The sequence below is a fragment of the Salmo salar genome, chromosome ssa01, assembly GCF_905237065.1.
Source record: "Salmo salar chromosome ssa01, Ssal_v3.1, whole genome shotgun sequence".
NCBI classification, from domain to species: Eukaryota; Metazoa; Chordata; class Actinopteri; order Salmoniformes; family Salmonidae; genus Salmo; species Salmo salar.
The window spans coordinates 63,896,648-64,185,005 of record NC_059442.1 but is presented as its reverse complement, the minus strand read 5'-3'; the positions used below and the strand labels follow the sequence as shown (position 1 = coordinate 64,185,005).

Sequence of the window (288,358 nt, the reverse complement as noted above, 5' to 3'; positions counted from 1 at the left end):
GTGAGTGTCATGCATAGTACAGTATAGCCTATGCACACATGTAGCACCTGGAAGTTGTGGTATTTACGTAATACAACCACTCACATGCACAGACCCATAGTACTTTTCTTTTCAAATAAACACTTTTCAAAGAAACATAAGTAATATTACACAGAAACAAACATGAACAGTGCATTATTTCAAAGAAACATGAATGATAACAGAGAAATATGAACACTACCCACTAACGCACATTCACAAACATACCACCACACGCATACAGTCACATGCACAATATCCTACCATAGACTTATTGATGTACGCCCACTAAAATTCTCAGATGCTTGGTACAGTATATCTTATTTAGAGGCCTCATGCTATTACCCATTCTCACACACATAACCCACTTCACTTCCCCTTATACATGTCCATGATTTAAATATCTAACAAACATCTATCTCTTTCCTATAACTCTCTGCATATCAACCATGTCAAATAGCGACACTCATAAGTGGTCAGGACACCTTTATAGAGTGAGGGGAAGGATATACTGTAGCTATCGTATGAGCACACGCACACACTGCTGCTCTCCTCTCGGTATGGGGATGAGACTACAGCGGGTGGGTAACAATCAGTTATCAGTGTAAGGATTAGGGGCTGTCATCAGCAGCCATATGCCTCATATTACCTTCTGCTGACACTTGATAAAGTGGGAGAGGAGAGAGGGAAGATTACACCGGCTCTAAGATTTCAGAGTAAAAGTCAGGTAGAGGGACATGTCACAGTAAAGGCTGATAAATGTGGTCTTTATTCCCCTAGAGGGTGCAGGCCAACACAACTTAGCAGAGAGATGCTTTACCACCACACCCCTGAGCCAAGCCAAATGCAAGTTCCTGTGTGTGGAGACTATTTCTGTGTGAATAATTTATACTGTAATTGTACACTGTTTATGGACATGTACGTATGTACATGCCTTTCAATATGCAATGGGCATTGGACACCAGTCAACTTTACTTATAACACACTTTAGGGAATGGATGGGCACGCACTAGGCTAGTGTGTGTTGGGTAGGGCAGTGTTTTCCAACACACCTCATTCAACTAATTGAAGGCTTGATGATTAGTTGAAAAGTTGAATCAGGTGTGCTTGTTCAGGGTTACAACAAAAATGTGCTCCCACCCCTACACTGCGGTATGGGGTTAGTGGCGGTGACAGCAGCAACTGTTTCCATGTGATCCTCAAATGCATAGGCCTACATTGAAACACACACGCAAACTACACACACACACACACGATTTATACAACAGATGCACCTATGATGTATGTCACATGTCAAACTCATTCCACAGAGGGTCGAGTGTCTGCAGGTTTTCGCTCCTCTCTTGTACTTGATTGATTAATTAAGGTCACTAATTAGTAAAGAACTCCCCTCACCTGGTTATCTAGGTCTTAATATAAAAGGAAAACCAAAATCACGAAGACACTAGGCCCTCCATGTAATGAGTTTGACACCCCTGGTTTATACAATAGATTAATGGAAAGAAAAGGCCCAACACCCTGAGATGTTGTCAGACCTTCCTTGGAGTTAAAAGGGAGGGTGGGAACAAGACACATCACCACATATTTCTAGGGAAAGCAACCAATTTTAGGGTCAGTTTTTTGTTTAAATATACTTTTTTAAAGTATTTGTAAATTTATTGGATAGAGACAAAAGGAAGCATAGGGTGCTGAAAGAGCAGTGGGCTGGATTTAAACCCAGGCTGGCAGCGGTACATCGTAAATGCACTCCAGAGGCAGCGGCTTAGACCGCTAGGCCACCCCAGGCCACTTAGGATAAGTTCTAAAGTTGTAATTTAACCTTTGTGACCTCTTATTAAACCCATGGCCTGCCTTTCCTAATATGGTATATCACAGGAGATTTCTGAAGGGAGGACGGCTCATAATAATGGCTGGAACGGAGTAAATGGAATGGCATCAAACACATGGAAACCATATGTTTGATTTTTTGATACCCTTCCACTAATTCCGCTCCAGCCATTACCACGAGCCCGTCCTCCCCAATTAAGGTGCCACCAACCTCCTGTGCGGTATATTGTGTATAAGCCTAATACATGTACACATGTATCTCTGACTTGTCACCTACCAAATGTCAACTCTAAAGCTCCCATTTGGTATTTTATTAGGATCCCCATTAGCTGTTGCAAAAGCAGCAGCTACTCTTCCTGGGGTCCACACAAAAAATGAAACAATACAGAATGTCATAATACAGAATATCATTAGACAAGAACAGCTCAAGGACAGAAATCAACTCAGCAAAAAAAGTAACGTCCCTTTTTCAGGACCCTGTCTTTTAAAGATAATTTGTAAAAATCCAAATAACTTCACAGATCTTCATTGTAAAGGGTTTAAACACTGTTTCCCATGCTTGTTCAATGAACCATAAACAATTAATGAACATGCACCTGTAGAACGATCGTTAATTAAGACACTAACAGCTTACAGACGGTAGGCAATTAAGGTCACAGTTCTGAAAACCTAGGACACTAAAGAGGCCTTTCTACTGACGCTGAAAAACACCAAAAGACGCTAAGACAGCACTCACAGTACGGACATTGCAATTTATTGCCCTGGCCACATCTGCAGTCCTCATGCCTCCTTGTAGCATGCCTAAGGCACATTTACGCAGATGAGCAGGGACCCTGGGCATCTTTCTTTTGGTGTTTAAAGTAGCTAAATTACACATTTTGTATAAAAAAGAAAAACAAATGCATTATTTGAAGCTCTGAGCCTCTCTTTTAGGAAGAACATTCAGGGAGAGGAGAGTGATATTCCACAGATGTTTCTACCATTTATTATTTTGAGCATCTTTCAGCTGCAATACCCCTCATCAGCTACTACAATAAATGACCAAAAGGGGGGGGCAGTGAGGCACTTCGCATGTGGACCATACTGTATGGGGTGTGAAATGTGTCAGACTAAATGTATCTAATTGTGTTCACATTATGACTGAATATTACTTTCAATGTTCTTGAAATGTTCTGCATTGACAGAGCTTCATGTCTTAAATGAATGATGGCCTATTGTATCTCTTTGCTTATTTGAGCTGTTCTTGCCATAATATGGACTTGGTCTTTTACCAAATATGGCTATCTTCTGTATACCACCCCTACCTTGTTACAAGTGGCTCAGGTAGTGCAGCTCATCCAGGATGGCACATCAATGCGAGCTGTGGCAAGAAGGTTTGCTGTGTCTGTCAGCGTAGCGTAGTGTCCAGAGCATGGAGGCGCTACCAGGAGACAGGCCAGTACATCAGGAGACGTGGAGGAGGCCGTACGAGGTCAACAACCCAGCAGCAGGACCGCTACCTCCGCCTTTGTGCAAGAAGGAGCAGGAGGAGCACTGCCAGAGCCCTGCAAAATGACCTCCAGCAGGCCACAAATGTGCATGTGTCTGCTCAAACGGTCAGAAACAGACTCCATGAGGGTGGTATGAGGGCCCGACGTTCACAGGTGGGGGTTGTGCTTACAGCCCAACACCGTGCAGGACATTTGGCATTTGCCAGAGAACACCAAGATTGGCAAATTCGCCACTGGCGCTCTGTGCTCTTCACAGATGAAAGCAGGTTCACACTGAGCACATGTGACAGACGTGACAGAGTCTGGAGACGCCGTGGAGAACGTTCTGCTGCCTGCAACATCCTCCAGCATGACCGGTTTGGTGGTGGGTCAGTCATGGTGTGGGGTGGCATTTCTTTGGGGGGCCGCACAGCCCTCCATGTGCTCGCCAGAGGTAGCCTGACTGCCATTAGGTACCGAGATGAGATCCTCAGACCCCTTGTGAGACCATATGCTGGTGCGGTTGGCCCTGGGTTCCTCCTAATGCAAGACAATGCTAGACCTCATGTGGCTGGAGTGTGTCAGCAGTTCCTGCAAGAGGAAGGCATTGATGCTATGGACTGGCCCACCTGTTCCCCAGACCTGAATCCAATTGAGCACATCTGGGCCATCATGTCTCGCTCCATCCACCAACGCCACGTTGCACCACAGACTGTCCAGGAGTTGGCGGATGCTTTAGTCCAGGTCTGGGAGGAGATCCCTCAGGAGACCATCCGCCACCTCATCAGGAGCATGCCCAGGCGTTGTAGGGAGGTCATACAGGCACGTGGAGGCCACACACACTACTGAGCCTCATTTTGACTTGTTTTAAGGACATTACATCAAAGTTGGATCAGCCTGTAGTGTGGTTTTCCACTTTAATTTTGAGTGTGACTCCAAATCCAGACCTCCATGGGTTGATAAATTGGATTTCCATTGATTATTTTTGTGTGATTTTGTTGTCAGGACATTCAACTATGTAAAGAAAAAAGTATTTAATAAGATTATTTCATTCATTCAGATCTAGGATGTGTTATTTTAGTGTTCCCTTTATTTTTTTGAGCAGTATATTTTGATTTCTTTAATATTTTTTGGTTACTACATGATTCCATATGTGTTATTTCATAGTTTTGTGGTCTTCACTATTATTCTACAATGTAGAAAATAGTACAAATAATGAAAAACCCTGGAATGAGTAGGTGTCCAAACTTTTGACTGGAACTGCATATATTCACAAATAAATAACTCATACAATTCTAAAACCTCACGTTTACAAGGCAATCATATCACAATAACGTATCTTCTGATCACAAAGGTCATCATGATGCATTCAGATAGGAAAATTGACATTTCTATAACTATGTGGGTGTCCTTGTGCAGCAATGTACAGTAATGGGTAAGTAGAGTGCAGGGCAGAAGGGTTGTGATCACTAGTGTAAAAGTTGGAGTTGACTGTGTGAGGGCGAGAGGCCGAAAGGACTGGAGCACTCCTATCAAGCAGGGCCCACATGTGGGTGCACTCGGAGAATCTCCATAGCTTGACCTGCATGTATTTATAGAGGCCAAATTATATTGAGATCATTGCAAATGTTGGGCTTAACTCTCCTACAGCCCCAGTTGAATCACATGGAATATTCAACATATCAAACGTAAGGGTAAAGAGGACACTGCCTCGACAGACAAGGAAATTCTTGTTTGGATAAGTTACAATTGGTTACATGATTCCATGTGTGTTATTTTATAGTTTTGATGTCTTCACAATTATTCTACAATGTAGAAAAATTGTAAAATAAAGAAAAACCCTGGAATGAGTAGGTGTGTCCAAACTTTTGACTGGTACTGTATGTGCTTTCAATATGATACAGTAAATGTGTGTAGTGTTTATGTCTGTGCTCTTTTTCCACAGGCTGTCAGTTGTGCCGCTGAGTCTTTGGTAACTTTACAGCTCCTGTGTTTTTTTTAAAGCTTTTGTTTATTTTCGACTTCCTGATTTATTATTGGCCTAATCCAAACGCAACACAGCTGTTCAGCCAGGCAGAGGGGTGGGGGGAGGATTGCCAGGTCCTGCTGTGCTGAGCCATACTTTGCAACTGCCCTATTTAATCATAATAGTGTGTTTGAATCTATATATTTGATGTGTGCTCTACCCCTCACATTAACAGCTAGTGCTGTGAATGTATATAAGATGGTGAAACCAGAGAGATACAAGGAAATACCATGAGAAACCCAGTATATTAGAAGAGCTATTCGCTATACCAACATCATGCTGCTTATTTATTTTATTTATCTATATATCACTGCGATTAAGGCCTAATTAAAAACAACATGTGGGTTGGCAGCTTGAACTGGAATCTTCCAGAGCCCAGTGTATTAAGCTTCAGTCTTTATTTGCCCATCGAAGGCTGAGGCATCTCTCCCAACCCAACCCATTCAGTAATAATCTAACATACTAGGGACTCTACTCTCCACCACTCTAGCCAATTACAGTAAGGCCCTAGCGACTCCTGCCAGACTCTTTGATGAGACCGGGGGAGCAACTCTTAATAGAGCAGAGGGGGATTATGTGACTGACTGTCCCTGGGGTGGGAACACTTTTTTTTTAAAATACTTTATTCATATTCTATTTTGTTGTCAGAGGACAAGTGGTCTTGCTTTAGCCAGGGTCCTGCTTCCTATCAGTGACATGGTACTTAATCCTGTTCCTCTTTCATTTGGGGAGCCACAGAAGTGTGGGGAGCGGAGTAAACTGCTTTACCCAGGCACAGGCAGCTCTCTCTCTCTCCAGGGCTGCATCTCAATTACCAAGAGTTTACTATGTTTCAGCTGCTGGGATGGAGAAAACCTGGAAAAGCAGACAGGCAGACAGCCCACTGGCATGATAATGATAGCTGGGTATGAAATCAACTGCTTATAGTTGAAAAAATTGGCATCCACTACACGACTATGATGCTTGCCTACAGAGCAGCAAGCGCCCCTTCCTATCTTCAGGATACCTATACTCAAACCCTACACCCCAACCCGAGCACGCCATTCTGCCACCTCTGGTCTCTTGACCTCCACCCCTTACGGGAGGGCAGCTCCCACTCAGCCCAGTCCAAGCTCTTCTCTGTCCTGGGACCCCAATGGTGGAACCAGCTTCCCCCTGAAGCTTGGAGAGCACAGTCCCTGCCTATCTTCCGAAAGCACCAAAAAAAAACTACTTCTTCAAAGAGTATCTTAGATAATGCCTCCCTCCCCCCAAAGGAGGGATGTAAACAAATGTCTACACAACATTTGAGAGAAATAAGCTTTTTTGTGCATGTGTAACATTTCTGGGATCTTTTATTTTAGCTCATGAAACAACACTACATGTTGCCTTTATATTTTTGTTCAGTGTAGTTGCATGTGAGTTAGACCTCTATAATGGTAGCCCAGTGTGGGACAAGATCAAGGGATCCAAGAGCTCATGTCTGTCATCAGTGGTGGTCCACACTGCATTGCAATTGGATGAGCTTTCATGTCATATTCTACTCTCCCCCCTCCATGATGCAATTCACCCCAAAAAGACCAGTCAATCCACAGGATAACCTGAGCGCTTAATACATTGGAAAACGTGTTTCTGCAAGAAAAGACAACATTGCATACATTTATTAGGGATGGACGCTAAATTCCAATACATGCACACTGCCACAGTCCTTTAAATGTATATAAAGTGTTGACATTGCAACGCTTGTCTCCCTGCTGTTTCGTGTATTATATTTTTTATTTTAGGATAAAATAAAAATACATTGACAATTAAATGGGATGCCTTGTTCTGCATAATTTAAACATATACACAGTGGGAAAAGGAATGGCAATGCTTTAGACATTAGCCTCTTCATAACTCAACCACGCCCCCAACGCACCGCCTTCATGCAGCTTCAAAGGCCAAAAGTCCTCGTCGCGTGACAGCCTGCAAAGGGCACGAGAAGCATTCACAGTAAAGGAGGATGAGTGAAAAGGTGTGGTGGAGGGGGTAGGAGAAGGAAAAGGGGAGGGAGAAGACAGGAATAGAAACAAAGTGACTGCAGCACTGGCCTTGGTTTTGACAGAAGGAGCGTAGTCCTCCTGATTGTTACTCGTTTCCATTGTCTTTGACACAAAGTTTGTTCACACACACACACACACACCTTAATTTGTAAATCGGGAGGTGCCGGAACAAAAACAGAGAGAGGGGGGTGACCTAGGGAGTTCAGAGGTTCTGGAACGCATGAGAAAAAGTGCCACAGAGCAGAGGCACTTACAGAAGTTGCACACATGGAGAACATTTTTAGTAGCCTAGGGTCTTAGAAAAATTTGGCCTTTCATAAACACATTTCATGCAATTCTAAGTAAATTTTACATGACTGCAGACTTTGGCATAATATTTTTTAATACCACACAAATGCTAAAAATGTCAGGCTACTTGGACACCGACAAACTGAGAATCTGAGCTCAATAAAAACGACCCTGCCTTAAATCCATCAATAGCCTAGGCCTAGGTGTGTGGAGACACATTGTAGGCTACAATATAAGGAAATTATAGTCCTAAAAATGCTTTCCAGTGTTACTGACTCACTCACCCAATGTTGCACAGCTCACTCCCTGGTGATGGCTGAAGCGCTCATGCCAAAAGCCTCTCTCCCCTTTTACTTTGTAAAACAATATTTGGAAGTTGATCAAATATTTTGGTAGCCTACAGCATAGTCTCCTATTTTCACCATGAGCCATTTGTTTTTTCCAACTTGTGTTTTTCCTCGATTGTATTTGAAATATTGTGAAAGGCCTGTTTTGTGTGCATGCGTTTTTTTCACTGACAGATTTGCTGCACGTTCCCGACTGTAGGCTATTCGTTGTTATTGGGCTACAATCCACAGCTAGGTTATTTTTTTAAAGAAGCTATTGATCCTCTGTAGCTAAATAATAGGCCTTCTCGTGGTGTAGTAGGCTGATCTGAATTATTTCATTTATTTCTGAACAGACAGCAGTAATTATATAATTTTGGCAAATATATTTAAATTTATCAAGGGTGCTGCAGTTGCTTCAGAACCCTTCGTACAATTCTATAAGGAAATAAATGATGAAGTGCAACAATGGAGAGATGAGTTGCAGGCTCACATCTATCACGGCAGAGAGATCATATAAAGTTAATCTCATTGTAGTTATGTAAGAGACACTGGCCTGCTTCTCATGGAGCCACTGCCACGCGGTTGTCTCAAACATAGGTTACAATGTTGCACAAACCATAAACCCTGGCCGGCCCAAACCTTAGAATATTAGGCCGGAGCTGAAAATCTTCTTTTTCACATTACGTTTATTGTGGGGGCAGGATAATTAACGAATTGGCAACTCGGATGAACTTAGCGCTTTTTGTTCGAATTTTAACATTGCAAAAATGTACAATTATTTGTCATGCAACTGAGAGTTACCGGATCCGGCCAAATATTTTCCAGAAACAAAACAGTCCAAAACAGAGTGGATCCAGGGCAAATTAAGCACTGCACACACAATATATACAAAAGTATGTGTACACACTTTCAAATTAGTGGATTCGGCTATTTTAGCAACGCTTGTTGCTGACAGGTGTATGAAATAGAGCACATGGCCATGCAATCTCCAGAGACAAACATTGGCATAAGAATGGCCTTACTTTAGAGCTCAGTAACTTTCAACGTGGCCCAGTCATAGGATGCCACCTTTCCACCAAGTCAGTTAGTAAAATGTTTGCCCTGCTAGAGCTGCCCCCGTCAACTGTAAGTGCTGTTATTGTGAAGTGGAAACGTCTAGGAGCAACAACGGCTCAGCCGCGAAGTAGTAAGCCACACAAGCTCACAGAACAGGACCGCTGAAGCGTGTAAAAAGAATCTGTCCTGGGTTGCAACATTCACTACAGAGTTCCAAACTGCCTCTGGAAGCAACATCAGCAGAAGAACTGTTCGTCGGGAGATTTATGAAATGGGTTTCCATGGCCAAGCAGCCGCACACAAGCCTAAGAATACCCTGCGCAATGCCAAATGTTGGCTGTGGGGTGGGGTAAAGCGCGGCACCATTGGACTCTGGAACAGTGGAAAAGCGTTTATCTGGCAGTCTGATGGACACATCTGTGTTTGGAGAATGCCAGGAGAACAGTAGCTGCCCCAATGCATATAGTGCCAACTGGTAAGTTCTGTGGAGGAGGAATAAGGTTCTGGGGCTGTTTTTCATGGTTCGTGCTAGGTCCCTTATTTCCAGTGAAGAGAATATTAATGCTACAGCATACAATGACATTCTAGACGATTCTGTACTTCCAACCCCATCGAACACCTTTGGATGAATTGGAACGCTGACTGCGAGCCAGGCCTAATCGCCCAACATCAGTGCCTGACCTTACTAATGCTCGTGGCTGAATGGAAGCAAGTCCCCGCAGCAATATTCCAACATCTAGTAGAAAGCCTACCCAGAAGAGTGGAGGCTGTATTAGCAGCAAAGGGGGGACTAAATGTATATTAATGCCCATTATTTTGGAATGAGATGTTCGATGAGCACGTGTCCACATACTTTTGGTCATGTAGTGAGAGACATACAGTACCAGTCAAGTTTGGACACACCTACTTATTCAAGGATTTTCTTTATTTTTACTATTTTCTACATTGTAGAATAATAGTGAAGACATCAAAACTATGACATAACACATATGGAATCATGTAGTAACCAAAAAAAGTGTTAAACAAATCAAAATATATTTGAGATTCTTTAAAGTAGCCACCCTTTGCCTTGATGAAAGCTTTGCACACGCTTGGCATTCTCTCAACCAGCTTCACCTGGAATGCTTTTCCAACAGTCTTGGAGTTCCCACCTACGCTGAGCACTTGTTGGCTGATTTTTCTTCACTCTGCGGTCCAACTCATCTCAAACCATCGCAATTGGGTTGAGGTCAGGTGATTGTGGAGGCCAGGTCTTCTGATTTTTTTATTTTATTTAACCTTTATTTAACTAGGCATGTCAGATAAGAACAAATTCTTATTTACAATGACGGCCTAAGAACAGTAGGTTAACTGCCTTGTTCAGGGGAAGAACGACAGATTTTTACCTTGTCAGCTTGGGGATTCGATCTAGCAATCTTCCGGTTACTGGCCCAACGCACTAGCCCAACTAGGCTACCTGCCGCCCCTGGTGCAGCACCATCACTCTAATTCTTGGGCAAATAGCCCTTTTTGACCTGGAGGTATGTTTTGGGTCATTGTCCTGTTGAAAAACAAATGATAGTCCCACTGAGCCCAAACCAGATGGGATGGCATATCGCTGCAGAATGCTTTTGTAGCCATGCTGGTTAAGTGTGCCTTGAATTCTAAATAAATCAGTGTCACCAGCAAAGCACCCCCACACCGTCACACCTCCTCCTCTATGCTTCACGGTGAGAACCACACATGCAGAGACCATGCGTTCACCTACTCTGCATCTCACAAAGACACGGTGTCTGGAACCAAAAATCTCCAATTTGGACTCCAGACCAAAGGACAGATTTCCACCGGTCTACTGTCCATTGCCCGTGTTTCTTGGCCCAAGCAAGTCTCTTATTCTTATTGGTGTCCTTTAGTAGTGGTTTCTTTGCAGCAATTCGACCACGAAGGCCTGATTCAGTCTCCTCTGAACAGTTGATGTTGAGATGTCTGTTTATTTATTTTATTTAACTTTTATTTAACTAGGCAAGTCAGTTAAGAACACATTCTGTTACTTGATCTCTGTGAAACATTTATTTTGTCTGCAATCTGAGGTGCAGTTAATTGCCGATTTCTGAGGCTGGTAACTCTAATGAACTTTTCCTCTGCAGCAGAGGTAACTCTGTGTCTTTCTTTCCTGTGGCGGTCCTCATGAGAGCAAGTTTCATCATAGCGCTTGATGGTTTTTGCGACTGCACGTGAAGAAACTTTAAAAGTTCTTGAGATTTTCCAGATTGACTGACCATGTCTTAAAGTAATGATGGACTGTCGTTTCTCTTTACTTATTTGAGCTGTTCTTGCCATCATACGGACTTGGTCTTTTACAAAATAGGGCTATCTTCCGTTTACCAACCCTACCTTGTAACAACACAACTGATTGGCTGAAACGCATTAAGGAGGAAAGCAATTCCAGAAATTAACTTTTAATTTCTTTAACACTATTGGTTACTACATTATTTCATGGGTTATTTCATAGTTTGATGTCTTCACTATTATTCTACAATGTAGAAAACAGTAAAAGAAAAACCCTGGAATTAGCAGGTGTGTCCAAACTTTTTATATATACGTGTATGTATGTATGTGTGTGTGTGTGTGTATATGTATACACACACACACACACACACACACACACACACACACACACACACACACACACACACACACACACACACACACACACACACACACACACACATATACAGTGCCTTGCGAAAGTATTCGGCCCCCTTGAACTTTTCGACCTTTTGCCACATTTCAGGCTTCAAACATAAAGATATAAAACTGTAATTTTTTGTGAAGAATCAACAACAAGTGGGACACAATCATGAAGTGGAACGAAATTTATTGGATATTTCAAACTTTTTTAACAAATAAAAAAATGAAAAATTGGGCGTGCAAAATTATTCAGCCCCCTTAAGTTAATACTTTGTAGCGCCACCTTTTGCTGCGATTACAGCTGTAAGTCGCTTGGGGTATGTCTCTATCAGTTTTGCACATCGAGAGACTGAAATGTTTGCCCATTCCTCCTTGCAAAACAGCTCGAGCTCAGTGAGGTTGGATGGAGAGCGTTTGTGAACAGCAGTTTTCAGTTCTTTCCACAGATTCTCGATTGGATTCAGGTCTGGACTTTGACTTGGCCATTCTAACACCTGGATATGTTTTGTGAACCATTCCATTGTAGATTTTGCTTTATGTTTTGGATCATTGTCTTGTTGGAAGACAAATCTCCGTCCCAGTCTCAGGTCTTTTGCAGACTCCATCAGGTTTTCTTCCAGAATGGTCCTGTATTTGGCTCCATCCATCTTCCCATCAATTTTAACCATCTTCCCTGCCCCTGCTGAAGAAAAGCAGGCCCAAACCATGATGCTGCCACCACCATGTTTGACAGTGGGGATGGTGTGTTCAGGGTGATGAGCTGTGTTGCTTTTACGCCAAACATAACGTTTTGCATTGTTGCCAAAAAGTTCCATTTTGGTTTCATCTGACCAGAGCACCTTCTTCCACATGTTTGGTGTGTCTCCCAGGTGGCTAGTGGCAAACTTTAAATGACACTTTTTATGGATATCTTTAAGAAATGGCTTTCTTCTTGCCACTCTTCCATAAAGGCCAGATTTGTGCAGTATACGACTGATTGTTGTCCTATGGACAGAGTCTCCCACCTCAGCTGTAGATCTCTGCAGTTCATCCAGAGTGATCATGGGCCTCTTGGCTGCATCTCTGATCAGTCTTCTCCTTGTATGAGCTGAAAGTTCAGAGGGACGGCCGGGTCTTCGTAGATTTGCAGTGGTCTGATACTCCTTCCATTTCAATATTATCGCTTGCACAGTGCTCCTTGGGATGTTTAAAGCTTGGGAAATATTTTTGTATCCAAATCCGGCTTTAAACTTCTCCACAACAGTATCTCGGACCTGCCTGGTGTGTTCCTTGTTCTTCATGATGCTCTCTGCGCTTTAAACGGACCTCTGAGACTATCACAGAGCAGGTGCATTTATACAGAGACTTGATTACACACAGGTGGATTCTATTTATCATCATTAGTCATTTAGGTCAACATTGGATCATTCAGAGATCCTCACTGAACTTCTGGAGAGAGTTTGCTGCACTGAAAGTAAAGGGGCTGAATAATTTAGCACGGCCAATTTTTCAGTTTTTTATTTGTTAAAAAAGTTTGAAATATCCAATAAATTTCGTTCCACTTCATAATTGTGTCCCACTTGTTGATTCTTCAAAAAATTACAGTTTTATATCTTTATGTTTGAAGCCTGAAATGTGGCAAAAGGTCAAAAAGTTCAAGGGGGCCGAATACTTTCGCAAGGCACTGTATATACACATACACACACACACATACAAACACACACAAGCACCTTTCCCCACGGGCCAACAGTGTCAATACTTTGTGCATGGAACACGGCCGCGCCAAAGAAAATAAGAAAAACATATTGGTCAGGATAATATTTTTTTTTACAAAAATTGGCATTTGACATGATGATGCTCTATTGCCATTTTGGGGAAGGTAGGGGGACAAAGGTTCTTCTTTTGAGTTCATATTCAAGTTCTCTCCTGTTTTTTCCTGATAAAAAAAGTTCACACTTTTGTGATTTGCGTGTGCTGTTCCTCGTCAAAAGGTTCATTTTCCGGATCAGAGTCAGTGGTGTCGGAATATCGATAATGGTCAGGCTCATTGTCGCTAACGTCCGGAGTGACGGATGTCGAAGTGCTCACCTCGGAATTCAAAGAATCTTCCACGGTTTTTGTGAAATACAACTTCACCTAAAGCAGCGAGAGAGAAAGGGTAAGCCATTATCAGAAAAGGGAACCTTGTAAAAGATTTGTATTACCTTCCTCATTAATTAAACCACGATAATCCATTACAACCATTAGTTTGAATGGCTCACCTTGAAATTAGGTGAGAAGTAGCGGTTAGCTTTGTCTTTGTTGGCCTTGTCCAGGTCATTCTTGGTCAGCGCGAGGATGAGGTAGTCCCCGTCACTGTCTTTGCTGCTGTCCCTGCGCTTGGCGCTCTGGGGGGGCTGGGCATAGGGAGGGGGGCCGCCCGGGGGCTGGTTCTGGACCCCTTCCATGTCGTTCACCACCACCGACCCGTTCTCCACCTTCTCCATGCTCTCCTCCGATGGCCCGGGAATGAAGAAGGTGTTAACCCAGAAGTGGAACATCTTATCCTGAATAGTGGAGGGAGAGGGTGAGGTACTGACTAACTGTAATGGAGTCTGTCTGAAGATCATCGTGGTTATATTCACCACGCTAATGCCGGGTTTAGAAAAACTAAACAATTACAGTACATAGGTGTGAAAATCCTCAATTATTCATAGTAAGATTTCCAGTTAAGCTAGCCAATTTTAACTTCCGAGTGCTGTTTATAACTTTTGTTCATTAGGATGATCATCAGGACGATCATGTATGATACAATAGAAGACACACAATAAAACACTAGGGATGGGCACGGTTATTTGAATATCTGAAAGGACGTTAGTATTACTTGAGTATTAATATACCAAAAAATATATTTTAAAAAACGCCTATTTTAACAATAAAGAGTCTAAAAAAAATATATATATGTATGTGACATTGCTGCATAGCCTACAAGGATAGACATTTACATTAAACATTTTCATAAAACAACAATTGAGAGTTTTTTTGAGTGCGCCCCATAAAAAAAAAGAGGCACCACTAGCCTTCACACGTGTAGCTTGTTCGTCAGTCAATCAAAGCGGCGCTACAGTCAGAGGCTCCATGTGTAGCAAGTGGAAGACTTCGAATCAATTCATTACGTTAGATAAATGAGAAGAAGTAGGCTATAATGATCAACCAACTCAGGGGTTTGTCTGGGGCCAAGTTAACCTCCCTTTTCATGTAAGAAAGTCATGACCATCATGCCTTTAAAGATAGAGGATAATTTTGTACATTTATTAAACAGTGAGTTTGACAAATTACAGTCCCCTTGCTTAGGAGGTCCAGGACCCCAGATCATTTTTTTATGTAGGACTGAGGTCAGTTCTGGTGACTTTAAAAAAGGACATTCTACTCCCAAAATGTATAAAAATAAAATGCTGACACCATCTAAAATACAATTTCCACCTACAGAAATGGGCCCAATAACATATTGGTAAACATTTTAAAATAATTTAACATATTGGACCATGCATATAGCCTAGGCATGGTCTATATTATCAGATACACGATTAGCAATAAGCATGAGTAAGACATTTAAAATGTGTTAACCCTCGCAAGGCTGCTGTCCCAAACGGCATCCCTAGACGCGTTTACGGACATATTCAATCGCTCCCTATTCCAGTCTGCTGTCCCCACATGCTTTAAGATGGCCACCATTGTTCCTGTACTCAAGGCGGCAAAGATAACTGAACAAAATTACTATCGCACCATAGCACTCACTTCTGTCATCATGAAGTGCTTTGAGAGACTAGTCAAGGATCATATCACCTCCACCTTACCGGCCACCTTAGACCCACTTCAGTTTGCATACCGCCCCAATAGGTCCACAGACAACGCAATCACCATCACACTGCCCTATCCCATCTGGACAAGAGGAACACCTATGTAAAAATGCTGTTCATTGACTACAGCTCAGCATTCAACACCATAGTACCCTCCAAACTCATCATTAAGCTTGAGGCCCTGGGTCTCAACCCCACCCTGTGCAATTGGGTCCTGGACTTTGACGGGCCGCCCCCAGGTGGTGAAGGTAGGAAACAACATCTCCACTTCGCTGATCCTCAACACTGGGGCCTCACAAGGGTGCATGCTCAGCTACCTCCTGTACTCCCTGTTCACCCATGACTGCGTGGCCATGCACGCCTCCAACTCAAATCATCAAGTTTGCAAACGACACAACAGTAGTGGGCTTGATTAACAACAACGACGAGACAGCCTACAGGGAGGAGGTGAAGGCACTCGGAGTGTGGTGTCAAGAAAACAACAGCTCACTCAACATCAATAAAACAAAGGAGATGATCGTGGACTTCAGGAAACAGCAGAGGGAGCACCCAACTATCCACATCCACGGGACAGCAGTGGAGAAGGTGGAAAGTTAAGTTCCTCTGTGTACACATCACGGACAAACTGAAATGGTCCACCTACACAGACAGTGTGGTGAAGAAGGCGCAACAGCACCTCTTCAACCTCAAGAGGCTGAATAAATTTGGCTTGTCACTCAAAACCCTCAAACTTTTACAGATGCACAATTGAGAGCATCCTGTCATGCTGTATCACCGCCTGGTACGGCAACTGCACTGTCCACAACAGCAAGGCTCTCCAGAGGGTGGGGGGGTCTGCACAACACGTCACCGGGGGCAAACTATCAGGAAGGTAAAAAAGATCATTAAGGACAACAACCACCTGAGCCACTGCCTGTTCACCCCACTACCATCCAGAAGGCAAGGTCAGTACAGGTGCATCAAAGCTGGGACCGAGAGACTGAAAAACAACTTCTATCTCAAGGCCATCAGACTGTTAAACAGCAATCACTAACACAGTAGAAGCTGCTGCTTACATACAGACTTGAAATCATTGGCCACTTTAATAAATGGATAACTAGTCACTTTAAATAATGTCACTTTAATAATGTTTACATATCTTGCAATACTCATCCCATATGTATATACTGTATCTTATACCATCTATTGCATCTTGCCTATGCCGCTCGGTCATCGCTCATCCATATATTTATATGTACATATTCTTATTCCATCCCTTTAGATTTGTGAGTATTAGGTAGTTGTGGAATTGTTAGATTACTTGTTAGATTTTACTGCACTGTCGGAACCAGAAGTACGAGCATTATGCTACACTCACATTAACATCTGCTAACCATGTGTATGTGACCAATAAAAATGTATTTGATTTGATCCAACACCTGTAGCCCAACTGATGCAGAATAGTGACAGTAAATAAATATGCTGAACCATGGGGTTTATCCATCTGCATTTACCCCATTGGACACAACATCCGGATTGTTGTAATTATTATTACTTTAAATAATTTTTCTTCACTCAAAACATTCAATTTTTTACAAAGTATGAAATTTCCCTTTTAAGATGACATTGCCCCTTTTAAGAGCTCTGTTGCGCAGCTGTGCCTAAACCATGCTTGGAACTCTGGTTGCTAAATATATATAAATAAATAAATAAATATATATATTTACATAGTAGCAATGTAAAACTGGGATCCCATCTTAACAAATGCCAAACCTGCTTTCAAAATTCATTTGCCAAAACTGCTTTTACATTTTTTTCATACGACTGAATTAAGAATTGTTGTGTATTAACTGCTTGTCAGAATACATGTTTCCCTCCCTCCTGGCTCTCGCAACTTGAATGCGCCTCAAGGAATATTTATCACGCATAGAACACACCGACTAGGTAAATAGGTAAACTATTCTACTATGAGGTTGTCTGATTTTGTTTGAATAACATTACATGGCAAAAATCAGTGGTGTAAAGCACATAAGTAAAAATACTTGAAAGACTACTTAAGTCATTTTTTGGGGGTATCTGTACTTTACTATTTATATTTTTGACAACTTTTACTTCACTACATTTCTAAAGAAAATTATGGCACTTTTTAACACCATACATTTTCCCTGACACCCAAAATAACCCATTACATTGTGAATGCTTAGTAGGACATGAAAATGGTCTAATTCACACACTTATCAAGAGAACACACCTGGTCATCCCTACTGCCTATGTTCTGGCTGACTCACTAAACACATGCTTCATTTGTAAATGTCTGAGTGTTGGAGTGTGCCCCTGGCTATCCGTACATTTGCTGTCTGGTTTGCTTAATATAAGGAATTTTAAATTATTTACACTTTTACTTTTGATACTTCAGTATAATTAAAACCAAATACTTTTAGACTTTTACTCAAGTAGGATTTTACTGGGTGACTTTCACTTTTCCTGAAGTCATTTTCTATTAAGGTATCTTCACTTTTACTCAAGTATGACAATTGGGTACTTTTTCCACCACTGGCAAAAATAGCAGCACTGGAAAGTTACACCATGAGTGATAAAGTATAGGCTTTGAATTACTTTGCCAGCAGCTACAGTAGGCTACACACTGCTGTTGGAGTTGAGCGCTGCTTTGGTGCGCATCAACAATCATTCATGTCAGTTCAGTGGACACAGAATAAGAGAAAATAAAATATTTGAGAATACAATTATTTGGGAACAGACATGCTTCTGTCTGTAGTAGGCTATGTCATCTCCAAACCAGAGATTTTTATTGCGGCTGTACACTGATCTCTCCAGAATCCATATGATGGAAATCCGTAGCAGTTATGGGGAACTTTAACCCCTGGGTAGGCTGTTGTTTCATATGTTGTAGACAAGTATGGGGAGAACAGGGAAAGAAGCCTCAATTAGCCTTGCCTCTTTAGCTAGCTAGCTGGCTAATTTAGCAGGCTATTGTAACTAGCTAACTTCAAGACAGGCCCAACCAGATAGTATGATAGATAACCTATGCCAGCAACAAGTTTGTCTAACGAGTCGGTTTAGCTACTTTCTCTCTCACTCTCTCTCCCTCTGTGCCACACAGTCTGTCACACACACCCGCCCCTCCCGCTGATACAAGCAGAGCACCGGCTCTCTCGAGTCGCGGGATTAAAAAATATGTATACTTTCTTTAAAACATGTATTTCGACTCTGCGCATATCGGTAAAAATATGAAATATTATTAAAATAGTGAAATCATTTAAAATGCTCATCTCTATTAACCACAATTCATTGAAAAAACAGCAATTGAAAACAGCTGAAGCCAAGGAAAGCCAGGGGGAAACTAGGGACACTCATGTGATGGGTGGAACAAACCAACCAACCTTCTTCATCATTTTGTTTTGCTTGTGAAAGAACTCCACTTTGATGTCTCCACACACGGGCAGCGGTTGGGGAAACTCAAATAGCATGTGCTTTTCTTCCCTCCGTGTGTGAGCCGGGTTGGACGTGTGGATCTTGACTTTAAGTTGATACACCACAAACTGAGGATCTAGAGAGGCGTGAGTGTTTCAGAGACAAAAGGGTAACAGAGGTAGAGAAAGAACAAGACAGTATACAAATGTTAGTATCTTGGAGTTGCTGCCATGTCCACATTGAAGAACAGTTGGACAGTTAAAGAAAACCCTAGTTGTGAGTTCTTGAAAACAGTGTAATCCCATAAAGAAGGAGTGAGGGAAAGAACCAGACCACAAATAACACCCAAAAAGAACCAAAACCAAAGCCATGGGACCCTATTCTGATGACTGTTGCGCTTCCGTCAATAACAAACGGACTGCATTACATTTGTGAGAGTTTTAAACTACTCATAAAGGGAGTAGGGTGGTTGGTTGGTCTTTATATGCCTCCACACTGCAATGTCTTAACACTACACCTTCTTCTAGCCTTCATTAGAAGAGCATCTACCTGGTTCTTGTTGGGACTGGGTCCAGATGAACAGTATATGAGGGAAGTACATCAAAATGGATGAAAGGCTCATTTACCCCAATGCCAATTCCCTTTCTTGAAACCCAGAGGGATCGGCTCGCTCCTGTTTTTAATGGTACTGTCCCCTTACAGAGAGAGAGAAGGAGATTAACACACAGCCTGGCTGGGCTGGCACTGGCTGGGCCTTCAGAACACAGCAGGAACACTTCTATCAGTAAATATATAGGCAACTGCCAAAATAAGGGAACCACTTCAGTAAATGAGGGATACAAAGTATATTGAAAGCAGGTGCTTCCACACAGGTGTGGTTCCTGAGTCATGTATAAAAATGCTGGGCAGGCCATTATTTTGGCTACCATGGCTATACCTCCATAGAATGACAATTCCACCATCCACAGGGCACGAGTGGTCACTGAATAGTTTGATGAGCATGAAAACTATGTAAACCATGTCCTGGCCATCTCAGTCAACAGATCTCAACCCAATTGAACACTTATGGGAGATTCTGGAGCTGCACCTGAGTTTTCCACCAACAAAACATCAAATTATGGAATTTCTCGTGGAAGAAAGATGTAGCATAACTCCAATAAAGTTCCAGACACTTGTAGAATCTATGCCAAGATGTATCGAGGCTGTTCTGGCTCGTGGTGGCCCAACGGCGTATTGAGAAGACACTTTATATTGGAGTTTCCTTTATTTTGGCAGTTACCTGTATATGCTAGATTATCAATTATGTACATACGCAGCCACACATCTAGAAACAACATACTTGGCATTCAAATGGAGATAACTCAAAACTAGTCAACAAGACACAGGACACATGGTGCGGTACATTAATAATTCACAGGAAGAAAAAAAACGTGGGAACTTCAGACTAACGTTAGATAGTCCAAGAACGTCTCAAATCCCCATTGTAGAAGGCTGCATCTAGCCTGTTTGTTTCTAAAATGTGCATTCACCAATGAGAAATGTCTTATATGTTAGTATTATATGCTAGTCCCATTGAAAGTCTAGTTCTCAAAATTAGCTTCTCACTCAATACACCTCAGCATTTAGCTGACACTTTAGATTGAGTGCTAACAAGTAACATGATGTAAGTATCTAGGTCTACGTAAAAAGGGAACATCAAACTCAGAATAGGGCCCTCTTTAGGGAGTGTTAGAGGGAAAGAGAAGGGTGAGTGCAGAGCAGTTGAGCACATTCAGGTGTTAGGTGAGAACATCAAAGAGAACTCAAAGAGGAAACAAGTGACGCATTGATAAACACCAAAAGGAAAGATGATCTGTGACTCAGGCACATTAAACCAGAAACAGGACCAAAATGGAAAAATATTCAAATAATTGTTTCACAGAGAAGTTTAGCCAAGCAAAATACATACAGTAGCTGCACATGCATAGCAATGCACATTTCAATTTGATGAAAGACATAGGATAGATCATTTGAGTTGTTTGACTAAAGATTGGTGGTGAAAATCTGTCTACTTGAGCTAGGAGTTGTGCGAACAAACTTGTGCAGTTTCTGAAAATCCTTGAACATCAATAATAAATGCAGTTCTTTTACAAGAAGATTAAGTATTGAGAATAAAAAAAACTATCAAAAATAATCTCTGTGAGAGGTCCTTGGTGACTTGTTATTTTGAAACAAATTGAGACGTACTGCATTCATCCTCTGAACTGCAGAAAATAACATACAATTCGGATACGCAGGTAAAACCCAGCCTTGATGAATGCAGCTGAGAGTAGAGATTGTCATCTATTTTGTCTCTCATTAATAACTAACCATTTTTCTTAAAGAGCACAAGCAACTGATCAAGAGCTTGGCTTCAATGTAAAGTATATAATGACTCTCTACTAATGTGGGTGACCGTATGCACACTCAGAGCCTGCCAATTTGTTTAAAGAATTACGCCCTGGGTCAGAGGTGAAGTTAAACATGAAAGTGACTCACTGCAGGTGCCTCCGCTGAACATTGGCAGCGTTTCAAACACCATTTTATGGAAGAGCAGAGCCACTGGCTTGTAGTCCAGCTTGTTCTTCAGCAGGTGGCTGTAGTAGTACACATAGCGCCGTTGGCTCGGGATTGTCACTCCCTGAAAAGAAAAACAACAAAAAACAGTCTATGCTAGGGAATTAACTCATCATTTAATAATTACCACACAGTAGGATATACAGATTGTAAAAAATATGTCTTGGAAATTAAGTATTGAGATCAAGGCAGGTCTAGGACAAAACAAAGAAGATCTAGACCTATTCTGCTTTTATGAGATTTCACGCACTGAGTACTAGCGTAGTCTCCAACCATGGCAAGTCACTGACCTTCTTGTCCCTTGTCCGTACTTCCCCATAGAAGTCGAGGGCCTCCTGGGGCTCTTGGAACTTGCTGCGGTGCAGGAGGTAGGCGCAGATCATCACCCCAGTGCGCCCCTTCCCTGCCTTGCAGTGGATGGCCGCCACATGATTGTCATCCTCGCTCAGCCACTGGTCCAGATCTTCACAGAATGGCTTGATGAGCTCTAGCTGAGGTGGATTGTGGTCTTCAAAGGGGTACTGTGCAACTGGAGGGTGGAGAGAGAAAAATATAAATAAATACACAAAGTTCCCTTTCAGCCACCTGGCTCTAAAAACTTAAATGTGATAGGTGACAGTGAAGTGTCAGGGATGTTTTTGATGGCGTACCTCTGCAGTTAAATTTGGCAGCATCATAGTGTCGTTCTACACAACTGAAATGGGAAGGATTTGAGTCAGTGGTCATGAAGGAGCAATTTATTTGTAAACAAAACATTGATATTAGCATGTAAGCGTTTTGTGGTATACTTACAGATTGTAAATCTTATAATGGCTTTTATGTTTTGAGTCAAGAAACCTGTTGAGGCGCAGAGTTACATTCAGAACATTATACAACTAGAGAAATTGACAATGTAATGCATGTAATGACACGCTACAAAATAGACAACGGCGCAAAATATTTGACACTACACCTCAGGATACTTTATGAACTTGTATTGCTTTGTCTAATGTTAGTCACAAAATACATTCTAGACGCAATCATTACAGATTCCTCACCAGACGAGGTCATGAGCGGCCATTACTCACCGTACAACGTCGTCTATATTGTTTCTGTACACTCCTTCGAGTCGTTCTGCAGGAAAGCCCATAGCAATGATGTTTGGATAGATATCTGTGGTCACCAGTGGGTCAAGGACACATAAAACATACATAGAAGAAAATCATATATATATATATATATATATATATATATATATTTACATTACATTTAAGTCATTTAGCAGATACACACACATATACATACATACACACACACACACATATACATATACACACACACAGAACAAAAATATAAAACGCAACAATTTCACCAATTTACACTTCATAGAAGGAAATCAGTCAATTAAAATAAATTCAATAGGCCTTAATCTATGGAATTCACATGACTGGGAAGGAGCAGAGCCATGGGTGGGCCTGGGAGGGCATAAGGAAAGGGGCCCATCCACTTCAGAGCAATGCTCACCCACTGGGGAGCCAGGCCCAGCCAATAACAATAGTTTTTCCCCACAAAAGGTCTTTATTACAGACAGAAATACTCCTCAGTTTCATCAACTGTCTGGGTGGCTGGTTTCAGACGATCCCCCAAGTGAAAAAGCCAGATGTGGAGGTCTTGGGCTGGTGTGGTCACACGTGGTCTGTGATTATGAGGCCGGTTGGACATACTGCCAAATTCCATAAAATGACTTAGTCAGATTATGGTAGAAAAATGAACATTACATTTTCTGGCAACAGCTCTGGAGAACATTCCTGCAATCAGCATGCCAATTGCACGATCCCTCAACTTGAGACATCTGTGACATTGTGGTGTTTGACAAAACTGCACATTTTAGAGTGGCCTTTCGTCCCCAGCACAAGGTGCACCTGTGTAATGCTCACGCTGTTTAATCAGTTTCTTGATATGCCACACCCGTCAGGTGGATGGATTATCTAGGCAAAGGAGAAAAGCTCACTAACAGGGATGTAAACAATTTTGTGCACAAAATTGAGAAATAAGCTTTTTGTGCATATGGAACATTTCTTGGATCTTTTATTTCTGCTCATGAAACATGGGACCAACACTTTACATGTTGAGTACACACACACACACACACACACACACACACACACACACACACACACACACACACACACACACACACAGTACCAGTCAAAAGTTGACACCTACTCATTCAACAGATTATTTTTTTTACTATTTTCTACATTGTAGAATAATAGTGAAGACCTCAACTATGAAATAACACATATGGAATCATGTAGTAACCAAAAAAGTGTTAAACAAATCATAATATATTTTACATTCTTCAAAAGAGCCACCCTTTGCCTTGACAGTTTTGCACTCTTGGCACTCTCAACCAGCTTCACCTGGAATGTTTTCCAACAGTCGAAGGAGTTCCCACATATGCTGAGCAATTGTTGGCTGCTTTTCCTTCACTCTGCGGTCCAACTCAACCCAAACCATCTCAACTGGGTTGAGGTCGGGTGATTGTGGAGGACAGGTCATCTGATGCAGCAATCCACCACTCAACTTCTTGGTCAAATAGCCCTTACATAGCCTGGAGGTGTGTTTTGGGTAATTGTCCTGTTGAAAAACAAATGATAGTCCCACTAAGTGCAAACCAGATGGGATGGCGTATCGCTGCAGAATGCTGTGGTAGCCATGATTTGCCTTGAATTATAAATAAAACACTGACAGTGTCACCAGCAAAGCACCCCAACGCTTCACTGTGAGAACCACACATGCGGAGATCATTCGTTCACCTAATATGCGTCTCACAAAGACACAGCGGTTGGAACCAAAAACCTAAAATTTGGACTCATCAGACCAAAGCACAGATTTCCACCAGTCTAATGTCCATTCTTAGCCCAAGCAAGTCTCTTCTTCTTATTGGTGTCCTTTAGTAGTGGTTTCTTTGCAGCAATTTGACCATGAAGGCCTGATTCACAGTCTCCTCAGAACAGTTGATGTTGAGATGTGTCTGTTACTTGAACTCTGAAGCATTTATTTGGGCTGCAATTTGTGAGGCTGGTAACGGTAATGAACTTATCCTCTGCAGCCGAAGAAACTCTGGCTCTTCCTTTCCTCTCGCGGTCCTCAAGAGAGCCAGTTTCATCATAGCGCTTGGTGGTTTTTGCAACTGCACTTGAATAAACTTTCACATTTCTTGATATTTTCCAGATTGACTGACCTTCATGTCTTTTTTATTTGAGCTGGTCTTGCCATCACATGGACCTGGTCTTTTACCAAATAGGGCTATATTCTGTTTACCAGCCCTACCTTGTAACAACACAACTGATTGGCCCAAATTCCAGAAATTAACTTTTAATGCACGACTGTTAATTGACATGCATTCCAGGTGACTACCTCATGAAGCTGGTTGAGAGAATGCAAAGAGTGTGCAAAGCTGTCATCAAGGCAAAGGGTGGCTACTTTGAAGAATCTCAAATATAAGATATATTTTGATTTCTTTAATGCTTTTTTGGTTACTACTTGATTCCATATGTGTTATTTCATAGTTTATGTCTTGACTATTATTCTACAATGTAGGAAATAGTAAAAATAAAGAAAAATCCTGGAATGAGTAGGTGTCCAAACTTTTGACTGGTACTCTGAGTGTGTGAGTGAGTGAGTGAGTGAGTGAGATATATACTCAAATAAATAACTCATACAATTCTAAAACCTCAAGTTTACAAGGCAATCATATCACAATAACATATCTTCTGTGCAAAGATCATCTACAGAAATTTCTACAACTATGTGGGTGTCATTGTGCAGCAATGTACAGTAATGGGTAAGTAGAGTGCAGGGCAGAAGGGTTGTGATCACTAGTGTAAAAGTTGGAGTTGACTGTGTGAGGGCGAGAGGCCGAAAGAACCGGAGCACTCCTATCAAGCAGGGCCCACATGTGGGTGCACTCGGAGAATCTCCATAGCTTGACCTGCATGTATTTATAGAGCCCAAGTTATATTGAGATCATTGCAAATGTTGGGCTTAACTCTCCGACAGCCCCAGTTGAATCACATGGAATATTCAACATATCAAACGTAAGGGTAAAGAGGACACTGCCTTGACAGACAAGGAAAGTCTTGTTGGGATACATTACAGTATTTGGTCAAACAGTAGCCTGAAGTGCATGATTTTCCTTATCTCTGCATGAAAGTGTCTGCCCCTGCCCCTGTGCCCTTTCTCTCTGTGCGCTCAGAGTAGGCTTGTGGAAGAGCAGATGGAAAGAAATGCGTTCTGATTAGAGCTGTGGCGGTCATGACATTTTGTCAGCCGATGATTGTCATTCAAATAACTGCCTGTCTTACATTAATTGACAGTTAATTAACAAACACATTACGCATCTCTGGCTTCCACGCGTACCTACAAGCCACTGATGTGGCTTGTACACCATCACAATAAATAATTTAATTTTAAGCAGGTCTAAAGAAGCATAATATGAAGAAAATGTAGCCCATTTCAGAAGAACATATTCTGAGTCGTACTTACTGTATTATTTAGTATATGTAAAAAAACTAATACCAGTGCTTAATTTGGGGGGGGGCTGGGACCTGGGGAGCTCTGAGGGACCAGAACGCATGACAACAAAAAAAGAATAAAAACAACTTATATTGCAATTACGTAGTGGCATTGAGCAGCAGAATTGAGGCACTTACAGAAGTTGCAAACATTTTTAGTAGCCTAGGATCCCGGAAAAATGTGTCCTTTTTATAAACACATTTCATGCAATTAAGTCATTTAACATGACTGGAGACTAGCAGAACCTTTTTTAATAAAGCACAAATGATATAAATGACGGACTACTTTGACACTGAACTCAATAAAAACGACCTTGTCTTAAATCCATCAACGGCCTAGGCCAAGGTGTGCGTGCAGAGACACATTGTAGGCTACAATATGAGGAGGAAATTATTGTCCTAAAAAAAATATACACACAGCGGCTTGCGAAAGTATTCACCCCTTTGGCATTTTTCCTATTTTGTTGCCTTACAACCTGGAATAAAAATAGATTTTTGGGGGATCTGTATCATTTGATGTACACAACATGCCTACCACTTTGAAGATGCTAAATATTTTTTTAATTTTTATTGTGAAACAAATAAGAATCTTTATTTTTTTACAGAAAACTTGAGCGTGCATAACTATTCGAGTCAATACTTTGTAGAGCCACCTTTTGCAGCAATTACAGCTGCAAGTCTGCAAAATCTGGATCCCTACAAATCAGCTGGGCTAGACAATCTGGACCCTCTCTAAAATTTTCCGCCAAACTTTTTGCTACCCCTATTACTAGCCTATTAAACCTCTTTCGTATCGTCTGAGATCCCCAAAGATTGGAAAGCTGCCGCGGTCATCCCCCTCTTCAAAGGGGGAGACACTCTAGACCTAAACTGTATAGACCTATATCCGCTCTTGCTGCTGGTGATTCTCTGATCCACCTCTGAGCAGACGACACCATTCTGTATACATCTGGCCCTTCTTTGGACACTGTGCTAACAAACCTCCAAACGAGCTTCAACGCCATACAACTCTCTACTCAGCAAACAGGATGTAGTCTATCACAGTGCCATCGGTTTTTATCACCAAAGCCTCCAACTGCTTTTAAATGCTAGTAAAACTAAGTGCATTCTGTTCAACCGATTGCTGCCCGCCCCTTCCCGCCCGACTAGCATCACTAATCTGGACGGTTCTGACTTGGACAAGAATACTTGGGCAACTACAAATACCTATGTGTCTGGTTAGACTGTAAACTCTCCTTCCAGACTCATATTAAGCATCTCCAATCCAAAATGAAATCTAGAATTGGCTTCCTATTTCACAACAAAGCCTCCTTCACTCATTCTGCCAAACATACCCTCGGAAAACTGACTATCCTACCGATCCTTGACTTCGGCGATGTCATTAACAAAATAGCCCCCAACACTCTACTCAGCAAACAGGATGTAGTCTATCACAGTGCCATCGGTTTTATCACCAAAGCCCCCCCACTGCGACCTGTACTACCCACCATTGCGACCTGTATGCTCTTGTTGGCTGACCCTCACTACATATCCATCGCCAAACCCACTGGCTCCAGGTCATCTATAAGTCTTTGCTAGGTAAAGCACCGCCTTATCTCAGCTCACTGGTCACCATAGCAACACCCACCCGTAGCATGCGCTCCAGTAGGTATATCGCACTAGTCATCCCCAAAGCCAACACTTTCTTTGGCCGCCTTTCCATCCAGTTCTCTGATGCCAATGACTGGAACAAATTGCAAAAATCTGAAGCTGGAGTATTATATCTCCCTCTCTAACTTTAACCTCACTAGGGTAGGGGGCACTATTTTCACCTCTGGATGAAAAGCGTGCCCAAAGTAAACTGCCTGCTACTCAGGCCCAGAAGCTAGGATATGCATATAATTAGTAGATTTGGATAGAAAACATTCCAACGTTTCTAAAACTGTTAACCTGTTAGGGCTAGGGGGCAGTATTTACACCGCCGGATAAAAAACGTACCCGATTTAATCTGGTTACCACTCCTACCTAGTAACTAGAATATGCATATACTTATTACATATGGATAGAAAACAAAAACTGTTTGAATGGTGTCTGTGAGTATAACAGAACTCATTTGGCAGGCAAAAAACTGAGAAGGTTTCATGCAGGAAGTGGCCTGTCTGACAAGGTGTCGTTCTTCTTGTCTCTGTTTATTGAAGAGTGAGGATCTTAGCTGTCCCGTGACACTTCCTACGGCTGCCATAGGGTCTCAGAAGGCGGTAAAAAGCTGAATCGTGGCTTTGCAGGCTCTGGCTGAAAAAAAGTAGCGCGTTTGGGTAGTGGCTGGTTACAGTACTGTGAGACTCAGGCTCGTGCCCGCGTCGACCGAAAGCTTTGTTTACTTTCCTCTGTTTAGCTAAATGCACATTCCCGGTCGGAATATTATCGCTTTTTACGAGAAAAATGGCATAAAAATGGATTTTAAACAGCGGTTGACATGCTTCGAAGTACGGTAATGGAATATTTAGATTTTTTTTGTCACGAATTGCGCCATGCGCACGACCCTGATTTACCATTTCAGATAGTGTCTGGGACGCACGAACAAAACGCCGCTATTCGGATATAACAATGGATTATTTTGGACCAAACCAACATTTGTTATTGAAGTAGCAGTCCTGGGAGTGCATTCTGACGAAGACAACAAAAGGTAATCAAAGTTTTATAATAGTAAACCTGATATTGGTGAGTGCTAAACTTGCCGGGTGTCTAAATAGCTAGCCCGTGATGCCTGGGCTATGTACTTAGAATATTGCAAAATGTGCTTTCACCAAAAAGCTATTTTAAAATCGGACATATCGAGTGCATAGAGGAGTTCTGTATCTATAATTCTTAAAATAATTATGTTTTTTGTGAACGTTTATCGTGAGTAATTTAGTAAATTCACCAGAAGTGTTCGGTGGGAATGCTAGTCACATGTCTGTCAGACATATCAGTGTGGATGACGGATCACCAGCTCAAGCTGAACCTCGGCAAGACGGAGCTGCTCTTCCTCCCGGGGAAGGACTGCCCGTTCCATGATCTCGCCATCACGGTTGACAACTCCCTTGTGTCCTCCTCCCAGAGTGCTAAGAACCTTGGCGTGATCCTGGACAACACCCTGTCGTTCTCCACTAACATCAAGGCGGTGACCCGATCCTGTAGGTTCATGCTCCACAACATTCGCAGAGTACGACCCTGCCTCACACAGGAAGCGGCACAGGTCCTAATCCAGGCACTTGTCATCTCCCGTCTGGATTACTGCAACTCGCTGTTGGCTGGGCTCCCTGCCTGTGCCATTAAACCCCTACAACTCATCCAGAACGCCGCAGCCCGTCTGGTGTTCAACCTTCCCAAGTTCTCTCACGTCACCCCGCTCCTCCGCTCTCTCCACTGGCTTCCAGTTGAAGCTCGCATCCGCTACAAGACCATGGTGATTGCCTACGGAGCTGTGAAGGGAACGGCACCTCCATACCTTCAGGCTCTGATCAGGCCCTACACCCAAACAAGGGCACTGCGTTCATCCACCACTGGCCTGCTGGCCCCCCTACCTCTGAGGAAGCACAGTTCCCGCTCAGCCCAGTCAAAACTGTTCGCTGCTCTTGCACCCCAATGGTGGAACAAGCTCCCTCACGACGCCAGGACAGCGGAGTCAATCACCACCTTCCGGAGACACCTGAAACCCCACCTCTTTAAGGAATACCTAGGATAGGATAAAGTAATCCTTCTAACCCCCCCCCTTAAAATATTTAGATGCACTATTGTAAAGTGGTTGTTCCACTGGATATCATAAGGTGAATGCACCATTTTGTAAGTCGCTCTGGATAAGAGCGTCTGCTAAATGACTTAAATGTAAATGTAAACATGCTAGTCACATGCTAATGTAAAAAGCTGGTTTTTGATATAAATATGAACTTGATTGAACAAAACATGCATGTATTGTATAACAATGTCCTAGGATTGTCATCTGATGAAGATCAAAGGTTAGTGCTGCATTTAGCTGTGGTTTGGGTTTATGTGACATATGCTAGCTTGAAAAATGGGTGTCTGATTATTTCTGGCTGGGTACTCTGCTGACATAATCTAATGTTTTGCTTTCGTTGAAAAGCCTTTTTGAAATCGGACAGTGTGGTTAGATTAACGAGAGTCTTGTCTTTAAAATGCTGTAAAATAGTCATATGTTTGACAAATTGAAGTAATAGCATTTCTAAGGTATTTGAATAACGCGCCACGGGATTCCACTGGCTGTTAAGTAGGTGGGACGCAAGCGTCCCACTGGCCCAGAGAGGTTCAAATGTTCTCTCTTAGCTACTTCATGTTGGTAACATTTGTGCTTCGCCTAATCCTCTATGGTTTAGAAGATACTGTTGCACAAAACATGCTGATTTAGGCTTAAACCATCACTGGTATCAGGTTGTATAGCTAGCTACGTTTGCTCTGACAGTACATTTATTAGCTAGCTAGCCAGATAACTAGGAATTAGCATTAGCCGCTAACACGATTTAGCCACAACTTGCTAAGAAAATAAACTAGTTGTTTGCAGATGTAAACAAATACAAATGAAGTGTAATTATATAACACTTGTGGATTTATATTAAGACGCAGAGTGGAAACAGCATCATTGTCATCAACATTGTTGCATATGCTGCATTGACCATGCAGACTGAAAGCAAGTGTCTCGTGGTCAAGCAACAACAAATGTGCTCCTTCAGTGACACAGGCGGGGTCTAGGTCTGTGTGGAAAGCAACATGGAGAGAGAGAGCGGAGAGCGATGACTCAAGTAGCGGAGCAAAAGATAAAAATGGACCTTACACACGGCATATCACATTTAACAAACCAAACATTCAAATACCGTTATAGAAGGTCAAGTAAAACACAAACCGGTCCCTGCATCAATACCGGTATATCGTAAAATACAGTATACTGCCAAGCCCTAGAAAGTGCCATTTGCGGTGAATGCATAGGCCAATACAGGCATGCTGCAAGGTTTTTAGGACATTACATTTACTATTAGATTAACCAATCTAACTAGCAGCATATTATATTTAGCGATCTAGCTAACATTTTTGTTTCCACTTCCTCACGTGGTGAATTGGCCAGAAATGAATTAGCCTATGTGATAGCCTATTTGTAGCGTACACACAAAATATGTAAGCAAATCAATCTCTATTGAATAAAAGACAACTGCATTCTGGAGCCCTATTTTGAAAGTAAAATATAGCAAAAATATGGTAATTGTAACCCCAAGATTCATGACAATCACTGGTTTAGATTAAACATTTTCTTGAATCATACCATCTCAGTAGCACTGTGAATGTCTTTATAAGATGATGGCTCTTTTTTCCATTTTGTGATGTCGCAACAATTTTGGTGGGACCAAATAAACGGGCTGGTGCTACCAACTGAAAATGTGATGGGCTACAGTGCCATCAGGGGGAAAATGTGTCTGGAGTACTGCTAAACCAACACACTCCTTGAGTGCAAATTAAAAGACTTAAAGCTCGAATCCGCATTTAGTTAAACTGTCATTTTTGTTTTGTTGATGAAACAGAGCCAAAGAACGTCAGGTAGAGTGGTTGCAGTACATATTCTGCTGTTCTATTGCGCGTTCAATGATGTACATTTTCTTTAATAAAAACTGTTTGTTGTTTGCAGTAACCTCTGTTGTAATATCACAAACGGACGTGGCAGTTTCACCAAATAAGGATTTTAGCTTTTAACCTCTCTGTGCTAGGCGGGACGAATTCGTCCCACCTACGTAACAGCCACTTGCAGCCTGTGGCGCGATTTTCAAAACCTTAAAAATCCTATTACTTCAATTTCTCAAACATATGACTATTTTACAGCTATTTAAAGACAAGACTCTCGTTAATCTAACCACACTGTCCGATTTCAAAAAGGCTTTACAACGAAAGCAAAACATTAGATTATGTCAGCAGAGTACCAAGCCAGAAATAATCAGACACCCATTTTTCAAGCCAGCATATAATGTCACCAAAACCCAGAAGACAGCTAAATGCAGCACTCACCTTTGATGATCTTCATCAGATGACAACCCTAGGACATTATGTTATACAATACATGCATGTTTTGTTCAATCAAGTTCATATTTATATCAAAAACCAGCTTTTTACATTAGCATGTGACGTTCAGAACTAGCATACCCCCCGCAAACTTCCGGGGAATTCGCTAACACTTTACTAAATTACTCACGATAAACGTTCGCAAAAAGCATAACAATTATTTTAAGAATTATAGATACAGACCTCCTCTATGCACTCGATATGTCCGATTTTAAAATAGCTTTTTGGTGAAAGCACATTTTGCAATATTCTAAGTACATAGCCCAGGCATCACGGGCTCGCAATTTAGACACCCGGCAAGTTTAGCACTCACCATAATCATATTTACTATTATAAAAGTTTGATTACCTTTTGTTGTCTTCGTCAGAATGCACACCCAGGACTGCTACTTCAATAACAAAATGTTGGTTTGGTCCAAAATAATCCATCGTTATATCCGAATAGCGGCGTTTTGTTCGTGCGTTCCAGACACTATCCGAAATAGTAAAGAAGTGTCGCGCGCATGGCGCAATTCGTGACAATAAAATTCTAAATATTCCATTACCGTACTTCGAAGCATGTCAACCGCTGTTTAAAATCAATTTTTACGCCATTTTTCTCGTAGAAAAGCGATAATATTCCGACAGGGAATCTCCTTTTCGGCAAACAGAGGAAAAAAAATCACAAAGGCGGGGGCGGTCGGGTCACGCGCATAAGCCCAGAGTCCCTTGATCGGCCACTTGAGAAAGGCGATAATGTGTTTCAGCCTGGGGCTGGAATGACGACATTCTGTTTTTTCCCGGGCTCTGAGCGCCTATGGACGACGTGGGAAGTGTCACGTTAGAGCAGAGATCCTTAGTAAATGATAGAGATGGAAAAGAAGTTCAAGAAATGGTCAGACAGGCCACTTCCTGTAAAGGAATCTCTCAGGTTTTGACCTGCCATTTGAGTTCTGTTATACTCACAGACACCATTCAAACAGTTTTAGAAACTTTAGGGTGTTTTCTATCCATATGTAATAAGTATATGCATATTCTAGTTACTGGGTAGGAGTGGTAACCAGATTAAATCGGGTATGTTTTTTTATCCAGCCGTGTCAATACTGCCCCCTAGCCCTAACAGGTTAAACTATTGAAAAATATCTTTATCTGGATTAAAAATGTCATAACCATGTACAGTTGGAGTCGGAAGTTAACATACACTTACGTTGGAGTCATTAAAACTTTCTTGTAAATTAACTATAGTTTTGCCAAGTCGGTTAGGACATCTACTTTGTGCATGACACAAGTCATTTTTCCAACAATTGTATACAGACAGATTATTTCAATTATAATTTACTGTATCACAATTCCAGTGGGTCAGAAGTTTACATACACTAAGTTGACTGTGCCTTTAAACAGCTTAGAAAATTCCAGAAAATGAAGTCATGGCTTTAGAAGCTTCTGATAGGCTAATTGACATAATTTGAGTCAATTGGAGGTGTACCTGTGGATGTATTTCAAGGCCTACCTTCAAACTCAGTGCCTCTTTGCTTGACATCATGGGAAAATCAAAAGAAACCAGCCAAGAACTCAGAAAAAAAATTGTAGACCTCCACAAGTCTGGTTCATCCTTGGGAGCAATTTCCAAACGCCTGAAGGTACCATGTTCATCTGTATGAAGGTACCATGTTCATCAGTACACAAAAAAAATGCATGAAATTGTATGAAATGTATGCATTCACTACTGTAAGTCACTCTGGATAAGAGCGTCTGCTAAATGACTAAAATGTAAATGTAAATGAACAATAGTACGCAAGTATTAACACCATGGGACCACGCAGCCGTTATACCACTCAGGAAGGAGACGCATTCTGTCTCCTAGAGATGAACGTACTTTGGTGCGAAAAGCGCAAATCAATCCCAAAACAACAGCAAAGGACCTTGTGAAGATGCTGGAGGAAACAGGTACAAAAGTATCTATATCCATGTAAAACGAGTCCTATATCGACATAACCTGAAAGGCAGCTCAGCAAGGAAGAAGCCACCGCTCCAAAACTGCCATGAAAAAGCCAGACTACGGTTTGCAACTGCACATGTGGACAAAGATCGTACTCTTTGGAGAAATGTCCTCTGGTCTGATGAAACTTTATCGAACAAAAAATGCATGTATTGTGTAACATGATGTCCTAGGAGTGTCATCTGATGAAGATTGTCAAAGGTTAGTGCTGCATTTAGCTGTGTTTTGGGTATTTGTGATGCATCTAGTTGCTTTGAAAATGGCTGTGTGATTATTTCTGGCTGGGTACTCTCCTAACAATCTAATGTTTTGCTTTTGCTGTAAAGCCTTTTTGAAATCGGACAACGTGGTTCGATTCAGGAGAGGTGTATCTATAAAACGGTGTAAAATAGTCATACGTTTGAGAAATTGAAGTTATAGCACTTATGAGGTTTTGTATTTTGCGCGACACAATTCCACTGGCTGTTGACTAGGGTGGGACCTTACCCAGAGAGGTTAACAATGGTAAGGTGACTGGGAATATGGCCGAATACAAACAGTGTAGTTATTCCCTCTGTAAAGCAATCAAACAGGCAAAACATCAGTACAATGACAAAGTAGAGTCGCAATTGAACTACTCAAACACAAGACATATGTGGCAGGGTCTACAGAAAATCAGACTACAAAGGGAAAACCAGCCACGTCATGGACACCGACGTCTTGCTTCCGGACAAGCTAAACCCCTTCTTCGCCCGCGTCGAGGATAACACAGTGCCACAGACGCAGCCCGATACCAAGGACAGTGGGCACTTCTTCTCCGTGGCCAACGTGAGTAAGACATTTAAGTGTGTTCACCCTCGCAAAGCTGCCGGCCCAGACGGCATCCCTAGACGCTTCCTCAGAGCATGCGCAGACCAGCTGGCTAGAGAGTTTATGGACACATTCAATCTCTCCCTATCCCAGTCTGCTTTCTCCACTTGCTTAAAGATGTCCACCATTGTTCCTGTACCCAAGAATGCAAAGGTAACTGAACAAAATGACTAGAGGCTAGTTAAGGATCCTATCACCTCTATCTCACCTGACACCCTAGACCCACTTCAATTTGCTTACCACCCCAATAGATCCACAGACGATGCAATCGCTATCGCACTGCACACTGCCCTAACCCATCTGGACAAGAGGAATACCTATGTAAGAATCCTGTTCATTGACTATTGCTCAGCATTTAACACCATAGTACCTTCCAAGCTCATCCAGGCCCTGGGTCTGAACCTTGCCCTGTGCAACTGGATCCTGGACTTCCTGACGGGCTGCCCCTAGGTGTTGAAAGTAGGAAACACCTCCACTTCGCTGATCCTCAACACAGGGGCCCCACAAGGGTGTGTGCTCAGCCCCTTCTTGTACTCCCTGCTCACCCATGACTGCGTGGCCACGCACGTCTCACACTCAATCATCAAGTTTGTAAACGACAGCAGTAGTAGGCCTGATTACCAACAATGACGAGACCGCCTACAGGGAGGAGGTGAGGGCCTTGGGAGAGTGGTGCCAGGAAAACAACCTCTCACTCAACGTCAACAAAACAAAGGAGATGATCGTGGACTTCAGGAAACAGCAGAGGGAGCACGCCCCTATCCACATCGACGGGACCGCAGTAGAGAAGGTGGAAAGCTTGAAGTTCCTTAGCGTACACGTCACTGACGATCTGAAATGGTCCACCCACACAGACAGTGTGGTGAAGAAGGCGCAACAGCGCCTTTTCAACCTCAGGAGGCTGAAGAAATGTGGCTTGGCCCCTAAGACCCTTTTACAGATGCACAATTGAGAGCATCCTGTCGGGCTGTATCACTGCCTGGTATGGCAACTGCATTGCCCGCATCCGCATGGCTCTCCAGATGGTGGTGCGGTCTGCCCAACACATTACCAGGGGCAAACTACCTGCCCTCCAGGACACCTACAGCACCCGATGTCACAGGAAGGCCAGAAAGATCAAAGGACATCAATCATTCGAGCCACGTCCTGTTCACCCCGCTATTGTCCAGAAGGCGAGGTCAGTACAGGTGCATCAAAGCTGGGACAGAGAGACTGAAAACAGTTAAGATCTCAAGGCCATCAGACTGTTAAATAGCCATCACTAGCCGGCTTCCACCCGGTTACGCAACCCTGCACCTTAGAGGCTGCTGCCCTATATACATACACTTTTATAATGTTTACATACTGCTTTAGTTCTCATCTCTATACACTGTATTCTATTCTACTCTATTTTAGTCAACACCACTCCAACATTGCTCTCTCTAATATTTATATTTCTTAATTCCATTATTTTACTTTCAGATGTCAAATCAAATTTTATTGGTCACATACACATGGTTAGCAAATGTTAATGCGAGTGTAGCGAAATGCTTTTGCTTCTCGTTCCGACCGTGCAGTATTATCTAACAATTTCACAACAACTACCTTATACACACAAGTGTAAAGGAATGAATAAGAATATGTACATATGAGGCCTCCCGGATGGCGCAATGGTCTAAGCTGTGCCAACAGAGATTCTGGGTTCGAGCTCAGGCTCTGTCGCAGCCGGCCGCGACCGGGAGGTCCATGGGGCGACGCACAATTGGCCCAGCGTCGTCCGGTTTAGGCCGGCAGGGATATCCTTGTCTCATCGCGCACTAGCGACTCCTGTGGCGGGCCGGGCGCAGTGCACGCTGCAGTAGATGGTATAGAGTACAGTATATACATATGAGATATACTGTGACTAGTGATACATGTATTACATCCAATTTTTAATTATTAAAGTGGCTAGAGATTTGAGACAGTATGTTGTCAGCAGCCACTCAAGCCACTCAGTGATGGCTGTTTAACAGTCTGATGGCCTTGAGATAGAAGCTGTTTTTCAGTCTCTCGGTCCCAGCTTTGATGCACCTGTACTGACCTCGCCTTCTGGATGATTGTATTGTTGCGAATTGTTAGACACTACTGCACTGTTGGAGCTAGGAACACAAGCATTTCACTACACCCGCAATAACATCTGCTAAATATGTGTGAGTCAGTATCAATGTGTGTACATATTGTGTGTGTTGAAGTGTGTAGAGTCCTGTGAGTGAGCCTAGAGACAGGCCAAAAATGTAAATAACATACAAGGATCAACTCAGTCTGTGTAGCCATTCTGTTAGACTCCAGCCACCTAAGCCTAACAATTTTTCCGGCCTTCCTTTCACACCCCGGATATAATGTCCGGGGTTACAACCTACGTCTCAGGTCCTACGGGCAAAATCATTGCACTCTGACTAAGTGTTTAAAAAGCTCCCAGGGTAGTTACATCCCAGGGAACAGGGGGGCATGGCGTTCCGCAGCTGCGACGAAACTCACAAGCGGGACCTCAGATGGAAACGCTCTGGTGTTTTCAGCGGTCTTGCCTCAGCTCTGCTCTAGTAGGGCCCTATAAAATCTCTTTTAATTTCTGCCGGATTACGTTTTAGTTTTTCGCCAACCAGCAAGAGACCGTTGTTTGGTTAGCAATTTTTCTGTTGTACTCATGTGACTGCAGAGTTTTCAAAACAAATGGACACTGGATTGATGCAAAAAAATCATGATATCATTCTGCCAGGTAGGTATAGGCTACATTTAATTGAGAAAGTTTTTTGGAAAGCCTTTGCATGTTTACCAGAAGACTGATATCATTAGCATCAATCGTTAATGGCTACACAAAGTGTAGACATGCGCACACATTCTGTGCAGTTTCAAAACTTTGCAGGAAAATACAATTCACTGATGCATTTTTTTAATGTCTTATGATAAAGCAAATTAATTCATTTTCTAATAAGGTCAATACATTAAGTTAATTACCTACAATACATATTGAATATTGTTGAATTTTATAGGGCCCTACTCTAGCCAACTCCACAGCTGGAAGCACCAGAAAAAAAGTGAGAGTAGTTGGGGAGAGCGTGGAAAAGAGAGGAGCGGGAAAGAGAGCAAATGATATGGGAAGTATTAGGGTGGTTAAGAGAAGAGAATGCAGGAAAGAAAGGGTGCAATGGAAAAGTGGTGGGTTAGAGAGGAGCCTGCGCAGACAGCATTGCTGATACAAGATCACTGCTGCTTTAAGGATTGTTCCCAGAACTCATACTGCATTACATAACTGCAAAACGCCTATATTGCTTTAAGACAACATGCCAAAACCGATAAAATGTTACAGCAACATGGTCTCTTTACATTTGAATACTACATTGCTCAAAAAAATAAAGGGAACACTTAAACAACACAATGTAACTCCAAGTCAATCACACTTCTGTGAAATCAAACTGTCCACTTAGGAAGCAACACTGATTGACAATACATTTCACATGCTGTTGTGCAAATGGAATAGACAACAGGTGGAAATTATAGGCAATTAGCAAGACACCCCCAATAAAGGAGTGGTTCTGCAGGTGGTGACCACAGACCACTTCTCAGTTCCTATGCTTCCTGGCTGATGTTTTTGTCACGTTTGAATGCTGGCGGTGCTGTCACTCTAGTGGTAGCATGAGACGGAGTCTACAACCCACACAAGTGGCTCAGGTAGTGCAGCTCATCCAGGATGGAACATCAATGCGAGCTGTGGCAAGAAAGTTTGCTGTGTTTGTCAGCGTAGTGTCCAGAGCATGGAGGCGCTACCAGGAGACAGGCCAGTACATCAGGAGAAGTGGAGAAGGCCGTAGGAGGGCAACAACCCAGCAGCACGACCGCTACCTCCGCCTTTGTGCAAGGAGCAGCAGGAGGAGCACTGCCAGAGCCCTGCAAAATGACCTCCAGCAGGCCACAAATGTGCATGTGTCTGCTCAAACGGTCAGAAACAGACTCCATGAGGGTGGTATGAGGGCCCGACGTCCACAGGTGGGGGTTGTGCTTACAGCCCAACACCGTGTAGGACGTTTGGCATTTACCAGAGAACACCAAGATTGGCAAATTCGCCACTGGCGCCCTGTGCTCTTCACAGATGAAAGCAGGTTCACACTGAGCACATGTGACAGAGTCTGGAGACGCCGTGGAGAATGTTCTGCTCCCTGCAACATCCTCCAGCATGACCGGTTTGGCGGTGGGTCAGTCATGGTGTGGGGTGGCATTTCTTTGGGGGGCTGAACAGCCCTCCATGTGCTCGCCAGAGGTAGCCTGACTGCCATTAGGTACCGAGATGAGATCCTCAGACCCCTTGTGAGACAATATGCTGGTGCAGTTGGCCCTGGGTTCCTCCTAATGCAAGACAATGCTAGACCTCATGTGGCTGGAGTGTGTCAGCAGTTCCTGCAAGAGGAAGGCATTGATGCTATGGACTGGCCCGCCCGTTCCCCAGACCTGAATCCAATTGAACACATCTGGGACATCATGTCTCGCTCCATCCACCAACGCCACGTTGCACCACAGACTGTCCAGGAGTTGGCGGATGCTTTAGTCCAGGTCTGGGAGGAGATCCCTCAGGAGACCATCCGCCACCTCATCAGGAGCATGCCCAGGCATTGTAGGGAGGTCATACAGGCATGTGGAGGCCACACACTACTGAGCCTCATTTTGACTTGTTTTAAGGACATTACATCAACGTTGGATCAGCCTGTAGTGTGGTTTTCCACTTTAATTTTGAGTGTGACTCCAAATCCAGACCTCCATGGGTTGATAAATTGGATTTCCATTGATTATTTTTGTGTGATTTTGTTGTCAGCACATTCGACTATGTAAAGAAAAAAGTATTTCATAAGATTATTTCATTCAGATCTAGGATGTGTTATTTTAGTGTTCCCTTTATTTTTTTGAGCAGTGTATAAAACGCAACATGAAACAATCTCAAAGATTTTACTGAGTTACAGTCCATGTTCATAAGGAAATCAGTCAATTTAAATATTTTCATTAGGCCCTAATTCATGGATTTCATGTGACTAGGAATAGAGATACAGGTATATGTTGGTCACAAATACCTAAAAAAAAAAAAGTAGGGGATAGATCAGAAAACAAGTCAGTGTCTGGTGTGACAACCATTTGCCTCATGCAGCACAACACATCTCCTTTGCATAGAGTTCATCATGCTGTTGATTGTGGCCGGTGGAATGTTGTCCCACTCCGCTTCAATGACTGTGCGAAGTTGCTGGATATTGGTGGGAACAGGAACACGGTGTTGTACATGTTCATCCAGAGCATCCCAAACTTGCTCAATGGGTGACATGTCTGGTAAATATGCAGGCCATGGAGGAACTGGGACATTTCAGCTTCCAGAAATTCTGTACAGATTCTTGCGACAGAGCCATGCATTATCATGCTGAAACATAAGGTGATGGCGGCAGATGAATGGCAATTGGCCTCAGGATCTCGTCACGGTATCTCTGTGCATTCATGTTGCCATCAATAAAATGCAATTCTGTTCATTGTCTGTAGCTTATGCCTGCCCATACCATAACCACATACCACATCACAACGTTGATATCAGCAAATACATGCCATACACGTGGTCTGTGGTTGTGAGACCGGTTGGATACACCGCCAAATTCTCTAAAACGATGTCGGAGATGGCTTACGGTAGAGAAATGAACATTCTCTGGCAACAGCTCTGGTGGACATTCCTGCAGCCGGCATGGCAATTGCACACTCCCACAAAACTTGACACATCTGTGGCATTGTGTTATGTGACAAAACTGCACATTTTAGTGGCCTTTTATTGTCTCCAGGACAAGGTGCACCTGTATAATGATCATGCTGTTTAATTAGCTTCTTGATATGCCACACCTGTCACGTGGGTGGATTATCTTGGCAAATGAGAAATGCTCACTAACAGAGATGTAAAAAATGTGTGCACAACATTTGAGAGAAATAAGCCTTTTGTGCATATGGAACATTTCTGGGACCTTTTATTTCAGCTCATGAAACATCTAACACTTCACATGATGCATTTATACTTTTGTTCAGCGTAAGTTGTTCTGAAAGGCATCACCATTGCATTGCAAATATTAAAATTGCACAAAATTCTCCAAATAAACATTGTGCACATTATCCATGTCAACAGAGAAAACTATGAAATGCAATACTTCAGTCGTTTGACCAGAGTTCAATCTGTGTCCTCCCTTCCCACTGTCTCGCCCCCATTTGCCTGTCTCCCCTTCCAATTTCCAACATGAACTCAAGTGTCAAAACACATTAAAATTAAAAAAAGCCAGGTAGGAGATGTCACAACTTGACCTTTGATGTCAGCTTGTAAGACAGTCTTCATTCGTTGCTCCAGCATTTTCCTCTGCCAAGGTATTTTACCATACCGAGCAGATTCCAAGCACACACCCGTTCAGTGCACTCGCTTGAACTGGTCTTCAATATCAGGGTCAGGTTTGAGATGTGCTGCAAGGGACTACCATCCTATGGGTTAACAAAATGGATATAGGCCTAAATCACAAACTTCACTTGACAGTATATATGCGCATGTTCTGAAGTTAACCTCTAGAAATGATTAGTGTGAATGTGGGGTGGCAGGTAGCTTAGCGGTGAGCCAGCAACCGGGATGTTGCCTATTGGATTCCGGGTCCGACTGGAAAAATCTTTTGTTAAATGAGCTTGCAACCGGAGGTTTGCTAGTATCAAATCCTAGATGTCATTGCCTACTGTTGTGCCCTTGAGCAAGGCACTTAAACCCCCCGCAAATCTCCAAAACCTGTATATGTAGGTGTGTCTTTTGGAGGGGGTTGGGTTAATTTCCTAAAGATCTTTTCAATTATAACATTTACATAAAGATAACTGCATTGAGGCCCTTTTGGAATTCACTAGTGTTCTTCAAATATTTTCTAACCAAGGATACCAGATAAATTACCATTACCCTAATTTTGATCACATTTGACAACTAGCAGCACATGGCGCAAGATTGACCAATTCATGACACCATATTTTGTTTCTTTCAATCCGGATAGCAAGACATTTGAAAGGTGCATTGCACGGTCAACCTCTTACATCTAGACGTTCCGCTAGCGGAACACCTGCTCCAATATCCAATGATGGGCATGGCGCGAATTACAAATTCCTCTAAAATCCGAAAACTTCAATTTTTCAAACATATGACTATTTTACAGCATTTTAAAGACAAGACTCTCGTTAATCTAACCACACTGTCCGATTTCAAAAAGGCTTTACAGCGAAAGCAAAACATTAGATTATGTCAGCAGAGTACCCAGCCAGAAATAATCAGACACCCATTTTTCAAGCTAGCATATAATGTCACAAAAAACAAAACCACAGCTAAATGCAGCACTAACCTTTGATGATCTTCATCAGATGACAACCCTAGGACATTATGTTATACAATGCATGCATGTTTTGTTCAATCAAGTTCATATTTATATCAAAAAGCAGCTTTTTTACATTAGCATGTGACGTTCAGAACTAGCATACCCCCCCGCAAACATCCAGTGAATTTACTAAATTACTCACGATAAACGTTCACAAAAAACATAACAATTATTTTAAGAATTATAGATACAGAACTCCTCTATGCACTCGATATGTCCGATTTTAAAATAGCTTTTCGGTGAAAGCACATTTTGCAATATTCTCAGTAGATAGCCCAGCCATCACGGCTAGCCATTTAGACACCGACCAAGTTTAGCCCTGATCAAACTCCGATTTACTATTACAAAAGTTTCATTACCTTTGTTGTCTTCGTCAGAATGCACTCCCAGGACTGCTACTTCAATAACAAATGTTGGTTTGGTCCAAAATAATCCATCGTTATATCGAAATTGCAGCGTTTTGTTCGTGCGTTCCAAGACACTATCCGAAATGGTAAATCAGGGTCGCGAGCATGGCGCAATTCGTGACAAAAGATTTCTAAATATTCCATTACCGTACTTTGAAGCATGTCAACCGCTGTTTAAAATCCATTTTTATGCAATTTTTCTCATAAAAAAGCAATAATATTCCGACCGGGAATCTCCGTTTAGCTAAACAGACAAAGGAAAAGAAAGCTTTCAGTCGACGCGGGCACGAGCCTGAGTCTCACAGTACTGTAACCAGCCACTACCCAAACACGCTACTTTGTTTCAGCCAGAGCCTGCAAAGCCACGATTCAGCATTTTGCCGCCTTCTGAGAGTCCATGTGAGCCGTAGAAAGTGTCACGTAAGAGCAGAGATCCCCTGTAATTGAGAGAGATAATCAACAAGGCCAAGAAATGGTCAGACAGGGTACTTCCTGTACAGAATCTTCTCAGGTTTTGGCCTGCCAAATAGGTTCTGTTATACTCACAGACACCATTCAAACAGTTTTAGAAACTTTGGAGTGTTTTCTATCCAAAGCTAATAATTATATGCATATTCTAGTTTCTGGGCAGGAGTACTAATCAGATTAAATCGGGTACGTTTTTTATCCGTCCGTGAAAATACTGCCCCCTAGCCATAACAGGTTAAACATTCAATAGATTGCTTCCCAACATGCGCAATAATTAAATCCATGATAAAATTGGCCTCTGGGCCATAGTGCCATAACTGTCAGGCTGCATTTACACACTAGCCAAATTCTGACCCATTGCCCATAATTGGACAAAATATCAAAATTGGGCTGCCTGTGTAAATGCAGCCTCTATGTGTTATTGATTACCTGATCAATAGCTAGGTGCGCTAGTTAGTTGGATGCCTCATAGCTAGATAAGAAAACATGAATAACGCAGCCAACCATCTTCCCTGCACTGTCAAATAAGAAGCCGCGTTTTACTTTAGCAACCTACAGTAGCTACCTAATGGCAAAGTAGTCATGTCTTGAGATGGACTATTTGTAACCAATAAAGTTGTGTAATATTGACTGGCTGCTAATCGGAACCAAGCGCTTGAAAACCCTTCTCTGTATGTAGGGTTTTCTGCGGTTACATTCGCCCACGGTTGGCTCCATGTGAACTACAATTCCGACACTGTTTTAACGTTTAGATGAATCAATAATCATCGCTTTCTAAAATGCTTTCGAAAGACGCTGATATGCCCCTTATCTTTCATGTGTGCGAGAAATAAAAAAAATAAAAACTGCTACAGTAAGTGTTGCACAGATCCATACACTACGTGTGCCTTCAGTTGAGGAAATACACTTCCTTCCCAGTTTATCTTGCACACTAGATAGCTAACTAAATTAGAAAAGGTGGCCGCCTAGGCTATGTCCGTCTGTCTAATGTAAACAAGTACTGTAACATGGAGATATGGCTGTGGGAACATTAACCCTATAAAGATGTGTAGTAACTTAACCTCATGACATTTGACAGCTCCACACCACCTTTCAAACATGCTTTCTATTCTGTCGTATCAATAAATTAGCAAACATTAGCCAGCTAGCTACCTTAACGTTAGTTAGCAATCAACGATATTCCATTGGCAACAGTAGGTATACTAACGTGGCTAGTTAGCTAGTTTACTGTATGACTGTTTACTGTACTGTATGACAAAATGTATGATAACGTTAGTTAATTAAGAAAAGGATACACGTTAAGTCCAAGTCGAACCCATCCTCCTGGTATCTCCTTTTGTTCCGGCTGACCATTTCTTTTATTATCGCAGCCATTGTAGCTAACTAGTTTGCTGGCTAGTGACAGGAGTCTGTGGGTTTCAAATTATGAAAAGTTAGCTAGCTGCCGTTGCTTTTGCTTCGGTTTGCAATGGCTTTGCTTCACGATCGCCCTTTGCTCTTTTGATTTTGCAGCTCCTTCCTCGCAGTGAGACAAGCCAACAGTGGTCGTCGTCGTGAGTAGGATTAACGCGTTAGCTAGCTAGAATGGCTTTTTCTCTGGATCATAGAGACGGGCCTTGCTCTGCTCTTCCGCGCAGGCCAAACTTTCCCAATAATGGAATTTGTCTTGCAACTCCCCCTTGAAAAACACATACAATTATCCTCCCGTCTAACCGTAAGGTAGAAGACGGTCCGAATCTCTTGATTTACCGAAGCCGCCGTGATGACCGACCAGCGAGGAGATAACTCTCCGGCGCTCGCTCGAATTTGAAGACTACCGGCCCTTGGAAAGCCCAGTAGTAATTAGTTACCGTATCCACTCAGACTTAGCTAGCCATCTAGCGAGCTGCAATAGCTACCCACTTTTTAAAAAATCCAAAAACCTCCTAGCGAATCAACATCTTCGCCGATGGATTGCCAAAATACACGCGAAAAAGTGTCCGGCTCCAACGTGCATGTATAATAGCTATACAAAGACCAAATATTTGCACAGACTCGTTTGACATATGTCCCGGGAAGCATCTTCTTTTTGCGTTTCTCTCAAGCTTCCATCATGGCTTCCAACGGAAGGGAAAAACATATGTAGAGGTTTAAAATATATATCCTACCGCGGCAAATATATACATCTAGAAATAAAAAAGTTTCTATCAAATAAATACATGTGAATTCTTAGAATAGCTGTTTCCTTGCAGAAGATTTACAGTGTACGTTTTTCCCGACTGACGTTTTTTGTAGTCGGCTAGCTAGTTCTTTTGTTGGCAGCGGAAGGACACATCAGAGCACATGCAAGTCTCTCCTCTGTCAAAGTGATCACGTGTTTTTTGTAATTATGAAAGTTTCCAACATGTCATTTTTTCGCTTCTAGTGTACCTTATTGCATTTATCCATGTGGGCCAATTGAGTCCTTGAATTAACAGGGGGGATATCTCTGTTTGTGTGTGTGTGACTAGAGTGGGGTGTGGAAGTAGGGTTGTCTGTCAGTTGTATTCCTAGATACAAAAAATGGCGAACATATTATCGAACATATTATCTGCTCAATTCAAAGGCTTAGACCAACTCTCCCTGCCTGAAGTTTAGGATGAAAGGCCAATTGATAGGTAGAAAAACTGTTCTGATGCCTAAGACTTTAGGGGAAACGTCCTCCGCTTCCACTCAATCTCATGGGGGTGTCAGGACAAGACCTACAGGACAAGGCCTACAGTGTAATTTTTATTTTTTCAAAACAACATATTGTCACTCACCAGAGTGTCTCAATTTGACTGGATCAAATGGAACAAACTGTTCACCTGATGTTTACAATGGGGATGATGATGACTTATATTTGATGTATACACTTTTTTAGACAGGGTTTGGTTCAGATTCTGGTGGTGTCTCAGAAGAAATGGTGCCCTTGAATTGAAATGTCTCCTCTTCTGAGGTGATAACTTTGACCCAGACATACTTTGCATAAGTTTTCCCCACATAGCCATTGACAAGACATTACATTGCACATTTTATCCCGTTTTCCTTTTTGGACATAGACATACTTTTGAGTAAGGCACAGTGAATGTGTTCAGTTAGAATAAACTACACATGTTTTAGATTAAACCTATGAGGTTCTATTAACTGTAAATAATGCTTTTTCTCATGACATTCAATGCACTTCACATCTGGCTTCTTATTCTTCTGTATGTTAAAGAGAAGCAGATGGCAGAGGTGAGGATTTGGAACCTGAAAGTGAAATGAGGTTATCTATGGCAGTGTGTATTTTTGGATATATGTTTGGCCACCAGAAATGTGGCAAAGGAACAATGATTCACACTTTGAGAAGAAATCTGTAATACATGTATGTGGGAATAAATGTTATCACAACTGTATTTGACTGTAGCAATTAAGCCACCTCACTTGGAAAGGCCACATCACTTTGGAAATGAAATGAGTCAATCTCAGGTGGTAGGCAAGTGGAAAATAATTGTGTTAATTGTTCTCTGCAGCGGCGTCATGCCCCCTCATATTTGTCCTTTTAATGTTTGTGTTGTTGTTGTGTTATGAAGTTGGCTTTGACTAACCCAGACAGGTTCCCGATCTCCCAACCTCATAACTAGCTACCAATAAGCCATTTCAGGCTATCAATCAAGTTAGAGTAGCTAGCTTGTCTAACTATTTTAGCTGGCATGCCTGCTGGCAGGGTTGGTAAAATAGAAAAGCAAACAATAACAAAATATACTGAATAAGACTCACATTCCTTTCATTCCTTTACTCAGAATTTAGCAGTGATGCAGAGAATCATATTTAGTTTCTTTAAAATAAGAACCACCAGTCAGGAGGATACAGACTAGAGGTCGACCGATTAATCGGAATGGCCGATTAATTAGGTTTTCATAGCAATCGATAATCGGTATTTTTGGCCACTGATTTGCAGATTTCTTTTATTTCTTTTTAATATATATATTTTTTTACACCTTTATTTAACTAGACAAGTCAGATTAAGGACACATTCTTATTTTCAATGACGGCCTAGGAACGGGGGTTAACTGCCTTGTTCAGGGGGGATTCGGGCATTCGTTTTTGCAACCTTCCGTTTACTAGTCCAACTCTCTAACCACCTGCCTTACATTGCACTCCACGAGGAGCCTGCATGGCAGGCTGACTACCTGTTACGTGAGGGCAGCAAGAAGCCAAGGTAAGTTGCTAGCTAGCATTAAACTTATCTGATAAAAAACAATCAATCTTAACATAATCACTAGTTAACTACACATGGTTGATGATATTATTAGTTTATCTAACGTGTCCTGCGTTGCATATAATCGATGCGGTGCCTGTTAATTTCTCATCGAATCACAGTCTACTTCGACAAACGGGTTGTCATAAGTCTCGTCGTCTGAGGAGTAAGAAATATCGGACCAATACGCAGCGTGGTAAGTGTCCATACTTAACTTTTATTTTTTAAACGTGAACACTAAACAAAACAAGAAAAACGAACGACAGTCCTGTAAGGCTACACAGCTATACAAAGAAACAAGCACCCACAAACACAAGAGAAAATAAACCCACTTAAATATGGCCTCCAATTAGAAGCAACGACAACCAGCTGCTTCTAATTGGAGGTCGTTCCCAAAACTAACATAGAAATAGACAAACTAGAAACCCCACATAGAAATAGAAAACAGAACATAAACCAAAAACACCCAACAAACACACCCCTGCCACGTCCTGACCAACTACAATAACAAAATGACCCCTTACTGGTTAGGACGTGACAGTATTCCCCCCCCCCAAAGGTGCAGACCCCGAATGCACCTGAAACAAAAAATACCAAAACAATAAACCCAAACTAAAGGGAGGGTGGCCACCGTCATCGACGGTTCCTGTGATACATCCCCCTTCCCAAACCTCCCCCCACGGAGGTGGCTCTGGCTCTGGGCTTAATCCCCACTCTAACCTGTCCACCCCCGCTGAAGGATTAGGGGCGTAGCGCGTCGCTGGAGACCTCGGCTGAGGTGCGTCTCTGGCTGCGCCGGACTGGCGGGCCGACTCTGGCTGCGCCGGACTGGCGGGCCGACTCTGGCTGCGCCGGACTGGCGGGCCGACTCTGGCTGCGCCGGACTGGCGGGCCGACTCTGGCTGCGCCGGACTGGCGGGCCGACTCTGGCTGCGCCGGACTGGCGGGCCGTCTCTGTTGGTTCCGGACTGGCGGGCCGTCTCTGTTGGTTCCGGACTGGCGGGCCGTCGCTGGAAGCACTGGACGGGGCACTGTCACCGGAAGCTCTAGACGGGGCACTGTCGCCGGAAGCTCTAGACGGGGACTGCGCACTATAGGCCTGGTGCGTGGGGCTGGCTTTGGAGGCACCAGACTAGGGACGCGCACCACAGGGCTAGTGCGAGGAGCAGGAACAGAACGTACTGGACTGGGCAGGCGCACTAAAGGCCTGGTGCGTGGCGCTGGCTTTGGAGGTGCCAGACTGGTGACACACACCTCAAGGCTAGTGCGAGGAGCAGGAACAGGACATACTGGACTGGGCAGGCGCACTAGAGGCCTGATGCGTGGGGCTGGCTTTGGAGGCGCCAGACTAGGGACACGCACCGCAAGGCTAGTGTGAGGAGCAGGAACAGGACGTACTGGACTGGGCAGGCGCACTAAAGGCCTGGTGCGTGGGGCTGGCTTTGGAGGTGCCAGACTAGGGACACGCACCGCAAGGCTAGTGTGAGGAGCAGGAACAGGACGTACTGGACTGGGCAGGCGCACTAGAGGCCTGATGCGTGGGGCTGGCTTTGGAGGCGCCAGACTAGGGACACGCACCGCAAGGCTAGTGTGAGGAGCAGGAACAGGACGTACTGGACTGGGCAGGCGCACTAAAGGCCTGGTGCGTGGGGCTGGCTTTGGAGGTGCCAGACTGGTGACATGCACCTCAAGGCTAGTGCGATGAACAGGAACTGGATACACAGGGCCTTGACTACACACTGGAGGTCTAGAGCGCACAACCTACACAACCCATTCTGGCTGGATTGTTACCGTAGCCTGGCACGAACGGAGTGCTGGCACAGGGCGAACTGGGCTGTGCTGCGGCATGATGGCTGCCGTGCGTATTTCCGCATAGCTCGGTGCATTCATGATCCGTTGCTCCCCATAATAAGCACGGGGAGTTGGCTCAGGTCTACGACCTGACTTAGCCATACTACCCGTGTGACCCCCCCCAAAAAATATTTTGGGGCTGCCTCACGTGCTTGCCCATCCTTGCGAATAACGCCTCGTAATGGCGCCACTCCGCCTTAGCTGCCTCCAGCTCCTCCTTAGGGCGCTGTTACTCCCCCGCCTGGTGCCATGGTCCTGCCCCATCCAGGATCTCCTCCCAAGTCCATGACTCTTTATAGCTCCTCTGCTGCTCCTTACTCCGCTGCTTGGTCCTGGTTTGGTGGGTGGTTCTGTCATAAGTCTCGTCGTCTGAGGAGTAAGAAATATCGGACCAATACGCAGCGTGGTAAGTGTCCATACTTAACTTTTATTTTTTAAACTTGAACACTAAACAAAACAAGAAAAACAAACAACAGTCCTGTCAGGCTATACAGCTATACAAAGAAACAACCACCCATAAACACAAGAGAAAATAAACCCACTTAAATATGGCCTCCAATTAGAAGCAACGACAACCAGCTGCTTCTAATTGGAGGTCGTTCCCAAAACTAACATAGAAATAGACAAACTAGAAAACCCACATAGAAATAGAAAACATGAACCAAAAAACACAAAACAAACACACCCCTGCCACGTCCTGACCAACTACAATAACAAAATGACCCCTTACTGGTCAGGACGTGACACGGGTGATGACTTAACAAGCGCATTTGCGAAAAAAGCACTGTCATTGCGCCAATGTACCTAACCATAAACATCAATGCCTTTCTTTAAAATCAATACACAAGTATATATTTTTAAACGTGCATATTTAGTTAATGTTGCCTGCTAACATGAATTTGTGTCACTTCTCTAGCGTTCCGTTCAAGCAGTCAGGGTATATACAGCAGTTTGGGCCACCTGGCTCATTGCGGACTGTGTGAAGTCCATTTATTCCTAACAAAGGCCGTAATTAATTTGCCAGAATTGTACATAATTATGACATAACATTGAAGGTTGTGCAATGTAACAGGAATATTTAGACTTAGGGATGCCACCCATTAGATAAAATACGGAACGGTTCCGTATTTCACTGAAATAATATACATTTCGTTTTCTAAATGATAGTTTCCGGATTCGACCATATTAATGACCAAAGGCTCGTATTTCTGTGTGTTATTATGTTATAATTAAGTCTATGATTTTATATTTGATAGAGCAGTCTGACTGAGCGATGGTAGGCAGCAGCAGGCTCGTAAGCATTCATTCAAACAGCACCTTTGTGCGTTTTGCCAGCAGCTCTTCGCAATTCTTCAAGCATTGCGCTGTTTATGACTTCAAGCCCATCAACTCCCAAGATTAGGCTGGTGTAACCGATGTGAAATGGCTAGCTAGTTAGCGGGTGCGCACTAATACCGTTTCAAACGTCACTCGCTCTGAAACTTGCAGTAGTTGTTCCACTTGCTCTACATGGGTAACGCTGCTTCGAGGGTGGCTGTTGTCGATGTGTTCCTGGTTCGAGCCCAGGTAGGAGCGAGGAGAGGGGCGGAAGCTATACTGTTACACTGGCAATACTAAAGTGCCTATAAGAACATCCAATAGTCAAAGGTATATGAAATACAAATCAAATAGAGAGAAATAGTCCTATAATTCCTATAATAACTACAACCTAAAACTTTTCTGGGAATATTGAAGACTCATGTTAAAAGGAACCACCAGCTTTCATATGTTCTCATGTTCTGAGCAAGGAACTTAAACGTTAGCTTTTTTACATGGCACATTGCACTTTTACTTTTTTCTCCAACACTTTGTTTTTGCATTATTTAAACCAAATTGAACATGTTTCATTATTTATTTAAGGCTAAATTGATAGTATTTATGTATTATATTAAATTAAAATAAGTGTTCATTCAGTATTGTTGTAATTGTCATTATTACAAAAAATAATAATAATTAAATCGGCCTATTAATCGGTATCGGCTTTTTTGGTCCTCCAAGAACCGGTATCGGTATCGGCGTTGAAAAATCATAACCGGTCGACCTCTAATACAGACAGCTCAAGAGGTATGCTTAGATATGCAGAAAAAATATACATTTTTGGCATAGAATTAAGGATAATGATTATAGCTCTAGATTGCAGGAAAAAGCTGTTTCAGGTGTTTGAAAAATGAAAAAATGAGCTTACATAGGCCCCTCTCCGGGCCACCCCCTAGCTATCCTTATGTATTTTGTGCCCCCTAAGACTTATGGGGTACATCACGCACTTGGTTTTCTGTATTTGAGTTCAGATTATTTTCACTGTTGTATTGTATTGATCATATACTGTGAAACATTTGTGAGCCCGGTGTGAGTAGGTGTCTGGTGTGAGTAGGAGCAGGTAGACACCGACACATGCTTTCCCATGGAAAGAGGAAAACGATATGTTAGCACTATTTTTAGTTGATAAGTTTAGGACTACTGTTTGATTTGAATACTACTGTTTCATGTGATTGAGAAACAACGATCCTTTGATTTCTGTCATTCCTTTATTACAGTTTTATAACTATTTAACAGCTGATGTTTATAACTTTGTAGCAGGTGATGAAGGTCACTACCTTATTTGGATTTCCTCTAAGTCTCTATAACCATTTGTTGATGATAGAACAGCAGTGTTTTCAGGTTAGGATAAAAGGGCCTGCTTAGAGAAGGCTATTTGGCATTTTCTCTGATTCTGTGCTAGATGCTTTATCCCTGTTGCAACTTGTAAACTATAATTTCCCAAATGTGGATGCATTTTGGTGTTACACCCTTAAAACTGAAACTGTGGCTGATCAACCATCCTGATCAACTACCGGTAATCAAAAACCATTGTGGAACATTTGTCACGAACCGCCTCGAATTCCGTAACAAAAAGGGAGACAATGTGGAGATAAGGAATAACAAAAATATATTTATTAACTGAAGTAACTTAAATACAATTAACAATGGTGTGTGTAGTCAGTAATCAGTAGTATAAGTGAGTGGTTGCGTGCATACAGTAGATGTGATAATGAGGGGTGTTGAAAGGTGCCAACGCAGACCAACAAAACGAACACAAAAATGCCACAACCAAAATCTGACAGTGTGTCTGCATGGAGAGAGTCTCCTCAATGAATGGGGAAAATGTGTATTTATCCCGGGACACACCCGAGCCCAGGTGTGTCCCATTTCGCTGACAACCCTTCCAGCTCCGCCCACCGACATCCTATTAAGGAAAATATTCCAAATCCTTCTGGCTTGTGATCAAAACCCTGCAGCACTGCATATTATAAGGGCTCAGGGCCTGACCCAGATGCAGACACTGGAGGCAGATGGTTTGAGTGTTTGATATTTATTAGTTCCAAAAGGGGTAGGCAGGAGAATAGTCGTGGCCAGGCAAAAGGTCAAAACCAGATCAGAGTCCAGGAGGTACTCAGGCAGGCTCGAGGTCAGGGCAGGCAGACTGGTCAAGCAGGCGGGTACAGAGTCAAAGAAAACAGGCAAGGGTCAAAACCGGGAGGACTAGAAAAAGAGAGAATAGCAAAAGCAGGAGCACAGGAAAAACACATTGATTGACTTGAAACAGACAAGACGAACTGGCACAGAGAGACAGGAAACACAGGGATAAATACACTGGGGAAAATAAGCGACACCTGGAGGGGTGGAGACAATCACAAGGACGGGTGAAACAGATCAGGGCGTGACACACTATACAGGATTTCAACAAGCAACCCAATCATTGCTGACAGCTGGGCTATAGTCCTCATTTGGACTGGACATGGTATATACATTTTGATGTGCAGTTCCCCTGTTGAAAGTCCTACAAAATACTGACGGTACAGTTAGCAGATCTAAAATGGAGTTACCTGGGGCATAGCAGATGAAACAATCCGATCCACCTATAATGCTAACTGGAAATCCTCTTCTTATAGACTGGGCCTGCAGTACCAAAAAAAACAGACATTATGTCCAGTCAAAGGTTTCTCAGTGGATTATGCTTGTCTAACCTCTATTGTTGCGATTAAGCTTTAGGGCCACCCTGGATTTGCCTGTTAATTGAAATGCATTCCAGGTGACTACCTCATGAAACTGGTTGAGAGAATGCCAAGAGTGTGCAAGCTGTCATCAAGGCAAAGGGTGTCTACTTTGAATAATCTAAAATCTAAAATGTATTTTGATTTGTTTAAAACTTTTTTTGGTTGCTACATGATTCTATATGTGTTATTTCATAGTTTTGATGTCTTCGCTATTATTCTACAATGTAGTAAATAGCAAAAATAAAGAACAACCCTTGAATGAGTAGGTGTGTCCAAACCTTTGACTGGTACTGTATATTTCATCAATAGGATGCCAACTAGTTAAAATATTACATTTGGAATCTAGCTAATGATTAACACAATTGTGTAAATGCAGATAGGCTGTCACACCTGCTCCGGCCCAACATTATGCACACCTGTCACCATCGTTACGCGCATCAGTGCTTCATTGGACTCACCTGGACTCCATCACTTATTGATTGCCTCCCCTATACAGTATCTGTATATTCCTCAGTTTCATCCCCGTGTCAGCATTAATGTCGTTTATGTTCCCCGTCCAGATGCTGTCCTTGTTTTGTTTCATGTCAGTTATTTATTAAATATTCACTCCCTGTACTTGCTTCTCATCTCCCAGCGTCTGTCCTCACAGAATGCTGACACCACAATATTGGAAGCATCAGGGAGTTTTCTGTTGGTGACGTCGGATCCGGGTGTGTCTGCCGAAGGAACCGGGGATGCCTCAGCTGGCTCGAGAGGTTTTCTTGCCTCGGTTGGCTCGGCAGGCTCCCGTCCCAAGTCATACCTCAGCCGTCTCATCGGGCTCCCACGCCTCAGCCGTCTCGTCGAGCTCCCAAGCCTCAGCCGTCTCGTCGGGCTCCCACGCCTCAGTCGGTTCGTCGGGCTCCCACGCCTCAGGTGGCTCGTCGGGCTGGGACATCGGGTGGTGCCCCTAGAGGAGGGGTACTGTCACGCCTGCCTTCACCCCTCTCTGGCTCTTGAGGGCGCCAGGCGGCCCATCGTTACGCACACCTGTCACCATCGTTATGCGCATCAGCGATTCATCGGACTCACCTGGACTCCATCACTTATTGATTGCCTCCTCTATATCTGTCTATTCCTCAGTTTCATCCCTGTGTCAGCATTAATGTTGATTTTGTTCCCCCTGTCCAGACGCTGTCCTTGTTTTGTTTCAAATTGGTTATTTATTAAACATTCACTCCCTGTACTTGCTTCTCGTCTCCCAGTGTCTGTCCTCAGAGGCAACCTCACCCCTATTTATTTATAGCAACTATGATGCATCAGTTGGGCTACAGGTGATAATGCTTATTGACAATAGCATACCTGGTAATATGGGCCATGGCCAGCCTATGGATGGGCTATATTTATGGTCCAATATGTATAAATCATTTTACCTATTTTGGGGTAATTTCTAGAGGTGGAAATTATATTTTCATTCATTTTGGAGTAGAATGTCCTTTTGAAAAGTCACCAGAACTGAGCTTCTCAGTCCTTAAAAATACAAATGATCTGGGGGGTCCCTGGATCCCCTTCACCCCAAGATATTTGGCATGCCACCCCGGGTCCTTCCAAATACTACCGCTGCACCATTGAGGGCGTCTTGACCGGTTGCATCAGCCTGGTATGGGAATTGCTCCATCCACAGTGGCAAGGCCCTCCAGCAGGTGGTGAAAATGGCCCAGTGCTTCAATGGGGACGTGTTCCCACCCATCTAGGATATCTTCTTGAAACGGTGCCTGAGGAAGTCCCGCACATCATCAAGGACTCCACACACTCCAGCCACGAGCTGTTCACTCCCTTACCATCGGACAGACAGTATCGGAGCATGAGGTCTGATGCCAACAGGCTCAGATACAGATTTTATCGAACACTTGAACTGGTCTGACCACCTGCACTGGAAAAAACAACTTAGCACTCACTCACTCACTCACTCACTCACTCACTCACTCACTCACTCACTCACTCACTCACTCACTCACTCACTCACTCACTCACTCACTCACTCACTCACTCACTCACTCACTCACCACACACACACACACACACACACACACAGTACATTCATGCTACACACATATCACAACTGCTTACTATTATTATGATTGCTAAATACTGCACAATTTAAACACTTTCCCCCCCAATCCCCCGTCCCCAGAACTTGTAAATATTGGAATATAAAACTGTGCCTTCCTGTATTACCCATACAGTGCATTCGGAAAGTATTTAGACCCCCTGACTTTTTCCACATTTTGTTTCGTTACAGCCTTATTCTAAAATGTATTAAATTATACATTTTTCTGATCAATCTGCAGCATTGAAGGTCTCAAAGAACACAGTGGCCTCCATCATTGTTAAATGGAAGAAGTTTGGAACCACCAAGACTCTTCCTAGAGCTGGCCGCCTGGCCAAACTGAGCAATTGTGGGAGAAGGGCCTTGGTCAGGGAGGTGACCAAGAACCCAAAGGTCACTCTGACAGAACTCCAGAGTTCCTCTGTGGAGATGGGAGAACCTTTCCAGAAGGACAACCATCTTTACAGAACTCCACCAATCAGGCTTTTATGGTAGAGTGGCCAGATGGAAGACATTCCCCAGTAAAAGGCACATGGCAGACTGCTTGGAGTTTGCCAAGAGGCACCTTAAGAACTCCCAGACCATGAGAAACAAGATTCTCTTGTCTGATGAAATCAAGATTGAACTCTTTGGCCAGAATGTCAAATGTCACGTCTGGAGGGAGCCTGACACCATCCCTACCATCCCGCATGGCGGTGGCAGCATCATGCTGTTTGGATGCATTTCAGCGGCAGGAACTGAGAGACTAGTCAGGATCGAGGGAAAGATGAATGGAGCAAAGTACAGAGATCCTTGATGAAACCTGCTCCAGAGTGCTCAGGACCTCAGACTGGGGCGAAGGTTCACCTTCCAACATTACAATGACCCTAAGCATACAGCTAACACAGGAGTGGCTTCGGGACAAGTCTCTGAATGTCCTTGAGTGGCCCAGCCAGAGCCTAAATTTGAACCCAATCGAACGTCTCTGGATAGACCCCATCCAACCTGACAGAGCTTGAGAGGATCTGCAGAGAAGATTGGGAGAAACTCCCGAAAGACAGGTGTGCCAAGCTTGTAACGTCATACCCAAGAAGACTTGAGGCTGTAATTGCTGCCAAAGGTGATTCAGTAAAATACTGAGTAAAGGGTCTGAATACTTATGTAAATGTGATATTACTGATTTTTTGTTTTCAATACATTTGGAAAAAATTCAACAAACAATTTAATCAATTTTAGAATAAGGCTGTAACGTAACAAAATGTGGAAGAATTCAGGGGTCTAAATACTTTCCGAATGCACTGTGTGTATACAGTTGAAGTTGGAAGTTTACATACACCTTAGCCAAATACATTTAAACTAAGTTTTTCACAATTCCTGACATTTAATCCTAGTAAAAATTCCCTGTCTTAGGTCAGTTAGGATCACCAATTCATTTTAAGAATGTGAAATGTCTGAATAATAGTAGAGAAAATGATTTATTTCAGCTTTTATTTCAACACATTCCCAGTGGGTCAGAAGTTTACATACACTCAATTAGTGTTTGGTAGCATTGCCTTTAAATTGTTTAACTTGGGTCAAACGTTTTGGGTAGCCTTCCACAAGCTTCCCACAATAAGTTGGGTGAATTTTGGCCCATTCATCCTGACAGAGCTGGTGTAACGGAGTCAGGTTTGTAGGCCTCCATGCTTGCACACGCTTTTTCAGTTCTGCCCACAAATTGTCTGTAAGATTGAGGTCAGGGCTTTGTGATGACCACTCCAATACCTTGACTTTGTTATCCTTAAGCCATTTTTCCACAACTTTGGAAGTATGCTTGGGGTCATTGTCCATTTGGAAGACCCATTTGCGACCAAGCTTTAACTTCCTGACTGATGTCTTGAGATGTTGATTCAATATGTCCACATAAGTTTCCAAACCTCATGATGCCATCTATTTTGTGAAGTGCACCAGTCCCTCCTGCAGCATAGCACCCCCACAACATGATGCTGCCACCCCCTTCCTTCACGGTTGGGATGGTGATCTTCAGCTTGCAAGCCTCCCCCTTTTCCCTCCAAACATAATGATGGTCATTATGGCCAAGCAGTTCTATTTTTGTTTCATCACACCAGAGGACATTTCTCCACAAAGTACGATCTTTGTCCCCATGTGCAGTTGCAAACCGTAGTCTGGCTCTTTTATGGTGGTTTTGGAGCAGTGGCTTCTTCCTTGCTGAGCGGCCTTTCAGGTTATGTCGATATAGGACTCATTTTGATATGTGGATATAGATACTTTTGTACCCGTTTCCTCCAGCATCTTCACAAGGTCCTTTGCTGTTGTTCTGGGATTGATTTCACACCAAAGCACGTTAATCAATCTCTAGGAGACAGAACTCGTCTCCATCCTGAGTGGTATGACGGCTGCGTGGTCCCATGGTGTTCATACTTGCGTACTATTGTTTGTACAGATGAACGTGGTACCCTCAGGCATTTGGAAATTGCTCCCAAGGATGAACCAGACTTTTGGAGGTCTACAGTTTTGTTCTGAGGTCTTGCCTGATTTCTTTTAGATTTTCCCATGATGTCAAGCTAATTGGTACTGAGTTTGAAGGTAGGCCTTGAAATACATCCACAGGTACACCTCCAATTGACTCAAATTATGTCAAGCCTATCAGAAGTTTCTAAAGCCAGGACATCATTTTCTGGAATTTTCCAAGCTGTTTAAAGGAACAGTCAACTTAGTGTATGTAAACTTCTGACCCACTGGAATTGTGATACAGTGAATTATAAGTGAAATAATCTGTCTGTAAACAATTGTTGGAAAAATGACTTGTGTCATGCACAAAGTAGATGTCCTAACTGACTCGCCAAAACTATAGTTTGTTAACCTGTTTAGGATAGGGGCCAGTATTTTCACGGCCGGATAAAAAAACGTACCCGATTTAATCTGGTTATTACTCCTGCCCAGAAACTAGAATATGCATATAATTATTTTATTTGGATAGAAAACACCCTAAAGTTTCTAAAACTGTTTGAATGGTGTCTGTGAGTATAACAGAACTCATATAGCAGGCCAAAACCTGAGAAGATTCCATACAGGAAGTGCCCTCTCTGACCATTTCTTGGCCTTCTATAGCCTCTTTATGGAAAATAGAGGATCTCTGCTGTAACGTGACATTTTCTAAGGCTCCCATAGGCTCTCAGAAGGCGCCAGAACGGGGAATGATGACTCTGCAGTCCCTGGGCGAAAAACAGTAGGGGTTTTGGAAAGTGGTCGATCTGAGAACAATGACACGGGTGCGCGCGTGCATGTGACGACTCCATTTTACTTCGTTCAGTCTTTGAATGGATACAACGTCTCCCGGTCGGAATATTATCGCTATTTTATGAGAAAAATCGCATAAAAATTGATTTTAAACAGCGTTTGACATGCTTCGAAGTACGGTAATGGAATATTTTGAAATCTTTTGTCACGATATGCGCCGGCGCGTCACCCTTCTGATAGTGTCTTGAACGCAAGAACAGAACGCAGCTATTTGGATATAACTATGGATTATTTGGAACCAAAACAATATTGGGTGTTGAAGTAGAAGTCCTGGGAGTGCATTCTGACGAAGAACAGCAAAGGTAATAACATTTTTCTTATAGTAAATCTGAGTTTGGTGAGTGCCAAACTTGGTGGGTGTCAAATTAGCTAGCCATGATGGCCAAGCTATCTACTCAGAATATTGCAAAATGTGCTTTCACCGAAAAGCTATTTTAAAATCGGACACCGCGATTGCATAAAGGAGTTCTGTATCTATAATTCTTAAAATAATTATGTTTTTTGTGAACGTTTATCGTGACTAATTTAGTAAATTCACTGGAAGTTTTTGGTGGGTATGCTAGTTCTGAACGTCACATGCTAATGTAAAAAGCTGGTTTTTGATATAAATATGAACTTGATTGAACAAAACATGCATGTATTGTATAACATAATGTCCTAGGAGTGTCATCTGATGAAGATCATCAAAGGTTAGTGCTGCATTTAGCTGTGGTTTTGGTTTTTGTGACATTATATGCTAGCTTGAAAAATGGGTGTGTGATTATTTCTGGCTGGGTACTCTGCTGACATAATCTAATGTTTTGCTTTCGTTGTAAAGCCTTTTTGAAATCGGCCAATGTGGTTAGATAAAGGAGAGTCTTGTCTTTAAAATGGTGTAAAATAGTCATATGTTTGAAAAAATGGAAGTTTGGGGATTTTTGAGGAGTTTGTAATTCAGGCCACGCTCTATCATTGGATATTGGCGAGGCGTTCCGCTAGCGGAACATCTAGATGTATTAAGAAGAAATGTGTGGAGTGGTGACTCCAACCTAAGTGTATGTAAACTTCCAACATCAACTTTATATATGCTGATCAAAAAAATAAACGCAACATGTAGCAATTTTAATGATTTTAATGAGTTACAGTTCATATAAGGAAACAAGTCAATTGAAATAAATAAATTAGGCCCTAATCTATGGATTTCACATGACTGGGCAGGGGCACAGCCATGGGTGGGCCTGGAAGGGCATAGGCCCATCCACTTGGGAGCCAGGCCCACCCACTGGGGAGCCAGGCCCAGACAATCAGAATGAGTTTTGCCCCTCAAAGGGGCTTTTTTACAGACAGAAATAGTTCTCAATTTCACCAGTTGTCCGGTTGACTGGTCTCAGACAATCCCGCAGATGAAGAAGCCGGATGTGGAGATCCTGGGCTGGCATGGTTACACGTGGTCTGTGGTTGTGAGGCCGGTTGGACGTACTGACAAATTCTCTAAAAAAATGTTGGAGACGGCTTATGGTAGAGAAATGAACATTACATTCTGGTCACAGCTCTGGTGGACATTCCTGCGTTCAGCATGCCAATTGCACACTCCCTCAAAACTCGAGACATCTGTGGCATTGTGTTGTGTGACAAAACTGCACATTTTAGAGTGGCCATTTGTCCCCAGCACAAGGTGCATCTGTGTAATGATCATGCTGTTTAATCAGCTTCTTGATATGCCACACCTGTTAAGTGGATGGATTATCTTGGCAAATGAGAAATGCTTACTAACACAAAATTGTGTGCACAACATATGAGAGAAATTAGCTTTTTGTGAGTATGGAACATTTGTGGGATTTTTTATTTTGGCTCATGAAACATGGAAACCAACACTTTACATATTGCGTTTATATTTTGTTCCGTATAATAGGCACATTACCTTTAGCTACAGAATATCTCACCACTGTGTGTTTCCATCTCCTCTCTCTCATTCATTCCTTTTTTAAGCTCACAGAGAAATGGGCTGTCAACAGTTTAATTAAATACTATGTTTAGTTGTGAAAACGATCAATGTTTCCCAACATATTTCACTTGGTTTCCCAAATTAAGCACTGGTTAGCTGCAGGAACATGGTTTGGGAGCCCATTGCATACAGAGTTGAGGGAAAGCGGCCTCCATTCGCTATTCGACTGCATTCATTTTTCCCTGTTCCTACGCATTTGATAATAGGCCATTCTAAATTGAAACAAATGTAACATAATAGTTAAGACATTAAGACAAGATTAAATTGAGAAATTGAGTCTGATGGGTGAAAATATGATCACTTGATGAGAGAACAGGTGTGCAGCCTGAGGCAAGGAACAGAGTGCAAGCTTTTTTTGCAACTTTTTCAAATCATCAATAGTCTATAGTCGCATCATGCAGCCCATATATGTTTTGATTTCTAAGCCATTCTAAGGTTTGTATAATTCACAACTAAATTAGCCTAATAACTTTAAATCTAATGTATAGGACCTGTTTCAAATGATCACTTTTACGCTCAACATAGCCACTTCATATGCACATGTTTATTCAGCTAAGTTCAATTATATTTTTCTTAATATAAAATCATATAAAATTATGGCATGGGACTTATAAGCATATCTTGTCTGCTAAATACACTAGCCTATAGCCTATGGCATGGCGCATAGCCAGATAACATACAGTCGGCCGACTACTATTCGTTTGATTTTCTTGAGATCATAATGTTTCTTTAGACCTGCCTAAAATAAATAATGGATTTATTTTGGTGTGTATTAAATGGATTTATTAGACTATATTTTAAATGTATATGTTCCTAAGGCGTGCATCAGCTGCTTGTATGCGTAGAGGCCTGGAGATGCTAAACATGTTTCTTAATTAACGGTCAGTTACTGTGAGACTGGCAGTGATTTGCAATGTCATGACCGCCACAGCCCTAGACCTACCAATTAGTTTGTGTTTTTACTGATAACAATTTGGTTTCAAATAAAATTTTATTTGTCACATACACATGGTTAGCAGATGTTAATGTGAGTGTAGCGAAATGCTTGTGCTTCTGACAGTGCAGTAATATCTAACAGTAATCTAACAATTCCCCAAAAACTACATAATACACACCAATCTAAAAGGGTGATATATATTTTTTTAATATATATATTTTTTAACCCCTTTTTCTCCCAATTTCATCATATCGGAATTATCATCTGCCGTGGTCATCGTGGCGATCGTCTTCTTGGAGCTGGGGTGTGAAGTACAGCAGACTGAACACCCTGTAACCCAGGTCAAGTGACGGGTGGGAGAGCGCATGAGATTTCCTGAAGTTGTGATCTTCTGAAAGAAAAGATGGCGTCGCATCATGTCACCAAGCTAGTGCTGTTCCCTTCACTTGTAGGACTCATATCAGTCAAATCCCAGTCCAACTGGCTAGGACTGTGACCCTAGTCTTACTTTAGCTATCTAAATCATTTTCTTCTGGAAAAGGTTTTTGAAAACCTAGAGCACTACTTTGATCATCTATTTTTTTCTTGGGACAATTTGCAATTGCTGCTTTGTCAGCAGCAGATCTGGCTAATATTTCAATATAATATTTAAATTATTTTGTTCGGTTTGACCATGGCTGTAAGAAATAGTTTAGACTTTTTGTAATTCTGGTCCAATAAGGTCTACCAAATGCAAATGATGTCGCTGAAATGTTTTACTTGATAATCAAAATGCCATACACTATCTTGGGGTGTCAGCGTAGCCTAGTGGTTAGTGTGTTGGACTAGTAACTGAAAGGTTGCAAGATCGAATCTCTGAGCTGACAAAATACAAATCTGTTCTTCTGCCCCTGAACAAGGCACTTAACCCACTGTTCCTAGGCTGTCATTGAAAATAAGAATTTGTTCTTAACTGACTTGCCTAGTTAAAAAAAGGTGAAATATATCTTGGAGAGCTTTAGATGAAAATCATTATTTATTTTTTAACAAATTACTTTTTTGTAAACTAAAACTTGGCAACAGTGCAATTTCTTGGGGACTTGTCTAACTATTTCAACAACTGTATTTTTCAAAACGAATGATGGCCCAAAAAATATTTTTAGATTTTTACCTTCTTCAAGATGGAACACTAAAAGCTGAAGAATCTGTGGAATTCAGAATTGTTCCAATGCCTACCTTAGATGGCAGTCCACAAGGTGGCTTGAGGCGGTTCCTAATGATCGTTCAAGTCTTGTTCGCATGAATGTAAGAATAATAATGCCAGTCTTATGTGATAATTGGTCTCCCCAAAACAAAAAACTGTGAGACGAGTGAAATGTCCTGTCTATTTATTTATGTTTTTATATGTAATATTTTTTTCCACAGCTGGTCAATGCTGTTATAGCAATTAACAAAGGACTGTTAAGTTGTATGGTGATGTCCTAATAATTTCCTCATCCTTAGCCAACCTTGATTGTGTTCTAATCATTTTCCAATCCTATTCCAACCATGTCCCTGCAAGACTGTGGTGCATAACTGCGGTCCCAGAAAGTTTTCAAGCCTTTGTAACATGTCATTAACACTTTAAAGCTCATTGGCTTGCTAATCACCTCATCAAAGGTCTAGATTACTTGCTAACTTTGACAGAATGATGAAAACCAGAAAACCCTCTGGCCCTCAAGGACTGGAGTTGTGCAGCACACATACAAATCTTTGTAAGATACTGTCAGAATGTCTTACTGATAAAAATAAACTTCTTGGGATTATTTATTGTCTCTTATCTACCTGCATATGCTATTTGTTCTAATAATGAATGTCTTGAACTCAATTTAAATTTTGCCGGTGGTTGTTGTCTTCGAAACAAAGTTTGTGACACCTTAGTTGAAGGGGTATAAGACCATCTGTTTATGACTATATTAAAAGTACATCAACATTAATGAGTTTAGCATGTACCCATGTGACATCAAACGCTGGTCTCTCATTGACAGCTAAACCATTGTCAGGAAAGTTTACGAATATATATTTTACCTTTTTTTAACTAGGCAAGTCAGTTAGGAACACATTCTTATTTACAATGACAGCTTAGGAACAGTGGGTTAACTGCCTTCTCAGAAGGACAGATTTTTACCTTGTCTGCTCAGGGATTTGATCTAGCGACCTTTCGGTTACTGGCCCAATGCTCTAACCACTAGGCTACTTGCTACTCCAGGATTATATATCTCTATGTATATATTGATGTAAACCAATCTAATGCCATCTACAGCGCCTTCAGAAAGTATTCACAACCTTTGATTTTTTTCTCCAGATGTTGTGTTACGGCCTGAATTTAAAAAGGATTAAATTGAGATTTTGTGTCACTGGCCTACACACAATACCCCACAAAGTAAAAGTGGAATTATGTTTTTAGAAATCTTGACTTCATTTTTAGTTAATTAAGTATTCAACTTTGTTATGGTAAGGGTAAATACGTTCAGGAGTAGAAATGTGCTTAACAAGTCACATAAGTTGCATGGACTCACTCTGTGTGTAATAATAGTGTTTAACATGATTTTTGAATCTCATCTCTGTACCCCATACATACAATCATACAAGAGATGCATACAAGAGGATTATATCTGGGAGATAAAAGAGTTTGCTATTCAGTATTTTAGCAGTGTCCTCGGTCCATTATTGGAAGCTGTGGCCGAAGACGGACCCCAGTAGAAGAAGATTGTTGCGGTCTTATGTCCCATCTGGACAAAGATTGGGGCGTAACAGACCTTGGGTGAAAATTTTGCAATGCACTGAAGGTGGTGCTATAGCACAAATATTCAGATAACTTTTCAACATCCAGTACTTCCACAACCTATGGGCTTTCCTCTTTAATGATTGTGTACATTTCTATGAATAATGGGTGTGGTCTTAAGAACAGATGGTATGGATTTGTTTGGGGATGAGATTTAGACCTTATTGCTGAGCAACCCTGTTCTTTGGGGTGATGATAAAATAACCCTGACCGTATGATGTATATGCCCATCAGAGTGAAATAAATTGATTTGCATAACCTCCAGTGTAGTTCTAATGGTTAGTGAAAAGCTGAAGAACTCTAAAGTGTAATTCGTTGAACGAAAAAAGCAGCAGATTATATTTATCTCAAGTGCTGGGTCCTCGGCTCACTCAGGCCAGAGTGACCATGGTCTTTGGGAGTGTTGGAGAGTGTTAATCTCTTTTAGAATGAAGGCTTGTACATTCATAAATGTCTGTGTGCTCTATTTACTATGAATCCTCTGCATGTATAAGCTGCAAGACGTGAAATATTAAGAGAAACTGTCCTTAAAGACATTGTGTATTTTCTGGCAGAATGGGCCAATCTGTCCTCCAATCTGCCCTCTACTGTCCACTGTTGTCAAGTCATCTACCAAAATATACAGTAATTCTACACATATACTGTATATGGTTTACCATCTCAAAAGCTATGCTGTCTTCACCCATAGTTGCAAATCATCTTGAATGATACAAAGATTGCTTAAAAGTGCTCTGTTACACAATGCTACAATCACAACATGATCAACAGGTGTCAAACTAACTACTAGAGAGTACAATTACATAACCTGACCCTAAAACTGTCTGATACTAACATAGCCATAATAAACCAATACTAAAAACAGGCTAGATGAAGCCATTACAGTGTGCTGTCAGATCTGCCCTTCCTTTCATCAAGATGCTGCCAAGGCAAACATCACTCTGATGGAGGAGTTCACAAATACATTCTATTCCAAGTAGTGGTGCATTCTCAAGCCGTCATACCAAACATAGACTGGGACCATGTTCTTGGAGTGCTAATGGAGAGAGAAAACTATTCATGGATGACTGGAAAGAAGGCGTCATTTGTGGGTCAAAACTTCCATGGGGCTACTTTAGTGACCCCCTCCCCCCCTCGCAAGGTGGGCCCCACACACCTTGCGAGCAAAACAGTTTAGCGGCCCCTCTTGACAGTGAAGGGAAAACATTTAAGAGTTAATTTCCTGCAATTCTACACATTTTACCAGGGGTTGTAGAGAAAATGTTGAAGTTTCACAGCAAGTTTGCTGCTATTCTACACATTTTGCCATGGGGCGGAAATAAGATTTTGCAATTTTATAACTAATTTCATGCAATTCTACTCGTTTCCATGAGGAGGAGAAAACAATGAGCAGTTCTACAGCCAATTTCCTGCAATAAAAAAAAAAACATAGGATGGAGACAAATGTTAAGCAGTTTTTAATATGATATCTGATGATCAATGGGGGGCAGGTCAATAATTAAACCATTATTAGATAGCTGGCCGCTATACTAATTAACCAATCTAATTGAGTGACAGTCAGTAGCTTGGTTTCCATCCAATTGGCGACAGATGTTAATGCAAATATTCTAAAATCCGCATAAAAGCAATAAGCATTTTCCCACCAGAGATGTGTTTCCATCACATTGACATGTTGCTGATAAAATGCTGTGCTCGATGACGTGGTGCACATAAAAATACCTTTTGCGATTAAATTCCAGTGAAACCGACAAATAAAATACAAATTAAATGGGTTTCCATCACATTTTCAACTCTACTGATGGTTTTCTCTCAAAACATGTTTCGTTAAATAGCAAGTGTGCCACAGCGCGCTGGGCTACTGTATCTGCACGCTTATGACAAGAGCGCACACATAAACATACATTATGAGATTATTATGGCCAAAAATTGAATTTGTCAAACGGCAGCATAATCATCGATGTCACCAGAATAAGACCCTCGATATTTATTGGAAAGGAGCATCAGGTTCATCACATTGCAAATTCACCACCCTGTGAAGTTCATCATAATTTATTTCATCTGTAGCCTAATAAACTGCATGCTTTCAACACCTGTTGTGCCGAAAAGCTCCCCCCTGCCAGAATCCCCCCCACTTTACACGTGAATGTGTACGCACTCAATTCTTCATTGTTGTGACTTGCTTGCTAGTTGAGATTTCTGATCAGTTAGGCTGTGTTTCATTTTATTTTTTTTATGTCATTTTGATCTCAGGGGAGGCACTAGTAATGTCTGCAGTTTTCGGTTTGGCTATTTGTTTCAAGTGTATTAGTCTATGAAAAAACCTTTTGACAAAAGCCGGCATCTCTCTCATGTCTTATTTGACTAGTAGTTGTTCTGAATTGTTTATTGTTTGCCTACATTTTATTCCCTCCTCTATGTTTAATATGACACACATACATTAATGGGTATGTGGGACGCTAGCGTCCCAGCGGCGGGACACACTGCCAACAGCCAGTGAAATAGCAGGGCGCCAAATTCAAAACAACAAAAATCTCATAATTCACATTTCTCAAACATACAACTATTTTACACCATTTTAAAGATGAACTTCTCGTTAATCCAACCACATTGTCCGATTTCAAAAAGGCTTTACGGCGAAAGCATAGCATTAGATTATGTTAGGACAGCACCTAGACAAGAAAAACCACACAGCCATTTTCCAAGCAAGGAGAGGTGTCACAAAAACCAGAAATACAGCTAAAATTAATCACTAACCTTTGATAATCTTCATCAGATGGCAATCATAGGACTTCATGTTACACAATACATGTTTGTTTTGCTCGATAAAGTTCATATTTATATCCAAAAACCCCATTTTACATTGGCGTGTAATGTTCAGAAATGTTTTGCCTCCCAAAACTTCCAGTGAATGAGCACATCAATTTACAGAAATACTCATCATAAACGTTGATAAAATATTAAACTGTTATTCAAAGAATTATAGATACACTTCTCCTTAATGCAACCGCTGTGTCAGATTTCAAAAAAACTTTACAGGGAAAGCACACTTTGCAATAATCTGAGTACAGCGTTCAGACACGAAACCAAACCCGCCATTTTGTGGAGTCAACAAAACTCTGAAATAATATTATAAATATTCACTTATCTTTGATGATCTTCGTCGGAATGCACTCCCAGGAATCCCAGTTCCCCAATAAATGTTCATTTGTTTTGATAAAGTCCATATATATGTCAAAATACCTCCTTTTTGTTTGCGCGTTTGGTCAAGTACTCCAAATGCGCTGTGCTCGCGCATTAAGTTCAGACGAAAAGTCAAAAAAGTTATATTACAGTTCGTAGAAACATGTGAAACGATGTATAGAATCAATCTTTAGGATGTTTTTATCATAAATCTTCCATAATATTCCAACCGGAGAAGACCTTTGTCTTCAAAAAAGAAAAGGAACTCAGCTAACTCTCATGTGAGTGCGCACCACTGAGCTCAAGTCATTTTCTCACTCATCTACTTCCAGGAGCTCTTATTCTCTTCCCATTCACAGTAGAAGCATGAAACAACGTTCTAAAGACTGTTGACATCTAGTGGAAGCCTTAGGAAGTGCTAAATTAACCCTAAGTCACTGTATACTGTATAGGCAATCACTTGAAAAACTACAAACCTCAGATTTCCACACTTCCTGGTTGGATTTTCTCTCAGATTTTTGCCTGCACTTTGAGTTCTGTTATACTCACAGACATCATTCAAACAGGTTTAGAAACTTCACAGTGTTTTCTATCCACATCTACTAATGATATGCATATCCTACCTTCAGAGCCTGAGTAGCAGGCAGTTTACTACGGGCACGCCTTTCATCCGGACGTCAAAATACTGCCCCCTACCCTAGAGAAGTTAATTATTCATTTTGGTTGCCTATCCTGACGTGAAGTTTGTTCTATAGAAAGTATTTGACTCTGATGTGTACCACAGAAAGTATTTGACTCTAGCCACAAAATTTAGGAAATTAGAAGGGGGAGAGGATTTACACAAGGCTGTTTTCTTGCCTGCCGTAATTCTCCCCCCCTTCTATCTTGGGATTGCAAGGCCTGGCACACTTCTGAATAATTTTGGTAGCTCATGGTAGGATTTCAGCAAGGCTATTTTCAATATTGGAGTATAAAGAAACATAAACATTTATTTTAGAAACATTTAGTAATGTTTAAGAAAATAATGATAACACACAAATATTACTACACAATAACACAAAAACATCACAGAAAGTTAGGTTTGTTAACAAACATTTAATAAGAAATACAAATTTCGATCTTTGCATAATAAGATATAAAATGACAATAAATCAATATAAAACGAAAATAAATAACAAATATTGGAAAGCTGCAACAGCTCGACTGAACAACAAGTTTTCCAGGTGATACCGTCACCTGGAACTCAGCGCAGACATAATCCTCCAATGATGGGATGGTTTTCATACAGGACTGTTGGAACCATTGTGGGCAGCATTCACAACCAATCTGAAATGTATAATGAAAAATGTTAATATACTTAAAACATAAAATACATTTTCTTGAATTACAATTATTTAATTGTTAGACAAAGCGGATGAAACTACCTCTAGAAATATTACCGCTTATACAAATTTGTACTCCTACAAATGTGCCTTTAGAAGTGAACAAGCAATTACCCAGTTAGTGTCTTCCTCATTATATTAAAAAAATAAAATAAAAATTATTGTCCACCTCCCCACAGAAGTGGCACAGTTGGCTCAGGTCATCTAGCAAAACATAATGTCAAGTAGTCTATACATCTTTACATGTATTTTTCTGAGCAAACAGGGAACATGGGAATAGTATAGGTTTCTTGTAACATAATTATTTAAATACATGTGTTTTATTCAGAAGTTGGATCAAAGATAACCTTGAAAGATCTATAAATGTTTTTTTTAAATCAACAATTATATTAAATTAGAAATTGAACATACCAGTGTTTTGGAGGAGAGTGACTGCTATTTTTTCTCTCATAATGTTAACATCTTTATCCATATTTGAAAAGACAATTGACTCCTCCTTCAGAACACATTCAGCAAACTGGGAAAAAAATTGATGGGGATTTCAGTTTTCCCCAACAAAATTATGTTACACTTAATTAGGGCTAGGCCCCTTTTTTCTCCACTTGCTGTCTGAATGACGTGCCCAAAGTAAACTGCCTGTAGCTCAGGCCCTGAAGCCAGGATATGCATATAATTGGTACCATTGGAAAGAAAACACTTGGAGGTTTGTAGAAATGTTAAAATAATGTAGGAGAATATAACACAATACATATGGTAGGAGAAAATCCAAAGAAAACCCAACTGGATTGTTTTGTTTTTGAAAGACCATCCTCTTAGAAAGGCAAGAGAAAGGTCATATTGACAATTAGCTCCATGGATGCAAATCATATGGCTTCCACAGCGTGTCAACAGTCTATGTTCAAGGTTTCAGGCTTTTAACTTCAAAAACGAATAAGAAATATCAGTTTTAGCAGAAGGACACAGTCTTGGAAATTCGTGTTGGCGTGCGCATGAAGACATTACACACCTGCTAAAATCGGTTTCCTATTGAACATACTTCTTTCCGTAAGAAATATTATAGTTTGATTACATTTTAGGGTATCTGAGGAGTAAATAGAAACGTATTTTGACTTGTTGAAAAAGTTTAGGGGTAGATTTTTGGATTCCTTTCTCTGCATGTTGAACGAGTGGATTACTCAAATCAATGGCGCCAACTAAACAAACTTTTTGGGATAAAAAGAAGGATTTTATCTAACAAAATGACACTTTTTATCCTACAGGTAGGGCCTACTTTACTTGCATAAAAAGGTTGGATGGAAACCTGGTTATTGACTGACAAGAAAAAAACGTCTGATGCACAACCAAGTATAGATATTACACTTTTCCAAAAATAAAAAATATATACAGTACCAGTCAAACGTTTGGACACACCTGCTCATTCAAGGGTTTTTCTTTATTTTTACTATTTTCTACATTGTATAATAATAGTGAAGATATCAAAACTTTGAAATAACACATATGGAATCATGTCGTTACCAAAAAAACTGTTAAATCAAAATGTATTTTATATTTGAGATTCCTCAAAGTTGCCACCTTTGCATACTCTTGGCATTCTCTCAACCAGCTTCACCTGGAATGCTTTTCCAACAGTCTTGAAGGAGTTCCCACATATGCTGAGCTCTTGTTGACTGCTTTTTCTTCACTCTGCGGTCCAATTCATCTCAAATCATCTCAAATGGGTTGAGGTTGGGTGATTGTGGAGGACAGGTCATCTGATGCAGCACTCCATCACTCTCCTTCTTGGTCAAATAGTCCGCCTGGAGGCGTGTTGGGTCATTGTCCTGTTGAAAACAAATGATAGTCCCACTAAGCGCAAACCAGATGGGATGGCGTATCACTGCCGAATGCTGTGGTAGCCATGCTGGTTGTGTGCCTTGAATTCTAAATAAATCACTGACAGTGTCAACAGCAAATCACCCCCACACCATCACACCTCCTCCTCCATGCTTCACGGTGGGAACCACACATGCGGAGATCATCCATTCACCTAATCTGCATCTCACAAAGACACGGTGGTTGGAACCAAAAATCTCAAATTTGGGCTCATCAGACCAATGGACAGATTTCCACCGTCTAATGTCCATTGCTCTTGTTTCTTGGCCCAAGCAAATATCTTCTTTTATTGGTGTCCTTTAGTTGTGGTTTCTTTGCAGCAATTCGACCATGAGGGCCTGATTCACCGTCTCCTCTGAACAGTTGATGTTGAGATGTGTCTGTTACTTGAACTCTGTGAAGCATTTATTTGGGCTGCAATCTGAGGTGCAGTTAATTGCCAATTTCGGAGGCTGGTAACTCTAATGAACTTATCCTCTGCAGCATAGGTAACTCTGGGTCTTCCTTTCCTGTGGCGGTCCTCACGAGCGCCAGTTTCATCAGAGCGTTAGATGGTTTTTGCAACTGCACTTGAAGAACTTTCAAAGTTCTTGAAATGTTCTGCCTTGACTGACCTTCATGTCTTAAACAGATGATGGACTGTCGTTTCTCTTTGTTTATTTGAGCTGTTCTTGCCATAATATGGACTTGGTCTTTTACCAAATACAGCTATCTTCTGTTTACCACCCCTACCCTGTCACAACACAACTGATTGGCTCAAACGCATTAAGAAGGGAAGAAATTCCACAAATGAACTTTTAACAAGGCACACCTGTTTATTGAAATGAAGTCCTACCTCATGAAGCTGGTTGAGAGAATGCCAAGAGTGTGCAAACCTGTCATCAAGGCAATGGGTGGCTACTTTGAAGAAACTCAAATGTACAATATATTTTGATTTGTTTAACACTTTTTTGGTTCATAGTTTTGATGTATTTCATATGTTCTCCAATGTAGAAAATAGTAAAAATAAAGAAAAATCCTTGCATGAGTAGGTGCATCCATACTTTTGACTAGGATTGTATATATTACAATTTATGGGGAAATTGATCCACAGGCCTACAGTTGCCCATCCCTGGTCTAGAGTCTTGAGTGGCCTCCTGTCCTCGTCTCCTTCAATTTGCCTACACTGATCTGGAAACACAGTAGATTGGAAGCAATGTCAGCACAGTAGCCAATGGTGGAACTTGATTTGACCACTCCAATATCAGATCTGTGTCCATGAAGTAAAGGGACAGAGGAAAGGAAGCAAAACCATTTGGACATTTGCAACAGAATTTCTCACTCCCTTTCTTTCTCTCTCTGGTTCACTCATTATTGTTAGCACCATTTATGAGTGGTTTTGGTGAACATGAGTATGATTGCATTCACTAAACAATATTTATTTTGATGGCCATTGTCCGGAGCTCAGTAGATGCTGTTGAAAGATGTGCTGTGCTGTTTTGCGGTAGTGGCCTAATTTGCTACACGCAACAATGAATATAAATGCTTAATAACATGAAAAACTCTAAAACCATGAAACGCTAAATAAAGACTTCACAGGAGTCAGAATATGTTACATTGTTTTTGACACTGAATTATTTAGAAAAGAGACAAATTCAAAAATAACACTTTCAGGATGTTAGAGGGCATGTCAAAGCAAGTCTTTCAATTTGAATATCCCTTTGGCTGAGACTAAGATACAGTAGTATGTATCAATGCGCTTCGGGCTCTCACATGGAATTCAGCCAATGAATATGCTGTGTTCTCCACGCGATCATCAGTGGCAGTGCATCAGAGTGGGTGACCCTCAGGGAGCTGCAATCTAAAGATTGTGGAGCCAACTAGGGGTTAAATCACAAGACCATGATTGTCTCCGAATAATCATCACAGGCACCAGGGTCTGACAGAGCCTAGAGTTAACAGTCACTGATCTTATGATGCTCTGTCAAGTCCACTATACTTTCACTAGGGAGATTATTTGGTTTCATGATGCTTGTCATAATAGTTTATATAACACTACAGTAGTGGAGTTACTACTAAGTAGACCTGAGGTAAGTGTCCCCCCTGTAGTACTAGCTCGATAGCCATTTAGTTTAGTGGTTGGTGTTATGTAGGTATTATGACTACTTCAAGCACAACTTCAACACCAAACATTACAGTAGACTACAAGTGTTAGAGTTCGTAGGCTCTACAGTAGAGTCACTTTTACATTGCAGGTTCTCAGCATTAAATATCCTTCTGTCCTCCACAATTGTATGGTGCCAAGGAAAGTGACTTCTATACATCATCCTTTACCCAGAAATAAACTGTTTTAATCTCTGGCTTTTAGTAGGTTTATTTTGGTCGGGGTAGGGTGGAAATGGAACATGTTTCTGACAGTGTCTGAGCAGATGTTAGAATGTCTGACTGGTCTTTAGCGACGCCTGTCAGAGCATGTTTGTCAGAGAGTCACATGACATGCTCTTTAACTCAACTCATCATAGTAGCTCTTCTGTATGGATTAATCATGGTCATATGGATTTTAGTAGCGGCTACAGTTGACACCTGTCTGTCTCATACTGTATGTACTGTATGTATGTAGGCCCTGGAATAATAATCAAACACTTGTGACATAGCCGTGGACTAGTGAGGTCATGCAAGTAGAAACTACGCACAAGAAGGATAGAAATTTATTCAAATAGATGTAGGAGCCTATAACTGTTTATGATCATGAAGCTACCAGGTCCATTAAGCCAATGCTTAGAGGCTTTCAAATCTTGGTGAAACATCTGAATCCATATACCATTCCTTTGTACTAATATTCCACATGCTGTATTCCACATGACTACTGTCAGACACCCCTATCTGACCTTTCAAGGCATCACAAGTGCCATTCCGGACAAATTCAGTATGAGTGTATTAATCAATAATTTGCACATGCAGCTGCCCAAGGAATCTCCCTCTTTCTTCTATCCCTCCCTTCCCTATGTCTTTATCTCATCTCTCATGGTATTTTTAATACTCTTTCTCACAGTCTTACCCCTCTCTCTTCAAACGTTGAATAATATTCAATTAACTATGAAATGTTCCCTTTTGTATTTTCAGTCATGTTTATAACTGCTACCAGTTAGAGGTGGTAGTAAATGCTGAGGGGAAATAGTTAACCCTGGGTCGTTAACTCCTGGGTTGTTGACACAGCTGGACACTGCTGAGTGTCCAGCTGACCCAGGAATGTGGAGCCCCTGTGGGTACGGGGTAGCTGAGATCAACTTCACAGCCTGGGACAGGAAGGGTGAAGGGGGAGCATTACTAAAATACAGTGTTTACTTTACACACAGTGCATCCACACTTGGCACAGGAGCGAGACAAAAAAGGACAACCAAAGAAATATGGTAATGTGTATTATGTTCACTGTTTCCGGGTCCCACAAGTGACGTTCAATTCAGCTTTCAGCAATGCAAACAACATTTCAAAGTGCAAAAACAACGTTTTGACAGACATTGTCTTCATCAGGGAACTAGCCTATATAACTCAACAAACATAAATATAGGCAACCTACACTGTCACTGTGGAATGAGCAGTCCAAGATGACACCAGTTCACTGGAGACAGAGGAACATTAAAGCAGAGTTATGACCTTCGTTCAGCAGTAGAATAGAGGTACACGTAAGCGCCTGGGTTTTAGCTCACTAATGCACTGCAGACAGGTTAAAGAGACTGGTTCAGCTTAGCAGAGGTTGAGGGTCAGAGGAACACTCTCTCCCCCATCAACGGGTACTTCCCGGCAGCAGCAAGGCCCTAAGGCCATCTGATTTGTGGGTGTCCTTTTGACTGCCTGTGTCTATCTTTAACCAGGCAAACTTTTATGAGAGTGTTTAAGTGAAGGCGTTCTGTGGCAGTGAGGGTAGGCAGGCCAAAACCCAGCCACTCGTGACAGGTCCTTCGCCGTGACTGACGTTATTTCCTACCTTTGCATAAACATACCCGGGATGCCTGTCATGGTGAGCATGTTTGGATGGCCGGAGGAAGGCGTGCTCGGAATGCCCGGTGCCAAAAGAGATCTGCATGTGCTGGAGAGGAACAGAAGTATTTTATATGTAATAGCTGTTGGTTTAACTAGCTAACTCCTGTGGCACAGCTGCAAGGACTTTTCAGGTTTACTTATGAGGAATGCGTTTTTAATTGTGCTGTTCTTTAAAGCCAATTTTGCTCACAGGACCTCCTGCAAATGATGTTTTTCTTTAGTCTTATGTTTGAACATACAAGATTACTTCCTGCTTTTGCAAGAATATTTGCAATTGACTACAACTGAAATGGAATTCTGCCTGCTGGAACCCAGGTGTTCAGTGATCATGTTGTTTACTCACATAAAGAGTTGTTTGAAAGCACATGTTTCTATATATCTTCCACACTTTTCAACAGAGATTCATAATTCAACCATAGCAAACACACAGAACACAGCATGTTACCTAATGCTCCATGAGTCATCAGGTGTGTTCACGCCTTATTAAGTAAAAACATCTCTGGAGATAAGAAGTATTCTCCACCAGTGTTGCCAGACGTTTCCTTCTCCCAGTAAAATACACAGCAACTCATCTTCCCTGACAGCTTTGTTCTCTGTGACTAAAACAGTGTGGTATGGGTGGTGACCTTTTCAAACAGCTGCTTATCCTGTCTAGACAGACATTTACACATGTGCACGCACGCACACACACACACACACACACACACACACACACACAGAGGTAAGGTGGCGATGTCAACGGGGTCAATGCATTTTGTACGTAACCCCAATTACATCCAGTTATCCTGTGTATGTCTGGCTGTGTGTCTGACAGTATCACTGCATTAGTTTGCTGTTATGCGGTCTGCTACAAACCCAGTGGATGAGAGAGCCTGTTTGTTGTCTTAAGCCATAGTTGGAGAAGAGGGATTGAGTCCTGCTTACATAACAAATCTTGTCATTTCAAATACATTGGACTCTGTCAGTCTACTCCATCAGTCCGTATCAGAATCATCTATTCGATTGGGTTGTTACTGAACATTTTTTTTAAGCTGCCAAATAAGCAACAGAGTATTCAGATAGAATACCCAGACCTAGACACAGATTTAAGAAATAGTAATAGTACAACCATAGAATTAGGATAACATTTCTCTGAATAAATTCCCATGCATTAGGCCAATAGTGCCGTCTTAAAAGTCTACAACATAGCAATTTAAGAGTTCTGTTTTTGAGGGAACATCTTAGCAGAAACAGATGGACAAAGACCAATATTAGGACCATAGTGTCACGTATACTCTCTCTCCGGCTCTCGAGATCACCAGGCTGCTCATTATTACGCACACCTGTCACCATCATTACGCGCACCAGTGCCTCATCAAACTGAGCTGGACTCCATCAGCTGCCTGATTACCTTCCCTATATATGTCACTCCCTTTGGTTATTTCCCTGTTTCAGTGTTTCATGTCTGAACGCTGCCTGTGTTTTCTTGTTTTGTTCTATGTTAATTTATTTATTAAATACACTCCCTGAACTTGCTTCCAGACTCCCAGCGTACACGTTACACATAGATAGAGCAGTCCAAGATTACTTTTTTTTACTGCATCTACGACAGCATGGAAGAGATGGAGTAAAAGCTTGTTAGAAGCATACAGTAAAAGTACACTTAAAGGATGATTGTCCTGAAGAAACCTAGCAAATTGCCCTGAAAAGGACACAGAATCTTCCATTTCAGGGAAATGTTCCCTCAAAAACAGAACTCTTGAAATCACTGGTCACTTTAGTAATGAAACGCTAGTCACTTTAATAATGTCTACATATTTTTGCATTACTCATCTCATATGTATTTACTGTATTCTATTGTACTGTATCTTAGTCTATACTCACTGCCACAGTCATACTCTGGACCTAGTTTTGTCCCATGGAATAAATGTTGTGGATCTTAATGTTTTTCCTCATAATCCTGGATTATCGGACCACCATTTTATTGCGTTTGCAATTGCAACAAATAATCTGCTCAGACCCCAACCAAGGAGCATTAAAAGTTGTGCTATAAATTCTCAGACAACCCAAAGATTCCTTGATGCCCTTCCAGACTCCCTCTGCCTACCCAAGGACGTCAGAGGACAAAAATCAGTTAACCACCTAACCGAGGAACTCAATTTAACCTTGCGCAATACCCTAGATGCAGTTGCACCCCTAAAAACTAAAAACATCTGTCATAAGAAACTAGCTCCCTGGTATACAGAAAATACACGAGCTCTGAAGCAAGCTTCCAGAAAATTGGAACGGAAATGGCTGGAAGTCTTCCGACTAGCTTGGAAAGACATTAAATCAAATCAAATCAAATTTATTTTTATATAGCCCTTCGTACATCAGCTGATATTCTCAAAGTGCTGTACAGAAACCCAGCCTAAAACCCCAAACAGCAAGCAAAGCATGTGAAAGAAGCACGGTGGCTAGGAAAAACTCCCTAGGAAAAACTCCCTAGAAAGGCCAAAAACCTAGGAAGAAACCTAGAGAGGAACCAGGCTATGAGGGGTGGCCAGTCCTCTTCTGGCTGTGCAGGGTGGATATTATAACAGAACATGGTCAAAATGTTAAAATGTTAAAATGTTCATAAATGACCAGCATGGTCAAATAATAATAATCATAGTAGTTGTCGAGGGTGCAACAGGTCAGGGTTCCATAGCCGCAGGCAGAACAGTTGAAACTGGAGCAGCAGCACGGCCAGGTGGACTGGGGACAGCAAGGAGTCATCATACCAGGTAGTCCTGAGGCATGGTCCTAGGGCTCAGGTCCTCCGAGAGAAAGACAGAAAAAGAGAAAGAGAGAATTAGAGAGAGCATATTTAAATACACACAGGACACCGGATAAGACAAGAGAAATACTCCAGATGTAACAGACTGACCCTAGCCCCCCGACACATAAACTACTGCAGCATAAATACTGGAGGCTGAGACAGGAGGGATCAGAAGACACTGTGGCCCCATCCGATGATACCCCCAGACAGGGCCAAACAGGCAGTATCGAAGAGCCCTCACTGCTGCTCGATCATCCTATTTTTCCAACTTAATTGAGGAAAATAAGAACAACCCGAAATTTATTTTTGATACTGTCGCAAAGCTAACTAAAAAGCAGCATTCGCAAATGGAGGATGGCTTTCACTTCAGCAGTAAAAAATTTATGAACTTCTTTGAGGAAAAGATCATGATCATTAGAAAGCAAATTACGGACTCCTCTTTAAATCTGCGTATTCCTCCAAAGCTCCATTGTCCTGAGTCTGCACAACTCTGCCAGGACCTAGGATCAAGGGAGATACTAAAGTGTTTTAGTACTATATCTCTTGACACAATGATGAAAATAATCATGGCCTCTAAACCCTCAAGCTGCATACTGGACCCTATTCCAACTAAACTACTGAAAGAGCTGCTTCCTGTGCTTGGCCCTCCTATGTTGAACATAATAAACGGCTCTCTATCCACCGGATGTGTACCAAACTCACTAAAAGTGGCAGTAATAAAGCCTCTCTTGAAAAGCCGAATCTTGACCCAGAAATTATAAAAAACTATCGGCCTATATCGAATCTTCCATTCCTCTCAAAAAAATTTGAAAAAGCTGTTGCGCAGCAACTCACTGCCTTCCTGAAGAAAAACAATGTATACGAAACGCTTCAGTCTGGTTTTAGACCCCATCATAGCACTGAGACTGCACTTGTGAAGGTGGTAAATGACCTTTTAATGACGTCAGACCGAGGCTCTGCATCTGTCCTCGTGCTCCTAGATCTTAGTGCTGCTTTTGATACCATCGATCACCACATTCTTTTGGAGAGATTGGAAACCCAAATTGATCTACATGGACAAGTTCTGGCCTGGTTTAGATCTTATCTGTCGGAAAGATATCAGTTTGTCTCTGTGAATGGTTTGTCCTCTGACAAATCAATTGTACATTTCGGTGTTCTTCAAGGTTCCGTTTTAGGACCACTATTGTTTTCACTATATATTTTACCTCTTGGGGATGTCATTCGAAAACATAATGTTAAATTTCACTGCTATGTGGATGACACACAGCTGTACATTTCAATGAAACATGGTGAAGCCCCAAAATTGCCCTCGCTAGAAGCCTGTGTTTCAGACATAAAGAAGTGGATGGCTGCAAACTTTCTACTTTTAAACTTGGATAAAACAGAGATGCTTGTTCTAGGTCCCAAGAAACAAAGAGATCTTCTGTTGAATCTGACAATTAATCTGGATGGTTGTACAGTCGTCTCAAATAAAACTGTGAAGGACCTCGGCGTTACTCTGGACCCTGATCTCTCCTTTGAAGAACATATCAAGACTGTTTCAAGGACAGCTTTTTTCCATCTACGTAACATTGCAAAAATCTGAAACTTTCTGTCCAAAAATGATGCAGAAAAATGTATCCATGCTTTTGTTACTTCTAGGTTGGACTACTGCAATGCTCTACTTTCCGGCTACCAGGATAAAGCACAAAATCAACTTCAGTTAGTGCTAAATACGGCTGCTAGAATCCTGACTAGAACCAAAAAATGTGATCATATTACTCCAGTGCTAGCCTCCCTACACTGGCTTCCCGTTAAGGCAAGGGCTGATTTCAAGGTTTTACTGCTAAACTACAAAGCATTACATGGGCTTGCTCCTACCTATCTTTCCGATTTGGTCCTGCCGTACATACCTACACGTACGCTATGGTCACAAGACGCAGGCCTCCTAATTGTCCCTAGAATTTCTAAGCAAACGGCTGGAGGTAGGGCTTTCTCCTATAGAGCTCCATTTTTATGGAATGGTCTGCCTACCCATGTGAGAGACGCAGACTCAGTCTCAACCTTTAAGTCTTTACTGAAGACTTATCTCTTCAGTAGGTCCTATGATTAAGTATAGTCTGGCCCAGGAGTGTGAAGGTGAAAGGAAAGGCTGGAGCAACGAACCGCCCTTGCTGTCTCTGCCTTGCCGGTTCCCCTCTCTCCACTGGGATTCTCTGCCTCTAACCCTATTACAGGGGCTGAGTCACTGGCTTACTGGTGTTCTTCCATGCCGTCCATGGGAGGGGTGCGTCACTTGAGTGGGTTGAGTCCCTGACCTGTTCACCGGACTTGCTTGTTGCACCCTTGACAACTACTATGATTATTATTATTTGACCATGCTGGTCATTTATGAACATTTTAACATCTTGACCATGTTCTGTTATAATATCCACCCGGCACAGCCAGAAGAGGACTGGCCACACCTCATAGCCTGGTTCCTCTCTAGGTTTCTTCCTAGGTTTTGGCCTTTCTAGGGAGTTTTTCCTATGGAGTTTTTCCTAGCCACCGTGCTTCTTTCACATGCATTGCTTGCTGTTTGGGGTTTTAGGCTGGGTTTCTGTACAGCACTTTGAGATATCAGCTGATGTACGAAGGGCTATATAAATACATTTGATTTGATTTGATTTTGATTTTATGCCGCTCTGACATTGCTCGTCCATAGATTTATATATTCTTATTTCCATTCCTTTACTTAGATTTCTGTGTATTGTTGTGAAATTGTTAGATGTTACTTGTTAGATATTACTGCACTGTTGGAGCTAGAAACACAAGCATTTCGCTACACCCGCAATAACATCTGCTTAACACGTGTATGTGACCAATAAAATGTCATTTGATTTGAATGACACTCTAGTGTACCATTTCCCTGATGGGGTAGCGACAAAAATGAATGTCCTTTCAACCCTAGCAACAGCATAGATATACTGATGCCCTAGATATACAGTATGCACAGAACATTTACCAGTGTGATAAAGTGCACAGTTAGGATCTATTCTACGATTGATTGATCTGCGTTGCCCAATGCACTGTTCCAGTTACAATCCTATCACCCAGAGCCTGTCACATCCAGTTGGATCACAATTCATAAAAATTTGGAAAAATTTGGAAAAAATCAAGGGGTGTGAATACTTTCTGAAGGCACTGTATGATGGACTTGGGAAGGGGAGCAGGAAAACAGAGGCATAATACTATGAACACCACTTGCAAATTCTGGATCTCCTGGCTCTATTTTTAACAGCCAAAAAATATCTTTCAATGAAAAAACAGAGAATGACACTCGCAGTGTACCATTGCTCTGATGGGGCAGCGTCAGACAGTTTGGGACAGGTGAGAAAAGCGATCCAGGAATAAATGGAGAAACAGGATCTAAAATAATCCTGCTTCAGCTCAGCAGACACATAGAGGAAACTCACCTCTCCTCAAAAATAAGACGATATGTGACTAACCTGGTGCTGAGTGGGGAGAATGACAGGGCATAATCAGACTGATTTGGCTGTCACTTCATATGACCTCCTCTGAGGTTACGCTGAGGTGTCCTTGTCAGAGGAGGCTAGCATCAACACAGACTGACTACATACAGCAGTGGCAAAGTGAAATCAGAATTTAGGTTATTGACTTTTCCATGGCAATACGTCGCTTCTTAATACTCACAAATGCCTCCTAAATATGATGTTTTTAAGCAGCTAACAGGCAGAGAGGCCATAACATTGCTTTATCTCAGCCTTACAGAGCATACGCTTAAAATTCCAAGAATTGCATAAGGACTATTTTAAAATAAGTATTTTTCGAAGTAATATTGCCATCACATATAACCCAACACTGAATTGACCTGAAATAAACAGAGTATAGAGTAGAACATTTACTCTGTTGTCTTGTTTGTCCCCATCCCCCATCTGTCTGGATCCTATTGGGCTTGCAGTCACATGATCTGGGTCACTTAGCCAGTCAACTCACATGGCACACCTGGATAGTGAGGGGAGGAGAACATTCCAGCCTATGACCTCTGACCTGTTGCTAATCTCACATGCCTGTTCCCTGTGTGTGTCTCTCTACACACCCATCTAGTACAACTGTTCTGTAAATACTGTAAAAGGGGATCTGCCCAACCTCAAGCTGATTATGATGAAAAACATAATTTTGCCAACCCAATTTCCAATTTTAACAGATCAAAGAATTTCTAAGAGAGGAAAGCACTAAGGCACTATGCTCTCAAATTCCAGAGGAGGGAGAACACTGGTTCCACTTCCAATAATCAGTCCATTTTTTTGTTGTTGCTGTGGTGTTATATGATGATGTGGGTATTGAGGCTCAGAGACAGGTGGTCCTCGTCCCCTCTTCAGACTCCTCTGAAGCAGACGCCCCAGGCCTGCAGCCAGCTGCTGGCATCACTGCATCACAGACACCTGAGGCACCAGCAGCAACTCTATCAACCACCACCCCCACCACCACCACCCTCTGAGTCGCAACCCCTCTAGGGTCTCCATACGGGCAGCAGGCAGCCATGAGGGTGTGTGTGTGTGAGGTTGTGTACTGTATTAGTGAACATTTGTGGTAGGGGGTGGATAAGGATTGATAGGGATGTGTGTGCCGGTATAAACGTGTGTGAGTTTGTATGGATGTGTAAAGTTGTGTCTATGTCTATATGCATCTGTGCATATGTGCATATGTGTATGCATCCGTGTGTGTGTCTGTGTGTGTGTTACAGGAAAGCTGTGACTAACGTCTGCCCCTGCTCATCTGTAACCTGATCTGTCCCAGGGCTTAGTCTGCCCTGACGGTTTGGGCGCACTGCAAAAACATTGACTAATGCAATGGCTCGATGTGAAATCACTTCATAACAACGGAGCCACTCACATCCAGTCATACTCTCTGAGCCAAACAATGAAAGTAAACCAGGGCTACTCAACACATTCAGAACTGATTTTCAATGCTTTAAATCACAGGCCTTTGTGCAAATGTAATTGGATAAACATCCTTTCAACTCTAGAACAGTATAGATATACTGGTGCCCTAGATATACAGTACCCCTTGACTTTTTCCACATTTTGTTACGTTACAGCCTTATTCTCAAATTGATAAAATAGTTTTTTTACCTTCATCAATCTTTTAAAAAAATTATTTAACCTTTATTTAACTACGCAAGTCAGTTAAGAACAAATTCTTATTTACAATGACGGCCAAGGAACAGTGGGTTAACTGCCTTGTTCAGGGGCAGAACGACAGATTTTTCTAGGGATGGTTTTACATTGTTTTTGCAACAAAAAAAAAGACTTTACTCTGTACTTTGTTGGCAGCGATTACAGGATCAACTGTGTGGAGTTTGAAGTTTGTGACAGCAACTATGTGATCTTATTACAGTAATAGAGTGCCTTTGGAAAGTATTCAGACCCCTTGACATTTTCCACATTTTGTTTGGATATAGCCTTATTCTAAAATTGATTGAATAGTTTTTTTCCCTCATCAATCTGCACACAATACCCCATAATGACAAAGCAGAAACTGAAATATTACATTTACATAAGAAATCAGACCCTTTACTCAGTGCTTTGTTGAAACACCTTTGGCAGCGATTACAGTCTTGAGTCTTCTTGGGTATGACACTACAAGCTTGGCACACCTGTATTTTGGGAGTTTCTCCCATTCTTCTCTGCATACCTTCTTAAGCTCTGTCAGGTTGAATGGGGAGCGTCGCTGCACAGCTATTTTCAGGTCTCTCCAGAGATAGCCAATCGGGTTCAAATCTGGGCTCTGGCTGGGCACTCAAGGACATTCAGAGACTTGTCCCGAAGCCACTCCTGCATTGTCTTGGCTGTGTGCTTAGGGTCGTTGTCCTGTTGGAAGGTGTACGTTTGCTCCAATCTGAGGTCCTGAGCGCTCTGGAGCAGGTTTTCATCAAGAATCTCTCTGTACTTTGCTCCATTCATCTTTTCCTTGATCCTGACTAATCTCCCAGTCCCTGCCACTGAAAAACATCCCCACAGCATGATGCTGCCACCACCATGCTTCACCGTAGGGATGGTGCCAGGTTTCCTCCAGACGTGACGCTTGGCATTTAGGCCAAAGAGTTGTCTTGGTTTCATCAGACCAGAGAATCTTGTCGTTAGGTGCCTTTTGACAAACTCCAAGTGAGCTCTCATGTGCCTATTACTGTGGAGTGGCTTCCGTCTGGCCACTCTACCATAAAGGGCTGATTGGTGGAGTGTTGCAGAGATGGTTGTCCTTCTGGATGGTTCTCCCATCTCCACAGAGGATTTATGGAGCTCTGTCAGAGTGACCATCGGGTTCTTGGTCATCTCCCTGACCAAGGCCCTTCTCCCCCGATTGCTCAGTTTGGCTGGGCGGCCAACTCTAGGAAGAGTCTTGGTGGTTCCAAACGTCTTCCATTTAAAAATAATGGAGGCCACTGTGTTCTTGGGGACCTTCAATGCTGCAGAATCTTTTGGTACCCTTCCCCAGATCTGTGCCTCGACACAATCCTGTCTTGGAGCTCTACGGAGAATTCCTTTGACCTCATGGTTTGGCTTTTGCTTTGACATGCACTTTCAACTGTGGGACCTTATGTAGACAGGTGTTTGCATTTCCAAGTCATGTCCAATCAATTGAATTTACCGCAGGTGGACTCCAATCAAGTTGTAGAAACATCTCAAGGATGATCAATGGAAACAAGATGCACCTGAGCTCAAAGTCTCAACGCAAAAGGTCTGAATACTTATGTAAACAAGGTATTTCTGTTCAAATTTCTAAAAACCTGTGTTTGTTTTGTCATTATAAGGTATTATGTGTAGATTGTTGCGGAAAAAAATGTAATTTAATCCATTTTAGAATAAGGCTGTAATGTAACAAAATGTGGAAAAAGTCAAGGGGTCTGAATACTTTCCCGAAGGCACTGTATGTAAAGAACATTTGTTAGTGGGATAGAGGATACAGTTAGGATCTAAGCTATGATTGATTGGTCTACGCTGCCCAAGGCACTGTTCCAGTCATGACCCTGTCACCAGGGCCGGCTGCAGGCATAAGCAATCATAAGTGGTCACTAGGGGTCCCCTGAACGAATTTTAGGAACTCCTTTGGGGTCTTAACTTACTCTTGAGAGTTAGAATAGTAGAATATACAAGGAGTAAGTTCAACATTTGGTTGTGCATCAGCAAATTTTAGCTATGTCAGCTAACAATTGCTTGAATAGTAAGTTTGTCTAGCCAGTTATCTAAACTTGTAGAAATTATGGCCAAAAAACCGTCCGGGCATGCAGGGCACGTGCCCAGGGGCGCTGACCTCCAGGGGGCCCCCATTGATTTTGTAAGTCACTCTCACTCAGGTTTCATCAACATGGCATAAGTCATGGCACAATGTGTAGAATTGCAGGAAATAAGCTTTAAAACTGCTAAACTTTCTCTCCACCCCACGGCAAAATGTGTAGAATTGCAGGAAATTAGCTTTAAAATTGCAACATTTTCCCTCTGCCCCATGGCAAAATCTGTAAAACTGCAGAAAACTTGCTTTAAAACTGCTACATTTTCTCTATGCCCCATGACAAAATGTGTAGAACTGCAGGAAACGTGCTTTAAAACTGCAACATTTTCTCTATGCCCCATGGCAAAACGTGTAGAATTGCAGGAAATGTACTTTTCCTTTTAATTTTCTCCCCCATCAAGAGGGTGGGCCACTAACCAAATCTCGCTTAGGGCCCTCAATAGGCTAGAGCCTGCCCTGCCTGCCACCCAGAAGCTGTCACATCCAGTTGGATATCACATTCCATAAACCATATCAAGTCTATTGAGACAGCTTTACCACATGTAGTGAAGGCTGGATGTCTGTAAAGATGTGACCCTCAAGCCAAGATAATTTCTCCTGTGGCCAAGGTCTCAAGCATGTCTCTAAGTGATCTCTTGCACAGCACATCAAAAGGTATTGATTATCTTCAAAGCTTAGCCTTTCCGTGTGAGTCATTTCAAAACGAAAATGGTAGGGATTCTAAATTGATGAGCAAATGTGGCTATGTATGTGGTAGTAGTCGGAAAGGCAGCTTACTTTTCAAATCAAATCAAATCAAATTGTATTTGTCACATGCAGATGTTAATGTGAGTGTAGCGAAATGCTTGTGCTTTTAGTTCCGACAGTGCAGTAATATCTAACAAGTAATCTAACAATTCCCCAACAACTACCTGATACACACAATTCTAAAGGGGTGAATGAGAATATGTACATGTAAGTATATGGATGAGCGATGGGCAAGCAGCATAGGCAAGGTGCAATAGATGGTATAAAATACAGTATATACATGTGATATGAGTAATGTAAAATATGTAAACATTATTAAAGTGGCATTATTTAGAGTGCATTGTATAAAGTGACTAGTGATCCATTTATTAAAGTGGCCAGTGATTGGGTCTCAATGTAGGCAGCAGCCTCTCTGAGTTAGTGATTGCTGTTTAGCAGTCTGATGGCCTTGAGATAGAAGCTGTTTTTTTAGTCTCTTGGTCCCAGCTTTGATGCACCTGTACTGACCTCGCCTTCTGGATGATAGCGGGGTGTACAGGCAGTGGCTCGGGTGGTTGATGTCCTTGATGATCTTTTTGGCCTTCCTGTGACATCGGGTGCTGTAGGTGTCATGGAGGGCAGGTAGTTTACACCCGGTGATGCGTTGTGCAGTCCGCACTACCCTCTGGAGAGCCCTGCAGTTGTGGGCGGTGCAGTTGCCGTACCAGGCAGTGATACAGCCCGACAGCATGCTCTCGATTGTGCATCTGTAAACGTTTGTCAGCGTTTTGGGTGACAAGCCAAATTTCTTCAGCGTCCTGAGGTTGAAGAGGAGCTGTTGCGCATTCTTCACCACACTGTCTGTGTGGTGGACCATTTCAGTTTGTCTGTGGGGTGTGTACGCCAAGGGACTTCTCCACTGCTGTCCCTTCGATGTGGATAGGGGGGTGGTCCCTCTGCTGTTTCCTGAAGTCCACGATCATCTCCTTTGTTTTGTTGACGTTGAGTGAGAGGTTTTTTTCCTGACACTTTTATTGATTTTGAGACACCCAGATATGATGGACTATTATGAACTCCACTTGCAAATGTTGGCTCTATTTTTATCTCAGAATCTTAATGAAACATTCCCCCGGCAGCCCAAGTCGCTCTTTCAATTAATTAATTGAGCTGAAATGGATTTAGTCAGAGGGCTCAATGTGTGTGTGGGTGTATGCCTGTGTGTATGACAACATTGGCCTCTCTTTACCTTTACCCAATGCAAACTCAACATACAGATGAAGGATTTCAATTTCAATTTGATCACTCTGTTGTAGGAGAACTTTCAAGCAATGCAGGAAATGTACAACTTGTAGTGTATTTGAGTTTTAAAAAGGGTTCTAAAGTTTGTAATTTCCACTTTGAAATTTCAGAATTGATTTTCCCTTATGAAAAATGTATCAACCCCTACAAAAATGTCCAATAATTATAATCCACATAATAATTCCAATTTCCTGTTGCTGCAGGAATATTTTCCTGCTGTAGAAAACTGGCTCAAATTAAGATCCTACATATGTAGCCTACTACTCAGCTAGAGACCACCAAGGATTGAGATAGTGATGTGCTGCTTGAACAGTTTAGTTTATATATTACCGTTTTTTTATACGAAACATTGTTAGGTTGGTGGGACATCTCTAATGGAACCACAAGTTCCATGTGTAAAGAACAGGTAACTGCCAAATTAATGGAAACACTTGAGGGCTACAAAGTAGCTGCTTCAACATACATGTGATTCCTGAGTTAATTAAGCAATTAATATCCCATCATGCTTAGGTTCATGTATAAAAATGCTGGGCAGGCAATTATGTTGGCCTTTATTTTGGCTACCATCAGAGATCTGTATATAAGAATGAGATGCTCATGTACTCTACCGGTCAAAAGTTTTAGAACACCTACTCATTCAAGGCCTTTTCTTTATTTTATGATTTTCTACATTGAAGAACAATAGTGAAGACATCAAAACTATGAAATAACACATATGGAATCATGTAGTAACCAAAAAAGTGTTAAACAAATCAAAATATATTTTATATTTGAGATTATTCAAATAGCCACCCATTGCCTCGATGACAGATTTGCATACTCTTGGCATTCTCTCAACCAGCTTCATGAGGTAGTCACCTGGAATGCATTTCAGTTAACAGGTGTGCCTTCTTAAAAGTTAATTTGTGGAATTTCTTTCCTTCTTAATGCGTTTGAGCCAATAAGTTATGTTGTGACAAGGTATGGTTGGTATACAGAAGATAGCCATATTTGGTGAAAGACCAAGTTCATATTATGGCAAGAACAGCTAAAATAAGCAAAGAGAAATGACTGTCCATCATTACTTTAAGACATGAAGGTCAGTCAATACGGAACATTTCAAGAACTTTGAACGTTTCTTTAAGTGCAGTCGCAAAAACCATCAAGCGCTATGATGAAACTGTCTCTCATGAGGACCACCACAGGAATGGAAGACCCAGAGTTACCTATGCTGCAGAGGATAAGTTCATTAGAGTTAGCAGCATCAGAAATTGCAGTCCAAATAAATGCTTCACAGAGTTCAAGTAAAAGACACATCTCAACATCAACTGTTCAGAGGAGACTGTGTGAATCAGGCCTTCATGGTTGAATTGCTGCAAAGAAACCAATACTAAAGGACACCAATAATAAGAAGAGTTGCTTGGGCCAAGAAACATGAGCAATGGACATTAGACCGGTGGAAATTTGTCCTTTGGTCTGGAGTCCAAATTGGAGATTTTTTGTTCCAACCGCTGTGCCTTTGTGAGACGCGGTGTGGGTAAACGGATGATCTCCGCATGTGTATTTCCAACCGTAAAGCATGGAGGAGGTGTGATGGTGTGGGGGGCCTTTGCTGGTGACACTGTCTGTGATTTATTTAGAATTCAAGGCACACAACCAGCATGGCTACCACAGCATTCTGCAGCGATACACCATCCCATCTGGTCTGGGCTTAGTGGTACTATCATTTGTTTTTCAACAGGACAATGACCCAACACACCTCCAGGCTGTGTAAGGACTATTTGACCAAGAAGGAGATTGATGGAGTGCTGCATCAGATGACCTGGCCTCCACAATCCCCCGACCTCAACCAAACTGAGATGGTTTGGGAAGAGCCGGACCTCAGAGTGAAGGAAAAGAAGCCAACAAGTGCTCAGCATATGTGGGAAATCCTTCAAGACTGTTGAAAAAGCATTCCAGGTGAAGCTGGCTGAGAGATTGCTAAAAGTGTGCAAAGCTGTCATCAAGGCAAAGGGGGGCTATTTGAAGAATCTCAAATATAAAATGTTGTTTAACACTTTTTTTGCTTACTACATGATTCCATATGTGTTATTTCATAGTTTTGATGTCATCACTATTATTCTACAATGTAGAAAATTGTAAAAATAAGGAAAGACCCTTGAATGAATACGTGTTCTAAAACTTTTGACCGGTAGTGTATATGCCCTAACAACCTGTTCTGGCTCGTGGTCGCCCAAGGCCCTGCTATGACACTTTATATTGGTGTTTCCTTTATTTTGTCAGTTACCTGTAATTGTGTGGGTTGTTATAGCCTAAATGAGTTTCATATAGTCTAATGAGACAACAATGGGGTGAGTGTTTCTGTCTAACAGGCTCGTGAATCAGATCACTAGCCAGATCGAGTTTCACTGGGCTGCGTTAGCTGCTCGGATGAAAGGGTGTTCGCTGCCATTCCAGAAGCTTTGTGTTGATGATTTCAAGACGGTGAACATTTGTCAATGCAAAAACAATCTCCCTACATGGCTGCAGGAAGATGTTTTGGGGTGGGAGTGCTCTCACACAGGAGTAATAATAAATCACTAATTTGGTGGGTATTATTTGTATTTATTTAAAAAATATTATTATTATTTATTTTAGATTTATCAGGGGATGCTGAGCAACCTCAGCACCCCTACGTCCTGCTTCTATGTCTCCCTAGCTTTGGGACACAACATCAGCAGTCTATGTATTGGTTGGACTTCCTCAGTTGTGAATGAATGGTTTCTAGGTGAGTGGCTACAACAATATAGTAGGCTACACCAAACAAAAACGTTCCCTGTCAACAAAGGAATCATGTCTAGGAACTCTACTTGCTATATATAAAGTGAACTGTGACCCTCCCTATCAAATAAAGGTCTGAATCCAACTTTTTGTTGAACTGCACCATATTCCTGCTGTGTAGACAGTACATTTCATGGTAGGAAGTATTGAGTAAAGTGCGTGGTCTAATTGGCAGCCCACAGTCTAACTCAACAGGAATATGCTGCTGTTCGGACAAAAGTTGGATTCAGACGTTTATTTGATAGCGACGGACACTTTTCATTTTACATCTGGTAAGTCGTTTTTCTAGAGATTGTAAAAATGCATTTGTTGACAATAAACCTTTTTTTTGTGAGAAGCCGGCTATATTGTGGAAGGTTTACTTTCTGTCGCCAGCCACCAGAACGATGCATAACTCATGGAGTCCAACCAATACACAGACTACTGATGTTGTGTCCGAAAGCTACAATCTTCCACACTATGACAGTCTAGCATATGGCTTGCCTCCCCAAAGAGGAAGACTGCTGTATTGGTTTCTCAATGAAGGATCATCAATAGGTCCCTGGAGGGTCAGGGTATATGTCTGTGGACCAGCAGCCCAGCGGACCAGCGCTGCGGATCTATCAACCGCCCGCTCGGCTGTTTAAACGCCGATTTAAATCCTCTCCTTTCAATACCAAACGAAACAAACACGTGGATTGCAAAGGGATCCTTCTCAATACGCACGGTGGAGCCCGTGTACGCATTGGAAACAACGGAATTCTGACCACAAGAAACTGTTTAAATATAGGAGTTGTGTTTTTCGAGAGTAAACAACGGTGAAGTTTCCGCAGATTTCAAAATGAGTGACCTCGAGGAGGATTTTTCCAAGATTTTAATGTTGAAGGAGGAGAGGATACGAGACTTGGAGATGCGTCTGGCGGACAGGGAGGACGAGATCCAAGAACTGAAGAGGAAACTGCACAAATGTCAGTCCGTTTTGCCCAGCGCTCAACTTATTGGACCGAGGACCAGGACTCGGGCGCAAGGCATCTCGGCGGAGCCTCAAAACTACCAAGACCTGTCGAGGCAAGCCTTTCGGAAATATGACAAGTCCGAGTGGTAAGAGTTTGAACCTGGTGTTATTGGTGTCGAATTATTTAGGGTTTTTATACAGCAAAATATGTTTGTTTATCCATCGTGTGCAGTTGACGAGGTAGGCTATAGAAAACATATAAAACAAAAATGTAGCCTAATGGTTTGAGTTGCATTTAGACTACTTTAAACAGATAGGTGTGATGTCAGGCCATTGAATGTCAATCATTCACAATGACAACAGGGCTGACCACTAGTTCTACTGTGGAGATGGAGACGCGCTTCCATGAATGGGGCAGTGCGAGCGCGTTCATTCTTGGGGCCGATGACGTAGCTCCAAGACAGGCTTCCAGGAGGAGTTTATGGATCCGATCCATCATTGCATTCCCACCGGAGGTAAAGTGGAGGAAGCACGAAGCATTATTGGCTTTTAGTAGCTGGATGCTAAGCGCCCGAAGTATAGTCTGAGGATATTTAATACTCCATTAGAAAAAGCTTTTTTGACCATATGCTCTCCTTATCACCATCCGTTTCACCTTTGTAGCTTCAGTGTTGGATGTTCTAAATTATTAGGGTTCATTCTTTGTAGGACCGACTCCCTTGGCCTGGTAACTGGATGAAATTTGATTACAGATGTCACATCATGAAAGCAAACACAGAGGAAATGAATGGATACAGAGCTGTTATTTTTTTAAGGAAATGAATGCCTCATCTTTAGGCCTAATCAGATTGAGTCAATGGTATCCGGCCTAATGAGTTACTAAACATACACTTCAGAAAAAGTGTTTATCAAAAGATTCAAATATATTCCTGATGATTTAACAATGGCAGTTCAACATACCAAAGTCATGCACAATAAACACCAAAATGGCCATTTGCAGTAGGTAGTGTGATCAATTAGGTTTCTTTTAACTCAACACAAGCCCATTCATAAAGTCTTCACTGTGGATTTCACTGTAATTTCCATTTTACTCTAAAGGTTTTTCCTGTGAGACTGACACAGCAACTCATCTTCCCTGACAGCTTTGTTCTCTGTGACTAAAACCGTATGGTATGGGTGGTGACCTTTTCAAACTGCTGCTTACCCTGTCTAGACAGACATTTACACACATGCACGCACGCACACACACACACACACACACACACACACACACACACACACACACACACACACGGTCTGAATTAGATTAGAAACTGTACCCACTGCACGCACAGTAAAAGGCCAATATGAGCTGATTGTCAGGTAACCAGATAGCACTAAAATAACTATACAAGGAGAAGATTAGTGTTATTAATAATTCAGTGTTCTACTGTTATGTCAGGCCATAATGATCTGTTGGAAATTTAGAAATTTTTCAAATTATGTTTTCAGCCCTGCTGGTGTTCCATAGTGAGTCATGGGAGAGCGCAGTGATTTTCAGAAGTTAGGAACTAGTGTCACGTGAACGAACAAAATCTTAATTTTTAAAAATGAGTTCCAAGACAGCTGGCTCCTGGCAACATGTGTCGGTTTAGCATGACGCCATCTGTCGGAAGACAATGGTATTATCCATAAAGAGTAATGCCATTAAAGTGCAAAATAATTGCTTTCATGTCCTCTGGTATTTGTTCTCTTTCTATGGAAAATGATCCCTTTCGGGATACTAGTACAGTGGTGGTCCAAGGCCACAGGCAGCTGATGAAAAGGATGGAATGTCTTGATTCCTGGTTAAAAAATGGGATGTGTGTTGTTATTTAATGGATCTGGTTGTGCACTTGCTTGTGGCTCTGTTAGGGGTCAGAGACATTGAGACATAGTGACCTCAATTCGTGTCAGAACCAGGTACCAACGGACAGCCTCCTGATCATCGGATTACAGAACCATGGAGCAATGGATCCTGTTCCTATTGATCGCCATAGGAAAGGGCTGAGCTGGAAGTATAGCGAGGTGAAATGTAAGCCTGTCTCCAACACAGAGGTGGTTTAAAGGGCACAGGGAGGATGGGAGGGATGGAGGATAAGAAGGGGATGTACTTATCTGGTTGTTGAAAGTTGACCTATTAACTTTTATTTGGGAGTGGAAGTGTACCTAATGGTTCATTGTCAGTAGATTTAAGCAATGCCCAGGGCCAGGAGTTTATGTGATCAGTGCCCTACTCCCCACAAATGTAAAATTATTGGTTTAAGCATGGGCTAAACTGAGTTTCCATCCACTACACTGTTTATACCAGTCCTTTTTAAATCCAGGAAAGGAAAGTATCGGGATGCAGGGCATGTTTTCCTGGTCAAATCACTTGGTCAGGAACAAATCCTGGACCTAGAATGCCTCATTGGTCAGTAGGTTTGTGTAATGAGGTCTCCAGGAAAGTATTTTGTTTAATACTAATACCTTATCTCACGAATTACATCTCAAGCTAAAAGGGAAAAGAGTATAAACTTGCCTCTTAAACTGTTCTTCCCCTTGCAGAAGTGATTAGCATTCTCGTTTTACCAAATCATATATTATGTCAGAGTTGTTTAAACTTTGTTGTCCCTAAAGCACCCATTAAAAGGTTCAGGGTCTTGATCTTCAAGCCAGCTCTCATTGCCACACTATTACAGCCAATATTATATATCACTGTCACCATATCATAGCCAGACTTACAGTGTGATAATAGAGCAGTAATAGCATTGTAAAAACAGCTGTTGAGTGGTTGGGCAACATAAACTCTCCTATCCAGACCTTTTGAAAACACATAGAAGGATCCTTCAGACAATGTTTTTGGTCACAGTTTGCTGTCCTCTGTAGCTTAGTTTAGTATGGCGCTTGCAACACTAGGATTGTAGGTTAGATTCCCGGGACCACTTGTATGTAAAATGCATGCGCATGACTGTAAGTCGTTATAGATAAAAGCATCTGCTAAATGGCATATATTATTATTATTATTATCATATATATTACAGTTAAGCATGATTAAGGTCCAATAATGGTATTTCTCTAGATCACTGGTTTCTGAGTTTCATTGATCAAAAAGTTTGTGTGCACCAGACATTCTATTAGTCTTCAGATATTCTCCCTAACTGCTCAGTCACTGTTAACACATACCACAAGAGGGCAGTTTTGATCTTTTTTTCAAGTCATCATACTGTCTGGTGACTGGCTATGGACAGAGCTACAGCACTTTCTTACCACATGCGATTCTAACCACTAACCCTAACCTTGAACTTAGCCCTGACCCTACCTCTACATTAAGAATAAAAAGCTCATGTAGGCTACTTGCTTGTCGTTAGTGACGTTAATGCCACTGGCGTTTCTAGTGACTACTGTCCTTTGATCTTACAATATCACACATCACTGTATTTTGATTTAACATAAAAGGTGATTAAAAACGGGCCGCGATAAGTGGCGAAGGTCTCAGACTTCAATTGGAGTAGGGCAGAAAAACACAAGGAGTTTTGCAAGATGCACGGTTCGTGGTGCTCACTCCCGTGAGCGGTGTTGCTGGCTCGGCGCTCGAGGTGGCAAAATATTAGCTGAAGTCTTGAGCAGTCGCCGCGCATGGTTGACCAATGAGCAGAGTTCATCTTGTCAACCAATCAAACAATGTTTTAACCTGTTGGAGGTAGGGGGCAGTATTGACACGGCCGGATAAAAAACGTACCCAATTTAATCTGGTTACTACTCCTGCCCAGTAACTAGAATATGCATATAATTATTGGCTTTGGATAGAAAACACCCTAAAGTTTCTAAAACTGTTTGAATGGTGTCTGTGAGTATAACAGAACTCATATGGCAGGCAAAAACCTGAGAGGATTCTATATGGGAAGTGGCCTGTCTGACAAGTTGTTGTTCATCTTGGCTCTTTTTATTGAAGACTGAGGATCTTTGCTCTAACGTGACACTTCCTACGGCTCCCATAGGCTCTCAGAGCCCGGGAAAAAGCTGAACGATATCGAGGCAGCCTCTGGCTGAAACACATTATCGCTTTTTGCAAGTGGCCGATCAGAGTACTATGGGCTTAGGCACGTGCCCGAGTCGACCCCATGCTTTATTTTCTTTCGTCTGTTTACCTAAATGCAGATTCCCGGTCGGAATATTATCGCTATTTTTACGAGAAAAATGGCATAAAAATGGATTTTAAACAGCGGTTGACATGCTTCGAAGTACGGTAATGGAATATTTAGAATTTTTTTGTCACGAAATGCGCCATGCTCGTAACCCTTATTTACCCTTTCGGATAGTGTCTTGAACGCACGAACAAAACGCCGCTATTTGGATATAACAATGGATTATTTGGGACCAAACCAACATTTGTTATTGAAGTAGAAGTCCTGGGAGTGCATTCTGACGAAGAACACCAAAGGTAATAACATTTTTCTTATAGTAAATCTGACTTTGGTGAGTGCTAAACTTGCTGGGTGTCTAAATAGCTAGCCCTGTGATGCCGGGCTATCTACTGAGAATATTGCAAAATGTGCTTTCACCGAAAAGCTATTTTAAAATCGGACATATCGAGTGCATAGAGGAGTTCTGTATCTATAATTCTTAAAATAATTGTTATGCTTTTTGTGAACGTTTATCGTGAGTAATTTAGTAAATTCACCGGAAGTTTGCGGGGGGTATGCTAGTTCTGAACATCACATGCTAATGTAAAAAGCTGGTTTTTGATATAAATATGAACTTGATTGAACAAAACAGGCATGTATTGTATAACATAAAGTCCTAGGTGTGTCATCTGATGAAGATCATCAAAGGTTAGTGCTGCATTTAGCTGTCTTCTGGGTTTTTGTGACATTATATGCTAGCTTGAAAAATGGGTGTCTGATTATTTCTGGCTGGGTACTCTGCTGACATAATCTAATGTTTTGCTTTCGTTGTAAAGCCTTTTTGAAATCGGACAGTGTGGTTAGATTAACGAGAGTCTTGTCTTTAAAATGGTGTAAAATAGTCATATGTTTGAGAAATTGAAGTAATAGCATTTCTAAGGTATTTGAATAACGCGCCACAGGATTCCACTGGCTGTTACGTAGGTGGGACGATTTCGTCCCGCCGGCCCTAGAGAAGTTAATGACAATATTCGAGCTGACAACAACCGGGGAAGGAGGGTGGGAAGGGTAAACTGGAGGTGAAGATGAAGATGGAGGACAAGGGGAAAAAGGAAGAAACTGGAACATATTATGAATAAATATAAAGTGGGGGATTGTACAAACCCTCAGGAAGACTTGGTGAAGGAGAAGATGGCGGACAAGGGAAACAGAAGAAAAGTGAAATATGTCCTGAGTGAATATGGAATGGAGGTTTGCACAGAACTTCTGGAAGAGCTAGATAAGGACATTGAATATGACAAGAGTGAGGGTGAATCAATTGTGGTGGCAGGTGTAGTGATGACAGTCAAGAATGAGTTGAGTGTAGAGGGAAGTGTAAATTAGGGATACGTGCTCTAGTAGCTCGGAGATGGAACCTTACAGGAGCCTGAAGTATCCGCGGTGAGGACTGCCGAGTTTTGGACTTGTTCCGAGGATGTAAAGGATGATTCTGGCCCAGTGGGAGGGAGATTGGTGGAGAGATTGGATCCTTGCAGTTTGGCTGAAGAGTGGAGGACTGTGATGAAGAAAAATTTAACAAAAAGTGCAAACGTTGTTAATGAGTATAGGTTTTTGGTTGGAGTAAGGTACACTAACAATTATGCTTTTTTGGGGAGATGCATTTGAAGTATCAAGGATGGTAAGGGATGCATTGGGAAAGGTGGAGACGGTTAGAGTGACCAGAAGTGGTTTTGTTTTGTTTTCTTGTGTGTTGAAAGAGCAGATGGAAAAGGCGTTAAGGATCGACAAACTATCGACTTATGAAGTGGAGAGTTTAGATTTTTGTAGCAGAGCACTGTTAAAAGGTCTCATCTCTGGTGTTGCGTTGGATGTGGAGGCCTTGTGATTTATGAGGAGCATACCAGGAGTAGTTGGAGCATGTCGGCTGAACCGTGTAGTGGATGGGGGAAAAGAAGAAAGCCTGTCGGTATTATTGATGTTTGATGAAGTGTTTCTCCCTTCACATGTGAAAATGGGATATGTTAGATATGCGGTGAGAGCTTTTGTGTCCAAGCCGTTGTTTTGCCAGAATTACTAAAGGTATGGACATGTATGAAGTGTGTGCCGAAGGAATGTTGTTAAGGAATCTGAGGGTGTACGATGTTGTAATTGTGATGGCAACCACATTTCAAATTCCTTGGAGTGCCCGGTTAGGGTAAAGGTGTCACGTCCTGACCAGTAAAAGGGGTTGTTTGTTATTGTAGTTTGGTCAGGGCGTGGCAGGGGGTGGTTGTTTGCGGTTTAGTCTGTGCACCTTACTGGACTGTTATCGTTGTTATTTTGTTTAAGTGTGGTTACCTTCAATAAATCGAAGATGAGCAATATACCCGCTGCATATTGGTCCGATGATTTCTCCTCTTCAAACGACGAAGATTAGGACAGAACCACCCACCATAAGAGGACTAAGCAGTGGAGGAGGGAGCAGCAGCAGGAGAGCTACTTAGAGTCGTGGACATGGGAGGAAATAATGGATGGAAAGGGACCCTGGAGGCAGGCAGGGGAGTACCGGCGCTCGAAGGAGGAGCTGGACGCAGCAAAGGCTGAGCGACGGAGATACGAGGCACTATATCCTCCATTTCAGGAGGTGAGGAGGCAGCCCCAAAACATTTTTTGGGGGGGGCACACAGGGAGTTGGAGTAAGTCAGGCAATAGGCCTGAACCAACTCCTCCTGCTTATTATGGGGAGCGTTTGGCGTTGAGAGCACCGTGCTATGCGGAAGTGCGCACGGTCTCGCTCATCCGCACGCACAGTCCGGTACGGTTGATACCAGCCCCCCGCAAGTGCCGTGCTTGAGTGGGCATCCAGCCAGGGAGAAGTGCGCCGGCACAGCACATCTGGCCACCAATGCGTCTCCTAGGCCCACACTACCCTGCGCTTGCTCTACGCATGGCAGCCACTATGCCTCAGCACAGCCCAGTTTGCCCTGTGCCAGCACTCCGCCCGTGCAGGGCTACAGTGACAATCCAGCCAGGATGGGTTGTGCAGGCAGTGTGCTCCAGACCTCCAGTATTTATTCAAGACCCAGTGTATCCTGTTCCTGCTCCTCGCACTAGCCCTATGGTGCGTGTTACTGTTCTGGCGCCTCCAAAGCCAGCCCCACGCATAAGGCCTCTAGTGCGCCTGCCCAGTCCAGTACATCCTGTTCCTGCTCCTCGCACTAGCCCTGAGGTGCGTGTCATTAGTCTGGCGCCTCCAAAGCCAGCCCCACGCATCAGGCCTTCAGTGCGCCTGCCCAGCCCAGTACGTCCTGTTCCTGCTACTCGCACTAGCCCTGTGGTGCGTATCACTAGTCTGGCGCCTCCAAAGCCAGCCCCATGCATCAGGCCTTCAGTGCGCAGTCCCCGTCCAGAGCTTCCGGCGACAGTTCCCCGTCCAGAGCTTCCGACGACAGTTCCCCGTCCAGAGCTTCCGGCGACAGTTCCCCGTCCAGAGCTTCCGGCGACAGTGCCCCGTCCAGAGCTTCCGGTGACAGTTCCCCGTCCAGTGCTTCCGGCGACGTCCTACAATCCGGAACCGACAGAGACGGCCCACAGTCCGGAGCCTGCAGAGACGGCCCACAGTCCGAAGCCTGCAGAGACGGCCGACAGTCCGGAGCCTGCAGCGACGCACCTCAGCCCGAGGTCTCCAGCGACGCACCTCAGCCCGAGGTCTCCAGCGACGCACCTCAGCCCGAGGTCTCCAGCGACGCACCTCAGCCCGAGGTCTCCAGCGACGCACCTTAGCCCAGAGCCTTCAGCAGTGGTCTACAGCCATGAGCCTTCAAGGGGGGTGGGCAGGTTAGAATGGGAACTAAAGCCGGAGCCTGAGCCACCTCAGTATTTGGAGCATTGGGGAGTCGGGTGGGGGGGGTTGTAGCACGAGAACCGTCGGTGACGGCAGCCACCCTCCCTTTAAGTTTGGGGTTATTTTTGTGGGGTTTTTGTGTTTCGGTGCTTCCGGGGTCTGCACCTTTGGGGGGGGGGGGGGCGGTACTGTCACGTCCTGACCAGTAAGAGGGGTTGTTTGGTCAGGGCGTGGCAGGGGGTGGTTGTTTCCGGTTTAGTCTGTGCACCTTACTGGACTGTTATCGTCGTTATTTTGTTTAACCTCTCTAGGGTCGGCGGGACGAAATCGTCCCACCTACTCAACAGCCAGTTGAATCCCGTGGCGCATTATTCAAATACCTTAGAAATGCTATTACTTCAATTTCTCAAACATATGACTATTTTACACCATTTTAAAGACAAGACTCTCGTTAATCTAACCACACTGTCCGATTTCAAAAAGGCTTTACAACGAAAGCAAAACATTAGATTATGTCAGCAGAGTACCCAGCCAAAAATAATCAGGCACCCATTTTTCAAGCTAGCATATAATGTCACATAAACCCAGAAGACAGCTAAATGCAGCACTAACCTTTGATGATCTTCATCAAATGACAACCCTAGGACATTATGTTATACAATACATGCATGTTTTGTTCAATCAAGTTCATATTTATATCAAAAACCAGCTTTTTACATTAGCATGTGACGTTCAGAACTAGCATACCCCCCGCAAACGTCCGGTGAATTTACTAAATTACTCACGATAAACGTTCACAAAAAACACAACAATTATTTTAAGAATTATAGATACAGAACTCCTCTATGCACTCGATATGTCCGATTTTAAAATAGCTTTTCGGTGAAAGCACATTTTGCAATATTCTCAGTAGATAGCCCGGCATCACAGGGCTAGGTATTTAGACACCCACCAAGTTTAGCACTCACCAAAATCAGATTTACTATAAGAAAAATGTTATTACCTTTGCTGTCTTCGTCAGAATGCACTCCCAGGACTTCTACTTCAATAACAAATGTTGGTTTGGTTCAAAATAATCCATAGTTATGTTAAAATATCCTCTGTTTTGTTCGTGCGTTCAAGACACTATCCGAATGGTAAAGAAGGGGGACGCGCACGACGCATTTCGTGACCAAAAAATTCTAAATATTCCATTACCGTACTTCGAAGCATGTCAACCGCTGTTTAAAATCCATTTTTATGCCATTTTTCTCATAAAAAAGCGATAATATTCCGACCGGGAAAGCGTGTTTAGGTTCAAAGACGAAAGAAAATAAAAACATGGGGTCGACTCGTGCACGCGCCTCAGCCCATTGTCCTCTGATAGAGCACTTGCCAAAAGCGCTAATGTTTTTCAGCCAGTGGCTGGAATTACATCATTCAGCTTTTTCCCGCCTTCTGAGAGCCTATGGGAGCCGTAGGAAGTGTCACGTTACAGCAAAGATCCTCAGTCTTCAATAAACAGAGTCAAGAAGCTCAAGGAATGGTCAGAGAGGGCACTTCCTGTACAGAATCTTCTCAGGTTTTTGCCTGCCATATAAGTTCTGTTATACTCACAGACACCATTCAAACAGTTTTAGAAACTTTAGGGTGTTTTCTACCCAAAGCCAATAATTATATGCATATTCTAATATGCAGTAGTAATAACCAGATTAAATCGGGTATGTTTTTTATCCGGCCGTGTAAATACTGCCCCCTACCCCCAACAGGTTAAGTGTGGTTACCGTCAATAAATCGAAGATGAGCAATATACCCGCTGCATATTGGTCCGATGATTTCTCCTCTTCAGACGACGAAGATTATAACAAAAGGAGTATGAAGTGCCAAGGGTCAGGAATATACAGACAAAAGACTTTACAATTTACATACAGTACCAGTCAAAAGTTTGGACACACCTACTCATTCAAGGGTTTTTCTTTATTTTTACTATTTTCTACACTGTAGAATAATAGTGAAGACATCAACACTATGAAATAACATGTTGTCGTGCCCTCTTCACAATTGTCTTGGTGTGTTTGGACCATGATAGTTCATTGGGGATGTGGACACCAAGTAACTTGAAACTTGACCTGCTCCACTTCAACCCTTTCGATGTTAATGGGGGCTTGTTCGGCCCTTCTTTTCCTATGGTCCACGACCGGCTCCTTTGTCTTGCTCACTTTGAGGGAGAGGATGTTGTCCTGGCACCACACTGCCAGGTTTCTTACCTCCTCCCTATACAGTGAGGGAAAAAGTATTTGATCCCCTGCTGATTTTGTACGTTTGCCCACTGACAAAGAAATGATCAGTCTATAATTTTAATGGTAGGTTTATTTGAACAGTGAGAGACAGAATAACAACAAAACAATCCAGAAAAGCGCATGTCAAAAATGTTATAAATTGATTTGCATTTTAATGAGGGAAATAAGTATTTGACCCCCTCTCAATCAGAAAGATTTCTGGCTCCCAGGTGTCTTTTATACAGGTAACGAGCTGAGATTAGGAGCACACTCTTAAAGGGAATGCTCCTAATCTCAGTTTGTTACCTGTATAAAAGACACCTGTCCACAGAAGCAATCAATCAATCAGATTCCAAACTCTCCACCATGGCCAAGACCAAAGAGCTCTCCAAGGATGTCAGGGACAATATTGTAGACCTACACAAGGCTGGAATGGGCTACAAGACCATCGCCAAGCAGCTTGGTGAGCAGGTGACAACAGTTGGTGCCATTATTCGCAAATGGAAGAAACACAAAAGATCTGTCAATCTCCCTCGGCCTGGGGCTCCATGCAAGATCTCACCTCGCGGAGTTGCAATGATCATGAGAACGGTGAGGAATCAGCCCAGAACTACACGGGAGGATCTTGTCAATGATCTCAAGGCAGCTGGGACCATAGTCACCAAGAAAACAATTGGTAACACACTACGCCGTGAAGGACTGAAATCCTGCAGCGCCCGCAAGGTCCCCCTGCTCAAGAAAGAACATATACATGCCCGTCTGAAGTTTGCCAATGAACATCTGAAAGATTCAGAGGACAACTGGGTGAAAGTGTTGTGGTCAGATGAGACCAAAATGGAGCTCTTTGGTATCAACTCAACTTGCCGTGTTTGGAGGAGGAGGAATGCTGCCTATGACCCCAAGAACACCATCCCCACCGTCAAACATGGAGGTGGAAACATTATGCTTTGTGGGTAAGGGGACAGGACATCTTCACCGCATCAAAGGGACGATGGACGGGGCCATGTACCGTCAAATCTTGGGTGAGAACCTCCTTCCCTCAGCCAGGGCATTGAAAATGGGTCGTGGATGGCTATTCCAGAATGACAATGACCCAAAACACACGGCCAAGGCAACAAAGGAGTGGCTCAAGAAAAAGCACATTAAGGTCCTGGAGTGGCCTAGCCAGTCTTCAGACCTTAATCCCATAGAAAATCTGTGGAGGGAGCTGAAGGTTCGATTTGCCAAACGTCAGCCTCGAAACCTTAATGACTTGGAGAAGATCTGCAAAGAGGAGTGAGACAAAATCCCTCCTGAGATGTGTGCAAAACTGGTGGCCAACTACAAGAAACGTCTGACCTCTGTGATTGCCAACAAGGGTTTTGCCACCAAGTACTAAGTCATCTTTTGCAGAGGGGTCAAATACTTATTTCCCTCATTAAAATGCAAATCATTTTATAACATTTTTGACATGCGTTTTTCTGGATTTTTTTGTTGTTATTCTGTCTCTCACTGTTCAAATAAACCTACCATTAAAATTATAGACTGATCATTTCTTTGTCAGTGGGCAAACGTACAAAATCAGCAGGGGATCAAATACTTTTTTCCCTCACTGTAGGCTGTCTCATCGTTGTCAGTGATCAGGCCTACCACTGTTGTGTCATCGGCAAACTTAATGATAGTGTTGGAGTCGTGCTAGGCCACGCAGTCGTGGGTGAACAGGGCGTACAGGAGGGGACTAAGCACACACCCCTGAGGATCAGTGTGGCAGATGTGTTGTTGCCTACCCTTACCACCTGGGGGCGGCCCATCAGGAAGTCCAGGATCTAGAGGGAGGTGTTTAGTCCCAGGGTCCTTAGCTTAGTGATGAGCTTTGTGGGAACTATGGTGTTGAATGCTGAGCTGTAGTCAATGAACAGCATTCTCACATCGGTGTTCCTTTTTTTCTGGTGGGAAAGGGCTGTGTGGATCTGTTGGGGCGGTATGCGAATTGGCGTGGGTCTTGGGTTTCTGCAATGATGGTGTTGATGTGAGACATGACTAGCCTTTCAAAGCACCTCATTGTTACCGACGTGAGTGCTACGGGCAGTAATCATTTAGGCAGGTTACCTTCACTTCTTGGGCACAGGGAATATGGTGGTCTGTAGGTATTACAGACTCGGTCAGGGAGAGATTGAGAATGTCAGTGAAGACACTTGCCAGTTGGTCTGCGCATGCTTTGAGTATACATCCTGGTAATCCGTCTGGCCCCGTAGCTTTGTGAATGTTGACCTGTTTAAAGGTCTTGATCACATTGGCTATGGAGAGTGTTATCACACAGTCGTCCGGAGCAGCTTGTGCTCTCATGCATGCTTTAGTGTTCCTATTTTGTTGTGTAACGCGGGTCGTATAAAGGAGACCAAGGTGCGGCGTGTGAAGTGCTCATATTTACTTTTAATGAATATACTTTAACAAAACAGTTCCGTCAGGTGACATACACTAAACAGAAAACAACTACCCACAAAACCCAGGAAGAAAAACCCCTACTTAAATATGATCTCCAATCAGAGGCAACGAGGATCAGCTGCCTCCAATTAGAGATCAACCCAAACAATCCCAACATAGAAATAGAAAAACTAGAACTTAAACATAGAAATAGAAAACAGAAAACAACCCAAAACACCCCCTGTCACGCCCTGACCTACTCTACTATAGAAAATGACATCTTACTAGGGTCAGGACGTGACATGTTGCCTTACAACCTAGAATTTAAATTCATTTTTGGGGGGTTTGTATCATTTGATTTACACAACGTGCCTCCTACTTTGAAGATGCAAACTATATTTTTTATTGCGAAACAAACAAGAAATAAGACAAAAAAACAGAAAACTTTAGCGTCCATAACTATTCAAAGCCAATACTTTGTAGCGCCACCTTTTGCAGCAATTACAGCTGCAAGTCTCTTGGAGTACAGTGGTTTCTCCTTTAAATGTTGTGTCATACTGCGGACACCTTGCGTGCTGCTGCAGCATTCTGTGGCATGTCATTTAATTCTCAGCCATTTTTTGTTACTGCAAGTTATTGCTAGTTTGACCACCAGAGGGGATCTTTGAGAAGCATTTGATAGTATTCCGTATTGGCATTACCAGAGAATTTAAAACCTTTTTTTTAATAACATAGTATATGGGATTGATTGAAAGGAATTTGGCTTAATTCATTTGATTAATATTATGGTGTTTCTATTTAAAGGAAAAAAACGAAACCCTCAGGGTTTCCGTTAGGATGGAATGGAAAATATGGCAATGTACAACATGACCGTCAGGAGTAGGCTACAGGATTGGAGGATTCTAAATTGTTTGCCTTCATTAGACAACTTTGTTTCAATATTTCTGTAAATCAGTGATATTTATTCCCATAGTAATTTGTGGGAATTAATAAATCAACATCTGCATTTTGAAAGAGTATTTTTCATCATTATTTTATTAACGAAATGTGTTTATTTGTTTATTAGGCTACTGTGCAGTCTACAATACATACTGTAGTAAACATGTGAAAGTGCCTAATTCCTTACATAAGGGAGAGCAGGCCATGTCTGTACTACAGAATGTAGGGCACGCTGGAGACCGGTGTTATTTCATAGTTGTGATGTCTTCACTATTATTCTACAATGTAGAAAATAGTAAAAATAAAGAAAAATCTTGCAATGAGTAGGTGTGTCCAAACATTTGACTGGTAACGTTACTTGCTTATTTAATTTGATTAATATTATGGTTTTAATATTCCATGAAAAATGAAAAACCCTCTGGGTTTCCGTTAGGATGGAACAGAAAATATGGCGCTGTACAATGTGACGCTCATAAATTCAGAACATTGTCAGTTTGTAAATTCAGACCATTTCGCTCTCGGAGCCCACACTGGACGTTCGGGCCGAGGAGTAGGGTTGATTTGAGTGTTCTGGCCTTACACCGGCAGGCAAGCACCCAAGCTAACATTGGCTAGCTTGCTAGCTACTTCCAGACACAAATGAGACAACTCTGACCATTTTACTCGCCCTAGCTGAGCTGGTAGGACAGTTTTCGTGTTAACCAGAGCGTTGGTGACTGTAAATGTGCTGCTGGATACAATTTAATTACGCTTTTTTTCTGACGTTTACTGACACAGGCCATATACAACGGGTGTTGAGTGCTCATAAATGAATTATTCTGGGCTATGGTACACACGAGAGTGCTCTGAAATCCGTGTAGATAGTAGGCTGGACACATTACATTTTTAACAAAGTTATTTTCTGATAAAAATGATTTCATTGCATCCGCCGTGGAGCCCAGCTTCATAATGACCATATTTCCCAGCTGCTTGCCGTCGTTTTGAAGTAATCGCGAAAAAACAGGCCTTATTTTAGTGCATTTTTCTTCATGCCAGCTCCTATTAGTTCTACTGAGCACCATGGCACCAACTCGCCTTCCGAAAGTTCTATTCCCAGTTTATTGTTAAACGTCACAATGCCTGCTTCGCTATTGTTGGCAATGAGATGTGCTCACATTGTTTTATAGTTAAAATGTAAACAACCCAAAAACTCTGCGGTCTTTCCATTGTTTCCTATGGGGGAAATATAGGCATGTCTGTCTATTTTGCCAAATATCTCGCAATGTGTATAATTAGATTTTTTTCAGGTCGGACGCCATTTTAATCATGAGAATCTCCTCTTTCTAATTATGTAAGCCTGGGCAGCTAGCTCGGTTGTTATCAAATGCTAGCCCCAAAATACTTTTTGCCTTTGGGATGCTGTCCCCCCATTGTTTACCTATGGAGAGGCATGCCGTTCTATTTTGCCAAATATCTCACTGTGTATATTTTGTTGTTTTTTTCAAGTCGGGCACCATTTTAATCAGGAGAATCTCCTCTTTGTAATTATATAAGTCTGAGCAATGAGCTCGTTTGTCATCGATCGCTAAACCAGAAATAGTCATACATTTACATTTTTTCCCTACTTTCTCATTATGCAGACATAAGCACAGTTGACACCATCGAGGTGCGATGTTTACTTTCTACACAAGTTGTTTTTTCCCCGTTTCGTCCGATGAACAGATTGTATTGGTAAAATAAAAAGGGCTCAATTTTTGTGCCATTTAGACGAAATGGAATTCTAAGCATCACTCCAGTCAAAACACGCTCTGCGAACGTTCGATTCCATTTATTTGCTATGGGCTCGCGCCTTGTTCCAGCTTAGCCAACGTTCTTAAGCCATTTTTCAACCTTGGGTGAATTTTGACTTGTTCTATTGTCCAGTTTATAGCCAGAGCGAATTTACGAAAGCCCCCGAACGTCCATTGAGAATGCACAACGACTATACCATTTAGCTAAGCTAAGAATGACTGGAATAACCAAGTCAATAAACGTTGGGTAGTTAGATAGCCTATAGTTAATATACTGGCAAGTTTGATGTATTATTACTAACGGTAGGTAGCTAGCTAACATACTGGTACATACTGCTGTAATGATATGCTATGTGGTTCGTAAGGACAGTAGCAAACAAATTGTCATCCAACATAATGTGTAAGGTAACTTATTTGAAAAGTCATTACTTTATTACATTGAGTCGCAAGCTACCCCTTGGTCGTTAGGGCAAATCTGGTCTGTGATAGAAGGGGTGGTTTTCACACCGAGCTCGGGTATTAGACAATTTTTTTGCTCAGCTATTAGCCCCCCTCCCCAACTTGCAACAAATTGTTGTTGTTCCCATCTCGTTCCTTTCCCTCTTCCATGCTCTCTCTCTATCCATCTGTCTCTCGTGTGCAGGTATGTTTTGATGTGAGAGAGGAAGCCAGTCCCATCATCATCACCTCACCCACTCTTAAGATAACCCTCGGGGCAACTGGGGGCCCAATGCTGGTTAGGAGACACTGCAATTGTGATGAACTGAGAGAATATTAGGGTAGCACTATAATTCATTAATCATATGCTGTCTGCCTCTGTTCTTACCTCTTTTCCTTTCTGTCTTCTACACCTCTCTCCCAAACTCGTCTTTTTTCCTTGTTTTATAATGCACACCATATGTGCATTGAAGTACAGATTGAACTTGTATTTATAATATAATATTAAAATTATCATAATTATAATGCATGTATTATGTATTTATAACACCTGGATAATAAACTTCTTTCAATAAAGCGTTTCACATTCTCCACTGGTTGAAATTAAGTATCTTATTGAAAACTGTCCTGTGTCCTCAGATTAATGCAGATGAAGGGAGTTATATATGCATCGATTTTGTTATGTTTATATGTATTACAAATCAGTCATGTTTCTAGTCTATTGCATAGGTACAATGTGTAATTGTAACAATATAGCTTCCGTCCCTCTCCTCGCGCCTACCTGGGCTCAAACCAGGGACCCTCTGCACACAACAACAACTGACACCCACGAAGCATCGTTACCCATCACTCCACACAAGCCGCGGCCCTTGCAGAGCAAGGGGAACAACTACTTCAAGGTCTCAGAGCGAGTGACGTCACCGATTGAAATACTATTAGCGCACACTCCGCTAACTAGCTAGCCTTTTCACACCGGTTACATAATCATTGATGTCCCAGGAACAGGAGTGGTAAACACCGTTGAAGTGTATAATTGTAATACATACATGCAGACACAGCATCATTCAAATAATGGAGTTTGATATGACTGAAAAAGAATGTCTCAGAGATTCATACCTGAACTGCACCTTTATTTGCCAAGGAAGAGTACATGATCAGTGAATATATTCAATGTACAGGCTACAATGTGGGAATCTCATGCATGGTAATAACTACAGTACATGTATATAGGACTTGCATCCTTGGCACAATAAAGTTATTATATTCTAATCTATCCGTAGGCTTCATTAATGCCAATCAGACTTGAAGTTGATACAACAACTATGATAGCTGAGGTTTATAGAGAGGTTCTGAACTAATATTCATACCAAACGTTTTAGGGTCCATACACAGATCGGCTACATAGTGTAGGTAGTTACACATCCATAGGCATACAGTTATTTTTATCCTCCACTACACAATAAGCAAGTAAATAGTTAGCTATGTTACTTCAGCTGCATTGCAAGGCAAGCTTACACAATTGTACATTCAATTTGCAGTAAATGCTTTAGCTAGCTAGATTCTTTACATCCACTTTTTTCACAAGACGACAGCCTGGTTTACTGGTTTTCTCAGGAGTCCCTAAAACATTAAACAACACGAATTACAAATTAATTCTCTTAACACTAGCTAGCTGGCCAATGTTAGCTAGTCCGATAACTTGCTTAATAGCGATTTTCATAAATTAACTTTATGACAAAAAAATATGCACAAACGTTTGTCTCTACATTAACTAACATATTCCTCTCAATTGTAATTTTTTTGCTTGACTTGTTATGACGTTATAACTACTTACATTTGTTTTGTCAGCCATCTTTGTTGAAGAAAACCACCAGGCACGGGTGGCTTGCATCAAAATTCATCATTGGAACCATTCGAAATGATTGGTCATATAAAAACCTTTGGACCCAAATGCATAATGAGTGCTCTAACTCCACGTTGTGGTGGTCGGGAGCATTGAGGCCGTGACGCTGGGTACCTCTAAGTCCCGTGGTGCAAGCTCGCAACTTTTAAAGGAGGAACCACTGTATGTCTCTATAAGCTTGGCACTTCTAGCCACTGGGGTTTTTACCCATTCTTCAAGGCAAAACTGCTCCAGCTCCTTCAAGTTGGATGGGTTCCGTTGGTGTACAGAAATCTTTAAGTCATTCCACAGATTCTCAATTGGATTGAAGTCTAGGCTTTGATTAGGCCATTCCAAGACATTTAAATGTTTCCCCTTAAACTACTAGAGTGATGCTTTAGCAGTATGCTTAGGGTCATTGTCCTGCTGGAAGGGGAACCTTCGTCCGAGTCTCAAGTCTCTGGAAGACTGAAACAGGTTTCCCTCAAGAATTTCCCTGTATTTAGCGCCATCAATCATTCCTTCAATTCTGACCAATTCCCCAGTCCCTGCCAATGAAAAACATCCCCACAGCATGATGCTGCCACCACCATGCTTCACTGCAGGGATGGTGTTCTCGGGGTGATGAGAGGTGTTGGGTTTGCGCCAGCCTTAACATTTTCCTTGATGGCCAAAAAGCTCATTTGTAGTCCCATCTGACCAGAGTACCTTCTTACATACAGTTGAAGTTGGAAGTTTACATACACCTTAGCCAAGTACATTTAAACTCACTTTTTCACAATTCCTGACATTTAATCAGAGTAAAAATTCCCTGTCTTAGGTCAGTTACGATCACCACTTCATTTTAAGAATGTGAAATGTCAGAATAATAGTAGTTTATATACACTCAATTAGTGTTTGGTAACATTGCCATTAAATTGTTTAACTTGGGTCAAACGTTTCGGGTAGCCTTCCACAAGCTTCCCACAATAAGTTGGATGAATTTTGTCCCATTCCTCCTGACAGAGCTCGTATAACTGAGTCATGTTTGTAGGCCTCCTTGCTTGCACACGCTTTTTCAGTTCTGCCCACACATTTTTTATAGGCTTGAGGTCAGTGCTTTTTGATGGCCACTCCAACACGTTAACTTTGTTGTCCTTAAGCCATTTTGCCACAACTTTGGAAGTATGCTTGGGGTTATTGTCCATTTGGAAGATCCATTTGCGACCAAGCTTTAACTTCCTGACTGATGTCTTGAGATGTTGCTTCAATATATCCACATAATTTTCCTCCCTCATGATGCCATCTATTGTGTAAAGTGCACCAGTCCCTCCTGCAGCAAAGCACCCCCACAACATGATGCTGCCACCGCCGTGCTTCACGGTTGTGATCATGTTCTTCGGCTTGCAAGCCTCCCACTTTTTCCTCCAAACATAACAATAGCCATTATGGCCATACAGTTCTATTTTTGTTTCATCAGACTAGAGTACATTTCTTCAAAAAGTACGATATTTGTCCCCATGTGCAGTTGCAAACCGTTGTCTGTCTTTTTTATGGCGGTTTGGAGCAGTGGCTTTTTCCTTGCTGAGCTGCCTTTCAGGTTATGTCGAGATAGGACTCGTTTTACTGTGGATATGGATACTTTTGTACCTGTTTCCTCCAGCAACTTCACAAGGTCCTTTGCTGTTGTTCTGGGATTGATTTGCACTTTTCGCACCAAAGTACGTTCATCTCTAGGAGACAGAACGCGTCTCCTTCCTGAGCGGTATGACAGCTGCGTGGTCCCATGGTGTTTATACTTGCGTACTATTGTTTGTACAGATGAACGTTGTACCTTCAGGCGTTTGGACATTGCTCCCAAGGATGATCCAGACTTGTGGAGGTCTCCAATGGAGGTCTTGGCTGATTTCTTTTGATTTTCCCATGATGTCAAGCAAAGCGGCACTGAGTTTGAAGGTAGGCCTTGAAATACATCCACAGGTAAAGCTCAAATGAGGTCAATTAGCCTATCAGAAGCTTCTAAAGCCATGACTTAATTTTCTGGAATTTTCCAAGCTGTTTAAAGGCACAGTCAATTTAGTGTATGTAAACTTCTGACCCACTGGAATTATGATACAGTGAAATAATCTGTCTGTAAACAATTGTTGTAAAAATTACTTGTGTCATGCACAAAGTAGATGTCCTAACCAACTTGCCAAAACTATAGTTTGTTAACAAGATATTTTTGGAGTGGTTGAAAAACGATTTTTAATGACTTCAACCTAAGTGTATGTAAACTTCCGACTTCAACTGTGTGTTTGGGGAGTCTCCCACATACCTTTTGGCGAACACGAAACGTGTTTGCTTATTTTTTTCTTCAAGCAGACTTTTTTCTGGCCACTCTTCCGTAAAGCCCAGCTCTGTGGAGTGTACGCTTAAAGTGGTCCCATGGACAGATACTCCAATCTCCTCTGTGGAGCTTTGCAGCTCCTTCAGGGTTATTTTTGGTTTCTTTGTTGCCTCTCTGATTAATGCCCTCCTTGCCTGGTCTGTTAGTTTTGGTGAGTGGCCCTCTCTTGTCAGGTTTGTTGTGGTGCCATATCCTTTCCATTTTTTAATAACGGATTTAAATGGTGCTCCGTGGGATGTTCAAAGTTTCAGATTTTTTTTTATAACCCAACCCTGATCTGTACTTCCCCACAACTTTGTCCCTGACCTGTTTGGAGAGCTCCTTGGTCTTCATGGTGCCGCTTCCTTGGTGGTGCCCCTTGCTTAGTGGTGTTGCAGACTCTGGAGCCTTTCAGAACAGGTGTATATATACTGAGATCATGTGACAGATCATGTGGCACTTAGATTGCACACAGGTGGACTTTATTTAATGACTTCTGAAGGTAATTGGTTGCACCAGATCTTATTTAGGGGCTTCATAGCAAAGAGGGTGAATACATATGCACACATCAGTTTTCAGTTAGTTTTTTTTGTAGAATTTTTTGAAACAAGTAATTTTTTTCATTTCACTTCACCAATTTTGACCATTTTGTGTATGTCCATTACATGAAATCCAAATAAAAATCCATTCAAATTTCAGGTTGTAATGTAACCAAATAGGGAAAATGCCAAGGGGGATGAATACTTTTGCAAGGCACTGTAGCTCATCTGGTAGGCTCATGTCACTGTGCAGCTCGCGACTGGGTTTCCCTTTGTTGTCCGTAATATTTTTCAAGCCCTGCCACATCCGTCAGGCATCAGAGCCGGTGTAGTAGGATTCAATTTTAGTCCTTATTAATGTTTGATGGTTCGTCTGAGGGCATATCAGGATTTCTTATAAGCGTCTGGATTAGTGTCCCACTCCTTGAAAACGGCAGCTCTAGCCTTTAGCTCGGTGCAGAAGTTGACTGTAATCCATGGCTTCTGTTTGGGAAATGCACGTACGGTCACTGTGGGGACGACGTCATCCATGCACTTATTGATGAAGCCGGTGACTGAGGTTGAATACTCCTCAATGCCATTGGATGAATCCCGGAACATATTCCAGTCTGTGCTAGCGTAACAGTGTAGGTTCCGTCCCTCTCTTCACCCCAACCTGGGCTCGAACCAGGGACCCTTGCACACATCAACAACTGACACCCCACTAAGCATCGTTACCCATCGCGCCACAAAAGCCACGGCCCTTGCGACGCAAGGGGAACAACCACTTCAGGTCTCAGAGCGAGTGACGTCACCGATTGAAACGCTATTAGCGCGCACCACCGCAAACTAACTAGCCATTTCACATCGGTTACACTAGCAAAACAATCCTGTGTCGTAGCATCCGCATTATCTGACCAGTTTAATCTGAATAAATGAGTACATTGAGTTTTGTTTTGTTTCGCTTTTCTTTGTTAATTATGTGGGCTAATATACAGCCAAAACAGTAGGTGGTGGCATGCACCTATAGCATTTGTTTGTGGATTGCAGTAATAGCAAAGAAGAAGACCCTGTACAGTAGGTGGCAGCAATACAACAATAGGTGTAGTGTGCCATAAAACTTGAAAGAAGAAGAAGAAGGCACCATCCGGGACCGCTGGTCTCTACACACAATAGGCAGATTTTCTTGCGGTTCAATTGCCTATTACCGTGGCCCGTCTGTAAGCACCTAAACCCTCAGCTGCATTGTCTTCATCACTAATGTGACATCCTCTGGAAGAGACCAGTGAGTATAAGGCGATATAAGGTCTAATGAAGTTCAGTGGGTTTCAAATGCATCAATGGCATAACAATTGCCTATTTTCATAACTCCAATTCCATTGCATTACATTGAGCCATTGAACGTCCCTTTTATTCTTGTGAGGAAAATGCCCCGATGCTCCGACACTGCCCAAATGCTCTGTCTAAACGCAAATCACCTCAAACGTGATACAGTTTTGGAAATATTTGGAACTTAACTTTCATATAAGCGAGAAATATTTGTTCAAATACAAAAGATAGACTTTTGTTGCACCCTGCTGTATTTTCAAGAACACCGCCTCCAACCGAGACTACACCAGGGATACTGTAGTTAAGGAAATTATGATATTGGAAACTCCATTGGATTCGTATAATGCCCATTGTGTACGTGGTCCGTACATTGTCAATGGGCCACGTGGTGCATTCAGGGTACAATCCCACAAGGAGTGCACTCCTTCAAGGAGTGAATGGAAGTCAATTGGGCACTAGAACAAGAAGCACATTACAAATATTTTCTAAGATCTGACATATTTGTAATATTGTGTCATTTTCAAATCGTGACATTACATACTTTTAAGGAAAATAAGCAGTTTCTTGACTTATACCCTGACTTTCTACAAAGAATTTGGTGATGATCAGCTTAGCAACCGCGTATTACAATGTAAGCTTACTTTTAATCAGTCTGTCTGCACATTTCAAGACATGGAATATGGGGGTGTAGTGATATTCCCAATGGGCTGGACGATTCTATTCTCATCACTCATCTTGAAAAAACGGATATTAAAAACATGGAAGTCAATCATTCTGCCATCATTAACACAATGTAAAAATCAAATGATTTATTAGTTAAATATTTAAATAGCATGGGCGACTGAGAAAAACAAATTGGTATAATTTAAGGCCATGTGGCTAACAATAATGCAGGCACTAGGAATGGGGGTGTGAGCATGCGGGTCTGGACAGATGAGATGTTTCTGTGTCTTTGTTTGTGTCTGTAAGTTGCTGTTCGTGTATGTATGTATGTTGCTTAAGCATTACATTTTGCATTTTAATAATTTAGCTAGCCTGAGTGGGGTTTCTTTCGAGATAAAAAACTGTTGAGGAAGGTTATCTTTTGCACTGTTGAACCAATCCAGTAAATGTGAAGGATGATTTGATTTGATTTAGATTTGATTTATTAGGATCCCCATTAGCCGATGCCAATTGCGACAGCTAGAATTACTGGGGACGACACATAACAAAAAAGACATTACAGACAAAAGACTTTACAATTTACATACAGTACCAGTCAAAAGTTTGGACACACCTACTCATTCAAGGGTTTTTCTTTATTTTTACTATTTTCTACATCGTGGGATAACAGTGGAGACATCAAAATTATGAGATAACACATATGGAATTATATAGTAACCAAAAAAGTGTTAAGTGTTAAACAAATCAAAATATATCTTATATTTGAGATTTTTCAAAGTAGCCACCTTTTGCCTTGATGACAGCTTTGCACACTCTTGGCATTCTCTCATCCAACTTCACCTGGAATGCTTTTCCAACAGTCTTTAAGGAGTTCCCACATATGCTGAGCACTTGTTGGCTTATTTTCCTTCACTCTGCGGTCCAACTCATCCCAATTCATCTAATTTGGTCTTCTTCTTATTGGTATCCTTTAGTAGTGGTTTCTTTGCAGCAATTCGACCATGAAGGACTGATTCATGCAGTCTCCTCTGAACAGTTAATGTTGAGATGGGTCTGTTACTTGAACTCTGTGAAGCATTTATTTGGGCTGCTATCTGAGGTGCAGTTAATTGTTGATTTCTGAGGCTGGTAACTCTAATGAACTTATCCTCTGTAGCAGAGGTAACTCTGGGTCTTCCTTTCCTGTGGTGGTCCTCATGAGAGCCAGTTTCATCATAGCGCTTGATGGTTTTTGCGACTGCACTTGAAGAAACTTTCAAAGTTCTTTACATTTTCCGAATTGACTGACCTTCATGTCTTAAAGTAATGATGGACTGTCATTTCTCTTTGCTTATTTGAGCTGTTCTTGCCATAATCTGGACCAAATAGGGCTATCTTCTGTATACCAACCCTAAATGTAACAACACAACTGATTGGCTCAAACGCATTAAGAAGAAAATAAATTCCACATATTAACTTTTAACAAGGCACACCTGTTAATTGAAATGCACTCCAGGTGACTACCTCATGAAGCTGGTTGAGAGAATGCCAAGAGTGTGCAAAGCTGTCATCAAGGCAAAAGGTGGCTACTTTGAAGAATCTCAAATATAAAATATATTTTGATTTGTTTAACACTATTTTGGTTACTTCATGATTCCACGTGTGTTATTTCATAGTTTTGATGTTTTCACTATTATTCTACAATGTAGAAAATAGTAAAAATAAAGAAAACCCCCTGAATGAGTAGGTGTGTCCAAACTTTATATTGGTACTGTACATAAAATCATTAACATGTAGTGTGTGTGTGCATCTATCAGTTGCACATACATGTCAGTGCATACAACAAGGAGAGATTGAATATGGATTTGTTAACGTACAAAAGCAGAAATCCCCTGAACACCGGATGCATCTGGTTGTTTTCCAACCTGCATATCACAGTCATATTAAGTTCATTTTTACCTCAATAAGTAGCTATCAGCAAAGTCAGTGCTAGTAAGAAAAGACAAGTGTAAGTTTTAGTTCAGCAGAGCCTTCTGTTACAATAAAGGACACGGCTTGAGATGCAAAACCAATTTGTGTGAAAATAGTGAAGAAGCTTTCTGTTATTTTACCTGGAGTGTAATTCCATTTTGGGTTTTGTAATAGCATTGATCCTGATATGCAGTTTGGTTTGCTTTGTTCATAAGCTATCCAAATCAGACTATAATGAAGTGCAAACATGATTGATGGTCTGTTTTGATGGTCTGGTAGCCATTAAATAGTTGCAGTATTATGATCTGAATTATGCCATTAGAAAATGCTGTGCCACATAGCTTTGATCTTATCAACACACACACACACACACACACACACACACACACACACACACACACACACACACACACACACACACACACACACACAGACCAATAAGACAAAAACCAAGACAAGCTTGTTTTTTTACCACGTATGCTGCATGGCCGTATGCAGTGGCTCATTACACCAATTTCAAAATATCGGCCTGTATTTTAAGGCCAACGCAACCTTAGCTAAACTCAACTTTGGTAATTTCTATTTTTCAGTAGTGCCTGGGGTGCCTCGTCCAGTTGACCTGTGTTTTCTTCTCACAGGGTGGACGGCATTGTACCTCGGATTCCTGTAGTCGCCCTTCTCCCCTCGCGCCCTCAGGGTCGTAGCCTGACGCACTCCGGGAGGACCGGCCTGCTTCACCACTGACACTTTCAGCCAGAGAGAGAAAGACAACTTTACATTTCCAGAGACTGCGGTGCTCCCGGGGGTTCACTTTGATAGTCGTCTCATCCACTGTATTTGCTTATTTAGATATTCAGCACCGGTTGTCAACGGAGATCAAGCCGTTTGGAAATCAAGTAGGACTAGAGGGAGGATATCATGTTTAAAGCTGTAGATGCGGGATAAAGTTGTCAGTAAGGGCGGAAAAGGAATAGGCTACAGTATCGACTGGATAGCTTTGGTTAAAGGTTTGTAAAGTCCCCTTGGCGTCGGGATGAACATGGGTACCTTGCGCGACCTCCAATACGCGCTGCAGGAGAAGATTGAGGAGCTGCGGCAACGGGACGCGCTCATTGACGAGCTAGAACTGGAGCTTGACCAGAAAGACGAGCTAATACAAAAACTACAGAACGAGCTGGATAAATACCGGTCCGTTATCAAACCGGCCACCCAACAGGTCGTCAAACAAACTGAGCTGCACGAGCACCAGCGGACTAAGAGACAGGCGATTTCTGCGGAACCCACCGCCATCAACATCCAGGATCTTAGCCATGTCAGGCTGCCTTTCTACCCCAAAAGTCCACAGTAGGTGTACAGTTACAACAGGGGTGCCTGTTTCTGCATTACTGTGTTTCTGCATTACATGTTTAGACGTTATGTGATCCTGCCCGTGGCTGTGTTTATCCATTGTGCATTATTCTTAGTGTGCGTAATTCCTCAATGGGGCATTTGGAGCATCAGGTGTTCGACCTCTCAGACTCATATTATCGATATTTCATCTAGGATCAGTCAGTATGCTAATATTATGTATTTTGCATTTTTTTCAGCTTCTTCTGAATGTTATATCACACTTGGTATGCATCAATGATATGCATCTATGTAAAAACAGTATGGGTTATTACTGACATCATCATGTGAGGTGAATGTGTCACCTCAGTGACGCTAGAGACAAGTGTTGTTGAGGTGTAAAGGGTATGAATACAAGCCCGACTCTGTGTAATGTACCTGTGTTTGTTTAATCCAAACTGTGATAAAAGGCGGTGCCATGTTATCTCTCTACGAATTGTTCACATTCTGATGACACACACACACACACACACACACACACACACACACACACACACACACACACACACACACACACACGGGCTCTAAAGTTTGACCAACCTGGAGTAAACATTTTGGAGCACAAATGTATTTTTTAAATAATAATTGTTCTAATGATAATGCTTCACTGTAGCGTTATTTGTCGAGCGCAGCTTCGTTTGTGTCATGCTTGCACCATTAATTCAGCAAAAACTGTTTGTTTCTAACCTAAACAGTTCAGAAGACACACACACTCTCTTGGTGGTCGGTGCCGTTTAAGGTTAGGGAGGATGATCATTTGTTTATTTCTATTGCAGCATATTGGATGACTGTCATTCATATTCCATTCACCCAGCTCAATATACATTCGATAGGTTTAGGCTGCTACATGATACAGCATTTTCCCCTATACCCATCACGAGGTTGCTACAAACTAGCCTAGGAATTAAAGTTTACAACGTCGGTGCACAGATCGAGAGAAAATTTGGAATAATCAAGGTCACAGACAGTGACACATTTAATTAATACCGCCTAGCACACTCTTGCGTGCATCTAGCTGATCTTGGGTGTAATCATTAGTCCAAACAGTTGCAAACAAGATTTTCTATTGGACAAATTCAGTTATGTTGATCCCGTTTCGTTCCATTTGCTTCCGTTTAAGAAACATTTTTCAACCGAATTGGCTGAATGAATACACCCCTGATCACCTGCAGACACAGTTCACTTTCATAGCAGCCACATACAAACGGCATGATCACTTTGCTCATTGTTTAATTCCTTCTCGAATCCACATGTTTTCCTCCTCTCACCTTTTCTCTTCACTTGTGGACTTTAGTGTACAACTCAACAGCTGTCTGTGACCAGGAAAAAAAAACTTTCCAAGCTAAACCTTCATACCATAACCGCTAACCGCTACACACAGCCTACATCACTGTCACCATGGCTAACGTCATAGTCAACATAGCTACTAGAACTAATGCGTTAGTAAACCCGCTACAATCATGCATTACAGTGTACAGCAAGCAGTTTTACAGGGCCCCGGTGGCAATAAATCAATATATCAAAATCTTACCACCCCTCGTATTTTTATAAGGTTTTACCGACTGGTTGTCACTGCACCTTCATTGGCGCATGCTGTCCTTAGTGTTTGAGCCTCTGAGGGATGATGCTGTTGGAACTACCCTGGCTTCAGAGAGCATGTCTGTGTTACAGGAGTTGGCCATATCCCATAAGTGACACAAAACGAGTATTAGAAATAGAATTTTGGGTTACTAACGTTACCCCGGTTCTATGAGAACACGTGTGAGATGTTTTACCTCTTTTCCCTGCTAGCAAGAGCGCAATGAAGAGAGGCATGTTTGAGAATGACCTGTTGGTGGGCGAGTGGCTACCTTTATGGAGGACAACGCAGACATATAATATATGGTTGTGAATGCTGAGGCCATTGACAACTATTCTGGGTACAGAGGAATGAGTTTCAATAGAGCTGCTCCTCTATCGATTAGAACAGAGGACTGTGATGTTTACTCAAATGCTTGGAGATCGATGCCTCTTCTCTGTTTGACCAATTTGTTTGTCAGTTTGGGTTTAGATATCTGAATAGAAAATGAGAAACCAGCACACTGTTCTTGCCAGTAGTACTGTTGATGAAGTTTATGTATTGGCCTATCAGCCTTCGTCAGAGGGTTTAGAAAATAGTTTTTTTTTTTAAAGAGTTGGCCATTAAAATGTTCTTTCTTTCCCAGTTTTCCCCCTTTTATCTTTCTAACTGGATTAGTCCTCTGGAATGTGTCTATTGGTCTCTCTCATGTACAGTAGGACCTTCATTTGACTCACCCCGTTGCAGGATAACTTTTCTGCGATGCAGAGAATGTATAACTTGCAGTGTATTTGAGATTTAAAATAGCTTCTAAATCTGTAATTCCACTTTGACATTTCAGACATGATTTTGTCCAAAAATGTATCAACCCCTACAAATACATCCATTAATTATAATCCAGATAATAATTCACATTCCCTGTTGCTGCAGGATTATTTTCCTGCTGTAGCAAACTGGCTCCAATTAAGAGCCTACATCTGTATCTCTACTTTCACTTGCTCAGCCTCTCTCTCCCTTATTCCTCTAAAAGAGCATATTTTCTCCTTTTAAGGAAGACGGACCGCATTCTGTCCCCAAACCTGACTGAGTGTGTGTATCTTCCCTTCCAGCAGAGAGAAAGAGAAGGAGAGGGGGAGGGGAGGGTAGAGGGTTGTTGTGTACTGTGTTGGATGGCTAGAATCTAGAGGACATGAAACAGAAATGTCACAGGACTGCAGGCTCCTCCACTTTGGGGTCTGTAGTGTAGTACGCGAGGCCAGGGACCCTCACTCCTTTCCTGTATGTAAATCTGTCAAAGGGTCATGGGTTAACCTCCCTGGGCGCGTCCCACTCTAGTCAACAGCCAGTGGAATCGCGTGGCGCGAAATACAAATACCTCAAAAATGCTATAACTTCAATTTCTCAAACATATGACTATTTTACACCATTTTAAAGACAAGACTCTTGTTAATCTAACCACATTGTCCGATTTCAAAAAGGCTTTACAGCGAAAGAAAAACATTAGATTATGTCAGGAGAGTACCCTGCCAAAAATAATCTCACAGCCATTTTCAAAGCAAGCATATAAGTCACAAAAACCAAAACCACAGCTAAATGCAGCACTAACCTTTGATGATCTTCATCAGATGACACTCCTAGGACATTATGTTATATAATACATGCATGTTTTGTTCAATCAAGTTCATATTTATATCAAAAACCAGCTTTTTACATTAGCATGTGATGTTCAGAACTAGCATACCCACCGAAAACTTCCGGTGAATTTACTAAATTACTCATGATAAACGTTCACAAAAAACATAACAATTATTTTAAGAATTATAGATACAGAACTCCTTTATGCAATCGCAGTGTCAGATTTTAAAATAGCTTTTCGCCGAAAGCACATTTTGCAATATTCTGAGTACATAGCTTGGCCATCACGGCTAGCTATTTTGACACCCAGCAAGTTTGGGGCTCACTAAACTCAGAATTATTATTAGAAAAATTGGATTACCTTTGCTGTTCTTCCCCAGAATACACTCCCAGGACTTCTACTTCAACAACAAATGTTGTTTTGGTTCCAAATAATCCATAGTTATATTCAAATAGCTCCGTTTTGTTCGTGCGTTAAGGTCACTATCCGAAGGGTGACGCGCGAGCGCATTTTGTGACAAAAATGTTCCAAATATTCCATTACCGTACTTAGAAGCATGTCAAACCTTGTTTAAAATACATTTTTATGCAATTTTTCTCGTAAAATAGCGATAATATTCCAACCGGGCAACGTTGTATTCATTCAAAGGCTGAAAGAAAAAAATTGAGAATTCTCTTGAACGCGCATCTCAGTCTCACTGTCCCCAGGCTGACCACTCACAAACTCTCCTGCTGTTCTTCGCCCAGAGACAGCAGACACCCCATTCCACTTTCTGGCGGCTTTAGAGAGCCAATGGTAGCCTTAGAAAATGTCACATTACAGCACAGATGCTGTATTTTCGATAGAGATGCAACAGAAGGACAACAAATTGTCAGACAGGGCACTTCCTGTATGGAATCTTCTCAGGTTTTGGCCTGCCATATGAGTTCTGTTATACTCACAGACACCATTCAAACAGTTTTAGAAACTTTAGAGTGTTTTCTATCCAAATCTACTAATCATAGGCATATTCTCGTTTCTGGGCAAGAGTAGTAACCAGTTTAAATCAGGTACGTTTTTTATCCAGCCGTGCAAATACTGCCCCCTAGCCCGGAGAGAAGCTTCCGGATGTATGCAGATATTGCTCTTGGGAAACAGGGGAGTACTATAACATTACCGCTCCTTGCTGTGCTTCTCTTTACTCTCTCATGGTTAGGATTAAAGGATAGATTGAAAGATAATGTTGTTTTTAAAGTGTGCTCCTTTTATACCTTCATAACATCAACAAAGGATAGGCAGGCCATATGTTTTGGCACAAACTAAATATTGTAGACCTGTAAGTAAAATGTATGCACGCATGACTGTAAGTCGCTTTGAATAGAAGTGTCTGCTAAATTACATACTGTATATTATTATTATATTATGTCTGTGTGGCTGTGTGTGGTCGCTCGTAAAAAGGAAGAGAGGGGTGTTTGGTGGTGTGTTGCCAGAGAATGCTGGACGGGACTTTAGAAGCTTGGGACACACTTCAAACCGTCTCCCTTTTGTGAGTTCTATTCCCAGCATCTGTTGAGGGGTAGAAAACATTTCCTGTCCCTTTTTTATCTTAATGACAGAGAAGCTTCTCTTTGAAGACACGAGTCCTTGTTACATGTGATTAGCCTCTTTTACAGTTGGGTGATAAAGCGCTAAATGACTGTCTGCTTCCTTGTGAAATGATTTCAATACAAAACAGACACAGAAAATCTTTGTATACAGTACTCATTACACCCAATCTTGTCTAATCGAATTCTATGTTCTGGTCAAAAGTAGTGCACTAGGGAATAAGATATATTTTGTCTGTCTAATCTCCAATGAGTGTTTTACATGTCCTTACAATGACATATGAATCCCATTTATCTACCTACTTCTCCTCTCTCCCCCCAGGTCCAAAGACCTGATCAAGGATTCCATCTTGGACAATGACTTCATGAAGAACCTGGAGCTGTCTCAGATCCAGGAGATCGTGGACTGCATGTACCCTGTGGAGTATGGCAAAGACAGCTGTATCATCAAGGAGGGCGATGTGGGCTCACTGGTCTACGTCATGGAAGGTACATACAGTATCTTTACTCACTCCCTGCATCACACACTGTGATTTGTACGTCTGGCATTGGGGTTTTGTGAGGTTGTGTGAATCTCTAAAATGTTCTTGTTTTTGTTTGAAACAGGATTGGATAACCATTAGTGGGAATAACCATTAGAGTTACAGTGCCTTGCAAAAGTGTTCATCCCCCTTGGCGTTTTTCCTATTTCTATTTGGATTTAATGTAATGGACATACACAAAATAGTTTAAATTGGTGAAGTGAAATGAAAAAAATAACTTTAAAATATTCTAAAAAATAAAAAACGGAAAAGTGGTGCCTGTGTATGTATTCACCACAAGTCCACCTGTGTGCAATCTAAGTGTCATATGATCTCAGTATATATACACCTGTTCTGAAAGGCCCCAGAGTCTGCAACACCACTAAGCAAGGGGCACCACCAAGCAAGCTGCACCATGGACAAAGTTGTGGAGAAGTACAGATTAGGGTTGGGTTATAAAAAAATATCAGAAACTTTGAACATCCCACGGAGCACCATTAAATCCATGATTAAAAATGGAAAGAATATTGCACCACAACAAACCTGCCAAGAGAGGACCGCCCATAAAACTCACAGACCAGGCAAGGAGGGCATTTATCAGAGAGGCAACAAAGAGACCAAAGATACATTTTTTACATTTTACATTTTAAGGAGCTGCAAAGCTCCTCTGCGGAGATTGGAGTATCTGTCCATGGGACCACTTTAAACCATACACTCCACAGAGCTAGGCTTTAAGGAATTCTCTCCCGAAAAAGCCATTGCTTAAAGAAAAAAATAAGCAAACACGTTTGGTGTTCGCCAAAAGGGAATGTGGGAGACTCCGCAAACATATAGAAGAAGGTACTCTGGTCAGATGAGTCTAAAATTAAGCTTTTTGGCCATCAAGGAAAATGCTATTTCTGGCGCAAACCCAAGACCTCTCATCACGCCAAGAACACCAACCCCATATTGAAATTTGATAGTGGCAGCATCATGCTGTGGGGATGTTTTTCATCGGCAGGGACTGGGAAACTGGTCAGAATTGAAGGAATGATGGATGGCGCTAAGTACAGGGAAAATCTTGAGGGGAAACCTTTTTCAGTCTTCCAGAGATTTGAGAATGGGATGGAGGTTCACCTTCCAGCGGGACAATGACCCTAAGCATACTGCTATAGCAATACTCAAATTATTTAAGGTGAACCATTTAAATATCTTGCAGTGGCCTAGTCAAAGCCCAGACCTCAATCCAATTGAGAATCTGTGGTATGATTTAAAGATTGCTGTAAACCAGTGGAACCCATCCAACTTGAAGGAACTGGAGCAGTTTTGCCTTGAAGAATGGGGGGGATTGGGGGTGGGTGAATAGTTATGCATGCTCAAGTTTTCAGTTTTTCTGTCTTATTTATTTATTTATTTGTTTCACAATAAAAAATATTTTGCATCTTTCAAGTGGTAGGCATGTTGTGAAAATCAAATGATACAAACCCCCAACATTTTAATTCCAGGTTGTAAGGCAACAAAATACGAAAATTGCAAGGGGGGTGAATACTTTCGCAAGCCACTGTAGGAGGACAGAGTCTGTCCAGACTGGATCTCAAGAGATTTTGGAATGGGCCGTTTAGTTAAAGTTAGATCTTTTCTGATCTTTTTAGACACAAAAAGTTGTCTAAATGGCTCCATTCCAGAATCCTAGAAGTTAAGCCTGTGTCTATTCTGGAAAGGAAAAAGAACGCTGTAGCAGACATATAGTGAGCAATATGTTTGGAACATATAATCGCAATAAAATTGCAGTATTGAATCACAATACGTATAGAATCCTGATAAATCGTGATTTATTTATATTATTTCTACTATTTATTTCTCGTAAGTGGAGATTTTCTATTTTTTCCCTCACTCATCTGTCCATTTGAATTCCATTGTCACTGTCACTTGCCCACTCAAGCATGACATTGGTATCATCTGTTGCCCACCAGGTGCCCTTAGAGAGTTCCTCAATGAGCTTGACACCTTGATAAGCTCATTTCCTGATGATGGCTCACCGCTCATCGAACTGGGCGACTTCAACCTCCCAACATCTGCATTAGATTATTTTCTTTCTACCTCTTTTTTCCCGTTTCCTTCTTTTGACCTCACCCGTTTTCAGTCCCCTTCCACTCAAAAGGCAGGCAATACGCTTGTCCTCATCTTTACTAGAGGCTGTTCACCTACTAGTCTCACTGCAACTTCCCTCCAGGTCTCTGATCCCTACTTAGTTTGCTTTCCTGTCTCCCTCTTTTCCAACCCTTCCCACTCAGCCACTACACAGATGGTCATGCATCTTTGCAATCTTCGCTTTCTCTCTCCTACTACTCTCCTCTTCTTTGCTATCATCTCTCCCTTGATTCTGCCCCCTTGACACTACTCTCCACCCTTTCCGCTACCTATGACTAGCACTGTCCCCTTTCCTTCTGGCCAGTTTGGCCCTCCCCTCCTGCTCTGCGGCTGAGTGACTCATTGCGAGCTGTATCCTTTCACTCCCTCCTCTCTACCTTCTCTTCCTCTGTATTCACTGCTAAAGCCACTTTCTATCACTCTAAATTTGAAGCTTCTGCCTCTACCCTTGGAATCTCTCCCTCCTTAATTCTCCACCTCCTTCCTCCCTCTCCGTGGACAACTTTGTCAACCACTTTGAAAATAAGGTTGATGTCATCCACTCCTCATTCACTCAGCCTTTTGAGTCCACTGGTCCCACTCACACAGGAATACCCTTACGACTTGACCTCTTTCACTATTCTCTCTCCAGATGAAATCCTGCGACTAGTGAGGTGTGACCGCTCGAACAAATCCAGAGCTTCTCTTCTTCGAGTCCTCACTTTCCTCATCATCTCAACCCTGACCCCTCTGACTTCAAACTGACCAGAGTCGCTCCCCTCCTCAAGAAACCAACACTCGACCCCTCTGATGTCAAACACTTATTTGTTTTCATTCCAAAACTCTTGAGTGTGCTGTCTCGGACCAACTCTCTCGCTATCTCTCTCAGAACAATCTTCTTGATCCTAACCAGTCAGGCTTCAAGATGGGTCACTCAACTGAGACTGCCCTCCTCTGTGTCACGGAGGCTCTCTCTACTGCCAAAGCTGACTCTCTGGTTTTATCCTCCTATCCACCCTCTCAGGGCTTTGTGTCTCAGGCTCTGCACACTCTTGGATCGTCATCTTACCTGGTAGACCGCTCCTACCAGGTGACCTGGGGAGGATCTGTGTCTGCACTATGTAATAACACTACTCGTGTTCCCCAGGGCTCGGTTTTAGGACCTCTCCTCTTTTTTCTATACACCAAGTCACTCAGCACCGTCATATCCTCACATGGTGTCTCTTATCATTGCTATGCCGATGTCACTCAACTACTTTACTCCTTCCCCCCTTCTGACACCCAGGTGGCGACACACATCACTGCGTGCCTGGCAGATATCTCAGTTTGGATGTCGGCTCACCACCTCAAGCTCAACCTCGGCAAGATGGAGCTGCTCTTCCTCCCGGGATGGCCTGCCTGCTCCAAGACCTCTCCATCTCGGTTGACAACTCCATGGTGTCCCCTTCCCAGAGTGCAAAGAACCTTTGTGTGACCCTGGATAACGCCCTGTTGTTTTTTTGCAAACATCAAAGCATTGACTTGCTCCTGCAGGTTCATGCTCTGCAACATCCGTATAGTACAACCCCACCTCACACAGGAAGTGGCGCAGGTCATAATCCAGGCACTTGTCATCTCCCGTCTGGACTACTGTAACTCACTGTTGGCTGGGCTTCCCTCTTGTGCCCTCAAACCCCTGCAACTTATCCAGAACGTCACAGCTCGCCGGGTCTTCAACCTTCCCAGTTCTCCCATGATACCCCATTCCTCCGCACACTCCACTGGCTTCCAGTCGAAACTCGCATCCACTACAAGACCATGGTACTTGTCTACAGAGCAGCAAGGGGAACTGCCCCTCCCTACCTTCAGGCTATGCTTAAACCCTACACCCCACCTGAGTACTCCATTCTGCCTCCTTTAGTCTCTTGGCTAAAGGTGGCAGAATAACGCCAGCCCAGTCAAAGCTCTTCTCTGTCCTTGCACCCCAATTGTGGAAGCAGCTTCCCCCTGAAGCTAGGACAGCAGAGTCCCTGCCCATCTTCTGAAAACATCTGAAACCCTACCTCTTTGAAGATTATCTTAAATAATCCACAGCACACCTTCTGTCTGATAGCTCTCCTTTAGGGGAGAGCTATCCACTGTTAAATTTAAAGTTAAATTGACCTTTTTTTTAAATTAAATTGTTGCAGAACTTCTCAATTTGATAAGTAATGACCTAAGTGAACGGGATTGAGTTACTGCTCTGTTCTAGTGTAGTTGACATGGAGCTGCTCTTGAACACTGATTACAGTTAAGGAATGAGACAGACGCCCATGTTTATTGGGGGTCCTGATTGGGTGTTTAAAATCTGAACACTCTTGCAGGTCGATAATGGGGATAATAATGGGGTTATTCAGATCCAATTACTATCAAGTGTTTAATTCACTATACCGTTTACAACTCCCATTTTGTTATAAAGCTGTAGTAATCAAATTAATTCAGTCAGAAACATTTCCTGTTGGGTGCCTGTCTTGTACTGGATTCCCTGCGAACGTAGAGGCAGCTTTGTTGTGGGCCTCAGCTGAACTAGGCTTGGGCGGTATACCACATATACTGTATAGCGGGGTATTTGGAAATAGCCACAGGATGGTTTTTGAATACTGTCAATACCGTTGAAACTATTTCATTGAAGTTTTTCAATACATTTGAATATGTATTTTAATATATTTAATATAAGTAAATACCTGCAGTCAACTTGTGCAATGCGTTTGGAGATAAAGCAGATTGCGTTCTTATTTCAACTGTCACATTATTTTACATTATGAAGCTTACATAGTTCCCCAGAACAGTTGAGCCAGTCACGTGTTTCTTTGTAAATAGCAGAACGTGAGAAAGTGGGAGCAGGTGAATCCCAGCTGTATATTGACAGGGGTCACATTTTATATTAAAAGTCAACAGTGTTTGTCACGTGTGCTCCCTCTCCGGACTCTAGGTCACCAGGCTGCTCGTTATGGCACACACCTGTCACACCTGCGCGTCATCAGACTCACCTGGACTCCATCACTTCCCTGATTACCTTCCCTATATATGTCATTCCCTTTGGTTCCTTCCGCAGGCGTTATTGTTTTTGTTCCTGTGTCATGTTTGTGCGTTGTTCATGTTTCTCATTTTGTATTATGTTGTGTTTATTTATTAAAACACTCACTCCTTGAACTTGCTTCCCGACACTCAGCGCACATCGTTAGTGTTTTTCTTTCTTCAATAGTGATCAGGGACGTGTCACAACAGTTTTCCTTCACAGAAAATACATTAGTGCAAAACAATCGGCAGAAAATAGCTTCATTTTCATCAGATGACAACAGAAGTGCAACGCTATTTAGCTAGCAGCCAACACAAGTAAAAGAGCTAAAAATGAAAAAGCAAGGTATTTTTAGTGAAAACGATGCATGGCCAGCTACATTTCCTGATGTTTTGCTTAAAGTTAATCTTGCATTTTACGTGAAAAAAGTTGGCTGGCTACACTGAGAAAAATACAGGAAAAAAGTAGCTACACATCAGACAGAGCACTGTCCGCTGATATAATGCTTGTTCGTGAATTCTCATCCGAGTTTAGAAGTGCAACTGAAGCACAATATTATTCTGATGCTGAGCATACATTACAATAAAAAGTATTTTAGATTTTTCTTATATGTTTTTTTTTTTCCTGAGTGAAAACCCTTACGTTTAACTTGCTATCTAAGTCAGTGGCTGAATTAATAAGGTGACAGGCATCGTATTGTTTTAGCTTTCTGCCGTGTTTAAGAAGTCAAAGCCCTTTGAATGAGTTATTTGTACACCTGCCTATCTTGGTTTCCTTGCGTTTTTTTTCCTCTCTGTTCTCGGCTGTCTGCTCCTCCCCCCTTTTCTCCGAGCAGAGCAGGCAGGCCCGTTGCCCTAGTGACTCCAGACTCCACACAGAATATAGCCATGCTGTTGGAGAGCCAGTATCTGCTTGTGTCAAAAATGTGTTCATTTGCACAATGTCTCGCGTTCACATTTGCTTGTAAATGTCCAAACTCACCAAAAATGACATTTGTTAGCTTCTACCTATATACAGTGCGTTCTGAAACTATTCCGACCCCTTGACTTCTTCCACATTTTGTTACCTTACAGCCCTTTTCTAAAATTGATTAAGTAAAACAATTTCCTCATTAATCTACACACAATACCCCATAATGACAAAGCAAAAGCAGGTTCTTAGATTTTTTTGCAAATTTATAAAAATGTTAAACTGAAATACCATATTTCTATAAGTATTCACACCCTATGAGACTTGAAATTGAGCTCAGGTGCATCCTGTTTCCATTGATCATCCTTGAGATTTTTTCTACAACTTGATTGGAGTCCACCTGTGGTAAATTCAATTGATGACATGATTTGGTAAGGCACACACCTGTCTATATATGGTCCCACAGTTGACAGTGCATGTCAGAGTAAAAACCAAGCCATGAGGTCAAAAGAATTGTCCATAGAGCTTCGAGACAGGATTGTGTTGAGGTACAGATCTGGGGAAGGGTATCAAAAAATTCTGCAGCATTGAAGGTCCCCAAGAACACACTGGCCTCCATCATTCTTAAATGGAAGAAGTTTGGAACCACTAAGACATTTCCTAGAGCTGGCCGCCCGGCCAAACTGGGCAATTGGGTGAGAAGGGCCTTGGTCAGGGAGTTGACCATGAACCCATGGTCACTCTGATAGAGTTCCTCAGTGGAGTTCGTCGGTATGTTTGCAAAAATTTCGGAAACCTATTTTTGCTTTGTTGTTATGGGGTATTGTGTTTAGATTGATCAGGAGATGTTTTTATTTAATCCATTTTAGAATAAGGCTGTAACGTAATTTGTTTTGAAAAAGTCAAGGGTTCTGAATACTTTCTGAATGCACTGTATGTATAACATTATGAGCTGGATTGCCTGTCTTTGCAATTCGTTAATTTTAGTTTGCACTCATTAGCATATTTAGCTAGTAGCATCCATGTAAATTCGCTATTTCTTGTGCTAATTTTGTTAGCATTCTGGTACTAGACACCCAATGGGCTTTTTTGCATTTTCTGGTGTTCCCTTTTGTACTAAACCAGTAATACCGTAAATACTGGGGTGAAAGAAGGACAGTATGACAATATTAAAATCTGAATACCGCCAACCCTAAGCTGAACCCCCATCTTTTGATCCCAAGTTTGTTCAGACTTTCCCTTGTTCTCTTCTCAGAACTTTTCTAAGAGTCTAGTTAATCCACACAATTGGATTCAGGGGATTTAAAGTTAAAAGGGTCATCCTGTGTGATTTAGTGCTTTGTTGACAAAAATTGGACACACTCAAATGGACACACTCCCCAATTATTTATTTAGACCACACTTAAGAAATGTTGTATTGTGATGTATTTGCTCCTATTAGAGCTCAGTTTGTTGGATTGAAGGCCGGGTTTAGATGTCACTACCATGTATAGAACCAGTCAGACAAAAACTAACACATTTTGGCAAACGATTCACACTGCCTGAGGCTTATGCAAATTCCCTCGAAAGACGTTGTTAGACCAACAGAGCATTTACATTTTTTTGTATCCATTTCCTGGTATGTTTCCAAAACTAACAATGGCCAACTTTGCGTGACGCTTGATTTTATTGTTAATGTTGTGAAATACCTTGACTTGTTTTTCTATGATTCTCTAGTTGATATTGGCTAACTATACCCCCATTCAGATGTGCTCTGCATAACTGTTAATTTTCTAGTCTTTGTTTGCATATTAATCTAATATAAAAGCTTTCAGAAAATTATACAGGTGTTTACTTTTCATTCACTTTTCATTTCATTGTGGATATTTTATTAATGTGATGGGCTAATCCCCTAAATTTCCCTGCCATCCCCTTCCATCGTCATCTTGTAGGCTACTGGATCTCTAAGAATCATTGCAATTGATTTGAAATGCGTAGAGACAAATACTTGTTCCTGTACTCTATGTGACATTTGCTGTTTGAAATGATGTACTTGTGTAGATATCTTTTCGTTCGTTTATGATAATTGACGATATAGATTTTGCCGATGTTTGACATTATGCTAATGTATTGTTAATCTGTTAGAATTAGGGCTGTGACGGTCATGGAATTTTGGATGACGGTAATTGGCCAGCCAAAGGACTGCGGTCACTGTAATAACTGTTTGAATAGCACCCCCCCAAAAATGGACACAAATTTTCTCCTCTCCTCCACTCCTGATTGCATGTGCTACCATAGAAATATAATGAATAGAACGGGCATCCCCATTCAAGTCAATGGTGTTATAATGGGTGGACTGGTGGCCATTGTGAGTGTACTCATAAGAGCAAAGCAGGAAGTAAAATAGATTATGTGATGTGATTTGTTGATTCAGCTCAACTAACAATACAAAACATACCTTCCATTGCATGAGCCACATCAGTTAATATCATTTGAATGAACATTCTACATTACCATGGAATTATTGCATCATAATATCAGGCAGCCATTGCGAGTGTACCCATGAGTTTACCAGTCAAATTGCCAGGGTTAGAGGTTCCAAGCCTGTTCTATTCATTCTATTTCTATGTGTGCTGCTGCTGCATTGTGGTGGTTCAGTCAGCTGTTCGTGACGGTCTTCACCCATAGCCGTCAGTTACATGGTCAGTAATCAGATTTGTATCTGAAGTCAAACCACCTACGAAGGTGGTTTGAAATGTGGATTGAAATATCCGATTCCCTTTTGGCTGTCCAGACTGCAGGAAAAAGAAGATTAGAATCGAATATACATTTATTCATTTTTTTGAGTCACTTCAAACTGCCAATGTGAACAAGGCTTTAGAGAGTTGGGCTTGGTGCTCACTGGCCAATGAGTCAAGGCAGTGAAGACGCGCCATCTGGCTTGTCTTTCCCCTCGAGTGAACCTCAGAAGTGGGATCAATGATATGTCTGATGACACAGTGCCATAAAAGCAATTTATAAAGAGAGGCAATCAAAAGGAAATCAAAACTGGTTTAAATCGTTCTAGTGAGTGTAAATGGTAATGAAGGACTCATGTTTCACCAATCAAAAACATATTAAATGAAACTATATCAAAGCAATGGAGTTAATTATGTATACTGCACAAAAATATAAATGCAACATGCAACAATTTCAAAGATTTTACTGAGTTCATTTCATATAAGGAAGTCACTGAATTGAAATTAATTAATTAGGCCCCAGTTTATAGATTTCACGACTGGGAATGCAGATAGTGTATGCATCTGTTGGTCACAGAAAATCAGAAAACCAGTAAGTGTCTGGTGTGACCATCATTTGCCTCATGCAGTGCGACACATCACCTTCACATAGAGTTGAACAGGCTGGGGATTGTGGCCTGTGGAATGTTGTCCCACTCCTTTTCAATGGCTGTGCGAAGTTGCTGGATATTGGCGGTAACTGGATCACGCTGTTGTATACGTCGATCCAGAGCATCCCAAACATGCTCAGTGGGTGACATGTCTGGTGAGTATGCAGGCCATGGAAGAACTGGGACATTTTCAGCTTCCAGGAATTGTGTACAGATCCTTGAGACACGGGCTGCGCCTTTTCATGGGGTTATGGGGGCGGATGAATGGAATGACAATGGGTCTCAGGATCTCGTCACGGTATCACTGTACATTCAAATTACCATCGATAAAAGGCAATTGTGTTCGTTGTCTTTAACTTAGGCATAAGTTACCATAAGACCACCATGGGGCACTCTGTTCACAACGGTGACTTCAGCAAACTGTTCACCCACACAACGCAATACAAGCTGTCTGCCATCTGCCCGGTACAGTTGAAACCGGGATTCATTTGTGAAGAGCACACTTCTCAAGCATGCCAGTGGCCATCGAAGGTGACCATTTGTCCACTGAAGTCGGTTACGATGCCGAACTGCAGTCAGGTCAAGACCCTGGTGAGGACGACGAGCAAGCAGATGAGCTTCCTTGAAATGGTTTCTGACAGTTTGTGTAGAAATTCTTCGGTTGTGCAAACCAATAGTTTCATCAGTTGTCCAGGTGGCTAGTCTCAGATGATCCCGCAGGTAAGGAAACCAGATGTGGAGGTCCTGAGCTGGCATAGTTATACATGGTCTACGGTTGTGAGGCCGGTTGGATGTACTGCCAAATTCTCTAAAATGACTTTGGAGGCAGCTTATGGTAGAGATATTAACATTAAATTATCTGGCAACAGCTCTGGTGGGCATTCCTGCAGTCGGAGATGCCAACTGTACGTTCCTTCAAAACTTGAGACATCTGTGACATTGTATTTTGTGACTAAACTGCACATTTTATAGTGGCCTTTTATTGTCCCCAGCACAAGGTGCACCTGTGTAATGACCATGCTGTTTAATCAGCTTCTTGATATGCCACACCTGTCAGGTGGATGGATGCTGACTAACAGGGATATAAACAAATGTGTGTATAAAATTTGAGAGAAAGAAGCTTTTGTGCATATGGACATTTTCTGGGATCTTTTATTTCAGCTCATGAAACATGGGGCCAACACTTAACATGTTGCGTTTATATATTTGTTCAGTATATATTAAATGGGTGAATGAATTAATAAATGTCCAATTGCATTCTAATTTACTTCAATTGATTCATTATTTTGTCTTATTGAAAGCAGCACAAGTCAAAAATGTTCCTGCACTCAGAGCAACATCGAAGGAAACCTCCAGCTGTCAGGAAATGCACAAAATGGGGACACACACCTGATGGTTGCCAAGCAACTAAAATAATGGAAATCTCCGGTAGTAGTTATTTGTGTTTGGGACTCTGCAGTCAGTGAAGTAGAAGTAGAGATGTTTGGAGGTCTTGACAGAAATGTGACATGTTTTCACTTTCATACTGCTTTGAATACAAAGTGATGGTAGGTAAATAAGGTTTGATTCAACCCACTGTTGAACACTGGTAGATTTGTCAATTTCTATTGAGAAAGTTAAAGAAGTGAAATGTCACACACTTTAACCCTTCTCAATGAAATATTGTAAATGGGCTGTAAAATATGTGCATGTCCATTTGTGTTTGTGTGTGTTGTATGTGTGTGTGTCTCATAGGCCCTTGCTAAGACCATCACCTTCCACACTGATTCTAATTAGTCCAGGAAGCTCAGTGGAGGTGTAATGGTGGCCCCTAGGGGGTCCAGGTGGGGGGGCTTTAATTGAGATGACATTTACATGATTCCCCCTTGCAATCTCTTCCATGTTCTTTCTGACTGAGGATTAGCATGGGGTATTATTCTGTAAGCCCACAGGGTTAGCAGGCTGGGGAAACCCGTCAATAGTATTTAGTGTGTTTTTATGTGTGTGTCCTCTCCCAGAGATGATGGAATTTCTGATGTAATCAGGAAGTATGAAAAAGAGATCGTTCTGAAAAAAGAGCAGTGAAAAAAAATCATTTTTCCCTTCTTTCCCTTTTTTCTCTCATTTGATTTCTACTTTATATCTGAGAATGGGAATGTGAAGTAGCTACATATACAGTGCATTCGGAAAGTATTCAGACCCCTTGACATTTTCCACATTTTGTTACGTTACAGCCTTATTCTAAAATGTATAATTTTTTATATATTTTTATCAATCTACACACAGTACCCCATAATGACAAAGCAAAAATCAGGTTTTTGTACATTTTTGCAAATGTATTAAAAATAAAAAACAGAAATACCTTATTTACATAAGTATTCAGACCTTTTGTTGCTCAGGTGCATCCTGTTTCCATTGATCATCCTTGAGATGTTTTACAACTTGATTGGCATCCACCAGTGGTAAATTCAATTGATTGGACATGATTCGGAAAGTCACACACCTGTCTATATATGGTCCCACAGTTGACAGTGCATGTCAGAGCATAAACCAAGCCATGAAGTTGAAGGAATTGTCCGTAGATTTCCGAGACAGGATTGTGTCGAGACACAGATCTGGAGAGGGGCACCCAAAAATGGCTGCAGCATTGAAGGTCCCCAAGAACACGGTGGCCTCTATCATTCTAAAATCCAAGATGGCGTAGCAGTCAGACGTCTTTGTCCTTCGTCTTGTCGTGTCCCATGTATATATATATTTACATCTTTTCTTTGCATATCTTTTTATATATATTTTTCTAAAAACTCAACCTCAAAACACTCTCCTGCAACCCGCTTCACCAATAAAAATAAAAAAGTATTATTTACCTCAAATCTGAAATCTGAAATCCACAACAGAAGCTAGCCAGAGGTTAGACAGAGGTTGGCCAGTTCACTGGCTAACGTTGGAGTTCAGCTAGCCAGGGTTGGCGGTCATCAGCTATCCCTTAGCTCGAAAAGCTATCGGCAGTTTTGTACAGCGCGACTCAGACCAGAGCATACCGGACCTATTTTCTCTCCATATCCCCGGATTTCTACCGCAGGCTCTGGACATTTACACCTGGATCTTGCAGCTAGCTAGCTGCTACCCGAGTGTCTATTGGCTAACGTCGGTCCCGGAGCTAACATCAATTATTCCGGAGCTAGCCAGCTGAAGAGTTCCATCAGCCACTCCTGGGCTACAATCACCTATCCGGACCCATTTTACTGCCGATGCGGAGCCCCATCGGGCCTTCACGACTGGACTACCGATGTTAACTTCTCTAGGGCCAGTGGGACGATTTCGTCCCACCTACGTAACAGCCAGTGGAATCCCGTGGCGCGTTATTCAAATACCTTAGAAATGCTATTACTTCAATTTCTCAAACATATGACTATTTTACACCATTTTAAAGACAAGACTCTCGTTAATCTAACCACACTGTCCGATTTCAAAAAGGCTTTACAACGAAAGTAAAACATTAGATTATGTCAGCAGAGTACCCAGCCAGAAATAATCAGACACCCATTTTTCAAGCTAGCATATAATGTCACAAAAACCCAGAAGACAGCTAAATGCAGCACTAACCTTTGATGATCTTCACCAGATGACACACCTAGGACATTATGTTATACAATACATGCATGTTTTGTTCAATCAAGTTCATATTTATATCAAAAACCAGCTTTTTACATTAGCATGTGACGTTCAGAACTAGCATACCCCCCGCAAACCTCCGGTGAATTTACAAAAAATTTACTAAATTACTCACGATAAACGTTCACAAAAAGCATAACAATTATTTTAAGAATTATAGATACAGAACTCCTCTATGCACTCGATATGTCCGATTTTAAAATAGCTTTTCGGTGAAAGCACATTTTGCAATATTCTAAGTAGATAGTCCGGCATCACAGGGCTAGCTATTTAGACACCCAGCAAGTTTAGCACTCACCAAAGTCAGATTTACTATAAGAAAAATGTTATTACCTTTGCTGTTCTTCGTCAGAATGCACTCCCAGGACTTCTACTTCAATAACAAATGTTGGTTTGGTCCCAAATAATCCATTGTTATATCCAAATAGCGGCGTTTTGTTCGTGCGTTCAAGACACTATCCGAAAGGGTAAAGAAGGGTGACGAGCATGGCGCATTTCGTGACAAAAAATTTCGAAATATTCCATTACCGTACTTCGAAGCATGTCAACCGCTGTTTAAAATCAATTTTTATGCCATTTTTCTCGTAAAAAAGCAATAATATTCCAACCGGGAATCTGCATTTAGGTAAACAGACGAAAGAAAATAAAGCATGGGGTCGACTCGGGCACGCGCCTAAGCCCATTGTCCTCTGATCGGCCACTTGCCAAAAGCGATAATGTTTTCCAGCCTGGGGCTGCCTCGATATCATTCAGCTTTTTCCCGGGCTCTGAGAGCCTATGGGAGCCGTAGGAAGTGTCACGTTACAGCAAAGATCCTCAGTCTTCAATAAAAAGAGCCAAGATGAACAACAACTTGTCAGACAGGCCACTTCCTGTAAGGAATCTTCTCAGGTTTTTGCCTGCCATATGAATTCTGTTATACTCACAGACACCATTCAAACAGTTTTAGAAACTTTAGGGTGTCCAAAGCCAATAATTATATGCATATTGTAGTTACTGGGCAGGAGTAGTAACCAGATTAAATCGGGTACGTTTTTTATCCGGCCGTGTCAATACTGCCCCCTACCCCCAACAGGTTAACTGCCCAAGGGAGTTATCCAACTGGCCCCTCCATCGCGACGTAACCTGAACGCCCATCTGCGGCCTGCTAATCGTTATCTGTCTTATCGGCTGCTATCTGAATAGGTCTATCGGACAATTTTCTTGGGCCACTATAACTATAACTATTTTGACAATTGGACTGGTCCCACCTACCATACGGAACCCCACTAATCTACAGACGGAAACGCACGAGGTGGCTAAAAACAGACCTCCCTCCATTTTCTGCCAGCTTGCTACCTATGGCCCGGCTAGCCCGGCTAAGCATGCCTCTCCTTAATGTCAATATGCCTTGTCCATTGCTGTTCTGGTTAGTGTTTATTGGCTTATTTCACTGTAGAGCCTCTAGCCCTACTCATTATACCTTATCCAACCTTTCAGTTCCACCACCCATACATGCTATGACATCTTCTGGTTTCAATTATGTATCTAGAGACAATATCTCTCTCATCATCGCTCAATGCCTAGGTTTACCTCCACTGTATTCACATCCTACAATACCTTTGTCTGTACATTATACCTTGAAGCTATTTTATCGCCCCCAGAAACCTGCTCCTTTTACTCTCTATTCTGGACGTCATAGACGACCAGTTCTCATAGCTTTTAGCCGTACCCTTATCCTACTCCTCCTCTGTTCCTCTGGTGATGTAGAGGTGAATCCAGGCCCTGCAGTGCCTAGCTCCACTCCTATTCCCCAGGCGCCCCCTTTTGATGACTTCTGTAACCGTAATAGCCTTGGTTTCATGCATGTTAACATTAGAAGCCTCCTCCCTAAGTTTGTTTTATTCACTGCTTTAGCACACTCTGCCAACCCGGATGTCCTAGCCGTGTCTGAATCCTGGCTTAGGAAGTCCACCAAAAACTCTGAAATCTTCATCCCTAACTACAACATTTTCAGACAAGATAGAACTTCCAAAGGGGGTGGTGTTGCAATCTACTGCAGCGATAGCCTGCAGAGTTCTGTCCTACTATCCAGGTCTGTACCCAAACAATTTGAACTTCTACTTTTAAAAATCCACCTCTCTAAAAACAAGTCTCTCACCGTTGCCACATGCTATAGACCACCCTCTGCCCCCAGCTGTGCTCTGGACACCATATGTGAACTGATTGCCCCCCATCTATATTCAGAGCTCGTGCTGCTAGGTAACCTAAACTGGGATATGCTTAACACCCCGGTCATCCTACAATCCAAGCTTGATGCCCTCAATCTCACACAAATTATCAATGAACCTACCAGGTACAACCCCAAAGCCGTAAACACGGGCACCCTCATAGATATCATCCTAACCAACTTGCCCTCTAAATACACCTCTGCTGTTTTCAACCAAGATCTCAGCGATCACTGCCTGATTGCCTGCATCTGTAAATGGGTCAGTGGTCAAACGACCTCCACTCATCACTGTCAAACGTTCCCTGAAACATTTCAGCGAGCAAGCCTTTCTAATTGACCTGGCCCGGGTATCTTGGAAGGATATTGACCTCATCCCGTCAGTAGAAGATGGCTGGTTATTTAAAAAAATGCCTTCCTCACCATCTTAAATAAGCATGCCCCATTCAAGAAATTTAGAACCAGGAACAGATATAGCCCTTGGTTCTCTCCAGACCTGACTGCCCTTAACCAACACAAAAACATCCTGTGGCGTTCTGCATTAGCATCGAACAGCCCCGTGATATGCAACTTTTCAGGGAAGTTAGAAACCAATATAGACAGGCAGTTAGAAAAGCCAAGGCTAGCTTTTTCAAGCAGAAATTTGCTTCCTGCAACACAAACTCAAAAAAGTTCTGGGACACTGTAAAATCCATGGAGAATATGAACACCTCCTCCCAGCTGCCCACTGCACTGAGGATAGAAAACTCTGTCACCTCCGATAAATCCACTATAATTGAGAATTTCAATAAGCATTTCTCTACGGCTGGCCATGCTTTCCACCTGGCTACCCTACCGCGGTCAACAGCACTGCACCCCCCACAGCTACTCGCCCAAGCCTTCCCCATTCCTCCTTCTCCCAAATCCAGTCAGCTGATGTTCTGAAAGAGCTGCAAAATCTGGACCCCTACAAATCAGCCGGGCTAGACAATCTGGACCCTTTCTTTCTAAAATGATCTGCCGAAATTGTTGCAACCCCTATTACTAGCCTGTTCAACCTCTCTTTCGTGTCATCTGAGATTCCAAAAGATTGGAAAGCAGCTGCTGTCATCCCCCTCTTCAAAGGAGGGGACACTCTTGACCCAAACTGCTACAGCCCTATATCTATCCTATCCTGCCTTTCTAAGGTCTTCGAAAGACAAGTCAACAAACAAATTACCGACGATTTCGAATCCCACGGCACCTTCTCCGCTATGCAATCTGGTTTCAGAGCTGGTCATGGGTGCACCTCAGCCACGCTCAAGGTCCTAAACGATATCGTAACCGCCATCGATAAGAAACAATACTGTGCTACCGTATTCATTGACCTGGCCAAGGCTTTCGACTCTGTCAATCACCACATCCTCATCGGCAGACTCAAAAGCCTTGGTTTCTCAAATGATTGCCTCGCCTGGTTCACCAACTACTTCTCTGATAGAGTTCAATGTGTCAAATCGGATGGCCTGTTGTCCGGGCCTCTGGTAGTCTCTATTGGGGTGCAATTCTTGGGCCAACTCTTTTCTCTGTATACATCAATGATGTTGCTCTTGCTGCTGGTGAGTCTCTGATCCACCTCTACGCAGACAACACCATTCTGTATACTTCTGGCCCTTCTTTGGACACTGTGTTAACAACCCTCCAGACGAGCTTCAATGCCATACAACTCTCCTTCCGTGGCCTCCAACTGCTCTTAAATACAAGTAAAACGAAATGCATGCTCTTCAACCGATCGCTGCCGGACCTGCCCGCCCGTCCAGCATCACTACTCTGGATGGTTCTTACTTAGAATATGTGGACAACTACAAATACCTAGGTGTCTGGTTAGACTGTAAGCTCTCCTTCCAGACTCACATCAAACATCTCCAATCCAAATTTAAATCTAGAATTGGCTTCCTATTTCGCAACAAAGCATCCTTCACTCATGCTGCCAAACATACCCTCGTAAAACTGACCATCCTACCGATCCTCGACTTCGGCGATGTCATTTACAAAATAGCCTCCAATACCCTACTCAATAAACTGGATGCAGTCTATCACAGTGCCATCCGTTTTGTCACCAAAGCCCCATATACTACCCACCACTGCGACCTGTACTCTCTCGTTGGCTGGCCCTCGCTTCATGCTGATCGCCAAACCCACTGGCTCCAGGTCATCTACAAGATCCTTCTAGGTAAAGTCCCCCCTTATCTCAGCTCACTGGTCACCATAGCAGCACCCACCTGTAGCACTCACTCCAGCAGGTATATCTCTCTGTTCATCCCCAAAGCCAATTCCTCCTTTGGCTGTCTCTCCTTTGGCTGCCAATGACTGGAACGAGCTACAAAAATCTCTGAAACTGGAAACACTTATCTCCCTCACTAGCTTGAAGCACCAGCTGTCAGAGCAGCTCACAGATCACTGCACCTGTACATAGCCCATCTATAATTTAGCCCAAACAACTACCTCTTCCCCTACTGTATTTATTTATTTTGCTCCTTTGCACCCCATTATTTATTTCTACTTTGCACTTTCTTCTACTACAAATCTACCATTCCAGTGTTTTACTTGCTATATTGTATTTACTTTGCCACCATGGCCTTTTTTGCCTTTACCTCCCTTATCTCACCTCATTTGCTCACATTGTATATAGACTTATTTTTCTACTGTATTATTGACTGTGTGTTTGTTTTACTCCATGTGTAACTGTGTTGTTGTATGCGTTGAACTGCTTTGCTTTATCTTGGCCAGGTCGCAATTGTAAATGAGAACTTGTTCTCAACTTGCCTACCTGGTTAAATAAAGGTGAAATAAAATAAATAAATACAAATTCTTAAATGGAAGAAGTTTAAACGGCACGACAGTCCACTTGGAGTGTGCCAAAAGTCACCTCAAGGACTCAGATCATGACAAACACGATTCTCTGGTCTGGTGAAACCAAGATTGAACTCTTTGGCCTGAATGCCAAGCATCCCGTTTGGAGGAAACCTGGCACCATCCCTACGGTGAAGCATGGTGGTGGCAGCATCATACTGTGGGGATGTTTTTCAGTGGCAGGAACTGGGAAACTGGTCGGGATCGAGGGAAAGATGAACGGGGTACAAACAGATCCTTTATAAAAACCTGTTCCAGTGCACTCAGAACCTCAGACTGGGACGAAGGTTCACCTTCCAACAGGACAAGTACCCTAAGCACACAGCCAATACAAAGCAGAAATGAATTCGGCACAAGTCTCTGAATGTCCTTGAGTGGCCCAGCCAGAGCCTGGACTTGAACCCAATCAAACATCTCTGGAGAGACCTGAAAATAGCTGTGCAGTGACACTCCCCATCCAACCTGACAGCTTGAGAGGATCTGCAGAGAAGAATGGGAGGAACTCCTCAAATATAGGTGTGCCAAGCTTATAGCGTCATACCATAGAAGACTCGAGGCTGTAATTGCTGCCAAAGGTGCTTCAACAAAGTACTGAGTAAAGGGTCTGAATACTTATGTACTTATGTATTATTTCCGTCTTTTTATTTATTTTTTATTTTTTATGTAAAAACCTGTTTTTGCTTTTTCATTATGGGGTATTGTGTGTAGATTGTTGAGGATTTAAAAAAAGCAAAACATTTTTGAATAAGGCTGTAACGTAACAAAATGTGGAAAATAATTAAGGGGTCGGAATACTTTCCGAATGCACTGCACATAATATCTCTGCTCTGTTAAAAATAATTATGTAATTTCAGAAATAGATAAATAAAAAAATAAAAAAATAAAAAGCTGTTTGCAAAGATAGAGTTTGTGGTTAAAGGACATGTAATAGAGACTAATACACACCAATCAGCATGTTATTATTGATTTGCTTGCAGAAGCAAACACACATTTACATGGCCAAACAGACTTATCCTTCTGGCACACACAAAATTAGCAAATGTGTAATTTATGTGCAAATAGCTCCTGGACATGGAGTGCAAACTAATCTAAACTCAATGTGGACATTCACTCTGTCTCTTTATCTGTCCACCTATTTCCCCTATCTTTGTCCTCCTGTCTTTCTCCGTCCCTCATCTAACCTTCTATTCCTCTCTATTTGACTACGGCCTATTCTAGTTTCACCTATCATTCCCAACATCTCTTTCTCACTCTCTGTCCTCCCTTCTTCTGTTTCCTTCTCCTTATTAATTATCTTGTTCTCTATTTGTCCCACTTTTCCCTTTCTATCCACTTATTTTATTTTCTCTGTCAGTCCCCTCTTCTTTTTCTCTCTGTATGATTAGTATGTGAAGGATTTTTTTCTTCTATTCATCCCAGGAGAGAATATTGGTTATTTTACCCAGTCCATGGGTTAAATGAATATGCCTTAGAGAGAGCCTTAATGAGTCATTTGTGAGGGATCTCTGAGTCTTTAATTCTCACTCTGTATAAATCTGCTGTGAAGAGCTCCTCAACAATAAGGTCATACATTTATTCTTCATACAGTGGTTCCTCTTTTAAAAGTTGCGAGCTTACACCGCGGGACTTAGAGGTACCCAGCGTCACGGCTTCATTGCTCCAGACCATCACAAGGGGGAGGTTGAGAACTCATTATGCATTTGGGTCCCAAGGTTTTTATATGACCAGTCATATCGAGTGGTTCCAATGACGAATTTGACGCGGGCCACCCGTCCCTGGTGACTTCAGCAAAGATGTCTGACAAAACATTATGGGGAAGCAAATGTAAGTAGTTATAACGTCATAACGAGTCAAGCAAAAAATCTACAATTGAGAGGAATATATTAGTTAATGTAGAGACAAACATTTGTGCATATTTTTTTGTCATAAAGGTAATTTACGTAAATCACTATTTAGCAAGTTTTTTTTCAGCCAGTTTATCAAACTCATTCATTATACACTTCAGTGTTTACCACTCCTGCTCCTGGCTATTTGCTCTGAGACCGGCATAATAATGTATTGATGGCGTAGCAGTGCAGACGTGTTTTGTTCGTCCTCTCGTGTACTTTTGTATTTTTTGTCTTTTTTTATATATTTCAATTTTATTTTCAATCTCTTTTCCATTTTAATTAATTTATACCTTCTGGTAAGCTGCCTCACTCAATGTGATACGGAACCGCTATTATTTTTAATTTTTAGACCTTATAGCAAGAACCACCTAGCCATCAGAAGCTAACCAGATAATTAGCTACAAGCTATTTAGTCATTATTAGCCACTGCTAGTGGCCTTTACCTTCTGCACAGATACCAGCCCTTTTTTTAACCTGGATAATACTCGCCAGCCTACGAGTATCGGACTGTCTCTCCACTACAACGCCGGATTCCTGCCGTAATCCCAGGACCATTACTCCTGATCTTCACAGCTAGCTAGCACCCACCGAGTTACCTAGTAGCGAGGCTATCCCAGAGGCCCACCTCCCGGCCTACTCAGTTGTTCACCCGGACTCCACCCAAACACGACTAGAATCCACTACTCCACCGGATCCTCGCCGTAAGCTCTGGACCTTGGCACCGGATCACCGCTGCTACCGAGTGGCTATAGTGGCTAACGCCCCTGCCCTGAAGCTAGCACCAGTTAGCCGTGAGCCAGGCGCATCTCCCGGCTAGCAAACTAAATTACTACAACTACAATACCTCTTTCGCCAGAAATTTGCATCCTGTAGCTCTAACTCCAAAAAGTTTTGGGACACTGTAAAGTCCATGGAGAACAAGAGCACCTCCTCCCAGCTGCCCACTGCACTGAGGCTAGGTAACACGGTCACCACCGATAAATCCATGATAATCGAAGATTTCAATAAGCATTTCTCAACGGCTGGCCATGCCTTCCTCCTGGCTACTCCAACCCCGGATAACAGTCCCCCCCCCGCAGCTACTTGCCCAAGCCTCCCCAGCTTCTCCTTCACCCAAATCCAGATAGCAGATGTTCTGAAAGAGCTGCAAAACCTGGACCCGTACAAATCAGCTGGGCTAGACAATCTGGACCCTCTCTTTATAAAACTATCCGCCGCCATTGTTGCAACCCCTATTACCAGCCTGTTTAACCTCTCTTTCGTATCGTCCGAGATCCCTAAAGATTGGGAAAGCTGCCGCGGTCATCCCCCTCTTCAAAGGGGGTGACACCCTAGACCCAAACTGTTACAGACCTATTTCCATCCTGCCCTGCCACCTCAGCCACGCTCAAGGTACTAAACGATATCATAACCGCAATCGATAAAAGACAGTACTGTGCAGCCGTCTTCATCGACCTGGCCAAGGCTTTCGACTGTATTCTTATCGGCAGACTCAATAGCCTTGGTTTTTCTAATGACTGCCTCGCCTGGTTCACCAACTACTTTGCAGACAGAGTTCAGTGTGTCAAATCGGAGGGCATGTTGTCCGGACCTCTGGCAGTCTCTATCGGGGTACCACAGGGTTCAAATCTCAGGCCGATTCTTTTTCATCAATGATGTCACTCTTGCTGCGGGCGATTCCCTGATCCACCTCTACGCAGACAACACCGTTCTGTATACTTCTGGCCCTTCCTTGGACACTGTGCTAACAAACCTCCAAACGACCTTCAATGCCATACAACACTCCTTCCGTGGCCTCCAACTGCTCTTAAACACTAGTAAAACCAAATGCATGCTTTTCAACCGTTTGCTGCCCGCACCTGCCCGCCCGACTAGCATCACCACCCTGGACGGTTCTGACCTAGAATATGTGGACAACTATAAATACCTAGGTGTCTGGTTAGACTGTAAACTCTCCTTCCAGACTCATATTAAACATCTCCAATCCAATATCAAATCTAGAATCGGCTTTGTATTTCGCAACAAAGCCTCCTTCACTCACGCCGCCAAACTTACCCTAGTAAAACTGACTATCCTATCGATCCTCGACTTCGGCGATGTCATCTACAAAATAGCTTCCATTATTCTACTCAGCAAACTGGATGCAGTCTATCACAGTGCCATCCGTTTTGTTACCAAATCACCTTATACCACCCGCCACTGCGACCTGTATGCTCTAGTCAGCTGGCCCTCGCTACATATTCGTCGCCAGACCCACTGGCTCCAGGTCATCTATAAGTCTATGCTAGGTAAAGCTCCGCCTTATCTCAGTTGACTGGTCACGATAACAACACCCACCCGTAGCACACATTCCAGCAGGTATATCTTACTGAGCATCCCCAAAGCCAACACCTCATTTGGCTGCCTTTCCTTCCAGTTATCTGCTGCCAGTGACTGGAACGAATTGCAAAAATCGCTGAAATTTGAGACTTTTTTGTTTCCCTCACCAAGTTTAAACATCGATTGCTGCAGCTGTACATAGTCCATCTGTAAATTGCCCACCCAATCTACCTACCTCATCCCCATACTGTTTTTATTTTATTTACTTTTCTGCTCTTTTGCACACCAGTATTTCTACTTGCACATCATCATATGCTCATTTATCACTCCAGTGTTAATCTGCTAAATTGTAATTATTCGCTCCTATGGCCTATTTATTGCCTACCTCCTCATGCCTTTTGCACACACTGTATATAGACTTTCTTTTTTTCTACTGTGTCATTGACTTGTTTATTGGGTTATTGGCTTGTTTATTGTTTACTCCATGTGTAACTCTGTGTTGTCTGTGTCACACTGCTTTGCTTTATCTTGGCCAGGTCGCAGTTGTAAATGAGAACTTGTTCTCAACTAGCCTACCTGTTTAAATAAAGGTGAAATAAAAAAAATAAAAAAAAACAAGCATGGAGCAGGTTTTGAAACCTCAACATTCTAACCTGAAGTCCAGCGGGCTATTGACTGTGCCCAAATGTATTAATTGGGGTTGGGGCCGATTGTGGCTAAAACACTTTATCAATTGGAATCTTTAACATGTGGAAAGGGGAAAAAGTATTATTATTCGTTTTTCACAAGCGTAGCAGGATGGGCTATTAGGTGAACAATAGACTATTCAACCTTTACTAAAGAATTGTCTAATAGCCGAGCAAGGTGTGAACCCCCCCTCCCCAACTTGAGCTAGGTGTGAACCCCCTCTCCCCAACCCACATATCCACATGTGCCACCCACATACAGGAAAACGGTTCCAAATAAATTACATTATTACGTGCTCCACCACCCATATTATCTACATTATTAAATGTCCATGTGGGCTGTGCTATGTAGGTAAAACCTCTCGTTCTCGCAAACAGAGAATCAGTGAACATAAAAGTTCAATTAGGAGAAACGACCGGGATTATCCAGTCACAGTACATTTTAATGACCTAAAACATGACATTTCTACCTTTTAGATTTTGTGGCATAGAGAACGTTTAGATATAAGACATGGGAGGTGATATAAATAATACTCTGAGTAAAAGAGAATGTTTTGGGATTTTCACCCTCCAGACATTATTTCCTAAAGGTCTTAATGATGAAATGCCTATGTATGTTATGTTGTAAATTTGAACATGAATTATGCCCCTATTTCAGATTACTCTGACGTTTTTCTTACACTGTACCCAATCCTTTATGAAAACTTGCTTGGTAGGTCGATGTCCTCATTGCGGTTTTACAGATGTGTTTAATACGTTTTATGTACACACTTTATTTGAATATTTATGAAATGCATATTGTTATATTTGGTAGCACTTATTTGTTTTTCCTTCGCCTCCAACCCCGTTTGATGCGTGGAACAGATGTGGGTGTGGCTAGGTCTACATACAGTAATGGTGCTAATTTAAAAAAACTCACAAAAGCTCTGACGAAGGCCGTGAGGCCTATACGTAAAGCTTATTAAAGATCAGTGATACGATCAAGAGCAGTGTGCAGGTTCCTTGTTCTCTTTCCTCGTCTTATCTGGCTGTTGCCATGCACCTGCAAAAAAGATAGCTCAGATGTGCGGGTGCCTTTTGAATTTTGAATTTGACTTTGCAAACAACAAGAGGGCTTAATTGGAGTCTATATTTCTTCGGAACAGCCTAATAGAAGTATGATTTTTTTTATTAGGCCTACTTACAATTGCAACTGGTCAAAAATGTAGCATCCTACATAAAATAATCATTAAAAAAGTCTGCACATTCAAACTAAAACAATGTAATTAAAAAGAAAGTGCACATTTGTAATTCCCAAACTAGAAAAGTAATTGGAAAGGTAGATACAAATTATATGTGACATTGTGGTTACAATAAAGCAGCCTTTCTTAAAGTATGGGTCGTCGCGAACCTGTTAATGGTGGGTTGCGATGTGTCAGAGTAAATTTATAATTATTTTGTTAATTATTGGAATTGATTTGGCAAGTGCGCTCTTTGCTTAGCAGCGGTCTCTGCTCAGTTTGGCTGCTGCGTGAGTGTGAGAGGGATATACCTGTGTGCTTCGCCGTTTACCTGATCTTTTTTCTACAGTTTTCTTGAAGAGCCCCTCACTGTCAACTGTGATTATTTTTAGCAAACTTAACATGTAAATATTTGTATGAACATAAGATTCAACAACTGAAACATAAACTGAACAAGTTCCACAGACATGTGACTAACATAAATGGAATAATGTGTCCCTGAACAAAGGGGTGGCCAAAATCAAAAGTAACAGTCAGTATCTGGTGTGGCCACCAGCTGCATTAAGTACTGCAGTGCATCTCCTCCTCATGGACTGCACCAGATTTGCCAGTTCTTGCTGTGAGATTTTACCTCACTCTTTCACCAAGGCACCTGCAAGTTCCCGTACATTTCTGGGGGGAATTGCCCTAGTCCTCACCCTCCAATCCAACAGGTGCCAGATGTGCTCAATGGGATTGAGATCCGGGCTCTTCGCTGGCCATGGCAGAACACTGACATTCCTGTCTTGCAGGAAATCATGCACAGAACGAGCAATATGGCTGGTGGCATTGTCATGCTGGAGGGTCATGCCAGGATGAGCCCGCAGGAAAGGTACCACATGAGGGAGGAGGATGTCTTCCCTGTAACGCACAGTATTGAGATTGCCTGCAATGACAAGGTCAGTCCGATGATGCTGTGACACACCACCCCAGATCATGATGGACCCTACACCTCCTAATCGAGCCCGCTCCAGAGTACAGGCCTTGGTGTAACACTCATTCCTTCAACGATTAACGCAAATCTAACCATCAACCCTGGTGGGACAAAACCGCGACTCGTCAGTGAAGAGGACTTTTTGCCAGTCCTGTCTTGTCCAGCGACGATGGGTTTGTACCCGTAGGCGAAGTTGTTGCCGGTGATGTCTGGTGAGGACCTGCCTTACAACAGGCCTACGAACCCTCAGTCCAGCCTCTCTCAGCCTATTGCGGACAGTCTGAGCACTGATGGAGGGATTGTGCGTTCCTGGTGTAACTCGGGCAGTTGTTGTTGCCATCCTGTACCTGTCCCACAGGTATGATGTTCGGATGTACCGATCCTGTGCAGGTGTTGTTACACGTGGTCTGCCACTGCGAGGACGATCAGCTGTCCGTCCTGTTTCCCTGTAGTGCTGTCTTAGGCGTCTCACAGTACGGACATTGCAATTTATTGCCCTGGTCACATCTGCAGTCCTCATGCCTCCTTGCAGCATGCCTAAGGCATGTTCATGCAGATGAGCAGGGACCGTGGGCATTTTTCTTTTGGTATTTTTCAGTCAGTAGAAAGGCCTCTTTAGTGTCCTATGTTTTCATAACTGTGACCTTAATTGCCTACCGTCTGTAAGCTGTTAGTGTCTTAACGACCGTTCGTCAGGTGCATGTTCATTCATTGTTTATGGTTCATTGAACAAGCATGGGAAACAGTGTTTATACCCTTTACAATGAAGATCTGTGAAGTTATTTGGATTTTTACGAATTATCTTTGAAAGACAGGGTTCTGAAAAAGGGACGTTTCTTTTTTTGCTGAGTTTATATGGTGCCAAACTGGCCTGTGTGTGTGTTCTGTTATTCAGCTGTGTGATGTGATCAATCAGTTGATTCCAGTTCAGAATGAAAATTATTTATTGTATTTTAACAGCAACAGTTCCAGCCTAGACAGATATGTAAGAGTGTTTTTAATGAGAGAAAATAAACATTAATGTATATTTATATGGATATTTAATTTCATTGTTATTTGTTTTTGTCTATACTGCATTTGTTTTATTTGTTTTAGGCATAAGGGCAATGAAATGTACCAATATTTATGTATAGTTGCATATTTTCCTAGGTTGGGTCCCAGGAAAACACAGAATTTCTCATTTGGGTCCCAGGCTGAAAAAGTTTAAGAACCCCTGCAATAAAGAATGTAGCCCATCATGCAAATGTTTCCTATTAGCAGGACAATATACTTTTTATAGCCCGGCTACTATTGTGAAAATCCCTCAACTTGCAATGTAGTTGATGCTTAAGTACTCTAAAGTGTTACATTTCTAACTCAAAACAGCAGTACAGTATTTCTTCATCAACATCTTTATGCTTTCGTTAATAAAATAAAATAACGAGAAAAAATTACATTCAAATGCGGATGTTTATATTATCTACATTTTAGTCGCACTTCCACCCAGCTTCACGACCACAGGTTAAACCTTGCTGAAATGATCCGTTATTAAGTATTTGTTGCATTGTTGTATTGTCAATTTCTCTAGCCAGTCGTGTTGGCAGAGTTACGGATTAATGTTTTCAGTTGATGCCAAACAAGTTCGATCGGGTTTAAATCAGGAGACCTACATGTAGAGATGGAAAAAAACATGGTTAATGTTCTGATAATTTAAAAATATTATACACGGTTGAAGTCGGAAGTTTACATACACTTAGGTTGGAGTCATTAAAACTCGTTTTTCAACCACTCCACAAATGTATTGTTAACAAACTATAGTTTTGGCAAGTCGGTGAGGACATCTACTTCATGCATGACACAAGTACATTTTCCAACAATTGTTTACAGACAGATTATTTCACTTATAATTCACTGTATCACAATTCCAGTGGGTCTGAAATTTACATACACTAAGTTGATTGTGCCTTTAAACAGCTTGGAAATTCCAGAAAATTATGTCATGGCTTTAGAAGCTTCGGATAGGCTAATTGACATCATTTGAGTCAATTGGAGGTGTACCTGTGGATGTATTTCAAGGCCTACCTTCAAACTCAGTGCCTCTTTGCTTGACATCATGGGAAAATCAAAAGAAATCAGCCAAGACCTCAGAAAAAAATGGTGGACCTCCACAAGTCTGGTTCATTCTTGGGAGCAATTTCCAAATGCCTGAAGGTACCACGTTATCTTTACAAGCAATAGTACGCGAGTATAAACACCATGGTACCACGCAGCTGTCATACCACTCAGGAAGGAGACGTGTTCTGTTTCCTAGAGATGAAGGTACTTTGGTGCGGAAAGGGCAAATCAATCCCAGAACAACATCAAAGGACACTGTGAAGATGCTGGAGGAAACACGTACAAAAGTATCTTTATCCACAGTAAAACGAGTCCTATATCAACATAACCTGAAAGGCCACTCAGCAAGGAAGAAGCCACTGCTCCAAAACCACCATAAAAAATCCAGACAACGGTTTGCAACTGCACATGGGGACAAAGATCATACTTTTTGGAGAAATGTCCTCTGGTCTGATGGGTTAGGGTTAGGGTTAGAAATAGAAATAGAACTGTTTGGCCATAATGACAATTGTTATGTTTGGAGGAAAAAGGGGACGCTTGCAACTCGAAGAACACCATCCCAACCGTGAAGCATGGGGGTGCAGCATCATGTTTTGGGCGTGCTTTGCTGCAGGAGGGATTGGTGCACTTCACAAAATAGATGGCATCATGAGGTAGGAAAATTATGTGGATATATTGAAGCAACATCTCAAGACATCAGTCAGGAAGTTAAAGCTTGGTCGCAAATGGGTCTTCCAAATGGACAATGACCCCAAGCATACTTCCAAAGTTGTGGCAAAATGACTTAAGGACAACAAAGTCAAGGTATTGGAGTGGCCATCGCAAAGCCCTGACCTCAATCCTATAGAAAATTTGTGGGCAGAACTGAAAAAGCTTGTGCGAGCAAGGAGGCCTACAAACCTGATTCAGTTACACCAGCTCTGTCAGGAGGAATGGGCCAAAATTCACCCAATTTATTGTGGGAAGCTTGTGGAAGGCTACCCGAAATGTTTAACCCAAGTTAAACAATTTAAAGGCAATGCTACCAAATAATAATTGAGTGTATGTAAACTTCTGATCCACGGGAATGTGATCAAAGAAATAAAAGCTGAAATAAATCATTCTCTCTACTATTATTCTGACATTTCACATTCTTAAAATAAAGTGGTGATCCTAACTGACCTAAGACAGGGAATTTTTACTAAGATTAAATGTCAGGAATTGTGAAAAACTGAGTTTAAATGTATTTGGCTAAGGTGTTTGTAAACTTCTGACTTCAACTGTGTATATATATAATATATATAAAACATTTCTTACCGAGCCTTTCCATAAGTCCACGCAAGTTTATTCAATTGTCTTCTGACTGTAATTAGACTGATGTTGATGTCGTGCCGTGATGCCAGCAGATTAAAAATTGCCTTTGCCTATCGCTCATCATCTTCATGAATATAAGCAAGTGATGTCTGCTAAATAATCAAGTTAGGTTTCTCCAGAATTAAATAATTCTAAATAACTAACAGTTTATTTACAAATGTGTGAGAATGTCTCACCCCATGTTCAACAATTGCCTTTTTCTCACTCACTCTAAGTTAAATTAAATGAAAACGAAATCTAAAAAATATTGTTACTTTTTAAACAAAGCGATTATTATTGTTATTATTATTAATTATTTTAGAATTGTATAAAAGCCCCTTAGATATTCACACAGATCCTAACGGAAAATGCCTCTTAGATATTAATTTAGAGTCCTCTAATCCTTTAAATGTAATTATTGGCTGAGAGTCACGTCATAAAACAATTTTTCTTCGTTTTTCTCTGAATAGAAACACCATAATATTATTAAAATGAAATAAGCAAGTACCAGTCAAAAATTTGGACACACCGACTCAGTCCAGGATTTTTCTATATTTTTACTATTTTATACATTGTAGAATAATAGTGAAGACATCACAACTATGAAATAACACATACGGAGTCAGTTAAGAACTAATTCTTATTTACAAGGACAGATTACTACTTCCTCCCCATCGGGGGATTGAACCCCGGTCTCCCGTCCGCACGACACAGGGATTTGTTAGCTAAACAGCCCAGTACTGTACTGCCAACCGTCATGTTGTACAGTGCCATATTTTCCATTCCATTCTAACGGAAACGCAGAGGGTTTTTCATTTTTCATGGAATAGAAACACAATAACATTAATCAAATTAATTATGCAAGTACCAGTCAAAGGTTTGGACACACCTACTCATTCCAGGTTTTTTCTTTAATTTGACTATTTATTACATTGTAGAATAATAGTGAAGACATCTCAACTATGAAATAACACCGGTCTCCCACGTGCCCTGCATTCTGTAGTACAAACATGGCCTGCTCTCCCTTATGTAAGGAATTAGGCACTTTCCCATGTTTACTACAGTATGTATTGTAAACTGCACAGTAGCCTAATAAACAAATAAACACATTTCATTAATAAAATAATGATAAAAAAATACTTTTTCAAATTGCAGATGTTGATTTAGTTATGGATCAATAACAAATTACTATGGGAAAAAATATCACTGACTTACAGAAATATTGGAACAAAGTTGTCTGAAGGCAGACAATTTAGAATCCTCCAATCCTGTAGTCTACTCCCGACTGTCACGGTATAGGGCCGTCTTTTCCATTCCATCCTAACAGAAACCCTGAGGGTTTTGTTTTTTGTTTTTCTCTGAATAGAAACACCATAATATTAATGTGGAATTATTTAAGATTCTATTTGAAGAGGTAGGGTTTCAGAAGTTTTCAGAAGATGGGCAGGGACTCAGAGGGAAGCTTGTTCCGCCATTGGGGTGCCATTACAGAGAAGAGCTTGGACTGTGCTGAGCGGAAGCTGCCCTCTCGTATGGGTGGGAGGGCCAAGAGACCGGAGGTGGCAGAACAGAGTACTCAGGTTGGTGTGTAGGGTTTGGACATGGGCTGTTCGTCTTGCTGCTCCATAGGCAAGTACCATGGTCTTGTAGTGGATGTGGATGCTTTGACTGAATGCCAGTGGATTGTGCGGAGGAGCGGGGTGACATGGGAAAACTTGGGAAGGTTGAACACCAGGCGGGCTGCAGCATTTTGGATAAGTTCCAGGGGTTTGATGGTACAAGTGGGGAGCCCAGCCAACAGTGAGTTTGTATTTGTATTTATTATGGATCCCCATTAGCTGCTGCCAAAGCAGCAGCTATCCTTCCTGGGGTCCAGCAAAATTAACCTGTTTGGGATAGGGGGCAGTATTTTCACAGCCGGATGAAAAACGTACCCAAATTAAACTGGTTACTACTCTTGCCCAGAAACTAGAATATGCATATTATTAGTAGATAAGATTAGAAAACACTCTGAAGTTTCTAAAATTGTTTGAATGGTGTCTGTGAGTATAACGGAACTCATATGGCAGGCAAAAACCTTAGAAAAATCCAACCAGGAAGTGGAAAGTCTGAGAATTGTAGTTCTTCTTTTGAATCTCTATCGAAACTACAGTGTCTGTGGGGTCACGTTGCACTTCCTAAGGCTTCCATTGGCTGTCAACAGACTTCAGAAAGTTCTTTCAGCATTCTCCTGTCACTGGGCAGAGTATAGTAGCTCAGTCACTGAGTGGACTGCCTGGGGACAAAGGGATTGGATATGCGTGGTCCCGCGAGCGCACCGTTCCTTCTTTTTCTTCTTGAATGAATATGCTATTGTCCGGATGGAATATTATCGCATTTTTACGTTAAAAATACCATAAAGATTGATTTTAAACAGCGTTTGACATGCTAATAATTTATGTATTTTGTCAACGTTTATGATGAGTATTTTTGTAAATTCACCGGAAGTTTTTGGTGGGAATACATAGCGGAACGCCTGTCCTCAACAGGTTTTAAGACTGTTTACCTAATGAAACAGTGGAGACTGTGAAGCAACACACACACACACACACACACACACACACACACACATACGATAACAAATGCACTACACATGGATTTAGTAATGTAGATATGTGGTAGTGGTGAGGTGGGGCCTGAGGGCACACAATGTGTTGTGAAATCTGTGAATGTATTGTAATGTTTTAAAGTTGTATAAACTGCCTTAATTTTGTTGGACTCCAGGAAGAGTAGCTGCTGCTTTGGCAGAAGCTAATGGGGATCCATAATAAATACAAATACAAATGCAAAATACAAATATCAGTGGGCTTTGTGATGAATGAGCCATCTGATTAAATGAATGAAGGAGCCGAGTTGTTTTTTCCCCCCAAAATGTCATTTAAGGTGCCCCAAAGCTTTTCACTATCATTCTTTATATCGTTTATCTTTGTATCAAATTGTAGTTTATTTTTATTTTTATTTAGTTTAGTCACATGATTTCTTAATTTGCAGTACGTTTGCCAATCAGTTGGGCTGCCAGACTTAATTGTCATACCCTTTGCCTTATTCCTCTCAACCATACAATTTTTCAATTCCTCATCAATCCAAGGGGATTTAATAGTTTTTACAGTCATTTTCTTAATGGGTGTGTGCTTATTAGTAACTGAAATAAGTAGTTTCATAAATGCGTCAAGTGCAGCGTCTGTTTGCTCCTCATTACACACCACAGACCAGCAAATATTCTTTACATCATCAACACATGAATCACTAGTTGCAGTAGTCCAGACATGAGATGACAAGTGCCTGGATTAGGACCTGCGCCACTTCCAGTGTATGGTAGGGTTGTAATCTACCGATGTTGTAGAACATGAACCTGCAGGAGAGAGTAACTGCTTTGATGTTTGCAGAGAACGACAGGGTGTTGTCCAAGGTCACGCCAATGTTCTTTGCACTCTGGGAGGAGACACTGTGGAGTTGTCAACCATGATTGAGAGGTCTTGGAGCGGGCAGGCCTTCCCCGGGAGGAAGAGCAGCCCCGTCATGTCAAGGTTGAGCTTGAGGTGGTGGGCCGACATCCAAGCTGAGATATCTGCCAGGCACGCAGAGATGTGTGTTGCCACATGGGTGTCAGAGGAGGGGAAGGAGAAAAGTAGTTAATTGTCATCCACATAGCAATGATAGGAGAGACCATGTGAGGATATGACTGAGCAGATGGTCTTGATGTATAGAGAGAAAAGGAGAGGGCCTAGAACTGAGCCCTGGGGGTGAGAGTATGTGGTGAAGACACAGATTCTCTCCACGTCACCTGGTAGGAGCGGCCTGCCAGGTATGATGCAATCCAAGAGTGTGCAAAGCCTGAGACGCCCAGCCCTGAGAGGGTGGATAGATTAATCTGATGGTTCGATCACATTTTAGGGAAGACCCAGATGCAGACAGCGTCGAAGTAGCAAAAGTTTATTACTAAATCAGAGGGCAGGCAAAATAACAGGTCAAGGGCAGGCAGAGGTCAGTAATCCAGATCAGAGTCCAAAAGGTACAGAATGGCAGGCAGTCTCAGGGTCAGGGCAGGCAGAGGTCAATAATCCAGTATGGTGCGGCAAGGTACAGGACGGCAGGCAGGCTCAGTGCAGGCAGAATGGTCAAAACCGGTTAATCTAGAAAACAGGAACAATGAAAAGACAGGTGCAAGGGGAAAACCGCTGGGAGGCTTGACGAACAAATCGAACTGGCAACAGACAAACAGAGAACACAGGTATAAATACACAGGGGATAATGAGGGGAGATGTGAGACACCTGGTGTGGGGTGGAGACAAGCACAAAGACAGGTGAAACAGATTAGGGTGTGACAGGTTCATGGTGTTGAAGGCAGATGATAGATCTAGAAGGATGAGAACAGAGGAGAGAGAGTCCTCTTTGGCAGTGAGAAGGGAAGTCTCGGTTGAGTGACCTGACTGGTTAGAGTCAAGAAGATTGTTCTGACAGAGATAGTGAGAGAGTTGGTCAGAGATAGCACGCTCAAGTGTTTAAAAAAAAAGAGAGAGATACTGGTCTGTAGTTTTGACGTCAGAGGGGTCGAGTGTTGGTTTCTTGAGGAGGGGAGCAGATCTGACATTTTGAATTCAAAAGGGACGCAGCTAGTAGTCAGGGATGAGTTGGGTCTGGAGAAGGGAGGGGGTGGGGTCAAGCGGGTAGGTTGACGGGCTGCCAGAACTCACTAGTTGCAGGATTTCATCTGGAGAGAGAGGGGAGAAAGAGGTTAAGGTTTAGGGTAGTTTTGTGAGCGTTGGACCAGTGGACTCAATAGGCTGAGTGAATGAGGAGCGGATGATGTCAACCTTCTTTTCAAAGTGGTTGACAAAGTTGTCCGCAGAGAAGGAGGAGGGAGGGTGGAGGATTAAGGAGGGAGGAGAAGGTGAAAAAGAGTTTCAGAAGCTAGAAATTTAAAGTGATAGAAAGTGTTTTTATCAGCGGATACAGAGGAATCTGTGATGCTAACTACTAATGCCGTAGCACGTTACTTTTGTATGAAAACTGCTGCATCCTGGCCCTGACTCCTCCTATGAATGGAAAATAAGGGTGTACGGCTAGCCCCTACTTTCTCTGTCATTCACATTCTCTGTCATGCAAGGGAGATAATCGCATTTGATGACTGGAGAAGTGGCAGAGATGAAACAGTTAAGTTATGTTGTTGTAATGAAAAGGGAGTTTGTAACCTTCTAAAACCTTTCTTAACCCTCCTGTTGTGTTAATTTCATGTTAATTAATTCTGTGTTCCCGGTCCAAAATGACCGCCCAATTATAGCTGACTCTCAGTGCATAATAATACATATATTATCACCTAATGTTGTGTGACCTGTTTTATTTGACCATGCTGGTAATTTAGGAATATTTGAACATCTTGGCCGTGTTCTGTTATCATCTCCACCCGGCACAGCCAGAAGAGGACTGGCCACCCCTCATAGCCTGGTTCCTCTTGTCACGTCCTGACCAGTAAAGGGGTTATTTGTTATTATAGTTTGGTCAGGACGTGGCAAGGGGTATTTGTTTAGAATGTTTCGGGGTTTGTTGGGCTATGTGTTTATGTAGAGGGGTGTTTGTTTAGAGTGTTCTGGGGTTTTTGGTTATGTTCTATGTTAGTATATTTCTATGTTCTGGTCTAGTCTTTCTAGTTCTATGTTTAGGGTTATTGGTTTGGAGGCAGCTGTTTTTCGTTGCCTCTGATTGAAGGTCCTATATAGAGGGGTGTTTTTTGTAATGGGTTTTGTGGGAAGTTGTTTTTGCATAGCTGTGTGTAGCCTGCATTACTGTTCGTTCGTTCGTTTTCTTGTTTTGTTTTTTCAGTGTTCAAATAAAAGTTAAAATGAGCACTCAACCCGCTGCGCCTTGGTCCACTTCATACGACGACCGTTACAGAACTTCCCACCACAAACGGACCAAGCAGCGGGGTAAGGAGCAGCAGAGGAATTATATGGACTATGGGGAATCATGGACATGGGAGGAAATTCTGGACGGGGCTGGACCATGGCACCAGGATGGTGAAAACCGTCGCCCACCGGAGGAAATAGAGGCAGCCAAGGCGGAGCGACGACATTATGAGGCATTATACGCGCCGAGGGGCAAGTACGAGAGGCACCCCCAATACATTTTTTTGGGGGGGCACACGTGTAGTTTGGCTGGGCCAAGGGTGAGCCCTAAGCCAACTCCCCCTGCTTATTATGGGGAGCGTATGGAGTGGAGAGCGCTGGAGTATGCGGAAGTGCGCACGATCTCGCCCATGCACACGCACAGTCTGGTGCGAGTGATCCCAGCCCCTCGCAAGTGCCGTGCTAGAATGGGCATCCTGCCTGGAAGGAGGATGCCTGCGCATCGCATCTGGCCACCGGTGCGCCTCCAAGGCCCAGGCTACTCTACGCCTGCTCTACGCACGGCAACCATCAGGCCTCTGCACAGCCCAGTTCGCCCTGTGCCAGCACTCCGCTCGTGCAGGGCTGCTATTACCATCCAGCCAGGACGGGTTGTGCAGGAGGTGCGCTCCAGACCTCCAGTGTTTACCCATGGCCCGGTGTATCCTGTTACTGCTCCTTGTACTAGCCTTGAGGTGTGTGTCTCTAGGCTGGTGCCTCTAAAGCCAGCACCACGCATCAGGCCTTCAGTGCGTCAGCCCAGTCTAGTACGTCCTGTTCCCGCTCCTCGCACTAGCCTTGGGGTGCGTGTCACCAGTCTGGTACCTCCACTACCAGCCCCACGCACCAGGCCTCCAGTGCATCAGCCCAGTCCAGCTCGACCTGCTCCTGCTCCTCGCACTAGCCCTGTGGTGCGTGTCCTTAGTCTGGTGTGTCCTAAGCCAGCCCCAGCCTCAGGCCTTCAGTGCGCAGTCCCCGTCCAGAGCTTCCGGCGACAGTGCCCCGTCCAGAGTGTCCGGCGACAGTGCCCCGTCCAGAGTGTCCGGCGACAGTGCCCCGTCCAGAGTGTCCGGCGACAGTGCACCGTCCAGAGTGTCCGGTGACAGTGCCTCGTCCAGAGTGTCCGGCGACAGTGCCCCGTCCAGAGTGTCCGACGACAGTGTCCCGTCCAGAGTGTCCGGCGACAGTGCCCCGTCCAGAGCTTCCGGCGACAGTGCCCCGTAGAGAGACGGCCCACAGTCCGGAGCCAGCAGAGACGGCCTACAGTTCGGAGCTAGCAGAGACGGCCCACAGTCCGGAGCCGAGAGAGACGGCCCACAGTCCGGAGCCGAGAGAGACGGCCCACAGTCCGGAGCCGAGAGAGACGGCCCACAGTCCGGAGCCGAGAGAGACGGCCCACAGTCCGGAGCCCAGAGAGACGGCCCACAGTCCCACAATCGGCGTAGCGAGAGTCGCCCTACAGTCCGGAATCGGCGCAGCGAGAGTCGCCCTACAGTCCGGAATCGGCGCAGCGAGAGTCGCCCTACAGTCCGGAATCGGCGCAGCGAGAGTCGCCCTACAGTCCGGAATCGGCGCAGCGAGAGTCGCCCTACAGTCCGGAATCGGCGCAGCGAGAGTCGCCCTACAGTCCGGAATCGGCGCAGCGAGTGTCGCCCTACAGTCCGGAATCGGCGCAGCGAGAGTCGCCCTACAGTCCGGAATCGGCGCAGCGAGAGTCGCCCTACAGTCCGGAATCGGCGCAGCGAGAGTCGCCCTACAGTCCGGAATCGGCGCAGCGAGAGTCGCCCTACAGTCCGGAATCGGCGCAGCGAGAGTCGCCCTACAGTCCGGAATCGGCGCAGCGAGAGTCGCCCTACAGTCCGGAATCGGCATAGCGAGAGTTGCCCTACAGTCCGGAATCGGCGCAGCCAGAGACGCGCTTCAGCCCGAGGTCTACAGCGAAGCGCTTCAGCCCGAGGTCTACAGCGACGCGCTTCAGCCCAAGGTATTCAGCGGGGGTGGACAGGTTAGGTGGGGGACAGGCTAGAGCCTGAGCAACCTCCACAGTAGGAGGATTGGGGAGGGGGGGTGTAGCACGGGAACCGTCGGTGACGATAGCCACCCTCCCTTCCCTCCCTTTAGTTTGGGGGGTTTATTTTTGTGTTTATTTTTTATGTGAGGTGCATCCGGGGTATGCACCTTTGGGGGGGGGGGTACTGTCACATCCTGACCAGTAAAGGGGTTATTTGTTATTATAGTTTGGTCAGGATGTGGCAGGGGGTATTTGTTTAGAGTGTTTCGGGGTTTGTTGGGCTATGTGTTTATGTAGAGGGGTGTTTGTTTAGAGTGTTCCGGGGTTTTTGGTTATCTTCTATGTTAGTATATTTCTATGTTCTGGTCTAGTCTTTCTAGTTCTATGTTTAGGGTTATTGGTTTAACCTTCAATTGGAGGCAGCTGTTCTTCATTGCCTCTGATTGAAGGTCCTATATAGAGGGGAGTATTTTGTAATGGGTTTTGTGGGCAGTTGGTTTTGCATAGCTGTGTGTAGCCTGCATTACTGTTCGTTCGTTTTCTTGCTTTGTTTTTTCAGTGTTCAAATAAAAGTTAACCTCTCTGGGCTAGGCGGGACGAAATCGTCGCACCTTCGCAACAGCCAGTGTAATCCCGTGGCGCGTTATTCAAATACCTTAGAAATGCTATTACTTCAATTTCTCAAACATATGACTATTTTACACCATTTTAAAGACAAGACTCTTGTTAATCTAACCACACTGTCCGATTTCAAAAAGGCTTTACAACGAAAGCAAAACATTAGATTATGTCAGCAGAGTACCCAGCCAGAAATAATCAGACACCCATTTTTCAAGCTAGCATATAATGTCACAAAAACCCAGAAGACAGCTAAATGCAGCACTAACCTTTGATGATCTTCATCAGATGACACACCTAGGACATTATGTTATACAATACATGCATGTTTTGTTCAATCAAGTTCATATTTATATCAAAAACCAGCTTTTTACATTAGCATGTGACGTTCAGAACTAGCATACCCCCCGCAAACCTCCGGTGAATTTACTAAATTACTCACGATAAACGTTCACAAAAAACATAACAATTATTTTAAGAATTATAGATACAGAACTCCTTTGTGCAATCGAGGTGTCCGATTTTAAAATAGCTTTTCGGTGAAAGCACATTTGGCAATATTCTCAGTAGATAGCCCAGCCATCACGGCTAGCTATTTAGACATCCACCAAGTTTTGCCCTGACCAAAGTCAGATTTACTATTACAAAAGTTTGATTACCTTTGATGTTCTTCGTCAGAATGCACTCCCAGGACTGCTACTTCAATAACAAATGTTGGTTTGGTCCAAAATAATCCATCGTTATATCCAAATAGCGGCGTTTTGTTCGTGCGTTCAAGACACTATCCGAAGTGTAAATAAGGGTCACGAGCATGGCGCAATTCGTGACCAAAAATGTCTAAATATTCCATTACCGTACTTTGAAGCATGTCAACCGCTGTTTAAAATCCATTTTTATGCCATTTTTTCTCGGAAAAAAAGCGATAATATTCCGACCGGGAATCTGCGTTTAGGTAAACAGAGGAAAGAAAACAAAGCATTCGGTCGACGCGGGCACGCGCCTGAGTCTCACAGTACTGTAACCTGCCACTACACAAACGCGCTACTTTTTTTCAGCCAGAGCCTGCAAAGCCACGATTCAGCTTTTTGCCGCCTTCTGAGAGCCTATGGGAGCCATAGGAAGTGTCACGTTATAGCAGAGATCCTCAGTCTTCAATAAACAGAGGCAAGAAGAACGACACCTTGTCAGACAGGCCACTTCCTGCATGAAATCTTCTCAGGTTTTTGCCTGCCATATGAGTTCTGTTATACTCACAGACACCATTCAAACAGTTTTAGAAACTTTAGGGTGTTTTCTATCCAAAGCCAATAATTATATGCATATTCTAGTTACTGTGCAGGAGTAGTAACCAGATTAAATCGGGTACGTTTTTTATCCAGCCGTGTCAATACTGCCCCCTAGCCCTAACAGGTTAAAATGAGCACTCAACCCGCTGTGCCTTGGTCCACTTCATACGACAACCATTACACCTCTCTAGGTTTCTTCCTAGGTTTTGGATTTTCTAGGGAGTTTTTCCTAGCCACTGTGCTTCTACACCTGCATTGCTTGCTGTTTGGGGTTTTAGGCTGGGTTTCTGTACAGCACTTTGATATATCAGCTGATGTAAGAATGGCTTTATAAATACATTTGATTTGTTAGATCTTTTTATCAACTTAAGTTCTTGTGAACATTACATGTTTTTAACTTCTATTTGCTATTTATGGCCTGTAGGGCCATTAACGGCGCCATTGTTAAAATCATAGTCACACACCTCATGTAGCCAAACCCATAGGTCTATATGTTTTGATAAGATTTGTATCAAAACACTAAAGCAGACAATTAACTGAAAATGAAGCACATGAATCCCCTTTACAATGGGTATAGAGCCTAACTGGCATACAAATTGTGAATGAGAGACTGATGAAGTGTGTGCAGCCTGCACGAGAAACAAATTAGAGCTCATGCCTTTCATACAACTTTTTTCAGATCACCATAAATAAATAACTCTAAATGTTTCTTTCTTACCCACTTAACACAGAATGACACTTCCTTGGAAATCATTTGGAGGAAATATCCTTTTTATTTTATTAAGCTATGGTCAATTGTATTCTTCATACTATAAAATAATAAAAAATGCTACGGAATTCTGAGTAAATCTTGTTTGCTAAACAAAAGAGTGTAGCCCGCAGCCATATGGCATAGCCATAGCAGGGCCTAACATAAGGAAAACTCAGAGTATGCTATTCTATTCTTCTGAAATACACTACATTTTATTCATATCATGTTTCTTTAGACCTGTCTAAAATAAATAATGGATTTATTGTGATGGTGTAGGCTATATTAAATTGATTTATTTGAGTTTTTATGGAGATGTGTAATGGCCGTCGTTCAAATGAGACCAAGGTGCAGCGGAGGATGTGTTCATCTTACAAGATTTTAACCTCTATGGGCTACCTACTCAACAGCCAGTTGAATCCTGTGGCGCGTTATTCAAATCCTTAGATATGCTATTACTTCAATTTTTTAAAAATATGACTATTTTACACCATTTTAAAGATAAGACTCGTTAATCTAACCACACTGTCCGATTTCAAAAAGGCTTTACAACGAAAGCAAAACATTAGATTATGTCAGCAGAGTACCGAGCCAGAAATAATCAGACACCCATTTTTCAAGCTAGCATATAATGTCACATAAACCCAAACCACAGCTAAATGTAGCACTAACCTTTGATGATCTTCATCAGATGACAACCCTAGGACATTATGTTATACAATACATGCATGTTTTGTTCAATCAAGTTCATATTTATATCAAAAACCAGCTTTTTACATTAGCATGTGACTAGCATGTGACTAGCATTCCCACCGAACACTGCCGGTGAATTTACTAAATTACTCACGATAAACGTTCACAAAAAGCATAACAATAATTTTAAGAATTATAGATACAGAACTCCTCTATGCACTCGATATGTCCGATTTTAAAATAGCTTTTCGGTGAAAGCACATTTTGCAACATTCTCAGTAGATAGCCCGGCATCACAGGGCTAGCTATTTAGACACCCAGCAGGTTTAGCACTCATCAAAGTCAGATTTACTATAAGAAAAATGTTATTACCTTTGTTGTCTTCGTCAGAATGCACTCCCAGGACTTCTACTTCAATAACAAATGTTGGTTTGGTCCAAAATAATCCATCGTTATATCCAAACAGCGGCGTTTTGTTCGTGCGTTCTAGACACTATCCTAAAGGCTAAATAAGGGTGACGAGCATGGCGCAATTCGTGACAAAATAATTCTAAATATTCCATTACTGTACTTCGAAGCATGTCAACCGCTGTTTAAAATCAATTTTTATGCCATTTTTCTCATAAAAAAGCGATAATATTCCGACCGGGAATCTGCGTTTAGATAAACAGACAAAGGAAAACAAAGCATTCGGTCGAAGCGGGCACGCGCCTAAGCCCATAGTACTCTGAGTGGCCACTTGCCAAAAGCGATAAAGTGTTTCAGCCAGAGCCTGCCTCGATATCGTTCAACGTTTTCCCGGGCTCTGAGACCCTATGGAAGACGTAGGAAGTGTCACGTTATTGCACAGATCCTGAGTCTTCAATAAAAAGAGCCAAGATGAAACACTACTTCTCAGACAGGCCACTTCCTGCTTGAAATCTTCTCAGGTTTTGGCCTGCCATAGGAGTTCTGTTATACTCACAGACACCATTCAAACAGTTTTAGAAACTTTAGGGTGTTTTCTATCCAAAGCCACTAATTATATGCATATTCTAGTTACTGGGCAGGAGTAGTAACCAGATTAAATCGGGTACGTTTTTTATCCGGCCGTGTCAATACTGCCCCCTATCCCCAACAGGTTAATAACCGAATGAACACTATACAAAAAGAACCAAAAAACGACCAGCAACAGTTCTGTCAGGAACAAACTAAACAGAAAACATTCACCCACAAACCCCAAAGGAAAAACAGGCTGCCTATGTATGACTCTCAATCAGCAACAACGATCTACACCTGTTCCTGACTGAGAGCCATACACGGCCGAAACAAAGAAAACCACCAACATAGAAAAAGAAACCTAGAACGCCCACCCATGTCACACCCTGGCCTAACCAAAAATAGAGAACAAAAAACCCTCTCTATGGCCAGGGCGTTACAAGATGTTCCAAATGTCTGCATCAGTGGCTTGTAGGCTATGCATGGAAGCCTGGAGATGCTAATCGTGTTTATGTCAATTAACGGTCAATTTCCTGACAAAATATTATGACCGCCACAGCGTTACCCTTGGTCTGTAAGGACCACAGCTTTTGTGTATCGATAGGTAATGATTCTTCGTGGGTGACTTTTGTTAATGTGTGCAGAGGGTCCCTGGTTTGAGCCCAGGCTGGGGCAAGGAGAGGGACAGAAGCAATACTGTTACACACGCCAATGCTGTGTGTGAACACTGTCCTTACCTTATGTTCTTGCTAAAGAATACAGAAGTAGTACGTTTTCAAACTCAATTAAAATGTAATTTTTTGCAAAGTGAAAGTCAATGTTTTTGGAAGTGGTGGGGTGTGCATCGCATATGCATGTCTGACACAATTGTATTATCACAAACTCTGACAGGAGGGTTTCTCCTTCAAGAAGTTAAAGTTTCTAATGACTTTTCTCCTCTCTTTTTCTCATGTCTTCTCTTCTCTTACACTATATATACAAAAGTATGTGGACATCCCTTCAAATGAGTGGATTCCACTACAGACCCGTGTTCGATCCCGGGCTGTGTCACAGCTGGCCCCGACTGGTAGACCCATGAGGCGTCGCACATTTGGCCCAGTGTCACCCGGGTTAGGGGAGGGTTTGGGCGGCCGGGATGTCCTTGTTCCATCACGCTCTAGCAACTCCTTGTGGCGGGCCGGGTGCATGCACGCTGACTTCGGTTGCCAGCTGGTCAAAATGGTGCTGCTGGCTTCCGGGTTAAGCGAGCAGTGTGTCAAGAAGCAGTGTGGCTTGGCAGGGTCGTGTTTCGGAGGACGCATGGCTCTCGACCTTCGCCTCCGTATGGGAGTTGCAGCGATTGGACAAGACTGTAACTACCAATTGCATATCACGAAATTCGGGAGAAAAAGCAGTAAAAAGTACAAAAAAAGTAAATATATATATTTATATATTAATTGTGGATTCGGTTATTTCAGCCACACCCGTTTCTGACAGGTGTATCAAATCTAGCACACAGCCATGCAATCTCCATAGACAAACATTGGCAGCAGAATGGACTTACTGAAGAGCTCAGTGGTTTTCAACGTCACACCGTCATAGGTAAAATTTCTGTCCTGCTAGAGCTGCCCCAGTCAACTGTAAGTGCTGCTATTGTGAAGTGGAAATGTCAAGGAGCAACAACGGCTGTCCTCGGTTGCAGCACTCACTACCGAGTTCCAAACTGCCTCTGTGCACAAGCCCAAGATCACCATGCACAATGCCAAGCATCGGCTGGAGTGGTGTAAAGCTCGCCACCATTTGATCTGGAGCAGTGGAAACACTCTCTGGAGTGATGAATCACCATCTGGCAGTCCGACGGACGAATCTGGGTTTGGTGGACGCCAGGAGAATGTTACATGTCCAAATGCATAGTGCCAACTGTAATGTTTTGGGGAAGAGGAATAATGGTCTGTGGCTGTTTTTCATGGTTTGGGCTAGGCCCCTTAGTTCAAGTGAAGGGAAATCTTAACGCTACAGCATACAATGACATTCTAGACAATTCTGTGCTTCCAACTTTGTGGCAACAGTTTGGGGAAGGCCCTTTCCTGTTTCAGCATGACAATGCCCCCGTGCACAAAGCGAGGTCAATACAGAAATGGTTTGTCGAGATGAGTGTGGAAGACATTACTGTCCTGCACAGAGCCCTGACCTCAACTCCATCGAACATCTTTGGGATGAATTGGAACGCCGACAGCAAGCCAGGCCTAGTCGCCCAACATCAGTGCCCAAACTCACTAATGCTCTTGTGGCTAAATGGAAGCAAGTTCCCGCAGCAATGTTCCAACATCTAGTGGAAAGCCTTCCTAGAAGAGTGGAGGCTGTTATAGCAGCAAAGGAGGGACCAACTACATATTAATGCCGTCATTTTGGAATGACGAGCAGGTGTCCACATACTCTTGGTCATGTAGTGTATCTTCTGCTTCAGTTATTTTCATCAGATACCTACCCATACCTTGTTTACTGCCACAGTCTTTTTTCCAAGTCAACCTTTTCTTAAACATTCAGAGCTCTAGTTCCTCTGTAGTATGCATATGTACGTGATGAGGCACATCCAAAACAAAATAGCTGCACTCGGCTCCAATCACAGACTAAAAGGCTTTGCAATCACACCCATCACCCTCCACAAGCCCCAATCACACAGAAAGGATGTCCTTAAACATAACCATTTCAGGACATAACTGTGTCTCTGTACCATTCCCTTGGTTTGGTTTTAATCTTTAATATTGACCTGTCTTACTGAGCCATTGCTAAGCCATTGTGAAATGTGTGATTTCACAGTCTACTCTATGCTGTATAATAATGCTTAGCTAGTGCTTACTAGTTGAAAATAATGAATGATCCATACAGGGATTGAACCTACAGTCTGTCAGTTTATTAGCATCATGCTCTGATGTACTTTGCTAGATGGGCCATGATGATGTGCAAAGCCAAGTATAGGTGATATGTCACTTCTTTGTGTATTTTTGAGATACATTTAGGGTGTTTCTGTGTATTTTCCAGATACATTAAGATATCGTGTGTTTGTGTGCGTTTTTCAGATGGTAGGGTGGAGGTGACAAAGGACAGTGTGAAGCTGTGCACAATGGGACCCGGGAAGGTGTTTGGAGAGCTGGCCATCCTCTACAACTGTACCAGGACAGCAACCATCAAGAGTGAGTCCACACACACACACACACACACACACACACACACCAACCCAGTGACGTGCGGTGAGGTCGGTGGCTGGGTAAGCACTGGCTATTATCAAAGCCAGATTTACTCACAAATAAACCTTAATGAAGCCCAAGTTAACCATACAACAGATGGCTCCAACAACCAGAGTGACATAGGCTATTAACTGAGATTGACTAAAATAATTCACCAAATGTAAATACCTATGTAGCCAAGATACTGTACACAAGTGTTAGCCTCCGATGGCGGTATATTTCATATAATTTCATACTCCATAGCCTTTTCCAATGCACCGGCGCTCACAAACACACACAATAGTTGTATTATGTGAAATATTATTACATACACATACACTGATTATACTAAACATTAGGTTACTTTTAGGAATCTCAAATATAAAATATATTTTGATTTGTTTAACACTTTTTTGGTTACTACATGATTCCATATGTGTTATTTCATAGTTTATATGTCTTCACTATTATTCTACAATGTAGAAAAAGGTAAAATAATCTCAGTCAAGGTGAAACAGCCCTCTACCCAGTGGGCACACACTGGTTGAATTAATCCTGTTCCACATCATTTCAATGAAATGACGTTGAACCAACATCAAATAGATGTTGAATTGACGTCTGTGCCCAGTGGGTAGCCACAACATATTGGATATTACTCTGGTTGAGTGGCTCAGTAGACAAAAGTAGTGCATGCAGCTCACCATTTTTGTTATTTCCTAATGGTTGTGCTTAAGTTTAGACCTTAGGTGTTACCATCATAGGCCTACACACATTTCAATGAGCCCGTTTGTGCTATGAGAGTGTGTCAGGATGAGGGACATGTGTTTAGGTGACACAGAGGACACGGGTACAGGCTGGAGATGTAGGGTTGGATAGGAATAACACAGGAACAACACAGGGTGGCAGATAGCCTAGTGGTTAGAGTGTTGGACTAGTAACCGTAAGGTTGCAAGATTGAATCCCTGAGCTGACAAGGTAAAAATCTGTTGTTGTGCTCCTGAACAAGGCAGTTAACCCACTGTTCCTAGGCTGTCTTTGAAAATAAGAATTTGTTCTTAACTGACTTGCCTAGTTATATAAAAAAAACAGGAACAACATATCACTTTGTGTTAGGACATTTACAATGGATGTATGCAGATTCTGTACAGCTCAAGAATATTGTATCTGAAACTTTATCAGTTTCATTGGCAGGTCCCTGTCAGATTCACATAATATCCCTTAACTTAACCACTACTGAGTCATTAATAAATTACTCACATAAGAATGTGATGTATCAGTGGCCCAGGTGTGAAGGATATAGGGTCCCTGAGGAGGGGGGAAGAGGAGAGGGCATGAGGGAGAGGGTTATTTACCTTCCTCACCTATGATTAATAGAGGTGAGGAGGCTGTCAGTCAGCCACCTTCTACCTGTTCCTCTGGCCGGGGTGTTGAATCTCCTGGTTCCGTTGCCATGGTGTTGAGTCCTCAGAGAGGGTTGAGACTGGGTCTCTGGCGGATTCCCTAAAGTTACGGAGTGTCTCACCCTTCACGGTCCCCTGCCTCCCTACACTCCCACTCACATGTCCCCCACTTCCACTGCTCACACATTGTGGAATTACTCTGTGTGTGTTTTTGTGTGCATGCGGGTGAGTTATTTAATAAACAAAATATAATTTTCTGTCAGTATGAAGCATCTAGGAATGGATATGTGCAGAATATGTTCTTCCAGGTGAATTTTCAAGTGCGCAATCTTCAATGTATCATTTCAAATCAAATGTTATTGGTCACATACACATGGTTAGCAGATGTTATTGCGAGTGCAGCGAAATGCTTGTGCTTATAGTTCTGATAGTGCAGTAAAATCTAACAACTACCTAATACACACAAATCTAAGTAAAGGGATGGAATAAGAATATATACAGTTGAAGTCGGAAGTTTACGTACACCTTAGCCAAATACATTTAAACTCAGTTTTTCACATTCCCTGACATTTAATCCTAATAAAAAGTCCCTGTCTTAGGTCAGTTAGGATCACAACTTTATTTTAAGAATATGAAAAGTCAGAATAATAGTAGAGAGAATGATTTATTTCAGCTTTTATTTCTTTCAATACATTCCCAGTGGGTCAGAAGTTTACATACACCCAATTAGTATTTGGTAGCATTGCCTTTAAATTGTTTTACTTGGGTCAAACGTTTTGGGTAGCCTTCCACAAGCCTCCCACAATAAGTTGGGTGAATTTTTGCCCATTACTCCAGACAGAGCTGGTGTAACTGAGTCAGGTTTGTAGGCCTCCTTGCTCGGACACGCTTTTTCAGTTCAGCCCACATATTTTCTATAGGATTGAGGTCATGGCTTTGTGATGGCCACTCCAATACTTTTACTTTGTTGTCCTTAAGCCATTTTGCCACAGCTTTGGAAGTATGCTTAGGGTCATTGTCCATTTGGAAGACCCATTTGCGACCAAGCTTTAACTTCCTGACTGATGTCTTGAGATGTTGCTTCAATATATCCACATAATTTTCCTACCTTATGATTATTTTGTGAAGTACACCAGTCCCTCCTGCAGCAAAGCACCCGCACAACATGATGCTGCCACCCCCATGCTTCACAGTTGGGATGGTGTTCTTCAGCTTGCAAGCCTCCCCCTTTTTCCTCCAAACATAACGATGGTCATTATGGCCAACAGTTATATTTTTGTTTCCTCAGACCAGAGGACATTTCTCCAAAAAGTATGTCGTTTTTTTCATGGCGGTTTTGGAGCAGTGGCTTCTTCCTTGCTGAGCGGCCTTTCAGGTTATGTCGATATAGGACTTGTTTTACTGTGGATATAGATACTTTTGTACCTGTTTCCTCCAGCATCTTCACAAGGTCCTTTGCTGTTGTTCTGGGATTGATTTGCACTTTTCGCACCAAAGTACCTTCATCTCTAGGAGACAGAACGCGTCTCCTTCCTGACCGGTATGACGGCTGCGTTGGCCCATGGTGTTTATACTTGCATACTATTGTTTGTATAGATGAACGTGGTACCTTCAGATGTTTGGAAATTGTTCCCAAGGATGAACCAGACTTGTGGAGGTCTACCATTTGTTGGCTTGGCTGTCTTGGCTGATTTCTTTTGATTTTCCCATGATGTCAAGCAAAGAGGCACTGAGTTTGAAGGTAGGCCTTGAAATACATACACACGTACACCTCAAATTGACTCAAATGGTGTCATTTAGCCTATCAGAAGCTTCTAAAGCCATGACATCATTTTCTGGAATTTTCCAAGCTGTTTAAAGGCACAGTCAACTTAGTGTATGTAAACTTCTGACCCACTGAATTATAAGTGAAATAATCTGTCTGTAAACAATTGTTGGAAAAATTACTTGTGTCATGCGCAAAGTAGATGTTCTAACCGACTTGCCAACACTATAGTTTGTTAACACGAAATTTGTGGAGTGGTTGAAAAACGAGTTTTAATGACTCCAACCTAAGTGTATTGACACACAATTCTGTTTAATGTCAAAGTGGAATTTTGTTTGTAGAAATAAAAAAATAAAAATGTAAAGCTGAAATGTGTTGAGACAATATGTTTTCAACCCCTTTGTTATGGCAAGCCTTAATAAGTTCAGAAGTAAAAATTTGCTATGCAAGTTTTTTGGATGACTACCCAATTTTTAAATCAGTGGAATTAGAGTATGATAGCTAAAGAGATGGAGAAAACACCTGTCTCCGGATTGCATCTTAAAGCTAAGGGCAACTGTGGTATGGCATTTGTGACAGAGAGACCCGTCTAAGATGAATGTGGATGTATACAGGCAAGATCGCTTGCTACATTTTTAGATATTACACATTTCTAATTTTGACAGAAAGTGATTTATTTTCAATCTAAAGTGTACTGTTAGCTAGCTAGCTAACGTTAGCTGGCTGGCTCCATAGCTGACGTTATTATATGTTTCCCAGAGCCGTTTGCTTTTCTAGTTAGAGCTTAACGTTAGCTAGCTAACATTGGACCTGATTGGTTAGCTCCCAGCGCTGTGGCATTGTTGCTACTTTGTTCATTGTTGTTTAACTAGATAATGTTAGCTGGCTGGCTCATTAGCTAACGTTACGCGACATGTGTGATCTTAAACGTTGTTCACCTAGCTAGGTTCATTGCTTACCTAGCTAGCTATCCAGCTATATGTCTTAAGCTAAAGTGTACTGTTAGCTAGCTAACTAATGTTAGCTGGCTCCCTAGCAGACGTTATTATTTGTTTCCCAGAGCTGCTTGCTTTTCTAGTTAGAGCCTGATATTAGGCATTGTTGGCACTTTGTTCATTGTTGCTTAACTAGCTATCGTTAGCTGGCTAGCTCATCAGCTAACATTACGTGAGGTTTGTGCAACACCCATTGAATATGGCCGGTGTCAGTAAATGTCTGCAAAAAAGCGTAATGAAATTGTTGCCAGCAGAGCTGGTTCGGCTTTCTTCGTGTTATCCAGAGGTAAACAAATCATCAGCCAGAGCGTCAAGTGTGCACTCTGAGAGCTCTACGAGATGGTTGGGGCTAAAGCTTAATAAGAGGGTGTGAACGGTGCTAAATGGGTGTAGACAAAGAAGAACTCTTCACTAGATACCAAAACATTCAAAGGCGATTTTCTAAAAAGTGAGTTTACAAGTTGATCAATTTTCAAAGCAGAATTACTTTCCCATTGTTCCTCAAATGCAGTGTATGTTATACAATTTTGTGACTCTGAGTCTCTACTTTTTTCCAATGTAAAAAACACGATTTCACATTTTGCTACATAAGACCGAATCCAGGTGGTGAGTTACAATTATATGTAAAGTTCCTCAATCGAGTTGTGAATTTCAAGAACAGATTAAACCACAAAGACCAGGGAGGTTTTAAATTCCTCGCAAAGAAGGGCACCGATTGGTAGATGCAGAGGCACAACTTTGGTTTTAGAAGTGGGGGGACATAACTTTTTTTTTCTTCGGATAAACACTCCAAACAGCCTACCCGACCATTTGGAGGCATCCATATGGTACTAAAGCACACTGTTTTATATCACATAACAATGAGAAAACTGGGGGGGACATGTCCCCCCTGTCCCCAGTGAAGTTGCGCCCCTGGGTAGAAAGAAACCATATGCTGCATATCACTTTGAGCATGGTGGAGTTATTAATTAGGCTTTGGATGGTGTATCAATACACCCAGTCACTACTAAGATACAGGCGTCCTTCCTAACTCTTAGGGATTTCACCATGAGGCCACCAGTTACAGAGTTTATGGTTTTGATATGAGAAAACTGAGGATGGATCAACAACATTTTAGTTACTCCACAATACTAACCTAAATGACTGACTGAAAAGGAAGCATGTACAGAATACAAATATTCCAAAACATGCATCTTGATTGCAACAAGACACTAAAGTAATACTGCCCAAAAAAAATTCAAAACTATTTTATTTTTTGTCTTGAATACAAAGCTTTATATTTGGGGCAAACACAGCACATCACTGAGTACCACTCTTCATATTTTCAAGCATGGTGGTGGCTGCATCATGTTATGGATGTGCTTGTCATAGGTAAAAGTACTGTATATCTGCCGTTGTGATTAATGTTAGACTCCACTCTGATCTGCAGGTTGAACATGGTGCGATTGTAGACTCCTAAATTGATAGTGAGCATCCTGACTGGTTGCATCACCGCCTGGTATGGCAACTGCTCGGCATCTGACCGTAAGGCGCTACAGATGTTAGTGCGTACGGCCGAGTACATCACTGGGGCCAAGCTTCCTGCCATCCAGGAACCTACAGTCGTGGCCAAAAGTTTTGAGAATGACACAAATATTAATTTTCACAAAGTCTGCTGCCTCAGTTTGTATGATGGCAATTTGAATATACTCCAGAATGTTATGAAGAGTGATCAGATGAATTGCAATTAATTGCAAAGTCCCTCTTTGCCATGCAAATTAACTGAATCCCCCCAAAACTTTTCCACTGCATTTCAGCCCAGCCACAAAAGAACCAGCTGACATCATGTCAGTGATTCTTTCGTTAACACAGGTGTGAGTGTTGACGAGGACAAGGCTGGAGATCACTCTGTCATGCTGATTGAGTTCGAATAATAGACTGGAAGCTTCAAAAGGAGGGTGGTGCTTGGAATCATTGTTCTTTCTCTGTCAGCCATGGTTACCTGCAAGGAAACACGTGCCATCATCATTGCTTTGCACAAAAAGGGCTTCACAGGCAAGGATATTGCTGCCAGTAAGATTGCACCTAAATCAACCATTTATCAGATCATCAAGAACTTCAAGGAGAGCGGTTCAATTGTTGTGAAGAAGGCTTTAGGGTGGCCAAGAAAGTCCAGCAAGCGCTAGGACCGTCTCCTAAAGTTGATTCAGCTGCGGGATCGGGGCACCACCAGTACAGAGCTTGCTCAGGAATGGCAGCAGGCAGGTGGGAGTGCATCTGCATGCACAGTGAGGCAAAGACTTTTGGAGGATGGCCTGGTGTCAAGAAGGGCAGCAAAGAAGCCACTTCTCTCCAGGAAAAACATCAGGGACAGACTGATATTCTGCAAAAGGTACAGGGATTGGACTGCTGACGACTGGGGTGAAGTCATTTTCTCTGATGAATCCCCTTTCCAATTGTTTGGGGCATCCGGAAAAAAGCTTGTCCGGAGAAGACAAGGTGAGCGCTACCATCAGTCCTGTGTCATGCCAACAGTAAAGCATCCTGAGACCATTCATGTGTGGGGTTGCTTCTCAGCCAAGGGAGTAGGCTCACTCACAATTTGTCCTAAGAACACAGCCATAAATAAAGAATGGTACCAACACATCCTCCGAGAGCAACTTCTCCCAACCATCCAGGAACATTTTGGTGACGAACAATGCCTTTTCCAGCATCATGGAGCACCTTGCCAAAAGGCAAAAGTGATAACTAAGTGTCCCGGGGAACAAAACATACATTTTTTGGGTCCATGGCCAGGAAACTCCCCAGACCTTAATCCCATTGAGAACTTGTGGTCAATCCTCAAGAGGCGGGTGGACAAACAAAACCCCACAAATTCTGACAAACTCCAAGCACTGATTATGCAGGAATGGGCTGCCATCAGTCAGGATGTGGCCCAGAAGTTAATTGACAGCATGCCAGGGCGGACTGCAGAGGTCTTGAAAAAGAAGGGTCAACACTGCAAATATTGACTCTTTGCATCAACTTCATGTAATTGTCAATAAAAGCCTTTGACACTTATGAAATGCTTGCAATTATACTTCAGTATTCCATAGTAACATCTGACAAAAATATCTAAAGACACTGAAGCAGCAAACTTTGTGGAAATTAATATTTGTGTGATTCTCAAAACTTTTGGCCACGACTGTATATACTAGGCGGTCTCAGAGGAAAGCTAAAAAAAATGGTCAAAGACTCCAGTCACCCAAGTCATAGACTTCTCTTCCTCTCTGAGGACTCACCACCATGGCAATGGAGCCAGGAGATTCAACACTCCAGCCAGAGGAACAGATAGAAGGTAGCAGGCTGACTGACAGCATGACGGCCTCTTCACCTCTCGTCTTTCTCTCCCTCACCTGTTAATCATAGGTGAGGAAGGTAAACATGATTCCAGTAAAGATTAAATAAATACAATTTGAAAAAAGTGTTATTTCATAGTTGATGTTTTCACTATTATTCTACAATGTAGAATATAGTAAAAATAAAGAAAAACCCTTGAATGAGTAGGTGTGTCCAAACTTTTGACTGGTACTGTATATACACAGTATATATTAAAATTAAAACGTATATTCGACTGTCAGTCCTTTCATGAATAGCTCTATGAATATGAGAGGGGTTTCATTTCTCCAGGATCATCCCTCAGCTTTTTACCAAAAGAGGCAGGGTCATGCTTTGGTATTGTTTCAACTGCGGATTGCCCATTTAAGCTAAAGCATGAGTGAGGGTGAAACAATTTAAAATCAACTGGTTTAAAGCAGACATCAACTGACTATGTGTCCTGCTCGATCACATTTCCACTAATATACTGTATATGGAAATGCTTATGTGATTGGGGCTTGTCTTCTCCCTGATGTATTTTACTTTAAAATAATTGTATAGGAAGTAATAGTGCTATTTAAAATGAATAGAACAAATATTTTTTGACTGAACAGGGACTAGTCTTTAGACAGGGACTGTCTATGGAGATGAGGGCATTCAGAACAGAGGGAGGCAGTGAGAGGAGAGCACTTGTACTCTCAGGAGGAGGTGTGCTGTGTATTTGTGTCTCCACTTGTCACACACATCTCATATCACCACAAACAGGAGTCTTTATAGAGTTGGAGTTTCTGCCCTTGAAAGAGAGAGAAAAGGAAATAGAGGGGGCGGAGAGCTGCAGACATACAGAAAGCGATAGAGGTCAATTCAAATGAGAGATGAGAGAGGGATGCAAACAGAGAACGAGATGAAAAGTGAGGAAGGTGAAGAGAGAGAAATAGAAAGCTCCAGGAATTCAGTGTGAGAATAGCCCTGCATCTTAACAAAAATGTTTTAATGGACATTTTTATGGTAACATCTGTCAATACAGACATAGGCATGGTAAAAGAAAACTATTGAAAATAACATAAGTGATCATTAAGATTCATCTTCAGACAAAATCATTTCTGACATTTTTGTAGGCTATTGTTTGTCAACTTGTCTGTAATTAGATACATGCAGCTTCTCTTATGTCATTATATGTTGCCATAGAAGACCTAATAAACCCTTTGTCACCAGAATAATGTCATAAATCGATATAATAAATGCTTAAACTTAGTTTACATTTGTAAATCTCTGTCATCTTTCACGGAGCAAAGACATTAGGGACCAGGGAGAAAATGCAAAAATAGAAACCTGTGAAAACGACCCAACATGTTCCTGATAAACTTTCAGTTCGGCTTGGATGCATATTTTATGTCGTTGAAATACTATCAGCTTTTATTATGCTTATAAAGATAGCACCTCTACAGATGGTATCTAACTGAGCTTTCACATTCTCTAAAGATGCTGAAGAAAATCATATTTCTCCACTCCTGTTCCCGAGACGAAATTTTGCCTGTATCGTTTTACTGCAAGAAATGCTTAATTTTGCAGGAGTTAATATTAAGGCTGTGTGAGAGGCTATAGACCTACAGTCAGTGTTCCGATTTCAGTTTCCATTTAACCCATCTGAAAAGTAGGCTACAGTTCCCTTGATGGGCCATAGGCCTATTTGAAGTCCCAGTCGTGACTATCGAATTTGCATTGCGCCTCAATCATCACACATAACGTGTCACTGCTATCATCCTCCTTTACCACTTCACCAAATCTTCCCTAAAACATTACTTTCCTGGTCCTCCTTTCTCTTTATTTTCAATTCTCATATTGCAGATTTTCTCTTATTGAATTAAACTCCAACATTGTCCTTTTTGCCTCCGTGGATTAAGTAACTTTTTTTTGCCAGTTCCCAAAAGCATTTGGCCCTTTATCAGTTAAGAACAAATTCTTATTTGCAATGACGGCCTACCGGGGAACAGTGAATTAACTGCTTTGTACAGATTTTTACCTTGTCAGCTCGAGGATTCGATTCAGAAACCTTTCAGTTACTTGCCCAACACGCTAACCACTAGGCTACCTGCCACCCTGAAGCTTAGGCACTAATGCTAAGCCTCTCAATGTAGCCTATATAAATAAATTGCACAAGAATGATACATTTATGGATGTTTTCTCTTTATTCAAGCCACCCACCTGCCCTTCATCCACACAATATTCAATGATCCTAAACTCGTCCGCCTTACGGACATAACCATGGGGACTGCGGGTTATGAGTCAACCTGCGCATCACTAGTGTGTGCGTGACTGTGTGTGGGTATCCTTTTTTAGACTAAACTGTCAGTATCCCACGAGAACAGCTAAACCGAATGGACAATGTATTTAGAGTCAAACCCTTGAAACAAGAGTCAATGCAAAGTTCCAACAAAAATTATTCTTATTTGGCTTTTTTTCACAGTGATTTTGAACCATGGTTGGTTGCTCGTCTTAATGAGCTATTTCTCACATAGGCTTACAGATGTGTAGCTGAACGCTGGGCCCCTGCTGAGATAGGAAGCTTTTTAGTCAGAGTAATTGGTGTTTCTGTAAAGAGAAGGATGCCCTCTCTGACCCAACTATACTAAGGGCTCTATTTTCGACTGGCGCTAAGGAGGCACAAGTGTCAAACGCACATTAGTTTGTAATTTTGCCATGTAAATACTGGCGCACTGGCATTTTCCAGCCCTAACGCCAAGTTCGGTAATTTACCTGTCTAACATCAGCTCACTTATGCTAAGATGGGAGGGGTGGCAATATTTGAGGTGTGTACTTAAAGACAAGTGCAAAGGGATAAATTCGCACTAATGTGACTTAAGACCCACAGAAAGCAGGTCCTAACGTTAACAGTTGATAATGGCATTGAATTTGACTGCGGAAGCGCAGCCTATCCAGCCGTGATACACAGTGCCCGTGGGAGAGAGATGTGCTTTTTGTGCCAGCGAATCTTGCATTTAGAAGCATAAAACTATTGCCCCCCGCCCACTATGTTTAATTTGAATAAAAACCAAGCACAGCCTACCCTCCCTTTAATCAAGGCTGGTTTATCAGCAACGCATAGGTGTGTAACTTTATCCTGGCCATTAGCCAAGTAGCCTATGAATAAAGGGTTTTTAAATGGTCTACTGAGTGTACTTTGAAATATTTGTGTTTTTTGCCATCATGCTTTTTCATTATTCTTAATTCACATACTTCATTATGCTTGTTCAAGTAGGCTGTCCATCCCGATTTTTATTAAAGAGCGCATTTTGTTGGATTACCAAAAACACTCTCCTCCACAACCTTTGTCCTCCTATAATGCCATATCAACTGCAGATTGTTTTGAGAATCTACCTCACACATTACCAACGATTCAATTGACAGGAGCCTAGTAAATGTATAGACGTGTCAATGTTATGTGTAAGGACATTTAGGCTTACATGTGCACACAGTGCATTGAATGAGAGAAGAGATTTATGATACCTCCATAGGCTATTCTTAGACCTAGGCTCCGCTGGTTCAACAGCCATGCGCAGTCTTTTTTATCCTGGCCTTGCAAAGTAGTCTATCCATAAAAGTTGTTTAAAATGGTCTATTCGCCAGAGTGCCTTGAATTGAAAAAAAACCCACACATATGTCTACCTGCATACTTCATTTCAGTTGAAGTATCCATCCCCATCTCCAAAGAGCACCTCTCATCTAGTTACCAAAGACGTGCTCCTCCAAACGTATTTCAATTAATGTACTATAATGCATCAATGGTAGGCCTAGGCTAAATTTTGCTTATTGAGAATGTGCGAATATTGAAAATATTCCCTGCCCCGAGCCAAATTGGATGCAATTTGTCAATAACGAAATGACCGTCAGTAACCTACAGAACTTTAGGCGGGGGGGGGTGCAGTGGGATTATATAATATACTCTGAAGAGGTAGGGTTCAAATGTTTTCGGAAGATGGGCAGGGACTATGCTGTCCTAGCTTCAGGGGGAAGCTGGGTCCACCATAAGAGTGCCAGGACAGAGAAGAGCTTGGACTGGGCTGAGTGCTACCTGCCCTCCCATAAGAGTGGGAGGTCCAAGAGACCATAGGTGGCAGAACTGAGTACTCAGGTTGGTGTGTTGGGTTTGAGCATAGCCTGAAGGTAGGGAGGGGCAGTGCCTCTTGCTGCTCTGTAGGCAAGTACCATGGTCTTGTAGTGGATGCAGGCGGGTTGCAGCATTCTGGATAAGTTGCAAGGGTTTGATGGTACTGTCATGTATTGATGTGACGTACTGATGTGGTGACGTCCTAAAGGAATGTGAGGGGATTACACGGATAGTGATGAGTAAAGACATGAAGTTTACCTCTGAGGCTGGTTGATTTAATTGTATATAATATCTTAACTTAGCACGAGTTCTAAGTATAGAATTGAACAATGGCCATGAGAATGTTTGAAAACGATAGTTAAATATTAAAAGTGAGTTAGTGTTGTCGAAATGGAAAACACTGTGCCAAAGTTTGACTGCTACAATGAGCCCACTACACTAGGTCCACGCTGGACCTTGTGGTTGATGGCGTTTGAGCTGTTCACGTATGGTAAAGGATTAATACTGTCCGGTGACGTTGATGCAGTTACAAAACAACCGGAGGAGAGCTTTGCTTTTACATCATGCTGGGACAGATGTGCAGGACATTTTCTCCACACTCGCAGACACCGGAGAACCAATGGACTACGTCAGGGCTGTGGCAGCTGATTAGGGGGCAGTATTTTCACGGCCGGATAAGAACGTACCCAAATTAAACTGCCTGCTACTCGGGCCCAGAAACTAGGATATGTATATTATTAGTAGATTTGGAAGGAAACACTCTGAAGTTTCTAAAACTGTTTGAATGATGTCTGTGAGTATAACAGAACTCATATGGCAGGCAAAAACCTGAGAATAATCCAACCAGGAAGTGGGAAATCTGAGACTTGTAGTCTTTCAAACCATTGCCTATTGAAACTACAGTGTCTGTGGGGTCATATTGCACTTCCTAAGGCTTCCACTAGATGTCAACAGTCTTTAGAAAGTTGTTTGAGGCTTCTATGGTGAATTTTGAAGGAATAACAGCCGGTTCAAGCAGTGGACTAGCTGAGGTCATGTAGTTACTTCATGCGCATTCACGCATGGCTAGTTTTTTTTCTTTTTTCTTCTGTAATGAATACGCTATTGTCCGGTTGGAATATTATCAATTATTTATGTTAAAAACACCCTAAGGATTGATTGTAAACATCGTTTGACATGTTTCTACAAACGGTAAGGGAACTTTTTGTCTATGGATTTGCGCTCCCGCATCGTGCATTTGGAATAGTGTTCTGGACGCTCCAACAAAATGGAGGTATTTGGATGTAAATGATGGACTTTATCGAACAAATGAACATTTCTGTGGAAGTGGGAGTCCTGTGAGTGCATTCCGCCGAAGATCAGCAAAGGTAAGGAAAGATTTATAAAACTAATTTAGAGTTTTGATGATGCCATGACATGGCGGGTAGCTGTATATTGATGGCTGAGCTCTGTACTCAGAATATTGAACAATGTGCTTTTTCCGTAAAGTTATTTTGAAATCTAACACAGCGGTTGCATTAAGGATTAGTCTATCTATAATTCTTTAAATAATTGTTATATATTTTGTCAACGTTTATGATGAGTATTTCTGTAATATGTGTGCTCATTGTGCTCATTCACCGGAGGTTTTGAAGGCAAAACATTTCTGAACATTACGCGCCAATGTAAAATTGGGTTTTTGGATATAAATATAAACTTTATCGAGCAAAACATACATGTATTGTGTAACATGAAGTCCTATGAGTGCCATCTGATGAAGATTATTAAAGGTTAGTGCTTAATTTTAGCTGTATTTCTGGTTTTTGTGACGCTTCTCCTTGCTTGGAAAATGGCTGTGTGGCTTTTCTTGTTTAGGTGGTGTCCTAACATAATCTAATGTTTTGCTTTCGCCGTAAAGCCTTTTTGAAATCGGACAATGTGGTTGGATTAAGGAGAATCTTATCTTTAAAATGGTGTATAATACTTGTATGTGTGAGAAATTTAAATTATGAGATTTTTGTTGTTTTGAATTTGGCGCTCTGATTTTTCACTGGCTGTTGTCAAATCGATCCCGCTAATGGGATTCGAGTGTTAAGGGGTCACTAAAAGATTAACCTCTATGGGCTAGGCGGGACGAATTCGTCCCACCTACGTAACAGCCACCTGTATCCAGTGGCGCGATTTTTGAATCGTTTGAAATACTATTACTTCAATTTCTCAAACATATGACTATTTTACAGCTATTTAAAGACAAGACTCTCGTTTATCTAACCACACTGTCCGATTTCAAAAAGGCTTTACAACGAAAGCAAAACATTAGATTATGTCAGGAGAGTGCCCAGCCAGAAAGAATCAGACACCCATTTTTCAAGCTAGCATATAATGTCACCAAAAACCCAAACCACAGCTAAATGCAGCACTAACCTTTTATGATCTTCATCAGATGACACACCTAGGACATTATGTTATACAATACATGCATGTCTGTTCAATCAAGTTCATATTTATATCAAAAAACAGCTTTTTACATTAGCATGTGACGTTCAGAAAAAGCATACCGCACTTCCGGGAATTTACTAACAGTTTGCTAAATTACTCACGATAAACGTTCACAAAAAGCATAACAATTATTTTAAGAATTATAGATACATTACTCCTCTATGCACTCGATATGTCCGATTATAAAATAGCTTTTCGGATGAAGCACATTTTGCAATATTCTAAGTACATAGCCCAGCCATCACGGCTAGCTATTTAGACACCCAGCAAGTTTAGCCTTCACCATAATCACATTTCCTATAAGAAAAATGTTCTTACCTTTCCTGTTCTTCGTCAGAATGCACTCCCAGGACTTCTACTTCAATAACAAATGTAGGTTTGGTCCAAAATAATCCATCGTTATATCCGAATAGAGCCGTTTTGTTTGTGCGTTCTAGACACTATCAGAATGGTAATCCACGGTCGTGCGCATGGCGCATGGCGTGACAAAAAATGTCTAAATATTCCATTACCGTACTTCGAAGCATGTCAACCGCTGTTTAAAACCAATTTTTATGCCATTTATCTCGTAGAAAAGCGATAATATTCCGACCGGGAATCTGCAATAAACTAAACAGCCTAATGAAAATACTCCACGGGGGGCTAATCGCGCACGCGCCTCATTCCATTGTCACCTAATGGGACACTTGAATAAGGCGATAATCTGTTTCAGCCTGAGGCTGCCTCGTCAACCTTCATGATTTTCCCGGCTTCTGAGAGCCTATTGGAGCCCTGGGAATTGTCACGTTACTGCTAAGATCCTTACTCGTCAATAAACAGATGCAAGACGCACGACTCCTTGTCAAACAGGCCACTTCCTGCATGAAACCTTGTCAGGTTTTTGCCTGCCATAGGAGTTCTGTTATACTCACAGACACCATTAAAACAGTTTTAGAAACTTTAGGGTGTTTTCTATCCAAACCTGAACAATAATATGCATATTCTAGCTTCTGAGTTGGTGTAGGAGGCAGTTAAAAATGGGCACATATTTTTTCCAAAATTCTCAATACTGCCCCCTAGCCCAAACAGGTTAAACACGTATTTCGTGCCACAGGTGAACACAGCGTTCGCGGGACAGACATTTTATCAACTGACACAGAAAACTGGTGAGACAGTTCAGCAATTTGTTACTCGTCTTAGACAAGCAGCTAAAGACTGACTTTGCTGGAGATGAGGACAATCAGATTAGAGATGCCATAATGAGCAAATGTAAAACTGAATGTGTGCCGAAAACTATTGGAGGGCCCTGGGCTAACATTAGGCTGTCACTCGAGCAAGCCGCACAATGTGAAAGAATTGAAGTGCAAATGACCGCCATGCATGTGAGTACAGGGGCAGCAGGTAGCCTAGTGCTTAGAGTGTTGGGCCAGTAACCGGAAGGTTGCTGGATCAAATCCCTGAGCTAACAAGGTAAAAATCTGTCGTTCTACCCCTGAGCAAGTCAGTTCACCGGGCACCGTGGATGTTGATTAAGGCAGCCCCCTGCACCTCTCTGATTCAGAGGGGTTGGGTTAAATGCGGAAGACACAGTTCAGTTGAAAACATTCTGTTGGACAACTGACTAGGTATCCCCCTTCCCCTCATAATGCAAAATATGCTGACTGTAACCAAAAACATTAATAATACAGATGCTAAATATGAGACGGTGCATCATGTTTTCATACAGATATAAAAAGACTCATATTTGGAGTTACATCGGCGAGCAGAAAGGGAAATCCAAGACCTACGCAGACAACCGTTGTAAAGCCAAACGTGGATGTCGGCGATCAGGTTCTCCTAAAACAGGACAAAACAGACAAGTTCACAACAAGATACCACACACTGATCAATAAAGAGGGAAACAATGTGATTGTTCAATCTCCAACTGGAGCCAGGTATTCAAGGAATACATCAGTCGTGAAGAGGTATACATTTGAGGAGCCGGATCCATAATCAAAGGACAACACACAACTGAAAGAGACTGGAACAGAGTCCTAATCTGAGACGTACATAGAATCCAAACCAGAGACCTTATTTGAGGGATCACCACAGACACCCAAGCCAGTCAGGCCTCAGACAAATTAAACTGCCACAGAAGTTAACAGACTTTGTCATTAAATAATTATCCTGTACTTAAAGGTGTGAAAACCAGTATAAACTGAAAAATGTGAAATATAAAAGGACTAATGCGAAGACTCTGAATGTTTGAGTTGTTGTGGAAAAGTGCAGAAGGTTTTGTTACAAGAAAAGGAAAGTCCAGAAAAGTAAAGACATGTTTAAGTTTACCTCAGTCTGGTTGAGTTAATTCGATATAATATCTTAACTTAGCACAAATTGTAAGTATAGGATTGAACAGGTACATGTGGGTGCCCAGCCAACGGCGAGTTGCAGTAGTCCAGAAGGGAGATGACAAGTGCCTGGATGAAGACCTGCACCGCTTCCTGTGTGAGCTAGGGTCGTATTTTACAGAGAACAGGGTGTTGTCCAGAGTCATTCCAAGGTTCTTTGCACTCTGGGATGGGGACACTGTGGAGTTGTCAACCGTGATGGAGGTCTCGGAGCAGGCAGGCCTTCCTCGGGAAGAGCAGCTCTGTATTGTCTTGGCTGAGCTTGAGGTGGTGAGCCGACATCCAAGCTGAGAAATCTGCCAGGCATGCAGCGATGCATGTCGCCACCTTGGTGTCAGAATGGGGGGAAGAAGAAAAGTAGTTGAGTGTCATCCACATAGCAATGATAGGAGAGACCATGTGAGGATATGATGGAGAAGAGTGACTTGGTGTATAGAGAGAAGAGGGCCTAGAACCAAGCCCTGGGGGACACCAGTAGTGAGAGTAAGTGGTGCAGACACAGATCCTCTCCCGGTCACCTGCTAGGAGCGGCCTGCCATGTAGGATTCAATCCAAGAGTGTGCAGAGCCTGAGACACCCAGCCCTGAGTGTGTGGATACGAGGATCTGATGGTTCGTGTGTCGAAGGCAGCAGATAGAGAATTGTGGAGGATCAAGGAGAAGATGGAAAATAGTTTCCTAGGGTTAGAAAGTGGCTATAGCAGCAGAAGTTTAGTTTGCCTTCATTTTCTCTCAGCCCTGTTCTGTAAGCTCGCAATGAGTTACTCAGCCACGGAGCAGTAGGGGAGAACTGAGCCGGCCAGTGAGAGTCATAGGATGCGGAAAGGGAGGAGAGTATGGTCGAAGAGGCAGAATCAGGGGACAGGAGGGAGAAGGATTTAGCAAAAGGGAGAGATGATAGTTTAGAAGAGGAGAGAGAAGTGGGAAGATTGTGTATTGTCTGACTTGTGAGTGGGAGGGGACTGGGAAAGCATGAGATCGAAAGAGGCAAGTAGGGGAAAGAAATAGTTGGAGAAAAAATATTATCGAAGGCAGACATTGGGAGGTTGAAGCGGCCAGGTATGTAGAGGGGTGAGCCATCGTCAGGAAATTTGCTTATCAAGGTGTCAATCACATTGAGGAACTCTGATGTACGTTGTCGGCGATAGATGACAACAATGTCATGAATTAGTGGACAAGTGACAGTGACAGCATGGAATTCAAATGAGGAGATGGACAGGCCAGGGAGGAAAGAGAAAAACTCTACTTAGGAGAAATGAAAAGCCCTGTACCACCACCGCGGCGACCTTATGTATTCGGACTATGAGAGAACACGTAGTCAAATGAAGAGAGAGCAGATGGACTAGCAGTCTTCTCTGGGGTGATCAATTTCTCCATCAGGGCCAAAAAGTCTAAGGACTGAAGGGCAGGATAGGCTGAGATGAACTCGGAGTTCTTCACTGCAGATCGGCAATTCCAAACGTTGCCGGAGACCAGGATTTCCACATTGATTGTGTGTGCAAGGTACACTAAATTTGAAGGGTAGCAGCCAAGTGGTGGGGAGCGTCTGTAAAGCCTACAGGGAGAAGAGCAAACAGGTATCGAAAACACACATAGTTAACAAAGCTACAAAAGAGCAAAATGAGATTTAAAGTGAGAGAGTGGAGTATTCCTCTCTTTTCTTTCTCTAATAACTTGGCAGAACCATCTTTATTTCAGCGACACGACCGCCTCTTACAGCTGCTGCTGAGAAAACAAGGGAGACTGAAGTACTAACACTAATTGCTAATTGCCTAGCAGAGGTGAGGGGTACGTTTCACGATACTAATTTCTGATTGCCTAGGAGAGAAGAAACCACTCTCCCTCCAATACAGCCACTGATTACGAAAACAACAACAGTCACAAGTTGCCCTGCCCCTTAATCCTGATTGATGTGTCAACAATCATCTGCAAGTTATGAGCAGTCAGCTGTTTACACACCAACTAGGCTACTGGGAAGACAGTCAACACTTAAAGTAGATGGCCCTGGCTAGTAAAAAGACAGTACTAAACAACAACAGATTAAGACAAAAAGTGTATTTATCAAACCTGGAGAAATCAGGAGTCCTCTAGCTATAGATTGTCACTGTCGCATAGAGCAGTGTTTTGATGTTTGTTCCATTTTCCCTCAGCAGGAAGTGCCATCCCTGAGCTGTCAGGGAACACATGTATGACATTTAGCTACAGCGTTCTACACAGACACAGCAGCTAATTTGTTGTTATGGTTATCAGAGGTGAAAGAGGAAGGAGAAATTATGCATATTGTTAAGATGCTCAAAGACATTACATCTAGAGCCAGAGTGGTCAAAACAATTCTGCAGTAGGCTCCATGTATATCTGCCTCTGAAATGTTTGGTACATTTTGAGGCTATTTCAGGAAGGTGCTGGTACCTTGATGTGGTTCCAAAGTGCAACTCAGGAATCAAATATTCCTGGGCAACAGAGATGCATAAACCTGTTGTGGTAGCAATGGTAAAAAGCTTTCAGGAAGAAAAAAAGTAATCTTTATCAATAAATAAATAGTTGTATTCATCATCTGATGTTCTAATGTTGAAGCAGTTTGACCTCTTAAGCTGATGGACAGACAGACAGTCCAGACAGTCTCCTGCTGCAAGGACTTCCCTTACAGAAAAAACTCATACATTTCACGTGATAACATGTGAAGTGTTCCAAAAACATGTTTTCATTTGATCATATGTGATATTATGTGAAGTTAATGTGATAACGTGACAACGTGTAAAGCAACATGTGATAACATTAAACTACACGTGAAAACGTGATCACATGTGAAGTGTTCCAAAAACATGTTTTCACACGCTTTCACGTGAAATTTCACATGAAATTATGCAATTTTGCATTTGAAATCATGTGATTTTTCTGTAAGGGCTTGGAAACAATGTCCCTTTCATTTCTTCAGCCCTGCTCTGTGACACAGGCTATCAACAATGTGACAAAAACTAAGTCAATTGTGACAGACTATAGAATGAGTTAGAGAGATGTGTAAGCAGATATGAGCAGGCTGTAGCTCCCGAGTGGCGCAGCAGTCTAAGGCATCTCATTGCTAGAGGCATCACTACAGACCCTGGTTTGATTCCAGGCTGTATCACAACCGGCCGTGATTTGGAGCACCATAGGGCGGCGCAAAATTGGCCCAGCGTCGTCTGGGTTCGAGTTTGAACGGGGGTAGGCCGTCATTGTAAATGTTCTTAACTGACTTTCCTAGTTACATAAAGGTTAAATAATAATTTTAAAAAATGTACTCACCTATTGATGAACAGAGGAGAACATTCATTTCTTCTATAGGATTTTTTCAGAATGACCAGACTGAAATGTATCAGGCCACGCCAATAGTAATTTCCTCAGTGGAGAATGATTTTCTGGGTGGTTTTATGTAATGATGTGGAAAATAAGCAATTAACATTTATCTTCAAAGGAAACAGTCTATGGTGGAAGGACGATATTGTCTCTGCATTCTACACTAGCGGGAAGCAGAATCATAACAGCAACAGAGAGCTTTGTCATTGTCCTCTGTTTCAATGGAGAATTGAAAAGGTAATTTTTATTAACAACATTTTTCCTGACCATTGAACTCACAATTTGGGGCTTTGTAAAGCAGCAGCATTAAATAGAAATATAGCAGAGAGAAGAGAAGACTGAAACTGTCTGAAAAGGCTGTTTAATTTTAAACTCTCAGATCAAAGTTAAGGAGATCGTTTAAAGTAAAAGTATCAATCAATCTATTTAAAAATATAATAACATTTATTCTAGGAACAACATTCTTCTTCTAGGAGCAGACTTAATTTAAAAAAGTATTCATTTTCTCTCCACATCGTTCCCTATTATTTCCTGTTTTCTTTTGATTTGAAAGCTTCCTCTTGAACCACACACACACCACAGGAGGTTGGTGGCACCTTAATTGGGGAGAACGGGCTTGTGGTCATGACTGGAGCGGAATGGGTGGAATGGTTTCAAATACATCAAACACAGGGTTTCCATGTGTTTGATGCCATTCCATTTAAAATCAAAATAAAATCAAAATACAAATTATTTGTCACATGCGCCGAATACAACAGGTGTAAACCTTACAGTGAAATGCTTACTTACAAGCCCTTTAACCAACAATGCTTTGAGATGTTTTAAGAAAAAATAACTCTTCAGTAAAAAATAAATAAGTAAAAAAATGGAAAATAAAAGTAACAAATAATCAAACAGAAGCAGTAAAATAACAATAACGAGGCTATATACAGGGGGTACTGGTACAGAGTCAATGTGCGGGGACACCGGTTAGTCAAGGTAATTTTAATTTTTTTATTTCACCTTTACTTAACCAGGTAGGCCAGTTGAGAACAAGTTCTTATTTACATCTGCGACCTGGCATAGATAAAGCAAAGCAGTGCGACAAAAACAACACAGAGTTACACATGGGATAAACAATCGTACAGTCAATAACACAATAGACAAATCTGTGTACAGTGTGTGCAAATGAAGTAAGGAGGTAAGACAATAAATAGGCCAATAGTGGCGAAGTAATTACAATTTAACAATTTACACTGGGGTGATGTATGTGCAGATGAGGATGTGCAAGTAGAAATACTTGTGTGCGAAAGAGCAGAAAAACAAATATGTGGATGAGGTAGGTAGTTGGTTGGTTGGATGGGCTATTTACAGATGGGCTGTGTACAGCTGCAGCGATCGGTAAGCTGCTCTGACAGCTGACACTTAAAGTTAGTGAGGGAGATATAAGTCTCCAACTTCAGTGATTTTTGCAATTCGTTCCAGTCATTGGCAGCAGAGAACTGGAAGGAAAGACGGACAAAGGAGGTGTTGGCTTTGGGGATGACCAGTGAAATATACCTACTGGAACGCGTGCTAGGGTGGGTGTTGCTCGGGTGACCAGTGAGCTGAGATAAGGCGGAGCTTTACCTGACAAAGACTTATAGATGACCTGGAGACATTGGGTTTGGTGACGATTATGTAGCGAGGACCAGCCAACGAGCGCATACAGGGTAGTATATGGGGTTTTGGTGACAAAACGTATGGCACTGTGATAGACTGCATCCAATTTGCTGAGTAGAGTGTTGGAGGCTATTTTGTAAATGACATCGACGAAGTCAAGGATCGGTAGGATAGTCAGTTTTACGAGGGTATGTTTGGCAGCATGAGTGAAGGATGCTTTGTTGTGAAATAGGAAGCCAATTCTAGATTTAACTTTGGATTGGAGATGCTTAATATGAGTCTGGAAGGAGAGTTTACAGTCTAGCCAGACACCTAGGTATTTATAGTTGTACACATAATCTAAGTCGGAACCGTCCAGAGTAGTGATGCTAATCGTGCGGGCAGGTGCGGGCAGCGATCGGTTGAAGAGGATGCATTTCATTTTACTAGCATTTAAGAGCAGTTGGAGGCCACGTAAGGAGTGTTGTATGGCGTTGAAACTCGTTTGGAGGGTTGTTAACACAGTGTCCAAAGAAGGGCCAGATGTATACAGAATGGTGTTGTCTGCGTGGAGGTGGATCAAAGAATCACCCGCAGCAAGAGCGACATCATTGATATATACAGATAAAATTGAGGTAATATGTACATGTAGGTAGAGTTAAGGTTACTATGCATTTGTGCCGTTCTGGCCATTATTATGAGCCGTTGTCCCTCAGCAGCCTCCTGACTTCTGACCTGTTAACATATGACCCTAGTGTATTCCTACACACAATGCATTCCCAAAAATTCATCAGACATTGACTTTACACTAATTTACACTGAATCATCCATTTGAGAGAATTCAGGTGATGTCTATTTCAAGTTGTGAGTAATCACGAAAAGGCCTGTAGTCTCACCAATGTCACTGGAGACAAGGATTATAAATTATTTTATTGCAGTTTTCAATCCCTGACAGGACTCTGCTGTAATGTGACCACAGGCCTCCTCCATTTCCTGGAGAAGGGCCATATGTTCATGGGGTTTGCAATCATACACCTTCCACCGCCATGCTAAAAACAACTCCTCAATGAGTTTGAGAAATTAGGAAAATGGTGGGAGATAGAGCATTGTAAACCTGGGATGGTCATCAAACCAGTTGCGGAACTGAGTAGCCCGATGGAAAGTCACATTGTCCCAAATTAGAACACACATTTGCTGCTCAGGATCACCTGGACCTCTCTGCTCTGGCTGAAAAAAATGTGTTCAGGAAAATAAGGAGATGGGCAGTGTTGTATGGTCCAAGGGTGGCATGGCGGTGGAGGACCCCATTGTGGCTCATAGCTGCGCATATGGTGACATCAAATCAAATCAAATGTATTTATATAGCCCTTCTTACATCAGCTGATATCTCAAAGTGCCGTAAAGGAACCCAGCCTAAAATCCCAAACAACAAGTAATGCAGGTGTAGAAGCACGGTGGCTAGGAAAAACTCCCTAGAAAGGACAAAACCTAGGAAGAAACCTAGAGAGGAACCAGGCTATGAGGGGTGGCCTCTTCTGGCTGTGCCGGGTGGAGATCATAACAGAACATGGCCAAGATGTTCAAATGTTCATAAATGACCAGCATGGTCAAATAATAATAATCACAGTAGTTGTCGAGGGTGCAACAAGTCAGCACCTCAAGAGTAAATGTCAGTTGGCTTTTCATAGCCGATCATTGAGAGTATCTCTACCGCTCCTGCTGTCTCTAGAGAGTTGAAAACAGCAGGTCTGGGACAGGTAGCACGTCCGGTGAACAGGTCAGGGTTCCATAGCCGCAGGCAGAACAGTTGAAACTGGAGCAGCATCACGGCCAGGTGGACTGGGGACAGCAAGGAGTCATCATGCCAGGTAGTCCTGAGGTATGGTCCTAGGGCTCAGGTCCTCCGAGAGAGAGAAAGAAAGAAAGAAAAAGAAAGAAAGAGAGAATTAGAGAGAGCATACTTAAATTCACACAGGACACTGGATAAGACAGGAGAAATACTCCAGATATAACAGACTGACCCTAGCCCCCCGACACATAAACTACTGCAGCATAAATACTGAAGGCTGAGACAGGAGGGGTCAGGAGACACTGGCCCCATCCGATGATACCCTCGGACAGGGCCAAACAGGCAGGATATAACCCCACCCACTTTGCCAAAGCACAGCCCCCACACCAAGAGGTATATACCTTCAACCACCAACTTACTATCCTGAAACAATGCCGAGTATAGCCCACAAAGATCTCCGCCACGGCACAACCCAAGGGGGGGCGCCAACCCAGATAGGAAGACCACATCAGTGACTCAACCCACTCAAGTGACGCACCCCTCCTAGGGACGGCATGGAAGAACACCAGTAAGCCAGTGACTCAGCCCCTGTAATAGGGTTAGAGGCAGAGAATCCCAGTGGAGAGAGGGGAACCAGCCAGGCAGAGACAGCAAGAGTGGTTCGTTGCTCCAGAGCATTTCCGTTCACCTTCACACTCCTGGGCCAGACTACACTCAATCATAGGACCTACTGAAGAGATGAGTCTTCAGTAAAGACTTAAAGGTTGAGACCGAGTCTGTGTCTCTCACATGGGTAGGCAGACCATTCCATAAAAATGGAGCTCTATAGGAGAAAGCCCTGCCTCCAGCTGTTTGCTTAGAAATTCTAGGGACAATTAGGAGGCCTGCGTCTTGTGACCGTAGCGTACGTGTAGGTATGTACGGCAGGACCAAATCGGAAAGATATGTAGGAGCAAGCCCATGTAATGCTTTGTAGGTTAGCAGTAAAACCTTGAAATCAGCCCTTGCCTTAACGGGAAGCCAGTGTAGGGAGGCTAGCACTGGAGTAATATGATCAAATTTTTGGTTCTAGTCAGGATTCTAGCAGCCGTATTTAGCACTAACTGAAGTTGATTAGGTGCTTTATCCGGGTAGCCGGAAAGTAGAGCATTGCAGTAGTCCAACCTAGAAGTAACAAAAGCATGGATTAATTTTTCTGCATCATTTTTGGACAGAAAGTTTCTGATTTTTGCAATGTTACGTAGATGGAAAAAAGCTGTCCTTGAAACAGTCTTGATATGTTCTTCAAAAGAGAGATCAGGGTCCAGAGTAACGCCGAGGTCCTTCACAGTTTTATTTGAGACGACAGTACAACCATGAAGATTGATTGTCAGATTCAACCGAAGATCTCTTTGTTTCTTGGGACCTAGAACAAGCATCTCTGTTTTGTCCGAGTTTAAAAGTAGAAAGTTTGCAGCCATCCACTTCCTTATGTCTTAAACACAGGCTTCTAGCGAGGGCAATTTTGGGGCTTCACCATGTTTCATTGAAATGTACAGCTGTGTGTCATCCACATAGCAGTGAAATTTAACATTATGTTTTCGAATGACATCCCCAAGAGGTAAAATATATAGTGAAAACAATAGTGGTCCTAAAACGGAACCTTGAGGAACACCGAAATTTACAGTTGATTTGTCAGAGGACAAACCATTCACAGAGACAAACTGATATCTTTCCGACAGATAAGATCTAAACCAGGCCAGAACTTGTCCGTGTAGACCAATTTGGGTTTCCAATCTCTCCAAAAGAATGTGGTGATTGATGGTATCAAAAGCAGCACTAAGATCTAGGAGCACGACGACAGATGCAGAGCCTCGGTCTGATGCCATTAAAAGCTCATATACCACCTTCACAAGTGCAGTCTCAGTGCTATGATGGGGTCTAAAACCAGACTGAAGCGTTTTGTATACATTTATACATCTTTAGGAAGGGAGTGAGTTGTTGCGCAACAGCTTTTTCAAAACATTTTGAGAGGAATGGAAGATTCGATATAGGCCGATAGTTTTTTATATTTTCTGGGTCAAGATTTGGCTTTTTTAAGAGAGGCTTTATTACTGCCACTTTTAGTGAGTTTGGTACACATCCGGTGGATAGAGAGCCGTTTATTATGTTCAACATAGGAGGGCCAAGCACAGGAAGCAGCTCTTTCAGTAGTTTAGTTGGAATAGGGTCCAGTATGCAGCTTGAAGGTTTAGATGCCATGATTATTTTCATCATTGTGTCAAGAGATATAGTACTAAAACACTTTAGTGTCTCCCTTGATCCTAGGTCCTGGCAGAGTTGTGCAGACTCAGGACAACCGAGCTTTGGGGGAATACGCAGATTTAAAGAGGAGTCCGTAATTTGCTTTCTAATGATCATGATCTTTTCCTCAAAGAAGTTCATGAATTTATTACTGCTGAAGTGAAAGCCATCCTCTCTTGGGGAATGCTGCTTTTTAGTTAGCTTTGCGACAGTATCAAAAATACATTTTGAATTGTTCTTATTTTCCTCAATTAGGTTGGAAAAATAGGATGATCGAGCAGCAGTGAGGGCTCTTCGATACTGCACGGTACTGTCTTTCCAAGCTCGTCGGAAGACTTCCAGTTTGGTGTGGCGCCATTTCCGTTCCAATTTTCTGGAAGCTTGCTTCAGAGCTCGTGTATTTTCTGTATACCAGGGAGCTAGTTTCTTATGACAAATGCTTTTAGTTTTTAGGGGTGCAACTGCATCTAGGGTATTGCGCAAGGTTAAATTGAGTTCCTCAGTTAGGTGATTCACTGATCTTTGTCCTCTGACGTCCTTCGGTAGGCAGAGGGAGTCTGGAAGGGTATCAAGGAATCTTTGGGTTGTTTGCGAATTTATAGCACGACTTTTGATGCTCCTTGGTTGGGGTCTGAGCAGATTATTTGTTGCGATTGTAAACGTAATAAAATGGTGGTCCGATTGTCCAGGATTATGGGGAAAAACATTAAGATCCACAACATTTATTCCACGGGACAAAACTAGGTCCAGAGTATGACTGTGCCAGTGAGTAGGTCCAGAGACATGTTGGACAAAACCCACTGAGTCGATGATGGCTCCGAAAGCCTTTTGGAGTGGGTCTGTGGACTTTTCCATGTGAATATTAAAGTCACCTGTCACGTCCTGACCAGCAGATGAAGCTGGTGTAGTAGTTTGGGGGTCAGGACGTGGCAGTCTGGTGTGTGTCTTGTGACTCCTGATCAGGAACAGCTGGGAATCGTTGTTCCTGATTGGGAGTCACATATGTAGGAGTTGTTTGTCACTGGGGTTTGTGGGTAATTGTTTCTTGTTTAGTGTGTTTGCACCTGACAGGACTGTTGGCTGTCAGTTTCCTTGTTTTGTTTGTTATAGTGTTCTTTCTAATTAAATTGAAAGATGAATACTAACTCCGCTGCATTTTGGTCCATTCCTGAAGACAGCCCTGACAGAATTACCCACCAAACAAGGACCAAGCAGCGGAAGAGGAAGGAGCAGCGACAGGAGAGAAAAAGGGAGGAATGGACATGGGAGGACGTCCTGGACGGCAAGGGAGTCTACACCTGGGAAGAGATCCTGGCCGGAAGGGATCGCCTCCCATGGGAACAGGTGGAGGCACTCAGGAGAGTGGAGGCAGCTGGACAGAGGAACCATCGGGAAAGTTACGCTGGAACACGGTTGGCTAGGAAACCCGAGAGGCAGCCCCAAGATTTTTTTTTGGGGGGGCACACGGGTAGCTTGGCCAGGCCAGGGAAGAGCCGTAAGCCAGCTACCCGTGACTACAGGGAGGTGCGTACGAGGTGGAGGGCGCCATGTTACGCTGAGGTGCGCACCATCTCGCCTATACGGACGCACAGCCCAGTTCGCCCAGTACCAGCGCCCCGCAGGTGCCAGGGCAAGGGGAGCATCGAGCCGGAAGGGATGATGCCAACCCTGCACTCAAGACCGCCAGTGCGCCCTTTCGGTCCGGTGTTTCCCGCCAGACGCACTAGCATGGAGGTGCGTGTCTCCGGGCTGGCACGTCCTATACCAGCCCCGCGCATCAGGAGTCTAGTGTGTCAACCCAGCCTTGCCAGTCAACAGTCGTCGTCAGAGCTGCCCGCCAGTCAACAGTCGTCGTCAGAGCTGCCCGCCAGTCAACAGTCGTCGTCAGAGCTGCCCGCCAGTCAACAGTCGTCGTCAGAGCTGCCCGCCAGTCAACAGTCGTCGTCAGAGCTGCCCGCCAGTCAACAGTCGTCGTCAGAGCTGCCCGCCAGTCAACAGTCGTCGTCAGAGCTGCCCGCCAGTCAACAGTCGTCAGAGCTGCCCGCCAGTCAACAGTCGTCAGAGCTGCCCGCCAGTCAACAGTCGTCAGAGCTGCCCGCCAGTCAACAGTCGCCAGAGAGGCCAGACTGCGCCGAACTGCCGGAGTGGCCAGACTGCGCCCGAACTGCCGGAGTGGCCAGACTGCGCCGAACTGCCGGAGTGGCCAGACTGCGCCGAACTGCCGGAGTGGCCAGACTGCGCCGAACTGCCGGAGTGGCCAGACTGCGCCGAACTGCCGGGCGTGGCCAGACTGCGCCGAACTGCCGGGCGTGGCCAGACTGCGCCGAACTGCCGGGCGTGGCCAGACTGCCCCGAACTGCCGGCGTGGCCAGACTGCGCCGAACTGCCGGCGTGGCCAGACTGCCCAGAACTGCCGGCGTGGCCAGACTGCCCCGAGTTGCCAGACTGCCCCGACTGTCCCGAGTTGCCAGACTGCCCCGACTGTCCCGAGTTGCCAGACTGCCCCGACTGTCCCGAGTTGCCAGACTGCCCCGACTGTCCCGAGTTGCCAGACTGCCCCGACTGTCCCGAGTTGCCAGACTGCCCCGACTGTCCCGAGTTGCCAGACTGCCCCGACTGTCCCGAGTTGCCAGACTGCCCCGACTGTCCCGAGTTGCCAGACTGCCCCGACAGCCTGGAACGGCCTGCACCTGAGCCACCTCCAGGATAGGTGGGTTGGGGAGGGAGGGTGTAGCACAGTGCCGTCGTTGACGGCAGCCACCCTCCCTTCCCTCCCTTATGGTTTAGGGGTTATTGTTTGTTGGGTTTTTGTTGGGGTATTGGGGATTTTTCTTGTTTTTCTTTTTTAGGTGCATTCCGGGGTCTGCACCTTGAGGGGGGGGTACTGTCACGTCCTGACCAGCAGATGGAGCTGGTGTAGTAGTTTGGGGGTCAGGACGTGGCAGTCTGGTGTGTGTCTTGTGACTCCTGATCAGGAACAGCTGGGAATCGTTGTTCCTGATTGGGAGTCACATATGTAGGAGTTGTTTGTCACTGGGGTTTGTGGGTAATTGTTTCTTGTTTAGTGTGTTTGCACCTGACAGGACTGTTGGCTGTCAGTTTCCTTGTTTTGTTTGTTATAGTGTTCTTTCTAATTAAATTGAAAGATGAATACTAACTCCGCTGCATTTTGGTCCATTCCTGAAGACAGCCCTGACATCACCAAAAATTAGAATATTATCTGCTATGACTACAATGTCCAGTAGGAATTCAGGGACATTTCCCCCACGCTGGCCAAGTACCTCAATGATGGAGCGTTGACCAATGATGTTCCTTCTCCTCCTCATCTTCGCTAAATTGAATCCAACTGCATCTATGAATATGAGTTCCTGAGGGATTGGACTTGCATCCAACTACATGATTCTCTGAAATGACTGTAAATACTATAATTGTTGTATAGTAAAGTTTACTGGAAACATCAATGAGTCTCTAAGGTTTCAAGAGTCTAATGCTAGTTCATTACTTACTTGCACATATTCGTGCCATTTATCCTTCACTCTTAGGGAATTTCTTTCAAATGGGTAGATTTACATCATGCGGAGATGGTGTTTCTTAAGGACGCAGGCTTTGGTTGATAAGCTCTCTCTGATGTAATGGAAGATGGAGTGGTTTTTAATCATCTGTTGTTGGATTTCTCGCAGTGTTATGGCATTATTTTCAACTATCATTTCTGACTCGTTTCAGGAAACTACAGTTGAAGTCGGAAGTTTACATACACCAAATACATTTAAACTCAGTTTTTCACAATTTATGACATTTAATAATAGTAAATATTCCCTGTCTTCGGTCAGTTAGGATCACCACTTTCTTTTAAGAATTTGAAATGACAGAATAATAGTAGAGAGAATGATTTATTTCAGCTTTTATTTCTTTAATCACATTCCCAGTGGGTCAGAAGTTTACATACACTCAATTAGCATTTGGTAGCATTGCCTTTAAATTGTTTAACTTGGGCCAAGCATTTTGGCTAGCCTTCTACAAGATTCTCAAAGTAATTTGCGTGAATGTTGGCACATTCCCCCTGACAGAGCTGGTGTAACTGAGTCAGGTTTGTAGGCCTCCTTGCTCGCACACGCCTTTTCAGTTCTGCCCACACATTTTCTATAGGATTGAGGTCAGGGCTTTTTGATTGCCACTCCAATACCTTGACTTTGTTGTCCTTAAGCCATTTTGCCACAACTTTGGAAGTATGCTTGGGGTCATTGTCCATTTGGAAGACCCATTTGCGACCAAGCTTTAACTTCCTGACTGATGTCTTGAGATGTTGCTTCAATATATCCGATTATTTTCCTACCTCATGATGCCATCTATTTTGTGAAGTGCACCAGACCCTCCTGCAGCAAAGCATGCCCACAACATGATGCTGCCACCCGCATGCTTAACGGTTGGGATGGTGTTCTTTGGCTTGCAAGCTCCCCTTTTTTCCTCCAAACATAATGATGGTCATTATTGCCAAACAGTTCTATTTTTGTTTCATCAGACCAGAGGACATTTCTCCAAAAAGTACGATCTTTGTCCCCATGTGCTGTTGCAAAACGTAGTCTGGCTTTTTTATGGCGGTTTTGGAGCAGTGGCTTCTTCCTTGCTGAGTGGCCTTTCAGGTTATGTCGATATAGGACTCGTTTTACTGTGGATATAGATACTTTTGTACCTGTGTCCTCCAGCATCTTCACAATGTCCTTTGTGGTTTTTCTGGGATTGATTTGCACTTTCGCACCAACGTACGTTCATCTCTAGGAGACAGAACTCGTCTCCTTCCTGAGCGGTATGATGGCTGGTGTTTAACCCTTGCGTACTATTGTTTGTATAGATGAACATGGTACCTTCAGGCGTTTGGAAATTGCTCCCAAGGATGAACCAGACTTGTGGAGGTCTACCATTTGTTTTCTGAGGTCTTGGCTGATTTCTTTTGATTTTCCCATGATGTCAAGCAAAGAGGCACTGAGTTTGAAGGTAGGCCTTGAAATACATCCACAGGTACACCTCCAATTGACTCAAATGATGTCAATTAGCATATCAGAAGCTTCTAAAGCCATGACATCATTTTCTGGAATTTTCCAAGCTGTTTAAAGGCACAGTCAACTTAGTGTATGTAAACTTCTGACACACTGGAATTGTGATACAGTGAATTATAAGTGAAATAATCTGTCTGTAAACAATTGTTTGAAAAATTACTTGTGTCATGCACAAAGTAGATTTCCTAACCGACTTTCCAAAACTATAGTTTGTTAACATGAAATTTGTGGAGTGGTTGAAAAATTTGTTTTAATGACTCTAACATAAGTATATGTAATCTTCCAACTTCAACTGTAGGTTTATGTCGCGCGTCAGCTATTTGAACGTAAACTTTTATCAAAATGCATTTTATGTCAAATGCCTTCTGGAACATGTGAACTTTCATGTTCCTTAGTAACACACTTGTATGCCATCTGTAAATACAAATAAAATTGTTCAATTACGAGCCTAGTTGGTTTAGCCACAGAAAATCCCGCTAGCCATGATTGGCTGAGATAGTGAGTGGGCAGGACATGCCGAGAGATAAGTTTCGATTGGTCTGCCATGTAGCAAGCTTCTGTCTGTTTGAGCTAGACAGTATGTCTAGGTGACGATTATGTAGCGAGGACCAGCCAACATAAAAAAATTGAAAGAATATGGCACCACAACAAACCTGCCAAGAGAGGACATGCCCATCAAAACTCACAGACCAGGCAAGGAGGGCATTAATCAGCGAGGCAACAATGAGACCAAAGATAACCCTGAAGGAGCTGCAAAGCTCCTCTGCGGAGATTGGAATATCTGTCCATAGGACCACTTAAGCCATACACTCCACAGAGCTGGACTTTACGGAGGAGTGGCCAGAAAAAAGCCATTGCTTAAAGAAAGAAATAAGCAAACATGTTTGGTGTTCACCAAAAGGAATGTGGGAGACTCCCCAAACATATGGAAGAAGGTACTCCGGTCACATGGAACTAAAATTGAGCTTTTTTGCCATCAAGGAAAATGCCATTTCTGGCGCAAACCCAAGACCTCTCATCACCCCGAGAGCACCATCCATCATGCTGTGGGGATGTTTTTCATTGGCAGGGACTGAGAAACTGGTCAGAATTGAAGGAATGATGGATGGTGCTAAATACAGGGAAATGCTTGAGGGGAAACCTGTTTCAGTCTTCCAGAGATTTGAGACTGGGATGGAGGTTCACCTTCCAGCAGGACAATGACCCTAAGCATAGTCCTAAAGCAACAATCGAATGGTTTAAGGGGAGACATTTAAATGTCTTGGAATGACCTAGTCAAAGCTGTTACATCTGCTCCTGCCATGCCCTCTACTGCTCATCCTGTGTCTCCTTGACCTGCCGCCACTCCCCCAGTGCTCTCTCCCTCTCTCTCTGTGTGTGATCGTGTGGGTGGAGACAGATGTGCTGGAGTCAGAGCAGATCCCCACCAGTTGCAACCTGTTCCATAATCAAGACCTCTACAAATACTCAGTCCTGCCACTTCCTCATTGCCAGATCGTAATCTCTGCTCAGTCAGTCTACCTTTCTAGCCTTTTGTTACTATTTAGATCCTGTTATTCTGTTGTTCCTGTTTTCCTTGCCTGACACGGTTTTCCTCTCCGCTACAGTTCTGTCAGCTCTGACTCTGGTCTCTGTCTCCAGTCCCACATCTCCTCATCCTGCTACTGTGCCCTGGATTCCCCACTCTACCTCTCCTTTGGATTCCCCTCTGGACCTGCTTACCCTGTCCCAACCCCTCTCGCTCCAGCCTCAGTCTCCGCAGCTGGTTTCCTGCAACCCACCTGCACTCCATCTTCCCCGTGTTTCAATAAATACCTTGGTTACTTCATCCCAGTCTTCTCGTCTGAGTCTGATCTTGGGTTTCCCTGTTCCACTCCGCGTAACAAAAGTCCAGACCTCAATTCAATTGAGAATCTGTGGTATGATTTAAGGATTGCTGTACACCACCGGAACCCATCCAACTTGAAGGAGCTGGAGCAGTTTTGCCTTGAAGAATGGGCAAGAATCCCAGTGGCTAGATGTGTAAAGCTTATAGAGACATACCCCAAGAGACTTGCAGCTTTAATTGCTGCAAAAGGTGGCTCTACAAAGTATTGACTTTTTGGGGGGGTGAATAGTTATGCACGCTCAAGTTTTCAGTTTTTTGTTCATATTTCCTTGTTTCACAATAAAAAATATTTTGCATCTTCAAAGTGGTAGGCATGTTGTGCAATTAAAATTATACAAACTCCCCAAAAATATATTTTAATTCCAGGTTGTAAGGCAACAACAAAGGAAAAATGCCAAGGGGGGTGGGAGGGGGGGATGCTTTGCAAGCCACTGTAGCTAACGTTAGCCAGTTTGTTTGGGTGCTTCACTGCTGTTAGGTCAGCTAGCTAACTTTACGTGTTTGCTCTGTGTAGTAATATCATTCGTATCTCAGAGCCATTTTTCTTTGCTAGTTATAGCCTAATGTTAGCTAGCTAACATTTAACCTGCAGCTTCATGCAGGGTAGTAGCGTCATGAATTGGGATTATTGTTCATTGTTTAGCTAGCTAGTTAGATGTCTTAACAAAATACTCCACAATACAAGTAACCATTTCAGTAAAATGTTAATGATGTCACTGCGACAACTGTTGATAGACGTAGCTAATAAATTTGCTAAATAACTGACAAATTTACGAATGCTCTACAACTTTTGAATATGGTCGGTGTCAGTAAACGTTGGCAAAAAAACTTTAATTGTTGCCAGCAGCACAGTTGCAGTCACTAACTTTCTGGATAACATAAAAACAGCCTAACTAGCTCTGCTAGGGTGAGCTGTTCTCTCATTTGTGTCTGGAAGTAGCTAGCAAGCTAGCCAACGTTAGGCGGTTAGCTTGGGTGCTTGAGTGCTGTTGTTAGGACAGAACGCTCTGATCAACCCTTAAAGAGATGGGTGGGGCTAATGCTTAAGAGGGTGTGAACATTGCTGAATGGGTGTAGACAAAGAAGAGCTCTCCAGTAGGTGTACCAATAACACTCAACGGCCATTTTCTCAAAAGCGAGGTTACAAGTTTATACATTTTCAAAGCATAATTACTTTCCCATTGTTCCTCAACTATAGTGTATGACATACCATTTTCTAGCTCTGAGTCTCTACTTTTATCCAATCTAAATAAAACACATCATTTTGCTACTTAAGAATGAATCGAGCCGGTCGGTGACATTTGCACTATGGCAGCCTCCTGTTCATCTGTAATTAGACGCTTTCTACCACCACGTGGTGGTCTTCTTTCAGTTCTAAAAAGACTAAATAGCATACAGTACAGTAAACACTACAGTAATACTATATACAGGATAAACATGTTACAAAGTAGTAGATCTCCTAATTTCACGCATACAGTAATACATCAAACTTTTACTTTGTTTCCCCTTACAGTGTGTATTGGAAACTACAGTCTTTATGTTGTACTACTGTGAAGTAGTACAAGTAGCAGATAGGTCCATTGTCTTCAGTACATACCTATTCTCATTTTGGATCGTCCGGATGATGGATTCTACAGTGAAGTGGTTCAGATTGGGCTGCACTTTTTGCCCCTCTCAATGTCAAACCATGGTTGACAACATGATCCACCACAGTCACCCGAATTTCATCAGAGCTTACTCTCCTTGTTCTTGGTCTTAATCTACCACCACCTTCACCTCTATCGCTAACCCCCCTCCCCTCCACCCCACCTCCACCTCAAACTCTCTCTGCCAAGTTAATTTCCATTGTTCTCCAAATACAGGAGTACTCAAGATTTTAGTTGTGAAGGTTGTGCCAAATGTAGAGAATTGTGTGTTGTCTTTGTAGTATCGGTGATCTATGTCTATATTAGTTACTGTGCTGTTACCTAATAGGAATTGCACACGTGCACTATTGCCCCGGGGACTGTAGGGCACGACATGTTTTTGCTAAACCACACTGAACTGTACTCCTGTGTCCTGTCTGGTAATGTTCTCCAATATTTGTGTTTTGCCAAATGTTTGTTATAGAATTGAGTGTAAAGCAAAACATGTGCCAGTAGTATTGCAGATTTGGTGTATGGTTCTAATAAAATAATTATTTATGAAAGGTTTGGGTCATTGTGCCTCATGGGCCAGTTTAAGTGTGTATACAATTACGAAGAACTGTAGGTTCAAGGCTGCTGGTGGTGAGGTTTAGCCCATCTTTCGAATATCCCCCGGCTTGAGTTGTCGAACTCTGTGCAATGTAAAACAAAACAATCTTGTCCGCACATGTCGTGTGGTAATGTTATTCCTGGACATGAAAAACTTTGCAAACCTGCAATCACAGAGCATGCTGGGAACTACTGTAGTTTCTGCCTGTTAATGGGGAAATGTTTATGGTGAACTTCCAAACATATCCAAAGTTATATGATGAGTGCAGGCTTAGAGGAGGTCTTGTTAATATTATAGAGGAGGTTGTTGAAGCCATGTCTCCACCATGACGCATAGACTAGAGTCACATAAACCTCTCAAAGCCCTGTTCAATCAAACACTGACAACTGCTATAGTAGTTTCTGGGATGTAAAGCAAAACAACTCCTGCACTGTGAGAAAACAATGACTGTCCAGTTCAGTTTCCTTTTGTTTCATAGTGTAAGATTTGTTTTATTGACTACATAATCCCAAGGGTGCAATCTTTCAATCTACAATAAAAACAAAAACAGGCCTTACCATAGAAACCCGGTCACTAGTTTGATAGAGTAGGACCATCATTGTGTGACAAGCATGTCTACTAGGCAAGCCAGAATTACTTCAGCTCAGGCAACAGACTTCCCTGTATTATTTTGCATACATTAGCACTGGTTTGAGTGAACAGTGTTACCATTGCCAAACTAACAACTTTTTTAACAGCTAGCTTGTTTGCACTCTCCGGCATACATTATCACCTGGGTAGCTTGATGTATTGTGCGGTATGTAATATTGTAATTTTGGTATAGAAAAGGTTGGATGTGATGTTGTGTTGAAGAGTAGTTTTGTATTCTGAACCTGGTGAGGTTGGTGGGTGTGGGCGGTGGGTAGGATGAAGAACAATGGTATATTTTCTCTAGCAGCTGCCCCACTGTAGGGACATGGATTCCTCTGTCCCACATGGGGAGTACACTGTCAGCTATGAGATAATGTCTGCCTCTTGCATCTGATTTAGTTACTCAGTCGTGTGTTATAACGTATCAAGTAAATTTAAATTATGATTAAGTTTAAGTGCATAATTTTTTCCCATAAAAATACCACTGACGCCAATGCATGAAAGTAGGAGCTATGCATATACAGTATATCACAGGTTACACGTTAGTTTCTGGTCACAAATGAATCTTAATACACATTCTTGCAGTTCAAGTATTACCATCTATCTTTTTCAACAAATAGTCAATCCATTCTTTGAGGCTATAACCCATATTTCAGCGTGCATCTTTAGTAAGATTCTTCCGTTTTTCTAAATAGGTTGTTTTGTTTTGTGCTCTGTCCTACTTTGGCTGGTCGAAATGGCCTGTCTCACGCTCCAAAGAACTCATGCAGATGTAATCAAATAAGACTTGAGTTATTAATGACTTTGGGGAGATTAAGCCTCTTAGTCTTTTATACCCCACGGCTCTCAGACAAACCATTGGCCCTATGGTAAATGCCCTGTAAGATGCTCCCCTGAGACAAGACTGATATCCCTTTCATACTAAGACGTTTTCCCCCAACTTTACCATACCGCCAAATTTTTCCGCCTTTTCCTTGTCTAAAAGGTATTTCCATTATCAAAGCTGAAACTTTAACAAGTCACTAAATTAATACTGCAATTATGTGTCAAAGAAATTCACAAAGTGTTATGTTTGGGGCAAATCCAATACAACACATTACTGAGTATCACTGTTCATATTTTCAAGCATACTGGTGGCTACATCATGTTATGGGTATGTTTGTAATCGTTAAGAAAAAATAAATTAATAGAATGGAGCTAACCACATGCAAAATCCTAGAGGAAAACCTGGTTCAGTCTGCATTCCACCAGACACTTGGAGATTAATTCACCTTTCAGCAGGACAATAACCTAAAACACACCTAATAGGCCACATCTACACTGGAGTTGCTTACCAAGAAGTCAGTGAATGAGTGGCTGAGTTACTGTTTTGACTTAAATCTACTTGAAAATCTATGGCAAGACCTGAAAATAGTTGCCTAGCAATGATCAACAACCAATTTTACAGAACTTAAAGAATTTTGAATTTTGCACAATCCAGGTGTGGAAAGCTTTTATAGACTTACCTGGAAGACTCACAGCTGGAATCGCTGCCAAAGGTGCTTCTACAAAGTATTGTAGATATTTCTGTATTTCATTTTCAATAAATGTGCAAAAAAATATATAACACGTTTTCACTTTGTCATTATGAGGTATTGTGTGTAGATGTGTGAGAAAAAAATATAAATTTAATCCATTTGGAATTCAGGCTGTAACACAACAAGATGTGGAATAAGGGGTATGAATACTTTCTGAAGGCAATGTATAGAGGGTCAGTTCCAATACCATATTTACAATGTGCAGGGATACTGCATTGATGGAGGCAGATATGTACTGTATATCGGTAAGGTGACTAGGCATCAAGATATAAGATAAACAGAGTAGAAGCAGCTTATATGATTATTGTGTGTGTGTGTGTGTGTGTGTGTGTGTGTGTGTGTGTGTGTGTGTGTGTGTGTGTGTGTGTGTGGTCGCTTGTGCATGTGTGTGTAGAGTCAGTATAAATGTGGGTGCATGTTATTTGTGTGAGCAAATTAAGTGAGTGTGTGTGTGTGCGTGTGTGTTGGTATGTCAGTGTGAGTGAGTGTGTAAAGTCCTGTGAGTGTGCATAGAGACAGTGCAAAAATAACACATACAATAGAAGGGTCAACCCAGATAGTCCGTGTAGGCATTTTGTAGCTATTTAGCAGTCTTATGGCTTGGGGATAGAAGCTGTTCAGGAGCCTGTTGGTGTCAAACTTAATGCACCAGTACTGCTTGCCTTGCGGAAGCAGAAAGAACAGTCTATGGCTTAGGTGGCTGGAGTCTTTCACAATTGTCCCCGCCTTCCTGATATAGAGGTCCTGGATGGCAGGGAGCTCGGCCCCAGTGATGTACAGTGCCTTGCAAGAGTATTCACCCACCTTGGCGTTTTTCCTATTTTGTTGCATTACAACCTGTAATTTAAATTGATTTTTATTTTTATTTCAGGAAATGGACATACACAAAACAGTAAAAATTGGTGAAGTGAAACTTGTTTCAAAAAATTCAAAAAATAAATAAACAGAAAGTGGTGCGTGCATATGTATTCACCCCCTTTGCTATGAAGCCCCTAAATAAGATCTGGTGCAACCAATTACCTTCAGAAGTCACATAATTAGTTAAATAAAGTTCACCTGTGTACAATCTAAGTGTCACATGATCTGTCACATGATCTCAGTATATATACACCTGTTCTGAAAGGCCCCCAGAGTCCACAACACCACTAATCAAGGGGCACCACCAAGCAAGTGGCACTATGAAGACCAAGAGGCTCTCCAAATAGGTCAGGGACAAGGTTTTGGAGAAGTACAGATCAGGTTTGGGTTATAAAAAAATATCAGAAACTTTGAACATCCCACGGAGCACCATTATATCCATTATTAAAAAATTGAAAGAATATGGCACCACACAAACCTGCCAAGAGAGGGCCGCCCACCATATCTCACGGACCAGGCACGGAGGGCATTAATCAGAGAGATAACAAAGAGACCAAAGATAACCCTGAAGGAGCTGTAAAGCTTCACAGCAGAGATTGGAGTATCTATCCATAGGACCACTTTAAGCTGTACACTCCACAGAGCTGGGCTTTACGGAGGAGTGGCCAGAAAAAAGCCATTGCTTAAATAAAAGAAAAGCACACACATTTGGTGTTGGCCAATAGGCATGTGGGAGACTCCCCAAACATATGGAAGAAGGTACTCTGGTCAGATGAGACTAAAATTGAGCTTTTTGGATATCAAGGAAAACGCTATGTCTGGCACAAACCCAACACCTCTCATCATCCCAAGAACATCATCCCTGGTGGTGGCAGCATCATGCTGTGGGGATGTTTTTTTATCAGCAGGGACTGGGAAACTGGTCAGAATTGAAGGAATGATGGATGGTGCTAAATACAGGGAAATTCTTGAGGGAAACCTGTTTCAGTCTTCCAGAGATTTGAGACTGAGACGGAGGTTCACCTTCCAGCAATGACAATGACCCTATGCATACTGCTAAAGCAAAACTTGAGTGGTTTAAGGGGAGACATTTCAAATGTCCTTGAATGGCCTAGTCAAAGCCCAGACCTCAATCCAATTAAGAATCTATGGTATGACGTGAAGATTGCTGTACACCAGCGTAACCCATCCAACTTGAAGGAGCTGGAGCAGTTTTGCCTTGAAGAATGGGCAAACATCTAAGTGGCTAGATGTCCCAAGCTCATAGAGACATATCCCATGAGACTTGCAGCTGTAATTGCTGCAAAAGGTGGTTCTACAAAGTATTGACTTTTTTTTTGGGGGGGGGGGGGGTGAAAAGGTATGCATGCTCAAGTTTTCTGTTTATTTGTCCTATTTCTTGTTTGTTGCACAATAAAAAATGTTTAGCATTTTCAAAGTGGTAGGCATGTTGTGTAAATCCAATGATACAAACCCCCGAAAAAGATATTTTAATTTCAGTTTGTAAGGCAACAAAATAGGAAAAATGCCAAGGGGGGTGAATACTTTCGCAAGCCACTGTACTGGGCTTCCCGCACCACCCTCTGTAGCACCATGTGATCAAGGGCGGTGCTGTTGCCATACCAAGCAGTGATGCAGCCATTCAAGATGCTCTCAATGGTACAGCTGTAGAACTTTTTGAGGATTTGAGGGTCAATGCCAAACCTTTTCCACCTCCTGAGGAGGAAGAGGCGCTGTCACGCCTTCTTCACGACTATGCACATGTGTGGACCATTTTAAGTCCTTAGTGATTTGGACACAGAAGAACTTGAAGCTCTGGACCCACTCGACTGTAGCACCATTAAAGTGGATGAGGGCATGCTCGTCCCTCCGTTTCCTGTAGTCCAAGATTAGCTCCTTGGTCTTACTGATGCTGAGGGAGAGGTTGTTGTCCCAGCACCACACTGCCAGGTCACTGACTTCCTCCCTGTAGGCTGTCTCATCGTCGCCAGTGATAAGGCCTACCATCGTTGTGTCGTCAGCAAACTTGATGATAGTGTATGAGTCGTGCATGGCCATGTAGTCGTGGGTGAACAGGGAGTATAGAAGGGAACTAAGTACACACCACTGTGGGGCCCCCTTGTTGAGGGTCAGCGTGGCGGAGGTGATGTTTCCTACCCTCAACACCTGGGGTTGGCCTGTTAGGAAGTCCAGGATCCAGTTGCAGAGGGAGGTGTTCAGTCCCAGGGTCCTAAGCTTAGTGATGAGTTTGGAGAGGACAATGGTGTTGAACGCTGAGGTGGAGTCAATGAACAACATTCTCACATAGGTATTCCTCTTATTTTGGTGGTTGAGGGCAGTGTGGCATGCAATTGAGACTCCATCATCTATGATTTGGTGGGGCGGTATGCAATTTGGAGTGGGTCTAGGGTTTCTGGGATGATGGAGTTGATGTGTGCCATAACCAGCACTTCATGATTACAGATGAGTGCTACAGGCCGGTAGTCATTGTGGCATGAAGCCTTAGAGTTGTTGGGAGCAGGAATGATGGTGGTCAGTTTAGGACATGTAGGGATTACAGACTGAGACAAGGAGAGGTTGAAAATGACAATGAATAATGGTGTCAGCTGTTCTGCGCATGCTCTGAGAAAGCACCTTGGAATAGTGTCCGGACCTGCGGCCTTGCGAGTTTTGACCTGATTAAAGACCTTACTCATGTTGGCCTCAGAGAGCGAGATCACCCAGTCCTCTGGGTCAGCGCCGGCCCTCACGCGCGGCACTGTGTTGTTATTGTCGAGGCATGCATAAAAAGCATTGAGTTCGTCTGGTAGAGAGGCATCATTGGGCAGATCATGGCTGGGTCTTCCTTTGTAATCCGTAATGGACTGTAGCCCCTGTCACATGCGGCGGGCATCAGAGCCTATGTAATATGATTCCACCTTATTCCTATATTGTCCTTTTGCTTGTTTGATGACTCTTTTGAGGTCGTAGTGGGACTTCTTGTACGTGTTCCAGTCTTTAGCCGTAGGCTCAGGGTTGTCTGCAATAGCCTTGTGTGTGGTAACCCTGTCCTCTATGTTAATCCAGGGCATTTAATTGGGGATGCAGCGAACCTTCACTGTGGCGACAACGTCGCCGAAGCATTTCCTAATGAAGCCAGTGACTGAGGTGGTTAGCTCGTCGATGTTATCGGCGGAGTCTCGGGAACATAATCAATGCTAGCAAAGCAGTCCTGTTGCATAATCTCTGATTCTGATGACCATTTCTCAATGGAGTGAGTCACGGGTAGTTCCTGTTTGAGCTTCGATTTGTAAACAGGAACCAGGAGTATAGATTTATGATGTGATTTGCCTAATGGGGGACAATGGAGGGCCTTGTGTGCTTGCTTGTGGGTAGAGTAACAGTGACTGAAGTCAAGCGTGAATGAGGATACACATTTAACAACAGTGACACTAAGTATACAAAACATTAGGAACACCTTCCTTATATCGAGTTGTCAGGATTTGGCCTAAGCAGCATAAGTCCAAAGCCCCATCCTGCCAGGTGTCAATAGTACAGGCTGGTGGCGGTGGTGTAATGGTGTGGCGAATGTTTTCCTGGCACACGTTAGGTCCCTTGATACCAATTGAGCAATGTTTCCAAGAACTCTGTTCTAGCGGGAAAGGGTGGTCCGACCCGGTATTAGATTGGTGTACCTAATAAACTGAGTGTATACTGTACGTGTGTTTGAATCTCTTCAATGTCACACACTACAATAGTACAACAGCATGTCACTTCTCACTGTGAATGTTCAGACCAAATTTTGTGCTCAGCCGCAGCAGCAGTCGAGACAGACAAGCCCCCAGTCCTCTCAGAGCTACCTAACTAACCTCAGGTTAATTATATAGAGGGCTTCATAATAATTCTCAGAGTAGCTAATACCCTAATAACCACCGCTGAGAAAGTTTAGATAAAGACAGGTGTTAATTAACATTCCTTCAGTATTTCAACACATTTGCCTTTCCATGCGACAGTGATATAATTATAGAGTATGATGAGGGGAAATGGGCCTCCAGAGAGAGGGATGGAGAGAGAGAAACATTTGGAAGAGAGAGAGAGGGGAGGAGGGGTAGAGAGGTACGAAAGGAGCTAGAACCTTAGAATCTTAAAGGGTTCTTCGACTCTCCCAATAGGATAACCCTTTGAAGAACCCTTTTGGGTTCCATGTAGAACCCTTTCTACAGATAGTTCTGTGGGAAGCCAGGCTTCCCCAAAAATAAATAATAATAAATAAATATTGTCTCTTGCGTCTCTCTGTGTTTTAATAATTTTCTGTCTATTCACTGTGCCACTCTGTCTCAGTATGTGTAGCCCATGTATCTGATGCTGTCTGGAACAAAAGAGTATGACATGTTGCCACCCTAGCATTTGATTGATTGATGCCAGCAAGCATTTGGCCTCCCTTGATAAAAGGATTAGCTGAGCTCAACTGTGGGTTTTCCATGCGCAGCAAAACTCTCCCCAAGGGAGGCCAGTTTGAATTTGGGTTAACACCAATCAAATCACATCCTAAGCAAAATGTCATCATTGTTAGAAAAATGTGTCAGTTTCTGGTCTGCTTGTGTTGATGTCCTGCAATAGCTAGCTTGCTAAATCGCCCCTTTCCTAAGCCATGGATGGAGATGGGGATTTGGACTTGGTTTTGACTTAATTCTCTGTACAGGCCAATGGTTATGACGGCGATTCTGATCTAACCATTAATTCATCAATTGTGGCACTGGCCTGAAACGATTGAAGTTCAATATGTAGCCTAGGTGTAGCCTAGTAGGCTCACGTTAACTAGCTAGCTAACTTAGCTGGTTCATTGTTACCCATGCGAGGAAGTTAGGCTAGCAAGCATTTTAGCTAGGTAGCCTTTAACAACAAAAACTTAAAGCGTACTGTACAACAGAGCCATAGATAGTTTTCCCAACATGAAAGAGAGAAGGATTGCATTGGTGTTCAACTAGTCTACAAGTAGGGTGAGTCCAAAAAATGTTTACTTGCACATGTACGTGCACACCCCCCCCCACACACACACACACACACACACACACACAGAAATCAGTACCATGGAAGGCCACATAATATTTGACAATGCTGATTGGACTAAATTGTTTTGAATATCTTTAAATTTGTCTTCAGTATATTAAACTAAGATGAGAAAAAATAAGAAACCCGCACACTGCTCTTGCTAGTGTCACTGCTTTTATTAAGCTTTACGTATCGTCCTTCAACAGACTTGCGGTAACTCTGTGGTTCTAAACCAGTAGTTGTTTAGTAAACTGTTGAAACCTTGATTGACTATGCAGCAGGTCATATAACTATTTGTTACATGCATTTGCTTTGTGGACTTCACTGGATAGATGTTGCTCCGTTTTGTGATGAAGCAAACATATGTGAGGTTGAATTTATTCTGCCACTTTGGGACTGTTTTCTTTTTGTTGTCAAAGCCTTAATGTATATCACGGTGGCATATGAACAAATGGGTTATAGAGCAAACAACGCAAATTTCACAACATAAGTTGTAATATGGCTTTTTTACTGACTTGGCTTCCTTAGTGATATTATACACATACCGCTGCTGTCTACAGAGGGTTCTATGTGGAAGCCAAAATGGTTCTAGCTGGAACCAAATAAGGTTATCATATAGGGACAGCCAAATAACCTTTTTGGAACTTTTCTTTCGAAGAGTGTTAAATCAGAGAAACATAGTATGAGAAATAGTCATTCTATCCTCCATTATAATAGTGGGGTACGGCTGATGTAGAAAACCCTGAGCCATCTTACAAAGTGTGACTTTTTAACTTTCCCTTTCTTCTTCAGAAAGCAGCGCCTATGAGTCTAGGCTCATAAACTCTGTGGCCTCTCTATAACCAGGAACTCTGGTCTTTTTTTCCTAATGACACCGGTAAAAGGTTGCACTTTTTTTCATGGTCCTTCGAGACAGATATGAACAATTGTCATCCACCCTTTGTAGGAGCTCTTTTTCAGACGTGTTTTTCAGATGCAGTTGTATCCTGTGTGTCTCTTTTCACTGCTAATGTATTGTTCTCCCTCCATTGGATAGTACAGGATTATGGGACTTGACCTGTGTAAGGAAATTCACAAAGTACCTTATTTATGTGTCTTTTCTTGTGGTTGTCTTTGTTCCCGTGAAACTGATATGAGGGGCATTTGTCACAACTCATTATAATGCTGGTGCCATGCAGCTTCTCAAAGCCAAGCTGTGCCATACGGGACCAGAGAGGGACTGTGTATAAAAGATACTAGAGTTATTTTCAACTTCATTACACTTTGTAGCACACCAGAGAATATTTGACAATAGATGAATAGTTCAAGGGACTCCCACCCAATATGTTTTGTTCCGTGACCCAGAAAACAGAACTGCAAATTTTCAGCAACACTATGTTGATAATGTGTGATTTAAAACGTGCAAAATTTTTATATTCATATTTTATCTTTAAAAGGGCCGGACCATATTTTATTGGGGTGGGTTGGTTGAAATTTACTAAATATATATTCTATATACACTGCTCAAAAAAATAAATTGAACACTTAAACAACACAATGTAACTCCAAGTCAATCACACTTCTGTGAAATCAAACTGTCCACTTAGGAAGCAACACTGATTGACAATAAATTTCACATGCTGTTGTGCAAATGGAATAGACAACAGGTGGAAATTATAGGCAATTAGCAAGACACCCCCAATAAAGGAGTGGTTCTGCAGGTGGGGACCACAGACCACTTCTCAGTTCCTATGCTTCCTGGCTCATGTTTTGGTCACTTTTGAATGCTGGCGGTGCTTTCACTCTAGTGGTAGCATGAGACGGAGTCTACAACCCACACAAGTGGCTCAGGTAGTGCAGCTCATCCAGGATGGCACATCAATGCGAGCTGTGGCAAGAAGGTTTGCTGTGTCTGTCAGCGTAGTGTCCAGAGCATGGAGGCGCTACCAGGAGACAGGCCAGTACATCAGGAGATGTGGAGGAGGCCGTAGGAGGGCAACAACCCAGCAGCAAGACCGCTACCTCCGCCTTTGTGCTAGGAGGAGCAGGAGAAGCACTGCCAGAGCTCTGCAAAATGACCTCCAGCAGGCCACAAATGTGCATGTGTCTGCTCAAATGGTCAGAAACAGACTCCATGAGGGTGGTATGAGGGCCCGACGTCCACAGGTGGGGGTTGTGCTTACAGCCCAACACCGTGCAGGACGTTTGGCATTTGCCAGAGAACACCAAGATTGGCAAATTCGCCACTGGCGCCCTGTGTTCTTCACAGATGAAAGCAGGTTCACACTGAGCACGTGACAGACGTGACAGAGTCTGGAGCCGCCGTGGAGAACGTTCTGCTGCCTGCAACATCCTCCAGCATGACCGGTTTGGCGGTGGGTCAGTCATGGTGTGGGGTGGCATTTCTTTGGGGGGCCGCACAGCCCTCCATGTGCTCACCAGAGGTAGCCTGACTGCCATTAGGTACCGAGATGAGATCCTCAGACCCCTTGTGAGACCATATGCTTGTGCGGTTGGCCCTGGGTTCCTCCTAATGCAAGACAATGCTAGACCTCATGTGGCTGGAGTGTGTCAGCAGTTCCTGCAAGAGGAAGGCATTGATGCTATGGACTGGCCCGCCCATTCCCCAGACCTGAATCCAATTGAGCACATCTGGGACATCATGTCTCGCTCCATCCACCAACGCCACGTTGCATCACAGACTGGAGTTGGAGGATGCTTTAGTCCAGGTCTGGGAGGAGATCCCTCAGGAGACCTCATCAGGAGCATGCCCAGGCATTGTAGGGAGGTCATACAGGCACGTGGAGTCCACACACACTACTGAGCCTCATTTTGACTTGTTTTAAGGATATTACATCAAAGTTTGAGTGTGGTTTTCCACTTTAATTTTGAGTGTGACTCCAAATCCAGACCTCCATGGGTTGATAAATTGGATTTCCATTGATTATTTTTTTGTGATTTTGTTGTCAGCACATTCAACTATGTAAAGAAAAAAGTATTTAATAAGATTATTTCTTTCATTCAGATCTAGGATGTGTTGTTTAAGTGTTCCCTTTATTTTTTTGAGCAGTATATATTCAACCCCTTTGTTATGGCAAGCATAAATAAGTTCAGGAGTAAAAATTAGCTTAACAAGTCACATAATACAGTAATTTGTGCACGCTATTACACACACACACACACACACACACACACACACACACACACACACAGAAATCAGTACCATGGACAGCCCCATGATATTTATAGTGACTTCGGAAAGTATTCAGACCCCTTGACTTTTTGCACATTTTCTTACGTTACAGCGTCATTCTGAAATGGATTACATATTTTTTTTTATTTAGCAATCTACACACAATACCCCATCATAACAAAGTGAAAACTGTTTTTTGGAAATTGTTGCAAATGTATTAAAAATTAAAAAACAGAAATACATTTGTAACATAAGTATTCAGACCCTTTACTATGAGACTCGTAATTGAGCTCAGGGGCATCCTGTTTCCATTGATCATCCTTGAGATGTTTACAGCTTGATTGGAGTCCTTCTGTGGTAAATACAATTGATTGGGTATGATTTGGAAAGGCACACAACTGTCTATATAAGGTTCCACAGTTGACTGTGCATGTCAGAGCAAAAACCAAGCCATGAGGTCGACGGAATCGTCTGTAGAGCTCCAAGGATTGTGTCGAGGCAGAGATCTGGGGTGGGGTACTAAAACATTTCTGCAGCATTGAAGGTCTCCAAGAACACAGTGGCCTCCATCATTCTTAAATGGAAGAAGTTTGGATCCACCAAGACTATTTCTAGAGCTGGCCGCCCGGCCAAACTGAGCAATCGGGGAAAAGGACCTTGGTCAGGGAGGTGACCAAGAACAAGATGGTCACTGACAAATTCCTCTGTAGAGATGGGAGAACCTTCCAGAAGGACAACCATCTCTGCAGCACTCCACCAATCAGTTCTTTATTGTAGAGTGGCCAGACGAAGCCACTCCTCAATAAAAGGCACATGAAAGCCTGCTTGGAGTTTGCCAAAAGGCACCTAAAGAATCTCAGAACATGAGAATCAAGATTCTCTGGGCTCCCGAGTGGCGCAGCGGTCTAAGGCACTGCATCTCAGTGCTAGAGGCATCACTACAGACCCTGGTTTGATCTCGGGCTGTATCACAACCGGCCGTGATCGGGAGTCCCATAGTGCGGCGCACAATTGGCCAAGCGTCGTCCGGGTTAGGGGAGGGTTTGGCCGGGATAGACGTCATTGTAAAATAACATTTTGTTCTTAACTGACTTGCCCAGCTAAATAAAGGTTAAATATATATTGTTTTTTATAAGATTGATCACTTTGACCGGAATATCACGTCTAGAGGAAACCTGGCACCATCCCTACGGTGAACCATGACGGTGTAAACATCGTGCTGTGGGGATGTTTTTTAGCGGCAGGGATTGGGAGACTAGTCAGGATCGTGGCAAAGTACAGAGAGATCCTTGATGAAAACCTTCTCCAGAGTGCTCAGGACCTCAGACTGGGGCGAAGGTTCACCTTCCAACAGGACAATGACCCTAAGCACACAGCCAAGACAACACAGTAGTTGCTTCGGGACATTTCAGGTCTCTGAATGTCCTTGAGTGGCCCAGCCAGAGCCCGGACTTCAACTTAATCAAACAACTCTGGAGAGACCTGAAAATAGCGGTGCAGCGACTCTCCCCATCCAACCTGAAAGAGCTTGAGAGGATCTGCAAAGAAGAATGGGAGTAACTCCCAAATACAGGCTGTAATCGCTGCCAAAGGTGCTTCAACAATGTACTGAGTAAAGGGTCTCATTTTACTGTATGGTCTACATATGTTGTATTCGGCTCATATAACAAATACAATTTGATTTAAAGGGCCTGAATACTTATGTAAATGTGATATTTCAGTTTGAAATGTTTAATACATTTGCTAAAACTTCTAAAAACCTCTTTTTTTGCCTTGTCATTATGGGTTATTTAGTGTAGCTAATTTTAAAAGCTATTTAATCAATTTTAGAATAAGGCTGTAACATAACAAAATGTGGAAAAAGGCTACTGTATCAATCAATTAATCATTCATTCATTCATTCATCCATGTAATCACACAGCATACATCTCATTTATTCTTTGAAATGCAATCGGGCATTTTAGTTTAAAAATAAAATAACAAAGGCAGCTTTGAATAATTAGCCTAAACAACAAACCATAATTTACGAATGTATGCAGCAGTTTTTAGTCTTTTCTGTAATAAAGGCTCTCTGGTATACTTATAATTTCTTTAGCATTGTTTACACTTTTTCAAATGGTCAGAAAACACAATAACAGCACCTGTTTGGCACACATAATGCTCCAGCAACTCTTGCTCTTATACCCCCTTTTTGATCTCCATTTGCTTCCGCAAGTCATATGTACACAGATCTGACTTCCTCTTTCCCTCCTGAGCAACCAGTAAACACTTGCCCGTTTCGAGTTTCTTATTCACGTCCTCCACATCCATTTTGCTGTCATGTGTTACGGTGTTCTGAGTTTGATAGAACCAATGAATTGATGTGATTAGGATAGGCTATAAGTCAGGCCCTATTGGCCACATGCATGTGATGCATACGTGTTTCATGTGTAGAGAGCAAGGGTTGAGGGAATAGGGAATGTTTTTCCTAAATAAATGAGGGATTTTGTTAACAGAACTTTGCAGTCAGAGAAACAAGTAAGAAATGAATGGCTAAAATTACGTTGCAGCTTCGGCAAGGACAACGCAATAAACACTGGCCTTTTCGCTGCAGAAGGGAGGAGAGAGACAACGTGCGGAGGCACTCCCTATCTTTTTAACACAACGTGGCCCTAGTCCAAATACACCAAGCCAGTCGTAAAAAGGGCACTACAATGCCTCTTGTCCCTCAGGAGGCTGAAAAGATTTGGCATGGGCCCACAGATCCTCAAAACATTCTACAGCTGTGTCATTGAGAGCATCATGACTGGCTGCATCACCGCTTAGTATGGCAAGTGCTTGACATCCGACCGCAAGGCGCTACAGAGGGTAGTGCATCATTACTGGGGCTGAGCTTCCTGCTATCTAGGACCTCTATTCCAGGCGGTGTCAGAGGAAGGCCCTAAAAATTGTCAGACTCCAGCCACCCTAGTCATAGACTGAGTCGGGAAGCAAGTTCAGGGAGTGAGTGTTTTAATAAATAAACGTAACGCAATACAAAACAAGAAACCACGAACAACGCACAGACATGACACTGGAACAGAAACAATAACGCCTTGGGAAGGAACCAAAGGGAGTGACATATATAGGGAAGGTAATCAGGGAGGTGATGGAGTCCAGGTGAGTCTGATGAAATGCAGCCGCGCGTAACGATGGTGACAGGTGTGCGCCATAACGAGCAGCCTGGGGACCTCGAGGCAGGGGAGGGAGCACATGTGACAGTGCTCCTTTTCATGTACATACTACCTCAATTGGCCTGACCAACCAGTGCTCCTGCACATTGGCTAACCGGGCTATCTGCATTGTGTCCTGCCACCCACCACCCGCCAACCCCTCTTTTACGCTACTGCTACTCTCTGTTCATCATATATGCATAGTCACTTTAACCATATCTACATGTACATACTACCTCAATCAGCCTGATTAACCGGTGTCTGTATGTAGCCTCGCTACTTTTATAGCCTCACTAATGTATATAGCCTTGCTACTATTTTTCACTGTCTTTTTACTGTTGCTTTTATTTCTATACTTACATATTGTTCACCTAATACATTTTTTGCACTATTGGTTAGCGCCTGTAAGTAAGAATTTCACTGTAAGGTCTATACCTGTTGTATTCGGCGCACGTGACAAATAAACTTTGATTTGATTTGTCCAGGTGGGAAAGGGCAGTGTGGAGTGCAATAGAGATTGCATCATCTATGGATCTGTTAGGGCGATATGCAAATTGGAGTGGGTCTAAGGTTTCTGGAATAATGATGTTGTTGTGAGCCATGAGCAGCCTTTCAAAGCACTTCATGGCTACAGACGTGAGTGCTACGGGTCGGTAGTCATTTAGGCAGGTTACCTTAGTGTTCTTGGGCACAGGGACTATGGTGGTCTGCTTAAAACATGTTGGTATTACAGACTCAGACAGGGAGAGGTTGAAAATATCAGTGAAGACACTTGCCAGTTCGTCAGCGCATGCTCGCAGTACACGTCCTGGTAATCCATCTGGCCCTGCAGCCTTGTGAATGTTGACCTGTTTAAAGGTCTTACTCACATCGGCTGCAAAGAGCGTGATCACACATTCAGCTGGTGCTCTCATGCATGTTTCAGTGTTTTTTGCCTCGAAGTGAGCATAGAAGTAGTTTAGTTCATCTGGTAGGCTTGTGTCACTGGGCAGCTCTCGGCTGTGCTTCCCTTTGTAGTCTGTAATGGTTTGTAAGCCCTGCCACATCCGACGAGCATTGGAGCCGGTGTAGTACAATTCCATCTTAGTCCTGTATTGACACGTTGCCTGTTTGATGGTTCATCGGAGGGCATAGTGGGATTTCTTAAAGCTTGAAAGCGGCAGCTCTAACCTATATCTCAGTGCGGATGTTGCCTGTAATCCATGGCTTCTTGTTGGGGTATGTACGTACGGTCACTGTGGGGACAACGTCATCCATGCAGTTCAATTTTTGCTTGCAAGCAGGAATCAGGAGGATAGAATTATGGTCAGATTTACGAAATGGAGGGCGAGGGAGAGCTTTGTACGCGTCTCTGTGTGTTGAGTAAAGGTGGTCTACAGTTTTTTTCCCACTGGTAGCACATTTAACATGCGGATAGAAGTTTGGTAAAACAGATTTAAGTTTCCCTGCATTAAAGTTCCTGGCCACTAGGAGTGTTTTCCTGTTTGCTTATGGCGGAATACAGCTCATTGAGTGCGGTCTTTGTGCCAGCATTGGTCTGTGGTGGTATGTAGACAGCTATGAAAAATAAAGATGAAAACTCTCTAGGTAGATGGTGTGGTCTACAGCTAATCATGAAATACTCTACCTCAGGTGAACAAAGCCTCGAGACTTCCTTAGATATTGTGCACCAGATGTTGTTTACATATATGCGTAGTCTGCCACCCCTTGTATTGCCAGACGGCGATGTTCTATCCTGCCGATACAGCGTATAACCAGCCAGCTGTATTTTGATAATGTCATCGTTCAACCACGACTCGATGACGCATAAGATATTACAGTTTTTAATGTCCCGTTGGTATTTACATCTTCCTCCTTGATTTTATTTTCCAATGATTGCACGTTAGCTAGTAGAACGGAAGGCAGGGGGGTTTATTCAATCGCCTACAAATTCTCAGAAAGCAGCCCGACCTCGTCTTCTTTTTCTCCGTCGTCTCTTCACGCAAATGACGGGGATTTGGGCCTGTTCCCGGGAAAGCAGTATGTCGTTCACATCGCGCACGTCAGATTCGTTAAAGGAAAAAAAGCATCTGCCACTTCGTGGTGAGTAATCTCTGTTCTGATGACCGGAAGTTATTTTAGCAGCAACATTATGTATAAAATAAGTAAAAAAAATGTGTTACAAACAACGCAAATAAACGAACATAAAAACACAATCCGTTAGGAGCACATAAAATGTCAGCCATCTTCTCCGGCGACATTAGCTTGCAGGTAGGTGCCTTGCCCACCACAAGGAGTCACTTGCACAATTTTTCCTTTGCCAAGATAATCCAGGTGTGGCATATAAAGAGGCTGATTAAACGGCATCATCATTACACAGGTGCACCTTGTGCTGGGGACAATAAAAGGCCACTCTAAAATGTGCAGTTTTGTCACACAACACAATGCCAAAGATGTGTCAAGTTTTGAGGGAGCATGCAATTGGCATACTGACTGCAGGAAGGTCCACCAGAGCTGCTGCCAGAGAATTGAACGTTCATTTCTCTATCCTAAGCCGCCTCCAACTTCATTTTAGACAATTTGGTAATACGTCAAACTGGCCTCACAACCGCAGAACACGTGTAACCACACCAGACCAGGACTTCCACATCCGGCTTCTTCACCTGCAGGATTGTGTGAGACCAGTCACCCAGACAGCTGATGAAACTGTGGTTTTGCACAACCGAAGAATTTCTGCACAAACTGTCAGGAACCCTCTCAGGGAAGCTCATCTGCGTGCTCGTCGTCCTCATCAGGGTCTTGACCTGTCTGCAGTTCGGCGTCGTAACTGACTTCAGTGGGCAAATGTGCCCTTCACGGATGAATCCCGGATTCAACTGTACCGGGCAGATGTATGGGTAAGTGGTTTGCTGATGTCAATGTTTTGAACAGAGTGCCCCATGGTGGCGGTGGGGTTATGTTATGGACAGGAATAAGCTACGGACAACGAACACAATTGCATTTTATCAATGGCAATTTGAATGCACAGAGATACCGTGACGAGATCTTGAGACCCATTGTTATGCCATTGTCTGCTGCCATCGCCTCGTGTTTCAGCATGATAGTGCAGGGCCCTATGTCGCAAGGATCTGTACACAATTTCTGGAAGCTGAAAATGTCCCATTTCTTCCATGGCCTGCATACTCACCAGACAAATTACCCATTGGGCATGTTTGAGATGCTTTGGATCAACGTGTATGACAGCAAGTTCCAATTCTTGCCTATATACAGCAACCTCAAAAGCCATTGAAGAGGAGTGGGACAACATTCCACAGGCCACAATCAACAGGCTGATAAATTCTATGCGAAGGAGATGTGTCGTGCTGCATGAGGCTAATGGTGGTCACACTAGATACTGACTGGGTTTCTGATCCACGATTCGAGTCTTATGTAGCAAAATTTGAAATGGTGTTTTTACTTTGGATAAAAGTAGAGACTCAGAGCTAGAAAATGGTATATCATACACTGCAGTTGAGGAACAATGGTGAAGTAATTCTGCTTTGAAAGTTTAGCAACATGTAACCCCACTTTTGAGAAAATGGTCCTTGAATGTTTTGGTATTCCTATTGGAGAGATCCTCTTTGTCTACACCCATTCAGTATCATTCACACCCTCTTAAGCCTTAGCCCCACCCATCTCTTTAAGGATTCACATTTGAGGCCATGTGGTAAACATAGGTATTAGTTTAGTAAACAACCAAATATTTCAAGACTAAAGGTGGTAAAAGTTGTAGCCTACAATAAGGAAAAACTCCAGGTAAAATACACTTTATCTAGTCCTCGGCCTGTATCCTAATCTGACTTTGGTGCAGGTCATGTTGTTCTTCACATTACCGTCTCTGGTAAACACACACTACTTCAAATAAAATCTGAGTTTATTTGTCACATGCACAGGATACAGAAGGCGTAAACGGTACAGTGAAATGGTTACTTGCAAATGTAGCAATATCAAAAACAGAATGTGTCTAGATAAAAATATTTTATAAATATTAGATGATGCTTACCCGATGTACTTGTCTAAATTGATGGGTCATGTGAAGGAAATGCTATAACCACCCCCCACCTCTAGCTAAGTGGATGGGCCACTATTGTCTAGACATATACGCATGTTCATGAAATACAATAGATGTCCATAATCACCCCCAGCCACACCTGGTTTACTTGATGGGTCATGTAATCATCTGGCGAAGTGGAGTCTTTTGTTTCGACATGTTGCTAGCTAAACAATGAACCGGGATAATCCCAACTCATATTACTACCAATACAAACATTGTCATAGCTGTAGTATGAATCTGCAGGTAGCTAAAGCTAACAACTAGGTTCAACGTTAGCTAGCTAACATTAGGCTATAACAAGCAATGCAAATGGATTTCTGATTTGAATAATATTACTAAACATACACGTAACATTACCTAGTGAGCTAGCAAGCTAACGTTTGCTAGCTAGCGAAAAGTACGCTTTAACATGCAATGAAAAGGACTTTCTGACAAAATTTGAAACTTCTAACATCTGAAAATGTAGCTAGACTCTTACCCGTATACACTGACCATGGCCTGTGCAGAAAGTAGCCCATCACTTTGTTTAACTGATCTGTCGATAGCGCCTGCTAAATTCAGGGCATCAATGTTGTTCAGAAAAGTAGCACAACTTTTGTAGTTCTCGATGGCAAACATTATTTCTTTCAAAAATGGTGTGGTAGAAACAACGATCAACACATTCTGAGCAGCTCACGTTATAGACAGAAGCAGGCTACATGGCAGACCAATCCAAACTCATCTCCTGGCATGTCCAGCCCATCCATTATCTCAGCCAATCATGGCTAGCGGCAAGGTTCCTGTCTTTTTCCATGGCTAAACTAACTAGGCTTATAATTTAACCATTTTCTGCTCATGTCTGCCAATAAATGCATTATGATAAAAAATACATGTTTATGTTCAAATGCCTCTCCTGTGAAGTAGTGACGTGCGACATACACCTAGTTTCCTGAAATGAGTCACATATGAACTGTAACTCAGTAAAATCTTTTGAAATTGTTGCATGATGCGTTTATATTTTTGTTCAGTGTACGTAATGATGTTGAAACTTTGTAGATTTGTTTCCTGAGTCATGGAATACCTTTTCTGAAGCCTTTTTTGGTGGGTGGCCCTTGGACTACAACATTGGTGTGATGATTAAACATTTGCCTGCTTGTAACAATATCAGTACACAAACTGAAACTTTAAGTAATTCATTGGTGACTTCTATATAAAAAAGTTGTTGTTTGTTTGACATTATTCTATTCTATTTAATTATATTACAATTCATTTTGGCAGTAGCCCCACCTAGGGCTGTGGTGGTCATGAAATGTTGTCAGCCGGTTATTGTCATGCAAATGAGTGCCCGTCTCACGGTAATTGACCATAATTAACATAAACATGTTTACCATCTCCAGGTCTCCATGCATACAAGCCGCTGATGCACGCCTTTGGAACATCTACAAATGTCTGGGTTTTAAAAACACTTATTTCACTTCCTGCATCAACCACTGCTTGAAGAGCACGCAGCCTATCGCTGTGCGACACGTGATATTCTGCACAATCTGTATGAAATGGGCTCTCCAACTATGTTCCTGCATCTACCCAGTGCTTAATTTGGGAAACCAAGTGAAATATCTTTGGGAACATTCATAATAACATGTTTTTACAACAAAACATATAGAAATAATTAAGCTCAAAGTGAAAAATCATTAAACTAAATAATGAGGATTTCTATCATCCTAATCAAGGTGTAGATTAGGCTACATATGACATTCCAGTGGATTATGGCCCTAGGCAGAAGTTTTGCTTCGGCGTTAATCTACAATTCAAACATGGAGATTATCCAAAACTCCTGTTCCGCCTACACCGAAAGACGTGCATGGAAAAATTCACTTTCATAGTGTTAGCAGTTGAAGTTACTCTTCAATAACACAGACCCCAAAGCAAATCAGGGAGATCAAAAATGTGTTTATTCAAAAAGGAAAAATCATAGATGTTATGCTGAGAGGTACAGTTGAAGTCGGAAGTTTACATACACTTAGGTTGGAGTCATTAAAACTCGCTTTTCAGCCACTCCACAAATTTCATGTTAACAAACTATAGTTTTGGTTAGTCAGTTAGGACATCTAATTTGTGCATGACACAAATAATTTTTCCAACAATTGTTTACAAACAGATTATTTCACTTATAATTCACTGTATCACAATTCCAGTGGGTCAGAAGTTTACATATACTAAGTTGACTGTGCCTTTAAACAGCTTAGAAAATTCCAGAAAATGATGTCATGGCTTTAGAAGCTTCTGATAGGGTAATTGACATAGTTTGAGTCAATTGGATGTGTACCTGTGGATGTATTTCAAGGCCTACCTTCAAACTCAGTGCCTCTTTGCTTGACATCATGGGAAAATTAAAAGAAATCAGCCAAGACTTCAGAAAATAAATTATAGACCTCCAAGTCTGGTTCATCCTTGGGAGCAATTTCCAAACATGTGAAGGTACCACGTTCATTTGTACAAACAATGGTACGCAAGTATAAACACCATGGGACCACGCAGCCGTCATACCGCTCAGGATGGAGACACGTTCTGTTTCTTAAAGATGAACGTACTTTGGTGCGAAAAGTGCAAATCAATCCCAGAACAACAGCAAAGGACCTTGTGAAGACGCTGGAGGAAACAGGTACAAAAGTATCTATATCTACAGTAAAACGAGTCCTATATTGACATAACCTGAAAGGCCGCTCAGCAAGGAAGAAGCCACTGCTCCAAAACCGCCAAAAAAAACAGACTACGGTTTGCAACTGCACATGGGGACAAAGATCGTACTTTTTGGAGAAATGTCCTCTGGTCTGATGAAACAAAAATTGAACTGTTTGGCCATAATGATCATCGTTATGTTTGGAGGAAAAAAGGGGAGGCTTGCAAGCCGAAGAACACCATCCCAACCGTGAAGCATGGGGGTGGCAGCATCATGTTGTGGGGGTGCTTTGCTGCAGGAGGGATTGGTGCACTTCGTAAGATAGATGGCATCATGAGGCAGGAAAAATAAGTGGATATATTGAAGTAACATTTCAAGACATCAGTCAGGAAGTTAAATCGTGGTCGTAAATGGTTATTCCAAATGGACAATGACCCCAAGCATGCTTCCAAAGTTGTGGCAAAATGGCTTAATAACCTCTTACAGCTCCTTAAGGATAGAGGGCAGTATTGACAATTTCGGAAAAAATATGTCCCCATATTAAACTGCCTCCTACTCAAACTCAGAAGCTAGGATATGCATATTATTAGTAGATTTGGATAAACACTCTGAAGTTTCTAAAACCGTTTGAATGGTGTCTGTGAGTATAACAGAACTCATATGGCAAGCAAAAACCTAAGAGAAATCCTACCAGGAAGTGGAAATCTGGATGCATGGGCTCTCTTCAAGTCGTTTCCTATTGAATACACAGTGACGTAGTAATAATTGTGCACTTCCTACGGCTTCCACTAGATGTCGACAGTCTTTACAAAGTTGTTTGAAACTTCTACGATGAACAGAGCCCGAATGACAAGGAGGGGAAGTTGTTGAGGCAGGGGGTGACATCGCTTTTTGGAGCGCATTCACGAGGGTGGATCCTCCCATTCCAAAACCTTTTTCAAGACACAGGAACCGTCCGGTTGAAATATTTTTGAATCTTCACGTTCTGAAGACCCTAAAGATTGATGTTTTACAACATTTGACATGTTTGAACGAACGTAAATACAACTTTATTTTACTTTTCGTCGCGACATCATCTGCGCGCTTTCTACACTTGGAGTAGCTTACTGGACGCACAAACAACAAGGAGTTATTTGGACATAAATTATGGACTTTATCGAACAAAACAACATTTGTTGTGGACCTGGGATTCCTGGAAGTGCCTTCTGATGAAGATGATCAAAGGTAAGGGAATATTTCTAATGCAATGTATGATTTTAGATGACTCCAAGATGGCGACTATCTGCATAGCCTAGTGTATTTTTCTGAGCTCAGTACTCAGATTATTGCAAAGAGTGCTTTCCTCGTGAAGCTTTTTTGAAATCTTTCATAGCGTTTGCATAAAGGAGATGTTCATCTATAATTCTTTGAATTACAGTTTAATTTTGTATCAATATTTATGACAAGTATTTTTGTAAATTGTGGCGCTGATCCACCGGCAGTATTTGAGGGAAAATATTTTCTGAACGTCACGCGCCCGATGTAAAATGCTGTTTTTATATATAAATATGAACTTTATCGAACAAAAAATGCATGTATTGTGTAACATGATGTCCTAGGAGTGTCATCTGATGAAGATCGTCAAAGGTTAGTGCTGCATTTAGCTGTGTTTTGGGTATTTGTGATGCATGCTAGTTGCTAAGAAAATGGCTGTGTGGTTGTTTTTGTCGATGTACTCTCCTAACATAATCTAATGTTTTGCTTTCGCTGTAAAGCCTTTTTGAAATCGGACAACGTGGTTCGATTCAGGAGAAGTGTATCTATAAAATGGTGTAAAATAGTCCTATGTTTGAGAAACAGAAATTATTAGATTTGGTTTTGAATATGGCGCTCTGATTTTTTCGCTGGCTGTTGATCCCGGTTACGGGATCCGAGCGGCGGACAACAAAGTCAAGGTATTGGATTGGCCATCACAAAGCCCCGGCCTCAATCCTATAGAAAATTGTGGTCAGAACTGAAAAAGCGTGTGTGAGCAAGGAGGCCTACAAACCTGACTCAGTTACACCAGCTCTGTCAGGAGAAATGGGCCAAAATTCACCGATCTGCTTGTGGAAGGCTACTCGAAAGGTTTGACCCAAGTTAAACAATTTAAAGGCAATGCTACCAAATACTAATTGAGTGTATGTAAACTTCTGACTCACTGGGAATGTGATGAAAGAAATAAAAGCTGAAATAAATCATTCTCTTTACTATTATTCTGACATTTCACATTTTTTTAATAAAATGTTGATCCTAACTGACTTAACTTCTTGGGGCTATGTGGGACGCTAGCGTGCCACCCGTGGTGCACCCTATCAACAGCAGGTGCATTTCAAGAGCGGCAAATTTGAAACCAAATAAATGTCAAAATTCAAATTTTTTTAAACATACAACTATCTTACACCCTTTGAAAGATAAACATCTCCTTAATCTAACCACGTTGTCCAATTTCAAAAAGGTTTTACGGCGAAAGCATAAAGTTAGATTATGTTAGGAGAGTACATTGACAATAGCTGTGTGTAATGTTTTGTCAATTCAAAGCCAGGCGTCACCAAAACCATAATCAGATGACACTCCTAGGACATTATGTTAGACAATGCATGCATTTTTAGTTCTATCAAGTTCATATTTATATCCAAAAACAGCGTTTTACTATGGCATTGATGTTGAGGAAATCGTTTCCCTCCAATAACCGGCAGTCAAGTCAGCACCACAAATTAAATAATTAAAATTAGAAAACATTGGTAAAATATTATATTGTCATTTAAAGAATTATAGATTTACATCTCTTGAACGCAATCAACTTGCCAGATTTAAAAATAACCTTACTGGGAAATCACACTTTGCAATAATCTGAGCACTGCGCCCAGAAAAGTATGCTTTGCTATACAGACAAACGGCCATGTTGGAGAGATCTAAAATCGAAAATACTATGTAAATAATCCATTACCTTTGATTCTCTTCATCAGATGTCACTTCCAGGAATCCCAGGTCCATAACGAACGTAGTTTTGTTCAAAAAAGCTCATCATTTATATCCAAAAAGCTCCGTGTTGTTAGCACATGATCTAAGCCAGCCGGACTGCTCGTCATGAACGAGGGGAAAAAATATATTTACGTTCGTTCAAACATGTCAAACGTTGTATAGCATAAATCATTAGTGCCTTTTTTAACCAGAACATGAATAATATTCAAGGTGGACGAATGCATTCTCTTTTATAACGTATTGGAACGAGGGTACCCAACATGAACTCGCGCCAGAGTCTAATCGGCCATCACCGTTCCATGGCTCTTGTTCGGTCAGATCTCACAGTAAAAGACTCAAAACACTTTGTAAAGGCTGGTGACATCTAGTGGAAGCAATAGGAAGTGCCAAAACATTAATCAACCCCTGTGTTTCAATGGCATAGGCTTAAAGGTAATTCAACACATCAGGTATCCACTTCCTGTCAGAAAATGTCTCAGGGTTTTGCCTGCCAAATGAGTTCTGTTATACTCACAGACACCATTCAAACAGTTTTAGAAACTTTCGGGTGTTTTCTATCCATATATAATAAGTATATGCATATTCTAGTTACTGGGTAGGATTAGTAACCAGATTAAATCGGGTACGTTTTTTTATCCAGCCGTGAAAATACTGCCCCCTAGCCCCAACAGGTTAAGACCGGGAATTTTTATTAGGATTAAATGTCAGCAATTGTGAAAACTGAGTTTAAATGTATTTGGCTAAGCTGTATGTAAACTTCCGACTTCAACTGTAGATGTTCATTCTCCCCTGTCCTCAGTGATTCTCTCCACAGAACAAAGAGACAGGATGTAGTTTTATACCCCCAACCCTAGCCTGTGGTTGACCAATTTGAATTCCTGGCAATAAAATTGGGCCAGTGGCCAGATAAGTATCCCATTTCAGGCTCAATATATAGATAATTTGGACCAATGAGAACTTGCCATGTAGCTATGAGTCCCGGACTGAAATTCCTCCAATGTCTCTGACCCATTAATCATTAATTCCCTATTACAGAAAAACAACTATTTCCATTGATAATTAATTCCCTATTTCAGAAAAACACTATTTCCGTTTATCGTTAATTCCCTCTTGACCTCTAGTCCTCTGCATTGTGTATTTATCTTTTCGAAATATTCTTACACTCACCCTAGACCATTTTAAAAAGAAATATACTCCATGAGACATGGCTCGATGGGTCAGTTGATGACAATGAGGTTGAGATACCGGGTTATAGCATTCATAGAATTCACTGAAACGGTGGCAGCGTGTGTTTTTATGAGGAATGATGTTCATTTTAACCCTCATTCAGATCTGAAATGGATGGTCTTGAGATTGCATGGGTAGATATACTTCTTCCTAAATGTCGTCTTATACTTGTTGGTGTGTGCTATCAGCCTCCTAAGCAGAATCATTTATATGATTTACTTGAATCGAGTTGCTGCGCTCACAATGTTTTGGCTGAAAGAGAATGTATTCTGCTTGGCGATTTTAATACAAATGTGCACTTATCACCCAAGAAAAGTACACTAGTAAATGCCCTGTGTCGTGACTTTACTTTCATTAATCTTATCTAATCAACTAACTATTTTTAATTGTTACACTATTAAATTAATCATGTAACAATTAACTCGTTAGAATTTGGGGCATCACGAGAGCGGTTATTTAAAACCTCTTCAGCGTCTCATCCCGTTAGCGGGATCAAAATCCAGCGAAAAATCATATCGCCATTAGCATAACAAAATGTAATCATTTGAAGAAGATAGATACACCTCTCCTGAATCGTCCCACGTCGTCCGATTTCAAAAAGGTTTTACAGGAAAAGCAAATCATTAGATTATGTTAGAGGAGTCCATCGTAAAAAAGCAGCAACGTAGCCATTTTCCGACCAACCACTTGCATCACAAATAACCAAAAAACAGCTAAATGCAGCACTAACCTTTTACAAACTTCATCAGATGACACACCTAGGACATCATGTTACACAATGCATGCATTCTTTTGTTCAATAAAGTTCATATTTATATATGAAAACAGCATTTTACATCGGAGTCTGACGTTGACTAACTATTTTCCCGTCAAAAGCATCCGATAAAACAGTGCTACATTTTACTGAATTACTATTCGAAAACATGTTTAAAATGTAATATTGTCATTCTAAGATTTATAGATGAATATCTCTTGAAAGCACCTGTCATACCAGATTTAAAAATAACTTTACTGGGTAATCACACTTAGCGATAAAAGGGGATGCGATACTCAGAAAATGACCTAGTAAATACAGCTCGGCGCCATCTTGGAACAATCGCAGATCACATATAATGTTGTAGAATATTGTCAATAATCCCTTACCTTTAGTTGTCTTCGTCAGAAAGCACTTCCAGGAATCCCAGGACCACAACAGATGTATTATCGGTCGAAAAAGTCCATCCTTTATGTACCACTAGCATGCTGTTGTTAGCGCGTCTCAAAGCAGTATCCAAAAGCTCTGCCGGCCGCGGGACAGCCGTGTCGGGAAAAAGCTATTTTTTCCCATTTAGGTTCGTTCAAACATGTCAAACGTTGTATAACATAAATCTTCAGGGCCTGTTTCAACAAGCGAGCCAATAAGATTCGAGGGGGACGATTTCAATGTGTTTCAAAACGTTTCCAAAGGTGGGGGTAGACAGGGCCGCCGGCGTCATAATGGTGATGGCCCTCCCGCTGTGACCAATTTCCAACGCGTCTCATTGACTGAGTTTCGACAGTAGAAGGCTCAAAACACTTTAAAGACTGGCGACATCTTGTGGAAGCAATAGGAAGTGCTCAAATAACGATAGTTCACGGTGTGAATAATAGGCAACGACGTGAAGTTGAGTCCACATTTCAGAATTCCACTTCCTGTTTCAATCGGTCTCGGGGTTTTGACTGCCATATGAGTTCTGTTATACTCACAGACACCATTCAAACAGTTTTAGAAGCTTTAGGGTATTTTCTATCCACAGGTATTAATTATATGCATATCATAGCTTCTGAGTCTGATTAGTAGGCCGTTGAAAATGGGCACGAATTTTTTCCAAAATGCGCTGTGGCGCCCCCTATCCTAGGGTAACGTCAAGAGGTTAAAGAGTTACCATCTCCCGAATTAAACTAAAGGTCTTTACTTATCACATCCATAAAACAGTCAACGTATTAATCATAACCACCTATCATATCATAATTCTGAACAGTCGTAACCTCCTGCATCTGCAAAACCCCCAGCCTTACTTATGATTCAGTACTACACAAATTGATTTAATTATTTATTTACTAGCTAACTAAATGATTACACAGGATCAACATACACACTTTATACATTAGAAAAAGGTCCCTAGCCAACTGCTTGTGACAAAGGAGATGGAGAAGGAGGGACAGAGAGAGAGAAAAAGAGACACTTATCATTGATACATTGTAGAAACTACTCTCACAGTAATCATGTACTTTGCACACGGACCACCACCCGTTTGGAGTAAGAAATCATTCATGTATTTACGTGTAAATGCCTTCGTTCACCGTGTATCTGTGTCCGAACCAGGCCTTCTTAGGAAGGGTGTTGGGCCTTTCCGCGGCATGCTTGTAAGGCTCTGATTGTCCAAAAATATCCGCCCCCCGTCTTCTACTGTTCTTCACTCTTGAAGATGCTGTGACTACTCAATTGTACAAAATTCTAGAAACAATTTCCTCTTATAGTTTCTACGATCACATCCCTCTCTTAACAAAAACATAATTTTTCATATTTCATACACGATGTAGAGGATGGACACTTCACATATAGTGTGTATACTTTTCAAGTTACAGTATTTCCTTTATAACATTTTTAATGACATCACAAGATAACAACTCATATGACATTGTCGCCTCTGACCATTCCCCACGTTCTATTGTTCCAGTATTCACTTTAGAACATGTTAAGAGTTTCAGTGGGAAAATGTCTCTTTAGACAAAGCATATTCTTTTGTGAATTTGGAGAGGGAGACCCTGGATCTCCTCTCCTTTAATTTACAACAGGGCTTGAGGTTTCAACCCCTCACACCAATTCCCTCCTCCCTCCTCCCTCCTCCTGCGGGTCAGAGGGGGTCTGGTTGAAGTTTATTCATTGCAAACCTGATCTGACCCATTTGGATCCTCAGGACATTCATGACACCTGTATAACTTTAATCAGTTATTTGGAGTAAAACAACTGATTGTTGAGCCAACCCGGGTGTGTATTGACAGTAAATCAACTTTGGATTTGATCATTGTATCAGACCAAGAGAACGTCTGTCAATCAGGAGTCTTAAATATTGGTTTTAGTGATCATATGTCGCAAGTCACTACTTCACAGGCGAGCCATTTGAACGTATTTTTAAAATTTTTTTTTTGGTAGAAATGCCTTCTCAAACATGTGAACTTTCATGTGCCTTAATAACAAACGTGTATGTTATCTGTAAATACAAATAAAATGGTTAAATCACAAGCCTAGTTGGTTTAGCCACAGAAAAAGTCAGCAACCTTCCTGCTAGCCATGATTGGCTGAGATAATGAGTGGGCTGGACATGCCGAGAAATGAGTTTGGATTGGTCTGCCATATAGCACGCTTCTGTCTATTTGAGCTGGTCAGTATGTCTAGGTAATCCTGTGTAACGCAGCTTTTGTTATGTATTGTGTAGTAAAACTGCGTAAGTATTGCTCTCCACTATCTGGAGGACTGAGTTTTGAAATCAGTGGAATTAGAGTATGATGACTAAGGAGATTGAGAAATCTTCAAACTAAGGGCAACCATGGCATCCGACAGGAGATGTGTCTATCCATGAATGATGTATACAGCTAAGATAGTCTAGCTAGCTACATTTTCAGATATTACACGTTTCTAATTTTGACAGGAAGTGGTTTCATTTAAAGTTATAGTGTACTGTTAGCTAGCTAGCTAGTGTTAGCTGACTGGCTCGCTAACTAACGTTACATGTATTATTATTCGTATCTCAGAGCCATTTGCTTGGCTAGCTATAGCCTAATGTTAGCTAGGAATCTAGCCAATGTTAGTTAATTAGATTGGGTGCTTGACTGCCGTTGTGAGGTCAGAACGTTCGGATCAACCCTACTCATCAGCCAGAGCGTCCAGTGTGCGCTCTGAGCGCTCTGAGTGCGAAACACTCAGAATTTACGAACGGACAATCTGACAGTACAGTTGCAGTCACCAACGCTCTGGATAACATAATAACCTAACCAGCTCTGCTAAGGCGAGTGATGTTCAGTAAGCTGTTCTCTTATTTGTGTCTGGAAGTAGCTAGCAAGTTAGCTCGGATAAACCCTTAAAGAGGGTGTGAACAAAGTTTTTAATCAACTTGAGCAATATCTTCTCGAGCTCAAACTTCTTCTTTATGAACTCCAATCTGGCTTTAGAACAGCTAATTCCACTGATACTTGCCTTATCCACCTTTTTGACCAAATTGAGCAGGGAAGTGAGAAGGGGAACTATACAGGTATGGTCATGTTAGACTTGCAGAAAGCTTTTGACACTGTGGACCATGATATTCTCCTGATGAAACTGACATTTTTGGGTCTTAATGATGTAGCATTGAATTGGTTTAGGTCTTATCTGACAAACAGAACACAAGTATGTAATGTTGGTGATGTTCTGTCAGAGGCCAAAGAAATATAATGTGGAGTACTGCCAAGATCAACTTATATACGTTAATGATATGCCAGATATAGTAAAGTGCAACTCCTTCTTTATGCTGATGATTCAGCCATACTGGTATCAGGGAAGGATACAGTTTACATAGAGGAGACCCAGAGTAAGGAATTACATTTTGTTAGAGATTGGTTGACTGACAACAAATTGTCACTACAACTGAATCGATTTTGTTTGGAACAAAACATAGATTCCTTAGGGCTGACAAGATAAAGGTAAACTGTGCAGGCAAGGAGATTGAATCTAAAACATGTTTAATTTATCTTGGTGTGTCCCTAGATTCATCTCTTTCTGGAGAGCTGATTGCTGCTAAAATTTGTTCTAAAATGGCAAACAAGTTGACACTTTTATGTCGTAATACTAGATATTTTAACATCAAAGTTAAGAAACTGCTTGTCTCAACCGTGAATCAGTGTAATTTTGATTATGCCTGCTCTGCTTGGTATAGTGGGTTATCAAAAAAGCTGAAAAAGAGAATGCAGGTCATACAAAATAATGTTATCAGGTATATGCTGAATGTCCCCCCTAGGACCCACATAGGAATACAGGAGTTCCGGGAGGTGGGCTTGTTGCCTTTGGAGTCCAGAGTGGACCAACTTAAACTTAATCCTATGTTTGACATCTTAAATGATCGTGCCCCAGGTTATATGAAAAACCACATTGATATGGTCTATAACCAACAAAGTTACAATACCAGAGCTAGTGTTATGTCTTGTAAAATCCCAAGATTAAACAATACTGCAAGGAGCACATTTGTCTATACAGGCATTTGTCTATGGAATAGCCTCCCCTTGGAGATCAAGCAAATATAAAGTAAAAATGTATTTAAAAAGCAGGCAAAGGTTTTCATTTGGACAAGGTTGTCTAAGTAAGATAAATCACTCCACTGCCCTTTGTGCCCCCCACTGTTGGTCAGGTGTATTTATTTCAAGGATAGGTATGATGTGCAGTTAATAGATTGTTTTAATTAATGTGAAATTAACATTGTTGATTTTTAAGATTAGGGAAAAGTGCAGTGAATAGTGCCACTTTAGGATGTCAATATAAATGAATGTATTTATGGTTATTTGTAATTTGGTCTTGCCTTTTAATCATTATATGTGTTATTGTTTTTACCATCGAGGACCACTTTGGATCAAGCATTTTAATTCATACTTTCAAGTGATATCCTCTGGGTCCACATTGTACATTTTGTTGTATATATCTGTTACCCAAAATAAATTAAATGTAACATATTTAATTAAACTGTTGACAGCTAGCCCCTATCTCTGCGCGCTTGAGAAAGGAATGAAGGAGAGAGAGGTAATGTGTCAGCGGTAACACTTTCTTTGACACCTAGTATCATAACAAGTTAAGACACGGTCATAACTAAGGCATAATATGTCATAAGAGCTGTCATAACATTGTCACAACACTGTGATGAGACATATATTTACACGTATTGTGACATATATAGCAACATGTTATGTTTTCTTATGACACCTACATAGGCGTGTCAAAGCTCACAAATCCTACCACACAAGGCAAACCATTTCATTCTACTTGTAAATAGTATATTATATAACATTTCCTAAAATTGGCAATTTTATTAGCATTGTAATTGTACACACATTGATATCAAACATGTGCCTAGCCCAATACTCATTCATACTGGGATGAATGCAGGAGCATGATAAAACACCCTCTTAGGGACTTATGACTGGCATATGGTAATGTGCTGATAGGCCTATATGGCTTATATTATTACCCTTACAATAACAAAAAATGTCCCATGATTGATTCTGTAAGTTTCCGTATTTTGGAATCAAAGTTTGTTTGTTCACAACATTATTATTGTAGTTCTACATTGTTTTGCTTTAATATAGCTAGATGTATACTTAGCGCTAGCAATAGGGGAAGACATTATAACTGTTAGCTGCAGGTGTGGGCCTCGTATGTTGGAAGAATGAATCAGGATGAGAAGCCCAGAGGAAAAATGTAAATTATTATTCCTCCTGTTTTCAAGTTTGTAACATTTATAAGCATGGTTTAGTTTTTGAAATCTAGAGACAACATGTTTATCTAAACTGTGATTAGTTTTGTTGTCATTTTGATGTATAATTTAATTGTTTTGACCGAGTAAAAACTAGTGCGATTCTCCCCTTCATATGAGTGTAGCCAAGCGAAGCTAGCTAACTTAGTATGTATGTCAATGAGACAAAACGGTGTCTCGGATTAAATGTATTTTCGTAAAGCTGCAATATGTAACTTTTTGTGCAACCTGACCAAATTCACATAGAAATGTGACATAGATCTGTTGTTCTCATTGACAGCAAGTCTAAGAAGTGGTAGATCTGTTCTATGTGCACTATTTCTATGCTTCCCATGCTTAACTTTTGTGTTTGCGTCTTTTATTTTCAGTTTTGTACACCAGCTTCAAACAGCCGAAAATACAATATTTTTGGTTATGGAAAATATGTTTCACAGCGGTTTAGATGATACAATGATTCTCTACACTATACTTGCTTGTTTGGTCACATAACCGGAGCAATTTCTGCATAGTACATCTTTATTTTTTTTTTACAAATGATGGCTCGTATTAACTGTATTTACATGAGTACGTATGCATCACTCTAATGATAATTATTTTAGAAAGTACATTTTTATGGAATGTGTTTCGAACAGTCGCATGCTAACTGCTAACATTAAAGTTAGCCAGCTCAGCATTAGGCGCTAGCTAGCCTACCATAGCTAGCTAGTTCTTGTTATTGGTTTTTGTTACATATAATACATAGTCCTCTTCTATAATACATTTTTACAATTAGCACTGTATATATAGAGTGAATCAGATGTACTGTTGTTGCCTCAACAAGGAATGGGTGTATTTAGTTGTTTTGCAGAACACCATTTTAAGTGCTAGTGTAGCTAATGTTAGCTAAACAAACACCAACTAGACAGTACCTAACTGTTAGCTAGCTAGCTACAATACATTAAAAGTTGAGAGCTAGCTTTAGCTATGTTATGAAAACATTGAGAAAATGGGATTGTAATGTATTTGAGTGTGTGAAAATGTTTGCTATTGCCATAAAGTATTTGGTATGAAGTTTTAGTTTTCAGCTTTCTTTAGCAGTTTCAAACGAAACAAAAGGAAACTTCTTGGCAGGGAAAAACACATTTGAATAATAATATGATTTAGAGTTAAATCCTTTTTTGTTGTTGTTGTAATGAATTATTTACAGTCATGTTTGAATAACTTGTAGAAAATACACTATATGACACTGTCATGAAGCATTATGACCATCCTGTGTCACTTTACTTGGACTAAGAAAATACACTTTATGACACTGTCAAGAAACATTATGACCATCATAATCATATAAGTCAGATAGGTCTATCACGTACATGCCCTTATGTCAGTCATCAGTCACAAAGAGGGTGTCTTGTCCTGCTCCTGAAATCTGTTCCTGCATTCATCCCAGTCATCAGCAACAGAGCACTGGGGTAGGTACATGTCTGACATCAATGTGTGCACAATTACAATGACAATTTAATATGGTCAGTTTCATAAAATGTTATATACTCATGGATAGAAAGTTTGGAGCATAGCATAAGGTAACCAGTGTTTTTTTCGGGCTTGGTATGAGTAAACTCTAATATGCGTATGGGTGTTCTACATTAAATGTCTTAGATACCTTGAATTATTCATCACCTTAGAAAGTACCGTCCATTTTGTTGTGTTTGGCTTACAAAAAACATCCGCAATGACTATGTTTTTCACTCAGATTCAACCTGTTGTTGAATTTCTTTCTTCAAATTGATCATCAAAAAATTAAGCCTAACGGTGAGTTGGGCACCACCAATGCATGTCCAGAGTGCATAAGAGGAGATTACTGTGACTCAATTCATAACTGCTGGTGTGGCGTTAATACGGTCACCGCAACAGCCCTAGCCCCACCTGAAAATGTTATGTTGTGACATACATTCAGAAGTAAAGATATTCAAATACTTTTTTTCTGGTGACTTTAGGTGTAGTAACTTGTTCAATCCTTTCTCTTTTGCTCTGTGATATATTCTCTCCAGCCCCTGACAAGCAGAGCTCTGGACTTAGCTGCTGTACAAGGGATTTAACAAAGCCTTTCTCTCGCTGAGTGACACGAGGCAAATCAACTGATCCTTGATTACTCACAGACTGAGGTGATCACAATCAACAGCTCAATCGATCAATAGCTTTAAATATTAGTGTTGGCTGGACGGGAGAGGAGGGCTGCATAGTAATGGCAGGGCCAGGAGAGCCCATCACACTTGGGCAGGAGAGCCTCTTCCAACTGATGGGAATTTCATGGGTTTTTACCGTGATTGATATGTCAGTGTTTCTCGTTGTTAATAGTTGGAGCACAAAGGCTCCTGAAGCAATGACCATCACTGCCAACACCCTTTTTATGTGACACAATTCCATTGAACAAAAAATATGGGTGTGAGACAGATAATGTTAGATAGTCTTATATGACTCACAGATGTCCTTTGAACAGGTGCTTTTGAGTGATGGTTGCATCACTGCACTTTTACCTGCTAGGATAATAACAAGGACCTACCCAAGAGCTAGTGGGACAGTTCAAGAAGGGGGAGGGGAAACAACTACAGACTATCAGCGCTAATCTACTACCGCTTTTGGAAAAGGGAAGTGGAGAAGAAATGTATGGGCGAGTGGAAGGATTTTGGAAGTGCAAGTATTGGACAGACAGGCAGAGCTTTTCTGTCAAGGACAAGGTAGAAGCAGAGACTGTTAATGACACCAAATTGAGGTGAGATCATACTCGGTCTGCTGTGGGAACATAAATACTGATGTGACTTGTCCTTTGTACGATGAAGACAGTAGCAGACATGATCACACCTTTTTTTGTGTTAGCAAAAGTGTTGTTCCAATTTCTATAAGGGATTATGATATCCCAGGTGTGTGTGTGTGTGTGTGTGTGTGTGTGTGTCTGTGTACTTAGAGATCAACACACGTTTATGTGTGTGCTGATTTATGTGGGGTACTTCATATGCAGTATGCATCATGCATGTATTCTCAGTCCACTTCAATATAATTCCCTCACTACCAGACTCCCACACTTCTCAAGCCCCTTACCATTCCACCTCCTTCCCTGCCTGTTTGTCTACCCAGGGCCTGGAGTGGCTTTAATTTGCCCATGTGTTAAGCTGTCAAGCTAATGGCCAACGGCTCACAAGCATTAAGACATGAATCTACACACACTGCAGGCTAACTAGCTCCCTAAGTCTCACTGCAATTTAGTAAAGTCTCCAAATAACTCACTTTTTACCTCACTGCAATGCCCTCCAGGCCTCTCAATATCTGATTTCCCCATAACCTGTGAATTGTCCACTTACCGACGTAGCACTCTGTTGGGTCTGTGTTTATACCACCACGTCTCTCCTCTTTAATGGTTTTTGCTTTAGGGCCTAACAGGAGTGTTACTCCAAAAGCTTTTCTAGGCCTCTTCCCTGAGGCTTGGGTCTTAGAGGTCTGGAATGGCAGTCTCTAACCTAGCAATCATAGGTTGGATCCCTTTACAAAAACATGCACCCTTCTCACTGGGCACACACTGGTTGAATCAATAATTTAAATTAAATTACGTTGAACCAACGTGTAATAGACATTGAATTGATGTCTTTGCCCAGTGGGTTTCATCTGCCTTTGATTTCATGCACTAGACAGCCTGATAGCACTGGAAAGCTGAAAGCAATATTGTGACGATGTCATTTTACTAAGCTCTTTTGCTTGGCTGTGAAATCTCTATCTGCTATATTGCGTCCATTTAACCAGTGTTTCAGCTCCATGTGTGTGAGTTATCCAGGCCCAAGAGAAGTAGGTTTTTGGAATGGGACCCAGCCTCAGTGTTTTAGTTATTTAGTGCTGAAAGAAGGATGCAGTGTTTGTTGCGGTCTCCTTCCTCATTAATTGGTACAAGGGCTGCAGACAGTTTCAGACTGTTAATATAAATACTCTAACTGGGACTTAAAAGAGCCTGAATGTCTAATGACGAAATCTCTCCTGTGCTCTCCTGTGTTAGAATACACAGCTAACACTGGGCTCAAGTTTTGCTCCTGGGAGGTGTGTGGGTGTGCTCATGGGTGGGTTTATGTGTCTGTTATCTTGCCTGCCCACAAGTGTATGTTTGTCCATGAATTTGTGGTTCGTTCTCGTGTGTGTGTGTGTGTGTGTGTGTGTGTGTGTGTGTGTGTGTGTGTGTGTGTTTTGAAAACCTACTGTATGAGATTAGGCGTGGATGATTCAGTGTCACAGTGTCACAGACAACCAAGGAGACCTGTCTTAACCAAAACAAACAAATAAAGAAAAAAACAGATAAACATGCACGGACAAGCTCAGCCCCAAAAAAGGTTTTACATTTTATTGAACCTTTATTTAACTAGGCAAGTCAGCAAATACTTATTTACAATGATGGCCTACCAAAAGGCAAAAGGCCTCCTGCGGGGACGGGGGCTGGGATTAAAAATAATTAAAAAAATAATAATAAAAAATATAGGACAAAACATACATCTCGACAAAGAGACAACATATCACTACATAAAGAGAGACCTAAGACAACAGCATAGCAAGGCAGCAACACATGACAACGCAGCATGGTAGCAACACAACATGGTAGCATCACAAAAGATGGTACAAACATTATTGGGCACAGACAACAGCACAAAGGGCAAGAAGATAGAGACAACAATACATCACGCAAAGCAGCCACAACTGTCAGTAAGAGTGTCCATGATTGAGTCTTTGAATGAAGAGATTGAGATAAAACTGTCCAGGTTGAGTGTTTGTTGCAGCTCGTTCCAGTCATTACCTGCAGCAAACTTAAAAGATGAGCGACCCAGGGATGTTTGTGCTTTTGGGACCTTTAACAGAATTGGATACATTGGAATGGATCCATTCATCATTGATGAACGTCATGCTAATGATTCTCCAGTTATACTATGGAGCCTTTCTGCTGTGGGGTTCTTAGGGGATAGCCTGGGCTGGTTAAGGGTCTGACAGTAGATTCTCTTTCTCTCCTCATCTCTCCAAAACTCACCCATGTTGTCCAAGTAGATACCTGGTTAATAATTATAACTCATTGTATTGTGAAAATGCCCTGCTATCCATCTTTCTCCCTGGCTATTCTAATCACTCCTCTCTTCTCCCTCTCCAGCTCTCACCAATGTGAAGTTATGGGCCATCGACCGACAATGCTTTCAGACTATTATGATGAGGACGGGCCTAATCAAGCACACTGAATACATGGAGTTTTTAAAAAGGTGAGGAACAGAAAGACTATGCTTCTAGATACTACTACAGTACAAGGGTTGGCTATATTGTAGTGATTTACCATTGAAATCCCACGCAAAGTAAGTAAGCACCCACCGTACCGGAAAAAATAGACATCCCTTCTTCCTGCTCTCTTTCTTCTCTCCATCTGTTGTTGACATTAGCATAGAGTTTGCAGAGGAAAGGAGCTGAATATGGGGAAGCCTATTATCATATTAAAGGCAGATAGAATTATACTGTTGCACCCACACACAGCGTGGAATAAAACAAGTCCTCTTCAAAAGATGGAGGGAGAAGAGAGTGTTATATACATCATACAGGAGGTATGAGATGCCTTGGAAGTGTACTGCCTTCACCGCTTTCCCTCTATGTCCCTCTGTCTGTTCCTCTGTCTGTCCCTCTGATTGTCCCCCTGTTCTGTCTTTTACTATCTGACATCTTTCTTTCTTTCTTTCGCTCTGCTTTTGATTTGATATTTTATGAAAATGGAATGACATCACATTTCCTTTCGATGTGTTTTATTCATGAGGAGTTAATCCGTTTCCCGTAGTTCAAATGTGTTATTGCATAAATATTTTTAATCCATTGAGAGGTTCTCAGAAATACCCTGCAGGGCCCACTACCACTCAGAGGTTTACAGATTTTATTTACTCAGAACAAAGGCTTCATGAATCACACAGTATTCTCTCTCACTCGCTCCTGTCTGAGTTCTAGTGGCAGCCAGGTGAAAGTGAAAGCAGGAAAACAGTCAGCCTTTCACTGTAAAAGGAGATGCCCTCAATAGGTGACATTGCAAGGGCAGCCAAGGAAGGTAGAGAGCCTCCTCAGCTCTTTCTATACTGCCATCATAATGGAGATATACTGTAGTGTACTGTACCAGAGATACCTTTCTGACCAGATAAAGTAGTTTGGAGGTATATTTTGTTCTCAATCTAAAGTCATTTTTGAGACTGAGACTGAGTGGACCGTGTATCATGGCAGGTAGGGCAGGTGTGTGTTTGAAGCAGATATTTCTGAAAGCAGGATTGATAGGTCAACAAGCTAACTTTCATACATGTTCAGATACAAATCCATATTTCTTGGTTCAAAATGAGAGTTAAACTTACAGCTGGTTCTTTATTACGGACTTCCTACTTTTCTTGTAATTATTGTTGAAGTTAGCTTGCTATGTTATTGATCTTTATACCCCGGGAGGGCAAGTGATTTTGTAATTGTTGTAGTTCACTCTATGGATTTTAGATCCCAAGAAGCTCTGCTTGTAGACAGTTCAGCTAATAAAATATTATTAAAGAGCAGTCATGAGTCAACCTTTATGCATTTTTTTTATCTGCTATGAAATTAGACATTCGTCCTCCCTGGAAATAAAAGAGGGATATTAATTTAAAACTTCTGCTAGGAGAGGGATAGAAAGAGGGGGAGTGTGTGTGTGTGTGTGTGTGTGTGTGTGTCTCTGTGTGTGTTATCTGGAAGGTATTTTTCTTAGCTCTGTTTAATTACACTCTGGAGCTTAGGAGAAACCGAGACCCTAGCCAATCCCCCTGCTTTCATGAGCTGTGTTGCCTGCAAAGTGTCACTTGGATGGCAAGAGAGCTATTGCTGATCCCCTATCTCACCAGGAACAGCTTTTAGATAGTCCAGGCGCCTACAGCTATAAGAGTTGAGATAGCTAAGAATGTGAAATGATTGATCATGTTAAAGTTTTTTTAGATAGACTGCGGTGATGTGTAGCTCTGGGCCTGGTTTCCCAAAAGCATCTTAAGGCTAAGTTCAACATGAAATCCTTTGTAGGAGCATCATTAAATGTCTGAGCTGTTTCCCAAAACCATTGTTACTAAAGTTGCACCTGAAAGCGTTCATAATTTAAAGAGATTATTTCTGTCCCCGAAAATAGCATACTACAGATGTAGGATCTTAATTTGGGCCAGTTTGCTACAGCAGGAAAATAATCCTCCAGCAGCAGGAAAACAATCCTCCAGCAACAGGAAATGTGAAATTATTATATGGATTATAATTAATAGACATTTTGGGGGGGGGAGGTTATACTTCTTTTGTTAGTGCAAATCAAGTCTGACCTTTTAAAGTGGAAATTACAGACTTTAGAAGCCTTTTTGTAACCCTTGAATACATTACAAGTTTGCATTTCCTGCTGTACAGCAAAATTCTCAGCAACAAAAAGTTATCAAATTAAGATCCGACATCTATAAGTCACATACAGTATGTGCACCACGACATTGCTCTCTCTCTCACTCTGATGTGTATGCATCTTGCTAACTGTCACTCAAATGGTAAGGGGCTGAAGCTCATTGGCTAGAACTCAAATTGCAAGGGGGCTGGCCCGGCACAGCTTCCAGAAAAACAGTTGCTTTCAAACTAGGGATTTCGTGACTATTTGAGGTAAGACAGTCATTCTGCTAATAGATTATATGCATGTATGACCTACACATTGTCATATCCAGCCCAAAGTGGGAGGTTTTAAAAATTCTTAGTAGTCGCCAAAGTTCCAGAGCATATCTTTAACGACTGACTCATAGAACAGCTAAATGAGTCGTCAGATAATTTTTTCCCCTTCCACATCACTTAACACACAGACGATCTCTGCTAAACTTAATATCAACATGTGTATCAGTCTCTCTGAAACATCAGAACAATGTTTGCAATGTGTTTATAATTGTTACAAATAAACAAAGGATAAAAATATGTTTCGAGTTATACCTGAGATCACTGCATTTAAATATAAATTCAGTATAGGCAACATCCCGGTAAGCAAAATAGGTATAAAATAGATATTTTCTGGACGTTGAAATCAGGTTCATTTTCAGTTCTGAATTAAAGTTGAAAAGACATAATTTACAGATGTTAAAAATATATGTATTTTTTTGGTAATTGATTCTATGGCCAAATTTCAACCGCACATACATTCTCAATTAAGCATTAATATATTTTTTATCCATTTAATATAGGAAAGAGGAGCCAACTGAAGATTGCAGCATATGCTATGTATTATTACTCCCATCTGTCACACAAGCAACTTATGTTAGCTTTTTCAAAAGCTTTTAAAACTAGCAGCAATGATATTCAAAGTAGTCCAATTATCATGACTCAGGATATGACCCAGATGCAGACACAAGAGGTGGACAGTTTGGTTCTCAGAATATTTATTATAACAAAGGAGCAGGCAAAGGGCAGGTCGAGGGCAAGCAATGGTTCGTAATCCAAGGCAGAGTCAATCAGGGACAGAATGGCAGACAGGCTCAGGACAGGCAGAAATGTCAGAACCGGGAAGACTAGAAAACAAAAACTTGGGAACAGGAGAAACAGGAAACATGCTGGTAAGACCTGACAAAATAAGACGAACTGGCAACAGACAAACAGAAAACGCAGGTATAAATACACAGGGGATAATGGGGAAAGTAAAAGACACCTGGTGGGAGGTGATGACAATCACAAGACAGGTGAAACAGATCAGGGTGTGACACTAATCAACAAGATAAACCAACAGACCACTTCAACTACAATAACATTCTCAGTAACAGTTGCATATACCTTTTTTCTTGCTATTACCTTGATATGTTGTTGTTGATCTAACTTAGTTCAATGCACTGACTGTAAGTCTCTCTGGATAAGAGCGTCTGCTGAAAGACCAAAATGTAAATTTGAAAAAACAAACATTTGCAAAATATGCTGGGTATTATTCTAATGAGCTCCGTCCCTCAAAAGGTACAAATTCGAACAAAATTTGATCGGACTAAAAATCTAAAAAATCTAAAAATCTATGTCCGTGGATGTTGAAATCAAGGCTGATCCAGACCACATTAAAAAAAAGACAGCCGGTCCGGACAGGACCAAAAAAAGACGTCCAAAAGATATCTGCTTTGGTCCGTGCTTAGTGAAATAGGCCTATATAGTTAAATCATATTGAAATTAATTTCATGTTCAATCAATTAAATTACATTTTGTCAATTGTGGGCTACTTTCTATAATTTTTGCCTCAAAGTATTTCATTATGTGTAACAACATGTGTGCAATGATGTGCCAAGCCGCCTCAATATTTGTAGCCATACAGGTGATAAATGCTATCTCTCTAGGAGCTGATCCGTCGGCAGTTTTGTGGAATAATTCTAATATAAAGGTAAGGTCAGAGAACAGCGCTGCCTTTCTTTTGATCCTATCAGTATCGACCCATTCTCCAATGACGCAATTACCAAACGTTCTCAATGGTTGGTGTTTTGGGAATTTGCATTGTTAACACTCATAAGCTTAAAGTAATTGCCCAGTGTTTCCAGATTTCTATGAAATATGACCTGTAATTACTTACAATATGAGTGAAATAGTTTTCCTTCAAAAAAGAATAATATTAAAGGTGCACTATGCAGAAATCGCTCTGCCATTTCCTGGTTTCTAAAATTCTAATAGTTCACCTAATTTCAGTTTATGTGACAAAACAAGCAAGTACAGTGTGGAGAATCATTTTAGCATCTAAACTGCTGTGAAATATATTTTCCATAACCCAAAATATTGTATTTTCAGCTGTTTGAAGCTGGTGTACAAAATGAAAGTTAAAGACGTAAAAACTAAACTTGAGCGGGAAGCATAGTAATAGCACCAATAGAACAGATCTACCGCTTCTTAGACTTGCTTTCAATGAGAATGACAGATCTATAACTCACATTTCTATGTGAATTTGATCAGGTCGCCCAAAAAGTTACATATTGCAGCTTTACGTATGTTAAAAAACAGCTTCTCTGTGTTGGAATGGTGTGGGCGTACCCCAACTACAGAATGGTGTGGGCGTATATCGGTCATAAAAAATGGCCAGCCCATCCTTCTTTAGACCGCTGATAGGCCAGCCCATCCTCCTCAGGGAGATGACATCATGTTCTATGAGGAAATAGCAAGCATTTTTGAAACAGACTGTTTGAGAAACAAATTGTGTGTTTTTTTGTTGTTGCTTTGGCTACAAATATGAGTATAGGACGAGTCAATAACATTATATGGATTTGAGTTAACAGAATATGAACTTTTAAAAGTGAGATTTTCACTGGGCAGTTACTTTAAGTGCCATCACTATCGGCAAACCTGGCCCTGGCGTGTCGGCTGCTTTTCATCATTGCCATTCAATTAGAGATTGATTACACCTCGGTAACCCATATATCCATCCAAGAAATTACCTTAATTTATCAATTAAGGGCCGGGAGGAGTGAAAATCAGCACCACTCAAGATCAGACGGTTCACATTCACATCTAAGAAGACTGGAGGCTAAGCTATGGGCATGTACATCTTCACATACACACCATCCTATTCCACTGTAACAGTTTTTAACCTAACATGCAAAGAACATGATAGAATTAAACATTTTATTACAACCCAATTAAGTTGTTAGATACAGAACTATCCATAACACATGCTTTTTGTTTGCGCTGACTGTTTCATGGCTCTGTCACGTAGTAATGAACCATCTGACCAGCCATTTTCTGGCCGGGGTCCATGGAGGAAATTCAGCACCATGAGTCTGTGCTGAGGCGAGATGGTTCAGATTACTGTAATAAAGCATGGGAAATGAGAGGGAGGGGAAGATGGAGAAACAGAGAGATGATATCGGGAGATAAAGGCCTTTGTTCCGATGCCTGGGTTATTTGCTTTCTCCTCTGATAAGCATTGGTCCATTTTCTTTAGTCCATGTCGATAACGAGCAAATAGGATTCAGAGGACTGCCAGGAAACGCACAGAACAAACATCCTTTTCAACGTCAGTCAGTCTGTGTGTGTGCATGTATATACTGTACATATTGAATACAACTGTATTTATATAAAGTTTATTTCTGGAATATACATTATCCAAAATTATGTAAACTGAGAGAGCGTGATGAACAGAAACTCTATTCAGGTTAACCTATTGACTGTAGCTGCCGATACATCATTACATTCAGATCAATGTGTCTATTAGCGTCAACACCCTGTAATATCCAAGACATTGTGAATCTCTATTCTTCCTTCTACACTGACTTTCTGTCTATTTTCTTCCTGCAGCGTTCCAACGTTTCATGAACTTCCGGAGGAGATTCTAAGCAAGCTAGCTGATGTCCTTGAAGAGGTAGGTCCTCTGTTGAAAGACTGTGATGTACACAAAGGTGTTTGCCAAGGCTACACATTTCTATGGAGACAACAGTGTGTTACTTGAATGGAGAATAAATAACTATAGTTGGGGAGGATGTTCTCACTATGCTGGAGGCAGGTTTGAGAGTTCTGAACAACTAGGTATTCTGGATGCATGATATGATGTTGATATACTGCATACGATAAAATGTACTTTATTGTCCATTTACATGGAAAATCCTTCTGTGATGTCAACATACAAATACCAAACACAATACAATATATTACATGCAGTACGGAAAACTGGAAAGTTAGTACACAAGTCACACATTTACATTTCCACATATTCAGTCTCTGCAGCCTATTATCCGACCATGTATTGGGCCTGCATCTGTCCTATGTCCCACTGTTCAGCAGCCCGATGGCTGATGTGATGAAACTTGCCTTGCTCCTATCCTTACTGAACAATCTCCTTCCAGAGGGCAGCAGCTGAAAACATTGGGCAAGATTGTGTGTGGGGTCCTCTATGATGCGTTTGGCCTTGTCCCTTGCCTGTTTATCATAGAGGCACAGAAGCCCCCTGCACTGCAGCCCGCAGAGCTTGGACCCCAGGTTCACAGTCCGCCTGAGGATATCCTTATTAGCCACTGACAGCCCACAGTAGCAGACCAGGAAACAGAACGTCAGCACACTCTCTATATGGCAGGTGTAGTAGTTGGAGAGTATCTGGGTGTTGACATTCAGTTGTCTCAGTCTGTGCAGGAGTTAGAGTCGTTGTTGGCATATTTTATTGATGTTGTGAGTGTTGGCATTAAAAGAGAGTGTGCTGTCCATAATGGTTCCCAGGTACTTAAAACTCCCCACTCTCTATGGCTGTTCACCCCCCCAGGACTAGGTGGCTCACTGGGTCTGCCTTCCTCCAGAAGTCAATCAGCAGATATTTTGTTTTGTTAATGTTGAGTATGAGGTAGATGTTATTTCACCAGTCATGAACCCTGTTTACTTCTGTTTGAAAATACAGTGTGTCAGGGCCTCCCGATTGGCGCAGAGGTCTAAGGCACTGCATTGCAGTGCATGAGGTGTCACTACAGACCCATGAGGCGGTGCACAATTGGCCCAGCATCATCTGGGTTAGAGGAGGGTTTGGGATTTCCTTGTCCCATCGCGCTCTAACAACTCTTTGTGGCAGGCCGGGCGCCTGCAAGCTGACACATTGGTGCGGCTGGCTTCTGGGTTAAGCGAGCAGTGTGTCAAGAAGCAGTGCGGCTTGGCGGGGTCGTGTTTCGGAGAACGCATGACTCTCGACCTTCGCCTCTCCTGAGTCCATAGGGGAGTTGCAGCGATGGGACAAGACTGTAACTACCAATTGGATATAATGAAATTGGGGAGAAAAAAGGGGTAAAAGTACACCCCAAAAATATGCATTGTGTCATAACACGGCACTAGTCATATCAACCCGCCCACTGCCTAATGCTGCCTCTCAGGGACCTTGTTGCATTATTCTCTTTGCACTCTTCACGGTACTACTGGACTCTGATATTGCTTTGCAAAGTCTGATTGAGTACATTATTCAGTTGTACATGTCTACCTCGGTAACCTCATTGCTGATATCCCTGTATTTCAGTTGCATGCCTCCTTGCACATTCAATTTGCCCATTTGTACTTGCCATTTGCCTTCATTGCACATGTATACATCCCACTTAATAATATACATTGTACTTAATTGTTTCTCTGGTAAATGTTTTGTACTCTTTTATATGCACTTCTGGTCTAATGCTAACTGCATTTTGTTGTACTGTACTTGTACTTGTTCAATGACAATAACGTTTAATCTAATCTAATAATGCAACAACACATACAAATGAAATGGAATTCAAATTCTTGAAGGAGTCATTTAAATTCTTGAAGGATTCTCATTGTTCAAATACTTCAGATCATCACTTCTTCGTCAGAGTGATTTTTATACCTGTTCTCTGGCTTTATCTGTATTGCTCATATTATCACAAACAAATTACTAGGGTAGTGAAATGATGACAGCTTCAGCTGTAAGCTAGCAAGGAAAGCAACCGGTATCTTCTTGCATTGTAAAGTGTTCTAGCCTGTAATGGAGATTGTTTTGCAAACAGTAATTAACAGCTGCAACATTTCAACATGCCGTGTTGTGTTATTCAAGTGTGTTAACTTCTGTGCAGCATGAGTGGTGAGCTAACATGATGCAGCCCAGACTCCCAGTGAGTGAAGTGGGGCAGGCATGGTGCTCTCGTGCTATAAGGGGACATCAGATGCGCTGATAGGCAGACTTGATCCTCTCTCAATCAGTAGATAACGTGAGACACATTTTATAGAAGTTCCGAAAGTTAAAAAAAATACTAGTACCGAACTGTTTTTCATGTTCTAGTATAAAAAAAGTACCAAAGTGTTGGTATATCATGCAACGCTAGTTCATTTTAGCTATAATCTTTTGGTAACACTTTATTTGGATAGTCCATCTGTAGATGCTTTAGTAGCATTTCAACTAACTATCTACTAACTCTAGCTCTAACCTTAACCCTTTTCCTAACCCTAAACTTAATCCTTACTCTAGCACTAACCCTAACCTTAACCCTTACCATAACCCTTATTCTAAACCTGACCCTAACTCTAAACGTAACCTTAGTAAGCAGTTACTTATCAACAGATCATTTGTTGATAGTATGACCATCTGTAGAGCATCTGTGAGCAAACTTTTTTAGCATGCTATTCCTAGTAAAAATACTTTAAAGTACTATCTGTACTTTACTTTACTATGTATATTTTGGACAACTTTTACTTTTACTTCACTACCTTCCTAAAGAAAATAATGTACTTTTTACTCCATACATTTTACCTGACACCCAAAAGTACTCGTTACCTTTTGAGTACGTAGCGGGACGAAAAAATTGTCCAATTCACACACTTATCAAGAGAACATCCCTGGTCATCTCTACTGCCTCTGATCTGGCGGAATCACTAAACACAATTTCTGTAAATTGCCTGCCATGCCATAGAAAAAAGAGAACCATTCTGACTACAGTGGTAAAATAAAACAATGGGCTAAAAAATAACAGTCTGTCTGTCTGTCTGTCTGTCTGTCTGTCTGTCTGTCTGTCTGTCTGTCTGTCTGTCTGTCTGTCTGTCTGTCTGTCTCGTTCCACTCTGACTCCCTCATATAGATAACATACAGAATCACTGCCATAAAATAGTAGAATTTGAAAGAGGAAATACACAGCGGTATTGTATATTATGTGACTGAGGAAAATGTTCAGTCTCCTGAGGGGGAATAGGTTTTGTCATGCCCTCTTCACGACTGTCTTGGTGTGCTTGGACCATGTTAGTTTGTTGGTGATGTGGACACCAAGGAACATGAAGCTCTCAACCTGCTCCACTACAGCCCTGTCAAAGAGAATGGGGGCGTGCTCAGTCCTCCATTTCCTGTAGTCCACAATCATCTCCTTTGTCTTGATTACATTGAGGGAGAGGTTGTTGTCCTGGCACCACACGGCTAGGTCTCTGACGTACTCCCGATAGGCTGTCTAGTCATTGTCGGTGATCAGGCCCACCACTGTTGTGTCATCTGCAAACTTATCGATGGTGTTGGAGTCGTGCCTGGCTGTGTGTGAACGGGGAGCACAGGGGGGACTGAGCATGCCAGAGGGGACTGAGCACACACCCCTGAGGGGTCCCTGTGTTGAGGATCAGCGTGGTGGATGTGTTGTTACCTACCCTTACCACCTGGGGAAGGCACGTCATGAAGTCCAGGATCCATTTGCAGAGGGAGGTGTTTAGTCCCAGGGTCCTTAGCTTACTGATGAGCTTTGAGGGCACTATGGTGTTGAGCTGTAGTCAATGAATAGCATTCTCACGTAGGTGTTCCTTTTTTTTTGTCCTGGTGGGAAAGGGCAGTGTGGAGTGCAATAGAGATTGCATCATCTGTGGATCTGTTAGGGCGGAATGCAAATTGGAGTGGGTCTAGGGTATCTAGTTTAATGGTGTTGATGTGAGCCATGACCAGCATTTCAAAGCACGTCATGGCTACAGATGTGAGTGCTATGGGTCGGTAGACATTTAGGCAGGGAATAGTGCCCCCCAATGTTCTTCCAACATTGGGGGGCACTAAAACTAAAGGAGAATTTACCTAAATTGGTCGAGACCAATTTAAGAGTTAGCCAACCCTGCAAGCGGGTTTGGTAGCTCATTATTTTATACTTTAGCAACGAAGTTAGGTAAGTTGGAAGCTTGTGTAGTAGAGCTTTGTACACAAAAAGGGAGTAATGAAGTTATCTATGGGACTTCAATGAGGACCAGCCAACCTTTTGATGCAGTGATGAGTATTAAAACTGTCACCTGTGATATAGCGAAGGGCGCTATGATAGACGGCATCTAATGTTTTAAGAGTAGTGGCTGTTGCAATCTGGTAAATGGTGTCACCATAGTCAAGGACTGGCAGGAAAGTTGACTGTACAATCTGCTTCCTGCTATTTCTAAGAAAGAAGCCCACTTTAAGTTTTTGCTTTTTAACTAGCACATCCGTATGTTTCTTAAACATTAAATCTTTGTCAATCCAAATGCCCAGATATTTATAGGCTGGAACCCGATCGATGGGAGAACCATCCAATTAATAAATATATAGTCCATCTGAAACATTTTGGTGAGAATTAGAGAACAATGTATTTAGTGTTGCCCGCAAGTACAAGTTTTAAACCAACCTAGGCTTTCTGTAAGGCAACAAGGTCAGATTGAAGCTCTAACATAACTAAGATCCAATCCAGAGGAAAAACATTTTCCCCAAGGCAAGGTGTCCAGAGTCTCACCCATGGGGCGATAGGGTGTATTAGACAGAGGGAGTTGAGAGAGGTGTCTCGGTGACTCATCCTTCTCATTTCTCTTCCCCTCTCGCCTCTTTTATTACAGACACACTATGAGGATGGAGAGTACATCATCAGACAGGGAGCCACAGGAGACACCTTCTTTATCATCAGTAAGGGAATGGTGAGACCATCATCATCCTCATTGTTATCATTGTCATTATTATTAAGACCATCTTTCATGAAAAACATGGATTGTCACTGCTACGATCATCATCATCATTAACATAATTAGAAAGCAAATCATCAGACACCGTCATATTGATCAACCAGTCAGGTGTTGTGTGGTCTGGTGCAGTACTGAAAGTGGTTAGAGATGGTGGTAGAGATCCAGAGCTCTCAGCAAGACATGTCACCTTCTGTCCCAGCCAAGGAACCAAATAAGGTCAACAACTCACCCTATTCAAATTATCAAGATGTACTGTATCTGTCTCAACTAGTAGAACAAACATCTCTCTCTCTCTCTCTCTCTCTCTCTCTCTCTCTCTCTCTCTCTCTCTCTCTCTCTCTCTCTCTCTCTCTCTCTCTCTCTCTCTCTCTCTCTCTCTCTCTCTCTCTCTCTCTCTCTCTCTCTCTCTCTCTCTCTCTCTCTCTCTCTCTCTCTCTCTCTCTCTCTCTCTCTCTCTCTCTCTCTCTCTCTCTCTCTCTCTCTCTCTCTCTCTCTCTCTCTCTCTCTCTCTCTCTCTCTCTCTCTCTCTCTCTCTCTCCCCCATTATCCTTCCCTGTCCACATTCGTCTATCCTTCTCTCTCTCAATCCCTCTGTTTCTTTTCCTGGCTCTTCCTTTCCCTTTCTGTCCTCCAGATCATATTACAAGTTGAATTATCGCTCTGTCCTTTAGATTTATTCAGAGTGATTATGTATTTCTGGAGGATGTGGTGTCATACCTGAACACAACAGGCTAATGAATAAAGATAGAAGCCTTAATTAAGCCAAACGACCTTCTATATATCTTTACTGCTGGACCTCCATTGCTCAGTTGTCAGCTAGCTAATGACCTGGTCAGTGGCTCCTCACAGACCATAGCACCAAGATGTCCATATACAATGTAGAAGGATTTAGCATGCACAGAGATGTCTATCACCCCTGCTCTACATCAGCCTCACTCTGATGTTTAATAATGTAGTGATTAGTGAGCTGTACCGTTACAGAAATGTACATTACAGAAGGGTTTTATGTACAGTGTAGCGCACGGCTTATCACATTACAGTGATGGCTGAGATTGAGTCTGTCCCATAGGTTCCTTCTCTCAGAATGTGTGATTGCTCACTCCCCCTCATGGATTTAAACTGGTACCCCCACCCCTGTGTCCAGGTGAATGTGACCAGGGAAGACAAGTCCAACGGGGATCCTGTCTACCTCCGCAGCATGGGGAAAGGAGACTGGTTTGGAGAGAAGGCCCTGCAGGGGTAAGACTGATAAACCCTTTACCCACACCACTCTCTCCCTCTCCTTGCCCTCCTCTCTTCTCTATCTTTCTCTTTACCTCCCTCCCTCTCTTTACTTAATCTATCTTTCTTTCTTTCTCTCTCTACCTCTACCCTCTGTCGCTCCCTTTCAATCTCTTTCCCTCTTCCTCTTTCTTCTTGACAGCTGCTCTGTGGCAATGAATGCTAAGAGATGCATTATTTCAGAATTGTGACTAGAATACATGTTGTGTGCATACCCCCCATTAACCACATGCATCTCATGGATCTCCCTCCTGACACAATGTGAAGTCCCTTGAGAACCAAATCTATTGGCAGCCTTGCACTATTGGCACCCTGTGTTGTTTTTCAGAATGTTCTGTTTTTTCTTTTCAAAACTAGTTGAATGGCATTTTTACTCTAGGCACATGTAACTTACCACAGGTAAGGTAAATGAGAATCATTGCCTCCAACCAAATTAATTTCAATTTTGAATATGTTTTTCTTGATCCTGTACAGTTGTAAATCAAACAAATACATGTGTAAACACCAAAAGTGTTCAATTTAATCTTATTTTAGAATAAATATATAGTGAAATAGTGAAATGGTGAATAGCAAAGAAAATTGCACCGACTCTTTTGCACTGCTTCTATGCACACTCACTGGACTCTACCCACACACTCAAATATCCTACACTGACACTCCAACACACACACACACACACACACACACACACACACACACACACACACACACACACACACACACACACACACACACACACACACACACACACACACACACACACACGCACACTACATATGCTCTCACACACAAGACTTTGCCTTAATGACAGCTTTGCACACTCTTGGAATTTTCTCAACCAGCTTCATGAAGTAGTCACCTAGATGCGTTTCAGCCAGTCATTTGTGTTGTGACCAAGTCCATATATTATGGCAAGAATAGCTCAAATAAGGAAAGAGAAACGACAACCAATCATTACTTTAAGACATGAAGATCAGTCAATCCAAAAAATGTCAAGAACTTTAAATGTTTCTCAAAGTGCAGTCACAAAAACCATCAAGCTTTATGATGAAACAGGCTCTCATGAGGACTGCCACAGGAAATGAAGACCCAGAGTTACCTCTGCTGCAGAGGATAAGTTCATTAGAGTTACCAGCCTCAGAAATAGGCAATTAACTACACCTCAGATTGCAGCCCAAATAAATGCTTCACAGAGTGCAAGTAACAGACACATCTCAACATCAACTGTTCAGAGGAGACTGTGTGAAACCACTACTAAAGGACACCAATAAGAAGAAGAGACTTGCTTGGGCCAAGAAACATGAGCAATGGACATTAGACCGGTGGAAATCTGTCCAAATTTGAGATTTTTGGTCCCAACCGTCGTGTCTTTGTGAGACGCAGAGTAGGTGAACGGATGATCTCCACATGTGTGGTTCCCACCGTGAAGCATGGAGGAGGAGTGATGGTGTGGGGGTGCTTAGCTGGTGACACTGTCTGTGATTTATTTAGAATTCAAGGCACACTTGACCAACATGGCTACCACAGCATTCTGCAGCGATATGCCATCTCATATGGTTTGCGCTTAGTCGGACTATCATTTGTTTTTCAACAGCACAATGACCCAAAACACACCTCCAGGCTGTGTAAGGGTTATTTGACCAAGAAGGAGAGTGCTGAGTGCTGCATCAGATGACCTGACCTCCACAATCACCCAACCTCAACCCAATTGAGATGTTTGGGATGAGTTGGATCACAGAGTGAAGGAAAAGCAGCCAACAAGTGCTCAACATATGTGGAAACTCCTTCATGACTATTGGAAAAGCATTCCAGGTGACTACCTCATCAAGCTGGTTGAGAGAATGTCAAGAGTGTGCAAAACTGTCATCAAGTCAAAGGGTGGTTACTTTGAAGAATCTCAAATCTAAATTATATTTTGATTTGTTTAACTCTTTTTTGGTTACTGCATGATTCATATTTGTTATTTCATAGTTTCGATGTCTTCACTATTATTCTACAAGGTAGAAAATAGTCAAAATAAAGAAAAGCCCTTGAATGAGTACTTGTGTCCAAACTTTTGACTGGTATTGTATATTTGACCTTACTGCTATTAGCCCATACAAATGCATTGAATAGTAGATTCACAACAGATAGTCCCCCCCAAAAATCGAAACGAAGTTTGTTCTGTAGTGTGTGTCCTATATCTGAGAGATATTAGAAAGATTGTGGTTGTTAATTTCTTTACTATCAAATTAGGAGAGACAAACTTATCACACAAGTCAGAGTTATACTTAAACTAAATATTTATGAACTTATTAATAAGGGAGCAGGTCACTACAACACACACATATAAAGTGAATCGATTGAGAGCTCTATGATAATGATGGCTGGTTGTCGAATCACCCTCAGAGGATTTGTTGAGAGCCCTGAGACAAAGGTACAAAGGTCTTTTATATCTTCCTGGTACCTTATAGAACAGAAACATTAACTCATGCTATGGAATGCCGTCTCTTTAGATTTATCACCCAAAGACATCATAAATCTTCTGTCAGTGTTAACTTTACCAGGGTAGGGGGCAGCATTCGGAATTTTGGGTGAAAAGCGTGCCCAAAGTAAACTGTCTGCTACTCAGGCCCAGAAGCTAGGATATGCATATAATTGGTCGATTTCGATTGAAGACACTCTTAAGGTTCAAAACTGTTCAAATAATGTCTGTGAGTATAACAGAACTGATATGGCAGGCGAAAACCCGAGGAAAATCCATCCAGCAAGTACTATTATTTTGAAAGGCTGTTTTTCCATTGAAAGCCTATCCACCATACAAAGACTTAGGACCCAGTTCACGATCTCTATGGCTTCTTCTACATGTGGCCAGTCTTTAGGCATTGTGTCAGGCTTTTACTCTGAAAAATGAGGGAGATACAGCACTTTCAATGAGTGGACAGTGGAAATTTCCAGACATGAGCCCAGCACGTGATCGGGAGTGCGCCTTTCTTGTTTCTCCTTTTCTATTGACGAAGCTTTTGTTCGGTTGAAATATTATTGATTATTTATGACAAAAACAACCTGAGGATTGATTTTAAACATCGTTTGACATGTTTCTACGAACTTTTATTGTACTTTTTGACTTTTCGTCTGGATGTTGAGAGTGAGATTTGTGCCTTTGGATTACTGAACTAAACGCACCAACAAAACTAAAGTTTTTGGACATAAAGAGGGACATTATCGAACAAAACGAACATTTATTGTGTAACATGGAGTCCTGGGAGTGCCACCAGATGAAGATCATCAAAGGTAAGTGATTAATTTAATCGCTATTTCTGACTTTTGTGAGTGCTCTCCTTGGCTGGAAAATGTCTGTATGGTTTCTTGTGGCTAGGCGCTGTCCTAACATAATCGCATGGTGTGCTTTCGCCGTTAAGCCTTCTTGAAATCAGACTCTGTGGTTGGATTAACAAGAAGTTTATCTTTAAAATGGTGTATAATACTTGTATGTTTGAGGAATTTTAATTATGGGATTTCTGTTGTTTGAATTTGACGCCCTGCAATTTCACTGGCTGTTGTCGAGGTGGGACGCTAGCGTCCCAATGATACCAGAGAGGTTAAATCTCGCAGAGGCCCATCCTCAGTAGAACATACACAGATGTGTGTTCTAACAACGCCTTATTCTGTTGCATAAAACAACCATTTGATGCAATAACAGTATTATAACATAATCTTGTAGTTTCTCTCACATTCCCCCATTTTGAGAGTCCTCTCAACTTAAAAAGAAATTACAAGATTTAAGAACATTAATTTACATGTAGAAAATACATACGTTCTTCATAAAACAAGAAGCATAAAAGCAATAATTCCTTGCATGGGTTCCTGCAAGTGACCGGCTGCTATAGCACAGGCTCAGCCTCCTCCCAAGAAACTTAGCACTGTCTCCCATTTCAACCTCCAACACATATTCTAAGCATTCTACCAACTTGTCTGGGGAGGTCATGATAAACAGTCACCTGCACAAGAAAAACAAAAGATGCATACAGTTTATATGATTCAAGGCTATATCTTCATAGACGGTGAAAATCAAATATTTAATGCATAATGCAGTGCATGCAACAATGGAGTTTAATAAAAAATAAGCTTTAGTTATCTATCACACTCCAATGGATCAGCATGGTGGAAATAACCATTTCCATCCCAGAAACTAAAATTAGCATATCATGTTGGACAAATCCAGATAGTGACTCCTGGTTTAAGTAAAATGTATTCCGTTGGTGCCTAACGAACATGACCCAAGACGAGCATCATGATTCTACTATTTACAAGTCAATGCCTATAGATCAAATAGATTAGGATCAGTTTCACTCTCCGGATCAGAGTTCCCCTCTCCATTCACCAGGGCATGCTGAGAATAGTGTCAACATCTTTAGTTCCAACAGCAATCAAAACAATCAATCCGTAATACATTAATTGCTTCACTCGTATAGTTATTAACATACTAAACTCAAATCAATCCTTCAGTTTTAAAAATCATTCAGTTTCCAAATCATAATCAAAATCCAGTTAATTATCCTACCAAAATTTAGAATGACATTGCTCGGTGATAGGTCCAATTACTCAAAACCCTCAAAACCCTCAATTTAACACACATCGACATTGGCAGAATGTACATTTATATTCACATACAGTATAATTATCCTATAATTCCAGTATTAACTTTCTTATCATGATTATAATTACTGATCAGTATCCTAATGCATTCTTCATCTAAATTACTATAATTTTAGCAGTGTGTAGACCTCTACAATCAACCTGATACCCCAAAATAAACCATTTGACCAAACCCCCCCCACAACACAACGTGCCATTGGAACACAGGAGTGATGGTTGCTGATAATGGGCCTCTGTACGCCTATGCAGATATTCCATACAAAATCTGCCGTTTCCAGTGACAATAGTCATTTACAACATTAACAATGTCTACACTGTATTTCTAATCAAGTTTATGTTATTTTAATGGACAAAAATTGCCTATTCTTTCAAAAACAAGGACATTTCTAAGTGACCCCAAACTTTTGAACGGTAGTGTATGTGCATGCAAAGAGCAAACAACAAGCTGCACAAGAACTCACCACTGTAATGGTCCAGGTTACAAAGTGGCTCAGTGACTCAAGTTTGCATCTCAATGTGAAAAAAAACAGTCTGCATGTTCCTCACAAAGAGGGCAACTGATGCCACTGAGCCAGATGTCTATGTGTCAGGGGAGAAGTTCCAGGTGGTATCCGATTTTAAGTATCTTGGCATCATACTTGATTTCAACCTCTCTTTTAAAAAGCAGGTGAAAAAGGTAACTCAAATAACCAGCCATTCCTTACTCTGATGTTTACATGGTTGACCTGATGATTGTAAACCTGTGACAATTTAAAATAAGTTGTAAACTTACACAACATATTTTCCATTTATCTTTTACAATAAATACAGTCTAACAAAGCAAAAGGTGTGAACACACAGTGGAGATCAGTTAACCAACTGGATGCAGAGCCAAGAAGACGACAGCCATTTTGTCCCAAAACGTCTCTGCAGTGTCGAGATACAACATTCATAAGCTGGAGTAAAAAAAATCGATACATACAAATTTGTTTGACTACAGAGGTAGCAAAACTGTACTTCAAATCTATGATACTCCCCCACTCAACATACTGCTTGACTAGTTGGGCCCAAGCTTAATGTACAACATTAACATCCATTCAGTCTGTCTACAAATAGTGCTTGATAGGAAGCCCAATAGCTATCATCACTGTTACATCCTCAGGAAGCATGATCTCCTGAGCTGGAAAAATATTGTGTAATACACTGACACATGTCTTGTATTCAAGATCCTAAATGGCCTGGCTCCCCCTCCACTCAGCACTTTTGTTAAACAGAAAACACAAACCTATGGCAGAAGATCCACAAGGTCTGCCATGGGAGGTGACTGTATAGTTCCCTTAAGGAAAAGCACCTTTATTCAATCTGCTTTCTCTGTGAGAGCTTCCCATGTCTGGAAAACCCTGCCATCAGACACACACAACTGTACAACCTATCACACCTTAAAAAAACATGAAGACATGGCTAGAGGCCAATCAGACTAGTGAAAATAATCCCTAGCTGTGTATTGCTACTTTCCATGTTGTCTGTAGCTGGAGAGGTGTGGAAACACTTTGGTTCTTTTATGTATTTTGTTTTGTTGCTTTTTGTGTGCTATGTGTTGGTTGTTCTATGTTGCTCTGCATGTGCTTACTGCTCATTGATTGTCTGCATTGTTATTGTAATTATTTTTAATAACCTGCCCAGGGACTGCGGTTGAAAATTAGCTGGCTGGCTCAAACCGGCACTTTTACTCAAACGTTGATTAATGTCCCTGTAAAAATAAAAATAAACTCGAACTCAAACTGCAATCCACTTTAATGACCGGACATTGTTCCACGTAATGGAACCAGATTATAATGTTAGAATACATGAACTTCCTGCTCAAATTCACTGGTGATACCTAAACTATAAAACCCAGCAACAGTAATCAAAAATTATCGAAGAACGTTTCCGATTCAATGATTCAGACCTCTACTACAAATGTCCCATTGCATCCCTTGCAGCCCGATATAGCCCAGCGAGCATGATTTGTTCACCAGCTCCTGTATTCTTGCCAGTAGGAAAAACTATATTTAACCCATTCTCAACAACGTTCAGCGCTTACCTCTATCGTGAGTTTAAAAACAAACTTGACAACTTTCTCTTCTCTTTCGGCTTCACACTTATGAAATGTCCAAGACTTTAAAAGTAACATGTAATGCGGCAAATGTCTAAAATACATCAGTCAATTCTCAAAGAAAAATACATTTCGGTGGGTACAATACTACAGCCATTTACTACCCACAATTTCAGTTCATTGCAGTTGTATCCTGCAATAAGTAATACCCATGTTTAGATATCAATTATGATCATGGTCACAGCTCAATTGCAATTACCTATCCGCTATTATTAGAATTCATTAGACGTAGATAACTGTCCCTTATTTGATTCAGTTATTTAAATACAACTCCATTCTCAATATGTTATTCCATCAGACCATTTAGGCAACAGACAACATATTACATCGAAATCACTTTGCCATTTATGTTGCATGAATTAGCCTTTCAATTTGAACTAAGCAAGCTGTTAAAATGTTCAGTTTATATCTTAAACAAACACTGGCGGCAGTATCTGTCCAGGCAAAACATACCAATACTTGAATTACAATCAGAAACCCATATTTTAGTGAATACCAAAGACACAATGCTATTGAAATGACGGAGAAATCCCACAAATAACCCTATTACAATGGTTTGTAGTTATAACATCATGCACATAATAACGACACAATTCCCAACAAATAGCCCTACAGGTCCACGCGTTTCTCCGCAGAGATTATCACATGCGCAAAAGGAATAGATCAGCAGTCAACGAGTTCATTGACTAGGAAACAGATCTTGCACTTTTTAATAAAAGCGGATTATGTTTTCTTATGCAACACATTTCAATGACTTTACTACATCACATTAACTCCGCAATGATCAGTAGTTTGATGGATAACCTAGGCTTTGTACGACATAAGTTAGGTCGAGATTCCATCTAAATTCGCTCTAACTTTAAGGAAAAAGGTTTATTCAATAAATATAGCAACTCCTCTCATACTGGGCCTTAAGGGCAGTTTTATTTCAAATATAGTACCCGACTGAGAAAATCCAATAAGCGTTTTATAGCTACATCGTTAGGGTAAGTTAACCAAAACTGGACACACTCCATTCAGTTTCTGAGACAATTGCCTAGACTTTGTAGACAGTTTAATAATGCTTAAACCTCATCTTTATCAAATGATCCAGTAAAGGGACCAACACAAAACCTACATACGTCTACGTATGGGTTGTTTAAGTTGCATCTCATCCCAGTATTACTTTATCAAATCTCTAGTAATCGGTTATACACACATACAATTCATCATATTTTCATATCTTCACAGAATCCATATAGAACGTTAGAATTTCTGAGCCAATTCATTGGCTCAGAAATCTCTCAGCGGAAAAAACCCGGATGGTTCCCAGACACTGCCTTGCTGGTCATAGGAAAAATGTTCTTCATAGACTTCCAGAAATTATAGACTTGCCTCTACTTTCTAAAATAGCATCCCTCTCTCAATACCACCCGACACATTATATGATGGGCAGTGATGGATGGAATCCCAAAATAACATTTTATCAATACTTATTAACCAACTTATTACCACATTCACACAGTTCTCATATCACATTCACACAGTACTGTTCCCAAACACACTTAAAACATCTTAGGGATAGCCCCCTTTTTTTTCAATTTTCGCCTAAATGACATACTCAAATCTAACTGCCTGTAGCTCAGGCTCTGAAGCAAGGATATGTATATTATTGGTACCATTTGAAAGGAAACACTTTGAAGTTTGTGGAAATGTAAATTGAATGTAGGAGAATATAACACAATAGATCTGGTAGAAGAAAATACAAAGAAGAAACCAACCTGTCTTTTTCTATCACCATCTTTGAAATGCAAGAGAAAGGTCATAGTTCTAGCCATCACTCTGGTTTTAGTGTCCACAAGATGGCAGCTGTGTATGTGCAAAGTTTCAGATGGATAATTTGAAGAATGACTGACCTACAAGACTTTAGTGTGAAGTCCCCAGGGACATTTGGGCAAATCGTGAAGGAGACATTCACATTCATATTCTATTTTTCTGCAAGTATGTCATCAAATCCGTATACTTGGACCTTGATTTAGCTTTCCAAGTATTCGTAGCCATACTATAAGTTCAAGATTTGCAAACAACCAGTTTTCATATCCTTATAATCATTGTCCAAAATGAAAATCATGCTGTCGTACAAGATTAGTACCTGCATTTTATGACATATACATGGTTGCCCAGCTCATTGGCTATCTAGCTAGCTTTGTTTGACCCTGATTGGTGCATATTTGACAAAGAAAGTGATGGCCGCCCGCGTCATCGGCGTGCCATGTAGGCGTCGCTCTCTGACCAAATATGGTGTCTTATAGGATATACTACACCCCTAATGAAATAGTGAAGTCTTGTTACATTCTAGGATCTCTGAGGAATAGATACGAAAGTGATTTGACTCGTTCAAACAATGTTTAGGGTGAGATTTTCACAGATTCCTTTCTTTGGAAATTGAACGAGTGGAAATACAAAATCGATCGTGCGTGCTATATGGACCTTTTTAGGATATGAAAAAGGATTTTATCTAACAAAACGACACTTCACGTTATCTCTGGGACCCTTTGGACGATGAATCAGAGCAATATTTTAGAATGTAAGTACACATTTCAACTTCAGAGGTGAATTTATCAAATCTATCGTGTTGAAAAAAGTATTTTGTTGTTAGGAGCTCTCCTCAAACAATAGCATGGCATTTTTTCGCAGTAATAGCTACTGTAAATTGGACAGTGTGGTTATATTAACCTTTCTGGGGTATGTAGGACGCTAGCGTCCCACCCGCGGGACACACTATTCAACAGCCAGTGAAATAGCAGGGCGGCAAATTCAAAACAACAAAAATCTCTTAATTGAAATTTCTCAAACATACAACTATTATATCACATTTTAAAGATATAATTCTCGTTAATCCAACCACATTGTCCGATTTCAAAAAGGCTTTACGGCGAAAGCATAACATTAGATTATGTTAGGACAGCGCTGAGACAAGAAAAACCACACAGCCATTTTCCAAGCAAGGAGAGGCGTCACAAAAAAACAGAAATACAGCTAAAATGAATCACTAACCTTTGACGATCTTCATCAGATGACACTCCCAGGACTCAATGTTACACAATACATGCATGTTTTGTTCGATAAAGTTCATATTTATATCCAAAACCCCATTTTACATTGGCGTGTGATGTTCAGAAAATGTTTTGCCTCCAAAACTTCCAGTGAATGAGCACATCAATTTACAAAAATACACATCATAAACGTTGATAAAATTTACAACAGTTATTAAAAGAATTATAGATACACTTCTCCTTAATGCAACCGCTGTGTCAGATTTCAAAATAGCTTTACGGCAAAAGCACATTGTTCAGTATTCTGAGTACAGAGCTCAGCCATCAAAGCAAGCTATACAGTTACCCGCCAAGTTCTGGAGTCAACAAAACTCAGAAATAGTATTATAAATCTTCACTTACCTTTGCTGGTCTTCGTTGGAATGCACTCCCAAGACTCCCACTTCCACAAGAAATGTTTGTTTTGTTCGATAAACTCCATATTTATGTCCAAATACCTCCGTTTTGTTCGCGCGTTCAGATCGCTATTCCAAAGGCAAAATACGCGAGTGCAAAACCAGAGACGAAAAGTCAAAAAGTTCCAATACCATTCATAGAAACATGTCAAACGATGTTTACAATCAATCCTTAGGGTCTTTTTATCATAAATATTAAATAATATTCCAACCGGACAATAGCGTATTCATTACAGAGGAAAAAGAAGGAACGGCGCGCCTGTGTGACCGCGCAGTAAACAACTCAATGGCCTCAGGCAGTCCACTTGTTGAGTCAGCTCTTATTCTCTCCCCAGTCACAGTAGAAGTATGAAACAACGTTCTAAAGACTGTTGATGTCTAGTGGAAGCCTTTGGAAGTGCAAAATGAACCCTAAGTCACTGTATACTGTATAGGCAATCACTTGAAAAACTTCAAACCTCAGATTTCCAGACTTCCTGGTTGGATTTTTCTCACGTTTTTGCATGCCATATGAGTTCTGTTATCCTCTCTAGGGTATGTGGGACGAAATCGTCCCACCTACTCAACAGCCAGTGGAATCCCGTGGTGCGTTATTCAAATACCTTAGAAATGCTATTACTTCAATTTCTCAAACATATGACTATTTTACACCATTTTAAAGACAAGACTCTCGTTAATCTAACCACACTGTCCGATTTCAAAAAGGCTTTACAACGAAAGCAAAACATTAGATTATGTCAGCAGAGTACCCAGCCAGAAATAATCAGACACCCATTTTTCAAGCTAGCATATAATGTCACAAAAACCAAAACCACAGCTAAATGCAGCACTAACCTTTGATGATCTTCATCAGATGACAATCCTAGGACATTATGTTATACAATACATGCATGTTTTGTTCAATCAAGTTCATATTTATATCAAAAACCAGCTTTTTACATTAGCATGTGACGTTCAGAACTAGCATACCCACCGCAAACTTCCGGTGAATTTACTAAATTACTTACGATAAACGTTCACAAAAAACATAACAATTATTTTAAGAATTATAGATACAGAACTCCTTTATGCAATCGCTATGTCCGATTTTAAAATAGCTTTTCAGCAAAAGCACATTTTGCAATATTCTGAGTAGATAGCCCAGCCATCACGGCTAGCTAATTTGACACCCACCAAGTTTGGCCCTCACCAAACTCCGATTTACTATTAGAAAAATTTGATTACCTTTGCTGTTCTTCGTCAGAATGCACTCCCAGGACTTCTACTTCAATAACAAATGTTGGTTTGGTTCAAAATAATCCATAGTTATGTTCAAATATCCTCTGTTTTGTTCGTGCGTTCAAGACACTATCCGAAGGGTAAAGAACGGTGACGCGCCCGACGCGTTTCGTGACAAAACATTTCTAAATATTCCATTACCGTACTTCGAAGCATGTCAACCGCTGTTTAAAATAAATTTTTATGCAATTTTTCTCCTAAAAAAGCGATAATATTCCGACCGGGAAACCCTGTTTACGTTCAAAATGGTGTCGTCTCGTGCACGCGCCTCAGTCTCATTGTCCTCTGATTGACCACTTACCAATTGCTCTAATGTTTTTCAGCCAGGGGCTCCAAAGACATCATTCAGCTTTTTGCCGCCTTCTGAGAGCCTATGGGAGCCGTAGGAAGTGTCACGTTACAGCAGAGATCCTCAGTTTTCAATAAAGAGAGTGAAGAAGCCCAAGAAATTGTCAGACAGGCCACTTCCTGTAAGGAATCTTCTCAGGTTTTTGCCTGCCATATGAGTTCTGTTATACTCACAGACACCATTCAAACAGTTTTAGAAACTTTAGGGTGTTTTCTATCCAAAGCCAATAATTATATGCATATTCTAGTTTCTGGGCAGTAGTAATAACCAGATTAAATCGGGTACGTTTTTTATCCGGCCGTGTAAATACTGCCCCCTATCCCTAACAGGTTAAACTCACAGACATCATTCAAACAGTTTTAGAAACGCCAGCGTGTTTTCTATCCAAATCTACTAATAATATGCATATCCTACCTTCTGAGCCTGAGTAGCAGGCAGTTTACTACAGGCACGCTTTTCATCCGGACGTCAAAATACTGCCCCTTACCCTAGAGAAGTTAACAAGTATTTAAGCTTTCAGCCGTTATAAGACACTTATATGTACCGATATGTGTTGTTTCTCTAAAATCTGTGATCCTGGCATAACGATTTCACCACTTCTGAGGTTCACTTAAACACTTTTCAGTACAACGTTTTTATTTCTCCAGTAGGGCTTCACAAAGTTTCACACAGAACCCACAGTCACCTTGGCACCTCGCCCCTACAGACCGCATCAATCCCTACTGTGATCAATTCAGTGTCAGGATGGCTCTAAGTCACCCGCAACCGACCAATGATAGGTGTCTTTGAGTGTACTAACTCTCAGATCATCCTCCACTGACTCAGCCTTGTTTACTCCTTCAAGGTGCCCCCTACATACAGGAATACACACAGAGCCTACTTAACAGAGGCTTTGCCCTGTTGGGGATAGGGGGCAGTATTTGCACGGCCGGATAAAAAACGTACCCGATTTAATCTGGTTACTACTCCTGCCCAGTAACTAGAATATGCATATAAATGTTTGATTTGGATAGAAAACACCCTAAAGTTTCTAAAACTGTTTGAATGGTGTCTGTGAGTATAACAGAACTCATTTGGCAGGCCAAAACCTGAGAAGATTCCAAACAGGAAGCGCTCTCTCTGACTATTTCTTGGCCTTCTTGATCATCTCTAACCAAAACAGGGGATCTCTGGCATAACGTGACATTTTCTAACGCTCCCATAGGCTCTCAGAAGGCACCAGAACGATGAATGGTGACTTTGCAGGCCATGGATAGCGCATTTGGATAGTGGTCGATCTGAGAACAATGAGACTGAGGCGCGTGCACGAGCCGACACCATGTTTTTATTTTTTGGTCTTTGAACGAAAACAACGACTCCCGGTCGGAATATTATCGCTTTTTTAAGAGACAAATCGCATAAAAATGGATTTTAAACAGCGTTTGACATGCTTCGAAGTACGGTAATGGAATATTTTGAATTTTTTGGTCACGAAACGTGTCGGGCGCGTCACCCTTCTTTACCCTTCGGATAGTGTCTTGAACGCATGAACAAAACGCCGCTATTTGGATATAACTATGGATTATTTGGAACCAAACCAACATTTGTTATTGAAGTAGAAGTCCTGGGAGTGCATTCTGACGAAGAACAGCAAGGGTAATCCAATTTTTCTTATAGTAAATCTGACTTTGGTGAGGGCTAAACTTGGTGGGTGTCTAAATAGCTAGCCCGTGATGGCGAGCTATCTCCTCAGAATATTGCAACATGTGCTTTCACCGAAAAGCTATTTTAAAATCGGACATAGCGATTGCATAAAGGAGTTCTGTATCTATAATTCTTAAAATAATTGTTATGTTTTTTGTGAACGTTTATCGTGAGTAATTTAGTAAATTCACCGGAAGTTTCGGTGGGAATGCTAGTCACATGCTAGTCACATGCTAATGTAAAAAGCTGGTTTTTGATATAAATATGAACTTGATTGAACAAAACATGCATGTATTGTATAACATAATGTCCTAGGAGTGTCGTCTGATGAAGATCATCAAAGGTTAGTGCTGCATTTAGCTGTGGTTTTGGTTTTTGTGACATTATATGCTAGCTTGAAAAATGGGTGTCTGATTATTTCTGGCTGGGTACTCTGCTGACATAATCTAATGTTTTGCTTTCGTTGTAAAGCCTTTTTGAAATCGGACAGTGTGGTTAGATTAACGAGAGTCTTGTCTTTAAAATGGTGGAAAATAGTCATGGGTCCCATGGTTAAGATTTTTATGAAAGATAGTTATAATTCACAGCAGACAGTATCTGCTGTAAAAACTGTTCTCATTGTGTAGAGACCAGAGTCTGGCCCCGGAGTCATCTCTCCCTGGTACATTATAGAACAGAAACTCATGCTATGGAATACGTTCTCTTTAGGTTTATCACCCAAAGACATCGTAAATCTTCTGTCAGTGTTAAATCTCCCAGTGGCCTATCCTCAGTAGAACATTCACAGATGAGTGTTCTAACAACCCCTTATTCTGTTGCATAAAACAACCATTTGATGTAATAACATTATTATAAAAAGTCTTGTAATTTCTGTCCGAAGATCAGGAGTTTTTTTAAAAATTTTTTACATGTATTGAAACCCTTATTTTTGGAACTAAGTCTCCATATATACTTCCATTCACTGGTACCGGGGGACCTTCAGATGACTCGTGTGAGGCCTGTGGGCGTCCTAGAGCAAAGCAACTGACATGTACGTGTTTGTGAGAGTCTCACCTTTCCACATATTAGTGTGTTGCCAAAACTGTTTGGATGCTACAGACAGAAGTTGGCAGATTGACTACTGGCTTCAGACGAGTCCCAAGACGTAGCTACACGGAGAACACCATCGTGTTCGTGAGAGTCTCATCTTTCCATAGAGGGGTCATAATAGTTTTTAGGCCAAACCGTTCGGACGCTAAAGATGATTTTGTGAGAAGACACATTTTCTGGATGTTTCATGATCTGAAAAACACAGCTTTAGTTCTGTCACCTTTCACCGCAGAGTGCAACATTGGCGGATGCGGTGGATTGATTGAAAAATGCATTTGATACTATAATCTAGGAAGAGAGTGTATAATGTACATTCATCTCATTGTTAGATGTTCTAGGAAAAGGGAACTTTTTTTCCCCCCAATAGGTCAGCACAATATCTGATGTCATATTCTTCCTACCATTGTGAGGTATGAGCTCCCATTTGAGGTGTAGATTCATCAACAGTTCAGACAATGTGATCTATGCTGCACCATTCTGTCCTTCCTTCGGGGGACTGTGTGTGTGTGTGTGTGTGTGTGTGTGTGTGTGTGTGTGTGTGTGTGTGTGTGTGTGTGTGTGTGTGTGTGTGTGTGTGTGTGTGTGTGTGTGTGTGTGTGTGTGCGTGCGTGCGTGCGTGCGTGCGTGCGTGCGTGCGTGCGTGCGTGCATTCATGTGTGTGGGTTGATTGGAGGGTCAGTAGAGGATGAGAGATTTTTAAAGAGTGTGATGTCGTTGACAGAAAATGGAAACAATTTGATTGTTGCTGGTCTCAGACCCCACCCCAGTCTGTATTTCCATAAACCCCTCCTTGGGACACCAGAGCACCATCCAATTACCAGTTGAATTAAAACGTTCAAATGTAAATGAACACCGCCGGCCGGCTCTCTGCTGTGCTGCTCTAAAGGACATTTCAGGAACATGCAGCTGCTCTCTCTCTCTGTCTTTCTCTCTGTCTCTCTCTTTCTCTCTCTCTCCCGCTCTCACTCTGTGTCTCTCTCGCTCTTTGTTTACAAGCAAATGTGAAGGTGCAAATAAATTATTTGCAGAGGTTAACAGACAGCAGAAATTGTTTTACAACTACTATTGTCAGCATCAACAATTTGACAGCAACAAAATAAATTAACGGGATCCACTAAGGTCCACGATTTCTATCCCACCCACCAGGTTGTATTGGGTTGTTGGTGTCTTAATGAAAGGGATTCACCATGGTGTGTAAATAATACATTTTTATGAGGCAAATTAGCGCAGCTGGCAGCTTAGTCTCTGTGTGAATGTAGTAGTTAGGGTAAAGGGCTCTGTTCATTGTCTGAGATAGAAAGCAATAAGGAACTCACAGGGATATAATGTGTGTGTGTGCATGTGTGTGTGTTTGTGTGCATGTTTTTCAACATGGAAAAGGAAAAATAAACGTAACCTGTCCTCTTGAGACAGGTGTATCTGCCAAAACACTGTTGACAACAGTAGCACAATGGCATAGGGGCTACATTTGGCACATAGTCACAATTCACACTGAGCAGGTGTTTACGATGGCGTACTAGTATGTACCACTCAGGGACTGGACTTAGTTCACTTAATACCCCCCTCCTACCCCTTCAGCCTCCCTCCTCCACATGCCTTGTGCGTGCCCATGTGAGAAAAGCCCCTCTCTCTTTACCCCATATTTACCCCAGCACTCCGAACTGATTGTCTCTTCTCTTTTCTTCTCCTCTCCTCTCTTTTCCACTGGAGAAAGCCCTTCATTTCCAGCAGCTGTGACCTTTTCAGATAGGGAGCGTGTGTGTGTGTGTGTGTGTGCATGCGTGCACGCGTATGTGTATGTTTGGAAAGTGGGTGGTGGTGGGGGGGTGGTGGGTGGTGTGTAAGGAGGCTGGATGGCATGAGAAGGACTTGTCACCTTGGTCCATGTGAAATAAGTTGCGTAGCTGTGAATACAAATGGGTCATTCCTCCCCTGCTTTGACACCAGAGTGTAACTTCACTGACATGTCAACAGCTCTAATGGTGATATGGATTCTCACCGTTCCGGAGTAAAGCTTGATTACGTTCTTGTTTAGTACTGTATTTAGTGTATGCTCGTCTTTTGGCAACAGAGATTTCCTGTATGAATTTGGATAAAGTAGAATAGGTTTCAATGTGTCTTTGAGTGGTATCACTTGACTCTGAGATCTGCAAGTGTGTGTAGACAGCTTGCATGGACTCGCCTGCCCAGCTACAACTGTAGATTTGACTGTGCACAGTGATACAGTCTGTGTGTGAGGACCAGTCGTGCGAGTTAGACTAGAGGGCTATAGAGTCTGGGGATGACTCAGACTCTGAGAGCGACTGGGCAGACGAATCCTCGGAAGAAGAGGATATTGATGATACAGAGTAAAGCTGGTTATACTTCTGTTACCATTACCTGTCGCTAATGTCCATGTATTTGTCAAAACAAAATTTTATAATCCTATGATGAAATGTTTCTATGGGAAAGGCTGTGTTTTTTTATGTATCAAATGTATTTCTATGGAATATTATTATACTGATTGTAAAGCAGTGTTGATTTATCAAAATTAGGAACAAAAATGTTTTTATTGTGTAATAACAATTTTTCATTTTAAGCACAAACCTAGTCATTAATGTTTGATAAAATAAAGTGCTGCTGTATTCTGTGTAATGTGTGTTACTAATGATGTATGTGTGTTCCAGGGAGGACATCAGGACAGCAAACGTCATCGCTGCAGAGACCGTTACATGTCTGGTCATTGACAGAGAGTGAGTGTTCAAAACATTCTCAGTACCTACTTTTGTTTTCTGAAATGGTTTTGATAATTTGGTCTACAATATCACACAACAAATGCTATTTAGCAGACACTGTTATCCAAAGCAACTTAGTCATGCGTGCATACATTTTTTGTATCTGTCACAAAATCCTTCGTTGTGTTGCAGGGAAGACCAAAATGCAGCGGAGTTGTGGATACTCATATTTTAATTAACAAAAAAAAAAAAGAGTAAAGCATCCACTTGACAAAACAATAAATGATACCCACAACACTAAACAGTTTTGCAGGCTCACCAACGCAGTGCAAAGACAACTACCCACAAAACCAAGTGACAAACATACTCCTACATATATGACTCCCAATCAGGAACAACGATCCCCAGCTGTTCCTGATCAGGAGTCACAAGATCAACACAGAACAATCACACACAAGACTGCCACGTCCTGACCCCAAAACTACTACAACAGCTCCGTCTGCTGGTCAGGACGTGACAGTACCCCCCCCTCAAGGTGCAGACCCCGGAATGCACCTAACAAAAAAACACCAACAAACAAAATCCCCAACAAAACCCATAAACAATAACCCCTAAACAATAAGGGAGGGAAGGGAGGGTGGCTGCCGTCAACGACGGCACTGTGCTACACCCTCCCTCCCCAACCCACCTATCCTGGGGGTGGCTCAGGTGCAGGACGTGGACCTTGCTCCACCCTCGGCGTCGCCCACTTCGGTGGCGCCGATAGCTGCGCCAGGCAGACGGGCCCCTCGGGCTGGGCCGGGGGACAGGAGGGGCCCTCGGGCTGGGCCGGAGGGCAGGAGGGCCCCTCGGGCTGGGCCGGAGGGCAGGAGGGCCCCTCGGGCTGGGCCGGAGGGCAGGAGGGCCCCTCGGGCTGGGCCGGAGGGCAGGAGGGCCGCTCGGGCTGGGCCGGAGGGCAGGAGGGCCGCTCCGGCAGTTCAGGGCAGTCTGGCCGCTCCGGCAGTTCAGGGCAGTCTGGCAGCTCCGACGACTGTTGACTGGCGGGCAGCTCCGACGACTGTTGACTGGCGGGCAGCTCCGACGACTGTTGACTGGCGGGCAGCTCCGACGACTGTTGAGGCTGGGCTGACACACTAGAATCCTGATGCGTGGGGCTGGTACTGGACGTGCCAGCCTGGAGACACGCACCTCCATGCTAGTGCGTCTAGCGGGAAACACCGGACCGAAAGGGCGCACTGGCGGTCTTGAGCGCAGGGTTGGCATCACCCCTTCCGGCTTGATGCCTACTTCGCCCTGGCACATGCGGGCGCTGGTACCTTGCCTACCGGCCTGAAAATCCCAGGCCTCACCACAGCCCCAACCCCAAAGCACGGGACCTGTCCAGTCTGCCCTACAAGGGTACGGGGAGCTGGCCTGGGGCTGTAATCTCGCCCCGCCAAATAGCCCTTGTGCCCCCCCCTAAAAAAATTATTGGGGCTGCCTCTCGGGTTCTACCTGCCTCCCAGGCAGGTTGTCACAGTGGACCCGCAACTGCTCCCATGTCCAGTCAATCCTCTCCGTCAACACCTCCAGCGACCAGGAATCCATCACCTCCCGAGCGCGCTGCTTCCAACATTCCTCCCTCACTTGCCTCTGTCCTCTTCTCCGCTGCTTGGTCCTTTGGTGGTGGGTAGTTCTGTCACAAAATCCTTCGTTGTGTTGCAGGGAAGACCAAAATGCAGCGTAGTTGTGGATACTCATATTTTAATTAACAAAAAAAGAGTAAAGCATCCACTTGACAAAACAATAAATGATACCCACAACACTAAACAGTTTTGCAGGCTCACCAACGCAGTGCAAAGACAACTACCCACAAAACCAAGTGACAAACATACTCCTACATATATGACTCCCAATCAGGAACAACGATCCCCAGCTGTTCCTGATCAGGAGTCACAAGACCAACACAGAACAATCACACACAAGACTGCCACGTCCTGACCCCAAAACTACTACAACAGCTCCATCTGCTGGTCAGGACGTGACAGTATCAGTGGCCCTGGGAATCAAACCCACAATCCTGACATTGCCAACGCCATGCTCTACCAACTGAGCCATACAGGACAACTTATTGATTTAATTACATTATTTCAAAATAAATTAATGTTGATCTACAAGATATGTACAGTAAGTGACACTATTCCTTGAGAGTTTAAGCTGTGGGGGTTCTACTAAGCGAACATATGGAATTGTTTTAAGATGGCCATACCATTTAACTATTTTTTCTTTAATTTTAGGACTCCTTTAGGTATCATTTTTTAAATAATTAAAACATTATTTGATGAAACATTGAATTTGGCCTTACTGCTATTATCCCATAGATATGCATTGCATAACAGATTCACCCATGGAAAAGCATATAGTCAACGTTTATTTAGTGTCCTATATCTGAGAGATATAAGAAAGATCAGGATCTTTCTTTTTTTTACCCATATAAAAAATTATAATTGGGACACAAAACTACATCCATGTATACTGTACTTCTATCAATTTTTTTAAACTGGAACCAGGCTACCATCAGACGAGTCTTGTGAGGCTTGTTGGCGCCCTAGGGCAAAACATGTACCTGTTCGTGAGAGTCTCACCTTTCCATAGAGGGGTCATTTTAGTGTTTAGCCCAAACTTCTCGGACGCTACAGGCGTTTTTGTGAAAAGACAGTTTCTCTGGATGTCTCATGGTCTGATAAACAATGCAATAGCTTGGCCACCTTCCATGCAGATGCGGAAGGCCGCCATTAGCGGATGTGGCAGATTGAGATGCAGCCCATGTAAAAAATCATCTTTATTTAAACAGATGGATTTTGATGGGGATTTTTTTATGATGCTAATTACATTTTTCCGCGGGTGAGCAGGCATCGACTTTAAGTTAAATAAGGTCTCATTATTAAATCATGGTCTGTCATTGTGTCACCACTAACATCATGCAGTATATAAGTTAGCTGTAATGCAAGAGCAAGGCTGGGTGGTATCAGTTGAGCCCCTGTTATGGAGCAGGGCTCTCATGGGCAACCCTGTGTCTTAGTGAGTGAGTTATCTGAATGAGAGTGGTGATTATTATGGTCTGTCTCTCTGTCTGTCACACAGACTCCAAATGCTCTCTCACCAGCTTACCATATATGTTACCCAGAACTGGTTGGGTTTGGAGCCAGGGTGAGAGAGAGGTTAGGGGTGGCAGGCAGCCTGCTATTTTTTCTGGAAAGAAGGAGAGGGAAGAGAGGGAAGAAAAGAGAAAGAGAATGAGAGTCAGGGGATAATGGTGAGAAGGAAATTCCAGCACAGATGTGTGTGCTTGCATGCGTGTGCGCTCGTGTGTGTATTTTGGGAAGGGGATTTAACCTTGTCAGCCAGGGTTGTCAGCTGGTATTTCAGCTGTAAACATCTCAATTCAAATACATTTTTATCACTATTATGCATCATTTTCATATTTGCTTAACGATTTATGGGTCTAGGGTTCAAGCACATCCAAATAGAGATGATATGTGTAGGGAATCTGGGTATTATAAAGTAAACAAATGGTCTTGGGGTCTTGTAAAGTGAGACCAAGTGGTTATCACTTCAAACAACAATCTTATAAAGGTTTATTAAACATTCATAAAGTTTTCATATGTACTATAAATATGCAGTACACTGCTGCACTAGATGAGACATATGGAGAATAAGTGTCTAGGGATATCTATAGAGACCTGCTTATTAAGTATGTACTATGAATTACAAATATCAAGGGGCTGTTATGCCACAGTTAATGAACCAAAACACCAATTAGCAATGTTTTTGTCATTTAGACAACTGGCGTGAGTACTTAAAGAGACAACAATACATACAGTATATATCAAGATAAACAGCTTCTTCAATGGAATGGGGTCAATGTTTTGAACTCATATAACATTTCTCACAAACACTGTTTCAATTCCTGTGCTGCAGCTCGTTCAAGCACCTGATTGGAGGGTTGGAGGAGGTGTCCAGTAAAGGCTGTGAGGATGCTGAGGTCAAGGCTAGGTAAATCACATTTATTTACTAATTTTGATAGCTGGCTTTACTTGGCTTTGAGGTTTGGTCAACCTAAGGTCTGTTACGTAACAACGCAATTCTCTGGTGACAGACCAGGAAGTGAAAGTTGTGACCTCTACCGCACCCCTTGGAGGAACCAATATGTAATCTGTAACCGGAAGCAGGAGCATAGCACCAGACACCAGGCACCCTGGTAAAGGGGCACCTTGGTGCTGTGGTGTGTTGTTGTTGGCATAAAGGGATGCCAGCTCAGAACAGGGTAATCTTGTGAGACAAGTTTAGGAGAAACTAAAACCGTGGTTTAAACCATAAACTGTGGTTTAAACATGGTTTCATGACAGCTTTGGGAACTCTTTTAGTAGTATTTTGTTATTTGTTGAAAGCCAGTATGGCATATTTAAACCTGTTGTTGTAAACCTTACATACAGTTCTTTCAGGACACATGGCTTTGTGTACCTCATAGTGTATGGTACATTTGAAATGTCAGCCTCTCAAACTGAAATTTAGTTTTTTGTGAAGTATAAATAAAAATAACGCTTCACTGTTATGCTTACTTCCTGGAAAAAGGAGGAGAATGGAGAGAGAGACTTGTGTTGGTCACTGTCATGAGGCCTCCATCTGAGACAGACAGTGAATGGAGTCTGTCCTGGAACCTACTGCACAATATGCTGTGTCTTCTCCAATATGATACATTGTTAATGTCTTTCAGAATAATTCCATCCCAGGTTGTGCAGTTGGACTCAAGGTAGTTGTATACAATACAAAATGTTGTGTTCTATTGTTGTATCTCATAAAGGATCTCATCTTTCAAAATTAATTTGGCTAGATTTGCAAGAAACAGGAGGGTGTATGTATTTGTTTCATCACACTTGTATAGAATAACGAATTGTTTTTCAGAATATCTGCAATTCTCTGCAATTCTACACATTTTAATGAATGTATTCTTACTTTCATTCTCAAATACAGAAATAATAGTTTGGTTTAGCTGTTGCGCTTTTACCTGTGATGATAATGGTACAAGTTTGCCATCTAGTGGCCATTAACTAGTCTTACAACGTCAAATGAGCTATTGACTGAGGTAGGGCTGAATTGAGCTGTAACGCATCCCTCCTCAGGGCACTTGGTCAGGAAAAACTCCTGGCCTCAACCATCACCCCTTGACTTGTGACACTCTTGACAGGGAGAGGGGACAACTGGGTAGTTCTACCTCAAAAAACACAAGGAAGAGGATTTTGACAACCACCATCTCAGATTGTTCTGAAATAGCTTGCTGCAACATTCTTTTGTTGAAATATAATTTGATCTCTGGAAAATAAAGCTCATTGATTGCATCCAAATTGGCCATTTTAATTTATAGGATTCATAGCATATTCAATAAATGTAGTACCTAACATCCGATTTGGACCAAACTTTTTTCAAATTCAAAGGAATGGTCAAAAGCCACCCACAGACCGCCCACACCAGCAACGATTATATACTGTCAGTTCTCTGTGTATGACAATAAAAATACAAATAAAATATTCAACCTTTCTTTAACTAGGCAAGTCAGTTAAAAACAAATTCTTATTTACAATGACAGCCTACCCCGGCCAAACCCTCCCTTAATTAACCCGGACGACGCTGGGCCAATTGTGCCCTGTCCTATTCGACTCCCAATCACCGGAGGTTGTGATACAGCCCAGGATCGAACACGGGTCTGTGGTGACGTCTCTAGCACTGTGATGCAGTGCCTTAGACTGCTACGACACTCAGGATCCATACAAGTAGTATGGAGCTGCAGCTCAGAGTATTATTTCAGCATCCGATGTAATGTATTCCCAGTGAATTTGGTGATGTTTTTTTTCCCCTGTTCAGAGAAATTAGTAATTAAAGTTATTGGGTTTATATCCTATCCTACATCCTGATATTACCAGGTTTGTCTGACCACTAGATGGTGCTGTTCCTGCTATTAAGTGAAAAAAGTTTGAAGAATCCCCCCACCCCCCTCAATGTTAAAGGGATAGTTCACCCAAATTACAAAATTACATTACAAAGCATAGGTATGACAGCAACCTATGCTTTGGTTTTGTTGGTCACTATTTCAGATGCTAACTTTTTAGCACTTGTGGTACAAATCCAATGCAAGTCAATGGTACCTACTGTATATTTGCATTTTCACGCTTCATGTTCAAATCATCCTAAAGTATCTTAAAATGCATTTTGTAACTCAATGTTACTTATAGATGATTTGGATGTGAAGCTTGAAAATGTGGTAGTCACCTGGATTGCAGGCCAAATAAATGCTTCACAGAGTTCAAGTAACAGACATCTCAACATCAACTGTTCAGAGGAGACTGCGTGAATCAGGCCTTCATGGTCTAATTGCTGCAAAGAAACCACTACTAAAGGACACCAATAAGAACAAGAGACTTGCTTGGGCCAAGAAACACGAGCAATGGATGTAAGACAGGTGGAAATCTGTCCTTTGGTCTGATCAATCCAAATTTGAGATGTTAGATTCCAAACGCCATGTCTTTGTGAGACGCAGAGTAGGTGAACAGATGATCTCTGCATGTGTGGTTCCCACCGTGAAGCATGGAGGAGGAGGTGTGATTGTGTTGGGGTAATATGCTGGTGACACTGTCAGTGAGTTATTTAGAATTCAAGGCACACTTAACCAGCATGGCTACCACAGAATTCTGCAGCGATACGCCATCCTATCTGGTTTGAGCTTAGTGGGTCTATCATTTGTTTTTCAACATCACAGTGGCCCAAAACACACCACCAGGTTGTGTAAGGGCTATTTGACCAAGAAGGAGAGTGCTGAGTGCTGTATCAAATGACCTGGCCTCCACAGTTACCCAACCTCAACACAATTGAGATGGTTTGGGATGAGTTGGACCACAGAGTGAAGGAAAAGCAACCAACAAGTGCTCATGGGAACTCCTTCAAGACTGTTGGAAAAGCATTCCAGGTGAAGCTGGTTGAGAGAATGCCAAGAGTGTGCAAAGCTGTCATCAAGGCAGTGTGGCTACTTTGAAGAATCTAAAATCTAAAATAAATGTATTCTTTACTACGTGATTCCATTAGTGTTTTTTCATAGTTTTGATGTCTTCACTATTATTCTGCAATGTTGAAAATAATACAAAATAAAGAAAATCCCTTGAATGACTAGGTGTGTCCAAACTTTTGACTGGTACTGTGGGATGAAGAGAACTGATACTGTGTACTGGTTGTTGGTTTGGGATTGGTATTGGGTTTGGGGGGCTTTTGACCATTTCTTTGGATTCCTAATGTCTTACTCATTGTTCGAAAAAAGTTTGGTCCAAATAGGATGTTAGGTACTATCTTTATTGAATATTATATGAATCCTATAAATTCAAAAGACAATTTTGTGTGCAATCAATTAACTTAATTTCTACGTGAACAGAGACTGAAGGTGTTGAAGATCCTCCGGCTTGGTTGACCCAGAAACCTTTTATCCTGAGGGCTCAGGCCTCTATCTGTACTGATTCTCCCAATCACACCATTGAGCTGATAAGGCCCACTGGATTAAACAAAAAACAAGAGAAGACACTGGGAGTTGGGGATTTCGGCGACTGGGCATGTGGAAAATGGCCCTGTGTCTTGCAAGGACGAGGGGAGGGTGACAGTTCAATTGAATTAACATGTCCTTGTCTTTCCCTGCAGGTACGAAGCAGAGAATTCTTTCTTCTCCAACATCAGCCTGGTTGACTTCAACATCATCGACACACTGGGGGTTGGTGGCTTTGGCCGTGTAGAGCTGGTAGGAACCACAGCTGCCACTTGCCGTTCTCCTGACCTAATATCAAGCTATAGCTTTATGAAAGGTGCCTTGTATAGACTTGTGTTGAATGTTGAATAAACTGTCATTTGAACTTCCTCTGCCGGTTGTCCAATTGGGTGGTCCTTATGCAAAAAATATTAGACAAAATATCCACAGAAAAGTATCATTAAACCAACTTTTTAAAATGCTGCCATTGAGATTTCTATTACCTGGCACATGTGCAAAACCGTGCAAACACCTGCATGAGCTTGATTAGTATACATGCATCGCAAGCATGTATTTACAATGTGTGTGCCTACCTCAGGTGAACAAACAAACCGTGGGAGATTTGTATTTAGAAGTCGGTTTAATTAACTTTCCTGTGGATATTTTGTTTCAACTTTCCAACGGCATAACAACGGATTTCGTGGACAAATGGCAAAGATAAAATTAAGTTTATTTAACATTCTAACTTGTAAAGGGATTGTTCACTCTTCTGGAATCTACGTTAGTGATGAGTGTGGGACGTCCAGACTCGGAAGCTTAAGAGGCTAAGCTGCCACTTACAGTGCCTTTGGAAAGTATTCAGACACCTTGACTTTTTCCACATTTTGTTACGTTACAGCCTTATTCTAAAATTGATTACATTGCATTTTTTCCCTCATCAATCTACACAATACCCCATAATGACAAAGCAAAAACAGGGTTTTAGAAATGTTTGCTAGTTTATAAAATATAAAAAAATGAAATATAACATTTACAGAAGTATTCAGACCCTTTACTCAGTACTTTATTGAAGCACCTTTGGCAGCGATTACAGCATCGAATCTTCTTGGGAATGACGCTACAAGCTTGGCACACCTATATTTGGGGTGAGTTTCTAGAGCTCTGTCAGAGTGACCATCTGGTTCTTGGTCACCTCCCTGACCAAGGCCCTTCTCCCCCAATTGCACAGTTTGGTCGGGCGGCCAGCTCTAGGAAGGGTCTTGGTGGTTCCATACTTCTTCCATTTAAGAACGATGGAGGGCACTGTGTTCTTGTGGACCTTCAATGCTGCATTATTTTTTGGCCGTCCCTTCCCCAGATCTGTGCCTCAACACAATCCTGTCTCTATGGACAATTCCTTCGACCTCATGGCTTGGTTTTTGCTATGACATGAGCTGTCAACTGTGGGACCTTATATAGGCAGGTGTGTGCCTTTCAAAATCATGTTCAATCAATTGAATTTACCACAGGTGGACTACAATGAAGTTGTAGAATCATCTCAAGGATGATCAATGGAAACAGGATGCACCTGAGCTCAACTTAGAGTCTGAATACTTATGTAAATAAGGCATTTCTAACAACATGTTTTCACTTTGTCATTATGGGGTATTGTGTGTAAATTGCTGAGGAAAAACATATATTTAATCCATTGTAGAATAAGGCTGTAACATAACAAAATGTGGAAAAAGTCAAGGGGTCTGAATACTTTCCGAAGGCCCTGTACATTGTATTGCATAGATGTTTAATTTAACCGCTGCTTAGAGCTGACAGAGCTCTCCTTTCTCCTGTGTCGACAGGTTCAGCTGAAAAGTGATGAGGTGAAGACGTTTGCCATGAAGATCCTGAAGAAGCGTCACATTGTGGACACGCGACAGCAAGAGCATATTCGCTCTGAGAAACTCATCATGCAGGAGGCCCACTCTGACTTCATTGTCAGGTAGAGACATGCATGCAACGCCTTTCCACAGACACTTTTAATTCACAGTAAATCCTACAGAGGACACACCCTCCCCCCGCCACTGTCTTGATATCTTTGCACTCTGTGTTTTGTATTCAGACTGTACAGGACGTTTAAGGACAGTAAGTACCTCTACATGCTGATGGAGGCTTGTCTGGGAGGAGAGCTGTGGACCATTCTTAGAGACCGGTGAGTCTTAGATGGTCAATATTTCAACTAATGTCATTGTGCCCACATGTGTTTCAGTGAGACTGGAAGATCTGGCCGATGTGTGCCTGTTTAAAATGTTACTTATTTTAAAGAGGTTAATGTCACTTCCTTCTCCAGGGGTTCGTTTGAGGATTCAACCACCAGGTTCTACACAGCGTGTGTTGTGGAAGCATTCGCTTACCTGCATTCCAAAGGCATCATCTACAGAGACCTTAAACCAGAGAACCTTATACTGGACCACAGGGGCTATGCCAAGCTAGTAAGAGACACACAACATTGTGGATTCAAAGCTTGATGACCTAAACCTCTAACCCTTTGAACTATTAACACTGCAGGTTACCTCTAAGAATGTGTTTCACATGTCCTTTTTATAGGTGGACTTTGGCTTTGCCAAGAAGATCGGGTTTGGGAAGAAAACGTGGACGTTCTGTGGAACACCAGAATACGTGGCACCGGAGATCATTCTGAACAAAGGCCACGACATCTCAGCTGACTACTGGTCTCTAGGAATCCTCATGTTTGAGCTCCTCACCGGCAGGTACAGACAAACCTGATAATCTTAAATGAAAGTGTAAGGCCAGATGTTAACTGAGATAGGTATACATTTGAGTGTCTATCTCCACCCCTGTCTTCCAGCCCTCCCTTCTCTGGCCCTGATCCAATGAAGACATATAACATCATCCTGAGGGGCATTGACATGATCGAATTTCCAAAGAAGATCACCAAAAACGCTGCCAACTTAATAAAAAAACTATGCAGGTGAGTCCCAAACCATTTTGTCCACCCTCAACAATTACTGTTTAATGTAATTTAGTGTTAACGAGAGTATTAATGATGATATGTCCATTTTAGGGACAATCCTTCGGAAAGACTAGGCAACTTGAAAAACGGTGTCAAAGACATCCAAAAGCACAAGTAAGTTCATGGATAGCCATATTATTCTACTCATCTTCCCACATTTATATATTTAAAGTAACTGTTCAGTGTTTCCAGATTTCTATGAGATATGACCTGTAATTAATTACAAGATGAGTTAAATAGTTTTCCTTCCAAAAAATAGAAACTAGGTATGTTAAAAAGCAATTTTTCTTTGTTAGAATGGTGTGGGCGTACCCCAAAAAACAGAATGGTGTGGGCGTATACCAGTCGTTAGAAATATCAATGCAAGCAGACGGCTGTTTGGCCAGCTCATCCTCCTCAGGAGAATGACATGATCCTCTATGAGTAAATAGAAACCATTTTTTAAACAGTCTGTTTGAGATAGAAGTTTGAGGTAGGATTTTATTTTTTTATTTTATTTATGCTTTGTCAGCAACATTATTTTAAAAGGAGAGATTTTCACTGGACAGTTTCTTTAACAATTTCTATACATTTCCAGATGGTTTGAGGGCTTTAACTGGGAAGGTCTAAGGAAAGGAACGCTGACACCCCCCATCATCCCTAATGTAAGTCACAAACCAACATTTCAGCAGCAAGCTGCTTTCATCAGGGATTCAAGTGGCTCAGTACTGTCTGTCTTTTTCTGTCAATCAGGTGATATCACCAATGGACACGAGTAACTTTGACAACTTCCCAGAGGACAAGGAAGACCCGCCCCCAGATGACAATTCTGGCTGGGACAACAATTTTTAAAATGTCACCCCCACCCCCAAAACTGAATTAGCTTATGTCATTGGCCTGGGGGCCTACTTCAGGATATAGCTGAATTCTAAAGACTGCGATACAGAGGAAGTGGAGGGGAGGAGAGGAAGAGGACAAGAAAACACTCTGGGTCAGCAATATGTCTTCGCTACATGTGGCTCTGGGACTAGCATGTAATGACCGTAGTACTTCCTCAGGGTTCTCACACATATGCACATGCAAGCAAATACACAAGCACGCACGCACGCACGCACGCACACACACCACACCCACACACAAACACACGAGGCAAGTCCTGGAGCTAAAACAATGCCTATTTATTTAGCAGAGAGAGTGTGTGAGAATGAGAGTATGTACAATATACAGCCCAAAATAAAAGGAAACACCAACATAAAGTGTCTTAATAGGGTGTTGGTCCACAACAAGTCAGAACAGCTTCAATGCACCTTGGCATTGATTCCACAAGTGTCTGTTGGAGGAATGTGACATCATTCTTCTACGAAAAATTCCATAATAAGAGGTTTTGTTGATGATGGTGGGAAATGCTCCAGAATCTCACATAAGTGTTCAATTGGGTTGAGATCTGGTGACTGAGACAACCATGTCCCGAGTGGCACAGCGGTCTAAGGCACTGCATCTCAGGGCTAGAGGTGTCACTACAGACACCCTGGTTAGAATCCAGGCTGTATCACAACCGGCCGTGATTGGGAGTCTCATAGGGTGGTGCACAATTGGCCGAGTGTCGTCAATGTTTGGCCGGTGTAGGCCGTCATTGTAAATAAGAATTTGTTCTTAGCTGTCTTGACTAGCTAAATAAAAATAAATAAATATGGTTTACATCATTTTCATGCTTATCAAACCAGTCAAGAACCACTCATGCCCTGTGGATGGGGGCATTGTCATCCTATGGGGGCATAGCCATGGTCTGCAAAATAATGGCCTCCCCAGCATTTTTATACATGACCCTAAGAATGATGGGATGTTAATTGCTTAATTATATCAGGGACCACACCTGTGTGGAAGCACCTGGTTTCAATATACTTTGCATCCTTCATTTACTCAAGTGTTTCCATTATTTTGGCAGTAACTTGTATATGAGAGTATGTGAGTGTAAGAACACTACAAGGACCAATAAAACAAGTCAAATTTAGTATAGGGTGGAAGATTCGTTTTCTGTTGCTGACACATAGCTGCACTGCTCCTAAAAGGTTGGACACAGACTGGCTGGGCAGGCTGGGTCCATGTTTGGAAGGCTTTCTCTCTGCACCCTGTTTTCACGAAAGACTCCTATTACTGTAGCTGGTCCCTAAGGTTTGGCTTACCTACAGTACAACACTGGTATGTGGGCCTCCTCAATAGGGAAACAGGATCTTACCACTGAGTCTGACAAGTCAAACAGGTATCAAGTGCTCATGACGTACGTGAATGTTACTGTTCTTAATATTAGTTTTAGACACACACAAAGTATAGTGCCTTGCAAAAGTATTCATCCCCTTGGCGTTTTTCCTATTTTGTTGCATTACAACCTGTGGATTTTTATTTGGATTTCATGTAATGGACATACACAAAATAGTCCAAATCGGTGAAGTGAAATGAAAAAAATAACTTCTTTAAAAAAAAAAAAAAATTATGGAAAGGTAGTGCATGCATATGTATTCACTCCCTTACCTATGAAGCCCCTAAATAAGATCTGGTGCAACCAATTAACTTCAGAAGTTACATAATTAGTTAAATAAAGTCCACCTGTGTGCAATCTAATCTATACACACCTGTTCTGAAAGGCCCCAGAGTCCACAACACCACAAAGCAAGGGGCACCACCAAGCAAGCGGCACCATGAAGACCAAAGAGCTCTCCAAACAGGTCAGGGACAAGGTTGCGAAGAAGTACAGATCAGGGTTGGGTTATAAAAAAATATCAGAAACTTTGAACATCCCATGGAGCACCATTAAATCCATTATTAAAATATGGAAAGATTATGGCACCACAACAAACCAGTCAAGAGAGGGCCACCCACCAAAACTCACGGAACAGGGAAGGAGGGCATTAATCAGAGAGGCACCAAAGAGACCAAAGATAACCCTGAAGGAGCTGCAAAGCTCCACAGCGGAGATTGGAGTATCTGTCCATAGGACCAGTTCAAGCCGTACACTCCACAGAGCTGGTCTTTACGGAAGAGTGGCCAGAAAAAATCCATTGCTTAAAGAAAAAAATGAGCAAACACGTTTGGTGTTTGCCAAAAGGCATGTGGGATACTCCCCAAACATATGGAAAAAGGTACTCTGGTCAGATGAGACTAAAATTGAGCTTTTTGGCCATCAAGTAAAACATTATGTCTGGCGCAAACCCAACACCTCTCATCACCCCGAGAGCACCATCCCCACAGTGAAGCATGGTGGTGGCAGCATCATGCTGTGGGGATGTTTATCATCACCAGGGACTGGGAAACTTGTCAGAATTGAAGGAATGATGGAAGGCGCTAAATACAGGGAAATTCTTGAGGGGAAACCTGTTTCAGTCTTCCAGAGATTTGAGACTGGGATGGAGGTTCACCTTCCAGCAGGACAATGACCCTAAGCATACTGCTAAAGCAACACTCAAGTGGTTTAAGGCGAAACATTTAAATGTCTTGGAATGGCCTAGTCAAAGCCCAGACCTCAATCCAATTAAGAATCTGTGGTATGACTTAGATTGCTGTACACCAGCGGAAGCCATCCAACTTGAAGGAGCTGGAGCAGTTTTGCATTGAAGAATGGGCAAAAATCCCAGTAGCTAGATGTGCCAAGCTTATAGAGACATACCCCAAGAGACTTGCAGCTGTAATTGCTGCAAAAGGTGGCTCTACAAATTATTGACTTTGGGGGGGTGAAAAGTTATGCATGCTCAAGTTCTGTTTTTTGTCTTATTTCTTGTTTGTTTCACAATAAAACATTTTTGGCATCTGCAAAGTGGTAGGCATGTTGTGTAAATCAAATTATAAAAATCTATTTTAATTCCAGGTTGTAAGGCAACAAAATAGGAAAAATGCCAAGGGGAGTGAATACTTTCGCAAGCCAGTGTATATGGACATACTATATAAAGTTACAATCTCACACATACACAGCTGCTACACCCATCTACTTTAGTCATTCATGTACAATGTATATAACAGCTACTGTACTTACCTTAAAAAACACAATTTCTGTTCTGTGCTTCTGATAGAAAAATTGTGACCTTTCACATATTCATTCCTCATTTCTTGAAAGAAGTGTTATTACACAGTTATAAAGTAATTTAAGCAAGATACTTAATTTCACAGGCATAGGACGAACAGTCAATAACGATGTAATTTAAAAGTCCACTACATTTGTTTTATGCTTAGCTACACATCAACCTTATGTATTGCAAATGTGTGACATCCTCATCCTCTGAGTTGCTCTGTCATCATGTAGCTGCTAACCAATCAATATAAATGCCATCCCTTCAATTAGATAAGTAATATTTTCACTCCACAGTAGTTTAATTTACCACTTTTAATGGGGTTTTAATGCCTTCAGTGCTGTCGTTTCTACTGTACTGTAAATATAGGTGCTGTATTAAATATGAATGGAACAATATTATGAGCACTGGATATAGTTTCTGTGTATTGATATTTAAGTGCTGGATTACTTTGTAATGCACTTGCTTTATTTCTTTAGGAGAATTGTGTTGTTTTGACAATCTGTTTAATATGTAACACCTTTTTTGATTGTGTCAATTCTCCATCTTTAGTTAGTAATAAAATGGACCGCTAAATCCAGAGGACAATGGTAAATAGGTTTACATAGTACAGTAAGTAGCAACCAATTAGTATTCCTTGTTGACATTCTAAGTATGAAGTTTGTATCAATCATATTTTGGAGTAGGCATATTTTAACTTCTTAGGGCTAGGCCCCTTTTTTCTCAATTTCCACCTGAATGACATGCTCAAAATAAACTGCCTGTTGTTCAGGCCCTGAAGCCAGGATATGCATATAATTGATACCATTGGACAGAAAACACTTTGAAGTTTGTAGAAATGTTAAAATAATGTTGGTGAATATAACACAATAGATATGGTAGGAGAAAATCCAAAGAAAAACCAACCAGAATTTTTTTGAGAGAGAGACCATGCTCTTACAATGGCAATTATAAGGGCATACTCAACTCTACCTCCCAGGATGCAATTTCTATGGCTTCCACAGGGTGTCAACAGTCTACATTCAAGGTTTCAGGCTTGTAACTTCCAAAACGAATAAGAAAAAGCAGTTTTAGTTCAGGGACACAGTCTTGGAAATGTGTGTTTGGCGTGCCATGAAGAAAGGACACACCTGCTAAAATCGGTTTCCTATTGAACATACTTCTTTCCGTAACAAATATTATAGTTTGATTACATGTTAGGGTGTCTGAGGAGTATATAGAAATGTATTTTGACTTGTTGAAACAAAGTTTAGGGGTAGATTTTCGGATTCCTTTCTCTGCAGGTTGAACGAGTGGATTACTCAAATCGATGGTGCCAAACTGACTTCTTGGGATATAAAGAAGGATTTTATCTAACAAAACGACACTACATGTTATAGCTGGGACCCTTTGGATGACAAATCAGAGGAAGATTTTCAAAAAGTAAGTGAATATTTAATCGCTATTTGTGAATTTATGAAACCTGTGCCGGTGGAAAAAGATTTTGATGTGGGGCGCCGTCCTCAAACAATCGCATGGCATGCTTTCGCTGTAATATCTACTGTAAATCAGACAGTGCAGTTAGATTAACAAGAATTTATCTTCTTATGGGCAGGTGCGTCCCACCTGGCCAACATCCGGTGAAATTGCAGAGCACGAAATAAAAAAATACTAAAATCAAATATTTAACATTCTTGAAAATATGTTATACATCAGAATAAAGCTTAACTTCTTGTTAATCCAGCCACTGTGTCAGATTTCAAAAAGGCTTTATGGCAAAAGCTCACCATGCGATTATCTGAGGACAGCGTCCCGCATACAAACACATGAAAATCATTTTTCAACCAGGAAGGTGCGACACAAAAGTCAGAAATAGCGATATAAAAAATGCCTTACCTTTGAAGATCTTCTACTGTTGGCACTCCAAAATGTCCCAGAAACATCACAAATGGTCCTTTTGTTCGATAATGTCCTTATTTATGCCCCAAAAATGTCCATTTATTTGGCGCTTTTGATTCAGAAATACACTGGTTTCAACTCGCCAACATGCCTACAAAGTATCTATTAACCTGTTAGGGCTAGGGGGCAGCATTTGCACGTCTGGATAAAAAAATGTACCCGATTTAATCTGGTTACTAATCCTACCCAGTAACTAGAATATGCATATACTTATTATATATGGATAGAAAACACTCTAAAGTTTCTAAAACTGTTTGAATGGTGTCTGTGAGTATAACAGAACTCATTTGGCAGGCAAAACCCTGAGACATTTTCTGACAGGAAGTGGATACCTGATGTGTTGTATTACCTTTAAACCTATCCCATTGAAAAACACAGGGGCTTAGGAATATTTTGGCACTTCCTATTGCTTCCACTAGATGTCACCAGCCTTTACAAAGTGTTTTGAGTCTTCTGGAGGGAGATCTGACCGAACAAGAGCCATGGAATGATGATGTCCCATTAGACACCTGGCGCGCGAGTTCATGTTGGGTACCCTCGTTCCAATACGTTATAAAAGAGTATGCATTCGTCCACCTTGAATATTATTCATGTTCTGGTTAAAAAAGGCCCTAATGATTTATGCTATACAACGTTTGACATGTTTGAACGAACGTAAATATATTTTTTTCCCCTCGTTCATGACGAGAAGTCCGGCTGGCTTAGATCATGTGCTAACAAGACGGAGATTTTTGGACATAAATGATGAGCTTTTTTGAACAAAACTACATTCGTTATGGACCTGTGATACCTGGAAGTGACATCTGATGAAGAGAATCAAAGGTAATGGATTATTTACATAGTATTTTCGATTTTAGATCTCCCCAACATGACGTCTAGTCTGTATCGCAACGCCGTATTTTTCTGGGCGCAGTGCTCAGATTATTGCAAAGTGTGATTTCCCAGTAAGGTTATTTTTAAATCTGGCAAGTTGATTGCGTTCAAGAGATGTAAATCTATAATTCTTTAAATGACAATATAATATTTTACCAATGTTTTCTAATTTTAATTATTTAATTTGTGACGCTGACTTGACTGCCGGTTATTGGAGGGAAACGATTTCCTCAACATCAATGCCATAGTAAAACGCTGTTTTTGGATATAAATATGAACTTGATAGAACTAAAAATGCATGCATTGTCTAACATAATGTCCTAGGAGTGTCATCTGATGGAGATTGTAAAAGGTTAGTGCATCATTTTAGCTGGTTTTATGGTTTTGGTGACCCTGTCTTTGACTTGACAAAACATTACACACAACTCTTGTAAATGTACTGTCCTAACATACTCTAAATTTATGCTTTCGCCGTAAAACCTTTTTGAAATCGTAAAACGTGGTTAGATTAAGGAGATGTTTATCTTTCAAAGGGTGTAAAATAGTTGTATGTTAGAAAAATTTGAATTTTGACATTTATTTGGATTCAAATTTGCCGCTCTTGAAATGCACCTGCTGTTGATGGAGTGCACCACGGGTGGCACGCTAGCGTCCCACCTAGCCCATAGAGGATAAGTTACCTGTAAACTTGGTCCAAACATTTCAAACAACGTTCCTAATCCAACCTCAGGTAGCCTCAAATGTAAATAATCTATAAAATTTAAGATGGAATAAACTGTTTCTAATATCGGATAAAAACAACTTGGAGCACGTTCCTGTTCACGTGCACCAAAACAGTAGAGTCCACCTGGAGTAACACAATGAATAGGACTACTTCTTCATTTATCAAAAGAAAAACATTGAACAATTTCGAAAGACTGTTGACATCTAGTGGAAGCCATAGGGACTGCAACCAGTTTCTAACAATAAGGGTATCCCATAGAAAACTATTGGAAAATCCTGTGACCTCAATCTTTTTTCCTCTGGATGGTTTGTCCTCGGGGTTTCGCCTGCCAAATCAGTTCTCTTATACTCACAGACATTATTTTAACAGTTTTAGAAACGTTAGAGTGTGTTCTATCTAAATCTACCAATTATATGCATATCCTAGCTGGGCCAGAGTAACAGGCAGTTTACTTTGGGCACGCTTTTCATCCGGATGTCAAAATACTGCCCCCTACACAAGAGAGGTTAAACAAATCAAAATGTATTTTATTTTTGACATTCTTCAAAGTAGCCACACTGACTTGATGACAGCTTTGCACACTCTTGGCATTCTCTCAACCAGCTTCACCTGGAAGGCTTTTCCAACAGTCTTGAAGGAGTTGGGTGAGCACTTGTCTGCTTTTCCTTCACTGCGGTCCAACTCATCCCAAACCATCTCAATTGGGTTGAAGTTGGGTGATTGTAGAGGCCAGGTCATCTGATGCAGCACTCCATCACTCTCCTTCTAGGTCAAATAGCCCTAACACAGCATGGAGGTGTGTTTTGGGTCATTGTCCTGTTGAAAAAGTCCCACTAAGCGCAAACCATATGGGATGGTGTATCGCTGCAGAATGCTCTGGTAGCCATGCTGGTTAAGTGTGCCTTGAATTCTAAATAAATCACCCCCACACAATCACACCTCCTCCATGCTTCATGGTGGGAACCACACATGTGGGATTCATCCATTCACCTACTCTGCGTCTCACAAAGACACGACGGTTGGAACCACAAATCGCAAATTTGGACTGATCAGACCAAAGGACAGATTTCCACCGGTTTAATGCTCATTGCTCGTGTTTCTTGGACCAAGCAAGTCTCTTGTTCTTATTGGTGTCCTTTAGTAGTGGTTTCTTTGCAGTAGTTAGACCTTGAAGGCCTGATTCACTCAGTCTCCTCTGAACAGTTAATGCTGTGATGTGTCGGTTACTTGAACTTTGTGAAGCATTTATTTGGGCTGCAATCTGATGCAGTTAACTCTAATGAACTCATCCTCTGCAGCAGAGGTAAATATGGGTCTATGAGCCAGACTGCACTTGAAGAAACTTTCTAAGTTCTTGAAATTTTCCAGATTGACTGACCTTCAGGTCTTAAAGTTATGATGGACTGTCGTTTTTCCTTTGCCTATTTGAGCTATTCTTGCCATATGTGACCGACCAGCTAAAATTGGTCTCATGTAGCAAAATTTGAAATGGTGTTTTTTACATTAGATAAAAGTAGAGACTCAGTGCTATAAAATGGTATATCATAGACTGCATTTGAGGAACAATGGGAAAGTAATTATTCTTTGAAAGTGAATAAACTTGTAAACTCACTATTGAGAAAATGGCCTTTGAATGTTGCTCTCCTTTGTCTACACCCGTTCAGCATTGTTCACACCCTCTTAAGCCAGCCCCGCCCATTTCTTTAAGGATTCACATGTAAGGTCATGCTAAACAGTGAGTAGTGTAGTAAAGATTAACCTGTTGGGGATAGGGGGCAGTATTTGCACGGCCGGGATAAAAAACGTACCCGATTTAATCTGGTTACTACTCCTGCCCAGTAACTAGAATATGCATATAATTGTTTGATTTGGATAGAAAACACCCCAAAGTTTCTAAAACTGTTTGAATGGTGTCTGTGAGTATAACAGAACTCATTTGGCAGGCCAAAACCTGAGAAGATTCCAAACAGGAAGCGCTCTCTCTGACTATTTCTTGGCCTTCTTGATCATCTCTATCCAAAACAGGGGATCTCTGGCATAACATGACATTTTCTAACGCTCCCATAGGCTCTCAGAAGGCACCAGAACGATGAATGGTGACTTTGCAGGCCATGGCTGAAAAACAGTAGCGCATTTGGATAGTGGTCGATCTGAGAACAATGAGACTGAGGCGCGTGCACGAGCCGACACCATGTTTTTATTTTTTAGTCTTTGAATGAAAACAGGGTTTCCCGGTCGGAATATTATCACTTTTTTACGAGAAAAATCGCATAAAAATTGATTTTAAACAGCGTTTAACATGCTTCGAAGTACGGTAATGGAATATTTTGAATTTTTTTGTCACGAAACGCGTCGGGCGCGTCATCCTTCTTTACCCTTCGGATAGTGTCTTGAACGCACGAACAAAACGCCGCTATTTGGATATAACTATGGATTATTTGGAACCAAACCAACATTTGTTATTGAAGTAGAAGTCCTGGGAGTGCATTCTGACGAAGAACAGCAAAGGTAATCCAATTTTTATTATAGTAAATCTTAGTT

At 42.0% G+C, this 288,358-nt stretch overlaps 2 protein-coding genes across 7 annotated transcripts; one reads left to right on the top strand and one right to left on the bottom strand.

The window, feature by feature from the left end:
* Window positions 1-13,287: 13,287 nt before the first annotated feature.
* On the bottom strand, window positions 13,288-45,604 carry LOC106607213 (phosphatidylinositol 3,4,5-trisphosphate 3-phosphatase and dual-specificity protein phosphatase PTEN). 2 transcript variants are annotated; one of them, XM_014203940.2, is made up of 10 exons: window positions 44,580-45,603; window positions 22,596-22,680; window positions 22,321-22,365; window positions 22,179-22,222; window positions 21,819-22,057; window positions 21,451-21,592; window positions 19,560-19,628; window positions 18,903-19,069; window positions 13,945-14,229; window positions 13,289-13,819 (listed from the first exon to the last, which is right to left on the bottom strand). In XM_014203940.2, the coding sequence occupies exons 1-10, from the start codon at window positions 44,656-44,658 to the stop codon at window positions 13,634-13,636; spliced, it is 1,341 nt and encodes a 446-aa protein (XP_014059415.1). In that variant the 5' UTR covers window positions 44,659-45,603; the 3' UTR covers window positions 13,289-13,633. The 2 variants fall into 2 exon arrangements, with proteins under 2 accessions (XP_014059424.1, XP_014059415.1); XM_014203949.2 differs by lacking the exon at window positions 19,560-19,628 and having other exon boundaries at window positions 13,288-13,819; window positions 44,580-45,604.
* A 44,730-nt stretch (window positions 45,605-90,334) lies between these two features.
* LOC106607187 (cGMP-dependent protein kinase 1) lies at window positions 90,335-280,235 on the top strand. Of its 5 annotated transcripts, none has more exons than XM_014203904.2 (19): window positions 90,335-90,946; window positions 121,729-121,895; window positions 165,902-166,015; window positions 237,782-237,887; window positions 243,925-243,988; window positions 248,920-248,997; window positions 250,187-250,281; window positions 267,651-267,716; window positions 271,659-271,733; window positions 272,455-272,490; window positions 275,415-275,511; window positions 277,074-277,213; window positions 277,334-277,423; window positions 277,562-277,703; window positions 277,819-277,982; window positions 278,081-278,203; window positions 278,297-278,359; window positions 278,823-278,889; window positions 278,978-280,235. In XM_014203904.2, exons 1-19 carry the CDS (start codon window positions 90,687-90,689, stop codon window positions 279,074-279,076), a joined length of 2,046 nt encoding a protein of 681 aa, XP_014059379.2. In that variant the 5' UTR covers window positions 90,335-90,686; the 3' UTR covers window positions 279,077-280,235. The 5 variants fall into 5 exon arrangements, with proteins under 5 accessions (XP_014059379.2, XP_014059394.2, XP_014059362.2 ...); XM_014203887.2 differs by lacking the exon at window positions 90,335-90,946 and adding an exon at window positions 115,735-116,587; XM_014203919.2 differs by lacking the exon at window positions 272,455-272,490.
* The last annotated feature ends 8,123 nt before the right edge of the window (window positions 280,236-288,358 follow it).

Bases quoted from the DNA above. Each gene is read 5' to 3' on its own strand.
- LOC106607213 (XM_014203940.2), bottom strand. From the start codon at position 44,658: ATGGCTGCGATAATAAAAGAAATGGTCAGCCGGAACAAAAGGAGATAC. The intron at 19,629-21,450 runs GTGAGTCACTTT...TCTCTCTGTAAG, and splicing joins GTTCAGCGGAGGCACCTGCA to GGGACAGTACCATTAAAAAC. The intron at 14,230-18,902 runs GTTGGTTGGTTT...TCCACTATTCAG, and splicing joins AAAACAAAATGATGAAGAAG to GATAAGATGTTCCACTTCTG.
- LOC106607187 (XM_014203887.2), top strand. From the start codon at position 116,277: ATGAACATGGGTACCTTGCGCGACCTCCAATACGCGCTGCAGGAGAAG. The intron at 121,896-165,901 runs GTACATACAGTA...TGCGTTTTTCAG, and splicing joins ACTGGTCTACGTCATGGAAG to ATGGTAGGGTGGAGGTGACA. The intron at 243,989-248,919 runs GTAGGTCCTCTG...CTTTTATTACAG, and splicing joins TAGCTGATGTCCTTGAAGAG to ACACACTATGAGGATGGAGA.